Source organism: Choloepus didactylus, chromosome 13, assembly GCF_015220235.1.
Source record: "Choloepus didactylus isolate mChoDid1 chromosome 13, mChoDid1.pri, whole genome shotgun sequence".
In the NCBI taxonomy this organism is placed as follows: domain Eukaryota; kingdom Metazoa; phylum Chordata; class Mammalia; order Pilosa; family Megalonychidae; genus Choloepus; species Choloepus didactylus.
Window position 1 is genome coordinate 14,721,731 of NC_051319.1, and position 253,391 is coordinate 14,975,121.

At 37.5% G+C, this 253,391-nt stretch overlaps 3 protein-coding genes and 2 pseudogenes across 5 annotated transcripts in view; 2 read left to right on the forward strand and 3 right to left on the reverse strand.

The window, feature by feature from the left end:
* The window catches only part of AP3B1 (adaptor related protein complex 3 subunit beta 1), a 405,767-nt gene extending 379,357 nt beyond the window's left edge, over positions 1-26,410 (reverse strand). The window contains exon 1 of one of the 3 annotated variants that reach the window (XM_037800786.1): positions 26,151-26,407. In XM_037800786.1, coding sequence (XP_037656714.1) covers positions 26,151-26,278 — 128 coding nt within the window. In that variant the 5' untranslated portion in view covers positions 26,279-26,407. Of the gene's footprint in view, positions 1-26,150 lie in introns of all 3 variants that reach the window. The other 2 variants (XM_037800788.1, XM_037800789.1) reach the window with 2 other exon arrangements.
* A 39,550-nt stretch (positions 26,411-65,960) lies between these two features.
* LOC119508440 lies at positions 65,961-66,625 on the reverse strand (annotated as a pseudogene).
* Positions 66,626-90,574: 23,949 nt separating this feature from the next.
* Positions 90,575-108,783, reverse strand: LOC119508441 (annotated as a pseudogene).
* A 2,314-nt stretch (positions 108,784-111,097) lies between these two features.
* On the forward strand, positions 111,098-242,724 carry SCAMP1 (secretory carrier membrane protein 1). Its single transcript, XM_037801219.1, has 9 exons — positions 111,098-111,293; positions 163,270-163,347; positions 199,751-199,849; positions 201,044-201,152; positions 202,690-202,818; positions 207,287-207,446; positions 225,677-225,778; positions 228,767-228,884; positions 238,847-242,724. Exons 1-9 carry the CDS (start codon positions 111,237-111,239, stop codon positions 239,009-239,011), a joined length of 1,017 nt encoding a protein of 338 aa, XP_037657147.1. The 5' UTR covers positions 111,098-111,236; the 3' UTR covers positions 239,012-242,724.
* On the forward strand, positions 132,662-135,811 carry LOC119507913 (cleavage stimulation factor subunit 2 tau variant-like). The gene has a single exon (XM_037801218.1). It carries the CDS (start codon positions 132,724-132,726, stop codon positions 134,530-134,532), a length of 1,809 nt encoding a protein of 602 aa, XP_037657146.1. The 5' UTR covers positions 132,662-132,723; the 3' UTR covers positions 134,533-135,811.
* Positions 242,725-253,391: the final 10,667 nt, after the last annotated feature.

A 253,391-nucleotide genomic window follows, 5' to 3' on the forward strand; every position in this document is an offset into this window, starting at 1 on the left:
CATTGCACTTATAAAATATAATTAACTTATTTAGGCACCAGCGGTATTGTTTTCTAGAAATTTTAATACCACCTTATTTTCATATCACAAAGTCTCTATGAAGTATGTGATACTAAACATTTAACAATAAGGAAACTGAGGCTCAAAGTATAAGGACTATATATAAGTGAAAATAAGAATAATTCTAATATTGCAAAAAGTAATAAGTATACATGCAAATAAGTCCAATGTATAAGTAAGTATAAAACGTATAAGTAAATCTAAGATCATGCAACTTGTATATATACCACCATACAACTTGGGGGGGAGTCTTGTTTTGAAATCTGAAATTCTTCCTGTTTACCACACTGCTGTCAATTTCTGCTACAATGTGAGTATATTAAGAATACATCTCAAGAACTGTAAGGTAAAATAAGAATAAAACCAATGACCAATAATGTTACCACACTTCCTCCCTAATTCAAAATATACCACAAGAAAAATTATTTTTTCTTTTAAACTCAAATTTTTTATGAAAAGAAAACTGATCACTGGAACAATAATAAATACCAATTCTAATTATTCTCAATGGTAGTCTAAAACATCTGTGATACACTTCTGTATAAATCAAAATAAATTTTATTTTTACTGACATTACTTAAACTGTAATGATAAATCAGTGGTTTTGGACTCAATGTAAAATATGTAATTTTTGACAAGAATTACATAAAGGTGGGGGAATGATGGAGTATAGGAACATAGTCTATGTGTCATATTGAAGTTAAGTTGGTATCAAAGAAAAACAAGACTGTTATAGATTTAAGATGTTAAATTTAAGCCCCACGGTAAACACAAAGAAATTATCAGAGAATATGACCATAGAGATGAAAAGTAGAGTAGGGGTTCTGAGAAGTGGGGGAAGGGACAATGGGGAGTTAAGAAATGAGAGTAGGGTTTCTGTTTGGGGTGAAGGGAAACTTCTAGAAATGATGGTGGGAAGGTGATAGCATTGCAACATTCTAAATGTGATTAATCCCACTAATTCAATGATAGCACTGCAACATTCTAAATGTGATTAATCCCACTAATGGAATGCTAGGGGGTGGAATGGGAAGATTTAGGCTATATATATATTTCCACAATTGAAAAAAAAAAAAAAAAAAAAGACAGTCTAAATAGATGACAATTAAATGTCAAGGATGATCCTGGATGGGATCTAAGGATGGAGGACAGGATGTTACAAAGGGACACAGACGGGACATAAGGAAAAAAAAAAAAAAAGGAAATATAGAATGTAAGCTTTATATCAATGTTGAATTTCTTGAACTTCTTAGTTGCGCTTAACAAGATTGCATAAAAGAATGTTCTTGTCCATGGGAAAGGTATATGTGAATTATATTGTTTGTTCAAAGATATGTGCAGCTTGCTCTCATATGTTCAGAGGACAGAGCAATAGATGATGGATGATAGATAGGGAGGGAGGGAGAGACGGACAGAAAGAAAGAAAAGGTGGTGTGAGAGGATGTTAAAGGTGGTGGCTTGGGGTATTGGGGGAGGGGGCTCAGGGTATGATGGAGTTCTTTGTATGGGGTTTGTACTATTTTTGTAACTGTTCCTGTAAGATTGAATTTATTTCAAAATAAAATTTATTAAATTAAAAAGAATTGTATGGTATGTAAATATATCTTAATAAAAGAACAGATGGAGAATGAGAAAATTCACAAACCTATGACAATTAAACAATCAGTGGGTGTGCTAATTTAAAACTGTTATGTACCCCAGAAAATGCCAGGTTCGTTTAATCCATTCCTGTGGTGCAGATCTACTGTGGGTATAACCTTATGGTTAGGTTATTTCAAAGAAGAAAATGCAAGGGAAATCAGTAAATATCTTGAGATAAATAAAATGAGAACACAACATATCAAAATTTAAGGGATGCAGTGAAGACAATGCTGAGAGAGAAATGTAAAGCCCTAAATTCGTACATTAAAAAGAAGAACGAATGAAAATCAAAGATTTTACTGCATACCTGGAGAGACTAGAAAATGAACAGCAAACTAATCCCAAAGCAAGCAGAATGAAGGAAATAACAGTGATTAGAGCAAAAATAAATAAAATTTAGAATAAAAAAAATAGAATGAACAAAACCAAAAGCTGCTTCTCTGAAAAGATCAGTAAAATTGATAAGCAGTTGGGTAGACTGACAGAGAAAAATAGAGAGATGATGCAAAGAAATAAAATCAGAAATGGCAGGAGGGACATTACTACTGACCCCACAGAAATAAAAAGAGATCTTATGAACAATGGTATGCCAACAATTGAGACAACCTAGATGAAATGGAGAAATCCTAGAAACACATGAATGACCTACACTGACTCTAGAAGAAATAGAAGACCTCAACAGACCAATTACAGGTACATAGATTGAATCAGTCATACAAACCTCCAAACAAGGCATGTACTTGGGTTATTTTTAAAGAAGGGGAGGGCAATATCAGGATTGTGGGCAAAGGCAATATAGTGAAAGCTCTTACTTATTAAGGTTTTGTTCTGTTTTGTTTTGTGCAATAGAAATTTTCTCAATTTTGCCTCTGGGAATATCTGAAGGGAGCACATTCTACACTTTAGAATAAATAGATTAAATCTGTTAGTAAGCCACTTGGCAACTTTCAGAGCCTCTATTAAGAGATAGCTCAGTTATAAAAAGCATTTCCATTAAGGAGAGAAGAACAACCAAAATAATTACATTTTCATCCACTACCCTTCGGGAGCTCTGTTCCTCCTCGAAATTTAGCCTTTAAGTTGCATGAGAAATTTTCTTTTCATCAACTCTCACCTTCACCCTATGGGAGTCATCTTTTTGCTTTATCCTTTCCCACGTGTCCCTTAATATCTGCCCATGACTGTGCTCCTATGGTTGAAGTAGCATTCTTTTCTTTTAGTTGCCTTTGATTTCTACAGTTATGTGAGTGGGGGAAAAGTCTCCTGGCCTTAAATTTTTAAATAATGGAATTCTTCAAAAATAAATTCTATATGGGAATAGAAAGGAATTAAATGTTTCATAAATCAGAGGAAAAGAAATTAAGAGTCTCCAAGAAATAAACTGAAATGAAAATAAGTATACTGATTCTTGGCCAGTAAGTAAAAAGGAATCTTGTTTCCCTTGGAACTATTTTTCACTTTGCATTAGGGCCTATGTCACAGCAATTCCCTTTAATTTTGAAGATTTCTAGATTGCCTTGATTTTCTTTTACTCTTTATTATTTTTGTGTCACTATGAGTGAGCCCTCACCATATGAATGTTGCTTATAATAATGTCAAAATATACCTTTGCTAGACACCTACTCAGGTAACTTCTCCCCCCTTACTTTGGTTTCCAAATACTATTTTTGGTTTTCTTGTGAAGGAGTGATCTAGTCTAAAGCTACCTGACTGGCTAACAGTGATCACATTTGTGTGCTCAAAATGAAGGTGAAGCAAGGACAAGGTATTGATTAGTCCAATTTGAAATTTCTTTTTAGTAAAAGTTATTCTTCATACTGTTGTAATAATATCTACGACTTAAGTGTTTTTTATGTACTAGAACCTTTCAGACTGATACTATTTTTTCTTTAGTTGAGAAACTCAGAAAAACTATGTTCATAATTTTTTCAATATAAAAGTATTTCTTAAAAAAAAAAACAAAAAAAAAAACGCCCAACAAAGAAAAGCCCAGAATCAGATGGCTTCACAGGGGAATTCTACCAATCATTCCATGGAGAATTAATACCAATCTTGCTCAAATTATTCCATAAAAATTGAAGGTAAGGGAACACTAACTCATTCTACGAAACCAATGTTACCCTAATACTAAAATCTGATAAAGATACTACAAAAAAAGAAAGTTAAGGACCAATTTCTCTTACGGACATAGATGCAAAAACTCTCAACAAAATATGTCCAAATCGAATTCAATAGCATATTTTAAAAAATTATACACCATGATCAAGTGGGTTTTATCCCAGGTATGCAAGGGTGGCTCAACACAAGCAAATCAATTGATGTAATACACCACATTACCAAATTGAAGGGGAAAAACCACATGATCATTGCCATTGACACAGAAAAATCATTAGACAAAATCCAGCATCCTTTCTTGATTAAAAAAAAAAAAAAAACTTAGAAAAATAGGAACAAAAGGAAACTTCATCAGCACGATAAAGGGCATGTATGAAAAACAGCTAACATCATACTTAATGGTGAAAGACAGAAAGCTCTCCAAGATGTGGAACAAGATAAGGATGGCTATTGTCACCACTGTTACTCAGCACTGTACTGGAAGTTCCAGCCAGAGCAGTAAGACAAGAAAAAGAAATAAAAGGCATCCAAATTGCAAAAGAAGAAGTAAAACTTTCACTATTTGCATATGACATGATCCTAGAAAGACAAGAAAAATCTACCAAAGCTAATAACACAGGCTATCAGGCAATAGAAAGAGCATAAAGATCATGCATTTGATGAAGGACTACAGAATGTACAGCAGCATTGATTGTATAGATCCAGAAATGGATACCATAATACTGTGTGATGGTAGCACAATACTGTAAGTACACTGAACAAAGATGTCTGTGAGTGAACCTCAGCGGGGTGGGCTAGGGGCATGTATGACACCGGAGGTAAAGATAGATGATAGGGACTGGGACTGTATGACTTGGCAAAAGCTGGAGTGGTCGATGATTGTGATTAAATGCACAAATGTGGGAATGTTTTACATGTGGGAGAACAAATGAAGGTCAACCATGCAAAGTGTTGAAAAAGGGATAGTATTGGGGAAAAAAATACAATCAAACTGGAGTCTGTGGTCAACAGTAACATTGCAATATGCCTCCATCATGCAAAATTATATGATGATACCATGAACAACGGACTGTACACTGTGGATAATTGTACGGTATGTGAATATATCTCTATAAAATTGTAGGGAAAAAATATAAATAGGGATGAAAGTGTTGGAGAAAACATGGAGAGAGGGATATACCTATTTACTGTTGTAGCCTTTCTGGAGGACAGTGTGATGGTTCCACAAGAAGCTAAGTATGTGGGTGCCACAAGGTCCTGCAACTTCATTAGGGGGTATATGCTTGGAAGATCTGAGAGTAAGGACATGGGTGGACATTTGTACACTGGTGTTTACGGAGGCAGTATTCATGATTTGGAATGGGTGGAGGTAGCCTAAGGGTACATCAACTGAGGAACAGAATGGTGAACTGTAGTGTATTCATACAACAGAATACTGAGCAACTGCGGAAAGGCCTGAAGCTGTGAGACACACAAAGAGGTGAATGGATCCTGTAGACAGCATTTTGAGTGAATTAGGCCAGAAACAAAAGCAAACACTATAATGCCTCACCAATATGGACTAACTACAATGTGTAAACTCAGAATTGAATCTTAGAGCACAGCTTATCAGGGGAATCCTCACTGTAACAGTCCATAGACTGTAAGTTCTTATAGCAGTCACATCTATTCCTGAATAGTAATGGCTGTCTCCGAATTCTGAGACGCTGATCCTTTGTGTATGACCTGATCGGTCTCTGGAACTTTGGGTATCTGTGTGACACCTGAGGCACAGAGCTAGAGCTCGGCAGATATGAATGTCAGTATTAGCAAATATAGCAACTGTTTATAAAGCTGAAAAAGAGTCTAGACTTCAATTAGAAATATGAACAAAGTATATCTGGTTAGGACTAGGGCAAATCAGGCCAAAGAGTAAAGGATGATACTGACTGTGTTTTAAAACTTCAACTTCCATGTGAGACCAAGGGAAGAGATGGTTATCTGGAGCAGGATCTATATTTTCTGTGGTACACTAAACAATTTAACTTGTACCGTCAGCTTGTTCAAACATCATGATTACATGGAACTTAGAACAGGAAGTGAGATCTGGTAGGTTTGTGCAAACCTCAAAATTAAAAAGTTTGTGCCTCAAGACTTTGCCATGAAAATGCAAAGACAACTTACTCAATGGGAGAAAATATTTGGAAACCACATATCTGATAAGGATTTAATATCCAGAATATATAAAGAAATCCTACAACTCAACAAAAAGACAACCCAATTCAACAATGGGCAAAACACTTGAACAGACATTTCTCCAAAGAGGATACACAAATAGCTAAAAAGCACATGAAAAGATGTTCAGTCATTAGCTATTAGGGAAATGCAAATCAAAACCAAAATGATAAATAATTTCACACCCACTAAAATGGCCATTATTTAAAAAAAACAGAAAACTATAAGTGTTGGAGAGAATGTGGAGAAAGAGGAACTTATTCACTGTTGGTGGGAATGTAAAATGGTGCAGCCACTGTGGAAGACAGTTTGGCAGTTCCTTAGGAAGCTAAGTATAGAATTACCATATGACCCAGCAATCCCACTACTAGGTATATATCCAGAAGAATTGAAAGCAGGCACTAGAAAGGATATTGGCACTCCTATGTTCACAGCAGCATTGTTCACCATTGCCATAAGATGGAAACAATCCAAGTGTCCCATAAACCAATGAATGGATAAACAAAATGTGATATATACATACAATGGAGCACTGTTCAGCCTTAAGAGAGAATGAAGTCCTGATGCGTGCGGCAACATGGATGAACCTTGAGGGCATTATGCTGAGTGAAATAAGTCAGACACAAAAGGACAAATATTATGTGATCTCACTGATATGAACTAATTATAATAAGCAAATGCATAGAGTTAGAATCCAGAATATAGGTTACCAGGGGATAGATTGGGTTTAGAGAATGGGGAGTGGACGCTTAATTTGTACAGAATTTCTACTTAGGTTGACTGTAAAGGTTTAGAAATGGACGGCGGTGATAGTAGCACATAACTGTGAGTGTAATTAACAGCACTAAATTATATAGGTGAATGTGGTTAAAAGGGGAATTCTTAGGTCGTGCATGTTACTAGAATAAAAATGAAAAGAGAAAACATAGGACTGTATAGTATAACCCAGTGAATTCCACTGCAGAATATAACAAATGTATGGCACTAACACATTGTTAATAACAGGGTGTCATATGGGGAAAATGCACCCAATGTAAACTAAAGACAACATTTAATAGTACTATTTTAGTAATCTCTCATCAATTCATAACAAAGGTAACTACAATTAAAAAAAAACCGTACAAACACAAAAATGTGCTATCATCAATTGTAACTAACGTTCTACACCAATGCAAGGTATTTGTGGTGGGATGGTATATGGGAATCCTGTATTTTATGCTTGATTGTTCTGTAAACCCACAACTTCTCTAATAAAACATTTTAACACAATTTTTTAACACAATTTCAACACAAATTGTTTTTCATGTTTTTTTTCTTTTGTCTTTTTTCCATAGTTTCCAACCTTCCTACTTAAGAATGCATTTTTTTAGTAAAATTTACTTCAAAAAAAATTAAAAATGGAACTCCTCATTTCCTAAGAACAAATAAGAGACAACTATACACTGGTATGCATGGAAAGCCCTTGGGCCAGTGCTATCATCTAACAACACTGATATTCATTTTTTGTAGGTTATTCCCTTTATTTATGTAGTTAATAATTAACCAGGTCGCATTCTGTAAATCTTAAATATACTTTAATATAATTTAAATGGCAAAGACACTACTTAAATCCTTTAGTTGGAATAGCTATATAACCTCATTTGAATACTACAATTGTTTACTTTCCTAGTAGTTTAGGGTTTCTCCCAAGACAGTATCTTAATTACGATATGCCCTAAAAGGAGTACCATTTTGAGAAATGAATAGGCTCTAAATATTAGTATGTGAAAAGAGCAAATTTTAAAAAGCCAATTAAAAAAAGCCATATTATACTTCAAAAGCACATAACTTTGTTTTAAAAAATAGCAGTATATACACGCAAAGGAAAAAAGATTGGAAGATATACATATATCATGTTAATTGATTCTGGGTATTGAAATTAGGGATTTTTTTTCCTTTTGCTAATCCTCATTTGCTAAATTTTCTAATTAAAAAAAGGGATATTGATCCAGTGATTCTCTCTCCTCTCTGTTACAGCACCAATTTTTCCTCCTCTATTCAGTTGATTCTCGGTTCTATCAGAAGACTAATATAGTTACTACCATCTTTAAAAAAGAAAAATCCCTTGACCTAACATTCCCTTCCAGATAACACCAACTCCATTTCTCTGCTCCTGTATATTACCTACAACCCCTCCTCCCCTTCCTCTCTTGAACCTACTCCAGTCCATTTCACCTAAACATCCAATCAAGGTCACCAAAGTCCTCCACTTTGACAAATCCAAAATCAACCAACTTACTTAACCTACTGCATTATTTGACACCATTATTCTAGGAGTGCCCCAGGATTTAGTACTTGGACCTCTTCTTGTCCATACTCACTCTTTCGATGTCTCATTCAATCCCATGGTATTCAATACCATCCATACACTGATGATTCCCAATTCTGTATCTCTAGTCTGGTTCTTCCCCTAAACTCCAGACTCATATCCAACTGCCTTTTCAGTATCTCCACACAGATGCCTAATAGGCATATTTAACACGTCCAAGCTCTTGACCTTCCCCATTCCCTTTCAAAAAACAAGCAAACCAACACAGCTCCTCTTCTCACAATCTTCTTCATCTGTCTTCTTCACTTTAGTCGATGGTAACTGCAAACTTCTGTTTAGGCAAAAAACCTTCTGTCCATTTTGCTGTCTTTTTCTCTCATATACCACATCTAAACCAGCAAATCTCATTGGCTCTACCTTCAAAATATCACTAAAATTCAACCACTCTTTCCACCACCACCACGTCATCATACTCTCCTGTCTGGATTACTGCAACAGTCTCCTTGCTGGCCTCCTGCCTCAGAGCTGCAGTCTATTCCTAGTTCAGTAGGCAAAGTGAGCCTTTTAAAAGGTCAATCGGCTTAGCTCATTCTTCTGCTCAAAACCGTCCACTGGCGTCCCTTCTCAGAGTAAAATCCAAAGTCCTTATAATTATTTACAAAAAGGCCCTACATACTCTAGCCCCACCTTCTACTCAGCCCCTTACCTCTTTAACCTCATAGTCTACTAATTCCCCCTCCTTCTTCTTCAATCTACTTCAGTTACCTGGTCTCCTTGTTAATCCCAGCACAAGTCAGAAATTCTCCAGACTCAGGGCCTGAGCACATGCTATTACCTCTGGCTGAATACTCTGCCCCCAGATATCTGCATCGCACTTCCTCACCTCCTATAGATATGTGCTCCATTAACAACTTCTTAAGGATCCTTTCCTGACCCTGCTATTTCAAACTCAGTATCCTCTTTCTTTCCTGCCTTATATTGTCCATAGCACTCCTTGTCATCAAATGACCATATATTGATTTGCTTATTGCCTATCTTCCCCCCCACCATAAGCTTCATGAGACCAAGGATTTTGTCTACTGCTTCATTCCCAACATAAAGAACAGTGCTTAATATGTCTTTAACCTCAGGGGTTTTTCAATCAACTGGTGGGAGTTTCTGAGAGCCTCAGTGGAATGAAGTCCTGACACCTCTTCATTTGTCTCTCTCCCTTCCCCTCCTCCCCAATGCCTCTCAAGCCAAACTGAAGAAGAAAGTTAACCTCAATTTCTAAGCCTTTTTTTTAATTTCCTAATTTCCTCAGAAATAAAAACACCAACCAACATATATCCATTCAAAAAAAAAGAGAGAGACAGACAGACAGACACAGAGAGTGAGAGAACACAATTTGGAGGGATCCAGCCATATAAGTATCTTGGATCCTGACAGTTGTTCTGTTCTTTCTTTAGATATCTTTTTAATAACTTCCTTTTTCTTTGTACTGTCCCTGATGAAAACAACTCAATTTCACAACTGTATTATCAGGCAATGATGAGGGATTCCCCTATAAAAGCATGATCATGTAGGCTTTTCTCTCTCTCTACCTAAATTGTCTGATGCCTTGAGCCACTTTGCTATGTTCAACTATAGGAAGAATGTATGAATAAACATTACAGAGTTTTGCAAGACTGGCACTTTGAAAAGAAAGGACAATAGGATAGGTGAATACAGGGGTATTGTTCAGGTTCAGAGGTAGGGTAAAGGAAAAAAAAAAACCAACAGTGCCTAGAATACAGAAGGCACACATTTGTTGATTCAGTAATTTTATAATTCTTCAAAGCTATTGGAAAAAAAGAACAGAAACGAACAGGTCCCAAGAACCCCACAGACCATACCCTTCACGAAGACAGGAAATGTATCTGGCACACAACAGGCACTTAATATTTATTGACTGATGCCTAAATGCACATTCTGCGCAAACCACTTCAAAGGTTTCCCGTCCCACTCAGAGTAAAATCCAAAGTCCTTACAATGATTTCCAAAGCCCTACACACTCTGGTCGCACATTCTACTCAGTCCCTTGCCTTTGACCTCACAGTCTACTAACCTCCCTGTCATCCTTCATAGCCACATTCTTAACCCAGACTTTAAGAAATCTTAGAAAACTCATTCCTAGAGTAAAGCTGGGTGATGCATCACTCTGCTGTGATTTTGGAACCCGTCCTATTCATTAATCTCTCCATTGTCGAGATGCAATGCCAACTCATTCAACTGAAGGATGAAAGACATTGGCCCTCTAATTAAGTCAATGCCTATCAGCAATACAAATCATCAGCCCATCAATAAGCAACCATTGACTATAAATTGTTCACTCTATGAACTCTTTCCAACTTATACGGCATATAAGTGTTCACTAAATACACAAGTCAGAGTTATTCATAATAATATAAAATACAGGAAAATCATTTCCTTCTAGATTATTCAACTTTGGACTCTTCACTTTAAATTTTGAATATGCACTGCAGGCAATTTGTTTTTATCAGCACTTCATTTATATACACAAGTGCAATACTGTCAAATTATTTCACTATAATACATTTGTCATTCTGTGAGTGCTTACAATTTTTCATGCAGTAAAAAAAAAACATTTCATCCATCTATTTTTGTCGTTTCACTCACTCAGCTCTACTAATGTTGCTATAAACTTTAAATATTTTCAACAATAACATAATACTCACACATCTTGTGAAATTTAAGTATTCCAGATTTTCTCATTGAATTTTACCAGATCAGTGATTTTAAAGTAACATATCCTATATCAAGGGACGAATATTTTTCTTGGCTGAATACTTAGTAACAGAAAATGTGAAATTCAGAAATAATTCTCCTCCAAGAGGAAATGCAAGCTAAGGAAAATAAAATGGAACCATTTTATAATCTGTTGGGGAACGCAAGACTCAGCTGACAGGCATAATTTCGTCAAATTTTTATTCAATGTGGTAAAACGTTATTTGATTTGAAGTATATTTCAAGAAATAAGTTACACTATAAATGGAACCCTACTGCATCACTGAAGTGACAATCCTTAACTTAGGTAGTTGGTCCTTTGTAAAACTAACAATCTTATTTATGTGAAGACAAAAACAGCTAGATCATCTAGCTGATAATGCACTGCAGATACCAGTGTACTTTTTTTCTTGATAGCCATCTTGGAACAAATTTTGGCATTACTTGCTGAAAAAGATCACTAAAGCACTGAAATTGCCTAATATTAAATGTGCCCTTTGTTAAAAAAAGGGGGGGGGTGGAAACCAACTTAAATAAATAGCATGGCAAACACATTGTTATCCTTAGAACTAGATCTAGTGGCCATAAATTTTAACCTAAGCAGAGTAAACAAAATAGATCAGTCACCAAAACTGGAATTATCAGAACTTAAAGAATTTAAATCTTCAGAATTTAAAGAGGGTCAGAAGTACACATAATATGCTACAAAAATCATAAGTGGAATCTACATTCCATATCTGCAACATTGAACTCCTGAGCACAACAGAAAGGAATTCACAATGAAGAACCTATGCCTCTTCATATTATGCTAACAACTTAGAGCTCCAACATTTTCTGTAGCTCAAACTAAAATGTGTGACATTTCAAAATTGCAGTATTTCTCTTTTCTTTAGTAAATCATTATTTATATATTAAATAAAAGCATATAATAAATACCTTTTAGTAGGTATACCACAATGAAAAGTTGAAAACTATTAGACAATTTAACAATTCCAAGACAGTTAACCTTAACCACAGCAATGAAGAAAAGAGTTGTTCTAGACCTATACACAATTAACTTCAGGATGATGCAATAATACAAGGTTTATAGGGATACTTTATTTTCTGACTACACTGGCTAAACAGATAATAAACGTCAGGAGAATCTGAATCAATGAATTGAGTAAAGCACCTGAAAACATTTATTAAGCAAAATTATGAGCCAAGTACTTTCTCAAGCACCTCCACATAAGTTATACCATTTAATATTGAAAGAGTCTGTGAAAGAGAGTCTTCTCTACAAAATAGTCAACAAATATTTACTGAGTGACTACATAACCTGAGAATACAGAATGAATGAATGAGATAAATGTGTCAGCAAGAAATTACTAGGATAGATAAAAAGAAAGTGGAGAGCAAGCTTTAAACAACCGGAACCACAGAAAGGTATTAAATGCAAAAGAACAAAAATGTTATGCAGACCCTAATTAAAATTTAATAAGATTAAATTACTAATTTTGAAAAATAGAAACAATCACAAAAAAACAAGTTTAGAATCTTGTATTATGACACAGTGACATTTTGAGGTATGTTACAAACGTTACTGTTAATAAAGTACTAACATCTGGGACTTATTCATCTTTATGTCTAATAAAATAAATTCAGAAATATCCCTATATATTATCTCTGTGATCAGATGGCAGCTCAGCCAGGACTGGATGGTCTAGGATGGCCTCACTCACAGGTCTGGCAGTTGGCTCCTTGTCAGCTGGGGAAATGGGGACAACTTGGCCATGTGTCCAGGAGGCAGCCCAGGCTCATTCACATGGCAGTGGTGGTCACAGCATTCCCTAGGGCAGCAAGAGAGCAAGCCGCAATGCACAGGTGCTTTCCAAGTCCACTGGCCACAGCAAGTCACACGGCCAACCCAGATTCAAGGGTGAAGGTGAACCCACCTCTTGATGGAAGGAGCCGCAAAGGTGTACTGCAATGAATTTGTGTGAAATTGAAATATACCACAGTCACTGAATCTCTCTAGACCAGTTTTTTATACATATAGCCTCATTTAGCGCAAACACCAGGATTGTGTGAAAGTGTTGCTTTGATCTAAGAAGAGTTGGGATTTGACAGATTGTAAGTTAGACGAAAGGTGATGTCTGCGCCCCCACCAAAGCTGGGCATTTGATAGTAACATGGGAAGCCTTCCAAAAAAAAAACAGTAATAATAATTTCCATTTTCTACCAGAATGAATGTCAGAGAAGACATTCCCCTTAGTGGAGAAGCCAGTGCCAGTAGAACAGATAAGCTACTTTTCTCTTGAGCACTCGACTTTCTTGTTATGTTTTTTTTTGAGATTTCTGAAATGACCTTGGAGGACAGATAATAATATATCTATTATTATCTAAAAGATCAAGGGAAATGTGGAGCAACAGTACCAAACTGGTCTAAGGAAAGAAGTTGGCTAGATGACTCCCCAGTCGGGTGCTGGGCACCTGCCAGGTGAGGGAGTGGCCCAGATACAGAAGTGGTGGCATCTGGGAGCCAGAGAGGATCAAAACTGCACCATGGCACTCACTTTACGATGAGGAAGCAGCATTGAGAGGTAAGTAACTTGCCAAAGGTCACATGGTTGGTTAGTGGCAAAGCAGGGATTAAAACTCAAGTTTTCTACTCTAGGAAGGTTGGAAAAAGAAAAACTTTCTGGCAAGTAGCATCCATGGCCTACACGGGGAGCCGGCAATTCCAGTTGCCTGGCTTTCTGTCAGAGATAGCTGCTCCTCAGGTTAGAGATAAGGAAAAGCTTTCAAAGCAGTTCTGTTTTTCATTGGCTCCAAATCAAGGGTCATGGGCTGCAATCAAGCCTTTTATCCTTTTAGCACGAGCCACAGGCTTCAGGATCTGCCTGCTGTGCTGTCTGTCCACCGACAATCTGTCTCCTCTTTTCTCTAGACATGGCAATGGCGGTTTTCAAGCTCAACGCAAAGTTCTGTTTGTTTAGCATGTAGGCATAGAATTTAGTATTATAATAAAATAAAGAAAAGTTAAATGGAAAAAAAATCCCTATATAAAGGTTAATCTCTGTATTAGTTAGGGTTCTCCTTGGAAACAGAATCAATGAGAGATGTCTCTTATTATCAAATCGTAAAAGTGACTCACGCAACTGCGGGAGCGCACGAGTCCAAATTCTGCAGAGCCGTCAATGCAAAACACCAGAGACGGATAGGACTTTATAAAACGGGGGTTTATTTCACTACACAGTTACAGTCTTAAGGCCACAAAACGTCCAAGGTAACACCTCAGCAATCGGGTACCTTCACCGGAGGATGGCCAATGGCATCCGGAAAACCTCTGCCAGCTAGGAAGGCAGCTGGCGTCTGCTCCAAAGCTCTGGCCTCAAAAAGGCTTTCTCCCAGGACGTTCCTTTCCAGCAAGCTTGCTTCTCTTCAAAACATCACTCCCAGCTGCACTCACTCAGTTCCCTCTCTCTGAGTCAGCTCATTTATATAGCTCCACCGATCAAGGCCCACCCTGAATGGGCGGGGCCACGCCTCCATGAGAACATCTCATCAGAATCATCTCCCACAGCTGGGTGGGGCACATTCCAAGCAAATCTAACCAGCACCAAAACGTATGCCCCCACAAGACTACAAAGATAATGGCATTTGGGGGACACAATACATTCAAACCGGCACAATCTCAGTTGCATTTCTATATGCCTTATTGAAAGACAAAAAGTGGTGGAATTACAGAGTTGCTGTAATTGCACAAAAAACACAGCTTTTTTAAGCTACATGTAATCTTCCCACTGGAATCTCTGATAGTAAAGGTCAAAGGGGCATATATGATGTAATTTTCATGGATGATACTGTAAACTTGACAATAAATAAAAATTTAAGTTAAAAAAATAATCTGTGCAATGCATATCCACTGATGTAGTATTATCGTATTATCGACTAGACGAAAGCAAGCAGCACTTTGTTTAAGTCTAAATCAGCTCTGTGAATCTAAACAAATCAAAGTCCACTACAATTTCAACAGGAACTAAAAATACTACATTTCAATGTGTTTCAGGAGGTACTGTATTGCTAAGCCACTGGTTGCTAAGGTCACCTTTTAATTGCTAAACCCAATGCCTCTTTTCACCCTTCATTCTATTTGCCCTCACTCGCAAATACTGACATAGCTGAGCATTTCCACCTTCCAACCTTCCTGTTACCTTCCTTTTTTGCTTATTTTGCCCTTCCTATGGTTTCCTACCCTTCTGAGTACTGTGTCTTTTCTTAGGAATTCTTCCATCATTTACTCCCTAAATATTGGTGTTTTGTCTAATTTTGGTCTAACCTGATTCTCTTCTAATGTGAAAACTTCTCCTAGGGTGACTTCATCCCCTTCCATGCTAAAACTACTATATTCACAATTCCGTATTTTGTTGTCCAAATCTATACCTCATCTGAACATGCATTTTCCTGTGCAACCCTCCTGATTTCTAAACACTATTCCTTCTGCCTGGCAAAAACCTTTCTCAGGCTTCAAGATCTAAAATGTCAACACCTCACTGAAGTGTTCACCAACTTTTCTAAATAATAATGGCTAATTTTCTTATTAAGAAAGCATTATAAGGTAGGGCAAGATGGCAAAGTGAGGTAAGGAATTTAGTTAGTCCCCTAGAGCAACTAGTAAATAGCAAGGAATAACTAGAAAATAGTCTGGAACAACTGATGGGGGGACATCTGTGACCAGACAACATTGTACACCAGTCAGGAATGCGTGGAATGGCTGATATCACATATAAAACTGTAAGTAAAGCACTGCAAACTGCGGAGCTGGAGCCCCTCCCCCACTGGCATAGCAGGCTGAGTCGTAAAACTTCGCTGTGGGAAAAAAAAGCAGCCCCTGCTGGGAGCAAGGGAATACAGCTCAACCAAGCTCCAGCTGCAGTTTTAATTAACAAATTTGGGCTACTGAATACAGGCTACCATCACAGATAAACCCAGAGCAAGTAGGAAAGGAACCCGGAGGATTATCCTGGCAGAGAGGAGGCAGGGCTGATGGAAAAAAAAAATACATAAATAAATAAAAACAGAAGCTTTTGGAGTATGCTGAGATCAGAATACTGGAAAAGGGCTTTGCCCCAAGAAAAAGGGCACACAGAACCAGGTACCAATTCCGATTCTTGCCTGGTGAACTGGAGGGCTGGGGAATGGCCCTGAAAAGGGGACTTCCTGCTTTTTTCTCTATTTTTTTCGCCCATTCTAAGTAGCTCATTGGAGAAAGCCTCAGGCAGTTGCAATTGTCAACCTTGACCCAGGCAAGGGTGGAGTTAAGATAGAGAGTCAAAGGAAAAACTTAAGTGTAGGAGACATTTCCCTAAAGGGCTTATCTGCCCTAAGAAAAGAGGGATGAGCCCAGCTCAAGTGGCTGCCTCCCTCAGAGAATTCAGACCCCAGGGCCTGGTGGGGGGAGGGCGGTGGTAACCAGAAACAACTTAAGCTTGGCTTCTGACACCCCTGACCCCTAGCCAAGACAGGGTATCCTGAGAATTAAAGGGACCACACCTCTTTACACCAGTGGGAACCTGAGGGATGACAAGTGCCACCTGCAGGGCAGGATAAGAAAAGCACAGAGTCTAGAGGCCTCACAGGAAAGTCTGGCAATCTGCTGGGTCTCACCCATTGAGAAAGCTGATACTGAAAACAGCCTCTTCCTGAGACCTGGGCACAACTTGTCTTGGAAAATCTGGGTAATGAAGGAAACCAGATGCCTAGACAACAAAAAATTACAAATCACACTAGGAAAAATGAAGATATGGCCCAGTCAAAGGAACAAACTTACACTTCAAATGAGATACAGGAACTGAAACAACTAATGATTAATCAAAAAAACTCCTAAATCAATTCAAAAATCAAATCAATGAGTTGAGGGAAAATACAGCAAAAGAGATGAAGGATATAAAGAAGTCACTGGACAAACATAAGGAATAACTTGAAAGCTTGAAAAAACAAATGGCAGAACTTATGGGAATGAAAGGCACAACAGAAGAGATGAAAAACACAATGGAGACATACAACAGCAGATTGAAAGAGGCAGAAGAAAAGATTCATGAACTGGAGGACAGAACATCTGAAATCCTACACACAAAAGAACACATAGGGAAACGAACAGAAAAATCTGAGCAGGTTCTCAGGGAACTGAATGACAATATGAAGCACATGAACATACATGCCATGGGTGTACCAGAAGAAGAGAAGGGAAAAGGGGTAGAAAGAATAATGGAGGAAATAATTACTGAAAATTTCCCATTTGTTCTGAAAGACATAAAATTACAAACCCAAGAAGTGCAGCATACCCCAAACAGAACAGATCCGAGTAGACTGACCCCAAGACACTTAACCATCAGATTATCAAATATCAAAGACAAAAAGAGATTTCTGAAAGCAGCAAGAGAAAAGTGATCCATCACATACAAAAGGAAGCTTGATAAGACTATGTGTGGATTTCTCAGTAGAAACCACGGAGGTGAGAAGGCAATGGTATGATATATTTAAGATACTGAAAGAGAAAAACTGCCAACCAAGAACTGAATGACAACATGAAGCACATAAATATATGTGCCATGGCTGTCCCAGAAGGAGAAGAGAATGAAAAGGGGGCAAAAAGAATAAGAGAAGAAATAATCACTGAAATTTTCCCAACTCTTATGAAAGACATAAAATTACAGATTCAAGCCTCTCTGTTGTTCAGATGTGGCCCTCTCTCTCTAGCTAAGACAACTTGGCAGGTGAAATCACTGCCCTCCCCTCTACGTGGGATCAGACACCCAGGGGAGTGAATCTCCCTGGCAACCTGGAATATGACTCCCAGGGAGGAATCTAGACTTGGCATTGTGGGATGGAGAACATCTTCTTGACCAAAAGGGGGATGTGAAAGGAAATGAAATAAGCTTCAGTGGCAGAGAGATTCCAAAAGGAGCTGGGGGTCACTCTGATGGGCACTCTTATGCACAATATAGACAACCCCTTTTAGGTTCTAAAGAATTGGAATAGCTAGCAGTAAATACCTGAAACTACCCAACTACAACCCAGAACCCATGAATCTTGAAGACAATCGTATAAAAATGTAGCTTATGAGGAGTGACAATGTAATTAGGAAAGCCATATGGACTACACTCCCCTTTGTCCAGTGTATGGATGGATGAGTAGAAAAAGAAAAATGGAGGCCAAAAAAAAAAAAAAAAAAAAAAAAGGCACCCAATGTTCTTTTTTATTTTAATTGTTCTTTTTCACTTTAATTTTTATTCTTATTACTTTTGTGTGTGTGGTAATGAAAATGTTCAAAAATTAATTTTGGTGATGAATGCACAACTATATAATGGTACTGTAAACAACTGAATGTACATTTTCTATGACTGCATGGTATGTGAATGTATCTCAATAAAAATGAATTTTAAAAAAAATTACATATTCAAGAAGCCCGGCATACCCCAAACAGAATAGATCCCCATAGACCTGCTCGAAGACACTGATCGAATGTCCAATGTCAAAAACAAAGAGAAAATTCTGAAATCAGAAAGAGAAAAATGATCCATCACATACAAGGGAAGCTTGATAAGACTATATACTCATTTCTCTGCAAAAACCATAGAGGCAAGTAGGCACTGTCATGATACATTTAAGACACTAAAAGAGAAAAACTGCCAACCAAGAATTCTATATCCAGCAACACTGTCCTTCAAAAATGAGGGAGAGTTTATTTTCAGACAAACAAACTCTGAGAGAGTTTATGAACAAGATACCTGCTCTACAAGAAATACTAAAGGGAGCTGTGCCAGTTTGAATGTATTACGTCCCCCCAAACGCCATTATCTTTGAGTAATCTTGTGTGGGCAGACCTATCAGTGTTAATTAGATTGTAATTCTTTGAGTGTTTCTATGGAGATGCGCCCCACCCAACTGTGGGTGATGACTCTGATCGGATAATTTCCATGGAACTGTTGGTCCGCCCACTGGGTGAGTCTGAATTAAATTACTGGCGCACTATATAACATGAGACAGAAAGAGCGAGCTTGCTACAGCCAAGAGGGACACTTGGAAGAAAGCACAGAAGCTGCAGATGGGAGACAGTTTGAAGATGGCCGTTGAAAGCAGACCCGTGCTCCGGAGAAGCTAAGAGAGGACAAATACCCCAAGTGCAGATAAAGAGTGACATTTTTGAGCAACTGCAGCCTAGAGAGGAACGTCCTGGGAGAAAGCCATTCTGAAATCAGAACTTTGGGGCAACGCCAGCCATGTGCCTTCCCAGCCAACAGAGGTTTTACGGACACCATTGGCCATCCTCCAGTGAAGGTATCCAATTGCTGATATGTTACCTTGGACACTTTATGGCCTTAAGACTGTAACTGTGTAACCAAATAAACCCCGTTTTATAAAAGCTAATCCATCTCTGGTGTTCTGCATTCCGGCAGCATTAGCAAACTAGAACAGGAGCACTACAGGCAGATAGGAAATGACAGGAGAGAGAGATTTGGAGAGGAGTGTAGAAATGAAGACTATCAGTAAGGATAAAAAGAAAGAGAGGGAAAATAGTAAAAATAAAGGAAGATATGACATACAAAATCCAAAAGACAAAATGGTAGACAGTAAACATTACATTGCGTGAAATTAGCCAGAAACAAAAGGACAGATACTGTATGGTCTCACTAATATGGACTAACAAAGATGAGTGAAATTTGACAGTTGAGAACACAGGTTATCTGGAGACAGAAAGAGGTTAGAGATCGGGCGTTTGATGCTGAAGGAGTACAGAAGGTTCAACAGGATTGACTGTATAGATTAGAAATGGATAGCACAATACTGTGTGATGGCAGCACAATATTGTAAGTACTCTGAACAAAGATGACTGTGAGTACAGTTGAAAGAGGAAGGCTAGGGGCATGTATGACATCATAAGGAAAGACAGAAGATAAAGACTGGGATTGTATAACTTAGTGAAACCTAGAGTGGTCAATGATAATTAAATGTACAAATATAAGAATGTTTTTAAATAAGGGAGAACAAATGAATGTCAACATTGCAAGGTGTTGAAAATTGGATGGTATAGGAGTAAAAATACAACCAATGCAACCAATGTCTATAGTTAACGATAACATTGAAAGATGCTTCCATTAATTGTAACAAAGGCAATATACCAAAGCTAAAAGTCTATAAGAAGGGGATACAAGGGAGTGATACTGGATTCTTGGAGTGGTGATGTCATCTGACCTTTTCATTGTATTTTATTTTTATTTTTCTTCTATCTTTTGTCTTTTTATTCTTCTTTTTTCTTTGTCTCCTTTTCCTCTTTTGTTGGGGAAGAAATGGAAATGTCCTCATACAGATTGTGGTGGTGAATGTATAATTATGTGATTAGACTAGGAATCATTGATCGTTCACTTACGGTGGATTCTATGATGAGTGAATAAAACTATTAAAAAAGTAAACAGAGGGATACAAGAGCTGGAGAAAATGTGGAGAGAGAGATATACCTATTCCCTGTTGGTAGGGAAGTAGAATGGTGCACTAGAGGCAGTGTGGTGGTTCCACAGAAAGCTAACATGGAGTTGCCATATGGTCCTGCAACCCTATTACTGGGTATATATTTGGAAGAACTGAGAGCACGGGCATGAGTGGACATTGCACACTGGTGTTTATGGCAGCCATATTCACGATTCACAATGGATGGAGGTGGCCTAAGGGTACATCGACTGATAAATGGAATGGTGAACTGTGGTGTATACATACAATGGAATACCGAGCAGTGGCAAGAAGAAATGAAGTTGTGAGGTACGCACCTAGGTGAATGGACCTTGAGGAGTCTGTTGAGCGAAATAAGCCAGAATAGAAAAGACAAACATTGTAATGCCTCACATATGGACTAACTATAATGTGCAAACTCTGAGAATTAAACCTGACAGCATAGGATATCTGGGGAAGGCTTATGGTAAAGGCTCCTAGATTGTAAGCTCTTACAGCAGTCCCATCTATTCATGAGTTGTAATGGTTGTCTCTAAATTCTGAGATTATAAGCTGTTTGTGTATAACCTGGTTGGTCCCTGTAACTTTGGGTATCTGTGTGACACCTGAGAATCAGAGGCAGCATTCAGCAGTTATGAATGTCAGCATTACCCCATACAGCAAATGTTAAAAAAGCTGAAAAAGAGATCAGACTTCAATTAGAGATATGAACAAAATGAACTTGATTAGAACTAAGGTAAACCAGACTAAAGGGATAAGGATGATGTTTGACTGTGTTTTAAAACTTCAACTTCTGTGTGAGACCAAAGGAAGAGCTGTTTATTTGGTACAAAATCTATACTTTCTGTAGCATGCTATATAATTTAACTGTATGGTCAGTTTATTCAAACACCTTAATTGCATGGAACCTTGAATAGGGGTTTGAGATCTGGTTGGTTTGTACAGGGTAGCATGAAACCCCAAAACATCCCAGAGTAATCTGGGCAGAAAATAAAAAGTATTTGCAAAGCCCCCTTGAGGGCCCGGGGAAAATGTGGAAACATTAAACCCACCTGGGGATTTCCTGATATTTTCACAAACACTGGGGAATACCTTTGTAGTAGGCCAAGCCCTCGATCTTGGGGCTTGCCCTTATAAAGCTTGTTACTGAAAAGGAGACGCTAAGCCTACTTATAATTGTGCCTAAAAATCACCCCGATAACCTCTTTTGTTTCTCAGATGTGGCCTGTACCTCTCTAAGCCCACTCGGCAGGTAAACTCACTGCCCTCCCCACTACGTGGGACATGATTCCCAGGAGTATAAATCTCCCTAGCAACGTGGACATGACTCCCAGGGATGAGCCTGGACCTGACATCGTGGGATTGAGAAAGCCTTCCTGACCAAAAGGGGGAAGAGAAATGAAACAAAATAAAGTTTCAGTGGCTGAAAGATCTCAAATGGAGTTGAGAGGTCATTCTGGAGGTTATTGTTATGCATTATATAGACAGACTTTTTTAGTTTTTAGTGTACTAGAATAGCTAGAAGGAAATATCTGGAACTGTTGAACTGTAATCCAGTATTCTTGATTCTTGAGACGATCATATAAGTATATATCTTATGTAGTATGACTGTGTGATTGTGAAAACCTTGTGACTTACGTTCACTTTATCCAGTGTATGGATAAATGAGTAGAAAAAAGGGGGACAAGACGTAAATGAATAATGGGGGGGAGGGAGTAGGAGATGTTTCAGGTGTTCTTTTTTACTTTTATTTTTATTCTTATTCTTATTTTTTGGAGTAATGAAAATGTTCAAAAAATTGATTGTGGTGATGAATGCACAACTACATGATGATACTATGAAGAACTGATTGTACTCTTTGGATGACTGTATAGTATGAGAATACATCTCAATAAAGTTGCATTAAAAAAAGAGAAAGCACTGTAAGAGTACATCATCTCATAAGAACCTCACAAAATAGGGTACTAACATATGCTTTCTAGACAGGAGGAAACTAAAGTGTGAAGAGATCAAGTGACTTGGAACAAGGAAACACTACTACAAGTAGAAAACATTAAGTTAAATTCAGGTCTTGAACTCTGTAGGTTCAATGCCTTTTCTAACACACCATGATGTTCTCAAAAGGAAAAGAGATTTAGAAATTTAGTAGTTTTATTATTGTTAAGAAAAATTATTCTTGTCTATTTCTTTTTAGAAATTAATTCCTAATTAAATGTTTTGTCCAGATATAAAATTAATTTTTTTAAATTATACACACACATACCCAAATTGATTAAGATTTTTTAAAAAGTTCTTTTTTTAAATAAAGGAACTTAGAAAAAAGCTAAAAAGCAATAAATATTTAGACCATTCTATAAAGAAAGGAATACCAAAAAAAAAAAAAAATGACTTACATTTTAAATGAAGAAATGAAAAATCTTGAAGCCATAATCCAATACATGTAACTAACTAACAAATAAATGATACATTATCTTTTTCAGAAAATAATCTAAAAATTCCCTAATTCTGATTTTGTTTAAAAGGGGGAGAGTTAACAGATAAGACTGATATGTTGAACATAGAGTAAGCAAAGAGGTTAAACTCAGAAAACAATAAGCATAATAATAATATGACTAGGAAGTGACTACGTATATCTGAGATGGTTAGTGAAGGATCACAGATCAGGAACAGAAGACAGAGCTCTACAATAGGCTAAAAAGCAGAAGAGTGCAAGGAGTGGCAGAATTAGAACATCATTTTGCAGCCATAGTCATAAAGATTGATTCAGGAGATAAACCCATGGTTACTAAATATCGGGAGTGGTAAATATGATGAGGAGGAAGATATCTGCATGGTCTCTCTAAGGGTCTTCCCAGAGATAGATTATTTGAAAAAGGAAAAATAGTGGCGATACAGTAGAGAATCTGGACAACCCCATGACTAGAAAAATTAACATCAAGAAGATGGGTATCCTATACCTCCAGATGTAATAGCATGAGAAGGACACATTACTTACAGTAGTGTTCTGGCCAGGGATACATAACCTGGATCTAATCATGAGGAATCACCAGCAAACCCAATTGATTAATCCACTATAACTGGCTTGTATTTTTCAAAAGAGTTAAGGCTATGAAAAGCAAAGAAAGGCAAAGAAACTACTCCAGATTAAAGAGATATGACAACCACAGGCATTAAAATGGTAAATAATAATAACAATAATAACAATATTATTAGGAAAATTGGATTATGGACTACAGATTGTGCCAATGTTAAAATTTCTGAATACAACTGTACTGTGGTTGTGTAAGAGGATAACTCTGTCCTTAAAAAATACACACTAGGGTATTAAGGGGTAAAGGAGCATAATGATATATATAACCTTTTCAAATGGTTCAAAAAACATATTATGAATGTGTGTGTGTGTGTGTGTAGCAAAAATGATAAAGTAAATGTGGCAAAATATTTAAAAAGTGGAGAATCTCTGTATAAAAGGTATACAGAAATTGTACTATTTTTGCAACTTTTCCGTATACTTGAAACTATTGCAAAGTAATACATGAAAAATCACAGCATGGGAATAGGGTAATCTTTAAGTTTTTTAAACATATTTGCCATCTGATTATCATCATAGCAAACCTCAGGAGTGGAAAAAAAAAAAAAAAAGGACCAAAGTAATATCACCATTTTATAAACGAGAGAACCTAGGCTCAGGAGAGATTAAGTGACCACTTCCCAAAATAGGGGCCTCCTTGTTCCTGTGCAACCCTTTAGATTGCAGTTCATTGGCCAAAATGTTTCTAATTCCTGGAAGCTTCAAGGTCATACACTGTCTACAGCTACTATTCAAAGTTTTAAACTTATGAGTTGTACGCATTCTCTAATAATTAAAGCAACATAAATTTCATGAAGTAATTAAGTAGCACATCCAGATGCTTGAGAACGGGCTGAGATTAGAATGCCTGGGTTCGAATTCTAGAAGTATGCTTTGATTTCCTCACCTGTAAAGGGAGATCAGAGAAGTATCTGTGTCATAGGAATGTTAGGAGGACTGAATAACATAACTGCAAAGTGGTGTGCACAAATACCTAGCATCTAGCAAGCACTCAATAATGTTATATACTTTCATTTTAAATCCAACCTGCTAGGCCACCTCAGTAACACTGGTCACAGAATCAAAGACAAATATTTTACAAATAGGCTCAAATCGACAAAACAGAAAATCAGAAGCTCTAAAATGAAAAACATCTTAGATGGACACAAAATACACAACTAAATTAAGTATAAGCAATTATATGCAAAATAAGCTGATGCAAATTTGCAGGTTAATTCGACAGGTGAAGCTGTAGAACTGCAACAAGCTCCTTGTTAGAACAATCAACAATCTAAATGCACAAAATGGAACATGGAACATGAAAAGAAATCAGCTATTTTACTTTTAAACATTCCTACCCTGGGATCAAGGGAAAACAAAGTAAGACTATTCCACATGCGGCCTATAAGATATTCGTGAGTTTAATACAGTCAATTTTAGTCCCAATTTCAACTACTAAACACTTTCTATACTACCCAATCTTGGTAGTAAAGTTTACATTTTAATTAACCCCTTTTGACACCTGCAAAGCTACTAGCACAACTACTTTATCTTAATTCACCAGGAATCTCGTTGACAGGCTATTACGTGACCATATTGTTTAGTACTGAAAAAATAAAAAAATAAGAAACATGTAAAAAAAGATTACAATAAAATATGAACAAAGTTACCAGGATTCTCTAAGTCTATTCCTTTTAAATCCCCCCTACAATAAAAATAATTGGGGATGTTTTATTTCCATTTCTCAGTGGTACTTAAAATATTTTTACCAACTCTTTACAAAGCCAAGTGTACATTGTTTAATGTTCTTAAAACTCAGGTTGTTAATTTGTAAAAATTTAGGATTTGTTTACAGTAACGTTCTCTTTAAATACTTTCTACTCATATTTTCATTAACTTTTTTGAAGTTGGGATTTTTGTCTATAAAGGATACTGACCAAGAACATTAATGCTTATATATAAACCAGTTTTTCCACCCATAAAGCCCCTAAAATCACCTCCTTCCCCCTACACTCCAGGGTCACGGAATAGGTTCCCATAAACAAAACTCACACCCTCGCTTCCCTTCTCTCCTCACAACTCCCAAAAAACTCCGTTTATCCTAATAAGAGAATTTCTCAACGTTTGGTCCCGCGAACATCAAAGTGACTAGAAGTGTTCGTTCAAAATTCAGATACCTATGCCCCAGCCCAGATCAACTCAATCAGTGTCTTTGGGGGTGGGACTTAAGCTCTCCAAAGGGGTTCTTTATTCCGGTAAAGTTTAAAAACTACTAGAGACCTTCACACACTCACCTTAAACTCACCAACTCACACCACCGCCAACAGACCCAATCCCACCCTCTCACCTACTCGCGGGAAACGTTACTGTCCAGCTCCAGCTAGATCTCAGGGCGACCCCACCCTTCTCCCGGGAGCCCGTGCCCGGTGCTCGCTCCTCCGGGGTCCCCTGCCCCTCATCCGTCCCGGCACCCCAAACCATTCTCACTTCTTCAAGTCGCTGCTAAAGAGGCCAAAGGCGCCCGAGGGGGAAATGGCTGAGGTCGCCTCCTGACCAAGCTCCGTCGCCTCCCCTCCTCCAGACTGCTCATTGTAAGCGAAGCTGTTGCTGGACATTGCCTCGGTGCTGGTGGGTATCTAGTTGGTCCTGCCCGGGGTTCTCTCTGAAAGTCTCCGGTCCCGAGGACGCGGAACAACACTAGTGCTTGTGCAGAGCGGCACGCGCAGTCGCTTCCGGACTCGTCAAGACTTATAAGCCGACCCAGCGGTCCACCCCACTGCGCATGCCCAGTATTCAGGCCGGAGCCCACCACCCGCCACACCAGGGCCTGCCGGGATTTCCCCACACCGGCTTTTAGCAGTAGCTGAGAGTTTGGAGTCGCGGCCGCTGGGAAGCGAGGCTGCGGACTTGCAGATGACTTTATTTGGGACCCTGGAAGATTTTTTTTCGGAGAGAGATACCCATTGTATCCATTTTTATACCATAAGGAGATTCCCCGAGGCCGGACACCTATTCGCTTGACTGCTGCTGTAAACCAATAACTTTCAGATTTCTCCCGAAACGCCATTTAACCCGCCAGATCAGCTTTCCAAACTCCTCACGAATACTTTTCTTTTTTTATGACTCCGCTCCTCTCCCAGCGTGTCTTTACTTTCACATCCTCCCCCAAGCAAGCTTTCTCCAAGACCTCTCCACTTCTAACAACCCCCCACAATTAATCTCTCGTTACTCCTCCACTGATGTCAGCGTCCCTGGGAAACACAGAGCAGAGGGATCCCCGACAGTGACTTCAAGTATCTTCAGAGAAGTCAATCATTCCAGTGTAACTAAGCTTTGGAACGAAAATCTAGGCGCCAGTAGTTCCCACTCGGAACTCAAGGAGTGTGTCCTATCAGTATCTGACTACCAAAATTAAATAAAATAGAGCCATCTCGCGCGCAAGGAGAAGCCTATCATTTGGGAACCTCCTTTTTTCTTTCCTTCCCCATTCTATCACTTACTAACATCTACTAGGGACCCCAGGCGGCATGGTTCCCTGGCCCCGGGAATAGCGTTGATCTCGGGGTGCTGGCAACTGAGAAAGCCCCTTTCCGGTCGTAACTTCCCCCAGCCCGCCGTCTCCCTTTTCCCTAACTGCCTCCCTCTTTGCAGGCTTTAAAACTCAGAACCCCGGAAGCCCAGTACTGAAACTGTCACGGGACTACCAACAGAGCGGGGGTGAAAGGTGAACTGCGGGACCTAGCCGCCTCTGGGAGGAAGGGGCGTGGCGGGTGAGTATTCAGGGCTCGGACTGTGGTCCTCAACTCCTCGAAAGGCTATACTTTTACCGTGGAAACCCCCTTGACAGTGGCTTTGGGTGGGAGAAGAGGAAACGTCGTCCAAACTTCACAGTCTGGTCGAATTCTTAATTCAGCTGTTAGAATACCCTCCAGAGATGCAATAATGGATTAACTAAAATGTGTTGCTTATCAATATTGATTGATGGAATTTCACCTATAGCTGATTATTCATGATCATCATGATGATAATCATAGATTACTATGTAGTATATAGTGTTTAAAATATACCAGGCACTATTCTAAGTGTTTTACATATGTTAATTCATACACTGCTGTGAAGGTATCAATTGCTAAAATTACATTGGAGAACAATTTAGTATATCTAGTGAAGGTGCATATACTCTACAACTAAGAAATTCTAAACCCAGTTACATATACCAGAGGCTCTTTTATATATGTATCAGTGTCCTCATTTCAAAGATAAAGGAAACCAAATCCAAGGTTCTTTTACTATTTTATGAATTAATATATGTAAGTCACTTGAGTCTGTCATTTTTAATTCACTGCTTGATTTTATCTGCTAATATTTTGTTTGGTAATATTTTATTTTTCATGCAGATTCATGTAGGATTGCACGACAATTTTTTTTGCAGTATCCTTGAATATTAAAAGACAATTTGGGGGTCACTGCACTTGAATAGTGCAGGGATTAAGGTTCTATATTCTTCAAAAAACTTAATTGATTAACTTTCTTTTGTCTACTTTGGAATATAAGAAGCAAAGTATATAGTCCTTGAAAAATAGATAAAGCTTGCTTCCATCACTAAAAAAAAAAAATGTTGGACCAGAAGAGACTTGGGGTCTCTTACTGCCTTGGTATTCTTATACTCTATGTTCTTAAAGAAACATTAAAAATAGTAACCACATAGGGTAAGGACTAGTGTTCGTATCTCTTCAGAATTTAAAAATCTTTCTAACTTTTCTATTGTCATAAAATTTTTTGAAAGAGGTAAAATATCATGCTTCCAACCAGAAGAAACATCAGCTCTAATAGAACTCAAAGGATTACTCCTTGACCCCTGTTACCAAGCCAAAGTCAGTTTATTGTTGGATAAGCTTTATTTTTTCAAAAAAGTTCTTTTTTCCTAGCACTTAAATCTTTTACTGAATTTTCTGATTTCAGTTTCTGATCATTTCAACCCTCATAGTAGCTGTTAACTTTGGTTTTTTTAAGTTTTAAACTTTTTTCTAAGCATAAAAAATATGATATTTGTGTATATTTTTTCAAATATCAGTAAAAGCACTCTGCATCTTGCTTTTTTCTCTTATTTGTGGAGATCTTTCCATGTTGATATATAGATGGCTGCCTCATTATTTTAAACATCTATATACTATTCCATTTTATAGCTGCATCTTTATTTAATCAATGTCCTATTAATAGATACATAGGTGGTTTCCAATTTTAGAAAACAACTTTGCCCATGCACATCTCAGTATAATGGTGACAGTATTTACATAAGTTAAGATCCTGGAAGTCCGAAAGCTAGATCAAAGTATATGCACACTTAAAATTTTGGTAGGTTTTGCCAAATTTCTCACCCAAAAGAGGGTGAGCAACAATCCTCTGTTTCACCATACCCTTTCCAGCATGAATATTGTAAATCTTTTCATTTGCTATTCTGATTGGGAAAAAAAGATCCTCATTATTGTTTAAACTTGCATCTCATTTATTATAATTAGGAAACGTATAATTTATTGTCCAAACAGGAAGCTTTTGAGATTGAAAGAAGACATGAGTTATAATAGAATTTTTTCTTCTATTAATTATGCAGTCTTGGTGTTTGCTTAATTTTAAGTGAGTTGTTCATCTTATTGATCTGTAGGCACTTCATAAATAATGAAACTTTTCTCATTTTTTCTCATTATTAAGAGAACCTTAAGTGAACCTTTTCTCATTATTTTCTATGAAAGTCTAAATTATTAAAATTGATTCAAAAAGATTATAAATTATCCAAATTTTTATAAAATTATAAAAGTTGATCCAAAAAGATTCAAAAAGTTATGGGAAACCTGAATCGACTAAATAACTCAAGAAAAAATTGGAAAAGTTGAGCAACTGGAAAAATCTAACAATGAAAAGGCACTAAGACCAACGCAGTTCTATTGAGCCTATAAAGGATTTGCTATTTCTGTTAGTTTAAGCTGTTTCTGAATAGTAAAAAGGAAAAAGACAAACCGCTTCCAAATTCATTTGATAAGACTAACATAACTGATATCCAACCCTAAATTTTTTAAGTACAAAAAAAGCAGAAATATAGATTAAATAAAATTCTAAACAAATATTAAATGATAAATATAAAATAACTCACATTTTTCTTCTATAATAGAAGAATTTTCCAACATTAAGAAACTTGTCATACTTTTATAATAGATATTGAAATGCATTTAATGACCCTTCATCAGCATTTCTGATTAAAAAAATACATAGTAACTTAGAAGGAAATATTCTTACCATTATGTATATAAAAATAAGCCAATGTATGCATTTTGTTAAAATGCCACCACAAAATATATAAAATAATATGTACATTATTTTAATAGTGAAACACAAGGCATTCCAACTAAAGTCAGAAAAAGACAAATGTGGTATTAACAACCATTACCATTGTACCATTTAACATTATTCTATAGATTCTAGCTAATGCAATAAGAAAAAGAAGTAAGAAAAATAGTGAAAAAAAAGAGAAAAGATTATAATATTTATAAATGATATGATTAACTATCTGGAAAACCTAAGAGAAAACTTTTAGACCTGGAAGTTGGTTTCGTAGAGTGGCCAGATTCAAAATCTTATTGGGCCTACATACCAATAAGACTTACTTAGAAAACATAATTTTAAAAATACCCTGTTCCACAATAGCAACAAATAAGTCCTAAAACATAAGGCTTAATAAATGTAGAAGACCTAATTGAAGAAAAACTGTAACATTTTACCAAAGAATGGGGAGTTGGGGAGGAAGAGATGACCTTGAAAGGGGTAGGATAGGAATACTCAAAAGAATCTATGTAATTAATGCAGTTTCAATCCAAATTCAAATGCTAATGTTTTTACTTGAAAAATTTATTCTAAAGTTCATCTGGAAGAATAAATGCAGCTGAAAGCAAGAGATTAAAAGAGAGAACTACTTGGTGGAGAATGCAGGGGTATTGGCCTGCCCCACCTTGATGGTTGCTAATGTGCTGGGACTGGTGGTGTGATGGGTTGAGCCCTCTACCACAGGACTTGCCCTTGGGAAGACTGTTGCTGCAGAGGAGAGGCTAGGCCTCCCTATAATTGTGCCTAAGAGCCTCCTCCTGAATACCTCTTTGTTGCTCAGATGTGGCCCTCTCTCTCTAGCTAAGCCAACTTGAAAGGTGAAATCACTGCCCTCCCCCCTACGTGGGATCAGACACCCAGGAGAGTGAATCTCCCTGGCAACGTGGAATATGACTTCCAGGGAGGAATGTAGACCCGGCATCGTGGGATAGAGAACATCTTGACCAAAAGGGGATGTGAGAGGAAATGAAATAAGCTACAGTGGCAGAGAGATTCCAAAAGGAGCCGAGAGTTCACTCTGGTGGATACTCTTATGCACAATATAGACAACCCTTTTTAGGTTCTAATGAATTTGGGTAGCTGGTGGTGGATACCTGAAACTATCAAACTACAACCCAGAACCCGTGAATCTTGAAGACAACTGTATAAAAATGTAGCTTATGAGGGGTGACAGTGGGATTGGGAAAGCCATAAGGACCACACTCCACTTTGTCTAGTTTATGGATAGATGAGTAGAAAAATGGGGGAAGGAAACAAACAAACGAACAAAGGCACCCAGTGTTCTTTTTTACTTTAATTGCTCTTTTTCACTTTAATTATTATTCTTGTTATTTTTGTGTGTGTGGTAATGAAGGTGTCAGGGATTGATTTTGGTGATGAATGCACAACTATGTAATGGTACTGTGAACAATCGAATGTATGATTTGTTTTGTATGACTGCATGGTATGTGAATATATCTCAATAAAATGAATATTAAAAAAAAGAGAAAGAGAGCTACTGCACAGGTGGACGCCAGGAGGGTAGCAGGCCTGAGAAGCTGTGGCTCTTTCTCTCACCCTCTCTATACTTCTTGCTGTGTGTAAACAGCTCTGGTGCTGTGCTTCTGTGAGGACTCAGGACCCTTCTTACCAAACCCACCAAGGCCCTGTCCTCAGTTCTAACAACCCAAGACCCTGACCAAACGGTACACTGGCTGCGGGAACACTGGCATTTCTGCCAGGACTGCAGGGTGCTTGTGGGATACCAGCTCCTGCCGCTTCCCTTTGAGGAAACTAGAATCACAGACAGGCCTACCCCAGCTGAAGAGTTATCTGAGACAGAAGCTCCAGGCTTTGCACCTCTGCCCAGGGCCTGAAGATGAGTGAGGGGATACACATCAGTTCAGGACTGCCCTCCTCTGGGGGGTTGACAATTTGCACTTTGACTCCCTCTGTTTGTTTTTGGTTTCTCATTAAAGTCCCTTTCCTTCTCCCACCCCAAAAAAGGGTGAGAGAGAGAGAGAGAGACAATGAGAATGAGAATGATGAAGGACTTACCCTGCTACTTATTTAAATATACCATTAAGTTATTGTAATTAAAAGTTTGTTATTTGTCCAAGACTAAATAAATTGATTTGGTAGAACAGAATAGAATCAAACTCAGCTCTATGTAGATATTGACATTATGATAAAGTTAACATTTCAGATCAATTAGGAAAGAATAAATTATTCAATAAATGATATTGGGAAAATTAGCTATGTGGCAAAAAAATATTAGATCTCTATTAATTTCCTATGGCTGCCTTAACAAATTACCACAAAGTTGGTGGCTTCAAACAACACAAGCTTATTACAGTTCTGGAGGCCAGGACACCAAAATTAGTTTCACTGGACCAAAATCAAGGCATGATCAAGGCCATGTTCTCTCCAGAGGCTCTAGGGGAGAATCCATTCCTTGCCTTTTCCAGCTTCTAGAGGGGCATCCTAGCATTCCTTGTTTCATGGCCCCTTCCTCCTTCTTCGAGGTCAGCAGTGTAGAATCTTTAAATCTCTCCATCTGCTCCATTTTTACATTGACTTCTTTTCTGTGTCAAATCTCCCTCCGTCTCCCTCTTATAAAGACACTTGTGATTATATTTAGGGTCCACCTGAATAATCCAGGATGATCTCCCCATCTCAATATCCTTAATTTAATCATATCTACAAAGTCACTTTTTTTAAAATTGTTTTATTGAGATATATTCATATATCATGCGATCATCCATGGTGTACAATCAACTGTTCACAGTACCATCATATATTTGTGCATACAACACCCCAATATATTTTTGAGCATTTTCCTTATACCAGAAAAAGTAAAAATAACAACAAAAAATAAAAGTAAAAAACAACCCCCAAATCATCCCCTCCCCACCCTATTTTTCATTTAGTTTTTGTCCCCATTTTTCTATACATCCATCCATACACTGGATAAATGGAGTGTGAAACATAAGGCTTTCACAATCACACTGTCACCCCTTGTAAGCTACATTTTTATACAATCATCTTCAAGAGTCAAGGCTACTGGGTTGCAGTTTGATAGTTTCAGGTGTTTACTTATAGCTATTCCAATACCTTAAAACCTAAAAAGGGTTATCTATATAGTGCATAAGAGTGCCCACCAGAGTGACCCCTTGACTCCATTTGGAATCTCTCAGCCACTGAAACTTTATTTTGTTTCATTTCCTATCCCACTTTTGGTCAAGAAGTTCTCAATTCCATGAGGCTGGGTCCAGATTCATCCTCTGGAGTCATATCCTGCATTGCCAGGGAGATTTACACCCCTGGGAGTCAGGTCCCACATAGGGGGGAGGGCTGTGATTTCACCTGCCGAATTGGGTTAGCTAGAGAGAGAGGGCCACATCTGAGCAACAAAGCTTCACAGGGCAAGCGCTAAGATAGAGGGCTCGGTATACCAAGTCGTCAGTCCTCAATGTTTGTGAGAACTTCAGCAACAATCCAGGTGAGGAAGTCCAACACTTCCGCATTTTCCCCTGGCTCCTCAGGGGACCCTGCATATATATTTTTATTCTCTGCCCAAATTACTTTGAAATATGTTGTTATTTCACACTAACCTGTACAAACCTACCAGGTCTCACTTCCTTTTCGAAGTTCCATGTAATTATGGTATTTGAACAAACTGTACAAGTTAAATTGTTTAGGAAATATAGATCTTGCACCAAATAAATATCTCTTCCCTTGGTCTCACGTGGAAGTTGAAGTTTTGAAACACAGTCAGTATAGTCCTTTACCCTTTAGCGCAATTTGCCCTAGTCCTAACTAGATCTGCTTCATTCGTACCTCTAATTGAAGTCTGGACTCTTTTTCAGCTTTTTTAACAATTGCTGTATGCACTAATACTGACATTCATATCTTCCTAGCTCTAGCTCTGAGTTTCAGGTGTCACACACATACCCAAAGTTCCAGGGATCGATCAGGTTATATACAAAGGGATCAGCATCTCAGAATCTGGAAATAGCCATTACAGTTCAGGAATAGATGTTTTATTACATAAGTAGTCTTAAATTTTGCACTGCAAAGACACAAGAAATTTAAAGACAGCTGTAACTGGAGAAAATGTATGTAATTCAATTGCTTCATCCACCAAATAGACTATTTTGATTAGTAAATATTTGTAAAACAATAAATTCTGTATAAATGCCCCGTTTGAGCAGGGCTTACAGTTACAAAATGATTCTTCTTATGATTTTTAATACAATAAATTTTACAGAGTTAGTGAAGAAGAGATCCAAGGTTCAAATTTCACAAGTATTTTCTAAGCGTTCAGTTGAATTTATTATAAGGAATAAAGCTACTCCCATTTTTTAAAAGCATTTAAATCAGAAATATGAAGAAAACAATAATCATGATTTTTAGTAACTAAGAGTTCCCATTTATAGAGCTCTTATAAAGTTTCAAGCTCCAAGTTAAGCGATTTACAGGCACTTACCGTAAAACAAAACGCCTTGTCTTGGTCCTACTTGAGCTGTCCCCCATTTATCTCTCTTGACTTCATCTTGAACCTCTTTCCCTAATTTAATACACTCCATACTGTCTGGCCTTTCCATTCCTTGTTCCACCAAGCTTATTCCAACCTGAAGCTCACTGCCAAGAACATTCTTCCCATGGGTCTTCAAAAGGCTGACCCCTCACTGTTCAGGCTTTAGCTCCAATATACCCTCTTCAGAGAGGTCATTCCTGAACCCACAAGCTAACATGGCACCTCCTTCTGACCCCTACCCCCCAGTGATTACAGAATTTATTGGGACAATTGATTTGTTTTGCTGGGCATGTTTCACTCTCCAATACATACCCCTCTGGAAGCTTTGCCTTGAATTAAAGAGGATAGTTTTCCCAGATAGAGTAGAAAGTTTCTCCTGCCAAATGTACATGAGTTGCCATACTCTCCTATTTAAAGAAACCCTGTGATTAATTATTCTGGAACATGAAGAACCCTTCTGTAATTGAATCTATGCAATCCTCTAATTTACCAAGTATTGGGGGATTTTCATATTTCAGGTTTTCCTAAAATGGGACACATTTTAGGAAATGTAGTGACTTCATTATTATGTTTTACAATGAAATGCATGTGATGTTCTCAACCCTACATTGGATAATGCTAATATTTAATAGAAATTATAATTTAGGAATGTAAAAAGACCGTATCATTAATATCCCAAAGGGAACATTTTATGCCATTTATAAGTCTCTTATTTTATTTAAAATCTTCGATGGTGTTAATCTCAAAGGAAAAGGCTGAAGTTTTACAAAATGATCTTGTTATTATACTTTTCCTCATATTCCTAAAACATTGAATATATTTGTTCAGTCTTGGGTTTTAGAAGTTTAACCAGCTAAGTAATGTGATTAGCAAAGTGACATCCTGCTGAAGTACAGGGTTACTAGAAATCCCTTCTTTTATGTCTTCTCTCTGAGGCTCACTTATAAGTTAGTTATATAGTCTTTCTTTCCTACAGACAACTAGATAGTTCCAGTTTGAATACTCCATCACTGGCTAGATGCATGAAGATAGGCAAGTTCTTAACCATTCTGAGATTCAGACTTTCTAAAAATATTTAGTTCTCATCCTCATTTAAAAACAAAATTCTTTAAAAAAAAAAAAGGTAAAGAAAATAATACATTCAGAGTGTTGCTCCAGATAAAAATAAACTTCCTACTTCTATGTTAACTAAATACCTAGACTTGCCCCAAAATGTTGAGATATCTTCTAAAACTATTCTCTAAATGTTAAAGCTCTGAAATCATGTTTGCATGCAAAGAGGAATCAGAAATATTTTATTAAATCAACCAACAAATACATATGGGACTTGAACTGTACATGGCACATACCAGAGACCATGCAGGGCACAAACTCAAGGAAAACCAAGCCCTTGACCTCAAAGAGATTATAATAATAGAGGGTTATAATAGAGAAGAAAGCCCTGTAAATGAATGTGAACAATAGTACAACACTAGGTGTAATGACAAAAATATTTAATGGCAATACATTCAAAAAAGTTTTAATTTTTATCTTTTTCATGAATCATATTATGTGATTCAAAAATCATTCACTCATACTCCATTTTTATAGTTTGGTTATTTTACTGTATATCAGGCACTTTCCTAAGTGCTTTACATTGTTGTCTCATTGATCTCATTTCAATCCTATGAAATTGTTACCAGTAGCATCCTCATTTCACAGGTGGCAAAAACTGAGGAATTCGAACTTGAGTAACTTGTCCACAAGATTACACAGCTAATAAGTATGGAGAGCTGGCCTTTGAATCTAGGGAGTCAGGTGCTAGCATCCACACTTTACATTATTCTGCTATACCACCTCCCGAGATACTTAATAATGTATCTTGGAGATGATTCCATATGAATATATTAAAATTTTATTTTTGTTCTTTTTTACAGCTGCATGTGTATTCCATTTTATTTCTGTATTATAATTCATTGAACTAAAACCCTAATGATGAACCTTTGATTTGTTCCTAATCATTTGCTATTATCAACTATGCTTCTATAAATAACTTAATGGAAATATATTTTGTAGTATGTTGCTCCCTATGATTCTCTGAAAGAGAAGTCCATTACTATTACAGGACCCTAAAGTGTGCTACTTTATTATTGCATCAGATCTGAGAGATACAAGTAGACTTACTAAGTACAATGAGAGAGGTGAAAAACTATGAATGAAATAATAGAAGGCACTAACATTTGAACATTTGAACTGGCCTTTAATATACAGAGAAGATAATTTTATGCAGGTAAATGAGTTTCATATGGACTTCATAGTAATGAAACAATGAGATGCATTTTTCACAGACATAAGGAAAAGAGAAAATAGGATAATTCTGTATCTTAATTGAATGTACATTCTGAAGACTTAAAATTGAACAATATTGTTTTTGAGGTTAGTAGTTAAAAGAAATCATAAGGCAGGTCCTACAAGAGTCAGAAATATATCTTTGTGGTATCATAAAAAAATGTCCTAAACCACTGAGGTAGCATGCTTGTGTATTCAAATGTGCCCATGCAGCTAGAACAGATACTGCCATAACAGTTGGTAGCATCATAAATGGAATGATAATAATGGAAGTAAAAAAGCAAAAGGGGATAAAGCAAAAACCAGTGGCCCTCAAATAGGTGGTAAATCATTGATTTTTAAATCCCATAGTTCAGAATTCAAGCCAAGGGCCCATGTTTGAGGAAACTAGTGGAAAATTTACTAGAAGTAATTCAAAAGGCAAAAAAAGAAGACTGCATTCATAATGGAGAAATATTAAAAATCACCTTAAAGTTCAATGTTAGCAGCACAATTAAGGAAATCATGGCACCACAACTTGAGGATATATGAGTTATTAAATATTATAAACATGAAAACTATTTTATTAATCAAGACTCTGTTGCAAATGAAAGATTTCAGTCAAACCAACTTTAGCAAAAAAAAAAAAAATAAATGATAAAAGACTGAAGGGATCGAAATTTATTGACTGTCCTATCTATAAAGGAAAAAGATTGCACTACACTTAGAAATGAATGGATCCAGGGACTTAAATGATGCCACCAGATTTTTCTCTCCATCTCTCAGCTCTGCTTTCTATCTGTGTTGGCTTCATTCCGTTGGACTGCAAGCAAGCCAAGGATGTAGCTGCAGGGTGTTTCAGCTTTACAACCTCACAGTTTAGCAAAGCTAGAGCAAGCTTTAGAGGAAGCAGTGCTTTTCTTCTGTCTAATTCCCAGAAAAGTCTCTGATTGCCCAACTTGGATCACGTATCTACTGTGATGGTTAGGTTCATGCTTCAACTTGGCCAGGTGATGGTACCCAGCTGTCTGGTCAGGCAAGCAGTGGCCTAACCATCTACCAGTTAGACTAATCATTGTGCCTATAGAGATAGCTTAATATGACTGGTCAAGCCTAGGTCTCTTCCCTACACCTCTGACAGAGGGAAGGACCCTAGAATCAAATGACTGGGGAAAGGGAGACACAGTTCCACAATGTTTAGGGGTGCTGTTACTGGAAGGGGGAAGAGTTGTTAGGTAGACAAAAACAACAGATATCCATGTCATGTAGCAGCAGTGAAAATACTTATTACAAAATGTTAAGTAAAAATAGTAGAATAAAAATATCTATGCTATGATTGTAACTACATTACATATTGAATTCATAGTAACCAGGAATGAAATGAGAACAGGTGATGTATTGGAAGTGATTCTCAATCTAAGAAGATTTTGTACCCCTGGGGATACTTTGCAATGTCTGAAGATGTTTTTGGTTATCACAACTGGCGGGTTGCTACTGGAATCTAATGCATAGAAGCCAGTGATTTTGCTAAACATCTTACAATGCACAAGGCAGCCCCTGACAACAAAGAATTATCTAGCCCAAAATGTCGATAATGCCACCATTGAGAAACTATAGTGAAAGTGTAACAGAAGTGATTTGTTTTCCTTAAAAAAAGTTCTGTTACTGTATGCTCAATAGAAAGGGGGAAAAGGAATAGTAGGAAGAAATGGAAAAGAAAGGAAAGAAAGAGAGAGAAGGTGATGAGAAAGGAAAGAGACAAAAGAACTGGAACACAAGGATATTGGAAGTCAAACTTTATTTCTAGTCCTATCTCTACAATTAACTGGCACTATGACCTTGGTAAATCACAGACTCTTTGAGACTCAGTTTCCTCACTGGAAATATAAGGAATTGAGTTAGTTAACCTGCCTCTGAGGTTCTTCCAGCTCCAAAATTTTATGACACTATCTTTATCATCAAGAAGACTCAGGAAAAAGGTAGTCAAATTTTAACGATCTTGTCTTCTAGCTTTAAATTCTGGCATACTTTGCTATAATGGACATATTATAGGAGTTCTCTTTTTTATCAACATTTTGAGTATAACATGAATCATTTTACCAGTTTAAGAATCTTAGGCCCAATAATCTGGCTTTTGCTTAGGCATTGGCTTCAGAAAAAAAGTAACACCATCCATTCATCAATGCTTTTTTTGTCAAAATTTTAATTTTTATATTAAAAATTCCTTTAAAAATTATGGTAATTAAAAGGCAAGAGAACTGCTTTAGAATAAAAGAGACATAAGAAACATAAAAACAAAATGCAATGTGTGAATCTTGCATGGATCCTGGATTTTATGAAAACTATAAGAGGGGATTTCCAGAAAGATGACAGAGTAGGTGAGGCAGAACGGGCTTCTCCTCCTCCCCGAAACTAACTAGAAAGGGGACAGAGGATACCAGGGACCGGGGTTTCGGGGTGTGATCAGTCATAGAGGGTCCCACACAGTACATGGAGGGGACATCAACAAAAAATGGAGGAGAACAGGCAGATGGACTGACATGGTGAGTTTGTTCCACCTCCGACCTCCGCCTTACTCCCAGGTCACCAGCAGCAAAACCACCACTGGCCAAGGGAGTGAGCAGCAGCTCCCTGGTCCCATGCACCTACCTTGATAGTTTGCAAGAGGGTGATCCTCCACAGTCAGAGAGCAGGGAGCTCCCATTAGGGAACCTGGCAGGCAGTGTTTGGCGGCTCCCCCTCCCCACCCACAGAAGTCCAGGAAAGTGCAACAGTGAAAAGCGGGGAAGGGACAGTGCCATACCAGTGACCAGGAGCCCCTCCCACACCCCAGAGACTCACAGGCACAAGGCAGGCAGAGAACCAGCAAGCAGGGTCCACTTTCCAGGTGCAGGGTGCCCTTGATCAGACTCCCTGCCTACCTGCTCAGGGCCCACATCACAGCCCAAGGACAGGTATTCTCCAGTGCACATGGAGATCTGGTGCGCTGACTGGTTCCCCATCCAGTTTGGACTCTCTGTCCACTGCACAGGAGAAGATGGAGGAAGACCTACTTGAGAGTGCCACCTGCTGGTAGGTTAGGGAAACTGCACTCCAGCAAGCTGTACCTCACGAGCACCATCTGCTGGTAGAATTGGAAAACTGCACTACAGCAAACCAAATTATATATTAATGCTCAAATAATTCTGCACTTCCCAAAGTAATCCCATCAAGACAAGAAAATGCGTCAACGTCAACAGAAAATTATAAAGCACTTGAAGGATCTATCCATATCTTCTTGAAGGATCTGAAAGATCTAGAAGATCCTTTAAGAAGATATGGATAAGCCAAACAAATTAAAAAGCCACAAGAGACACAAAATTTGGAGCAGTTAATTAAAGAAGTACAAAAAAATCTCCAAAACAACTTCAACGAGATGATTCAAGACATAAAGGAAATCAAGAAGACTCTACAAAAGCATAAAGAAGAATTTGAAAGAGTAAATTAAAAAGTAGCAAACCTTATTGAAATAAAAGACACTGTGGTTCAAATTAAAAATATACTAGAGGCACGCAATAGCAGATTTGAAGAGGTAGAAGAAAGGATAAGTGAACATGAGGACAGAGTAATTGAATGCAAGCACGCAAAAGAATAAATGGGGGAAAAATTGAAAAATTTGAAACGGAGCTCAGAGAAATAATGGACAACATGAAGCATACAAATGTAAGAATCATTGGTATCCCAGAAGAAGAAGGAAAAGGTAAAGGGCTAGGAAGAGTGTTTCATAACATAGTTGAGGAAAACCTTCTAAATGACATAAATATGCAAATCAAAGATGCCCAACAAACACCAGATAGAATAAATCCAAATAAACCTACTCTGAGACATATGCTGGTTAGATTGTCAAGTGCTGAAGAGAAGGAGAAATTTCTGAAAGCAGCAAGAGAGAAGTGATTCACCACATACAAATGAAACAACATAAGACTAAGTACTGACTACTCACGGGCACCATGGAGGCAAGAAGACAGTGGTATGACATATTTAAGATACTGAAAAAGAAAAATTGCCAGCCAAGAATTATTTATCCAGCAAAGTTCTCCTTCAAAATTGAGGGATAGTTTAAAATTTTCACAAATAAATGCTGAGAGAATTTGTTAACAAGAGATCTGCCCTGCAAGAAATACTAAAGGGAGCTCTACCAGCTGAGAAAAAAAAAGAAAGGAGAGGGAAGTCTCAAGAAGAGCACAGAACTGAAGAGTTATTAATAAGGGTAACTTAAAGGAAAAAAAGAGAGGGGGATAAAAAAATAGCTCTAACAACTAAAAACCAAAGGATAAGATGGCTGGTTCAAGAACTCCCTTCAAAATAATAACTTTGAATGTGAATGGGTATACTCTCCAATTAAAATATACAGACTGGTAGAATGAATTTAAAAATATGACCCATTGTTGTGCTGTTTACAGGAGACTCATCTTAGACCCTGCAACACCAAGAGACTGAAAGTAAAAGAATGGAAAAAAATATTCTATGCAAACTACAGTCAAAAGAAAGCTGGGGTATTCCAGTCAGGTCATTCTGTCTCACTCTCTGCCGCTCTTTGCTTCTGAAAAGATGGCAGTGCAGCCACCCAAGTCAGTGCTGTTGTTATGTTTGAGTAACATTTGTCACTCACCCATTGGAGAAGCAGTTTTCAGAAAACTTGTAACTGATCAAAATATTTCAGATAATTAGAGGATAGACAGTGCCAAAGCATACACTTATGAGATAGGAAACCCTCCTGATTATTGAGGGCAAAATTGCATGAAGAAGCATGATATTCCTATGAATCATGTGGCCCAGCAGGTTACCAAAGAAGACTTCGCCACGTTTGATTCTATACTATGTACGGATGAAAGCAATATGAGAGATTTGAGTAGAAAAAATACTGAAGTTAAAAACTGCAAAGTGAAAATTGAACCACTTGGGAGTTAGGATCCACAAAAACAGCTTATTATTGAGGATGCCTATTATGGGAATGACTCAGACTTTGAGACTGTTTACCAACAGTGTGTTAGGTGCTGGATTTTTGGAGAAGTCACAGTAAAGCTGCATCCATCCATTTCTGAAGGCCAAAAATGATTAACATCTTTGCAGTGATGTTTGCAAGATGTCTTGGGTCATAAGAATTGTTTAAATTGGAAAGTGGTGTGGATTGTACAGCTAAATGATGATAATGTGAGATATGGATGGATTATCATGGACATACAATATGCTATGTGAACTTAGAAACCCCCTGCTTTATAAGTCAAGCCCTCAATATTGAGGCTTGCTTGGGTGAAGCTTATGGTTGTAAAGGAGAGTCTAAGTCCACCTATAATTATGCCTAGAAGTCACCTCCAGAGAACCCCTTTTGTTGCTCAAATGTGGACTTTCTCTTTCTAAGCTTAACTGTGCAAATAAATTCATCACCCTCCCCACGATGTGGGACAGGACTCCCAAGATGAAGGAGCCTTCCTGGCAACATGGGCCATGGATTCCAGGAATGAGCCTGACCCTGGCATTGAGGAATTGAGAGTAACTTTTTGACCAAAAAGGGGAAAAGAAAGGCAAATAGAGTCAAGAGGCTGTCCTGGAGGTTACTCCTATGCAAGCCCCACCTAGATACGCCAAATAACCACAATATAATCCCAAATCAACAGTAGTCCTGAAAACCTTAAAGAATACCCACATCCCTTTCTGGGACTCTGTAAAAGTTTCACTCACTAGGTTTATTCTTCAGAGACTTAAATCCTTTAGAGTGGTCCTATGCCAGTTATGTCCCAAAATCCAGAGGCAATAGCCTCTTCAAGAACATCAACTAGGTGTGTCCCCTTTGGTCATAAAGTTGACACCCCTTTTCAACATGAACAGGTTAGGGTGGTCACTGCCTAGACATCCCTGAAGATCAGGAAAGTGATTGAACTAGAGGAAGGGGTAGCAACAAACAAGATGGAATTTAACAGAGGATTATGAATACTGAATCTTTATATAATTTTTTTTCTTAGTTTCTAGAATAGCTGGAAGGAAAGAATTGAAATGGTAGAACTGTAACACATAGGGTCCTTTGCAGTTTGTTCTATAGCTACTTGTTAAATTGTAATTTGAAAGCTATACCTTTGTGTATATATATTATATTTCACAATAAGGAAATAACTGAAATTATGGTACTGTAACTCATAACAACTTTGGAAATTTCTCATATATATACTTGTTAAATCATACTTTGAAAGATGTTACTTTGTGTATATATATTATATTTCATAATAAGTTAATAATTGAAACTGTGGAACTATAACCTATATTTTTTTAAATTTGCTCTCTAACTGTTAAGTTGCACTTGGAAAGTTATCATTTCTATGTATATATGTTATATTTGACAATAAAAAATATGATTAAAAAACTATAAGAGATATCTTTGGGACAATTAGGGAAATGTGAATATGGGCTTTTTATTAAATGATATTATTGTATTAATGTCACTTTTTAGGTGTCATAATGGTGTTGTGGTTAGGTAAGATAAATGCTTTGTTTTGAGGACATGCCTGCTGAATCATTTAGGGCTTACGTTCATGATATCTGCAGCTTACTTTCAAGTGGTTCAGAAAAAAACTGTCTCCTTAAAAACATGTATATATGTATAACAAAACAGGGAAAAAAGTACGATAAAATATTAATAACTGGTGAATCAGGGTGAAGAGTTTATATATATTCATTGTTTTCTTCTTTCAACTTTTCTATAGGTTTGAAATTTTATTTTCAAGAGAAAAAGAGTAAAAGAGCACATACTCAAGGTGTAAAGGCTCTTAAAGTTATCACCACCCCCTCAGTGTACCTAATTGAGAATAGACTGCAGTGTGAATGTTCAAAGCAGCAAATAATTCTTTTCAACCACATAAACTAATAATTGTGTACTGCACATTATTTTGTAAAAGCCATCCACTAATATCACTGATAAAGGAAATGAATTATTAGTTTTCAATTAAATGTGATTATAAAGAAATTTGATAATCATACAAAGCCTGATTACCAAGGAAACAAAATAAACCACTTAGAGCATATTTTCCAGAAAGGCACTTGCCCAGTTATCCCTTATACTTATTTCCCTATCACCAGTTTGAAAGGGGAAGAATTCTCTCTCCTTAACTCTCCCAAATTCAAGCACTGAAAATCAATGCAAACATGCCATGATATTAATTACTTTCTTTATATGATGAGTACTATTGTATACTGCTTTAGAAAAATTGACTCTTTTTGTACATTGCATCTACATAAAATGACATTTGGAAATGGAAAAGAAGTTTCATATATAAGACTGAATTGGAAGAACATCAGAACCATAGAATCCATTACAGTTTTAGCATTGTGTCTTGGCCCAGTTTAGTTACGAAGGGAGAAAGGTGAGACTCTATGATCTACTTACTGATGTAAATATGACACCCTATTCAATGATATAGGACTTCCATAAAGTCAAAGACAGAGAGAACCTGTTTTTTAACAAAGCAGCTGGCATCAATAATGTGCTACAAGAGAGTCACACTGCCAATTAGTTTCAAAGATGCTACTTAACTGTTTTCCCAAGTCAACCAAATAAAGTGCCCAAAGAATTAGTGTTTCATCCTCTAGGGAGCAATGAATTTTATTCTGTCTGCAGAAAGGAAAGTAATGATATCTGTATATCACTGAGGGGAGGTAGGAGGTATGATTTATTATAACACAACTGACTTAAATATTACTCTCATGTATGTCCCCATTGAATGATTCACATAAATCACCGGATTAAATAAACTATTTTGGACTAACTTTAACCAATCTAAACATCTCCATGTAGATGATAAATTCTCAGGGGCAAGGACTATATCTTATACCTTTTGATGTCTCACTACCAAGCACAGTGTCCTACAGATTTAATAAATACTATTGGTGATCATGTTTGCAATGTTGATGATGTTCATGATAATATCTTGTGACAAAAATAAAGAAAACTGCCAAATTTATCAACACAATGGAATTTTGGTTCTTTACAGTCATTTGATATTGCAGGAATAAGATTCTGTTTGAAGAGTATAGCAAAGGTTATAAAATTTCATTAACTCAAGAGAGTGAAGAATACTTGAAAAGATTTTATTTTCCCTTCATAATTACAGTTGATATGATAAAATTGTCCTTAAGCAGTCATTCCTGTGATATTAGCATATACAGTTAGTTTTGAAGTCCCAAAGGATATATTCTCCTGTTGTTTCATGTATCTTGACTGTTAAGGTTAATAGAAAGGGCCCGCATTCATTAGAATAAAATTGTACTAAAAATATAATCTGAGATCATTAGTGAAATAAGCTCTTACTTATCTTTTATGAGTGGTAATTCCAGTTGTAGGCAGCAGAGGTAGTTGTTTTCACAGAAAACATGAGCTACTAATTGCTCATATTTGAGTTTCTCTCCTAATTATGATTTCAAATGTTATACTCTTATAAATTGTTGGTCTTATGTACTATAATTCCTTCTCTCTCTCCTTCTACCCTTTAGTGAGTGTTTTACTGTACATGCTAACACTATCAATTATTCTTGTTTACTCAGTTTTTAACTCACTAATTTGATTCCTGTTACAACGATAAGCGTAAATATCCCATGGTAGATGCTGTTAAAATTATACCACTATTATAAAATGACAGTTTCTTTTGCATCTATGAAATTTTAAATTCAGTTTAACAAATATTTACTGAATAATCACAAGGTACTAATTACTGTGGACAGTGGTGTGGAAAAAATGAAGATGAACAAGTGTTTCCACCAGAGTAAGAGGTTTAAACCAAAAGTTTGTGGATAATGAATACATCACCTCTGAAAATGATTTAATTCCAAGTCCTCAATTTAGCTATCTTAGGGACATGATGTCCTGAGATGAGACTCTGAGGGGTCAAAATTCAAAAGGACAAGTGCAAAATCCATGTTCACCTCTTTGGTCCCTTCTCTCTCCTCGACTAATGTTGCTTCTAGAGCAACTAGCTTTATTTACTACCCAATCAGTGGGACACTGGGTAAGGTACTCAACTACTCTCCCCTTCGATATATATCTGCAACAGTAAAATGAAGATAATCATATGAACTTTAGATGATTATAGTGATAACCAAATGAGATATGGAATGTGAAAATATCTCTGCAGTGCCTGGTGCCTGTAAGTGCTCAATGAATCTTAATTCTTTGTCTCTTTCTGAATGTCTCCCAGAAGCACATCTACTCAGTTGAAATATCTAGACGTTCTGAACCAGAGGGAATATAGCAAAGATAAAGGATAATACCAGGCTGTGATGCCAGTGGTAATTCTAGCTTCTTATCATTAGGACACTGACTAACCCCACTCTGAGATTCACAACATCCTGAGGCTCATCCCCACTCTAGATAACCTATTTTCATAAAGTTGAGCTGCCAAAAAGAAGTTGAAGATATAACACACCAAGCACACAAATATTAATAAAGGAATGCTTGGGGTATACTTTGAGGGCAAAGATGGGACTAATAATAATTGCAAATTAACATACTTCATTTTTCTGATATGCTGAAAATTAGATAAGATTCCTAAGCAAGAATGAGTAGTTTCAATCACTAAAATTAGAGTAAAAATCATTTTAAGACTTTGCTGAAGCATTAAGAGATGATGTAATGTTCAACTAGATTGTGTTTATTATATCCTTGATGAACTGTAACATTTTTACTACACAGGAGTAGATATGAGTGCATGTTGTCTTCATATGTTTGAAACCCTAGGCAAAACAGTAAGAAAATCCATTGTTTTCATCCTCCTTAAGCGGAGGGAACAAATAAATAATTCTACCAAACACCAGTGTTTTTGACACGAATCTTACACTCAGTTAAAAATAAATATAGAAAAATCTCTGCAAAATATAACATGCAAGCAATATTGGGGCTATATTGGATAAAAACATTTGCATTACTTTGTAGAATTCTACAAAAATCGAAATAGTAAATGTTAACTATAACATTTTGGAATATGTTTGCCAAAAATATACTTTACTGGGATGTTTTGTTCCATGAATTTTTGCCTAGGAAGATAATATTTTACAAGATAATTAGCAAGATAATATTTTTGATCTGATTTTACTTTTGCTGGTGAAGTTAAAAGAATACAATTAAACCTAACAATTACTAGAGTTCAACAATACTAAAATAGCTAAACAGCTGAAGTGGTTTTGATTAATTATTCATCAAAATGTACTTTTGTCTATAATTCAGCATTTAGTAAAAGGTATAATTTCCTAACTAAAAATCATTTCCAATTAGAAAGCCTTATTCCAAATAATTTTCTATTGCATATGTAGTAGCAAAAAAAAAAAAAAAAAAATCAAAATGGCTAGAGGCAAAAACTGAATAAATGTCTAAGCCCAGCAAGTCATAACATTTAAATATAATGTAACGAGTGGAGTGAATCAGTAATGCAGAATCATTGTCGACTATTTTTGTTCTTCTCCCTGGCACTACAGTGGAGCACAGAGATTAGAATATTGCGCACTTCAAACAAAAGCCAAGGTAATTTAAATTTTTATTGCTACATTTAGTCCTTGGCTTTAAACAAACCAAAAAAGGAATACCCTCCAAAAAAGTAATCTACTAAATCATGGCACCAATCAAATCACAGTCAAATTGCAATGTTTGCCTATCTTGGGTTCCTATTGTGTTGCTAAGACTTTAGACATATCTTATTGACAAGCAATATTTTGTCCATAAGGAGTTGAGAATGCTCTCTTGGCAAGGCTGAGGAGGGGGTGTAGAGACTAAGGCTATCTTCTTATTTTGAATTAAGATGCTTTTGCTATGCTTCTGCCTTTAATTGCCCTTGGGATAATTAACATGGGTTCCAAGCTCCCATCCACAGGCTAATCTGTTTGGTGAGGCTCCAATAAACATCCTAGGAAGCTTAGATAAATGCCCATCAAAAATTCTATGATTTCTTAGAGGAGCTGACAGTGAACCAAAATGTTGGTCATCAGGGTAAAAATAAAAAAACAATGAACATTACTGAAGAGAAGAAACCATGCTTATTTATGCTTGTAGGGTTATTGAAAAGATTAAATGGATTGATGCATGCAAATAACTTAAAATAATGCTTGGCACACTAAATATTTAGCTGTTGCTGTTGTTTATAGTCATGGTTGCTAGCACAGTAACTATCATATAGCAGAAAATCAATACATTTTAAATTAATTTTAAAATAAACATAACATTATTTTCTATGATCTGTTAGATGCTCATGACATCAATTGTAAGATTTCAATGGGAAAAAAAAAGGTTACGTTTAAAAATTCTGAAAACCACTGTTGCAGAGAATGGAGATTCAATAAAGACCTTTAAAAGGGGGATAAAATTATCAGATTTGCATTTTAAAAAGATATTTCACATTGTAATTTGGAGGGGTTAGACTTGAAGCAGAGAAACCAGATAGGTGATTCCAATATCCAGTTAAAAGAAAAAAGGCCCTGAATTAAGGTGGTGGTATTGGGGATTTAAAAAGAGGTCAGATTTGAGAGCTATATATAGGATATAGAAGTTACAGGATTTAATGACCAATTCTATGGTGAGAGTGAAGTCATAGAGGATAATTCACATGTTTCTGAATTGGGATACAGAATAGTGGGCAATCCTTAACCAGGATAGGATATCTACACAGAAAAACAAGGTTGGTGACAGAAATAGTTGTTTTACTCATATTTTGGAACACCAGTGAAATAACCCATAGGCAATAAGATACAATTATCTGAATATCAGGACTGAGGTCTGAGATGGATATAGAATTTGGGAATGTTTGACAAAAAGGTTGAAGCCATAGACATTAATGAGATCAACCAGAAATAAGGAAGTTGTAAAGTAAGGAGAGAAACGGTTTGGGGAAAACTGACATTAAAAGAGTAGACAGAGAAAGGGACCAGGAAGGGAACTGAGAAAAAACTGTCAGGGAGGAGGAAAGCAAGACCAAGAGAGTTATGAGGTGAGGGTTCCAAGAGGAAAGGAGAGGAGGTGGAAAGAAGGCAGAATAGGAAGCTCCAGATTAAGACCTTCCATCAGAATAACTATTAAACAGGCAGGAACTGTATGAAACAACTATTTCCAAACTCTGGAGTCCAGAAAATCACTATCCAGCATCTGGCAAACAGCGGGAGGAAGAGGCTGGTTAGTTACAATAAAGACCAGTGAAGTTTTCTCTCCTCACAGCAGTTACTGGTGCCCATCCCACACTCTTGCAGCAAGCCACCATGGGGTCCACCCTGTGGCTAGCTCACTGGTGACAGAAAAGGACATAAAAATCCTCTTCTCCAAGACCAGGGTGGGCATGGCAGATCACTGATCATGGTTTTTGAATTGCAACTTCACATTGCTGGGGGCCTGGCTCTGAGGGTGGCCATTATTCCAACCCACCCCTGACACAGGCTGCTGAGGAGACTCAAAGACACTACCCTGCCTCAGGGCTGTGGGGGACAGTTGAAGGACTGCATTTGCTGGGCAGGTCAAGAGAGTGCAGCTTTGGGAAGCCCTGGGAGAATCGTGCTCCAAAGCCCTTCATGATCCCCTCTCCAGGCCATTTGGAGCCAGTCTGTGCCCCCTTGTGGGTCCCTGGCCTCATTCTGGCTGGTAAAGACTGACTTGGAAAACAACTCTCTGCCATGAAAAGCAGCTTAGAGACTGAAAGGAGTATAAGAAACTATAGAGGCAGACAGCCTGGGGCAAAGGTTCCTCTGCTTTAAACCTGGAAGGGGAGATCTTTCTCCTGGGAAATAGAGGGGCATTCAAACACCTGTAAACAGGGGAACTCCAAAACAAATCACAAGCTAAAGCCCAGGACAAGACAGAGGCCCAGTAAGGGCAAGGAGGACCTATATTCTGCATTCATCTAAGCAGACCTTCCTGATATGTGTGACATTCAAGAATATCTCTGTCTTATGACCGGCTGGTTACAAAATCAAGAAACAGACATCTCAGGGATTAAATCCTGGAGTTAACATTTTAAAATATTGAAATGCACAGTGTACAACAAAGACAAGACAAAGAAACAGGAAATGATTACTTTCCAAAAGAAGAGGACAAAAATCTGGAAAATGCTAATAAGGAAGACCAGGATGTACACATACTGAACAAAGCCTTTAAAAAATGGTCTTAAAAACACTCAAGAAGATGAAGGAAAATACAGAGAAAGAACTAACCAATAACAAGAAACCATTGAATGAACAATATGAGAATTTTAGTAAAGTGACAGAAATTTTAAAAAGGAAACAAACATCCTTTGGAATTCAAGGCCACAATAACTGATATGAAAAACTCCCAGGAAGGTTTCAACAGCAGATTGCAGTTGGCAGAAAACAGAATCAGTGAACTCGAAGACAAGACAATTGAAATAAATCAGGCTGAATAGCAGAAAGAAAAAAGAATTGTATAAAGCAAAAATAGCCTGACACCTCTGGGACACCATCAAGCATACCAATATACACATTATGGGAGTTCCAGAGAAGAAAGAAAGAGGCAGAAGAAATAGTCAAAGAAATAATGATGGAGAACTTCCCAAACTTAGCAAAAGATGTGAATATGCATATCCAAGAAGCCAATAGAACACCAAACAGGATAAACATGAAGAAAAATACACCCCATCATATATTGATCACACTGTCAAATGCAAAGGACGAGGAGAGATTTCTGAAAGCTGCAAGAGAAAAGTAAAGTGTTATGTACGAAGGAGTACCAATTAGCTGAGTGCCGATTTCTCATCATGAACCATGGAAGCAAGAAGGCAGTGGCAGTGGGTTGAAATACTTCAAGTGCTGAAGGGAAACAACTGCCAACCAAGAATTTCCTCTCCAGCAAGACTTTCTTTCAAAAATGAGAGAGATTAAGACATTTCCAGATAAGCAAAAGCTGGGGGAATTCATTACCACCAGAACGGTCCTACAAACAATGCAAAGGGAATTCTCTGGACAGAAAGGAAAGGACACCAGACACACACCACATGGTGGTTCAAAGAGGCATAAAGAAATGAGACCTGTACTAAAACTAACCCTTTGGATAATTATAAATGCCAGTGATATTGTATATTTTTTGGTATATAACTCCACTTATTACTTCTTATGGGTGTTAAAATGCAAATACACAAAAAGTAACAATAAACCTATGGTTTTAGACATACAGTTTACAAAGATATAAGTGGTAACAAGTACAAAAAAAAGAGAGAAGATGGAAGGGTATAAGAAAAGTTTATGTATATGCTATTGAAGTCAAGTTTGTATCAAACCAAATATAACTGTTATATATTTGGATGTTATGCCAATTTGAATGTATTGTGTCTCCCAAAATGCCATTATCTTTGATGCAGTCTTGTGTGGGCAGATGTATTGGTGTTGATTAGATTGTAATTCTTTGAGTGTTTCCATGGAAATGTGACCCACCCAACTGTAGGTGATAACTCTGATTGGATAATTTCCATGGAGGCGTGGCCCCACCCATTCAGCATGGGCTTTGATTAGTTCACTGGGACCCTATAAAAGCCTCAGACAGAAGGAGCAAGCTTGCTACAGCCAAAAGGGACACTTTGAAGAATGCACAGAAGCTGAGAGAATAGCTGCAGTTGAGAAACAGTTTGAAGATGGCTGTTGAAAGCAGACTCTTGCTCCAGAGAAGCTAAGAGAGGACAAACACCCCAAGAGCAACTGAGACTGACATTTTTGAGGAACTGCAGCCTAGAGAGGAACATCCTGGGAGAAAGCCATTTTGAAACCAGAACTTTGGAGCAGACGCCAGCCACATGCCTTCTCAACTATACAGAGGTTTTCTGGACACCATTGGCCATCCTCCAGGGAAGGTACCCAATTGTTGATGACTTACCTTGGACACTTTATGGCCTTAAGACTGTAACTTTGTAACCAAATAAACCCCCTTTATAAAAGCCAATCCATTTCTGGTGTTTTGCATCCTGGCAGCATTAGCAAACTAGAACAGATGTTAAATTTTAACCCCATGGTAACGACAAGGAAACACATGAAAAATGTATCCAGATAGAAATAAGAAGGTACTTAATATGATAAAGCCCAAAAACTCAAGTAAATATAAAAGTAAAAATTAAAGGAAGAATTGAGGGACAAAAGAGGTATAAGACTTATAAAGACTAAATGACAAAATGGCAGAAGAATAGTCCTGCCTTATCAGTAGTGACTTTAAATGTAACTTGATTAACCTCTCCAGTCAAAAGGCAGAGATTTGCAGAATGGATAAAAAAGCGTGGCCCAACTACATGCTGTCTGCAAGAGACTTGCCTCAAATTCAAAAACACAAGTAGGTTGAAAGTGAAAGCATGGAAAGAAAATATATCATGCATGTAGCCAAAAGAGAGCTGTAGTAGCTATACTAATATCAGATAAAATAAACTCTAAGTAAAAAAACATTACAAGGGACAAACGGTCATTATTTACTGATAAAGGGGTCAATTCAACAAGAAGCTGTAACAACTATAAATATATATATGGACCTAACAGCAGAGTTTACTTACTATAATTAGTTCATATCAGTGAGATCATGCTACATTTATCTTTTCATGTCTGGTTTATTTTACTCAACATAATGGCCTCAGGGTTCATCCATGTTGTTACATGCTTCAGGACTTCATTCCTTCTTAGTGCCGAATAATATTCCACCATATGTATGTACCACATTTTGCTTATCCATTCACTGGTCGATGGACAATTGGATTGCTTTCTTCTTTTGGCAATTGTGAATAATGCTCAGTGAACATTGGTGTGCAGATGTCTGTTCATGTCCCTGCTTTCAGTTCTTTAGAGTATATACCTTGTAGCAAGATTGACAGATCATATGGCAATATTTTACTTAGCTTCCTGAGGAACTGCCAAACTTTGTTTCACAGAGGCTGCACAATTTTACATTCCCACCAGCAGTAAATGAGTGTTCCTGCTTCTCCCTACCATCCCAACACTTGTTGCTTTCTGTTTTTATAACAGTGGCCATTCTAGTGGGTGTGAAATTATATCTCACTTTGGTTTTGATTTGCATTTCCCTAATAGCTACTGATGTTAAGCATCTTTTCATATGCTTTTTGGCCATTTGTACTTCCTCTTTGGAAAAAATATCTATTCAAGTCTTTTATCCATTTTTAAATTTGTTGTTTATCTATTGATTGTTGAGTTGTAGGATTTCTGTATATATCCTGGACATTTAACCCTTATCGTATATGTGGGTTCCAAATATTTTCTTTGGTTGTGTAGGCTGCTTTTTCTTTTCTTTTCTTTTCTTTCTTTTTTTTTTTTTTTTTGACAAAGTTCTTTGAAGCACAAAAAGTTTTAATTTTGAGGAAGTCTCATTTATCTATTTTTTTCTTTCATTGCTTGCACTTTGGGTGTAAAGTCAGAAACCATTGCCTACCACAAGATCTCGAAGATGCTTCCCTATATTTTCTTCTAGGAGTTTTATGGTCCTGGTCTTAAATTTGGGTCCTTGACCCATTTTTAAGTTAATTTTTGTATAAACTGTGAGGTATGGGTTCTCTCTCATTCTTTTGGATATGGATATCCAGTTCTCCTGGCACCATTTGTTGAAGAGACTGTTCTGTCCCAGTTGGGAGGACTTGGCAGTCTTGTCAAAAATCAATTGACCGTAGATGTGAAGGTCTAATCCTGAACTCTCAATTTGATTCTATGAATCAGTATATCTATCCTTATGCAAATACCATGCTGTTTTGACCACTGTAGCTTTGTAATGTGCTTTAAAAACAGAAAGTCTGAGTCCTCCAAACTCATTCTGCTTTTTCAAGAAGTTTTTGGCTATTTGGGGCCCTTTATCCTTCCAAATAAATTTGATAATTGGCTTTTCCAATTATGCAAAGTACACTGTTGGAATTTTGATTGGGATTGCATTGACTCTGTAAATCAATTTGGGTAAAATTGACATTGTAACAATATTTAGTCTTCCAATTTTTTCCCTTCTTTTTTTCTGTGATAACCATGATGCGTATGTTTGTTTTATTCAATTTCCTGAGACTCTGCTCATTTTTTTCCATTCTTTTATCTATCTGTTTTTCTGTCTGTATGATTATGGATATCCTGTCTTCTAGTTCTCTGATCCTTTATTCTGTCTCCTCAAATCTGCTGCTGTTTGTATCTAGTGTATTTTTTAATGATTATTCTTTCTTTAATGATTAATCTGGGAACCTGAAAGGTTCTTCATTCAGTTTTTTTTTAATTCAATTTTATTAGATATATTCATATACCATACAGTCATCCACAGTGTATAATCAATTGTTCACAGTACTGTTATACAGTTGTGCATTCATCACCATAATCAATTTTTGAATATTTTCATTACCACATGCAAAAATGAATAAGAATAAAAGTAAAAGTAAAAAAGAAAACCCAAAATATCCCACCACCCACATACCTCCCTATTATTGAGTTACTTTTTGTCCTCATTTTTCTATTCATCTGCCCATACACTGTATAAAGGAAGTGGGAGCCACAAAGTTTTTACAATCACATGGTCACACAGTGTAACCTATATAGTTATACAATAGTTTTCAAGAATAAAGGTCACTGGATTGCAGTCCGACAGTTTCAGGTATTTCCTTCTAGATATTCCAATACACTAAAAACTGAAAAGGGATATCTGTATAATGCATAAGAATAACCTCCAGAATGACCTCTCCACTTCATTTGAAATCTCTCGGCCACTGAAACTTTGTTTCATTTCTCTTCCCCCTTTTGGTCAAGAAGGCTTTCTCAATCCCTTGATGTCAGGGTCAAGCTCATCCCCCAGAGTCATGTCCCATGTTGCCAGGGTGATTTACTCCCTGGGAGTCATGTCCCACATGAGGAGAGGGCAATGACTTTACCTGCAGAGTTAACTTAGAGAAAGAGGCCATATCTGAGCAACAAGAGGTTCTCTGGGGGTGATTCTTAGGCACAATTTTAAGTAGGCTTAGCCTCTCCTTTGCAGTAACAAACTTCATAAGGGCAACCTCCAAGATTGAGGGCTCAGCCTTCTAAATTGGTACCCCCCAATGCTTGTGATGATATTCTCACAGGTAGGGAAATTTAATATTTCCACATTTCCCCCAGTACCTCAAGGGGACTTTGCAAAAACATCTTTGTTCTTTGCCCAAATTACTCTGGGATGTATTGGGGCTTCACACTAACCTGTACGAACCAACCAGATTTCACTCCATATTCAACATTCCATGTAATTATGATGTTTGAATAAAATGACCATACAAGTTAAATTATATAGTGTGTTACAAAAAATATAGATTTCACATCTAATATACATCTCTTCCTTTGGTCTCACACAGAACTTGAAGTTTTAAAAACACCATCACTATCGTCCTTTACACTTTAGTTTGATTTACCTTAGACCTAACCAAATCCATTTTGTTCTTAGCTATAATTGAAATCTGATCTCTTTTTTCAGACTTCCTTAACAGTTGCTGTATGGGGAAATGCTGACATTCAAAGCAGCCAGACTCTGGCTCTGAATCTCAGGTGTCACACAGATACTCAAAGTTCTAGGGACTGACCAGGTTATACACAAAGAGCTCAGCATCTCAGAATTTAGAAATAACCATTACAACTCAGGAATAGATGTTACTGCTGTAACAGTTTACAATCTAGGAACCTTGACAATAAGCCTTCCCCTGATAACATATGCTGTCAGACTCAGTTCTCAGAGTTTGCACATTATAATTAGTCCATATTAGGGAGCCATTATAATGTTTTTCTTTCCATTTCTGGTTTATTTCACTCAAATACTGTCCTTAATGTCCATTCACTTCGCTACTTCACTCCTTCTTGTGGCAGATCAATGTTCCACTGTATGTATACACCACATTTCACCATTACATTCATCAGTTGATGTACCCTTAGGCCACTTCCATCCACTGCAAATCGTGAATACTGACACCATAAACTCCACTGTGCAAATGTCCATTCATGTCACTATTTTCAGTTCTTCCAAGTATATAACCAATAACCAAGCTGAAGGTTATGGCAACCCCATGCCTAGCTTCCTGTGGAACCAGTACACTGCCCTCCAGATGGGCTGCACCATTCTACTTCCCCACCAACAGTGATTAGGTACACCCCTTCTCCATATTTTCTCCAGCACTTGTATCCCTCTGTTTATTTTTTTAGACAGTTTTATTCACAGATCATACAATCCAACCTAAGTAAACAATCAATGTTTCCCTGTATAACCACATAATTATGCATTCACAACCACTGTCTATATAAGGACATGTATAAGTTAGGGTTCTCTAGGGAAACAGAATCAATGAGAGGTGTCTATGACTATAAAATTTATAAAAGTGACTCACGCAACTGTGGGTATGCATGAGTCCAAATTCTGTAGGGCAGGCAGCAAACTGGCAACTCCAAGGAAGATGTCCGATGAACTCCTCAGGAAACGAACCAGCAACTTCGACAAACTCCTCAGGAAATGAACCGGCAACTTTGATGAACTCCTCAGGAAATGCTTCGCTGGGCAGCCGAAGAAGTGAAGGTCCTCTATCTGTCTCGCTTATAAGTCTTCAACTGATTAATTGCATTAAATCCAGCCAATTGCATTCTCTCATTGTGGAAAGCAGGCCCTTTGGTGAGTCATCAGTCACAGCTGCAGTCAATTGACTGATGATTTAATACTTGGTACCAGGAGTGGTTCTTGAGAAACAGAATCTTAAAATGGGCTTTTACAATTTGTTTTCTACTCTGATTAGATTCAGAGGCACTAATGACTCTATTTCCAATAATCAGGAGGGCACTGACAGTCCATGGCATGAGTTGGCAAAGGAGATAACGCAAAACAGCACTGTTTGATTGTCCTAATCATACTGTAGTACGAAGCAAGGCTCTGGGTGATAGTGTTTTCGACACCTTCACAGAGTTTTGCAGAATTAAGGGGTATAATGATGTTGACTGGCTGCTCTTAGATACTTTGGATAAAGTTGTAAGAGAAAGGGATGAGCGAAAGGCTTCAAATTCAAAACTTAAACACTGTATGACAGATGTAAAGGTTTCTGTTTGTTCCCTGAAAGAAAATCTTATTTCCTGTGCCCGCAGACTTGAGGTTTCTGAAAACCAGACGCAGACTCTCATTGTGCGAGGAGCAGATTTACAACATAAACTAAAATCTCAACCTCTCAGGGTGTCTGCTGTTAAAATAAAGGCATTGATTGGAAAAGAATGGGATCTGGAAACTTGGGATGGGGACATATGGATTGATAATAATGACAGTGAAGACATTGGAACCCTGGATTCTGCTGGGTCATGGTTGGATTTACCTGTAGAGGGCTGTCCCGGGGAAACAGCTTCTCTGCCTCCAGTCTTCCCTAAGGAGCCTGCCACGCAACTCCCACCTAAGGAGATTAACCCTTCAGTGCCTGCTAATCTTGTAATCACCTCCCCTGAGGAAGCAGCCCTCACTCTTTTGTCTGGAGAGATTAATCCTGTTTTAAGAGAGGAAAATGCAACAGAATGCCCTGAGGTGAATGGCTTGAGAGATAATTCTAACTCTTTTCATGACCCACCCCCACCACCAGTTTTTGCTTCAAGACCTATAACTAGGCTCAAGTCCCAACAAGCCCCAAAGGGTGAGGTACAAAGTGTGACCCATGAGGAAGTACGCTATACTCCAAAAGAACTGTATGAGTTTTCCAACTTATACAGACAGAAACCAAGTGGATAAAATGACTCGTTTGGTGGATACCAATCAGCCTCTTTCCCTAGCAACTCCTGTCATTGCCCAATGGGCTCATGAACAAAGTGGTCATGGTGGTAGGGATGGAGGTTATGCATAGGCTCAGCAACATGGACTTTCACTCACCAAGGCTGACCTGGCCACAGCCACTGCTGAGTGTCCAATCTGCCAGCAGTAGAGACCCACACTCAGTCCCTGATATGGCGCCATTCCCCTAGGTGATCAGCCTGCTACCTGGTGGCAGGTTGATTACATTGGACCACTTCCATCACGGAACGGGCAGCGATTTGTTCTTACTGGAATAGACACATACTCCGGATATGGGTTTGTCTTTTGTGCATGACATGCTTCTGCCAAAACTACCATCCATGGACTTACAGAATGCCTTATCCACCATCATGGTATTCCACACAGCATTGCTTCAGACCAAGGAACCCACTTCACAGCAAATGAAGTGAGGGAATGGGCACATGCTCATGGAATTCTGTGGTCTTACCATGTTCCCCATCATCCAGAGGCAGCTGGGTTGATAGAACTGTGGTATGGCCTGTTGAAGACTCAATTATGGCACCAACTAGGTGGCAATACCTTGCAGGGTTGGGGCAGTGTTCTCCAGGAGGCTGTGTATGCTCTGAATCAGCATCCACTCTATGGTGCTGTTTCTCCCATAGCCAGGATTCATGGGTCCAGGAATCAAGGGGTGGAAACAGGAGTGGCACCACTCACTATCACTCCTAGTGATCCACTAGGTAAATTTTTGCTTCCTGTCCCTGCAAGCTTCAGCTCTGCTGGTCTACAGGTCTTGGTTCCAAAAGGAGGAGTGCTTCCACCAGGAAACACAACAATAATCTCATTGAACTGGAAGTTAAGACTGCCACTTGGCCACTTTGGGCTTCTTATGCCTCTGAATCAACAGGCAAGGAAGGGAATTACTGTACTAGCTGGGGTGATTGATCCTGACTATCAAGGGGAAATAGCACTGCAACTACACAATGGAAGTTAAGAAGAGTTTTCCTGGAATACAGGAGATCCCCTAGGGCATCTCTTAGTACTACCATGCCCTGTGATTAAAGTCAATGGAAAACTGCAACAACCCAATCCATGCAGGACTACCAATGGCCAAGAAACTTTAGGAATGAAGGTTTGGGTCACCCCACCAGGCAAAGAACCACAGCCAGCTGAAGTGCTTGCTGAGATTAAAGGGAACATGGAATGGGTAGTGAAGGAAGGTAGTGATAAATATGGACTATGGACATGTGACCAGTTACAGAAATGAGGACTATGATGGCATGAATATTTCCTCCTTGTTTTGTTATGATTATGTTTGTATTTGTCTGTAAAGCAAATATCTTTGCTTTCTTCTCTGTCTTAACCCTTCATCATATGGCATAACCTGCACTGTTCATTTTGCTGTATTTAAGCTAAAGGAATCAATTTTAAGAGCTAATGTCACCCAAGGACTTACACCTTAGTCTGGAGAGATTTAGTGCGTTTCCAGTTGTATGCTGCACAGCGGAGTATTGTTATGCAAAATATATGTCTGTTATTGTTATCTACTTAGAGATAAAGTATGGTTTTAGGTGATGTGTACAACTGCCAAGTTGACAAGGGGTGGACTGTGATGGTTAGGTTCATGGGTCAACTTGGCCAGGTGATAGTACCCAGCTGTCTGGTCAAGCAAACACTGGCCTAACAATTGCTGCAAAGACATTTGTGGCTGGTTAATAAACCAAGGCTGGTTTATAATTAAAAAGTCAGACAACAATACCAATGCCAAGAATCACATACCCCTCCTCTATATCTTCCTCTTATAGATATTTAACTTTGGTATATTACCTTTGTTACAATTAATGGTAGTGTATTATAATGTTACTGTTAACTATAGACTCTAGCTTGCATTTTATTGCATTTTTCCCCAATATCTTTCATTTGTTCTTCCTCATATAAAAACATTCTTGTATTTGTACATTTAATCACAATCATTGACCATTCCAGAGTTCACTAAGTTATACAGTCCCATTCTTTATCTTCAAATTTTCCTTCTGATGTCCTACATATCCCTAACCTTCCTCTTTCAACTGTACTCACAGTCAACTTTGTTCAGTGTACTTAAATTATTGTGCTACCATCACCCAACCTTGTGCTCTGAACTTCTCTCTCCTGTCTTTTTCTGTCTGTGGTACTTCCTTTAGTATTTCCTGTAGAGCAAGCATCTTGTTCACAAACTCTTTCAGTGTCAGTTTGTCTGAGAATATTTTAAACTCTCCCTCATCTTTTTTATTGTGATTGTTCACATACCATACAATTATCCAAAGATCCAAAGTGCACAATCAGTTGCCCCCAGTACCATCATACAGCTGTGCATCCATCACTACAATTATTTTTTTCAAATTTTAGAACATTTTCATTACTCCAGAAAAGAAATAAAGACAAAACAAGGAAACTCAAATCCTCCTATATCCCTAACCACACCCCCTCCATTGTTGACTCATAGTATTTGTATAGTACATTTGTTACTGCTGATGAAAGAATGTTAAAGCACTAACTGTAGTATATAGTTCGCAATAGGTATATTTTTTCCTTATATGCCCCTCTATTATTAACTTCTAGTTAAAGTGTCATGTATTTGTTCTGGTTCATGAAAGAGATTTCTAATATTTGTACAGTTAATCATGGACATTGCCCACCACAAGGGTCACTGTTTTATACATTCTCATCTTTTAACCTCCAACTTTCCTTCTGGTGACATACATGACCCTGAGCTTCCCCTTTCCACCACATTCACGCACCATTCAGCACTGTTATTATTCTCACAGCGTGCTGCCATCACCTCTGTTCACTTCCAAACATTTAAGTCCAACCTAGTTGAACATTCTGCTCATAATAAGCAACTGCTCCCCATTCTTTAGCCTCTTTCTATATCCTCATAACTTATATTTCATGTCTATGAGTTTACATATTATAGTTAGTTCACATCAGTGAGACCCTGCAATATTTGTCCTTATGTGTCTGACTTATTTCACTCAATATAGTGCCCTCAAGGTTTCTTCATCAACCCGTTTTTTTTATCTTCATTTTATTGAGATATATTCACATACCACGCAGTCATACACAACAAATCGTACTTTCGATTGTTTACAGTACCATTACATAGTTGTACATTCATCACCCAAATCAATCCCTGACACCTTCATTAGCACACACACAAAAATAACAAGAATAATAATTAGAGTGAAAAAGAGCAATTGAAGTAAAAAAGAACACTGGGTACCTTTGTCTGTTTGTTTCCTTCCCCTATTTTTCTACTCATCCATCCATAAACTAGACAAAGTGAAGTGTGGTCCTTATGGCTTTCCCAATCCCATTGTCACCCCTCATAAGCTACATTTTTATACAATTGTCTTCGAGATTCATGGGATCAACCCGTTTTTTAAGACAGTTTTGTTCACACTATACATTCCATCCTAAGTAAACAATCTATGGTTCCCTGTATAGTCACATATTTATGTATTCACCACCCTCACCATTATCTACATAAGGACATCTCCATTTCTTCCACAAAGCAGGAGGAAGAGTCGAAGAAGGTAGAGAGACAAAAGAAAAAGAAAAAAGAGGAGAAAACAACCACACACACAAAAAATAAGAGCTAGAAAGCAACAAAAGGAAAGATAACATTAAACTAAAGTAGAACAAAGAGTCAGACAACATTACTAATGCCAAGAGTCCCATACCCCTCCCTTATGCCCCCCTCATATATGCATATAGCCTTGATATATTACCTTTATTACATTAAAGGAAGCATGATATACTGTTTCTGTTAATTATAGTCTCTAGTTTACATTGATTGTATTTTTCCCCAATACCTCCCCATTTTTAACACCCTGCAAGGTTGACATTCATTTGTTCTCCCTCATGTAAAAACGTATTTATGCTTTTTATCACAATTGTTGAACACTCTAGGTTTCACTGAATTATACAGTCCCAGTCTTTATCTTTCCTCTTTCCTTCTGGTGTCCCACATGCTCCTAAACTTCCTCTGTCAACCATATTCACAGTTATCTTTGTTCAGTGTGCTTATATTGCTGTGCTACCATCACCCAAAATTGTGTTCCAAACCTCTCACTCCTGTCTTTTCCTATCTGTCTGTAGTGATGTCTTTAGTATTTCCTGTAGAGCAGGTATCTTATGCACGAACTCTGTCACTGTCTGTCAGAGAATATTTTGAATTCTCCCTCATATTTGAAGGACAGTTTTGCCAGATATAGGATTCTTGGTTAGTGGTTTTCCTCTTTCAGTATCTTAAATATATCACACCACTTCCTTCTTATCTCCATGGTTTCTGCTGAGAAATCTGCACATAGTTTTATCAAGCTTCCTTTGTATGTGATGGATCACTTTTCTCTTGCTGTTTTCAAGATTCTCTCTTTGTCTTTGATGTTTGATAGTCTGATTATTAAATGTCTTGGCTTAGGCCTATTCAGATCTATTCTGTTTGGGGTATACTGTACTTCTTTGATCTGTAATTTTATGTCTTTCATAAGAGATGGGAAATTTTCATTGATTATTTCCTCTATTATTGCTTCTGCCCCTTTTCCCTTCTCATCTCCTTCTGGGACACCCATGACACATACATTCCTGCATTTCATGTAGTCATCCAATTCCCTGAGATGTTGCTCATATTTTTCCATTCTTTTCCCTATCTGTTCTTTTGTGCCTAGGCTTTCAGATGTCTTATTCTCCAGTTCCTGAGTGTTTTCTTCTGCCTCTTGAGATCTGCTGTTGTATGTTTCCATTGTGTCTTTCATCTCTTGTGCTGTGCCTTTCACTTCCATAGATTCTTCCAGCTGTTTTCTCGAACTTTCGATGTCTATCTTATATATGCCCAGTGTTATCTTTATAGCCTTCGTCTCTTTTGCCATATCTTCCCTAAACTTTTTGAATTGATTTTTCATTAGTTGTTTCAATTTATGTATCTCAGTTGAAGTGTACATTTGTTCCTTTGACTGGGCTATAACTTTGTTTTTCTTAGTATAGGTTGTAGTTTTTTGTTTTCTAGGCATCTGACCTCCTTGGTTACCCCAGTCAGGTTTTCCCACACCAGAACAGGCTCAGTTCCCAGAAGGGAGAAATATTCAGTATTCAGTTTCTCTGAGGGTGTGTCTTAGAGGAATGACACACCTTGTGAGGCCTCAAACTGCTGTGCTTTTCTTCCCAGCAGGTGGCACCTGTCAGCCTGTAACTCCATACTGGTATAAGGAGGTGTGGCCTGTGGCTGTTTTACCCCAGGCTCTGGGGTCTGGTTCTGAATGGAAGGTGGGTAGTAGATCTGGGAACCACCTCTTTCCTCTTAGGGAAGATACGGCCCCCTATGGAGTTTTCATTTGTGTATAAATAGGTTCCTTGTCTGTCTGACTCTGCTGTCTCCACCCTTGTCTGGGTCAGAGTGCTGTAAGCTGAAAATGCCTGAGGCTTTCTCTATTGCACAGTACTGCAAGCTGAAAATGGCTGAGGCTTTCTCCACTGAGCTATTCAGGTTGAGACAGAGAAAAATGGACAGAAAGCCCCCTTTCAGGGTCAGTCTACAGCCTCCAGTTTCACCTGTTGGCCAGAGATAGCACCTGGTCCTCTGGGCTCCCCCTCCTGGGAAAGAGAATTTCCCTGGTTCTTAAAGGTCAGTCATCACTAAAAGCCTCTGTCTGCTTGCTGGAGATTTGCAGCTTATATTGAGCAGTCCATTTGCCAATTAAAACTCCAGTTGGAGCTGGACTGAGGTATATTCACTTATTCAGAGAGTGCTACTCTCTATCACAGCGAGGCTTTGCTGTTCAGGCTTCTGTGGGGGAGGGGTTCCTGGCTCGGGTCTGCATTTCTACTCACACATTCCACACTGCAATCTCAGGCATTCCTCCCAATCCAGGTTTGTGTACAGTGTGTGGACAGTCATGTTTGTCCCCCAGCAGTTATTCCAGATCATTTACTAGTTGTTCCTGGTTGTTTATTAGTAACTCCAGGGGGACTAACTTCCACTTCTCTCTATGCCACCATCTTCTTTCATCTCCTCTTCCTCATTTTTAAAGTACAGTTTTGCTGGATACTGAATTCTTGGTTGGCAGTTTTTCTGTTTCAGTATCTTAAATATATCATACCTTTGCCTTCTTGCCTCCATGGTTTCTACTGAGAAATCTGCTCACAGTCTTATCGAGCTTCCCTTGTATGTGTTGGATCACTTTTCTCTTACTGCTTTCAGAATACTCTCTTTGCTTTGACAGTTGATAATATGATTATTAAGTATCTTCGCATAGGTCTATTTGGATCTCTTCTGTTTGGGGATTTCAAATGTCTTGTCCTCCAGTTCACGAATCTTCTCTTCTGCTTCTCCAAATGTGCTGTTGTATGTCTTCATTTTGTTTTTTCATCTCTTCTATTGTGCCTTTCATTCCCATAAGTTCTGCCAATTGTTGTTCAAACTTTCAAGTTCTTCCTTATGTTTGCCGATATCTTCTTTATATCCTTCATCTCTTTTGCCATATCTTCCCTCAATTCATTGATTTGATTTTTTAATTGATTTAGGAGATTTGTTTGATAAGTAATTAGTTGTTTCAATTCCTGTGTCTCATTTGAAGTGTAAGTTTATTCCTTTGTCTGGGCCATATCTTCATTTTTCCTAGTGATTTGTAATTTTTTGTTGTCTAGGCATCTGGTTTCCTTGATGACCCCAATTAGATTTTCCCAGACCACACAGGCCCAGGTCTCAGGAGGTGGCTGTATTCAGTATCAGGTTTCCCTGAGGGTGAGATCCAGCCAGACTGTCAGACTTTCCTGTGAGGCCTCTAGACTCCGTGCTTTTCCTATCCTTCCCAATCATCCACAATAGGGTGGTATATGGGAAGCCTGTATTTTATACATGATGTTATATAAACCCACAACTTCTCTAATTTAAAAAAAGGGAAAAACAAAGAGGAAAGGGGATATTATAGAAGTCAAATCATAAAACAAAGATGAAAAGTATCCATTGGGCACAGAGTAGGAGCTTAATAATGTTTGATAAATTGAATATATATGCTACTAAATACAAAGCAGACCATGTCTGATTTTTCCTGCAATCTACTCATTTTTTCCCAAACTTTTAGCACCTTGAAAATGGGAAATACATTGATTCAGTCACTTAACTCCAGAATACATTGGTCCTTCCTAAACCTCGTTCTTTGTCTTATGGCATTCTCTCTGGTTAGAATACGATTTAATTATTTCTTTGCTTACATTAATTCTACTGATCCCTCACACCTAGATCAAATCCCAACTCCTCCATTCAATCTTCCAGGATTTTCCCAAACAGAAGTGATCATTATCCCCTTGAAACTCCTAAAGGACCACTTATTATCTATTCCACTTATTTGGCCAATTAATCATTTTTTTACATGTAAAAATTTCAGATTTATATTTATTAAAAACAAAATAATGTGCTTTCTGTTGAAGAAACTGCATATATGCCAAGATGAATATTTGCCATTGTGGAAACAGAAATAGTGAACAGCTTCAAATTCTCAATATTTTATTGATCTAAATAATTTACTTTTTTTGAGTCATTTTTTTGTTGTTGTTAGAAATGTTTCCTTAATTTTAAACTCAAGTCAATGTGCTTTTCTGCTTTTTTTTAAAGACAAAACACTTAGTAAACAGCAGTTTTTAAGATTGCACCAGCTAAAGAATAACATTTACATTTGTCTTGATGCACCAATTTTAAAAACATATAAATTCAATGTGTGGTAGGAAAATAAATTTTTTAAAGGTGTAAGAAAGTATGCCCTGTAAAAAAAATAAACACACCTTGTATTGAATGCATGAATATCAAAAACTAAATAATCTTTTAAAAGTAACTTCTGTAAAATGTCAAAGTACTAGGTATTGCTTGCTTTCCTAATGTAATGTATAAATAAGAAATATGTCAATCTCAATTAAACAGTAATAGCATTTCTTAGCAAAACAAAACAAAACAAAACTGTAGTATATACATGGAAGGGTAGACATTGCCCTGTATGTGAGTTTTCAAGTTTGAGTCCATTACAATTTTTTCTAAAACTGTAAGAACTACACATACAAAAGTAAAAAGATGAGGCAAACATCTTACCATTTTCAGAAAGTACTTGAAACTTAATATTCAGATATTCCCAATGCCTAGGCTCTAGAAGACTGTTTAAAAAGGTCCTCCATAAATATAGTGGTGATGATGACATGTATCTAAACCACATAATGAATAGCAGATTTTTCAGTACTGTAAGTAGAGCAATGATGTTTTTCTCTGTTACCACAAACGATTGTGACTAAGTTTTGCCATTGATATTGCTCCAGTGTGGGTTTACATGAGGCACCAGGCTACAGCAAGAGCAGTTACAATGGCATTCAAAAATCACCAATATTTAGCCCACGTGGAAAAAATGTCGTTAGTCTCTTGAACCTGGCAGGTGAAAGAGGAGCAGGAGGAAGCATTCCTGGTTCAAAAGAGTCAAAATAAGTCACTGTCCAAGAAAAGCCGCAACAGGAGAATCCAGGAGTTAAGGCTATTATAAGCAGAGTCCGGAATCCTAATAGCCCAGTATCTACACCATCTTCATTCTTCAAATTCCCACCATGCAGCTCTTTTACGATCTGGTAGACGATGGCAATGGCGATGAGGAAGGCGAGGAGGACAGCGAACAACAGTGAACACAGCATAGAGAGGATCTGGGTCAGCCACCCCTGGCCGCTGGGGAGATGCCATCGCGCTTATCAGGCAAGACCAGGAACCGGTCCCTGCTCTGCGGGAGCAGAGAGCTCTTCCTTGCTTGCGACGACGCCCCAGGGGACATAATTCCGCCCGCAGGCTGCGGTCCACTTGGTCGCCTCTCTGCTCCTGATGGACCTCACTCTCCCCTAACTCTCCCGCTGAGAGAATGAGGAATACGTTAGCCTTCGGAACCGGACTCGGGTCCTGATGTTACCACGCCAGGGAGCCGAAAGGCTCCCTCTCTTCGTGAACCACATGGCAGGAAAGACCTAATTAATAATTTTTGTTTATAACTTTATATATTCTTTTTAACTCTTGCTCCTTGGATTGAAATTTTATCTTGTATTATAATTTAAATCTGGATTGTTTATATCTTGCCCCCAATTAGACAATAAATTCTTGGAAAACAAGGATAACATACCATAATCTTTCTCTGTCTCAAATATTTACTGAGTGCCAACAATCTGTAAAGCTCTGGTGCAGGCACCGGGGATACTATTGTGAACAAGTTGGACAAGGTTCTGCTCTCATGGAGCTTACATTCTGGTGGACATATCTGAGTTATGTCCCACATCTCTCTCTCTTACCTACCATTAGAGATTTTCCTTAATCTCAGCCTTCCAGTATGAGAGACTGAATTAAATCAAAGAAAGTCTAATTGAATTATGAGGAATCAGTATGACATGGAGGAAAACATAAAGGCTTTTAAGTCAGATAGGCTTTAGTTCAAATCTTAGATCTGCTGTTTACTAGTTGGATGACTTTGAACACAATTCTTAACTTCTCTGAGCTTCATTTTTTTCATAATTATAATTAAAATAATATCTACCAGCCAGGATTGTTGTGAAAATCAAATGAAATAATTCTGTAGGTATTAAATATATGTGAGCTATTTTTAAAATGTCTATTGAATATTAGAATTGATATCTTCACTCTGAAAAAGGAAGGCTAGTGAGAGTCTCACCCTACCAGATATTAAAACATATTTTATAGTTATAATAATTAGATATTAAAACATATTTTATAGTTACAATAATTAAAATGGTGTATTCTGGAATATGGGAGAAAAAAGCACAGAAAAGATCAATGGAACAAAAGGGCTAGAGCTAGGTGGAGATATGAGTACAGTGAATTCATCTCCTTATATTTCTCCCCTTTGTTCCTGCAAAGACCCTCATTCTATACTTCAGACACTTAATTGAGTTCCTCTTTCTTGTAGGCTTTTGTGAATGTTGTTTCCTCTGCTTGGAATACCCCTCCCTCTACATGTTGCCTGGCTCCTGGCAATAGCCTTCTTGTCCATCAAACTCAATTTAGATAGCACCAATTCCAAGAAGACTTCTTGGGTTGGATTAAGAAACTCTCCTTTGAGCTCCAGTACTACCTGGCACAGGTTCTTGATACCTGTTCATCCTGGAGTCCTCATGTGATTTATAAGACTGCAGAAGAAAAAATGAATAAATCCTTCTATGGAAGGGGATTAAATTTTCCTGAGGGAAAGCCAGATGGAATTAGATTGAGAGACTTGAAGAGGGATGTGTGGTTGGTGGCATGGCCAAATCCAAAGGAGAAAGAGCAAGTCCATAGGGATAACTCCACATAAAAATCTAAGAAGTCTAGAGGAGATTGTATCAGCCGAGATCTCAACAGGAAACAGACTGCACTCTCAAATTAGGATAAGATAATTCAAAGAGATTGTATTTACAGAGAAGAGGTTAGGTTACAGAGGAACTACAGATACGGTACAGGAACCCCAGTTCCAGCAGCAATAAAGCCTGTATCATCTCTTGTCCAGAAGAAATAAGAGGAAGGAGAGATGACTGGAACCTAGAAAAAGAGAGATACAGATAAACTTGAGATGAACAGTGACCTTCAGTCAAGGATAACAGCCAGCCGAAGGCAAATTCCTAGAGAGTTTATTTATTCCAAGGGAATAAATACTATGAATGACCCCACTGTCCTCTCCTCCTTCTACTCCTGCTTGAACCCCTCATTGGCAAACCCATCAGGAAACTAGAGGGCACATTAATCCAATGCTATAGTCCATACATACAGATTATCTTCCTCAGGAGCAGAGCAGGATGACGTGTGGAAAATGGATCTGGCAGGGCAAATGGAAGATATCCCATACAAAGGCCAATTAAAAAGACCATACTCATGCCATTAAGACTGTTTTAGTTTCCTCACTGCCAAAGCAAATACCATGCAATAGGTTGGCTTAAACAATGGGAATTTTTGGGTCTTGGTTTTGAGGGTAGAAGTACAAAATCAAGCCATCATCAAGGCAATGCTATCTCCCAGAAAGCCTTCTGGGACTGGCTGCCAGAGATTCTTAGTCCTTGGCTTTTCTGTCACATGGCAATGCACATGTCAATTTCTTCTGGCCTTTCCTTTTTCTTCCATGTTCCATTGACATCCAGCCTCTGGTTGCACCCTCTCTCTCTCTCTCTCTTTCTCTCTCTCGCTCTCATGTGACCTTCCCTTTAAGACCTTTCATGATAGGATTAAGACCCATCCTGAGTCAATTGGGCTATACCTTAACTGAAGTAACCTCATCAAAAGATTTACAATGAATTCACACCCAAAGAAATGGATTATGTTTAAGAACATGTTTTTCTGGAGTACAGACAACTCCAAACCACCACCAAGATCTAACTTTCTGATTGTCCCATAGATTAGCAGATTCTCAGAGACAACTCTTTCAGAGAGTTACAATTAAAACCTAGTTTACACATAAGTAAATGACCCAAACAAGGACAAATAATAGAATTGCTATACAGTTTTAAGACCCCGGTTGAGATTAGATGCTTTATTTTAAGTGATGGAGAGACAGTTGGGTAGCAGGTTAAATTTTTCAGTAAGCAGACTCTGAGATGGAGTTTAGTGGGCAGAATGTTTATTCAGGAAGGGTAAGGAAGCATGATTGGGCAGAAGGAGAAGTCAAGCTACCAGAAGGCCCAATGACAAATTCACATGACACCACCAGGAGTTCTGGGGCTAAAATGGCCTGTAAGAATTGTCCTGCATTGGGCTAAAATGGCATTTATATCCCTGCCTTGGTCAGTCATTGATATGGACCATCTTGGGAAGGGGATGTCCTTGGGCATGGTGACTCTCTTTAGCTAAGGCAATCCCTCAAAGGGCTGATCACTCAAGGCTGTCTGCTGACAATGCTCCCGGCAGGTAAGCAACAATTCCTTCCTTGAAGGGGATCTGGGCAGCATGTCTCTGGGTCTACCTCAAATCCCTAAGCCTGGGACTCAGTTTGTGAATGGAAAGAAGTCCTAAAAATATGTGATTGAGAACTCTAACAGAAGTCTACTTATGTAGACAATCCAGAGTACCCTTAAAAGAAAGCAACCTGGAAAGTGAGGGGCTCAAAAGCAGAGCTTAGGAACAGTTAAAGGGGCTAGATAAGTCTAGTCTGGAGGAGCTAAGCATTGGGTGATATAATAATTGCATATCTTTAATGATTTTAAAAGGCTTCCAGGTAGAAAAAGGATTAAGCTTTTTCTGTATGGTCACAGAAGGGAGAATTTAAAACCAATGAGTGGGAGTTTGAGAGGGGAAGAGATCAAAATGATATAATGCTTTCTATTCATCAGAGCTGTCTGAAGGAAGATGGTTTATCTCGAAAAAAGAGACTTCTGTGACACTCCAAGTATGTAGTCATAGGCAGGGAATAGCGGGCTTTGGATGGGGTGGGAAGTAATAATATAGAAATTATTTCAAGCATCAGAAGGACAGACTATAGAATGTTTGAGTCTACCTAGTTTGGGGAATCTAGGGTTAATTCTTACCTTAATAAAAATAACTATGATAATCATACAGTCCCAGAAGATAAAATTAAATCTGGTTTATGATAAGTTAAATCCAATAAAAGTACAAAATTTTTTCATTGCTTTAACATTAACTTTTATTCTGTCCTCTCTCATTTTCAGAAATGAATTCATATGAAGCAAATCTATAACTGAGAGCAGTAGGGGTGAAAATATCACAGAAAAGGCAAGCAGTTTGACTAGTAAACTCATTGAGTTGAGACAAGTGTGAAAACTCATTACAACCTGAATTTCTCACACATCTCAGTTTCTTCTCTCTTTTAAACTTTCTAATAGAAAAAGTTGATTCACATTATTGGCATGTCCACTATTTGCCCTCACTTCCATCAAAAAATAAATAAATTAGAAATACCTCCTTTTCCACATTTATTTTAATCTAGAATGTTGTGATCCCTCAGGATTTATTTTATGCTTTCTCAAAAGACCAAATCTTGGAAATCTCTCTCTTAAACCCGTTGGGAATATGTTTATTTCTACTTTATATGAGCGGATGAATTGAGAAGGAATGCAGTTTGATTTAACACTTGTTAAATTCTGTGGACTATGTATTAGAGGTGTATTAGTAAGTAAATACTACAATAAAGTTCTCTTTGATTTCATATTTGAAGATAATATTGGTGACCATTCTATTACTTGTAATCGCATCAGATTTTACTGGTTGTTTAGTTTCTTTCTTCAACACAATATTCTCATTAACTCCTTAAGGACAGAGAAAATACTTTTTTTGACCACTAAATCTCTAATAAATCACAGGTAAAATAATAGTGATTCATTGAGCACCTCTTGTACCAGGTGCCATACATACATTATTTTATCATATTAACAAACAAATCCCCTTTTTATTTACAGATGAGGAATAGAGAGCTTAGAGAGTTTAGTTACTGCTTTTCTAAGATCACATAACTGGTAAGTTGCTAGTCCTGGATTCAAAGTCTGGCTTCTGTTACCATATTCAGCACCGTTTTATTCATTATGCTACACTCCCTAACAAGCATAATGTGGCAGGGACTATTTGGCATACCAAATATCTGCTCTCTCCTCCTTCCTTATTATAACAGAACCCTGAATTTTGGCTGAACACATTGCTTGGCTGAAGCCGTTGTTCAGCCTGCCCTTGCTGCATAAAAGGTAGATGCGGTATCTGTAGCTCTAGCAACTGTCTTTGGCCCATCAGGTGACTTTGAGGACAGATGCCGAGGCTGGAGACAGAAGAGCACATCCTGACATTCCCTAGGACGTTGTGGAGATTCCATACCCATACTGGTCTGCCCACTCATGGACTTCCACATGACAGAGAAATAAGCTCCCATTTCCTTTAAGACAACTGAATTTACTACTAACTACTAGACATAGTTTATCATGCCCAATATTTTGTATGGAATTAAATTTGTCCCTTTTCTAATCTCCTTTCTTTAACACCTAACTCAATTTCCAACTTCTTTATAAAGACTCCCTGATTACTATTTTTGTTATGATGAATTTCAAATAAGTTACCAGATATTCATAAGTATCTCTTTTTAAAAAACTTTTTATTATGGAAATTTTCAAACATAGAATGCCTGTTCAAACATCACCAGACATCACCAAACTCCCTTGCAATTGTCTAGCACTAAATCAGCCATTAAGACAGAGGTGAGGTGAGAAGAATCAGTAAATATTTTTTAGATGGCACTTAAGGCACAGGCACTAAACCGGATGTTGGGGGAGAATGATGCACCTGATAGACCCAGTCCCTATAGTAGTTCCCTTATAATTCTACTCAGTGTCAGGCTAAACTCAGGTGTTTTAAAAATCATAACACATCTATGGAATTCCTTTATGAAAAAAAATTCAGAAGATAATGTAACTAACATGAAGTAGACTAGATACTAACTATTACTTAAAAAAATCTTTTTGTGTACTTTATTAGGCCACTTTTATGTACAGAATAACCCAGAGGCTTCTTTAAAATGCAGGCTCCTGGGCTCAAGACCTGGAGAATCTGACTCAGTTGGTGTGGGGGGTCTTTGTTTTAGCAAGCACCCCAAGACATTCTGATGTTGTTCTACATTCCAAAACTTTGTTAAAATTGGCTGTTAATTCTTTTGTGCCACATATTTTTCTTATGGACTTAGCCTTTGGTTAAATAACTTTGAATTTGATTATGCATAAGCTAGAATAAATAAAATATCATTTGATTGCTCCCCTGAAATAGTGCCCTTCTAATGGGGGTTACTATGGAGTACCCGCAGGCTACCATACCTCAGAACTGTCCCCCAAAAATGGTGGCCCCACATTGCTGCATGTTCTAAAAAAAGTTCTTAAATTTTTATTTTGATTAGATAATATATTCACCTGCCTTAAAAATTAAAAAAATATTAAAAGATATATATTAGAAGTTATGCACCCACTCTGCTGCTTTGACCCACTTCTCTTAGTTTCTTTTATATTCCTTCAAGGTTTCTTTTTGTTTGTTTTGGTTAAAAAGCTAAGATAAAAATAACTCTTCTGAACCTTGTTTTTTTGTTAATATGTCTTGAAAACTTGTCCTTATCAATGCATGAAGAACATTTTCTCTTTTTTACAGCTGCATAGTATTGCCTTTATGGATATAGCATAGTTTATTTAACCAGTCCTCTATTGATGTACGCACAGGTTGTTTCCAATCTTTTGCTATTACAAATTATACTGCAAAAAATAACCTTCCACTTTTAGGCATCTACCTAAGTGAACTTAAATCAGGTATTCAAACAAAAACTTGTACACAAATGTTTATAGCAGTATTATTCATAATAGTTAAAAAGTGGAAACAACCCATAAGTCCATCAACTGATGAATGAAATGTAGTGTATCCCTATAATGGAATATTATTCAGCCATAAAAAATTGAATTACTGCAACATGAATGAACCTTGAAAACATATATACTAAATGAATCCAAATACAAGAAGCCAAATATTGTATATTAAATTTATATTAAATATTCAGAAGAGGCAAATATGTAGAGACAGAAAGTAGGACAGTGGTTACCAGAAGCTGGGGGAAGGGAGGAATGAGGAGAGACTGCTAATAGGTACAGAATTTCTATTGTGGGTAATAAAAATGTTCTAGAATTACATAAAGGCGATCGTTGCACAACTTTGTGAACATACAGTGTGAAATCACTGAATTCAACACTTTAAAATGGTGAATTTTATGGTATGTGAATATCTCAAAAGAAAAGAAATAACCTGTGTACATCATTTCATATGTGTATAGGTGTGTGTGTGTGTGTGTGTGTGTGTGTGTATACATATATATTAAAATCCCAGAAGTGGGATTGCTAGGTCAAAGGGCATATGCACTTTTTTGAAAATTCAGTCTTATTGAGATATATTTATATACCATACAGTCAACCAGAGTGTACAATCAGTTGTTCACAGTACCATCGTATGGTTGTGCTTCATCACCACAATCAATTTTTGAACACTTTCATTACTCCAAAAAAATAAAAATAAGAATAAAAATAAAAGTAAAAAAGAACATCTGAAACATCCCATCCCCCATCCCACCCTATTTTTCAATTAATTTTTGTCCCCATTTTTCTACCAGTGTCCATACACTGGATAAAGTGTGTGTGAGCTACAAGGTTTTCACAATCACGCAGCCATACCATGTAATGATATGTTACACAATCATCTTCAAGAATAAAGGCTACTGGGTTGCAGTTCAGTAGTTTCAGGTATTTCCTTCTAGCTGTTCCAATACACTACAGCTACAAAAAGATATCTATATAGCACATAGAAATACCCTCCAGAATGACCTCTCAACTCTATTTGAGATCTCTCAGCCACTGAAACTTTATTTTGTTTCATTTCTCTTCCCCCTTTTGGTCAAGAAGATTTTCTCAATCCCACGATGCTGGGTCCAGGCTTATCTCTGGGAGTCATGTCCCACATTGCCAGGGAGATTTATGCCCCTGGGAGTCATGTCCCATGTAGTGGGGAGGGCAGTGAGTTTACCTGCCAAGTGGGCTTAGAGAGAGAGGCCATATCTGAGCAACCAAATAGGTTCTCTGGGGGTGACTCTTAGGCACAATTATAAGTAGGTTTAGCCTCTCCTTTCCAGTTACAAGCTTCATAAGGACAAGCCCCAATATCAAGGGCTTGGCCTTCTAAATTGGTAGTCCTCAATGCTTGTGAGAATATCAGTAATTCCCCAGGTGGGGAAGTTTAATATTTCCTTATTTTCCTCCAGTTCCTCAGGGGGCCCTGCAAATACATTTTTATTTCCTGCCCAAATTACTTTGGGCATATGCCCCTATTTTTTTTATCTAGTTTTATTGAGATATATTCACATATCATACAATCATCCATGGTGTACAATCAACTGTTCATAGAACCATCATATTAGTTGTGCATTCATCACTCCAAACTATTTTTTGAACATTTTCCTTATATCAGAAAAAGTAAAAATAAGAATAAAAAGTAAAAGTAAAAAAGAACACCCAAATCACACACACACACACACCCATCCTATTTCTCATTTAGCTTTTGTCCCCATTTTTCTACTCATACATCCACACACTGGATAAAGGGATTGTGATCCACAAGGCTTTCATAATTACCCTGTCACCCCTTGTAAGCTACATTGCTATACAATCATCTTCAAGAGTCAAGGCTGCTGGGTTGCAGTTTGATAGTTTCAGGTATTTACTTCTAGCTATTTCAGTATCTTAAAACCTAAAAACGGTTATCTATATAGTGCATAAGAGTGCCCACCAGAGTGAACTCTTGACTCCATTTGGAATCTCTCAGCCACTGAAACTTTATTTTTTTTATTTCGTTTTGCCCTTTTGGTCAAGAAGATGTTCTCAGTCCCACGATGCCAGGTTCAGACTCATTCCCAGGAATCATGTCCTGCATTGCCAGGGAGATTTACACCCCTGGGAGACAGGTCCCACATATGGGGGAGGGCAGTGAGTTCACCTGCCGAGTTGGCTTAGCTAGAGAGAGAGGGCCACATCTGAGCAACAAAGAGGTACTCAGGGGGAGAGTCCTAGGCACAATTATAAGCAGTTTTACTCTTTTGCAGTAACAAGTTCCATACGGGCAAGCGCCAAGATAGAGGGCTCAGCATACCAAACCGCCAGTCCTCAACGTTTGTGAGAACATCAGCAACAATCCAAGTGAGAAAATCCAACACACTTCCGCATTTTCCCCTGGCTCTTCAGGGGGGCCCTGCATGGCATATGCCCTTTTAATTTGTAATTTTTGTAGGTTTTGCCAAATTTTTCTCCAGATTGTATGCCAATTCATACTCCCATCAACATGTGTGAGAGAGCTGGTTTCCCCACAGCCTTGCTGACAGAATATAGTGTCAAACTATTGGAGTTTTGCCACTCTGATAGATTAAAAAAATGTATATTGGTGTAGCTTTAAGTTGCTGCTCTCTTCTAATGCTTGAGGTTAAGCTTTTGTTTTTTCATATTTCCTACAAAACAAATTTAATTCATTGGAAGAGCTTACTTGTACTGCCAAGTTTTGTTACGTAGGAATTTATAATTCTTATGGTAGAAAAGTGGTTTTGTCTGTGTACAATCCTCTCAATAGACCCCTATTTCAGTTCTATCCTACAGTTCAGTATATAATTATTCAAATTAGTGATGATTCTGGTTGGTAACAAATTGAACTTCTGCAGAAAATGAGCCAAGTGCCATAAAAGGAAAATAAAAGCTGAATATTTAGCGTTTGAATCTGTGCCTTTGAAACCAAACAAAAGGCTGCAGCCTTTCCAAATTACTGATTACACAATAATCTCTGAATCCTGACATCTGAATTTTTTTCCATGGTTAAATTAATGACTTGTAACTCTTTTCCTCTAGCAAGAAAAATAGAGCATATAAACACTACTCATTCCTTAAATAGATTTATTTGCATAGATCCTTCCATCACTGAAGATTAATCCTCCATCTGTGTGATAACTTGGATCACAAAAGTACCTATTTTCTGGGTGGAAAAGCAGGTTCTGGTAAGAACCCCATGTTGAGATCGATGGCAGGGCTATCTGCCAATAACACATAGCTTTTCTGATTTTGAATAGTAAGACTTTAGACTCTATAATTTCAAAACAAACATTTTAAATGTAATCTCCTAACTAACCCCAACTCAATTCATTTCTAAGAAGATACACAGTTTGATAATTCTGTTGTGCTTCACACCCAATGTTCCTCTTAGTAACATTTCCCCAATCCAGATCTGAGAGCCATCTTAAGGCTCTGAGCCTTAGAGAGGTTGTTCAAGATCATAGAAACAACTAAAGCCAGATTTGAAATAAGAATGAGAGCTAACATTTTGGGAGCACTTAGCATGGGCCACACTCTGTTCTACGGGCTTTAAATTTGTTAACTCATTTAGCCTTTGCAGCCTTCAATGAGCTATGGATTATAATTATTCCCTTTTTTCACAGGTGAAGAAACCAAAGCACAGAGAGGGTAAGTACCTTACCCAGAGTCATCAGCTGATAAGAAGCAGAGTTCCAACTCCAGCCTGGAAAGTCTGATCTTCTAATCACTACCCAACATTAAACCTCTAGGGCAATCTGATCCAACATCTGCATTTTAGAAGCAAACTCCCTGAGTCCCAGAGAGGTAAAATGCCTCTCACTTGAACTCGGGCTCGCTGTTCTGGGTATAATACTACATAAGGCAGTGTGAGTCAAAATATCCTTGCATCATCTTACGTAGATTACGAATTAGGCCAGTGTGGCTGAGTTCAGAGAAATGACAATATATTCTTGCTTTAGGGAGCCATACATTTGCGGTTGCCAAATTTTATAAACAGAAATATGGGCTGCACTGTTAAATTTGAATTTCAAATAAACAATGAATAATTTTTTAGTATAAGTATGTCCCAGGCAAAATTTGGAACAGACTTATACTAAATATAATTATACATTGGTTATTTGAAATTCAAATTTAATGGGGCATCCTGTATTTTATCTGGCCACCCTACATACTTCAAACAATAAAATAGTAACTGTCCTTCTTGGTAGAGGGGAGGGTGATATTACTCTCCAGGCACTATTACTTCTTACTCTATCCAGTTTTATGTCATTTGAATTATTACAATTACTATAAGCCTCAAAACCTTTCCTGAAACCCTCAGCAGACCTCAGCATATGCCCATGGCTGAACCAGTCTTTGAAAAGGATTACTATGTTTGGCGGTATTTATCTCAGATGAGTGAAAACAATTTGGGCTACATTAATAATACTGTTATTAAAGCTAACAATTATTATATGCCAGGCACTGTTTCAAGTGTTGTTTTTTGTTTTGTTATTAAATGTTAAGAATATTTTTATTAATTCATTTATAATAACAAACCCATTCTATGTTAACATAATAAAATTTTTATGAAAAAAACTATATTTTCCAAACAAACAAACAAATAGTGAGAAGAGTGGGACTTTTACATTTTTGCAAATCTCTTTAATGTCTGGCTTCATGGAAGAAAGATGGGCTCTCATATCTGCTTTTGCATTCAGTCTGTTATGATATCACACATCATGCAGTTTCTGTAAAACTCCTCTGTATATTCATGAAACATTGAGGGTGAAAAAGGTAAACTTAGTATTGCAAAATAGTTTCGATGTTGAGTACCTGCTAATAGGATTTCATGGACACCAGATCCCACTTTGAGAAGCTCTGCTCTGTCTTATCTCTTCATTATACAAATGAGGACACTGGATCTCAGAGAGATTGAGAATCCAAAATAACATGGTCTGTTAATGGTGGAATACAGATCCTAGATGTTTTGTTCTACTTCTCTTGGTTTCGGATCTCAATCAGAAACCTGGGAATATATCCTACTGGCCTGTTGTGTTCTCTCCACTCTCAAAGATTGTCACAATATATTACCAAAACTTCTATTAAATAAAAGAGAAGAGAAAAATCAACAAACGTGATAAAGTCTGCAACATGCACAGTATATGTTAGCATTTGAATTATGACCTCTACTTGAATTGAAATGCTAAGACAAATTCTTTTACTCCCTACTCCTTGCAGGCTAGTAATGGCAAACTGCAGAGTAGACATCTTATATAAATATGGAAAGCAGATTTACCACAACATCACCATTTATCACATATTCTGTGGCTGACACACAATTCAATGACATATCCCAGAAAAATTTTCACACATACTGGCTGAAAGGAAGGTGAGTATTTTAAGAGACTGTAAATAAAGTGGCAGTCCAATGGAACTTTTCAGGTACAATGGGAGGGTTCTGAAATACAGATGCTTTTCATTCCCTAAGCACACCTTATTTTGCCTTTTTTCTTTTTTTAATTAAATAATTCTTTTGGCCACCAAGACATGATTTCCTTTGTATCCTACCAGACGATCCAAATCTTCTTTAACAGGATCATAACCTTGTTCCTTTAAACAATGGAGTCCCCAGAAAAGCAGGTCCAGTGGAGGACTCTGGTGCCAGGGAACCCATTCCCAATCTATAGAATGCTAATTTCAGAGTGATCTGCCATCTCTTAAAAGGTCACAGAATTGTCATTATTTTCGAGCTCTACATTCTTTGGTTCTGAATTATGTCAAGTCCACCTCTCCTTTCATTAATGACACAATGGAAATTGTCTTTCTCAACGAAAGAATTCACAACCGAGGCAAAACGAACATTTTTCAGGTGCTGAGTTGCTTCTTCCCAGGTTTCCCTTTGAGCACGTTCTTCCCAGCTCTCCCCGAACTCCAAAGTAACCCCCAGTGGCGGAAACAGCCGGCTCTGAACGACCTTTCTCTTCCCCAGGAGGACACGAGAAGGATGTCTGCAGCTGGTCACCAGGATTCCCAGGCTACGCTGGGATGCAGCCCCCGCGACTCTCATATGAGGCGGTCGCTGCTGGGGAGACCCGCCCGCTAGGTCGGAAGTCTTAAGTGTTTTACATACGTTAATTCATTTAATTCTCAGGATTACCCTGGGAGGTAGGTACTGTTATTATATCCATTTTACAGATGAGGAAACTAAAAAATAGAGAATAAGTAACTTGCTCAAAGGAATTTATAATCTATTATAAATTGCTCTAAAATGGTAGCCACTAGCCACATGTGGCTATTTAAATTAAAAAGAATTAAAATCAAATCAAATAAAAAATTCAGTTCCCCAGTCACACTTGCCACATTTCACGTGCTCAACAGCCATAGGTGGCTGGTGGTTGCCATACTGGACAGCACATGAGAACTTTCCGTCATGCAGACAGGGCCAGCTCATTGCAACCTGTGCAGTTACATGGAGCCCCAAGTTTAGAAGAGCCCACACTTAGTTTAAAGCTGTGCTATCAATGTCTTGAAATTCTTAATGATTTTTTAACAAGGGAGCCGTCATTTCCATTTTGCACAAGGACTGGCAAATTACATAGCAGGTCCTGATGACAGAAAATTTTATTGGGCGGCACTGCTGTGTATCCTTTAAAGAAGTAAAGCAGACCAACTATAATTGGAATAGACCTTATTAAAAAGGAGAATTTGAACTGCACAGTGTTGCCAAGAGCTAGTTCCACCTGCCAGGAGTGAAAACACTTTTTCCAGTCTCTCCTCCCCTCAAAGGATCAATCAGATAAAAATCTTTACACAGGATTTGTATTCATATGCAATATAGTTGGGTCCTGAGCCCCTCAGGACTGTCCCTGAACTGATCCCCATTGCTTCCAACTCATTCCACCTTCTCTCCCATGCCTACCCTGGAACTGTTTCTAAAAGAAGATTCCACAAATGTTAATCCTATAAAAAATTAAAAATAACAACATTCAAAGTCAGTGAACAAGTTTTGGAACAGATATTATTCTCATGTGAACATGAATATATTTGAATCCAGTCTCCCCAGTGTCTGAATACTACAGGATAAAGTGCAGAGCTGACAGGCAAGCCCCTGCTTAGATTCATAGCTGCCCCATAAAGTACAGCAAACAAAAACATGCTTACTGGACTCATCTTGACTACAACATAGTTTCTTGAAATTTCGTCTTCCTTCATAATGAAGTTTTCACCAATTAGGAAAGAGATAGAAATCTGTCTTTTCCCCTGTCTAAACATATAAATCCTAGGCCTGTTCCCTGCCCCCCACCCTTAATAGCATACTAAATAAACTCACTCCATTATGGTGACAACAGCTTTTAGAGAAGCATAGAGTAACAGAGACAGTGCAGCATATGGCAAAGATTTTCCTGTGGTGGTTTCCTTGAGGTTTAGGGGTTAGGTAACCATCATTTGTCAAAGAGTACATGAGGTATTCCCAGATATAAATTATTGGTGAATTTATCTCAGGGGGGATTGAAATCAATACTAAAAACCACACAAACTATGTTCCTAGGAGGAAAACTTTAGGAAAATAATTACCGAATTAAAATGAGAACCAAGTGGTAATTAGCTCCACTGGTTAAACTAATTGAGCAAAAACTCCTTTTAGAATATAAAATTTCAGATATCTAATACTAAAGCATTTGTACTACAATTTCAGAATAGCTTTGAGAACACATAAGTGCAATTTAGAGAATAGTTATCCAAATAATATGGAATGGTGGAAGTAGCTATAAATGATGTAAAAAGCACATTAAAGGCTGTGCGTAGTTCACAAGTCCACACTTAATGTTAAGTATGCCAGTGCATGCTTGTGTTTAATGTCATATTTGAGTTTTCATTAGAGTGTTGCTCCTTTTGAATTCCTTTGACTGAATATTGTAGAGCTGAAGTTAGCCCAGAATATATTTGCCCCTCAAATTGTTGAAATCTGTCCTGTTTACCATGACCCCAACATAAGGAAAAAAAGAAGTGCTTTATATTGGAATAGTTTTGTACTTTCAAATTCAAACTTTCCTGGATGGACACCCTGCATTCATCCATCTAGCCATCCATTCATTTGCTCATTTGTTTATTCATTAAGTATCTTGATGCCTATCTATTCTTTTCCAAACATTGACCTAGGAGCTAAGGTTACAAAGACAAATAGGATAAGGTCCTTGACTTCAAGTAATTTACAGTCTTGTTGGAGGAGACAAGTTTGTAAAAAAATAAGTGCCATTGTTATGGTTTTTGTGTTAGTACTTACAGACTTTCATGGTGGGGGTGGGGAGCACAAGGGAAGGAGTGGTCAGTGGGGGTATGGATGAGCATGAGAAGGAAAGTTTTCATAGAGAAGAAAATGCTGGAAAATAATTAATTTAAAATCATGATAAATACTGTCACATTGCCTTCTAAAAAAACATGTAGAAGAGTGCTGTTTTCCTGTATCTTTAACAATTGACAATCTTTTATCATTTTGATTACCAGATAAAGGAACAATTATTATTTTAATTTCCACTTCCCTGACTTTAGGTTAGGTTAAGCATCTTTCATTTATGTCTTTGAAAGTAGTCTTAAAAGGTGAATCCATGCACGGCAGAGAGAAAAGCATGAGCAAAGGCATAGATCATAGATCCATCAATTGCGTAGTGACAAGGTATTTTAGGGAGACTGCATTTACTTAGTACCAGGGATGAAAAGGCAATTTCAAGAAAAATAAGGCTTAGGGAAGTAGATGGTGTCAGATGGTGTCAGGCCTACTGTGCCAGTCGTTTGGACTTTATCCTCTAGATAATGGGAGCTATTGAAGGGTTTTTTAACAGGGCCGTAGAAAGGCCAGATTCGCTTTTGGAAATATTAATCATGCAGCCAGGAGAGGAATGGAATGAAGCGAGAGCACAAAGACTGGTGAAGAGAACAAGTTGAGAGGATGACGGTGGGTCGCCGAGGGAGGGCAGCCCTACTGGGTTTGGGTGTGGGTGGATAGGAGAGGTGTCAGGGAGACAGAAGCCAGAGCGCCTGCTGTGGACTGTCTGTGAGGAGGGGAAGAGGGAGTCCAATTTGAGAGCCAATTTGCCATCAAGGGTATTGGGGTGAATGATTTTCCAGGAACCTCTGCAATAGCAGACAATGTTCCAGAGTGTTTACATTTAAATCAGTTAAGTGTCATTTCAAAGAGATTTCTACAGAGATCCATGTTTAAAAGAAAATCAGAAAAAAATGTGCACATTTACTGAAAAGAGATGGAAAGTAATTGTGGAAAAGAGCCAGTAATAAATCAATCTGGAAGGAAAAATAGTGGAAAAATAAGACAAGGAAATATTTGAAAAAAAAGTGGGTGAAGGAAAGAAGAAGTAAAAGGAGGGCAAGTGAGGACATGAAAGAAAGACTGAGAGGATTTGTTTGTTTTTACATTTCCTACAGAGTTATATTTGAAAATAATATATTGAAAATACAGAATGCTGATTTATGGAACACTGTAGATTCTGAGCCACGTTTGACAAAAATCTCAGTTACTAGTATTAACAACACCTGTGTTTTTTAATTCTCTTGAGAACCTGAATTTCACTTTGCAGCCCTTTTTTAAGCTCTTGATTCTATTTACCCTAGATTGAAATCATTATTCCTATTTTAGAGAAGAGAGTCCAGAGGTAGAAAAACATTTACACAGACATGTTACCAGTTAGTTATTTCATTCTCAACACTGGGCTAAATTTCACGGGAGTTCTGATATCCCCGAACATTCTAGTTTTCTTTCCTTTAGACTAAGTATTTCCTTCTCAGAGTTTCTTTCTTAGACACAGCAACTATTGTTGCTATTTATTTAAATCTGTATGTGCTAATCTTTAGATGAATAGAGGTTCTTCTTGGAATCAGTGGTACTTTTTTTAATGCATGTCTGTAAAAACCATCTTTGGTTGAAAAGTTCTGTGGAAAAAACATCGTCTTCATAAAACTGCCATGGAATAAATAAATAAAATAAATATATAAACAAAGAAGGAAAGTATAATGTCAATGTTGGGTATTTCTATCTTTTTCATTTTATGATTTTTATTTTTAGAAATTTAGAAAATATACAGAAGCACAAAGAAAAAATAATAATCATCCATATTCACATCTATCCTGATGCTATAATCCTATTAACATGTTTTCTGAACATTTTTAAAGAAAAATTAGTCTATTTGCATTCTCATTATAGGAATTAAAATAACAGAGAATTGCACAAAGATGAAGGTTTAAATGTCACCCAAATCCACCATCCAGAAATGATCATTATTAGCATTGAAATAATATTCTATACATTTATCTAAGCAAATGTACAGATAGAAGGAATATTTTCATAAACATGGGATCCTGCTATTTTTAACAAACATATTAAATTTAAACTTGCTTCAATTCAACAGAAGAAAGAAATTGAAAAGAAACTGAAGGAATTTTGAACTTCAAATCAATATTTCTCTACCATCAGGGGACTTATTTCCTGAAGAATTCTAAATACTTTAAAAGAGTAAAAGGCTAGATTCATAGTGCTTTTTAAAAAACTGTGTGTTCAGTTGCATACATCATCAGTGGCTCCCTGCTTTGAAAGACGAAGATATGAGCACCCTTACACTGCTCCCCATCTCCCCATTCCCCCAAGTTCAAACTGTTTACCTTCTACTTCATAATGATAATTCTCATAATTTCTAGCAGGCACCACTAATTATTGAGAAATCCTCTGTCTACACCTCTACCATTCTCAGTATTTTTCACATGAAAGCAGCTGCTCCTAAAATCTGCCCCCATTGTCAAATTCCCACCAAAAACTGCCACCACTGTCCTGTCTCAGCAGTTCTCCCCCTTCCCCCACCCATCCCCCTGTCTCTCGGAAAGGGAAGTGGAAAATGCCTAGAGGACAGACAGCCCCAGAATTTTACTCAGCTTGGGAAGATACAAAGAAGCTGTGAACACTCACACGTTAATAATTTTGACCCTGTATGACTTTTGAGAACATTAGAATTTTCTGTAATGACAGATATGAACTAGAGAACACAGATGATGCAACTGGCTTCTGGGAACTTACTGAGGAAGTGGGAGCAGAGGTCCAGGGAGAATGGAGTCAGGAGGCGGGAGGGATGGGGACTACATTCTGTGTCCAGTGTTAAGGACATCACAGAAAGACCATACCCCCATCTCAGAGCAATGCAGCCAACCTCTACTCATTCCTCTGCTTCCTACAAATTTAAACAGAAAGCTCAGTATTTAGAGCTAAACATCTGGCTCAACAGCAGGGAATATGTAGTTAATGGCAGTTGAGAGGAATTGCTGTGTTTGCAGCTGTTTCTTCTTGATAAAATAGTTGTTGTTTCAAATGGGAAATTGCATAGAATTGGCATTGAATAAAAAAATGGTGTCTTAACACTGCTTGATTTAGAGGTATATAAATAGGTTTTTGGAAAGGAAGTTATAACATTAAAAAGCGAGATCATTATAACTGTTGGATAAGCACTTTCTGAAAGAGCAAAAGGGAACAATGCCAGCAAAATGTGACATATGACTGAAAAGGTTGGGTCACACATCAAATTGGTGTGTCACATGTATTTGCTGACACTATTGCATGAAAAATACATACATTTAAGACATGGTTATTTGGCAATCTGCTTTGCCCAGACTAAAATCTCAGTGGTTAGTGGTAGGTACATGAAAACTGGTAGCAACAGCTTTGTGTGTGATTTAAAAATATTTCAAAGACCTTACACCAAGCACCATGTTACAATTTGCCTGTAATAAATATTAGTTGAAAGTAGGAATTAATAACTAAATGATTCATCTATTCTTTTTTTTTTTTTTTTTTAATTCCTGTATCTATAAAGAGCAGTTGAGAGTGTAGGCCACTCAGGTCCTAGGGTGAAAGGGAGCCTTGGGGACTTGAAAGGAACAGCAATTGAGGGTAAGAAGAAGAAAGAGAGACTGGGAAAGGGATTTCAGAACATGTTCCGTGCCCTATGACACATGGCCACGGTAAGGACCCTAAATGGGTTATACATTAAAAAGTCTTAGATTCTGTGTTGTAGGTGAAGAAAAAGTGGAATTGGATATATATGGTATAGCAAGAATTTCAGGATCTGGAGAGCCCAGACATTGAGCTTGGGCGCCCAAGCTTGTGGAGTACTGGAATCACAGGGTAGTGCAAGCTATTTTCAGGTTCTGGTGTGGCTCTGCTGAAGGCTTTATCAGGGTCTCACCAGAACCAAAAAATTCCTCACCTTGTGCCTCTACCTTGGCACATCCCAAGGAGGCTCAGAAGGAAGATCACCAGAAAGCCTTGCTCTTGATCACTCAGATGTATCCTTTGTTGACGCTGTTCTCATTTCATTTTGCTTTTTGGTAAAACTTATGATAGAATACAACAGAGTCTGTGAATTTCATTTCTGTCATTCCCAAACTGCATCTTCTCAGACTTGACCTTGGGATACATACAACCCATTTAACTTTTTTAGACTGTGACCAGTGTAGATTCAAAATACTATATACCTTGGGTTCATTTTTTAATAATCCTACTTTGCCCAATTCTTTCCATATTGTTTTGGGCTTCTTGTAATTGCCTTTTCTTCCTCAGTGCCTATTAGTGGAATCTCAGTGGAATCTCTTTAAAAACTGGAGGCACTTCTAACTGCTCCAACTCCCTGCAGCTGAATAGAAAAGCAGATAGTATTTTGCATCATAAAACTGTCCTTTCAAAAGTTATTTCAAAATAGTCTTCCTTTTCTTAAAGGTCGAGATAGTAAATATTTTAGTTTTGTGGGCATGCAGTCTTTGTTGTAACTACTCTGCTGTAGCTCCAAAGCAGCCATAGACAGCACATAAATGAATGGGTGTGGCTGTGTTCCAATAAAACTTTATTTATTGAAACATGAAACTGGGTGGGCAGGAGTTTGTTGACCCCTATTAGATATCTGGACTCCAGAGACTGTTGTTGTGGCCTGTGAAAGCAATACTTAATCCTTAGAAGGGTGTAAACTGACTGCTTTCCTTGATAATGTGTTGCCCAGGTAATTTAAATTGTCATCTCTGTTTTCTGTAAGACATAAATACTTGTGGAATTTTCTTTCTTGAACAGAAGAGGATTATTGGCCTTCTCTCCTATGCATGAAGGTAAAATAAAATGACTGTGTCTTGAGTTAGCTCTCCAGAAGCAAACACTGAGGCAGGGTTGGAGAAAAGGATGTTTTATTCAGGATCAGTACTTGTGAAAAGTTGGGGACAAAAGCAGGGTTCAGCAGAGGAAGAAGTGGAACCACTATGTAGGCCCCCAAAGGCTCATCCAATCTTGCAGGGAACTCCAGAGAGAATAGTACCCTAAGTGGCCAGGATTTTACCCACTTGCCTCACTTGGTCATTGGGTGCAGGCTGCTCCTTAAAGAGTGAGACTTCACGCAAGGCAACTCGGGAAAAAGCTCACATCTGGAGGCTACCTGCTGGCCACATTCACCACTACTGGGCACCAAGTCTTTTGTTGAAGGGCAATCTGGACAGGGATCTTCATGTCTACCCTGGACTGCTAGACAGAAAGTTTGAGAATGTATCTTGTATAAGTTAATACTAGTGACAGAGTAGAACACAGCCGAAGGGCCAGTGAGCATGTTCATCTCATCCTTATTTCACTTTTTTTTAAGTGTAGAAATATCCCTTTTCATGGAGGAAAGGAAAGACTATGGGACTGAGACATCATGGTGGAGAAACCCCTGGGTATTCGTTTTTCTCCTCTATTTCCTCACCTACTTTCCTTATCTAGTTATCACTCCCCATCTGTTCTTCCTTCTTCCCTCTTACCTTCAGGTTTGTCTACTTTAAATTCTGAAGGCTGGTGAATAGCTTCATATATACTCAGGGATTTATAATTGAGGTAAATTTCACAAATTACATTCATATATGCAAGGAAAAATTAGCGCATTTTCTATAACTGATTTTCTTATTCTCACAAGGTCCTACTGGGTGGTGGAGAGATTTGGCAATCAGTGATTCCTCAGTTTCTTCTGTGTTAAGTAGATGTTCTTTAAGTAAATGTGCAATTGTCTCCTCCTTAAGATGGTACCAGGATATGAGGAGGCCTACCAGGAACTCATGGTGGAAAGGAGAAGAGGGTCTTGGAAGCACACAGTTGTTCTCCAAAGCCTTGCTGTTCTCTGTTGAGGAATGACTAGTCTGGGTGGGTGGCCACAGGGATGTAACTGCACCCTCTGGCCTTTCAGAATGAGCTGTGTGTACCCGTCACCTGAGCCCATTTGTTTCTGGCCTTAAAATTCCCATTCACTATGACCTCTTCCCTTTGATCCCACTCACCACTCTCAGCACCTCTACAGACTTCCAGAATTCTTTCGACTCCCCAGTGCCACATCTGGGAAATGGGCCAATATTGCAATGTTCTTGGCTTCCTCAGAATTTTCTGAATATTTCTAAAATGCCTACATCTCTTAGTTTTTTGAGCTTGGCCATCAGCAAGGAAAAAGCAAGTACCCAGGTCCTTGCCTCTTTACCTTCTTTCTTTCCTCTCCCAACAACAGGGGAAGGACAGGCTTTTTTCTTCTTCTTCTTCTTCTTTTTCTTTTTACGTTCTCTTCTTATTTGAATTATGTTGACTCCTGGAATCCTAATGTCTCCCTACTCATGTATACATATATTATTGTTAAAAATACATCTTGGAATTTCCAATGGAGCTCCAATTTCAGATATTCTATCCTGCTTTTATGCTACAATTGGATCATGTGCCCTAATTTTTGATATAGGGAGAATGCATAGGTTATTAAGTTATGATGAAGATGCAAGAATATGGAAAACTAAGAAATGTAAAGGATAGGTCATTAATTGCTTTGGAGAGACTCAATTAACCATCTAAAAGTACTTCCATTATTTTAAAAATACTTTTGCTTAATTAACAGAGTTAAAACTAAATAATGCCATGAGATGGTTGCCTCCAAAAGAAATAAGGAAGGCAACCTGGATATTTTGATTTATTTTATAATTTTTATTTCAGTCTGCTTGTGTGTCACATTGTTTCTTGAATAATTTAAAGTGCCTATTTGTGGGGAGATCTACATGAATTTCTACTACATCACTTATAATTTTCTTACCAAATATAAAATTAAATAATTTTCAAATGTTAAAAAATAGATTTCCCATATAATACATATAGTGGATCAGAACTGGAAATAGTATAATAATTAGATTACACACAAAATTTCTGATATATGGTATCAGAGAACCTTAAACTAATCCTAAGTAATTAATAGGAATTCTAAACTGCCACGGTGAATACACAAACACAAAATTTTGTTCCTTAGGAAAGAAAAAGTTCTTTAACTAACAGTTTGTCACAGAATACCTTTTAGAAGGAAGGTTGACCTCCAATCCAATTTAAGCTCAACTGTTTAATTGCCCCTTCAAAAGACTAAATAAATTTGATGAAAAAATGTTATATCACCACTAGAATCAACAGAAGGGTTTGTCCCCATAACAAACTTTAAAAAAAAATCTTTTGTTGGTTAAATGCACATAAAAACAATGAGGGAAGTATTGGGTGTTGGTCAACCTGCCTTTCATCACAAGTGGAGCTTGTATGGTAAGCAGTGAAATGAACTTCTCTTCACAACCACCCTTTGCTTGGCTCAGCAGGTGTAGATGAGCCAGCCTAGATAAGCTTCAGTGAACAAAAATATTAAAAATTTAAAAATCAGCAGGTGTATGAAATAGCTCAGCAGTGCAAAAGAAAGGAGATTTCTGGAATAAACAAGAGAAAACTTATTTTAAAAAATGATGATAGCAACAAAAATACAAAGTACCTAAGAATAAACTTAACCCTAAATAGGCAAGGACTTTAGAAGAAAACGATTGGTTTTTACAGAAGTATGTAAAAGAAGACCTCACAGTTTGATGTGCTGAGCCCTCTATCATGGGACTCACCCTTATGAAGCTTGTTACCGCAAAGGAGATGCTAAACCTACTTATAATTGTGCCTAAGAGTCTTCCCCTGAATGCCTCTTTGTTGCTCAGATGTGGCCCTCTCTCTCTCTCTAACTAAGCCATCTTGGCAGGTGAACTCACTGTCCTCCCCCCTACATGGGACCTGACTCTCAGGGGTGTAAATCTCCCTGGCAATGCAGAATATGACTCCCGGATTTGAATCTGGACCCAGCATCGTGGGATTGAGACTATCTTCTTGACCAAAAGGGGGATGCAAAATGAAACGAAATAAAGTTTCAGTGGCTGAGAGATTTCAAATGGAGTCGAGAGGTCACTCTGGTGAACATTCTTATGCACTATATAGATAACACCTCTTAGCTTTTAATGTATTGGAATAGCTAGAAGTAAATACCTGAAACTATCAAACTCCAAACCAGTAGTCTGGACTCCTGAAGATGATTGTATAACAATGTAGCTTACAAGGGGTGAAAGTGTTGATTGTGAAAACCTTGTGGATTGCACTCCCTTTATCTAGTGTATGAATGGATGAGTGGGAAAATGGGGATGAAAACTGAAAGAAAATAGGGTGGGATGAGGGGATGGTTTGGGTGTTCTTTTTTACTTTATTCTTATTCTGATTCTTTCTGATGTAAGGAAAATGTTCAAAAATAGATTGGGGTGATGAATGCATGACTATATGATGGTACTGTGAACAGTTTATTGTACATCATGGATGATTGTATGGTATGTGAATATATTTCAATAAAACTGAATCTAATTAAAAAAAAAAAAGAAGACCCAAATAAAGAGATATGCCATGTCCTTGAGTGGAAAGATTCAATACTAAAAAGAAAAGGTTCTTATTGGTTATTTAGAAATATGTTGTTTAATTTCCACATATTTGTGAATTTCCCAAATTTTCTTTGGGTGCTGATTTTTAATTCCATTCCATTGTGGTGAGAGAAGATACTTTGATGATATCAGTCCTTTTAAATGTACTAAAGCTTGTTGCATGGCCTAACATATGATCTATCCTGGAGAATGTTCCCTGTGTACTTGAGAAGAATATATATTCTATTATTGTTGGGTAGAGTGTTCTACAGATGTCTATTAGGTACAGCTGGTATAGGGTTAAAGTATTCTAATTCCTTGTTGATCTTCTGTCTAGTTTTTCATCCATTATTGAAAACGGGGTATTGAAGTGTCCTACCATTATATTTGAATTACCTATTTCTCCCTTCAATTTTGTTCAATTTTTGCTTCATGTATTTTGAGACTTTGCTGTTAGGTGCATATATGTTTATAATTGTTAAATCTTCCTGATGGATTTATACTTTAATCATAAAATGTCCTATTTTATCTTAAAATCTATTTTGTCTGATGTTAGTATAACTATTCCAGCTGTCTTTTGATTATGGTTTGTGTGGTATATCTTTTTTTAAACCAAAATATATTTACTTAATATATTCATCACAAGGTGTCAACAGAGACTTCATTTTAAAAACAGAAACAAAACCGAAATGACACCACAGTTAAAGACAGAGCACTATACAGAAGGAAAGGACAAACTATCTAAGTAAGGAAATAAAAAAAGATAACACAAAGAGAGAGGCTAGACAGCCTGGGTCAGTGCTCATGGCTGGAGACTTGCTTTGAGTAGATTTCTTGCAGATAATTCTTAAAGGCTGTATGGTTTTTCCAGAGCTTAGCAGCATGTGTGTTCAAAGAGTTAAAATGTTGAGTTCTCCCAGCAGGCTCTAGATAGAGAAGAAGATCGTTTTGACATCATACAGGGTGGACCACTTGTCCTTCAGGATGTCCAAGCAGATGTTACCCTGGGGGTCCATGTTGGGTGGTATCAGATTATAAGGAACTTTACCTAGGGTGGGTTGTGTGGGTAGCCACTGGGGAACTCCAGGGACACCTTACACCTCAGATCTTCATATACCATGAAACCTATTCCATGGATGGTCTCCATCCATTTGAAAAGGTTGTCTGATTCAGGGAAAGTGGAAATTCCTTTGTCACCTGCTATAGCCTCTTGTCCAAGGAGTCCTAGGTGGCACCTCCAATGAGCTTCACCCCATCACAGGTGGCAGCAATGTGGGCAGCAGCTAGGTCACAGTTCTGCCTGCACTGGCAGGGAAAAGAGCTGGGAGAACATGACTGCAACTGCAGGATTGCAGGTGCATGGTATATCTTTTTGCACCCTTTCACTTTCATCCCATTTCTGTCTTTGTATTTAAGGTGAGAATCTTAAAGACAGCATATAGTTGGATCATGTTTTCTTTAATCAATCTGCTAGTCCCCATCTTTTGGTTGGAGGGTTTAACTCAATTTAATTACTGATAAAGTAGAATTTATACCTGCCCCAGTGTTAGTGGTTTTCTATACGTCTTACGTTTTTTTGTGTGTGTGTGTGCCTCAATTTCCCAACCACTGTCTTATTTTGTGTTAAATAGATATCTTCCAGCATATCATTTTAATTCCCTTGTGGTTTGTTTTTTTCCCTTTATTTTATTTTATTGACATACAAGTCACATACCAAAAAAATTCATCCTTGTAAAGTGTACAATTCAGTGACTTTTAGTATATTCACAAGGTTGTGCAACCACCACCACTATCAATTTCAAAATATTTTCATCCTGAAAAGAAACCTCACATCCATTGACAGTTACTCCCTATTCTCCCTTTACCCCCAGCCTGTGCTAACTACTAATATGCTTTCTATCTCTATGAATTTGCCTATTTTGAAGTTTCATATAAATGGAATTAAACAATATGTAGTATTTTGTGTCTGGCTTCTTTCATTTAGCAAAATGAATTTAAGAATCAATGGTTTGTTGATTAACCTTTGACATGACAGTGTGAGGAGCTCCAGTGACCTGCTCGCCAGTGAAACTGGTGAAAATTATTTAGAAAAACAATCATTTAAAGCCTCTGAAAATGCTTCTAAGGGCAAATAGGATATGAAGAATCACCTATTCAGCAAAATCTATGAAACTTCTATAAGAAAGGTGAGATTCTGTGGTATTGGAACCAAGACAGCTTCTTCCCTTCCCCCTTTATCCAAGTGAGATGGAGACTTCACTACAGACTGCTGCAGCCAAGATCACAAGGCTCCCTCCTTTAGGCCTCCTGCCAGCCTCCTCACTGGCCAAACTGAATCAGAAATCAGGGGCCACAGGAGGCCATTAAAGCATGAATGCATATGGACCCACCTCCTAGGACAGAGAACAGTGTGGAGAAGGGTGGGGAGTGGATCTGGTGGGGCAGACAGAAGACATCCAGCAAACCTGGTTAGTGCTCTGACTTGAAAAGATGAACTTAACCTATCAGGGAGAGAGGGGAATAAGGTCAGTGCATTTATTTCTCAAGTTTTCTTCCTCAGAAGTCACCTTTGGCTGGCTGGACCTCTCAAGAAAGGGTCACTGGTCCTCTGAAAGTGGCCAACTTTACATCTCTCTCTCTTCTTCTGGATTTCAATAACATCTCCTTTCCTTAGTACCTTCAGGTGTAAGGGTGATGACAGCTATACTGTTACTAGCCTTGAGTTAATGCATTATCCTGTGTTGTTGCCATTTGTCCATATCCTTGCTCAAGAGTCCTTTGGTATATAACCTTTCCTTGAATTATCCTACTTTGGATATTCTATGTTTTCGATTAGAATCCTGACTGACATTTACTACCTAATAGAATATCTACATTGATTCCATGACAAGGGAGAAAATGCTAGCATGGCAGAAAGGGTCAAGGACTCTGAAACTACATCCTCCCTCTCCAAGATAGTAAGACAAAAGCAATACCACATCCTTAAAGGAAGTACAGAGGTTAGTGCCATCATATTTCCTTGAAAGATTAAGGGTTGGTAATTCCTACCATGTCTTCATGTAAACTGCCTATTTATCTCATGCAAAAGCTGGACAGGTGATAAGGTGATTATCACAATAGTAGATTTTTCGTAAAGTGGTGATGCCAATTGCAGCTGTATATACATGAGGCAAATCAACAGAGCAAGCATTTACCTAACAAATGCTTTCTTTTGCATTCCAACCAGTAAACAAATAAGAGGGAGTTTATGTAGCAGAGACAAGAGTTGAACAACCTAAAGAACAGGCTCCACCTCTTGTTTTATCAGCAGTGGCTGAGATATAGGTATAGGTAAGTGGTGTTCAATTTTTGTCAAGGAGTGTGGCATTTCCTTTAAAGGAGATCTAGGTGGCACAGATACCATAAACTTGTCTTTTTCAAGCAAAGATGGCTAGAAATTCAGGGACAAATAGACCAAATTGCATTTCAGCATGACTCTGTTTTCAAACAAATAAAGTAGAAAAAATAAGGATGTAGAGAATACAAAGAACATGAATAATAAACTGTATTTTACAAAAATATAAATATGTATACAACATATAAGAAGGGAATACTTACTTTTATCACACTGCCATGAAATATTTACCAAAAAAATGAATCATATTTTAAGCCAAAAAGAAAATGTTGCAAAGAGTATATTGTATTGGTTATATTTTTGGATCACAAAATGTAGTAAATTCTAACCACCTTGAAATTGAAAAACACTACCCTAAACAACTTTGGAGACAACAAAGAAAATAAAAATGGAAATTATCTACTATTGGAACATTAATGATAATGAGAATACCACATAAAACCATGGGAGTGGTTCCTATACTTGGAAGTCAATTTGTAGTGTAAATGCTTTCATCATTAAAACAATTTTTAGAAACAATCAACTAAGCATCTATCTCAAGAATTGAGGAAAATAATTGCAAAATAAACTATAGGAATTAGAAGAAATTAATAAAAGTTTTAAACATTAATGAATTAGAGAAGAGAAAAGTAATCTATAAACCCCACAATGTGATTTTTAAAAATTATATTTTAGGTTTTTGGCCCTTGATATGGTTCTTTATAAAGACTAATCTACTAACAGACATAATTTGGTCAAAGTATCTCTTTCATTGACAAACTAGGGCCCATCTAGTTTATCATAAGAATGGAAAAAATATTCAGTAGTTTCCACTTGACAGCATTCCTGCTTCATTCACACATTTGGTATTTGAATAATCCATACAATATAAATGTGCTTGTATTTCCAACCATCACTAGGGTCAAATGGTGCTTATGAGCATTTCTAAGGCAGAATAAACAAAATAGGATATTGTCAGGAAAAAAGCACGTACTATTTAAAATTGAAACAAAAAACATGTTCATCACTATAACTGGGGTTCCTGGATTTTGGACTCTCTGTAGGACTGACTGACCTTTGGCCTACTAAACCACCAACAGATTTAACCAGCCAAGACTCAGCAAGGCTATAATCACACACCAGTTTAATTGGTACCTTGGGGAAATTGTTGAAACTGGAAAACCATTTGGGAAGGTGATGAGCAGTTTCTGCATTCTGCTCTTTGTTCTGGGCATGGCTACTTTGGTAACTTTTTAAATTATGTCATTGTAGAAAAGTACGTGGCTGGTACTTTCTTGTGGACACTGAACGAAACACAGATGTTTGTGTTTGACCTATTGTTTTGTTTAGCGATCTAAATTGCATTATACCTTTCTAGAATGATATAAAGTTAGGGAAAAATCCTTCTACTAATTAAAAGAGAATTGTTTTCTGAGAGACGAGAGCCTTTTGATTCAGGCATGTGCTCACAGGAAGTCATGGGACTAGGACCATGCCAGAGAGGACACGTATATCTAATTTCCTCTCCACTGAATGCTGGAAGAGGACTGTGAAATGAAACTACACCAGATTGTTGCAGTCTGCTATGAACTGCATAGTTAATGTCTCACCTATGATGCCACTTGTAAATGAAAGATCAGGAGTTTGCGAAGTGTACTGTCAACTACTGGGATTATTTTGTGTAAGTTATGGGGCTGAGGATGAACCTATTTCTACTGAGTAAGGTGATAGACCCTGTGCTGGTTTGGAGCTATTATGTACCCCAGAAAAGGCTACATTCTTTTAATCCTTTCTTGTTTGGTGTGGACCTATTGTGGGTGGGACATTTTGATTAAGTTCTTTCAAATGAGATGTGAATCACCCCATTCAAGGTGGGACTTAAGCCCTTATGGGAGCCCTTTATGAGAGGATAAAAGGCAGAGCTATTTGGAGAGAGGTTAGAGAGAGAAACACCTCAGAGAAGCAAGAAAGGACCCATAGAAACTGAGAATCAGAACATGAAAGTAATGAAACCTGGGAGAGAAGGATCAACAGACACTGGCCATGTGGCTTCCCATGTGATAGAGGAACCCCAGATGCAAGCAGCCTTTCTTCAGAGAAGGTATCCTCTTGCTGATGCCTTAATTTGGACATTTTTCAAAGCCTTAGAATTGTAACTTGTAAGCTAAATAAATCTCCATTGTAAAAGCCAATCCATTTCTGGTATATTGCATTTCAGCAGCTTTAGCAAACCAAAAGAGACCCATTGTTGGTTTCCGGGAGGAAGACATAAAGAGAGCCTTGGTTGAGGGGAAGGGAGGACTTCATTCTCTCTCTGGTTGGGTGCAGTGGGACCTGACTCTGGGTAAGGAGGACATGATGGAGATACATGCCTGTGAAAGATAAGATGGCACCAGCCACTTGTGACATACTTGGGGCTAAAGACGAAAATAGCCTACAAGGGACCCTCAGTGCAAGATGATGGCTAATCACTCTAGGACCAATATCTAAGTTTCCATTTTATGTTTTTTCTTTTATAGGTTCTCATTCCTCTTTAATATTTTCAAGCCTTCAGTAAAATTTTAAGTGCTACAGTCCAGTGTTATCTACGCTGCGGGAAATTAAGGATTGGGACTGTGCTGATTTGAAGCTGTTATCTACCCCAGAAAAGGCCATGTTCTTTTAATCCATTCCTGTGGGTTCAGACCTGTTGTGGGTGGGACCCTTTGATTAGGTTATTTCAACTGAGATGTGACCCACCCAATTCAAGGTGGGTCTTAATCCTTTACTGGAGTCCTTTATGAGGATAAAAGGAAGGGAAGGCCAGAGAGCTCAGAGAGAGAACACCCAGAGGAGCTTAGAGGAGAGCCCCCAGAGATGCTGAGAGAGCCACTGAAGCCAGGAGCTGAAAGCAACAAAACCCAGAAGAGAAGGAACAGCAAATGCCAGCCATGTGCCTTGCTATCTGACAGAGGAACCCTAGATAACAGCAGCCTTTCTTCAGAGAAGGTATCGTACTGTTAATGCCTTAATTGAGACATTTTCTTGGTCTTAGAACTGTAAATTTGTACACTAATAAATCCCCATTGTAAATGCCAACTTGTTTCTGGTATATTGCATTCTGGCAGCTTTAGAAAACCAGAACAGGGCCTGTTTTCATTCACACCTGAAACAGGTTACTGTAGGAGTGTGAGTTTTCCACCGTTCTGTGCTCTCTCCTGAGGTCAGCTTGTAGTTGTCAAAAAGTTAGAGGACATCATGTTCCTAATAGGCAATAGATGAAGTGTAGGTAGGCACTATTGCCCATGTGAGATAAACTGCTCCTCCCCCACCTCCATTATTCCAAGAGGAGAGAACTGGAAGGGAGTAGGGGTTATTCTGCTATTGTATTATGAGACTGACTATCCAGCCAGTAGATATTTTAGTTATAGAACATCGGTCCATAGACAGAGCTGTTTGTGCCAGCTAGGAAACTTGGCAATTGAATTGTAGTAGCTCATGGTATATAACTACCCTAGGAAATTTAATTGAAGAAATGAATTACCCATGGCTAATGATTAATAATAAAAAAACGAGATTATTACCTTCTCAAAAATGTCCTATATTGAGAAAATATGATGATAACAGAAAATTGAATTTGATTCATCAAAAGAATTAGCAGATTTAATAGGGCTGCAGCCAGTTTCCCATGTGATTTTTCCTTTGATCTCTTTTGCAAGATAGGAAGGATATGTTGGAATCAAGATGTTTAGACATATATTTATATGCTAAAAACAGATATTGTTTGAAGTCTCTTTGCTTATGGGCCAAATATACAAATTCCTCATGTTTCTCAGGAAAATTTAAGAGCAATCGAGATTGCTAATAACCCACTGTTTTCTGTGATTTTTTTGGTATGTCAGGATTCCTCAAATGCTACTTAGTGAGTCCTAAACACATACTGAGGGGATTATTTGCTTAGTACAATACCACTGTGGGGCAATTAGGTTGATTTACAAAGTACCATAGTTCTTCAAAGGCACAAACATTTCTCAAATCTAACTGGTGATGGGCAGCAAAGAGGGAAGCCCACTTGTTAACTTTTTTTTATTCAGCATCAGCTTTGTCACAAAAATGTTTCAGTTCAATTACTCTGTATATATAAATTATCTGTATTTATTGTAGAATATTGCCACTTGTTTGGACATAACTGTAAATTTTATGTGCATCGTTATCAATTACACATACATTAATGCAGGACAGATTTTTTTTCATGAGCTAGAACAGGGGTTGGCAAACTATAGTCTAAGGGTCAAATGTGGCCACGCCTATTGTTTACATATTGTCCATGGAAGAGGTGAATAGTTGTGTCAGAGACCACATGACTTGCAAAGTTGAAAATATCTACTCTCTGATCCTTTACAGAAGAAAAAAGTTTGCTGACCCCTGAGCTAGAACATTACTTTTACTCCAACACCAGGAAGTCACTGTGACTTCATCAACTTGCAGGCTGCAGCATGGGCCATGGAACAATAGGCTGGTACCAAGTGACTGGCAGAGACAACATCCTCGAATTCTTCTACCTTCATAAGAAACCAGGTGTCAGCTGTCCCTGCCCTTCTGGGTACAAACATTTTGTTTAATCACAGACTGCTTGGAAAACCATCCTAGGGAAGGTGTTGGCTACTTTGTGTATGGAAAGAGTCAAAAGAGAGACCCAGGTGGTCTCTAAGTTTTAACTGCAAGGTAAATGAGACAATGGCAGAAGCCAGAAGAACCAAGTGAAGATCTATCAAGTACAAGTTGAATTTATTTTAGTGCACTAAGGATAATAATACTTTGGGAAAATAGATGGGGGACTGGTATGACAAGTAGAAGCGAGGGTTGTGCTTGGTAAACCTATGTCTAAACAGTTAAAAAAAAAATCAAACCAGACTTAGATTTTGCACAGCAACAAGCAATACTAGAAGTCCTCTAAGGAAGAAGTGTTATACCTAGTCAAAATGTTGTTCAAATGTTTTAAAACATTAAAGGAAAACTCAGGGAACATAGTTCCCAAGAACCCTTTTTAAAAGAAATTACAAAAGGATGAACTTATGCAAAGAGTGAATGTCGGAAAAGCGACAAAAAGACTGAGGGTGAGTATTCAATCCAATTAAATATAGGACTGAGACTAGAACAGCTTTAGTAATTATGGTTATAGTATAGAATGCAAATGTTATAAACTATGCTGATATAGAACAGCATCTACAGTTGGGAGGGAGAATTTGTAAGAAGGGATAAGTAATAAAAGAATACTATTATTTATTCTGATTGATGGTCAAAGATTCAGAGATACAAGTGTGTTTATAGGTGTAAAGGCAAATATTTTAGAACTTGGAATAAAAATGTAATCAATCAACATTAAGTGGGAGAAGGAAGGAAGGTGAGAAGAAATGGAAACATAGTGGGGAATCAATAGAAATTATCTGAAGAAAATGAAAATTAAACATATTATATAAAGTTATAAAGGTAACCATCAGAAGAACTGAAGGATTTCCAACAAGGCCCTTTCAAAGAAAACAAAGCAAAGAAAACACAGGATCATACGTATATGCATCTCTAGAAGGATAGACAAGAAACTGTTAACAGTGCTTCTCTTATGGAATGAGAATTGGGAGTCTGGGTTTTCAAAGATTGAAGAGGAATTATCTTGATACTGTGGGCATTTTTGTATCTTTTGAATATTGTATCATGTGGATACATTACTAATCAGAATAAAATAATTACAAATTTAAAATATAATTAATGCCAGTATCAATGTTAAGTCCCAAGACACTCGTGGGAAAGTGATATTGGTAAGAAAAAGAATGATATGTAAGAGTTTTCTCACTAAGGTTGGATTTAAACTTCTGAACATTTTTTGTATTTTTGTTTTGTTTTGCTTCTTTGCATTGAGTGGAGTAATTAAAATTTAGGAAAGAGCCAGTAGTAAGGGGCTTATCATACCATCAGTTAAATAAATTCTGAGAAGTAAATTAGAAAAAAGAAAACAAATAGCCCATCTATTTTCTTTTCCGATTTTATGTTTTTACATTTTAGGTATACATTTATACATATTCATCATTATATTTGTTCTTTCATTTTACTACAGATTCTTTTTAAAAATCATTTTAATGTTTTTATAATAATCTATGCATGAATTGAAGATTGCTGATTAACCATTTGACTTTAGTTTTCTACACTTTTCTCAAATAATATTTTTCTAAATTTATGTGTGTGTGTGTGTGTTTTGGTTGGGGGATTGCACCAGAATGTCATTCCAAAATCTTTTTCTCAAATTGTACAATTTGCTAGATTAAGAAGAATCTTTCTTTTAACAGATATCAGTTGCTGGTATGGTAAAACACATGCCTTAATATGTGAATGAAATATAATACTCAAGTCAAATTGTTCTTATTTATAATTTTATTTCTTGTGGCAAATACCAAGAAATATTTAATACTATGACCTATTTGTATGCCTAATGAAACTGAGTTTCCAGAAACTTTGCACTTGAGGAAGGAACAAAAATCAGTGTTAACCAGTAATGGTCAATGAAACTTGTCCTAGTCATTGTGGTTTGGTCTGAGATGTGCAGTTAGAGATTATAGGATGTCCTTTATGATTCTGATACCCAGGAAGCACAAACTGTGGTTTCAATCTCAGCTCTGCCTCCTAGCTGGACGCCTGGAGCCCTTTACTTTCTCCTTCTCTTGATGTTACTACTTTTCTGTGTAGGTTCCTAGAAGCCTATGATCACCTTCTTCTTCTGCCTAGAAGTGTCTAACATTACCATCCCACTACTCCAAGCCTAATCCCTTCTTTCAACTCTCCCAATACTGGCAAAGTCATTGGTTCCAAAGGAAGGAATTTCTTTCCCCACAGGAGGCAGAGTTTCTATTCTCGGTTCCTTATTGTACTTCTAGTGATATAGCTCATAATTTAGCTTCCTCTCTATTATAGCCTTTTTTAAGGAGCTTGGCATGAGTTTTTGAAGGCTGGACCGGAAGGCAATCTGAGTGATTCATATCATACTGCATCCAGAATTGTCTTTTCTCTCAGACCCCAGCCCTTGTCCACGGAACAAGCCTGGGCCCTCGTATTCCCTCACCAGGGGCTGAACTCTTTCTCCATCAGGCACATTGCCTGTGAGGTAATAAAGGAAGAGTTCCTCTTCCCCAGTGACTTCAGGGAGTTAGGCCTAGAGGTTGGCTGTCAACATCTGTCATTGTCCCTCCCATGATGCTCCTTGGTTCTCTTAAAAATGTGCCCTGCTGGGCTTGTCTACCAGCTACCCTGACATGGTTAGACGTGCCTGAGTTCTCAACTTGAACTAATGTTCTGAGACCTTCACTCCACTTAATTTGAAATTATTGGACCTGATTATTTTTTTCTTAACATTAATCTTTAAAATCTCATATCAGTACATCTCCATTGAGTTTATTTTCCAAATTCAAATTCCTTTGTGTATCAAAATCAATTTAATCAAGAAACCAGTCTAATACCCTTGTGAAAATGTGGTTAATTTCTTCTGAATCTTGCCTAACAAAGTTAACATTTTCTCTGCATATTTTACTAACCATGATTTTGTGCTCTTTATGGTGAAAGGTGGATAATGAAGTAAGCAAAGGGAGGGCAAATTATTTCATAAGTTTATTTTTTATACAGGAATTTTAGTGTTCCTTTAAAAAAAGCTTTAGAAACTTTTACTGCAGTTTTATGTACTATGATAAAATATAGCATTTTATGGCCAAAAAATCAGAACATATGGTAAAAATTACCATTAACAAAGCAAGTCATAAAAGAAATTAATAGAGTTGGTAGGTGAGTGAAAATCTGACGTGAAAGAAATTTCCTTGGCTTTAACTATATCCATCCACCTGTCCATCCATCCATCCATCCACCCAAGCAATCATTCAGTTTTTACCCTGTGCCAGATGTTGTGCTGGGTAGCTAGGATGTGAAAATGACTAGGATATTGTGTGTATCCTAGAGATATACATAATTTAGAGGAGGACAGAGATATGTAAAGAGATGTGGGAGACACCGTTGGTGCCCCACACCACATTCTAGGGAGAAATCTCAACCATCAGGGAACAGGAGTTGGTAGATAAACACCCCTGGAACCCCATCCTTTAAAGGATAATTCTAAGAGACATTTTACATGTTTCCTCAGAGCATCCCCACTGGATGGAGTCTCAATTATCCACAGTTGTAACCTGCTTAATAATGCATCCTTTATTTATGTTCCCTTTTTACATGTCTCATTTTCTCCTCTCTCTCATTCTGGCTTCTGGGAACAATACCTAAATAAACTACTTACACCCACATTCCTTGTCACTTGCACCCTAGGTCCTATTTTTGGCAGAATACAAGGTAAGACAGTGGTAATTACAATACAAGGTAATGATTTCTATAGATAAAGATATGACCAGAATTCTGTGATTCTACAGAGGAATAATTAATTCCTTTGGATGGGGGTTGTCAGGAAAGACTATAGGTCAATTGCATGATCAAAAAAAAAAAAAAAAAATAGAGAGAAATTTGACGTTGATAGCTGAAAGATAGATAAGGCTCTCCAATTTCTTTAAGTATAACTCAATATGAGATTTATAGTTCTGGCTTGATATAAGGGAAGTTGATTTACATATCTCCTGTTGTTTAGTGAGTTCTGTTTGCCTAAGCCTTTATGGGTATTCTGGAAGAGTCAGCAATGAAACAAACTGGAGCTAATGCCCAGTCCTAGAACTAAGAAGTTTTAGCACAAAGAATGGGAACAGGTGTATGCTCTGACCTCTGAAACCTTCCCTTTTCCAGGGAGGATGCTTCAAGGTGAGAGAATGTCAAGATTCCCAGGCTTGGTCCAGGGACAATGATTATGATCAAGGATGAAAGGACAATTTCCTAGAAACAGTTGTGCTGGCTTTCTACTATCTTCTAACAAGCTTCCAAAGGAACTTGTGCCAGGTTCCATAAGAAAGAGGCTGTGAAAACTTAAAGAAAGGCCATCTCCCAGCAAAACTCAGGGCTTTGGCTAAGACCTCTGGGGTGTAAGCGGCTTATGCAGGTCCACTCTGATGTTCATGGGAGGAACAATGTCTGACCTCTGCTCCAGAGTCTAAAATCATGCCAGGATTACCTTATCTCAGGGAGTGGAGCAGGCAGGACCATCAAAGTTCCTGAGGCCACAAATGGTATTTGACCCAAGGACTGGTCAGATGAAGGGAGTTGCTTGCAGTGGGGGTGGGTGAGAACTCCAATTCTCACATCAGAGACTATGAATACAGTTATCCACACCCCTGTACTGTGTCTCCCCAGTCATCTGGGGGGGGACAGTGGGGAAGCGTGAGTGAAAGTGGCATGCTTAAATAGCCAATAAGATATGTCACTTCTCAAAAAAAAAACAAAACAAAAAAACAAAAAAAACACCATGGAGTTCTCTACTTGGGCAATATAAGAAAGCCTAATATAGAATGCAAGGATGAACAATATAAAACCCAGATATGAAGCCTCAGTTTCTCACAATAATTCTTAAAATAACCCTCAGATTTACTTTACCTCTCTGAGCTTCCAATTTCTCATTTGTAAAATGGAGAGAAAAATATCTACCTCCCACAGGTATGTTGTTATATGAAAAAATATCTGTTAAGCCTCCAACATTTCAGTGCCTAGCATATATTAGTAACTCAAGAAATTTTAGTTGCCTCTACTCTCTCATTCTGTAAGGTAGGGAATAAAATAGCCATTCTCAATAAGCCTGATTTCTTTCTTAAAATTCTCAGCATTAAAGTAGGGAAGGAGAATCTGAAAGTAACTTTTCTTTCCTTAATAGCCTAATAATCAGATTTGGGGGTATTCCTTTGGGAGATCAGAAAATGGGTTAGATTGCTGTGAGCGTTTCCTCTCTTACATGAGTCCCCTGAAGATTTATGGCTAATTTGCAATTTAAGAATTATAAACTGTCCTTGGAAAACTTATATGAAATTGCATAGCCATTAGGTAATATCAAGTATGATTATATAATTCAGAGTTCATGCAAAAAACAGTTTTTCGAAAATCTACCTAGATAAAAATAATCAGTAGCCCTCTTTCTAACTCTTCACACATAGATTTTATTTAGTAATCAAACCAGATATGGGACTGTAATATTTCTTTTAAATTTATAGTATTTTAAATATCATCACTGGTAAATGCCTCCTTCTTAAAATTTAGGAATATATGGAAATGTATATATGTGCATATAATACTGACATTCTTTCTTGCAAAATAAGGGTAATTTCACCACAATGGTGATATTCACACTGTTTTAGGAAAATAAAATGAGCCCTACTGTTAGTGCTTACATCTCATTGACCAAAACCATTTAAAATATGTTCTGGTTTGCTAATGCTGCCATTAAGGAAAATACCAGACATGGATTGGCTTTTATAAAGGGGGCTTATTTGGTTACAAAGTTATAGTCTTAAGGCCATAAAGTGTCCAAGGTAAGGGGGTACCTTCACTGAAGGATGGCCATTGGCATCTGGAAAACCTCTATTATCTCGGAAGGCACATGGCTGGCATCTGCTTGCTCCCAGGTTGCATTTCAAAATGGTGTTCTCCAAAATGTCAGTGTCAGCTTCCAACAGCCATCTTCAAAATTTGTCTCTCAGATGCAGCTACTCTCTCAGCTCCTATGCATTCTTTAAATGTCCCTCTTGGCTGTAGCAAGCTCACCCTTTCTGTCTGAGCGTATATGATGCTCCACTGAACTAATCAAGGCCCACGCTGAATGGGCAGGGCCACACCTCCATAAGAAATTATCCAATCAGAGTTATCACCTACAGTTGGGTGGGACACATCTCCATAGAAACACTCAAAGAATCACAATCTAATCAGCACTCATATGTCTGCCCACACAAGATTGCATCAAAGATAATGGTATTTTGGAGGGCATAATACATTCAAACTGGCACAAAATGCCTCCATGATATTTCTGTGTCATCAATTAGAATTCAGAACTTCAGTTCAGAAGATATCATCATAATAGCTGCACAATTCTATTGGTACTTGTGCCAGTTTGAATATATTGTGTCCCCCAAACGCCATTATCTTTGGTGTAGTCTTGTGGGGCAGACATTTTGGTGCTCACTAGATTTGCTTGGATGTGCCCCACCCAGCTGTGGGTGGTGACTCTGATGAGATGTTCCTGTGGAGGCATGGCCCCACCCATTCAGGGTGGGCCTTGATCGGTGGAGCCATATAAATGAGCTGACTCAAAGGGAGGGAACTCAGTGCAGCTGTGAGTGATGTTTTGAAGAGGAGCAAGCTTGCTAGAGAGGAACGTCCTGGGAGAAAGCCGTTTTGAAGCAAGAACTTTGGAGCAGACGCCAGCCACTTGCCTTCCCAGCCAGCAGAGGTTTTCCGGATGCCATTGGCCATCCTCCAGTGAAGGTACCTGATTACTGATGTGTTACCTTGGATACTTTATGGCCTTAAGACTGTAACTGTGTAGCCAAATAAACCCCCTTTTATAAAAGCTGATCCATCTCTGGTGTTTTGCATTCTGCAGCATTAGCAAACTAGAACAGCACTGATACCTGAAATGGTTGTTCTTAATCTTATATTTGTGCTTAGCTTGCCCAAAGATGAATGTTAAGTGTTAATTTCTTTTATAAGGCAAGAGAACTTAACAGTAAACACAACTATTCATTGAGCACACAGTAGGATAGAATGCTAGTCTAGACCCTGCGAGGAATACACAGATGAACTTTCCCTGCCTTTAAGTGCTGGGCATGTACTAATCACTTTATACTCATAGGAGATTGTCTATTATGAGTTCCATAAGAAAAACCCAGACTTGTTTTGGATACTATAGGGAAGGGAGAGACAAATTTGGATTAGGGATACCCAGAAAGGATTTATACAGGACATGTCATTTGAAATTGGCTATGAAGGACTGATTAGACTTTGACAAGCAGAAATTGAGTGGGTGAAGGGCATTTTTGGTACAAGGGACTGTAAGTTCATATATAGTCACAGGTAAACTGAGTCTGAAAATCTACATTTGTTTTTATGTTCATTGCATTCATGTACTACAGAATACTTTTACACAATGAATTATAAAAGAATGTCACCATAATGTAATTATCTGGAGAATATTAAAGGCATTCAGCATCTTGAGCAGCATATAATTGCATGGGAAAGGGTGGTTATTTAGAGACAGTTGGCTGGGATGGGGTTGGTTTGGGTGGTGAGCTTGGGAGGCAATGATCTGGATAATGGGTGGTGGAATGAAACAGTGACTTGCTTGTGGTCAAGTTATTGAATTGAAGAGAAATGAATGAACTAAGGCACCTGGTGAGAAAGATTCAGTGCCTTTTCCCATGCTATTTTCTTTCCTGATGTCTCTCCCACAGTGGATGTGGGATGATGAAAGCACTTATACCATGTGCTCTCTCATGTCTGTGCTTTCGCTCAAGCCTACAGATGTGTTCCTCTGTCCTCTCTCTGCTTCATGCTAATTCCAATGCTACTAGGCCTCCAAGGCCCATATCAAATCCCCCCTTTTCTGTGAAGCCTTCAGAATCCCCCTCCAATCCACAGCAACCCCTCTTCCCTCTGAACACCTCTGTGGCCTATTGTCTTTGCCTATCATGAACTGCTTTTTTGTATTTTTATATTTAGCCAGTTTTTCTTGTGGTAAAAATTTGTCCCTTAATCTCAATAGTACCATTTATTGAGCATTCTCTGATTTAATTCACACAATTCTATGAGGTAGGACAATTGTCTGTATTTGATATTATTCATTCAACAAATAGTTTTTGAGCCTGCACTATTATGCACTAGGTACTGCCTTAGCCACTGAGGATACCTCAGTGATCAAAATTCACAAAAATTCCTGTCCTCATGGAGCTTACATTCTAGTGGGAGCAGAGAGTATGTGAAATGGTGGAAAAGAGTAAAATAAAGTGGGTAGAGGAGGAAGTGCTAGAGAGTAGAGAACTCATATTTAAAAAGGGTGGTCAGAGAAGGCCTTTCTGAAAGTTAACATTTGAGCACAAAGCCTTGAAGGAGGTGAGATGGTAAGCCATGCAGTTATGAGGGAAATGCATTCCAGGCAGAGGGAACAGTAAGTACAAAAGCTCTGAGGTGGGAGCATGCCTAGGACAGATGTCAAGCAGTGAGACCAGGATGGCTGAAACAGAATAACAAAGGGGAGAACAACAGAAAATGAAGTTAGAGAGGTAAGAGAGGGCTGGAGCCTATAGGGCCTTGCAAGCCCATAGTGAGGATATTGGCTTTTACTCTGATAGGGCTGGAAAGCTGTGAGAGGGTTTTGACTGGATGATTGACACGATCTGACTTACATTTTAAAAGATTCAGTTTGTCACTGTGTTGAGAGTAAATTGTAGGGGAAAAGGTGGAAGCAGGCAATCTAGTTAAGAGGCTATTGCAGTGATACAGGTGAGAGACATTGATAGTTTGGACCACCGCAGTAATGGAGGAGGTAAGTAGTAGAATTTGAGGATTGGGGAGGTTGAGCAACTTGCCTGGAGTCAGACAGTACAAAAAGCAGCAGGAATTGAGCCCAGGTTGAACTTCCCCCAAAACTGGAGCTTCACTGTGGTTGTCTCATCTCAACAACTTGGTTAGAAGGTGGAAGACTGAATGCAGGCTCAACATTTGTATGAGTATGAGAGTGAGTGCCTCCTGAAATCTTGTGCCCTAGGCACCTCTCTGGCCTTACCCTAGTCCTGGCCCTGGGACTGAGCCTTTTATATTTCAGGTTGTCTCTGGCATCAAGGACAGAGATGTTACCTCAGAGATATTCCATGGTAGTTTGCAGATTGATAGGGAATCAGCAGAGGAAACTCACCTTTGGAGCTCGAGGGTTTCTGTTTGCCCAATTGTACGTTCTGTGATAATGTGGGAGAACCGAGGCAGTCCTCTGGAACCAAAGGGACTGCCACCAGATTGAGTCACCGAGGAAGGCCACACTACTTACTTGTCAGAGTGCTGTTGGTGTAGCTCTTTAAACTCCAGAATACCCTCAGCTGAGTCCTGTTCATTCAACAAATACTTACAATTGTTTTGCTAGCCACTGTGATAAGTCCTGGTGAACTGATATGACCAATTTGTGGCAGACCCAGGCCTAGAAACTAATTTCGATTCTTTGTTCTTTGTTCTGTCCTTTTTTGAAGGCAAACCCTGGAAAATGAACTCCTTCAACAAATGAGGACTGCTCATATGCTGCATATAAATGAATAATATATAAATGGATTCATAGCATATATACTGGTTTAACTTGTTTTAAATTTTTAACTTGTTTTAAATTTTTTATACTACATCCCTCCTCTCTTCTCTACATTAACAATCAAATATATTTCTTTCAATATTCTTATCCACACTCACATAATCATATACAAACATATAAAACATATTCATGCAGCCATATTTACATGTACTCACGTAAAATGTCCTCATATGCTTCAACAAATGAGGACTGCCCATATGCTGCATATAAACGGATTCATATATCTCTCTACCATGCATATAACATTTCCTCCTCCTATATGAAATTATTACTAACCAAATCTATCAAGTTAATGTCAAAAACACAAGTTAAGAGATCTGAGTTCTGTGCCCAGTTCTTTCATTCTCTTCTGTGGGACGGAAGCAGATCACTTAACATGTCGAAACTCATTATCTTTGTCCATGATAGGACAGGCTAAAGGTCCTTTTGTCTCCCACATCCTGTGATTCCAAATGTTATAAAAGCTAATGAATCAATCCACTCACCCCAGGGCCATACAGCTGAATATCCTAATAATCAGTTCTGAAAGTTTGGTTAGCATATCATCTCTGTTGGAATCATCTGGGGCCTTTCAACATGCTGATTTTGCAAATGTTAAAAAGAATGAATTAGATGTTTCAACTCAGCTCAGCCCAAGACTGAAGAGCATGCCAGGCATGGAGTTAGACATGATTTTAACTAGGACTTATGGACAGGAGATGTTCCATGGCAGTGGCCAGCTGGGAAAAATGGAAGTTAGCACTCTGCAAAGAGTGGGGTTGGGGGATGGGAGTGGATGCCAGTGGGTGGTTTATAAGGGTTAGGACAAAGACATTCCATAGGGTGTGAGAACAGAGTTTCAGCAGGGTCTTGTGACACAGGGGTGTGGAGATTTGTTATCAACAGTGATCAGGGGAGGGGAGTTATTTTTTTATTTTTAATTTTTTTTTCAGTTTAATCATTTTTTTATTGTTGAATATAACATATATACATAGAAGTGATAACTTTCCAAAGTGCAATTTAACAAGTAGTTAGCAAATTTCAAAAAATATTGTAGGTTACAGTTCCACAGTTTCAGTTATTTCCTTATTGTGAAATATAACATATATCCAAAAAGGTATAGCTTTCAAATTACAATTCAACAAGGGAGGGGAGTTACAATATAATTTGTACATTCCCCACCCCCCCACCCCCCTCACCCCTGGGAGGTCTGATGACCTTTAATGTCTGTCCCAGTCAATTAGACAGCTACGTGAATAACTTACTTTCACTATGGAGGGGAGGGGACCTGGGCCCTGGGTCCCCAATGCGTATTTGTTGATTTGGAGGGATTTCCACAAGTCCGTGCTTCCCCACCCTTTCAATCTCTATAGTCATGGTACACAAAGAAAATAATATCTGTGGCATACTGGGATAAGAAACCTTAGGCAGTCTCTTTACCAAAGCACATCTCACTGAGAAACTCTGCCATAAATATTATTAAGGAAGAAAAGAAGTTGCAGAAAAATATGTAATATATTCCCATCTTTTCAAGACAATGCCAAAACTCTTTACGTGAGTACCTGTAAATATGGCTGCATGAATATGTTTTATATGTTTGTGTATGATTATGTGAGTGTGGATAAGAATATTGAAAGAAATATATTAGATTGTTAATGTAGAGAAGAGAGGAGGGATATAGTATAAAAAATTTAAAACAAGTTAAACCAGTATATATGCTATGAATCCATTTATGCATTTATGAAAAATAAAGATGTAAAAAATAAAAGTTAAAAATGCAGAGCCAGGGATCCTATCTCAGATCCCTTAGTGGAATCTAAGGGATAGGAGGTGTGGAGTGGTTAGTGTCTGCATCATTAACAAGTTTTCCAGGTGATTCTGTAACAATGAAGTCTGTAAACCTTTGTAATAGGTGCTAATAACATTAGCTGGAAACAAAGTGAAGTTGGAAATGTCCACCCTGCATTGCAGGTTCAGCTGAATTGTTATTGTCTTGGAACCTATTAAATGCATAATAAATAGCTGTTGATCCTTTGAGTCATTCGGAGGACAGGTGGAGGAAGTGAGAGCCAAAGTAGTGAGAGGAAGCAGATAAGCTGGGCAAGGTCAAGCTCTGGAAAGATGAGGCCAAAGTACATGAGACAAGAACAATGGGGGGGGGGCGCCTTGGTGGTATTCAGATTCAGACAAACAGTATTTGTTAGGCACTAAATACATGTAGGGCACTTTATCTTATCTCACTTAATTTTTAAATAGCCCATTACAGACTCAGAGAGGTGAAGCAGTAGCACAAGTCACACTATAATCAGAATTGGGAAGTGAACCTTCCACGTGTATTGAGCACTAGCTATAAGTCAGCCACCAGGCTGTTGAAGATATGATGGTGGCAAGATAGATTGTGCTCTTTCATATTTGGGATCTTTCAGCTCTGCCATTATCATCCCTGCCTGTTGTCACTGGTTGACACTACTCGTTGGCTGCCTGGAAGCAACTGCTTTGTCACTTTTCCCAACATGGATCTTGCCATAGAGAGATTACAGTAAACCCGCTGTTCGTCCATCATTTGCAGCTAGTGTTCTCATAGTGGGAAGTATCATTTCCCGGGTGACGATGCACAATGCAAGCTTCAAAAAGGCTAAGGAAGACTATGTCTAGACTCTTCCAATTCTTAGGCACCTATCAAGTAAAAGTAATTGTCTCTTTGTAGTTTGTCCGTCTAAGTGCTTTTCTGTTAGAGCAGAAGAAGATGAAAATGGTTTAGGATATACCCTCTAAACTCAGGGGTGGTGTAACGAATGGCGCAAATTCATTCCTTACATATACATAGTTTTCGGTAATCTCATCCCTGGTGTTGGGGAGAAAGGGGAAAATCAAAGGTTTATATTTTGCTATCAAAGGCCTGTACATAAACAAAAACAGGCATTTTCTTTTTGTCATTCACTAACATTCTTGACGGCCTTGATTTCTGGACTTGTGCCACGCCACCCCCTCCCGTATCATTTCCGGAGAAGTAGCCATTTTGCAGATTCAGGAGGATGGGAGCAGGGGCTGGACCCTGGTACTGAATCTCCTCTCTTCGCCAAACCTGCGCGGAGCAAGTCCGGATCGGCAGTGCCAGGGCTGTTCTCCGTGATTTAGCAGCAACCTAGAGTTGGAGGGACCGGAAGACGGGAGGTGGGATTCTCAGGTGGGGTCAGGGGTGTGCAAAACTCATTGGCGAGGGTAGCACCCCAAGGGACTTGATCTTTGGAGGATGGTGCGGAGGTTCCAACCATTTCCCGCGCCTTTGCAGCCCGTGCCGGAAGCATGGTTAAACAGCGACTCCCTCCCCAGGTGTGCATTCTTCGCTCCGGGCTGCCTTTCCATCTGTGGGGTCAGTTTGCGTCCTTTTTTACCCAGAAAGTACCATCTCCTCACCAAGTCACATTAGGTCGTAGGGGGTCGATTTTAAATCGATGTCTATACAATCCAGTCTAGATAAACCCATCGCCTCCACAATACGCCGAATCTGAGCTAGGTTTCTGGGCCTCAGGACAAATCACCTCCGCTCTAATCTCCCGGCTCCCTCCCCCCATGATTCCCTAACGCGATCATCGCCAAACCTCGGAACTCTGATTCCAGGCCTGGAAGAACGGGACGGCTAACGCGAGCGGCGCTGCCCGCCGGGAGCCCGCCGCACCGGGCATGCTCAGTGGCGCGACCGGCTGGGTGGCCCCGCGAGCTGCACCCGGATCTGCTCCGCGGCGACGTGAGCGCGCAGGGGGGCGGCGTCCTCTCCTAGTCTCTCTCTCTACTTCTGGGTCGGGTGGGTGACACCGAGCAGGAGACAGATGTCGGATTTCGACAGTAACCCGTTTGCGGACCCGGATCTCAACAACCCCTTTAAGGTGAGCGTCGTCCCCAGTTTCTCGCTGCCACGACGCGTCGTTGTTTGTGAAAACAGACAAGTTCCTTTGCGCCCACTGTGCCCGCCCCTGGGCCCCCCTTAGCAGCCCAGAGAGGGGTTCCGGGTCGCCGCACCCCGTTTGGGGGTCGCGTCCAGGTGCTCGCGTCACTAGTTTGGGGGTGGAGTGGACCCCTCTGCCCTCACTCCCCATCTCCCAGTCCGGCCTCCCCTCCTCCGCGTGCCCAGCTGGGGAGGGTCGTGCGTCTGCCCTTAGTGGGCCCGCGCTGCACGAGGGATCCTGTCAGGCCTCGCGCGTCCCTCGGGATGGGGAGAGTGAGAACCTAAGAGTAGTGCAGTCGTCACCTGCCGGACAAGTGTAGCTGGCCGAGCCAGGGCGGGGGCCGGGAGGCGGCGGAGGTGGGGGCCCGCCTTCGGGTGGGGTTGTCATGGGGACTCGAGGCAGCGAAGGTGAACAGCTGCGCGGGGGTGATGGCAGAAGTGTGGAGGAGGAAAGAGGTGAGGGCACAGAGTACGCTGCAAAAAAATAGGGGGTGGGGTGGGGGCTGTGTTTTTATTTATTTTTGAAACTTGTGTTGCACCCAGATACCACCAGCGGCGCTGCCATTCCCCCCTCATTAGGCTGAGGTTGAGGTTACTGATTTCAAAGCAGTAGTTAAAAATAAATAAACGTATCTTGAAAACAATAGTGCACGTGGACGTCTTTCTACCTGCTCCCGTCAAGGTAAATGGTGGGATATTTTCAAAGCACCTACCTAGTGCGTCACCGATTCCCTGGACTGTAATGAGGATACCATTTCCTCTGTGAGCTTCTTTCCTTCTTGGAGTCGACCTTATCAACTCCACCTTCCGAAAGGCTTGCCACAGAAACGGGCAAGAAAGGCGGCTAAAACGTTCATCTTCGTTTAAATTAGTGCAATACCTAAATAAACTTTTTAAAAGTAGTGCGGATTTTTTAACGAGAGTGGCTGCACGTGTAATTGTTTCCAGCTGTTGGTTGAAGTCAGTTGTTTCTTAATCTTCCTTGGATAGTGCAATAGTAACATTAATTTGTGGTTACACAAGTGCCACTTCTGGCTTGTTGAGTTTACATCTCCTCTTTTTACTCCTGGTTTTCTCTCTTTATTAAGAATCCTGAAAGAGTTAAAATAGCCCTGTTCTGATTATTAGTCTGATAATTTCATGCCTATTATTCTAATGAAATGATCCTGGTTGTTAATGACAGCTTGATCACTCTGTAGAAAGGTGGAATAGATTCTGTTACTGTTCCATTGCCTCTAATGGCACTTAAGAAAATTCTACAAAACTGGTCTGGAACTTTCAGATTTTACAGATGGTATGGTTGCACTTTAAAGAGAATTTCTTCCCCCCGAATTTTTTCTTCTTTTAGTATTGTACACACTTCCATATTGTGGAAAACACTAATTTTAAAACATAGGTGTTCTAAAGAGACATTTCATAAATTGCCAAATGGAGTTATTGTAAAATATTTTAAAGGTAAAAAATTAAGAACTTGGTAGGTTCTCCTATTTCAGGAAATTCAATGTTGCTGTTGATTCAGCATCTGACAGTTTGACTGTTTTCCATTTGGTCACCCCATTTCATGGCTCATTTTGTGTAGCTGATTCTCGATTCTCTTGTTGGGGCAAGACGTTGTCTTCTTTGCTCAGACTGCTAATTTGTGACATCTGATGTTGCCATGACACTTTCCTCTTTTGACACTCATAGGGTTGCTGTAGTAATTCTGAACCCCAAAGTAGTTCTTAATACTCATTCTACATGGCATAAAAATTATAAATCTTTTCTGCTCTTTGTGAGGGGATGCACTAAGAGGACAATGATTATTCAAGTTTGTAAAATGCTTCAATGGCTGGATAATTTAGGTCTGAAGAAGACTTGGTTGTTACATGTATTTTTGTTTATGGTCTTCTGTTTTTGGTATTGTCTCAGCACTGTCAGTGTATTTGACTTTCTTTCCCCTTGTGTTCAGCTGCCTTCCCTCTTCCCAATGTAAAGCTTTACATCTACGGTATATTCTTTTTTCTCCTCTTTCGACTTTGGCTTTCTTCTATGTTGATGTGATATTTGAACTCACAGTCCGATCTTCTCTATGTAAATCCAAAAAGTTCCTAGACTCATGTTTGTGTTACCTTATGATCATCTTTCTTTTTGAATCTCTTTTTTTCAGTATTTGAAATATTTCGATATTTAAAAATGAGTATTTTCAAAATATATGATATTTCACATTTGGTAACATCCTGATTTCTTCTTCATTAAGTCCTATTTGGTGTTCACTTTTTTTTTGTTGTTCTTTAACATTTGTTTTCCTTCACTTTTATGTTAACGCTTTTCAAACATCTTCACTTAAGCCATCTCATTAAAATACTTTTTGCATGTAGTTTCTTTAGATAATATTATAGCAATGGTTTACTTGATTTTTTCAGCTGCTGTAATATTATTTGGGTGCGTTTCAGTTTCATTCATTTTTTGAGTACCTGCTTTATTCAAAGTGCTGGTAAATCCAGTGAGAATGGTTTTGTGGAATTTGAATGGTTTTAATTGTGCACTAAGAAACTTGAACTAACTTGAGATGTGTAGTAGTCCAAAAGAAAAATGGATTATTACTTAAAAGGAAGTTTCTGAGAATGGACTTTAATTACTATAATGTGTATTTTAAAGCTAGAGAGGAAAATATTTTCAGTCAATATGTATTTATTGAAAGATTGCTGTGTGCCCCTTGTTTTCTATTCAGTTGCTCATTTGTTTATTTATCCATTCAAAGATATTGAAGAAATATCTCTATCCTTAAGGATATTCATGTAACTTGGTAACAAACATGCTTGGAAAGTAAAATAAAAGAATAGTTCAATAACCAGCGAAGCCAATAATAAAAGCTCTTACAAGACAGTGTAAAAGAGTATGATTAAGTGCCAGAATGAATGCAGTTTGTTCATAGGAGGAAGAAATTAATAGGTGGTCAGAAAATCTTCGTGACTTTGAATACGCTTGTATGTATTAGTATGCTAATTGTTTGAATTAGAAAATTAATTATGGAAATAACATTTAAATTAACGTTATTTTTAAAATAGTAAGAGAGTCAGAATTTCAGAGCTGGGAACGGTAAATCTTAAGATGTATTCAGTCATTTCTCATTTTGTGGATGAAAAAAAAAGCTCAGAAAGGTTAACTTATTCATTGTTTTACATCCAAGTGTAGGTAGTACAGAATTGGCATTAGAATGTAGGTCTCTTGATTCCTAGTCCACTGTTGATGGCATTATGTATCCTCCTTGGTTGCATTTATGATACTGAAATTCTTATGTATTTGGAGCTTAAACTTGAGGCTGTTGTGGCAAGGCAGCAGAGGGTAGTGTTTGAAAGTTATGGCTCAAGAGTTAAAAAAGACCTGGATGAGACCTTGGAAAATTACTTAGCCTCTCTAAGGCTCAGTCTCTTATTCTGTAAAATATGATAATAAGCACCTTCTCCATAGGATTGTTAATAGGAATTAGTTGCAAATATATTTAGCATGTAGTAAGTGCTCAGGGTGTGGTGGCTTTAGTTATGTGTAATATTAGTATTAATAGTAATTCAAGAAATTGCATTTAATCATAGTTAACCAAAGTATTCTTAGCTTTTAATTTGGTGGCATCCACATTCCTTTTGAATCTTCTGGAATGCTAAGGAATAGCTGTTTGGATTTATGTGGACCTAATAGTAATTGTTTGGCAGGTCATGGTTGAGGAATCAAAGCCAAAAAGAAATGAATGGTTTGCCCTAGGTTACCCTGCTAGTTAGTGGCAAAACTGAGACGAGACCCAGTTGTCTGAATACTAGGGCTTTGTCAATATACTATATGTTCTCCCTAAAAAAAATAACTCTATTAAAAATGAGCACAATGTTCGCTTTGTCTTGGCCTCAAAAATTAATTGTACTCTATTTAAATAATCTTATAAAAATAGCCTTCAATTCAATTCAGCATTCTTGTTACGTTATTTTTCTCTGTTTTGGTCTTTTCACTGCCATGTTGACAATGTAATTGGAGTTGAAAATTACAAATTTTGTCTTTAAAAAGTCCACAATTCAAGAATGTTATCCATTTGGTTTTCATTTACAATAAGCTGATGTCACTCTTTTCATATCCATTTAAAATTTGATTCTAGAGATTGTGTAGCACTAGGAAAGGGTTTTGAGGATTACTTCTGTGACAGTCACATCTTGAAAACTTCATCCTTAAACATTAACCTGGAACAGTGATTGTGATTTATAGTCTGTTGTATTTTATGGTCATGTCAATTGTATGAACTCCCCCTCACTTTTCCTTACGTTGATATTTTTAAAAAGCATGTGTTGACCTGTTGATTATATTTCATCAAATTAAGATACCATCCATTAGTCTAGAGGTCACTCTGGTGGACATTCTTATGCACTGTATAGATAACACGTCTTAGGTTTTAATATATTGGAATAGCTAGAAGTAAATACCTGAAAGTACCAAACTCCAACCCAGCAGTCTGGACTCCTGAAGACAATTATATAATAATGTAGATTACAAGGGGTGACAGTGTGATTGTGAAGATCTTGTGGATCACACCCCCTTTATCTAGTGTATGGATGAGTCGAAAAATGGGAATAAAAACTAAAGGACAAATGGGGTGGGATGGGGGGGATGATTTGGGTGTTCTTTTTTCACTTATATTTTTTATTCTTGTTCTGGTTTTTTCTGATGTAAGGAAAATGTTCAGAGATAGATTGTGGTGATGAACGCATAACTATGTTATCATACTGTGGACAGTGGATTGTATACCATGGATGATTGTATGGTGTGTGAATGTATTTCAATAAAACTGAATTTAATAAAAAAAAAAGATATCATCCATTGTAAGATGCACCATTATTTTATTTACCATTGTCTCAGTTATTTATAGCTCTATAATAAACAATCCCAAAATGTAGTGGCTTAAAACAACATGTATTTGTCATGATTCTGTAATTTGATCTAGACTTAGCGAGGCTTCTTCTTATTATTATTCTTATTATTTTATTATTATTTTTAATGTTCTTGCCTGGAGTCATTCATGTAGCTTCATTCATCTGGCAGCTTGACTGGGGCTAGATGGTTTAAGATCCTCATTCAAGTGTATGGCAGTTATCTGTGACTGACAGTGGGGGCAGCAGTTGGTTCTTTTTCAAGTGGCCTTTTTACTGGGAACAGCCTAGACTTTGTATGTAGTAGCCGCAGTGTTCCGAGAGAACAAGAGCAGAAATACTAGGCTTCTTGAGTCACATGTTACTTCTGTTTGGTCAGACAAGCCATGGGGCCAGCGCAGATTAAAAAAGAAGTGGGAAAGATTAAACTTCACTTCACTTCATGTGGGGGTTGTGGAAAATTTGTGACCATTATCAATCCCCACAGTCTGCCCTTTTGACATTATTCTTTACATTCCTCCCCATGCAAAATACATTTACCCTCTCCCAAGATCTCCAAAAATCTTATCCATTGAGGCCTCAAGATTGGAGTCCATGATCTCACATTATATTCTTATACAGATGAGACTCCTTTGGTGCAGCCCTGCTTGATACAGATTCATGAATTGAAAAGATACAACCAGCATAAAATGGTGAGACAGATACCGACACTCATGTTCAAATAGGAGAGAAGTGGGAGACACCTGGCAGTCTCTGGTCCAGAGCAATTCTGAAATCCAGCCAGGCACATGTTGTCAGGGTTCCCTAATTTGGGGACAGTGAGTGTTCCTTGATTCTGTAGGGCCTAGTTCTAATACCTGGAAGTGATTCCCTGATCTGTTATTTTTTTTTGGGGGGGGGGGGAGGCTCCACCTGCTGAGATGTCCTTCATTTCCCCATCAGAAATGAGTCCTGAGTGCAGCTGAATTCCATTTCAGTCTACTTTTTACCCATTGATGGGAGTTCAGAAGCCCCTTCATTTTGAAATATCTTTGTTCCTTTTACTTCAGGATGTTAACAACTCTCTTAATTTCTTTTTAATCTGATTAAGGTTCACGGCATTCTACATCCACAGTTCTTTTAAGACAGTCCTTTCCACTTAGGATGGAATGACATGGTGCTATGGTTCAGCACCCTTAAGTATTTAGAAAACCTTTTGTCTAGGTTGAACATTTTCTGTGGTCAGTGGAAGATCTCAGGCACTTTCAACAGGAGGCTGTTAATGTGAGCAGGCTACCTCTCACATCTGTTACCTGACAAAACTAGTATTTGAATCCAGTTCTATTTTGGTCTCGTAACTTTAACAACAGTCATACTTGGGATGATGGTGATTGTGAAAAATTTTGAGAGCAAACTGTTCTTGTGCTTGTATTACCAAAAATGTTCAGAGCACATGTTCTAGTTTGCTAATGCTGCTGGAATGCAAAACACCAGAGATGGATTGGCTTTTATAAAAGGGGGTTTATTTGCTTACACAGTTACAGTCTTAAGGCCATCAAGTGTCCAAGGTAACACATGAGCAATTGGGTACCTTCACTGGAGGATGGCCAGTGGTGTCTGGAAAACCTAGCTGGGGAGGCACATGGCTGGCGTCTGCTCCAAAGTTCTGGTTTCAAAATGGCTTTCTCCCAGGACGTTCCTCTCTAGGCTGCAGTTCCTCAAAAATGTCACTCTTAGTTGCACTTGGGGTATTTGTCCTCTCTTAGCTTCTCTGGAGCAAGAGTCTGCTTTCAATGGCCGTCTTCAAACTGTCTCTCATCTGCAGCTCCTGTGCTTTCTTCAAAGTGTCCCTCTTGGCTGTAGCAGCTTGTTTCTTCTGTCTGATCTTATATACTGTGCCAGTAATTTAATTCAGACCCACCCAATGGGCGGGCCAACACCTCCATTCAAATTATCCAATCTGAGTCATCAGCCACAGCTGCGTGGGGCGCATCTCTACAGAAACACTCAAAAGAATTTCAATCTAATCAACATTGATAGGTCCGCCCATGCAAGATTACATCAAAGGTAATGGCGTTTGGGGGACACAGTATATACAAACCAGCGTAGCACAGTTATATTTAGTAGGGCTGAATGCAGATCTAGGTAATTTATTGACTGTTTTCTTAATATGAACCACTAGTGTGATATAGTTGCTTAAAAATATATATTGAATGAATGAAATTAGTGGCCAGTTCTTAAAAGTTAATAATTCTACAATACTCTGTTCTGGTCATATCATGTGGGACTACTGTTCTTGATTCCAAGGGCATTTTTGAAGAGTAGTCTGAACAAGATAGGATGTGCTCAAAGAAGGGAGTTAGAATAGTCGTGAGCCTAGAAGTAAGTCCTAGGAAGAATAATTTAAATTACTCAATGGATTTAGTCTACAGAATGCAAAAAGGAAACACAAGACTTGCCACCCGATACTTAATAGAGTTTGTAGTCTTAGTTGGTTGAATAAATAAACATGTTCTTTGTTGCTTCAGAAGAAAAAAAAGAATCTAAGGTTAATTGGCAGAGAATACATGAAGGTAGATTTTGTCCTGACAAAGTTTTTTTTATCTAGGTCAGTCTGACCATGCTATTGGTAGGGAGTATCCCTAGCACTTGAAGGAATTCAAGCAGAAGTTGGATGATCTATCAGGGTGCTAAGGTAGAGATTTGTGTGTCTCTTTTTTTCACTTTGGGGCTCTATAATTGTTACATTTTTGTGCTATGTGAACCTCTTTGTGGATGCAAAAATTATCTCATGCTTTAATTTATTGGATATTGGAATTGAATCTGATCATCTCAAAGAGGAAGCTTTATGTTCTAGGGTCTGCCATGCTGAGCCTCAGCTTCTACAGAGAGAGCAGCTCTAAGTGGTTGCTTACACATAGGTGTTAATGTTTTCTATTGTGTGACTTTTGCTACCCTAGTCTAAGCTCACTGGAACTGACCAAAGATACCTGGCCTAAGGGAAGTCAGTCTCAGAGCTGAACAGCAGCATATAAGATGACTTGGTCCAAAAATTCTGTTCCAACAGGAGCAATGATGTCTAACTGAGCTATCTTTCTCAGGCACATAACCAGAAAGCACAGAGAAAAATTTGTCAGGTAATTGGTAGTAGAAGTACATGGGAATACACATATAAGGAAGGAGCTGAGCTATCTCAATGGTGAAACATTGGAAAAGAAATCATCTGACCAGGGCAATGGGGGCCATTTGCTAGAATTCCTGCCCTCTTTAGAGACGCTATTGAGCTATCAGAGATAATGCCATGCCTTAAAGAATTCCAGTCTCTTTGAAGTCTGACATCCTTCTTTCTGCATTTATTTTTAAAAATACATGCCCCTCCTCCCCCACAAATACCCCTTTTGCAACATTTGAGGTTACCAGAGTGAGTCTGTGTCTTTCATCCAAAATTACCAAATATTAAATGGAAAATAACATTTTCTTACCAAAACCATGGAAGAATTAAACCGTATCCAGAGCTACAGTTTGTTGCTAACATGGAGTAACGCAAATCCCAAATCCGAACATTATAAAATGTTTTTGATTCACAAGGGGGAATTTTGCAACTTCCTATAGATGTGGGAAATAAAAGATGACCTGGAAGTTAATTGGATTTGACCTTATAACAAGTCCCCTTACCACTTGTATTCTGTATCATTTGTCTCTCCTTGGGCAGCCTTTACTGTCCTAGAGCTTCTGACTCTCATGTATTGACCAGTGTTGGAGCCCCTGCTCCCCTGCTCCCTGCAAGACCTTGTAGACTCACCCCCCAGGGAACAATCTAGTAATTGCTTTCTTCCTTGGATTTGGCTTTGGGTGCTTTTGAGAATTATTAATGTCAACTAGGTAGGTTTGTAATGGACAAGAATGCAGTTTCCTGTTAAAAATGGAATGCAGTTGTATAAAGAAAAATTGAATGCAATTTTTTCTGATTCTTGGCTGGCAATTTTTTTTTCTTTTAGCACTTTGAATATGTCATCCCACTGCCTATTTTTCTCTGTGGTTTCTGATGAGAAATTGGCAGGTAATCTTATCAAGTTTCCCTTGTATGTGACATGTTGCTTCTCCCTTGTGGCTTTCAGAATTCTCTCTTTATCTTTGATTATAGTATGTTGATTATAGTATGTCATGGTGTGGATATATTTGTGTTTATCCTGTTTGGAGTTCATTGAGCATCTTGGATGTGTAGGTTTGTGTCTTCCATTAAATTTGGGAAAATTTTAACCATTATTTCTTTGAATATTCTCTTTGTCCCTTTTTCTCTTTTTTCTCCTTCTGGGGCTCCCACAGTGTATATATTGGTACACCTGATCATGTCCTACAGGTTCCTCAGGCACTAGTCACTTTTCTTCATTCTTTTTTCTTTTGGCTTCTCAGACTGAATGATTTCAGTTGTCTTATCTTCAGGTGCATTGATTTCTTTCTGCATCTTGCCTTGGGCATGTAGTGTGTGGCCCTAGGAATTCCCTCATTTACACATATTTGAATGTTCTCATTGCCCTAGGAAATGCTGTGTCTTCATGGTCCCAGGTACTGCATTCCTGGGCACTGCTCTGTACGTCCCATAGCAGCCTCTTCTTTGACCCAGACAGCTTTGATTTGACTCTTCTCCTACGTAATTCCATAGAGGAGAGCTCTGTGAGCTGTTGCTATGTGTAGGACAAGTTCTGGGAGGGCAAGCCTATGATGAGTGTCCTGGTTCAGTTCTTCAGGCTGCCACAAGACAGATTGGCACAGACATATATGTTCCTGGTATATGCATGAGAATTACTCTGCTCGTTCTGGAACCAGGACCAGGGACTCCCATTGGGAGTGCAGGCTGGCTACCCACCCAACAGGTGAGGGGATGAAGAGCAGCCAGCCAGGGCACCACGAGATCCTACTGTGTACTGTTTTAAGTTGCTTTTTTTCTTGATTTGGCATTTGCTCTCTTACTGTAATACTTTAACTGTTTTCTGGAGCTTTGGGAAAGATGTTTCTGCTAGTTACACTTGTTGTTCAAAGCTTCTGTGGGGGAATGGAGCCTTGGAGCATCAGTAATCTCCACCATTTCCATTGGGGCAGGGCAGCATGCCTAATTTTTGATACCTAAGGAAATCAGATGATTAAATAATCACTAAATTTTAGTGACTTGCTTACAAATAAGTGGCATATTGTAAAATGCAAATTAATGTTCCCAAGCCCAAAAGAAGTCTAATAAATGCTTTTTCCAATGGGTTTTTAAATTTTTTAATGGAAGTGTTTATATTTGAATCTCGGGATCTTAGCCACCGTTTAGAGCACAGTTTATAAGAAAATGTTCTATGACTGTACATATTGCAGGTAAACATTTCTCTGTTCTTAGCCTGGTATTCGGGATATTAGAGGAAGGAATAAATAAAGCTTGTAGGGGGTTGTCTTCCACTAGCAGAGGGGAGTAGGTAAGAGGGTGGATTCTGGAACCAGGCTGCTTGGATTTGCTGTTTGCTTTACTATCTCTTTGATAGGTGATCTTAGACAAATTGCTTTGTTTCTCTGCCTTCAGTATTTATTTGTTGGTTCTTTTATATTTCTTATTGTTCCAGCTTTTTCTCTTTTGAATCAAGACAAGGATGAGAAGCTCTTAAAATAACAGATAAAGAAAATAAATAATAGTGCAAGATTATATTTGGTTGCAACATGTGATTATTCCTCTACTTTATTTCATCCTTAAATTGCCTGTATTTTCTAAGGCAGATTCTAATTTTTATTAACTTTTAAATTTTTTGGTGTTAACAGAAATAGTGACAAAAACATAGCTTACAAATTACTGGTTGCCTTACAAAGCTTAGGGTTTTTATAAACTATTATATATCAGAACTTGAACTGAGAGTAATAGTCTGGATAGCTCATTTTATTTTTATGACAAATTACCCATGAGGTAGGTTTCATTTAAATGTTAGAGAGCTGTGAACTTGTTTTTTTTAACGTTGGTGAATTCTGAAAAGGACATCTAGTGTTCACTTACATATTTGGGTCTCAATAGTTTTTAAATTTGTAATTACTTTTTCAAGTCTTGGGAAGATAGCAGGAGATGAATCCCCAGTCTCACAACTGGAACTCTCATTTTTTTCCCCAAAGGTATGCTGTTGTAGAGAATGCTTGTATTTGGTGGTACTATGCTTTTAAGTACTGGCTTGAGGAATTTAACCACCATTTAGAATTTGGTTCATAAGACAATATTCTATGAATTATACATTTACTTTTGTGTGGGAAAAACTACATTTAAAATGCCTACAATATGATCAAATACTAAGACCTTTTAAAATCTGTTCACAGATCTTTGCTTGCCTCATTTAGTAGTAATAGTTCTGATATTTCAATATTTAATTATTAAAGAACGATGACAGAGAATCAGTTAATCTTGTTGGAGAACTTTGTGCAAAAAAATAAAAACAAACTTCTTTGTGCAAAAATCTCTTGACTGTTTACTTAAAAGAAGGGAAATTTATGTGGGAGGGACCTGTTGTTTTTTCCTACTTCTAAGATACTAGTTCAGTGACTCAATCTTTAGTGGTCAGAGGTGATTTGACTGATGGGTCAGTTGAACACAGATGTGACCAAATATTTTCCTGTTGTGCCTGATCAATCTGTTTCTACTTTTGATGCCTGTAGACTTATATTGGGACGTATAGCTCTATTAGCAACTGTTTTTCCAATTTCAGAAATTTTGGGGATTTAGTACAATAGGATGCTAAATAAAGTTTCTGACTTTGAGGATTCAAACTCTGGTGTCAATGTAATCCTTGATCATTTCTATTTATTTTAATGAGGAGCTTTAGTGATTTGGTATTTTAGATTTTGAAGACTTGTTGAGTGATAGCTGATTGGCAATATTTCTCCCAAAAAATGTTACATTTGTTTTCTTTATGAGCAGCTGTATTGAGATACAAGGCACATGTCATATACTTCACTCATTTAAAGGGTACAATTCAGTGGTTTTAGTATATTCATAGAATTGTGCAACTATTACTACAGTCAATTTTAGAACATTTTCATCGTCTCAAAAATAAACCCCATACCATTTAGCATTCAGGCCTCATTTTCCCCCAACTGCTCCAGCAATAGGTGGTCTCTAATTTACATTCTGGACATTTCTTATCAATAGTATCATATAATATGTAAAGTTTTATGGTTGACTTCTTTCAACTTAAAATATATTCATGGTCCATCCATGTTGTAGCATGTTTTAGTACTTTCATTTATTTTGATTGCTGAAAATACCCCATTATATGGATATATCACATTTTAGTTATTAATTTATCAGTTGATGTACATTTGGGTTGTTTCTACTATTTGGCTATTTAAATAATGCTGCTATGACTGTTTGAGTATAAATTTTTGCGTGGACATATGCCTTCATTTCTTTTCGATATAGGAATAGAATTGTTTGGTCATATATCTCTTTTCTAAAGCAGCTGCACCATTTTAGATTCCCACTAGCAGGGGATGAGGGTTCCATTTTTTCCACAATTTTGCCAACACTTTTCTGTTGTTTTCATTCTAGCCATTCTAGAGAGTGTGAAGTGCTCAATGCTTGTGGGATTAACTTGCATTTCCCTGATGATATTGAACATCTTTTGTGTGCTTATTGGCCATTTGTATATATTTTTTGAGAAATGTCTATTCAAATATTTTTCCCATTTTTAAACTGTGTTGTCTTTTAATTATTGAGTTGTAAGCGTTCTTTATATTTCTAGATATAATTCACTTACCATATAAATGATTTGTAAAAATTGTCTCCCTTTCTGTGGGTTGTCTTTTTACTTTCTTGATGATCTTGTTTGCAGCACAAAAGTTTTTAATTTTGATGAAATCAAGTTGAGCTATTTTTTTTCTTTTATTGCTCATGCTTTTTGTGCTGTATCTAAGAAACCATTGTCTAATCTGATATCATCAGACTTATGCCTATGTTTTCTTCTAAGAGTTTTTACATTTAGCTGTTACATTTGGAGCTTTGATTCATGTTGAGTTAAGTTTTGTATATGGTGTGAGGTACTGGTTGTCTACTTAAGGTTACTTCATTTTTGTAATCTTTCTTAAGGGTTTACTACAGATATAAGAAATTGTGACCCTATCTAAATGTTTAGTGCCTTCTTTGCCCCATAGATTGCTTTGAGAAGTAATTTGTTTTTTGGCACTGCTTTATCTTTATCTAAAGATAAAGCAGTCTTCATGTATCTCAAAACTAGTGCTACATAATAGGAGATGAAATTTGAAATTGCAGGACTCCTTTATGTCAGTGACATCTCGTAACCATTTGCCATTGGACCATCTTTTCTGCCAGTTGACTGTCTAATTTCTGCTGTTTTGGTCAGATGATTAATGTGACTTTGAGTGGCTCCAGTGGCATGATTTGAAACATAAGCATAGTCTTTTCTCATCTTTATCAACCATAATACTTGGGGAGTTTGTCAATTTAATATGGTCTTTACAGTTATTTAAGATTTTGTGTAATTGTTGTGATGGCAGTGGGGGTTAAAGGAGACCACACTCAGTTGTCTCCAAGAGATTGTTACCCTTGAAGATGGAACAAGGGTAGGTTATTTATTTGGGACTCCTAAAGTGAGTCAGACACTGAATTAGTCACTAGGGATACAAAATGAAGAAGAGAAAAATAAGATTCTAATGTTGAAGAAGTCACACTTTTTTTGGGAGACAGAATATGTGGTAAATGCTTTGATGCTGTGCCAGTTTGGATGTATTATGTCCCCCAAAATGCCATTATCTTTGATGCAGTCTTGTGTGGGCAGATGTATTAGTGTTGATTAGATTGTAATTCTTTGATTGAGTGTTTCCATGAAGATGTGAAAACCCACCCAACTGTAGGTGATAACTCTGATTAGATAATTTCCATGGAGGCGTGGCCCTTGATTAGTTCATTGGAGCCCTATAAAAGCTCAGACAGAAGGAGCGAGCTTGATATAGCCAAGAGGGATGCTTTGAAGACTGCACAGGAGCTGAGAGAGGAACATCCTGAGAGAAAGCCATTTTGAAACCAGAACTCTAGAACAGACGCCAGCCACATGCCTTCCCAGCTAACAGAGGTTTTCCAGATGCCATTGGCCATCCTCCAGTGAAGGTACCTGATTGTTGATGACTTACCTTGGACATTTTATGGCCTTAAGACTAACTTTGTAACCAAATAAACCCCCTTTACAAAAGCCAATCCATTTCTGGTGTTTTTCGAAAAGGCAGCATTAGCAAACTGGAACAGATGCTAAAGAAAAAGTATCATGTTTTTCGGATTGCAGGGGAAATTTTTCTGAGAAGGTGATGCCTGCGTTTAGTCTTGAAGTATGAAGAATTAGTCAGTATTGTGGCCTGAGTTCCTCTAAATGCAGAATCTGAGGCAGAAGGCTTACATGTTATAGTTCACACCGCTCACTTTGTAGATGGGGAAATTCAGACCTGAGGTTGATTTTTCTAAGTTTACTCAGGAAACAAACCTGGATTAGAACTGTTCCAGGGAATGGCTTCAGTAATGTTAATGCGAATGGTTTCTTTTTTTTGTTTTTTTGGTGTATAATCCTTTTATTTATTTATTTATTTATTTTTATTTTTTTATCTTCATTTTATTGAGATATATTCACATACCATGCAGTCATACAAAACAAATCATACATTTGATTGTTCACAGTACCATTACATAGTTGTACATTCATCACCTAAATCAATCCTTGACACCTTCATTAGCACACACACAAAAAAACAAGAATAATAATTAAAGTGAAAAAGAGCAATTGAAGTGAAAAAGAACACTGACTACCTTTGTCTGTTTGTTTGTTTGTTTCCTTCCCCTATTTTTCTACTCATCCATCCGTAAACTAGACAAAGTGGAGTGTGGTCTTTATGGCTTTCCCAATCCCATTGTCACCCCTCATAAGCTCCATTTTTATACAATTGTCTTTGAGATTCATGGGTTCTGGGTTGTAGTTTGATAGTTTCAGGTATCCACCACCAGCTACCCCAATTCTTTAGAACCTAAAAAGGGTTGTCTAAATTGTGCGTAAGAGTGCCCACCAGAGTGACCTCTCGGCGCCTTTTGGAATCTCTCTGCCGCTGAAGCTTACTTCATTTCCTTTCACATCCCCCTTTTGGTCAAGAAGATGTTCTCCGTCCCACGATGCCAGGTCTACATTCCTCCCCGGGAGTCATATTCCATGTTGCCAGGGAGATTCACTCCCCTGGGTGTCTGATCCCACGTAGGGGGGAGGGCAGTGATTTCACCTTTCAAGTTGGCTTAGCTAGAGAGAGAGGGCCACATCTGAGCAACAAAGAGGTAATCAGGAGGAGGCTCCTAGGCACAATTATAGGGAGGAGGCCTAGCCTCTCCTTTACAGCAACCATCTTCCTAAGGGTAAAACCTATGGTAGACAGCTCAACCCATCAAACCACCAGTCCCCTGTGTCTGTGGTCATGTTAGCAACCATCGAGGTGCGGTAGGCCAATACCCCTGCAGCGAATGGTTTCTTATAGCAAACTGCTAATAGTGCTCAATTTCCTTTTGGTCATAAGTTAAGAAACTAGAATTGCTAGCTTTCTATATTATTCAAGTTCCTTACATAGATCATTAATTATCTGGAGAAAATTTTCATCAAATTTTATTCACATTACATGTTTTGTTTCCAAAGAATTCTTCCTCTAGAATATAGAGCATACTTGATGATGGATTTTTTTTGTGTGTGTGGCACATAATGCTAGTGTTAATATAGTCAAATAATGCAAATTAAGATGGTTTGTTTACTTGAAAGGTACACTGTATTTCAAATGACTGCTTCTGAGGTAAATCTACTTGGGTATTATTGCTTCATTATGTTTCTAATTTGTTTTCCTAATGTGGAATTAAACAGTTAAGAACTCATTTGGGTCCGTAAAAATTAGTTTATGATTCTCTTTTAGGTTTGCGTAAGATTGTCATGGCTCTTGCCATTTATAGGAATGTTTCAGAGTCAAGATTTATCAAATAATTCCTATTATTAAGTATTTCGTAGAATGATTTATAAAAGTTGTGATAAATGCATGTTGTTTTAAAGTCTTGCTGAGATTTGTAATGGCTTCTCTTAGTTCCTTTCTTTTTTTTTCCTTGATGATTGGGGTATTTACAAACTGCAGTGCTATTCCTGATAAGTGAAATTTTTGGTGTTTATTAAACTCAGATTTTATAAGCTCTGAAAAGTATAGAATAGGAAAATAATTTAGCTCTTTGAAGGCAGAGCCTTTCATGGCCCCTGGCTTGGGGCTTTCTTGTTGAATCAAGTTGCCTAGCATAGTATATGCCATTGGTTGGATTAGCAGAGCTGCTGAGAATATTTGTATTAAGTTTTGTGGAGCAGTATGTTTAATTTAGCCCTTTTCTTTTGAGGAAATATTGTTTTGAACATAATTTTGTTTTATTTTTCTCTAACAACTTGGTCTTTGGAATCAGGTCTAGATTTGCATCCTGACCATGTCACTTATAAGCTGTATGACTTTGGATACATTATTTAAACATCTATGAGCCAGTCTTCTGAGCTGTGAAAGAAAGGATATAGATTCTAAGTCACGGGGCTCTTCTGAGGATTACACAAGATAATTAAAGGGTCTAGCATTGTGCAAAACTGGATCAGTTCTCTCTTTGAGTCTGTCCTTGCTTTATCCTTCAATTTCCCATAGACTTCTGTTTTAGTTTTCTGGCTGCCAAAGCAAATACCACACAATGCTTGGCTTAAATAATGAAACTTTATTTGTGCATGGTTTTGAGGCCAGAAATCCAAATCAAGTCCTCATCAAGTAGTACTTTTCTTCCGGAATATTGGTATTCTGGGTCTGGCTGCCAGTGATCCTTGGTCCTTGGCTCCTCTGTCACATGGCAATGCACATGGCGGCATCTCTGGTTCCATTGACTTTCAGCTTCTTGCTGCTCTCTCGTCCTCTGAATTTCATTCTGCTTCTAAAGGACTCCAGCAATAGGATTAAGACCCATCCTGATTGAGTTGGGCTACACCTTAACTGATGTAACCTCACCAAAAGGTCCTGCTTAGAATGGGTTCATACCCACAGGAATGGGTTAAGTTTAAGAACATGTTTTTCTGGGGAACATAGCTCCAAACCACCACAGCTTACTTGATATAATTGTAAGTAAAATGCAGTTTATTCTAAATGCTTGTCTTAATACATTCAAAATATTGTCTTATAGTATTATGAAAAACTGTGTGGAAGGTGACAATGAAACTCTGCTACTATATTATATAAAAATATTGGATTGGGAAACTTCTGGTCTGGTCTTACAATCTTTTGTAATTTTGAAAAACTTAGAGAAAATTTAGCTTTAAGTCTGAGTTTGTTGTTTTCCTTTTTGCTAACATGATTGAATTTGCCCACATGGATGAAAGTGAAATTATGGTATAAGCCAGTCTTAAATAAGTTGTAATGCCTAGATCAGCGCCATCCAATAAAAATAGAATGTGACCCACATATATAAAGTAAAGTTTTCTAGTAGCCATGTTAGGGGAAAAAAAAGAAAAAGAAAAAGGCAGGTGAGATTAATTTAGTAATATATTTTATTTAACTCCATTTATTAAAAATTATTTCAGCTTGTCATCATAGAAAATTATTATTGAGATATTTTAGTTTTTGGTAAATTTTTGAAATTGAAAATCTGGTGTGTGTGTGTGATAATTTCAGCACTTCTCAGTTCGAACTAGTTACATTTCAAGTGCTTCATGTGACTGTGGCCACACCATATTACACAACACAGGTCTAGATGAATAAAATGTTTCATCACCACAAGTAGGTTGCTTTAACAGTACAAGTTGTGGGTGATAAAATAATGTCTGTAGTTATCGCCAGTCTAAAGTTTGTCTTCATTCTTTAGCAGTCACTTAAATGTAGATAGTGAAATTTACCCATCTTTGTAATTTCTATCCCATAAGTTATTTCGCTAATGTATACTTTGTCCATTCCCAAATTTTTTTAAATTTTCAAAGGTCTCAAAACACATTGAGAGCATAAACCAAACTTAGTGTACATTTGTCCACTTTAATTAAATCTGTAGCTGTGAAATGATCAAATTTGAATATTTTTTTCATTTTTTTCTTAATTAGAGAACATGTGGGTTTACATAACAATCATGCATAAAACACAGGATTCCTGTACACCACCCCACCACCAAAACCTTGCATTGTTGTGGAACGTTTGTTACAGTTGATGATGGTACATTTTTATAATTATGCAGTTAACTAAAGTTGATGGTTTAATTTAGGATTCACTGTGTAGTGAGTTCAATGGATTAAAAAAAAAATTATACTGTTATCATATATACAATCTAACATTTCCCCTTTTAATTATATTCATGTATTTATATATTTCAGTACTGTTAATTGTGTTCACAATGTGGTACCATCACTACCATCCATTACCAAAACATTTCCATATTTCCAAGCAGGAATCCTGTCCATTTTTTAAGCCTTAGTTTCACATTCCCTATCCCCACCCCATCCCCTGGTAACCTGTATTCTAGATTCTGACTCTATGGGTTTGCATATTCTAATTGTTTCAAGTCAGTGAGATCATACAATGTTTGTCCTCTTGTGTCTGGCTTATTTCACTCAACATAATGTCATCAGGGTTCATCCATATGGTCTCATGTGTAGGAACTTCATTCCTTTTTATGGCTCAATAATATCCCATTTGTATGTATATAACATGTTTCATTTATCCATTCATCGGTTGATGGATACTTGGGTTGCTTCCATCTTTTGGCAATTGTGAATAATGCTGCTATGAATATCAGTGTGCAAATGTCTGTTTGAGTCCCTACTCTCATTTCTTTAGGGTATATATCTAGAAGTGGGATTGCTGGGTCATAAGGTAATTATATACTTAGTTTTCTGAGGAACTGCCAAACTGTCACAGAGGGTGCACAATTTTACATTTTATGGCAGTGAATAGTGTCCCTATTTCTCTGCATCCTCTCCAAAACTTATCTTCCATTTTTAAAAATATAGCCATTCTAGTGAGTGTGAAATGGTATTTGATCATGGTTTTGATTTGCATTTCCCTGATGGCTAATGACGTTGAGCATCTTTTCATGTGCTTTCTGGCCATCTGAATATCTTTGGAAACATATCTATTCAAGTCTTTTGCCCATTTTTTTATTGGGTTGTTTGTCTTTTTGTTGTTAAGTTGAAGGTTTTCTTTATATGTTTTGGATATTAAACCTTTATGGGATAATGTGGTTTCAAAATATTTTCCCCCATTGTTGTAGGTTATTTTACTTTCATGATAAAGTCCCTTAGATGCAAAGGTTTTTAATATTGAGGAGGTCCCATTTATCTACTTTTTCTTTTGTTGCTTGTGCTTAAGGTATAAAATCTAAGAAACTATTCCTAACACAAGGTCCTGAAGTTGCTTCCCTATGTTTTCTTCTGGGAGTTTGGTAGTTCTAGCTCTTGTATTTAGGTGTTTGAGCCATTTTGAGTTGATTTTTGTATATAGTATGAGGTAAGGTTCTCCTTTTTTTTTTTTTTTGCAAGTGGAGATCCAGATTCCCCAGCACTATCTGATGATGAAGAGACTATTCTTTCCCAATTAAGTGGTCTTTGCCCCCTTATTACAAATCATTTGGCCATAATGTGAGCGTTGATTTGTGAATTTTCAGTTTGAATCCATTGGTCTATATGTCTGTCCTTGCGTCACTACCATGCTGTTTTCTTTTTTAAACAAAGAGCTTTGTTTTAATTCGTTTTATGAAACTTAGGGTTACAATGGAAATGCAGTGAACTGAAATTATCATTTACTTTTTTGTTGTTTTTGTTTTCTTTTGCTGTGCAATTTGATTGAGCTATAGTCACATACCATACAGTCATCCAAAGTGTACAATCAGTTGTTGTTCAAAGTATCATCACATAGTTGTGCTTTCATCACCACAATCTATTTTTGAACATTTTCACTACTCCAAAAAAATAATAAAAATAAAAATAAGAATAAAAATAAAAATAAAAAAGAACACCCAAAACAACCCATTCCCTCTTCTTCCTCTATTATTCATTTACTTTTTTGTCCTCATTTTTCTACTCATCTATCCATACACTGAACAAATGAAGTATGAGTCACAAGGTTCTCTGCAGTTATACACTTGTCTTCAAGATTCAAGGGTGTCGGGTTGCAGTTCAGCAGTCTCAGGTATTTCCTTCTAGCCAATCCAACACACCAAAAACTAAAAAGGGATATCTATATAATGCATAAGAATAACTTCCAGAATGACCTCTTGACTCATTTGAAATCTCTCAACCCCTGAAACTACTTCCCCCTTTTGGTCTAGAAGGCTTTTGCAATCCCATGATGCTAGTTCCAGACTCATCTCTGGGAGCCATGTCGCACGTTGCCATGGAGATCCACACTCCAGGGAGTCATGTCCCATGTAGCGGGAAGGGTAATGAGTCCATGTGCCAAGTTGACTTAGAGATAGAGGCCACATCTGAGCAACAAAAGAGGTTCTCTGGGGGTGGCTCTTAGGCACAATTATAAGTAGGCTTAGCCTCTGCTTTGTAGTAACAGCTTCATAAGGGAAGCCCCAAGATTGAGGGTTCAGCCTACTAAATTGGTAGTCCCCAGTGTTTGCAAGAATAATAAGGAATTCTCCAGTTGGTAAATTTAATATTTCCACATTTTTTCCCCATTCCCTCAAAGGGGCTTCTCAAATACTTTTTTATCCTTGCCCACATTACTCTGGAATGTAGTGGGGCCTCACATCAACCTGTACAAACAAACCAGATCTTACTCCCTGTCCAAGGTTCCATGTAATTATGATGCTTGAATAACCTAACAATACAAGTTAAATTATATAGTGTGCTACAGAAAATAAAGATTTTCTGCCAAATAAACATCTCTACCTTTAGTACAATGCTGTTTTGATTTCTGCAGCTTTATAATAACTTTTAAGATGGGGAAGTGTGCATTCTTCAACTTCATCCTTCTGTTTCAAGATGACTTTGGCTATTCAGGGTCCCTTACCCTTTTACATAAATTTGCTGATTGGCTTTTCCATTTCTGCAAAGAAGGATGTTGGTATTTTGATTGGGAATGCATTGAATATTTAGTCTTCTGATTCATGAACATGGACTGTCCTTCCATTAATTTAGGTCTTCTTTGATTTCCGTTAGCAATGTTTTGTGGTTTTCTGTGTACAGGTCCTTTACATCCATGATTTATTCATAGATATTTGATTCTTTTAGTTGCTATTGTAAGTGGAATTTTTTTTCTTGATTTGCTTCTCAGATTGTGCATTACAAGTGTATAGAAACATTGATTTTGGGGGGCTGATTTTGTATCCCACACTTTGCTTAATTCGCTTATTTGCTTTAGAAACTTTGTTGTGGATTTTTCAAGATTTTCTGTACATAAGATCATATCTGATTCGAGGACGCTTCTTGGAAGAATCCGCTATCCGCTGTTTGCACAGACGGAATCATGTCGAGTTTGACTGTGAGAGACCTGGCGATGGATCGATCACTGCGTTCCGTGTTCGTGGGGAGCATTCCATATGAGGCAACGGAGGAGCAGTTAAAGGACATTTTCTGGGAGGTTGGTTCTGTTGTCAGTTTCCGGCTGGTGTACGATAGAGAGACGGGAAAACCCAAGGGTTATGGCTTCTGCGAGTACCAAGACCAGGAGACCGCGCTTAGTGCCATGCGGAACCTCAATGGGCGGGAGTTCAGCGGGCGAGCGCTTCGGGTGGATAATGCTGCTAGTGAAAAGAACAAGGAGGAGTTAAAGAGCCTAGGGCCTGCAGCGCCCATCATTGACTCACCCTATGGGGACCCCATCGATCCGGAAGATGCCCCTGAATCAATTACTAGAGCAGTCGCCAGTCTTCCTCCGGAGCAGATGTTTGAGCTAATGAAGCAGATGAAACTCTGCGTCCAAAACAGTCACCAGGAAGCTCGAAACATGTTGCTTCAAAACCCGCAGCTGGCTTATGCACTGTTGCAGGCACAAGTAGTGATGAGAATCATGGATCCAGAGATTGCTTTGAAAATTCTGCATCGTAAGATACATGTCACGCCGCTGATCCCGGGCAAATCTCAATCTGTCTCTGGCCCAGGCCCCTGCCCAGGACCAAATGTTCTCCTGAACCAGCAGAACCCTCCAGCCCCTCAGCCTCAGCATTTGGCTAGAAGACCTGTAAAAGACATTCCTCCTCTGATGCAGACTCCTATCCAGGGTGGAATTCCAGCCCCGGGGGCCATCCCAACTGCTGTTCCTGGACCTGGAACTGGTTCCTTAACTCCTGGAGGAGCAATGCAACCCCAGGTTGGAATGCCAGGGGTTGGCCCAGTGCCTTTAGAGCGGGGACACGTACCGATGTCAGATCCCAGAGCTCCTATACCTCGTGGGCCCATGACTACTGCTGGCCTGCCTCCTAGAGGACTGTTAGGAGATGCTCCAAATGACCCACGTGGAGGGACTTTGCTGACAGTTACTGGAAAAGTAGAGCCCAGAGGTTACTTGGGCCCACCCCATCAGGGTCCTCCCATGCACCATGTCTCTGGGCATGACACCCGTGGACCTTCCTCACATGAGATGAGGGGAGGGCCATTAGCAGATCCCAGAATGCTAATTGGAGAGCCCAGGGGACCCATGATAGATCAAAGGGGTCTACCCCTGGATGGTAGAGGTAGTAGAGATTCTCGAGGGATGGAGACTCGAGCCATGGAAACCGAGGTCTTAGAGACACGAGTAATGGAGAGAAGAGGAATGGAGACCTGCCCAATGGAAGTTAGAGGCATGGATGCAAGAGGAATGGAGATAAGGGGCCCTGGCCCCAGTTCAAGAGGCCCTATGACCAGTGGAATCCAGGGTCCTGGTCCCATTAATATGGGGGCAGGTGGCCCTCAGGGTCCCAGACAGGTTCCAAGCATTTCAGGAGTGGGAAATCCTGGAGCTGGCATGCAGGGAGCAGGCATGCAGGGGGCAGGCATACAAGGGGCAGGTATTCAAGCAGGGGGCATGCAGGGGGCAGGCATACAAGGAGGAGGCATGCAGGGGGCAGGCATACAAGGAGGAGGCATGCAGGGGGCAGGCAAGCAAGGTGGAGGGCAGCCTAGCAGTTTTAGTCCAGGGCAGAGCCAAGTAACTCCCCAGGATCAAGAAAAAGCAGCTTTGATCATGCAGGTTCTTCAACTGACTGCAGATCAGATTGCCATGCTGCCTCCTGAGCAAAGGCAGAGTATCCTGATTTTAAAGGAACAAATCCAGAAATCCACCGGAGCTTCTTGAAGGATTTTAGAAAATACATGGGAGTAATCTCAAAGTTAATTCTGTTGCATGGAGAATGGGTGCAAAAAGCTGATTTCTGCATCCTCACACTTGAATGATTAGAGTTTAACTCCTCCTAGAGCCTAATTTCATTTATTCTTGTTGTCTTTTTCTTTCTGTTTTCCTTTTCATTTTTAATTGGTGTTAGGGGGAGGAGGGAGTGGGCCTGTTCACTTTAAGTCACCAGAAATATACAAAAGTAACTCTGAACATGATTATAGTTTAACAAATAAGATTACAAAGAATACGCAGCAATATGAAAGGTCTCTGCAGTATGTTAACTACATTTTTAAATATTGAGTAGAACTATGTGAAAACTGCACATAGAGACTAAGGTAACCTGTGTTAAAATGGTAATGTGCTAAGACAGTTTAAGATTTTAAGTTGTAAAATAAAGACTTTTACCTCAGAATTATAAAGATAAGTGTTTTGGTAAGCCATTTAAAATACAAAATCCTATTTTGGGGTTAATGGGATGCCATATTAGGTTAAGCATTGTTTTAGTGTTTTTGAATTATTTTGAAATGTTAGAGCTAACAGGATAAGTTTAAACTTGTGGTATTGGAATTGCTTTTTTCTAAAGCTATGCTACCTGAAAAATCAAGGAATGCACCTGGTTTTATGTTGCTTCATTTATCCCACCCTTCAGAGACACTATTCTGGTCTAGCTTTGATTAGATTCAGTCTCTCAGTACCTTCCCTTTTCTTAACAGTCTTTAAGATCTAAGTCAAATCTGGATAATTTTCACATGGAAATTTGTATCAGAGCAAGTATTAGTTAACAGAAGCCTAAACTTCCACGTAGCCAGATGATCTTACTCTGGAGAAGAAAAATATCTGGTTACGTAGTTAAAAATATTTAATACAAGGAAAGAGCTAAGACTTAGAAATTGAGTTATTTTTCCCTTTAAGGTTTTTACATCCTAAATGGTAATTAACTCTTTTTACAAAGTTCTTTGCTGCGCTGTTGTTGCTTGCTATTTTACTATTGTTTTTTGTACATACTGTTAACTTTCCCATGTTTTCTATGTGTTTCTCCCATGCTGGAGTGGTAACTCGCCTTCATATATATGATTGTTCTGGTTAATACTAATTCATAGTTGGTTTCATTATCTTGAAATTACAGTTTTATCACAAAGTTTTAGCTGAAGAGTTCTAATGATGAAAACTATTGTGTTATGTTCTTTATTGTAGTAAAATTGGCATTATTTAATGCAAACTAAATAAAAAGAAAGCATAATGAAGGCTAAAAAAAAAAAAAAAAAGATCATATCTGCAAAGAGAGAAAGTTTTCTTCCTTTCCAGTTTGGATGCCTTTTATTTCTTTTTCTTGCCTACTTGCTTTGGCAAGAACTTCCAATACAATGTTGAATAACAGAGATGACAACAGGCATCCTTGTCTTGTTCCTGATCTTAGAGGGAAACCTTTCAGTCTTTCCCCATTAAGTATGATGTTAGCTGTGGGCTTTTCATATATGCCCTTTATCATTCTGAGGAAGTTTCATTCTATTCCTAGTGTTCTAAGTGTTTTTTATCAAGAAAGGGTGCTGTATTTTGTCAGATATCTTTTTTGTGTTGAGACATAATCATGTGGCTTTTTTCTCTTCATTCTCTTAATGTGGTATATTATATTAATTGATTTTCTTATGTTGCACCAACCTTGCATCTCAGGGATAAATCCCACTTTATCATGGTGTGTAATTCTTTTATTATGCTGTTGGATTCGGTTTTTGCTAGTATTTTGTTGAGGATTTTTTGCATCTATATTCGTAAGATGTATTGGGCTATAGTTTTCTTTTCTTGTAGTCTCTTTTTTGGGTGGGGGGAGGACTTAATATGGTAAATATTTATTTCTTTCCAAATATATAAATTTCATGCATTCCTAATCAAAATAACTAAGGGTTTTTCAAAAGGTATTTGACAAAATAATTCTAATATCTATCTAGAATAGTAAATGTGTGCAAATAACTGGGAAGCTGTTTTAAAGAAAAACGAGAGGAAACTTGCCTGACCTTACTGTTTTAATTTATTTTTATCATTTTTTTTATTGTGGAATATAACATACATACACAAAAGTGATAACTTTCCATATACAGTTCAACAGTTAGCAACTTTCAAAGTATACTTCAGGTTACAATTCCACAATTTCAGTAATTTCCTTATTATGAAATATAACATATACACAAAAAGGTAATATCTTTCAAACTATGATTTGACAAGCAGATATATAGGAAAATTTCAAAGTTATTATGAGTTATAGTACCATAGTTTCACTCATTTCCTTATTGTGAAATCTAACAATATATACAAAAAGGTGTAGCTTTCAAATTACAATTTAACAAGTAGCTATAGAACAAATTACAAAGGATGCTATGGGTTACAGTCTACCATTTCAGTTCTTTCCTTCTAACTATTCTAATACCCTAGCAACAAAGAAAAAGAAAATTATATAAAAATTCAGTATTCATAATCCTTTGTTAAATTCCATCTTGTCTGTTGCTACCCCTTCTTCTAGTTTAAATCACTTTCCTCATCTTCAGGGATGTCTAGGCAGTGACCACCTTAACCTGTGCATGTTGAAAAGGAGTGTCAACTTTATGAGCAAAGGGTCATATCTAGTTGATGTTCTTGAAGAGGCTGTTGCCTCTGGGTTTTGGGACTTAGCTGGCATAGGAGCACTCTAAGGGATTTAAGTCTCTGATGAATAAACTTAGTGAGTGTTCTAGTCTGCTAATGCTGCTGGAATGCAAAACATCAGAAATGGATTGGCTTTCATAAAAGGTGTATTTGGTTACACAGTTACAGTCTTAAGGCCATAAAGTGTCCAACAATCGGGTACGTTCACTGGAGGATGGCCAATGGTGTCTGGAAGACCTCTGTTAGCTGGGAAGGCAAGTGGCTGGCGTCTGCTCCAAAGTTCTGGTTTCAAAATGGCTTTCTCCCAGGACGTTCCTCTCTAGGCTGCAGTTCCTCAAAAATGTCACTCTTAGCTGCACTTGGGATATTTGTCCTCTCTCAGCTTCTCCAGAGCAAGAGTCTGCTTTCAATGGCTGTCTTCAAACTGTCTCTCATCTGCAGCTCCTGTGCTTTCTTCAAAGTGTCCCTCTTAGCTGTAGCTCCTCTTCAAAACATCACTCACAGCTGCACCAAGTTCCCTCTGTCTGTCAGCTCATTTATATGGCTCCAGTGACTCAACTTAGACCCACCCTGAATGGGTGGAGCAACACCTCCATGAAAATTATCCAATCAGAGTCATCACCCTCAGCTGGGTGGGGCACATCGCCAAAGAAACACTCAAAGAAATCTAATCAACACTGATAACGTCTGCCCACACAAGATTACATCAAAGTTAATGGCGTTTGGGGAACACAATACATTCAAACCGGCACATTCCACCCCCTGGACCCCAAAATGACATTATCTTTCCATATACAAAATACTTTCATCCCATAACAATATCACAAAAACTTGAATCATTTTGGTAACAATAGTTAAGTACAAGGGCTCATCAAAATCAATTGTAGGCATGGTCAGTCCTAAGGCATAATTTTCCTTTAGCTGTGGATCTGTGAACTTAGAACAAGTTATGTGCTTCCAATACACAAAGGAGGGACATTCATAGGATAAACATTCCCATTGCCATAAGGAAAAACAGTAAGGAAAACAGGGTTAACAGGACCAAAACATTTCCTAAAACCTGCAGGACAAACTCAATTAGATTTCAAAGTCTGAGAGTCATTTACAGAATGATGTTGCATCCTTGGGGCTTGAGAGAGCGGGAGTCTAACCCTTCCTAAGGGCTTTTTTGGCAGCCCTTTCCTCTCCAAACACTGTGGTGAGTGCTCCAACATATCCACACATTGGGGAGACCACCTTCTTGGCCCCACCCTCCTCAAACATCGGGGCAGCACCTGGATTCCCTTCCATCTCCAGGGCACACGCTTAACCCCTTCAGAACAGTGTGGTGGCAGCCAGGCTCTCCCCAATTCCCTGGGAATGTGCTCCACCCTCTTTGGGGCTTGGGGTTGCAGAACATTTCCTGAGCATCGAGGCGGAAGGCCTGCCCTCGACCTCCATGGCAAACACCCCTTCCATGCATGTGGGCTGCTCCGCTCTCTCAGCCCGAGACCTCTTGACTCCAGACCTCAACCTCCATGGCTCTGTCTTTGAAGAAATTTTTCCTTCAGTTTGTTCCTTGTCTTTCTCCTCCAGTCCAGACTGGCAATGGCTCTGTCTATAAAGATCTCACAAAAATTCTGTTGGTTATCGGGACTACTGTTGACTTGGGCTTATCATATTGTGGTCATTTGGTACATCTAGGTGAAGCTTGCATAGGATTAACTTTCAATTTGATTCTATTCATCAGTAAGTCTATATTTATGCCAATACCATGCTGTTTTGACCACTGTAGCTTTTTAGTAGGCTTCAAAGTCTGGAAGAATAAGTCCTCCCTATTCATTCATCTTTTTTAGGATGTTTTTGGCAATTTGAGGTCCCTTTCCCTTCTAAATAATTTGATAACTAGCTTTTCCAAGTCTGCAAAGTAAGTTGTTCAAATTTGGATTGGGATTGCATTGAATCTGTAGATCAGTTTGGGTAGAATTGATGTCTTAACAATATTTAGTCTTCCTATCCATGGACATGGAATATTTGCCACCTATTTAGGTCCTTTTTTATTTCTTTTAGTAAAATTTTGTAATTTTCTGTGTAGAGGTCTTTTGTATCCTTTGTTTAGTTTATTTCTAGGTACTTGATTTTTTTTTGTTGCTGTTATGAATGGAATTTTTTTTTTAATTGCCTCTTCAGTTAGGTCATTCCTCGTGTACGGAAACATTACTGACTTACGTGCTTTAATCTTATCTCCCGCCACTCTGCTGAAGTTGTTTATTAGCTAAGGGAGCTTTGTGGTTGAAATCTCAGCATTTTTCAAATGTAAGATCATGTCTTCTGCAAATAATGACAGTTTTACTTCTTCGTTTCCAATTTGGATACCTTTTATATCTTTATCTTGGTGAATTGCTCTGGCTAGAATTTCTAGCACAATATTGAATAATAGAGGTGACGGTGGGCATCCTGGTCTCATTCCTGATGTTAGGGGTTAGGTTTCACTGTTGAGTAATATGCTGGCTGTGGGTTTTTTATATATGCTCTTTATCATATTGAGGAAGTTTCCTTCAATTTCTACCGTTTGAAGTGTTTATCAGAAAGGGATGTTGAATTTTGTCACATGCTTTTTCAATGTCTATCAAGATGATCATTTGATTTTTCCCTTTTGATTTGTTGATATGTTGAATTACTTTAAATGGTTTTCTTATGTTGAACCACCCTTGCATGCCAGGAATGAACCCCACTTGGTTGTGGTGTATAATTCTTTTAATGTGCCTTTGGATTCGAATTGCAAGTATTTTGTTTAGGATTTTTTCATCTGTATTTATTATGGAGATTGGCCTATAAGTTTCCTTTTTTTGTAGTGTATTTATCGGGTTTTGGTATCAGGGTGATATTAGCTTCATAAAACAAGTTAGGTAGTGTTCCTTTTTCTTCAGTTTTTTGAAAGGTTTTGCGCAGGATTGGTGTCAATTCTTTTTGAAAAGTTTGGTAACATTCCCCTGTGAAGCCATCTGGCCTTGGTCTTTTATTTGTAGGTAGATTTTTGATGACTTATTGGATCTCTTTGCTTATGATTGGTTTGTTGAGGTCCTCCATTTTCTCTTGGGTCAGTCTAGTTTATTCATGTGTTTCCAGGAAACCATCCATTTCTTCTAAATTGTCTAGCTTGTTGGTATACAACTGTTCATAGTATCCTCTTATGATTTTTTTTTTTATATCTTTAGGATCTGTAGTAATTATCCCTTTCTCATTTCTGATTCTGTTTGAGTCTTCTCTCTCTTTGACTGTGTCACTCCAGCTAAGGGTCTGTCAATCTTGTTGATCTTCTCAAAGAACCAACTTTTGGTTTTATTTATTCTCTCTCTTGTTTTTTTGTTTTTCCAGCCTCTTCAGTTGTTCAGTTAGGTCTTTAGTTATTAGCTCTTTTTTGCTTTTTGATATATGCCTTTAGAGCTATAAATTTCCCTCTCAGTACTGCCTTCACTGCATCTCACAGGTTTTTAAAAAAAATTTTATCATATTTTTTTATTATTGAATATAATATATATACATAACAGTGATAACTTTCCAGGTGCAATTTTTTTTTTCAGTTTTTAAATGAAATTTTATTGAGATGTATTCACATATCTTAGAATCATCCAGGTGCAATTTAACAAGTAATTAGAGAGCAAATTTCAAAGAACATTATAGGTTACAATTCCACAGTTTCAGTTATTTCCTTATTATGAAATACATATATAAAAAGGTTCTATCTTTCAAAGTATGATTTAACTAGTAGATATATAGGAAATTTCCAAAGTTAGTATGAGTTATAGTACTGTAGTTTCTGTCATTACCTTATTGTGAAATGTAACATATATACAAAAAGGTATAGCTTTCAAATTACAATTTAACAATTAGCTATAGAACAAATTTCAAAGGATGTTATGGGTTACAGTGTGACCATTTCAGTTTTTTCCTTCTAACTATTCTAATACCATAGCAACTAAGGAAAAGAAAATTATATGAAGAGTCAGTATTCATAATCCTTTGTTAAATTCCATCTTGCCTGTTGCTACCCCTTCCTCTAGTTTAATCACTTTCCCCATCTTCAGGGATGTCTAGGCAGTGACCACCCTAACCTGTTCATGTTGAAAAGGGATGACAACTTTATAAGCAAAGGGGGCATACCTAGTTAATGTTCTTGATGAGGCTGTTGCCTCTGGGTTTTGGAACTTAGCTGGCATAGGGGCACTCTGAAGGATTTAAGTCTATGATGAATAAACTTAGTGAGTGAAATTATAGAGTATGGTATTCCTATTAATCATAGTCCCCAGTATGCAGTGTGTAGAATTTTCCCATGTACCCTTCTGTTGTCAACTCTCTGTGCTAGTGTCATACCTTAGAAGTATATCATGCAAGCACCTATCTATATTTGATCCCACAGGTTTTGATATGTTGTGTTCGCATTTTCATTTGTCTCTAGATATTTACCAATTTCTCTTGCAGTTTCTTCTTTGACCCACTGGTTGGTTAGGAGTGTGTTGTTTAACCTCCATATATTTGTGAAAGATCTGGTTTTTTGGTGGTTGTTGATTTCTAGTTGCATTCCATTGTGGTCATAGAATGTGCTTTGAATAATTTCAATCTTTTTAACTTTATTAAGACTTGTGCCCCAGTATATGATCTGTCCTGGAAAACGTTCCATGGGCACTAGAGAAGAATGTACACCCTGGTACTTTGGGGTGTAATAATCTATATATGTGTATTAAGTCTAATTTAGTTATCATATTTAGGTTCTCAATTTCCTTGTTGGCCTCTGTCTAGTTCTATCTGTAGAAGAGAGTGGTGTATTGAAGTCTCCCACTATTATTGTAGATGTGCCTGTTGCTCCCTTCAGTTTAGCCAATATTTGTCTCATGTATTTTGAGGCTCCTTGATTGGGTGCATAAGCATTAATAATTGTTACTTCTTCGTGAATTATCCCTTTTGTTAATATATAGTGTCCTTTTTTATCTTTTATGACGTCTTTGCATTTAAAGTCTGTTTTGTCTGATACTAGTATAGCTACCCCAGCTTTCTTTTGATTGCAGTCTGTGTGGAATATTGTTTTCCATCCTTTCATTTTCAGTGTCTTTGTGTCACAGGGTCTAGGATGAGTCTCTTGTAAACAGCATATCTCTGGGTCATATTTTTAAAACCATTTTACCTGTCTGTATCTTTTAATTGGAAAGTTTAACCCATTCACATTCAAAGTTATTACTGTGAAGGGGGTTCTTGAAATAGCCATCTTATCCTTTGGTTTTAGTTGGTACATCTATTTTTTCCCCTCTCTCTTTTTTTCCTTTAAATTACTGCTACTAATAACTCTTCAGTTCTGTACTCTTCTCGAGACCTCTCTCTTTCTCTTCTTTTTTTCTGAGCTGGTAGAGCTCCCTTTAGTATTTCTTGCAGGACAGGTCTGTTGTTAACAAATTCTCTCGACACTTGTCTGTGAAAATTTTAAACTCTTCCTCAGTTTGAAGGAGAGCTTTGCTGGGTAAAGAATTCTTTTGGCTGGCAATTTTTCTCTTAGAATTTTAAATATATCATACCACTGCTTTCTTGCCTCCATGGTGCCTGCTGAGTAGTCAGTACTTAGTCTTATGTTGTTTCCCTTGTATGTGGTAAATTGCTTCTGTCTTGCTGCTTTCAGAAGTCTCTCCTTTTCAGCATTTGACAGTCTAATCAGTATATGTCTCAGAGTAGGTTTATTTGGATTTATTCTTTTTGGAGCTCGTTGGGCATCTTTAATTTGCATATTTATGTCTTTTAGAAGGGTTGGGGTTTTCCCCAACAATTTCTCTGAATATTCCTAGCCCCTTTCTCTTCCCCTTCTAGATCACCAATGATTCTTATATTTGTGTGCTTCATGTTGTCCAACATTTCCCTGAGATCCATTTCAATTTTTCGATTTTTTCACCATTCATTCATTCAATTCAAATTCGTTCAATTTCCATCACTCTATTTTTGAGTTGCTAATTTGTTCCTCTCCCTCTTCAAGTCTGGTGTTATGTGTCTCAAGGGTATTTTTAATTTGATCAGCAGTATCTTTTATTTCCATAAGATCTGCTGTTTTTTTTATTTACTCTTGCAAATTCTTCTTTATGCTTTTCTAGGGTCTTCTTCATGTCCTTTATATCCTGAGCCATAATATTGATATTTGTGTTTTCTTCTTTGATTAATTGGTCCAATATTTGTGTGTCTTCTGGCTTTTTAATTTGTTCAGTTGGCTTGTCCATATTTTCTATATCCTTCAAGTGCTTTGTAATTTTCTGCTGGTTTCAGGGCATTTGCTCATCTTGGTAGGGTTATTTTGGGAAGTGCATAATTAATTGAACCTTTATATATAATTTGTTTTGCTGGAGTGTAGTTTCCCAATCCTACCAGAAGGTGGCACTCTTGAGGCTCTGCTTGCTGGAGTGTAGTTTCCCTAACCTACCAGCTTGTGGCAGTCGAGGTACAGCTTACTGGAGTTGTTTTCCTAACCTACCAGCAGGTGATGCTCTCAAGTAGGTATTCCCAGAACTTCTCCTGTGTGGTAGGCAGACTCCAAACTGGGTGGGGAACCAGTCAGTGCACTGAATCTCCGTGTGCTCTAGGGAATCCTGGTCCTGGGGCTGCAATGTGGGCCCCGAGCAGGTAGGCAAGGAGTCTGATCCAGGGCACCCCATAGGTAGGATGTGGGCCCTGCCTGCCTGTTCTCTGCCTTGTGCCTGTGAGTCTGTGGGGTGTGGGAGGGCCTCCCGATGCTGGTATGGTGCCTCTCTCTTCCTGCTTCTCGCTGTTGTGCACAGCAACCCTCCCGCCGTATTTCTGTCGTGGGAGAACAACTGCAGTGTTCCCTTATGGGAGTTCCCCACTGTCTGGCTGTGGAGGATCACCCCCCAGAAACTGTCAAGGTAGGTGGATGGGAGTGGAGAGGTGCTGCTCACTCCCTTGCCCCGCGGCAGTTTTGCTGCTGCCTCTGGCCTGGGTGGGGGGGTGTTCCAGGTGGGGAGCACACTCATTGTGTCCCTCCAGCCATCATCTCTGCTCTGTTTTTGTTGGGTGCCCCCACCCCAGTGTACTGTGGGGTGCCTCTATGGCTGGTCACACCCCAGAATCGTGGTACGTGGTATCCTCCAGCCCCTTTCTAGTTACCCTGATGGAGAAGAAGCCTTTCCACCTCACCTACTCCACCATCTTCCCAGAAGTCCCACATTGTAGCATCTTTATCTGGCTTTGTATGAGGGTGTTATTGACGTCATAGGATGAGTTAGGAAATGTTCTCTCTACAGTTTTTTGGAAGAGTTTGAGTAATACTGGAGTTAATTCTTATGGAATATTTGGTAGAATTCTCCTGTGAAGCCATTTGTTCTTGGGCTTTTCTTTGTTGGGAGGTTTTTGATTGCTTATTCAATCTTTTTACAAGTAATTGGTTTGTTGAGATCTATTTTTTCTTGAATCAATGTAGGTATTTTGTGTGCTTCTCAGAATGTGTTCATTTCATCCAGGGCATTAATTTATTGCCATACAGTTGTTCATAATATCCTCTTACAGTTCTTTTTATTTTAGCAGGGTCAGTAGTAATGTCCCCCTTTTCATTTCTGATTTTAGTTATTTGTATCCTCTTTTTTCTTTGTCAGTTTAGCTAAAGGTTTTTCAATTTTACTGTTCTTGTCAAAGAACCAACTTTTGGGTCTGTTGATTCTGTTTGTGTGTGTGTGTGTGTGTGTGTCATTATCTCTGCTTTAATCTTTATTTCCTTCTTTTTGCTTTGGTTTGTGTTGTTGTTCTTTTTCTAGTTCTTCTAGCTTTGAGGCTAGGTCTCTGATACGAAGTCATTCTTCTTTTTTAATGTGAACATTTAGAGCTATAAATTTCCCTCTCAGCACTGCCTTTGCTGCACCCCATAGGTTTTGGTATGTTGTATTTCATTTTGAAGTGCCTCAAGATATTTCCTAATTTCACTTCTGATATCCTCTGAATATGTTGTGGAATTTCCACATATTTGTTAATTTTTCCATTTCTCCCCGTTATTGATTTCTAGCTTTATTCCATTGTGGTCCAGAGAATATACATTGTGTGCTGGTTTGTATGTATTATGTCCCCCAAGACACCATTATCTTTGGTGCATTCTTGTGTGGGCAGGAAACATATTGGTGTTGATTGGGTTGGAGACTTTTGGTTGGATATTTCCGTGGAGATGTGATCACTCAACTCTGGGTGAGATCTTTCATTGGATAATTTCCATGGAGTTGTGGCCCCGCCTATTCAGCATGGGCCTTGATTAGTTTGTTGGAGCACTATGTAAGCTCAAACAGAAGGAGTGAGCTTGCTGCAGCCAAGAGGGACACTTTGGGGAGCACACAGGAGCTGAGAGAGTAGCTGCAGCTTGCAGAGAGATTTTGGAGAGAGCTCAGAGCTTAGTGAAGCTAAGAGAGGAGAAACACCCTGAGAGCAACTGAGAGTGGCATTTTGGAGACAAGCTAAGCCTAGAGAGGAATGTCCTGGGAGGGAGCCATTTTGAGGCTGGAACTCTGGAGCAGACACCAGCCACGTGTCTTCCCAGCAAACAGGTTTTCTGGATGCCATTAGCCATCCTTCAGTGAATGTACCCCTTCCCTTGGACACTTTGTGGCTTTAAGACTGTAGCTTTGTAACCAAATAAAACCTTTATAAAAGCCAGTCTATCTCTGGTGTTTTGCATTCTGGCAGCATTAGCAAACTGGAATACATTGTATGATTGCAATACTTTTGAATTTATTGGGACTTGTTTTGTGATTCAGTGTATGGTGTATCTTGGAGAATGATTCATGTGCACTTGAGAAGAATATGTAGTCTATTTTTGTTGGGTGAAGTGTTTTGTACATGTCTTTTAGGTCTAGTTGGTTTAGAGTGTCATTCAGTTGTGTCCTTCCTTTTTGAACTTCTGACTATATGTTCTATCCCTTATTGAGAGTGGTGTTATAAGTCTCCTGCTATTAATATAGACCCTTCAATTTCTCCTTTCAATTTTTTCAGTATTTGCTTCATATATTTTGGACCTCTGCTGTTAGGTACATATATTTATAATTATTACTTATTCCTGTTGACTTGTCCCTTTTATCTGTATATAGTGACCATCTTTGTTGCTTATAACTGTTACTGACTGAAAGTCTATTTTATCCTATATTGGTATAGCCACCCCAGGTTTCTTTTGTTTTCTCCTTGCATGTCATATTTTTTTCCATCCTTTCACCCTCAGCCTTCTTGTATCTTTGAGTTTAAAGGTGAGTCTCTTGCAGATAGCATATCGTTGGGTCATATTTTCTAAACCATTCTGCCAACCTCTGCCTTTTGAGTGGAGAGTTCAATCCATTTACATTTAAAGTCACTACTGATAATGCAGGACTTTCTTCTGTCATTTTGTTATTTGGTCTTTGTAAGCCTTATTGTGTCCCTCAATTCTGTTAAAGCCTACCTTTATATTTATTTGCTTTTTTGTGTTGTATCATATTGAGTGCCTTCTCATTTCTATCTGGATATATTTTTCATGTTTTCCCTGTGTTTACCATGGGGTTAAAATTTAGCATTCTAAATATATAACAATCATATTTGTTTTGATATCAACTTAACTTCAATAGCTTGCAGATATATGTTTCTTATACCTCTTTGTCTTTCTACCTTTTTTATTTCTGGTATGTGTTAGTACTTCTTTGTACTTTGTATGACACAAAATACAGATTTATCATTTCTTTTTACATATTTGCATTTTAGCCTTTGTCAGAGGTAAGAAGTGGAGTTACATATCAAACAATACACTAAAATAATACTGTTATTTATACTTACCCAAATGGTTATCTTTATTACAGGTCTTTATTTCTTATGCCACTGTGAACCACAATCTAGTATCCTTCCCTTTCAGTCTGAAAAACTTCCTTTAGCATTTCTTGTAGCGTAGGTCTAATGGTGAAGAACTCCCTCAGCTTTTGCTTAGCTGAGAATGTCTTAATGTAACCCTCATTTTTGAAAGAGTCTCACTGGATATAACATTCTTGGCTGGTGGTTGTTTTCTTGCAGCACTTCAAGCATTTCAACCCACTGCCTTCTTGCCTCCGTGGTTTCTGATGAGAAATTGGAACTCAATCTAATTGGGAATCCCTTATATGTAATATATTGCTTTTCTCCTGTCACTTTCAGAACTTACTCCTTGTCCTTTGTATTCGATAGCATGATCAATATATAACAGTGTGTTTTTCTTAATGTTCATCCTGTTTGGTTTCTCTGGGCTTCTTGGATGTACATATTCAATATTCTCATCTTTGTTAAGTTCATGAAGTTCTCAGTCATTATTTGTTTGAATATTGCTTCTGCTCTTTTCCCCTCTTTCTTTTCCTATGTCTCCTGCAATATGTGTGTCGGTGTACTTCATGGTATCCCAAAGGTTTCTTAGGATATTTTTACTTTTACTATTTCTTTGTTCTTTCTTCTCTTCAGCCTTATTTCAAGTGTCTTGTCTTTGAATTCACTGATTCTTTCTTCTGCCAGTTCCAGTCTGCTCTTTTTTTAAAAAAAAAACTTTATCAAAAAATTAAAAAAACAATTCAAACAAAAGAAAACGAATAAGAAAAACATATAACCTAAAGTAACTGTATTGCTTCCAACATGTTCCTACCATAGCCCAAGAAAATTAACAAACCATAGTAATTCCTGAGCATTTCCATAAGATCAAGGTTACCCTCCATAACTTATCTGTTCTTACTAGATTATCATTCCCCCTTCACTAGTTGCTGTCTGTCTCTAGATCCTCTACATTCTGAAAAATATTTTATATGTTTCACAGAGTTCACCTTAGTGTTAACGTACAATGTGTCTCTTTTTTGTGTCTGGCTTATTTCACACAGCATTATGTCTTCAAGGTTCATACATGTTGTCATATGTTTCAAGACCTCGTTCCTTCTTACTGCCGCATAGTATTCCATTGTGTGTGTATACCACATTTTGTTTATCCACTCATCTGTTGAAGGACATTTGGATTGTTTCCATCTCTTGGCAATTGTGAATAATGCCACTATGAACATCAGTGTGCAAATATCTGTTCATGTCACGGCTTTCAGATCTTCTGAGTATATACCAAGAAGTGAAATTGCTGGATCGAAGTGTAACTCAGTATTTAGTTTTCTAAGGAACCAATAGACTGTCCTTCAGAGTGGCTATACCATTATACAGTCCCACCAGCAATGGATAAGAGTTCCAATTTCTCCACATCCTCTCCAGCATTTGTAGTTTCCTGTTTGTTTGATGGCAGCCATTCTTATTGGTGTGAGATGATATCTCCTTGTGGTCTTGATTTGTATCTCCCTTATAGCTGTGAAGATGAACATTTTCCCTTGTGTTTTTTAGCCATTTGTATTTATTCTTCAGAGAAATGTCTTTTCATATCTTTTGCCCATTTTATAATTGGGCTGTTTGTACTATTGCCATTGAGTTGTAGGATTTCTTTATAGATGCAAGATACCAGTTTTTTATCAGATACATGATTTCCAAATATTTTTTCCCATTGAGTTGGCTGCCTCTTCACCTTTTTTGACAAATTCCTTTGAGGTACAGAAGCTTTTAATTTTGAGGAGTTCCCATTTATCTATTTATTTTTTCATTGCCTGGGCTTTGGGTGTAAGGTATAAGAAGCAGCCTCCTAATATAGGGTCTTGAAGATGTTTTCCTACATTATCTTCTAGGAGTTTTATGGTCCTGTCACTTATATTCAGGTCTGTGATCCACTTTGAGTTAATTTTATATAGGGTGTGAGGTAGGGGTCCTCTTTCATTCTTTTGGATATGGATATACAGTTCTCCTAGCCCCATTTGTTTTGTTTTGTTTTTCTTTTCTTTTTTTTTCTCTCCTAGCCCCGTTTGTTGCAGAGACTGTTATGTCCTAGTTCAGTGGATTTAGGGGCCTTATCAAAGATCAGTTGACCATAGATCTGGAGGTTTATTTCCAAATTCTCAATTTGATTCCCTTGATCAATATGTCTATCTTTGTGCCATACTGTGCTGTTTTGACTACTGTGGCTTTTTTTTTTTTTTTTCCCTGTTCCATTCTTTTTTTTTTTTTTTAATTCATTTTTATTGAGATATATTCACATACCATGCAGTCAAACAAAGCATACATTTAGTTGTTCACAGTACCATTATATAGTTGTGTGTTCATCACCAAAATTAATTTTTGAACATTTTCATTACCACACACAAAAATAAGAAAAATTAAAGTGAAAAAGAACAATTAAAGTAAAAAAAGAACACTGGGTGCCTTTTTTTTTTTTTTTTTGCCCCCATTTTTCTACTCATCAATCCATACACTGGACAAAGGGGAGTGTGGTCTATATGGCTTTCCTAATCACACTGTCACCCCTCCTAAGCTACATTTTTATACAATCGTCTTCAAGATTCATGGTTTCTGGGTTGTAGTTTGATAGTTTCAGGTATTTACTGCTAGCTGTTCCAAGTCATTAGAACCTAAAAAAGGTTGTCTATATTGTGCATAAGAGTGCCCACAACAGTGACCTCTAGGCTCCTTTGGAATCTCTTTGCCACTGAAGCTTATTTCATTTCCTTTCACATCCCCCTTTTGGTCAAGAAGATGTTCTCCATCCCACAATGCCAGGTCTAGATTCCTCCCCGGGAGTCATATTGCATGTTGTCAGGGAGATTTACTCCCCTGGGTGTCAGATCCTCATGAAGTGGGGAGGAAGCCACAGAGGAGAGTGGCTTTCCCAATCACATTGTCTCCTCTCATAAGCTACATTTGTATACGATTGTCTTCAAGATTTAATGGTTCTGGGTTGTAATTTGATAGTTTCAGGTATTTACTGCTAGCTCTTCCAAGTCATTAGAACCCAAAAAGGGTTATCTATATTGTACATAAGAGGGCCCACCAGAGTGACCTCGTGGCTGCTTTTGGAATCTCTCATCCACTGAAACTTACTTCATTTCATTTCACATCTCCCTTTTGGTCAAGAAGATGTTCTCTACCCACGATGCCGGGTCTAGATTCCTCCCCGCGAGTCATATTCCATGTTGACAGGGGGATTTACACCCCGGGATTGTCAGATCCCACATAGAGGGGAGGGCAGTGACTTCACCTGCCAAGTTGGCTTATTTAGAGAGAGACGGACGCATCTGAGCACAAAGAGGCTTTCAGGAGGACACACTTAGGCACAATTATAGGCAGGCCTAGCCTCTCCTTTGCAGTAACAGTCTTACCAAGGGCAAGTCCTGTGATTGAGGGCTCAGCCCTTCAAACCACCAGTCCCCAATTTCTGTGAGCTCATCAGGCACAAAAAGAGAAATATTATATGCTACCACTAATGTTAACATTGCTGGGGAAGAATGTAGTGGGTTGGGCTTCCCCACATTGATGGTTCCTGATGTGCATTAATCTTGTATCCTGCTACTTTGCTAATTTTAGTAGCTCAAGTAGCTGTGTCGTCAATTTCTCAGGGTTTTCCAAATATAAGATCATATCATCTGCAAATAATGACAGGTTTACTTCTTCCTTTCCAATTTGGATGCCTTTTATTTCTTTTTCTTGCCAGATTGCTCTGGCTAGCACTTCTAGCACATTGTTGAATAACAGTGGTGACAGTGGGCATCCTTGTCTCGTTCCTAATCTTAGAGGGAAGGCTTTCGGTCTAGCTGTTGCTGGCTGTGGGTTTTTCATATATGCCCTTGTTCATATTGAGGAAGTTAAGGTCCTTCAGTTCCTACCTTTTGAATTGTTTTTGTCAAAAAAGGATGCTAGATTTTGTCGAATGCTTTTTCAGCATCTATTGAGATGATCATTTGATTTTTCTCTTTTGATTTGTTAATGTGTTGCATTACATTAATTGATTTTCTTATGTTGAACTATCCCTGCATGCCTGGAATGAACCCCTCTTGGTCATGGTGTATGATTTTTTTAATGTGTCTTTGGATTTGATTTGCCAGTATTTTTTTGAGAATTTTTGCATCTATTTCTTAAGGGAGATTGGCCTGTAGTTTTCCTTTCTTGTAGCATCTTTACTTGATTTTGGTATTAGAGTGATGTTAGCTGTATAAAATGAGTTAAGTAGTTTTCCATTTTCTTTAATTTTTTGAAAGAGTTTAAGTAAGATTCATGTTAGTTCTTTTTGGAAAGTTTGGTAGCATTCCCCTGTGAAGCCATCTGGCCCTGGGCTTTTATTTGTGAGAAGCTTTTTGATGACTCCTTGGATCTCTTTGTTTGTGATTGGTTTGTTGAAGTCTTCTATTCCTTCTCTGGTCATCTAGATTGTTCATGTGTTTTCAGGAAATTGTCCATTTCCTCTAAATTATCTAGTTTGTTGGTGTACATTTGTTCATAGTATCCTTATGATTTTTTGATTTTCTTTGGGATCTGCAGTAATGTCCCCTCTCTCATTTATTATTTTGTTTATTTGGGTCTCCTCTCTTTTTGATTTTGTCAGTCTAGCTAAAGGTCTTGTCAGTCTTCTCAAAGAACCAACTTTTGGTGTTATTTTTTCCTTTTTTTTTGTTCTCTGTGTCATTTATTTCTGCTTTAATCCTTGTTATTTCTTTTCTTCTGCTTGGTTTAGGAGTAGTTTGCTGTTCATTTTCTAGCTTTTTCAGTTTTTCCATTGATTCTTTGATGTTAGCTCTTTCTTCCTTTTTAAGTATGCATTAGAGCTATAAATTTCCCCCTCAATACCGCCTTTCTGCATCCCATAAGTTTTGATATGTAGTGTTCTCATTTTCATTCATCTCTAGATATTTAGCAATTTCTCTTGCAATTTCTTCTTTAACCCACTGATTGTTTAGGAGTGTGTTTTTTTACCTCCAGATATTCATGATTGTTCTAGATATTTGATGATTATTGACTTCTAGTTGTATTCCAATGTGATCAGAGAATGTACTTTGAATAATTCCAATCTTTTTAAAGTTATTGAGGCTTGTTGTATGCCCCAGCATATGATCTATCCTGGAGAAAGTTCCATGAGCATTAGAGAAGAATGTGTATCCTGGTGATTTGTGATGTAATGCTCTATATATGTCTATTAAGTCAAATTCATTTATCGCATTCTTTAGGGTTTCATATTTCTTATCGGTCCACTGTCTGGTTGATCTAGCTATAGGAGACAGTGATATATTGAAGCCTCCCACAATTATTGTGAAAACAGCTATTGCTTCCTTCAGTTTTGCCAGTGTTTGTTTCATGTACTTTGGGACATCGACATTTATGATTTTATTTCTTCCTGATAAATTGTCCCTTTTATTAGTGTATAGTGTCCTTCTTTGTCTCTTATGACATCCTTGCATTTAAAGTCTATTTTATCTGAGATTAATATTACAACCCCTGCTGTCTTTTGACTGAAGCTTGCATGGAATATATTTTTCCATCTTTTCACTTTCAATTTCTTTTTGTCTCTGGGTCTGAGATGAGTGTCTTGTAAGCAGTATATTGATGGTTCATATTTTTAAATCCATTCTGCCAATCTGTATCTTTTAATTGGGAGTTTAATCCATTCACATTTGATGTTATTACTGTGAAGGCAGTTCTTTAATTAGCCATCATACCCTGTGGTTTTTATGTGTCTGGTGTATGTTTTCCCTCTCTTTATTTCCTTTAACGTACCCTTTCTAAAACTCTTTAGTTCTGAGTCCTTCTCTAGCCTCTCTCTCCTTTCTTTTTTTCTCAGCCAGTAGGGCTCCTTTCATACTTATTTAGGGTAGGTCTCTTGTTAGGAACTTCTGTCAACATTTGTTTATCAAAATTTTAAGCTCTCCATCAGATTTGATGGAGAGCTTTACTGAATAAAGGATTCTTGGTTGGCCATTTTTCTCTTTGAGAATTTTGAATATGTCATACCACTGCCTTCTTGCTTCCATGGTGGCTGCTGAATAGTCACTACTTAGTCTTACATTGTTTCCCTTGTTTGTGGTGAATCACTTTTCTCTTGCTGCTTTTAGAACTTTCTCCTCTTCAGCATTTGACAGTCTGATCAGAATATGACTCAGAGTGGGTTTATTTGAAATATGTATTCTCTTTGAAGTTTGTTGGCCATCTGTGATTTGCATATTTATGCCATTTAAAATGATTTGGAAGTTTTCCCTAACAGTGTCTTTGAATACTCTTCCTAGTCCTTTACCCTTCTCTTCCCCTTCTGGAACTCCAATGATTCTTATATTTGTGCACTTCATGTTGTCCATCATTTCCTTGAGATCCATTTCAAATTTTTTGATTTTTTTCAGCTTTTGTTCTTTTGTACTTTCATTTTCCAACAGATTTTCTGTGAGTTTGCTTATTCGTTCCTCTACTTCTTCAAAGCTGGTGTTATATCTCAAGTATCTTTTAAATTTAATAAACAGGTGCTTTTATTTCCATAGTATCTGCTATTTTCTTTTTTTGTTTACTCTTACAAATTCTTCTTTATGCTCTTCTAGGGTCTTCTTGATGTCTATTCTAGTTTGCTAATGCTGCCGGAATGCAAAACACCGGCGATGGATTGGCTTTTATAAAGGGGGTTTATTTTGTTATATAGTTATAGTCTTAAGGCCATAAAATGTCCAAGGTAACACATCAGCAATTAGGTACCTTCACTGGAGGGTGGCCAATGGTGTCCGGAAAACCTCTGTTAGCTGAGAAGGCATGTTGCTGGTGTCTGCTCCAAAGTTCTGGGTTCAAAATGGCTTTCTCCCAGGACTTTGCTCTCTAGGCTGCAGTTCCTCAAAAATGTCACTCTCAGTTGCTCTTGGGGTGTTTATCCTCTCTTAGCTTCTCTGGAGCAAAAGTCTGCTTTCAACAGCCATCTTCAAACTGTCTCTCATCTGCAGCTACTCTCTCAGCTTCTGTGCCTTCTTCAAAGTGTCCCTCTTGGCTGTAGCTCCTCTTCAGAATGTCACTCAGAGTTGCACTGAGCTCCTTCTGTTTGTCAGCTCGTTTATATGGCTCCAGTGATTTAATTTAGACACACCCTGAATGGGTGAGATAACACCTCCATGGAAATTATCCAATCAGAGTCAACACCCATAGTTGGGTGGGGCACATTTCCATGGAAGCAATCTAATCCAGATGTTCCAACTTAATCCTCACTTATATGTCTGCCCCACAGGATTGCATCAAAGAATGTGGCTTTCTCTGGGGGACATAATACATTCAAACTGGCACAGTGTCCTTTTTATCCTGAGCCATGATGTTGGTATTTGTGATTACTTCTTTGATCAATTGCTCCAAATTCTTTATCTCCTCTGGTTTTTCAATTTGGACATTTGGGTTATCCATACCTTTTGGTTTCTTCATATGCTTTATAATTTTCTGTTGTTTTTGGCTTCTTGGCATTTGCTTATTGTGATAGTTCTTTTAGGATATGCAGGCTTATTTAAATAATTGTCTATAATTTGACAGAGGTATAGCTTGCTGGAGTGCACTTTCCATGACCTACCAGCAGATGGCTCTCCTGAGCCACTTCTTACCCTTAAGCCGGTTCTCCCAAACTTTGTCTTTTCACCGAGTGGGGCCCAAACCATGTGGAGGTCCAATCAGTGCAGCAATTTACAGTGTGCAGTGGGGACTGACAGCCCTGTGGGTGGGGGACGTGCCCTTTACAGTTTGGCAGGGAAGAGGGCTTTAAGACCCAGCCATTCCTGGGACTGTGGATAGAACACCCTGGGGCTGCAGCATGCATCTAACCCTTCAGCTTAGATTCCCCACAGTCCCTCTTTGCCATGGGGCCACAGGTCCCTGGATTGGTGTGGGGCTCCTGGTACTTACATGAGGCACCCCTGTCTCTAGGCTGTACACACTATGGTCTTCCACACCGTCACAAGCCAGCTGAATCCTGAATTCCCTCAGTGAAGCATTTGGCTGCAGTGCTGCAAAGGGCTTTCTCCCAGCTGGCTGTAAAGATGGCTGCGTGGGGCATGAAAACTGCCCACTTCCGCGATCATCCACCTGCTGCAGTGGTCCTTCCCTCACATGGAGCTCTTAGGTGTGCGAAGGGTTATCACCCACACCAGATACTGAGGCGGGTGCCCAGGGCATGGAAGGTACTCCCCCCTGCGCTCAAAAGCGGGACTGGCTGCCGGTTCTCTGTTGGCTTTCTGGGTCTTGCACTAACCTGCCTCCATACACGGTCTCTCAGTTTCTCCCCACTGCTCTCTATTGTGGCTCCAGCTGCCAGTTCCCTGGCCGCTTTCTGGGTCTTACACTAACCTGCCTCCAAACACAGTCTCTCAGTTTCTCCCCACTGGGCTTGACTGTGACTCTGGCTGCTGTTTCCCCAGCGACTTTCCGGACCAAACACAGTTTCTTGGTTTATCCATGTACACAGTCACTGTGGATGTAGACATCCCTGCCCAGCGGTGGAACCCTGGACCTGCTATTCTTGCACACTTTTTGTCTTTTGTCTAGGGTTTTTCATGGGGGAGAATTTTGCTCTGTCTCTCCTAATCTGCCATCTTAGACAACCCCCCCCCCCCCCCCAATCTGCTCTTGAAACCCTCATGGGTATATTTCATTTTAGTTATTGTGATTTTCAAATCTGATAGTTCTGTTTGGTCCCTTTTTAAAATTTCTGTCTCTTTACTAAGACTCTCTTATTGTTGATTCCTTGGTTTCCTGGTCATCTTTATCCTGATATCTTTTTGTGTATTTCCCTTCATCTCCTTGAGCATTTTTAGGATCATTTTTTAAAGGCTTTATTCTGTATTTCCACATTGTTGTCTTCTTTTTTGGTGTTTTCTGGATTTTTATTTTCTTCCTTTTGATGTGTGATCATTTCCTGTTTCTTTGTCTTGTTGCATCTTGTACATTTTATTATTTTAAAATGTTAACTCGGGGTTTATTTCCCTGAAGTGTCTGTTTCTTGGCTTGTAGCTAGCTGAGGCTAAGACAGAGATTTTGTTGAGCTTCAGCTCGCCTAACTGGATGGTCTGCCCAAGGCAAACATTGTTTTCCTTGTCTTTCTGGGCCTCTGTCTTTTCCTGGGCTTTTGTTTGATAGTTGGTTTGGAATTTTCCTATTTATAGGAGTTTGACTGTCCCCTTTGTTTCCCAGGAGAGAGACCTCTCTCTCCTGGTGTTTGAAGTCAGTTGGCCTTTGCTCCAGACTGTATTCTGGTTTTTTACACTACTTTTGTTGTCGCAAGCTGCTTATGCCTGAATGGAAATGCTGGGAGGAGGAGCATACCAGAGCAGACTTTTCCAAGACAGTTTTTCCCAGCCAAAATATGGTCAAGGACCCACAAGTAGGGTGCACGCTATCTTCAAAGTGCCCTTGGGAGGGGATCAGGAAGGGTGCCAAGAGCTTCTCTGATGGCTCCCCAAAGTTGAGCTTTCCTAGTCTGCCCAGCAAATGCAGCCCTGCATCTAACTCTTCCCTGCAGCTCTGAGGAAGAGCAGTGTCTATAAGTCTCCACTGCTGCTGCCGGTGTCCAAGGCAGGGCAGGTTGAAACAATGACTGCCACTGCCTTTGTTTGGGAGAGTTGAAACAATGGTTGCTCTGAGAGCTGGGCCCCCAGCGCACCAGAATTGCTAATCAGTGATTGGCTGTGCCCACTCCGTTTCTTGGGGAAGAAGATTTTTATGTCCCTTTATGTCACCAGAGAGGTAGCCAGGGACTGGACCCCATGGTGGCCTGCTATGAGAGTGGGGGTAGGCGCCAGTAGCCATAGTGTGAGAGAGCAATGTACTGTTTCTTATCATAATTTATCAGTCTCTTCCTCCTGCTGTTCCCTGGATCCTGCACAGTGTTCTTCTGGCCTCTAGAGTTTTCAATATAGTTGTTCCAGACGTTCCTGCCTGTTTAATAGTTGTTTTGATGGAAAGACTGAGTCCTGGAGCTCCCTACACTGCCATCTTTCAACAATCACCAAGTTTGAATTTTGAAAAGCTTATTCTGGCTAATTGTGGAGAATCAATTGGAGTTTGGAGGGAGACTATTAAGGAGGCTGTTCTAGTTTGCTAATGCTGCTGGAATGCAAAACAGCAGAAATGGATTGGCTTTTATAAAAGGGGGTTTATTTGGTTACACAGTTACAGTCTTAAGACCATCAAGTGTCCAAGGTAACACATCAGCAACCAGGTACCTTTACTGGATCATGGCCAGTGGTGTCTGGAAAACCTCTTAGCTGGGAAGGCACATGGCTGGCATCTGCTCCAAAGTTCTGGTTTCAGAATGGCTTTCTCCCAGGACATTCCTCTCTAGGCTGCAGTTCCTCAAAAATGTCACTCTCAGTTGCTCTTGGGGCATTTGTCCACTCTTAGCTTCTCCAGAGCAGAAGTCGACTTTCAACGACCGTCTTCAAACTCTCTCTCATCTGTAGCTACTCTCTCAGCTTCTTTGCATTCTTCAAAGTGTCCTTCTTCGCTATAGCAAGCTTGCTCCTTCTCGTCTGAGCTTATATAGTGCTCCAGTAATTTAATTCAGACCCATCCTGAATGGGTGGGGCAACACCTCCATGGAAATTATCTAACCAAAGGTCTTGTCCACAGTTGATTGAATTACATCTCCATGGAAACACCCAAAGGATTCCAAAATCTAATCAACACTAATATGTTTGCCCACACACGATTGCATCAAAGATAATGGCATTTTGGGGACATACTACATCGAACTGGTGCATTCCAGCCCCTGGATCCCAAAATGATATTATTTTTCCATATACAGAATACATTTCATCCCACAACAATACCACAGAAACTTAAATCATTTCAGTAACAATAGTTAAGTACAAGATCCCATCAAAATCAATTATAGGCATGGTTGGTCCTAAGGCATAATTCTCCTTTAGCTGTGGGTCTGTGAACTTAGGACAAGTTTATGTGCTTCCAGTATACAAAGGAGGGACAGTCATAGGATAAACATTCCCATTGCCATAAGGAGAAACAGTAGGCAAAGCAGGGTTTAAGGGACCAATAAAACCTGCAGGGTAAACTCCATTAGGTTTCTAAGTCTGCGAGTCATTTACAGAATGATGTTGTGTCCTTGGGGCTTGAGAGAGCAGGAGTTCAACCTTTTCTAAAGGCTTTTGTAGCAGTCCTTTTCTCTCCAAATGCTGGGGTAAGTGCTCCAACATATCCACATGTTGGGGAGACCACCTTCTCGGCCCCACCTTCCTCAAATATCGGGGCAGCACCTGGATCCCTTCCATCTCCGGGGCACATGCTCAACCCCTTCAGAACAGTGGGGTGGTGGCCAGGCTCTCCCCAGTACCCTGGGAATGTGCTCCAACCTTTTTGAGGCCCAAGGTGGCAACACCCCTCCTGAACATCGAGGTGGAAGGCCCACGCTCGACCTCTGGGGCAAACTCACCCTTTCCATGTATGTGGGCCACTTCGCTCTCCCAGCCTGAGACCTCTTGACTCTAGACCTCGACCTCCATGGCTCTGTCTTTGAAGAAATTTTTCCTTCAATTTGTTCTTTTTCTGTCTCCTCCAATCCCGACTGGCAGTGCCTTAGTCTGTAAAGAGCTCTCAGAAATTCTGTTGGCTTCACATGAAGCCCACAGGGGTCAAAGCCGTCAGACAATAGGACTTTCCACAAATCCCTTCTGCTTGATCCTTCAATCTTGGCTTGTACTGAAATGGTGGCTGGGTTCAATGTTTGGTTAAAACCTCACGTTGGGCTGTAGCGTCTGGGGTTTCACCCCCTGGAAGCCCAGAGTTTTTCAGGCCATCAATTTCTGGTTTCTTTGAAACCAAGAGTTCATTTCTCAGCTTATCTTTGTCTTCTCGCATTTTACTATAAGCTGCAAGTAAAAGCCACACTACTACTTCTATATTTTGCTTGGAGATCTCATCAGCTCAAGTTTCCAGGTTGTCGCTTTCAAATTCTGCCTTCCATCCAACACCAGGACTCAATTTTGCCAAATTCTCTGCCACTATAAATAAGGATCACCTTCCTTCCAGTTTGCAACAACACATTCATCATTTCTTCTCAAGGCCTCATCAGAAGTATGTTTAGAGTCCTCAGGTGATGGAGGTTTATTGTAAGGAATTCTGGGGAGGGAAGGAAGCCCAACTGTGTCTCTGAAGTTGTAATGAAACAGTTGTCTCAGGGGAGGTACCAAGGTGTTTCTGTTAAGCAGTGGAAGACATTTTCAAATGAAATCAATATTTATAAAACAGATCAAAGTTGAGCTGCACTGATTCAAGGGAAGATACAGGGAGACTGATCTCTACCACCTTCTTTTCCCTTATTTATCCTTCTCACCCTTCATTTTCCTTTTTCTTTCACCTTGAGGCCCTTTTGAGAATCTGTAGGACATTGTGAAAACTACTGTACCACAAAATATTCCTCCACAATTAGAATAGTAGTAACTTTGTTGGCTTTGGTTTTGCTTTGGTGACTTATCTACAACTCTAGTAATTGCCATTTCTTTTACTGTATCTGCTACTCCTGCTCCCTTGTCTGGTTACCGTCTTATGACAGCTTCCGTTTATCTCTGTTTCTACTATGATTGGTGTCAACTTCTGCACTACTAATGACCAATCTTTATGTCTCATATTCAGTTTTCTCAAGATGGAGGATCTTATTGGATTGATTAGTCATTATCCATCTTGGAACACTGCTATTAGGGTCTGCCAAGCTTCCTCATATCCAGCTTTCAAGATGGCTCACTTGGTAGCAGAGATCAATTCCTCATCCTTTACCTGTGGTAATGGGGTCACATTACACAAAGGTTAGGCAAAGAACTACTTCTGATTTCTTTCCTTAGAAGGTGGCTGTGGGTGTTTTTTGGCCTATTTGTTATACAAAATATACTATATTTTGTATAATAAATATTTCAGTTAATATTAAATAATATTTCATAATATTTCAGTTAATTATAGATGGAGAGCTTTTTTTTTATCCTTAGCTATCACTTATTGAGCATTTTCCATTTGCAGGAACTGTATTAGGTAGTTTACATGTAGTAATTCACCAACTGTTTAGTACATTTTACTGATTAAGAAACTGAGGCGCAGTGAAATATGAAGTGCTTGGTTCAAAGCTTATTTATTGCTTCTTAATAGTGGAGCTGGGATTTGAACACAGGTAGTCACCTTTCCAAACAGTCAAGACATACAGCTTAGATAGCATAGCATTTTAGAACTGGAACTGACCAGGATGATTAGTAAATTTCTTCTATTTTACAGATGAGAAAATTGAGTCTTAGAGTTTTGGTGACTTAGCTAAGGTCATAGAGCTAGTCATTGCTAGGACCTAGAGTTTCTGATTCCTAGACTAGTACTTTCTCCTCTACAGAACAAGTACCTAAGACATTCAAGGATTTGAGTGTTAATCTTGAAACCTAAATGTATTGAGTGTTAGCAAGTATCATAGTAAGTGGATATATAATATGTGATTGTATACAGTCATCCACATAGGCTAGGCTTTTATGTTATTAGACTACTGTTTAGCTCAGAGTTGGTATATGTACAGAGAAAAATAAGCAGGAGACAGGCTGAATAACTATGTGAATTGTTTATTAAATTAACCTCCTTACTTGTAGAATAATGATACAGCTAAGGGTGATGTACTCTTTGCCAGATTGGAATCTTCTGGTGAGGTTATTATGTGGCAATGATTGAGAAATGTCTGATTGAAAAAAATGTCTGATTTAAGGCATGGGGGAGGAAATCAGTTGGAATTCATTTAAAGGTACACTACCTTTGGTAAAGAAACTTGGATTAAGTTATTAAAAAATCAGTTATGCTATATGTAAAATATTTACTTATTCTATTCTTCATAAAAACATTTTTTCATAATGCATCTTTTTAATGAACATAAAACTATAAAGTTACGTATTATTATTAAGGTTTAGCAGAAATAACTGTGGCTGAACTATATGAAGTAAAGATATAACTGTTTAATGTTTATTCATAGATCCACATAGAATATTTAAATTGAACTCTAAAGGATATCTTTACTTGTTACAGGAAAGTTAATAAAATACAGAAACCAAGTGTATTCTTGAGTCAGTAAAATAAGACTATCTTTGAAGCTTACCCTTGTTAGAAATGCAAATTCTGGGGCACCATCTCAGACCTACTAAATCAGAAACTCTGAGGTTTGGACTCAGCAATATGGGGTTTAATGAGTGCTCCAGGTGATTCCAATGTATGCATAGTTTGAGAACCATTATCAGAGAAGAAACAAAATTATGAGTTTAAGCAATTGCACTTTGATTTGAATTTAAGATTAAGAGGAAATGTAAACACATTTTCCAGCCAAAAGTTTTGGAATCATCAGTAAACAATCAGCTCAACCAGTGCCCTTGTCAAAGTTGTGATTGTGGTGAACTCTTATTTTTAGTGTATTTGTTGGAAAGGGTATCTGTAGGTACTGGAAAGTCCTGGCCTCATATTTTGTCTCAGACATACTAATTGACCTTGAGTAAGTTTCTTGACCTTTTTAAGGCCACAGCTTCTTTCTTAGAAAAATGGAACAATACCATTTACCAGGAAGGATCATAACAAGGATTGGAAATAATTTAAGTAAATGGTGGATACCTAACAGGTACTAAACAATTATTCATTATTACTTAATTACTTAAATATTACTTGCATGTATGTGAATGTATAATTATGTTTCATCTTTGTCTACTGCAAGTTTGGAGACTATGACTTCCTCAGCACTATTTACATTTATTGAAAACTAATTTGAAACTCTGTGATAATTCAGAGATATCATCTCTTTACCATCCTCAAATCTAGTATCCTGTATATACTCTACTGCTTTGTATCTAATACTATATTCAGAGAAATTCAAGATTTACTAGAAGTGAATTCAGTTCGTTTGAAACAATGATTTTTGTTGAACTGCTAGTTTCACAAAAACTGGATTAAAACTGATTAAATTTTTCTAGAATCTGGAAGTACATTTTAGTTACTATAATAAAAAAGTAGAAAACTGAAAGAATGTTTTCTCTCTGGGCTCTTTGGAACTAAGCTATGCCCTAGGTAAGGGTTTTTGTTTGTTTTTTAAGAATTTAAAGTGAGTTTCAGAATACTTGAGATAATTGGATATGTGAATTTGTAAAATGAGAGTTGGGACTTACTGTAATACTGCTCATTACTGCTGCTACTATCTTAAAGATATTACTGTTTGTATTTTTTTCCCCTAGGAATGGTAATAATACTCATTCAAGAAGCAGTTATTGATTATCACCAAATTTTGAAAGAATGACATTGATGACATGCATATTGGCTAAGCAGGATGCGTTTTCTTGACCCTACATTTTGTCCCCCCCTTTCCTTTTTGAATTAATTTTGTTCTATAATTATATAAAACTTTTTCATGATTCCAAAGTCAAATCTATAAAACAAGGTAGTTTAAGAGAAGTCAAGTTTCTAAGCCTATTCTCTCTCTTGACTGTTCCCTTCTTCCACCATAGGTAATCATTTTTATTAGTTTTTGGTCTATTCTTTCATTAAAAAAAAAATAAGTAAACACATACACATTTTCATCTTCCTACTTGCAAAAAAGATAAGCTCCTATTTCCCTTATTCTCACCTTACTTTTTTTAAAAAAATCACTCCATTACAGTGTATATATAGATCTTCCTTATGCCATTTTAAAACTGCGTAGTATTCAGCTGCACAATACTTTATCATATAAATGCACCATAGATTATTCAAACATCTACTAATAGACAGTTAGTTTGTTTTGCTCATTCAACTAGTATTTTGACAGTATATCTTTGGAATAGATTCCTAGATGTGAGAATGTGAGTCTGAGGAAAATGCAGATGTAATTTTGCTAGATATTGCCATATTCAGTTCCACACAGTTAAGTGGTGGTCTACTTTCAGTCTTCATAATAGCTAGCAGCTTATTTGCATATAGCTCAGTTTTTGTTTGTTTTCCTTTCAGGGTATAAGAGTACTGGGTTTAAATTTCAGCTTTGTTGGAATAGGACTAAATAACTCCTGATACTCTTCCTCCTTTATTTTCCTCTGTTACCTTTGCTGAGTGAACAAAATTTTAGCTATAAACCAAATGCTGTGTAAATGTAAAAATTGTTTCTCAAAGGGTAAGTAAATAAATAAGTAAATGAAATTGTTTCTCAAAAGATAAGTAATAAAAGTTTTTCCTCAAATTTTATTCCAGGACCCGTCAGTTACACAGGTGACAAGAAATGTTCCACCAGGACTTGATGAATACAATCCATTCTCGGATTCTAGAACAGTAAGACTCTTCTTAATTGAAATTCTTTTAAATGTGTAAGTTTAAATTAAATAGGAATTATATTACAGGTATGGCTTCTTTTTCAGTTGATTGATTAAAATTATGTAAAACAAGTTGTGAGTGTTCTATTAATTATTTAGCATAAGATTTTTTTTTTAAACAGGAAAGAGTATCAGTAGTAATTGAAAATGACCATTATGGTCCTAATGAAATAACGAGACTTTTCTTTTATGTTTTATAAATTACATTTTTATTAATTGCTGTAATGTGCAACTCTTACTGTAGTACTTTACATAGGAGAGGGAAGTGTTTCTTGATGATGTGAGGTGTTGTTTTCTTACAATGGGAGAATGTTTTAGTTTCCTAGGCTGCTCAAGCAAATACTATGTTGGCTAAAACAGTGGGAATTTAATGGCCCATGATTTTGAGGCTAAAGTAAACTGAGCATCTTCATCAGGGTGAAGATTTCTTCCTGAAGACTGGCATTCTGGGGCTGGCTGCCTGGCAGTCCTTGGTCCTTGGCTTCTCTGTCACATCCAATGCATATGGTAGCCTCTCCTGACCTCTCTGTTTTCCAGGTTCCATTGAATTTCACCTTGTGGTCTCCTGTAGCTTACTCTGTCTCTGTCTGAATTTCATTCAGCTGATAAAGGACCCCAGTAACAGGATTAAGTAACCTTATCAAAAAGTCCTACTTACATTGGGTTCACACCCACAGGATTGGATTAAGTTTAAGAATGTGTTTTTCTGGGGTACATAGAGCTCTACACCACGACAGAGACCTATGTATGGGACTGTACTGTGAATATTGGTATGATTTTTATTTGAATTAAGTTATTCTGAACAGTACCAGCCTTCTTTTCTCGTTGACTACAACCTCTGGAATTTTACCTGGTCTAGGAATGCATATTTTTCCCCTTAAAATTTAGTCTTCATTTATTTATAAAATGTAGGATTATGAAAAAACTTCTTGTAGATCAGTGGTTCTCTACCCTGGGTGCATATTAGAAGCACTTGGGGACCTTTATTAAACTATTCATTAGGGCCTTAATCTCTTGGGGTAAGGGTTGCAGATAATTTTGGCAAATTTTAGTTAGGGTAAATATTTTTGTCTCCTGTATTTGATCCTTTAGCTTAGACAAGCACACTCAGGAGGTCCCTAGCTTTAAACATTGTTGGCACTTGAAATGTTAATGTTAATCATTTTGATGATCACCTATTCGTGATATATGTTTTTCATAGTCCAGAATATAATTCTGAAAGATTATGTAGTTTTTGACTTGGATATTTCTTCAAGATATTATATCAACTTTTTGGTTTTAGGAACAGCTTTGAACAAAGTAAAAGAATAAAATAAGAATGAATTTTTAAAGTTCGTTTTGTTATTTCACAGTCCCCATTTAGTGACTTTTGGTTAGCAATTGAAACCCAAGCTTGGATCACTAAAAGTATTCATTGAGCTTGTAAATTGTAGGTTGAATCGTGTGAAATAGCCAGTAGGCTGGACAGCTTTGACCTACAAATATGGCAGTTTCATATGGCTCAAACTAAAAGTAAATGAGCACTACAGACGTATTAGAGTGCAATCTGGTAGTAGAAAGGGACGGGAAAAAAAGAGCTGTCATATTTTATTCCACTTTAAGTGTTCTTCTAACATGATTTCTGCGAAGTGGAGTTAGGAACAACATTTTTAAAAATTTACTGAAAAAGAATGAAAAGAGATTTTTATATCTTTTTTGGAGGACTTTATTAGCAAGAAATATGTTTAACCCTTTTACAGTAGCAACTTTAGATTACTCTTATCAGTAGTAGTGGTATTCTTGATCAAGTTGTCTACTTTGTCATGTGCTTTCCTTATATTATCTTATTGGATTCTCACAACAACTTTCAAAATGGGTATTTCTAATTTCCATTTTACTGATAAAGAATCTGAGTCATAGGCCATCCAGCTACGAAGTGGCAGAACTGGTTTACTAACTCATCTTTTTGTTGTAAAACTTATGTCTTTTCCATTTTGCTACTGCTGGTCTTTAGACATAAATGCATATGAAATTGAAGATATAGTCCTGTTTTTTTAAAAAATTCTCACCAGTTTGAAATTGGAATTTAAAAAATTATACAGACACAAAGAAAATATATCCAGGACCAATAAAACATAAAAGTGTAAATCATGGTTCTAAATGTTGAGGCTTTACAGTCAAGAGAAGTTATTCTGAAAGAGAGTAGTCTCAAGTAGGGAACTAGGCAAGAATGAGAAGCCAATTTACATGATGGGAATGAAACAATTCTCTTAGATTTGATGAGCATTTAGCACATTTTCCAGTAAAGTTTTTTTTTTTTTTAAGAATCCCATACCCCTCCCTTATATCTCCCTCTCTTAGACATTTAGCTTTGGTATATTGCCTTTGTTACATTTAATGGAGGCATATTACAATGTTACTGTTAACCATGGACTCCAGTTTGCATTGATTATATATTTTTTCCACAATATCATCCCTTTTTCAAAACCTTACAAGGTTGACATTCATTTGTTCTCCCATATGTGAAAACATTTTTTTATTTGTACATATAGTCGCCATCATTTACCACTCTAGGTTTCACGAAGTTGTACAGTCCCAGACTTATGATCTGTCTTTCCTTCTGGTGTCATACATGCCCCTAGCCCTCCTATTTCAGCTTTACTCACAGACATCTTTGTTCAGTGTACTTACAATATTGTGCTACCTTCATACAGAATTATGTATCCATTTATGGGTCTATCTAATCAATCCCATTGAACATTCTATACTCCATCAGCATCAAATGCTGAATCTCTACCCTCTTCCTATCCCCTGATAACCTGTATTCTCAGCTTTAACTCTTAAAAGTTTGCTCATTAATGTTAGTTCATGTTAATGAGACCATACAGTATTTGTCCTTTTCTTTCTGGTTGACTTTGCTCAATGTAACATTCCCAAGGTTCATCCACGTTGTGACATGTTCTGTGACTTTGTTTTGTCTTACAGCTGTGTAATATTCCAATGTGTGTATATACCACAGTTTGTTTATACAGTCATCCATTGACGGACATTTGGGCTGTTTCCACCTCTCTTGGCAATCGTGAATAATGCCACTATAAACATCGGTTTACAAATGTCTCTTCATGTCTTAGCTTTCAGTTCCTCTTATTATATACCTAGTAATGGAATTCCTGGATCATATGGCAGTTCTATACTTAGCTTCCTGAGGAACCACCACATTGCCTTCCAGATTGGCTACACCAGCATAATGTTGAATAACAATGGTGACAGTGGGCATCCCTGACTTGTTCCTGATCTTAGAGGGAAAGCTTTCAGTCTTTCCCCATTGAGTATGATGTTAGCTCTGGGTTTTCATATATTGCCTTTATCAGATTGAGAAAGGTCCCTTCTATCCTATCCTTTGAAGTGTTTTCAGTCAAGAAAGGGTGTTGAATTTTGTCACATGCCTTTTCTGCATCAATCGAGATGGTCATGTGATTCTTCTTTGATTTATTGATGTAGTGTATTACATTAATTGATTTTCTTGTGTTGAACCAGCCTTACATACCTGGAATAAATCCCACCTGGTCGTGGTGTATAATTCTTTTAATGTGCTGCTGGATTTGATTTGCAAGTATTTTGTTGAGGATTTTTGCGTCTATATTCATTAAAGAGATTGGTCTATAATTTTCTTTTTTTGTGGTATCTTTCTGACTTTGGTATTAGGGTGATGTTGGCTTCATAGAATAAGTTAGGCAGCTTTCCCTCCTCTTCAATTTTGTTTTAGGCATTTGAGCAGGATTGGTACTAATTCTTTCTTGAATGCTTGGTAGAATTCAAATGTGAAGCCATCTGGTCCTGGGCTTTTCTTTTTGGGGAGATTTTTGATGACTGACTCAATCTCTTTACTTGTGATTGGTTTGTTGAGGTCATCTCTTCCTTTTCGAGTCAATGTTGGTTGTTTCTGCTTATGTTTTCCTGACGAATGGACCCGTTTATTAATATATGGTGTTCTTCTTTGTCTCTTTCAACTGTTTTACATTTGAAGTCTAATTTATTTGATATTAATATAGCTACTCCTGCTTTTTTCTGGTTATTTGCATGAAATATTTTTTTCCATCCTCTCACTTTCAGCCTATTTTTGTCTTTCTGTCTAAAGTGAGTTTCTTGTAGACAGCATATAGACAGGTCCTGTTTTTAAATCCATTCTGCCAGTCGGTGTCTTTTTATTGGGGAGTTTAATCCATTAACTTGTAGTGTTATTACTGTAAGGGCAGTACTTTCTTCTACCATTTTGTCTTTTGGATTTTATATGTCATACCTTATTTTTTTCTCTCTCTCCTTTTACCCTTCCTTGTAGTCTTCATTTCTACACTGTTTTCCAAATGTCTCTCTCCTGTCTTTTCCTGTCAGCCTGTAGCATTCCGTGTAGTATTTCTAGTAGTGCAAGTCTCTTATTCACAAACTCTCAGTGTCTGTTTGTCTGAAAATTAACTCTTCCTCATTTTTGAAGGACAGTTTTGCTGAATATAGAATTCTTGGTTGACAGTTTTTCTGTTCAGTATCTTAAATATATCATACCACTGCCTTCTTGCCTCCATGGTTTCTGTGGAGAAATTTGTCCTTATTGAGCTTCCCTTGTGTGTGATGGATCGCTTTTCTCTTGCTGCTTTCAGAATTCTCTCTTGTCTTTGACATTTGACAGTCTGATTAGTAGGTGTCTTGGAGTAGGTCTATTGGCATCTATTCTGTTTGGGGTATGCTGTAGTTCTTGAATCTGTAATTTTCTGTCTTTCATAAGAGTTGGAAATTTTTCAGTGATTATTTCTTCTATTATTCTCTCTGCCCCTTTTCTCCTTCTGGGACACCCATAACATATATATTTGTGCACTTCATGTTGTCGTTTAGTTCCCTAAGGCCCTGCTCATATTTTTCTATTCTTTTCTCTGTTTTTTCTTTTTGTGTGTATGATTTAAAATGTTCTGTTTCCCACTTCACTGATCCTTTCTTCTGCCTCTTAAAATCTACTGTTTTATGTCTCCATTGTGTTTTTCATCTCTTCTGTTGTGCCTTTCATTTGGATAAGTTCTGCCGTTTGTTTTTTTCAAACTTTTGAGTTCTTCCTTATTTTCGCCCAATGTCTTCTTTATATCCTTCATCTCTTTTGCCATCTTCCCTCAGCTCATTGATTTGATTTTTGAATTGATTTACCCTGTTTGTTTGAACATCTTTAATTAGTAGTTTCAATTCCTGTATCTCAGTTGAAGTGTTAGTTTGTTCTTTGGCTGGTCCTTAATTTTGTGTTTCCTAGTATGGTTCATTATTTTTTAGCTGTGTAAGCATCTGATTTTCTTGATTACTTTATTCTCGAGCTTGTTTTCACTCTTTTACCTAGGGTTTTCTTGTTCTTTGGCTTTGTTCTCTGTCTGTTCTTTGGCGTTCAACTTATTCTAGACTTCTAACATAACATCTGTTTAGTTGATCAGAATTTTTCACCTTTTGTTTTTCTGTTTTTTTGCCCTGTCTCTGTATAACCTTTTTGTGAGAGGGTCTCCCCGGATATGATCAACCCCAGTCAGATTTTCCCAGTCCAGACAGGCCCAGGTCTCAGGAGGAGAGTATGAAGTTTCCCTGAGAATGAGACTCATAGATTGTCAGACCCTCCTGTGAAGCCTCTAGACTCTGCTTTTCCTATCTGTCCAGCATGTGGCACTTGTCAGCCCACAGCTCCCCACCCATGTAAAGAGGTGCCACAGTTCCTTTAATTCTCCACAGACCCTCTCCCTGCCTGGGGCATGGTTGACTCAAGCTGGTTTCTGTTTTCCAGCTCCTGGGGTCTGAGTTCTTTGAAGAGGGCCACCACTTGAGCTGTGCCTTGTCTTCCCTTTTCTTTAGGAAGTTATGCCCTTTAGGGAATTGTCTCCCCCATTAGACTCATTGCTTTGTCTTCCAGTAAACTATTTTTTAAATTTCTATTGTTCCATTATTACTTTTTTTTAAATTTTTTAACTTTATTTATTGAAAAATTAAAACAAACAACAAAAAAATGCCCACAACATTTTGACAGTCAGCTTTTTACATGATGAAAAACAGAGTTGAAATGGTGCAAGAATTTAAAAAGTCCTTTGTTTCCCATTTATGATTTCAGAAATTTGTCCTTTTTTTAACTATGACTATTTTCCAAAACTATTTTGAATTAGAACTCAGTCCAAATACTGTTTTAGTTCATTGATGGCATTCATATTTGTCTTAGAAAAAAATTTGTGAATATGTAGCTTCTGGATCGTTGCATAAGAGTGTGGTGAGCTATTTGAAGTCAAGTAAGAAGATCCTCTAGTGAATGTGTGATTGTGAGTGTAAGCTCCCTAAGATGTAGAAAGCTCCTGTCCTTTGTTTTGTCTTCTCTTTTTTAAAATGAGGTTTCCTTTCACATTAAATTTTTTGTTTGAATGGAAACTTTTAAGATATTTAAGGAAAGCAACAGAGGAAATAGTTGAATAATGCACATATTAATTCCCTCTATATTATAAATTCAGAGAAAGGAGTTGTTATAAAACATCTTATACCATAAGCTAAGTCACTCTGTTGATAGTGTCATGGAAAGTTATTGAGCACTTGAAATGTGGCTAGTCCAAACTGAGACGTGCTATGAATGTAAAATACACAATGGAATTTGAAGACTTAATATGAGAAGAAAATGCAAAATAGCTCTAGTAATTTTTTTATGGATTTTATATGTATTACATGTTGAACTTACAATATTTAGGATATATTGGGTTAAATAAAATACAATTATTTTCACCCTTTTTTTTCTTTTTAAAAATTTTGTTATTAGAATATTTTAAATTACATATGTGGCTCACATTTGTGGCTTGCACTGTATTTTTTTATGGATAACTCTGTGTCAATAAATCTCCTGAATATGTTTAAGAATCTGTATGTACCCCCAGCATCCAGATTTTGGTTTCTAATACCATTCTACAATAAAATAAACTCCAGGGCTCCTTGGAGAAAGACTGATTTCTAGGGCTGGGGCATTTTGAGCCTGGAGTAACATGTAATGCCAGAAAGTAAGGAAGTGCTCTAAAACAAAATAATGGAGGCATGTTAAAGTGACACAGGAGTCAATCTTTGTTGTTGTGGTTGTTGCTGATAGCATGTACCCTTGCTGTGATGTGATGAGACTGACACTTCACCTCTGTTCTACTTCCCTCAAACCTATAACCCCAGAATAACCATGAGACAAACAGTGGACAAAACCAAATCGAGGTATTCTACAAATACCTGACTGGTACTTCTCAAAGCCAGAAGGTCGTCAAAACAAATACAAACAAACAAGGAAATCCTGAGAAACTGTCATAGACCAGAGGAAGCTAAAGAGATGTAATGACTAAATGTAATTGTTCTGGTTTGCTAATACTGCCGTTATGCAAAATACCACAAATGGATTCGCTTTTATAAAGGGGATTTATTAGGGTACAAATTTAAAGTTCTAAACGTGTCCAAACTAAGGCATCAACAAGAGGATACCTTCACTGAAGGAAGGCCAATGGTGTCTGGAACACCTCTTTCAGCTGGGAAGGCACGTGGCTGTCATCTGCTGGTCCTTTGCTCCCAGATTGCATTTCAAAATGGCTTTCTCCAAAATGTCTCTGGCCTTCTGTCTCTCTTAGGTTCTCTCAGCTCTCTGCTTGGTTCACCTGGCGCATTTCTCTCTAAGCATTTGGGAGTCTTCTCTTAGCTTCTCTGGGGCAAACTCTGGGCTTTATCTCTTAGCTTAGCGTCTCCAAACGTCCTTCTGTCTGCATCTCCAAGGATCTCCAAGCATCTCCAGGCATCAGCGTCAGCACCTGTGTTGGCTTCTGAGCTCTCTTAAGTACTCCAGTGAACCAATCAAGACTCACCCTGAGTGGGCGGGGGCCACACCTTCATGGAAATAACCCAGTCAAAGGTTCTACCTTAATGAACAAAGTAATAAGTCTGCCTCCACAAGATTACATTAAAGAACATGGCTTTTTTGGGAGTTAGATTGTATCCAAACTGGCACAGTAATGTAGTATCCTGGATGGGATCTTGGAGCAGAAAAAGACATTGGGGAAAAACTAATGAAATCTGAATAAAGTATGAAGTTAACTAGTAATGTACCATGTTGGTTTATTAGTTGTGACAAATGCACCACAGTAGGATACATGGGAATTCTCTACTATTTTGGCAACTTTTCTATAAATCTAAAACTATTCTAAAATTAAAAAGTTACAGTATTTAAAACAATTCTGTATGTAGCTGGATTTATTGGAGTTCGTAGCTTCCATCAGATTTTCAGAGTGGTCAGTGATCTCCAATTTGGGTTTTTAGTATAAAAAATAATAGGATCAATGTCAGGAATTAGGAAAAGAAATGAAAATTTACCCAAAGTCCCATTACCTAAAGATAGCATCTTAGAAAACAAGTATTTGCTGCCAGTCTTTTTCTTGAATACTTTGTTTACATTGTTGCTTCTATTTTGCATTGTTCTAGCTCCTCCAACAAAAGAATAGTTGTTACAATGTTATAAAATCTTTGTTACTGTTTTAATGACTATGCAATATTTTTTTTCAAGTTAGTTTTACCATCAATCATTTATTGTGCTGATTATGGCTGTTTTTTTAAGATGTTTATATTATTTCCATAAAGTGGAGTCTTGGATTTGGGGTTTTGAAGTCAGAAAGATCTCGGCCACTCATCTAGTTGTGTTCTTGGACAAATTATTTAAACTCTCAAAGCCTCAACTTTATCATCTGAAAAATGACAATAACAATAGTACCTAGTCGTACATTCAAAAATATTTGTATGTGTATTTTTCTAGGTATTGGTGATGTAGCCGCAAACTAAATAGACATGATTTCTGTTCTCATGGAGCCCACATTCTAGTTTATTAAAGGTTTTTTCTACTTACATTTTTGTTTTCTTAAAATGTTTTTTCAAATTATGAAATATTTCAAACATACAGAAAAAAAATTTAAGAAGACATTTATAGATCTACCACAAAGATTTACAGTTCTTACTTTTTGTCATATTTGCTTGCAAATTTTTAAAATTTAAGGATACAGATAAAACCTCATCCCTACCATATTTTCTTCCCTTCCTCCTCCTTGAGAGAGAACCATATTCTGAAGTTGGTGTTTATCATTCTTATTTATGTTCTTATACTTAAACAGTGTACATTAAGTGGTTAAGAGGAAACAGATTCATTGATTTTCAGCAAGATAAGGATAAATAACTGTTTTATGCGTATAGTAGATACTATGTAGTAATTAAATACACTAGATTTATACATATAAACATGCATAAATCTCAAAGTCAATGTTGGGTATGTAAAAGCAGCCCTAAAATGTTTTAAAAACTAACAAATAATGACATATATCACAGGGTTTGTGATTAAATGAGATATGTTTAAAACATCCAAGTAAGGCATGTAGTGAGTACTTAATAAATATTAACTAACTAGTGGTTATAATAGTAGTAGAATTATGAATAGATTCTGCTAATGCCCTCCATCCAAAGACCACCCGAAACACATTTGTGGTTGAACAAGTTGAATATAGTATTCATTGCCATGGGAGAACAAGGAACTGTAGTGTCTCAATAAGAGGGAATTAGAAAGGACCTTTTACTAGATTTGGTCTTTGGTTGGGTGGATACTGTTAGAAAATTGGAGCAATTCTTTAATTGGCTCTCTCAGTAAATCTTATCTATTGGGAGTGCAGAGTATACTGAGGGGAACACTGTAAATTGGCAAAGAAGCAATAGAGCCTCATTGTCAGAGAGGAGAATGATGTTTTGTTTTGTTTTTTAATTCATTTTTATTGAGATATATTCACATACCATACAATCATCCATGGTGTGCAATCAACTGTTCACAATACCTTCATATAGTTGTACATTCATCACCCCAATCTATTTTTGAACATTTTTCTTGCACCAGAAAGAATCAGAATAAGAATAAAAAATAAAAGTAAAAAAGAACACCCAAATCATCTCCCCCCATCCCACCTATTCTTCATTTAGTTTTTTCCCAATTTTTCTACTCATCCATCCATACACTGGATAAAGGGAGTGCAATCCACAAGGTTTTCATAATCACACTGTCACCCCTTGTGATCTACATTGTTATACAATCATCTTCAGGTGTCAAGGCTACTGGGTTGGAGTTTGATAGTTTCAGGTATTCTCTGCTAGCTATTCCAAAACATTAAAACCTAAAAAATGTTAATTATATAGTGTGTAAGAATGTCCCCCAGAGTGACATCTTGACTCCATTTTGTGAAATCTCGCCACTGACGCTTTATTTCTTTTCATTTTGCATCCCCCTTTTGGTCAAGAAGATGTTTTCAATCCCACAATGTCAGGTCCAGATTCATCCCCGGGAGTCATATCCTGCATTGCCAGGGAGATTTACGCCCCTGGGAGTCAGGTCCCACGTAGGGGGCAGGGCAGTGAGATCACCTGCCAAAGTGGCTTAGTTAGAGAGAAAGGGCCACATCTGAGCAACAAAAAGGCACTCGGGGAGACTCTTAGGCACAATTATAAGCAGGTTTAGCCTCTCCTTTGCAGTAACAAGCTTCATAGGGGCAAGCCCCAAGAGACAGGGCTCAGCATATCAAGCCATCAGTCCCCAGTGTTTGTGAGAACAGAGAATGATGTTTTTTTTGGGTTGCACAGTGATCCTGTTCTTGTGCATATACAGAATTATGATGTTGTCTTGTTTTGTCTCACTTTATCATGGTCTTAGAATAACCTTGTCTGAGGTTGGTGTTCTTTGAGATTATGTCTATAACGTGATGGTATATATGGAGTGCCAGGCCAGCTTCCAATAACCCTGAGGACTAGTTTTGTCAGACTATCTTTTTACATGTTTAAGATTATTGCTTAGGATAAATTCTTAGAGATGGATTGATAGGTTAAAATTGCTCTATTAGTTTCTAGAAAAATATGAGTGAATGCTTAATTTAATCTCACCTTCATCTGAAAATTAAATTTTAAAGTATTCAAAGACTTATAAAGAGTAATCTTTTATTTGTAATAACTGTATTAATGGAGTGCTGATAGAGTGAAGTAAGATACTAGATATTACAATTTAAAAATGGAGGGTAGACGAGTTTTGGAATATTTTTTCTGCTTGAACTCAAAATGCATTTTCCCACTGAAATTATGTTGAGCATGGTGGGTAGGTTCCTGGCCTACGCTCTAAAATCTTAGCCTAAGTTACTGAAAGCTATGTATTTATTGGGAATATTTTCCTTTTCAATCAGGTAGCGGTTTAAAATGTCTGTTGTAGCTTGATTTTTTACTAGTTTCGGTTGTTAGTGATGGCATTCGTGACTTTGTACAAGGTTTCTTCTGTGAGTATTGAAGGACAGGGGTAGAGATGCCCGTGAGTGTGGGAGAAGTGAGGTGCTGCTAATATAAATAGTGGAATGTTATTCAGCCATAAAAAGAAATGAAGTGCTGATACATGTCACATCATGGATGAATCTTGAAGACATCATGTTGAGCAAAATAAGTTAGACACAAAAGGACAAATATTGTATGAATTTTCTCTTATATGAAATACTTAGAGAAGCAAATTCATGGAGACAGAAAGCAGAATAATGGTTACCAGGGGGAGGGGGCAAGGGGAATGGGAAGTTATTGCTTAATAGGTATGAGTTTCTGTTTGGGATAATGAAAATAAATTCTGGAAATGGATAGTGGTAAAAGTTACACAGCAGTGTCAATGTACTTAATGTCACAGAATCGTTCACTTAAAAATGGCTAAAATGATTTTTATGTCATATATATTTTACCACAATTAAAAAAAAGTAAGTAAAGACTGAAAATATATTATTGCCGTATGAAGAGACAAAGAATATGTAGCTAAAAAATGTAGGATAAAGTGTTATAGTTGGGTTAAATGATTAGTCCATAAAAAATATTATTCTGTTATTTTTCTGACTTGGTAATATTTGTGGTATTTGTAAGCTTTTGTAAATATGAAATTTATTTAGGTTTCTTCTATGGTTCTATATATACATTCAGTTTCAATTTTAAAAAAGGAAAAAAGAAATTCTTGCGGGCACATTTTTCAGGGGCCTAGTTTACTGCCTTGTTTCTTTTCTTCAGAGATAAACTGCCTGGTTCCCTTTCTGTTCTAGTTGCTACCAAATATGATTTATCTCACATATAGCAGCAGTATCTGTACCTTCTGACAGAAAGAAGAACCAAGGGAAGAAAACTCCAAGTACTGACAGTGTGAGAGGACATGCTCAGGTGGTCGTTTCTGATAAGGGACATAGATAATTGGTTTATGTAAGGAAGAGCTGTCTGTAACTAAGGTAATTGAGAATATGAAATAGACTGAGAGTCAGAAGACCTAAACTCTCATCTAGGCCCTTCCGCTAATTAGTTGGCAAATCATCTAACCTCTTTTGCCATCATTTTCCTTATGTGTAACAGTGGGAGAAGGGAAGAAGATGTTGCATTAAATAATTTCTAATGCTTATCAGTTTCTCTTTTGAAAATGAAGGATAAAACTTTCAACTGCAGGTGCTGACTGGGTAGTGGTTATACATAAAGTTTACCTATGTATTAATACTGCATGCACATCCTCTATACTTCTTTAATACCTGTTTTTAGTTTATCTGCATTTCTTTTTTTCTTTTTTCTTTTCCCCTCTGATTCTCACTGTCTTGTCTGTCTTGGAGCTCATTATCTATCCTTTCCAGAACAAATCCCTCTTTGTTTTTAGTCTCATTTAATGAGGCCTTTTATCCTCCTAGTGTCCTTGGCTAGAAATACCTGAGTCCTCTTTGGCTCAAACAAGTTCTTTTCCTACATCTAATCAGTTGCCACATCCTGTCACTAATACCTCCAAGATATTTCACCTGTCTGTCCTTTTCATTCCTACTAAACTGTCCTAATTCAGTCTCTTGTAAAATAATACAGTGGCCTTTCTAGTTACCTGCCTCCAATCTGTCTTCTCTTAAACCCTTTTTTTTTTTTTGCGCTGTAGCTGGAATTATTTTCTTAAAGCAGAGATCAGATTAGGTCATATACTCTCCTTAGGAATCCCTACTGTGATTATGCATTGCCTACTTAGTCATGTTCTATGGGGGCCCTCCCTAGTTTGACCCCAGACTATCTTTTTAGCTTTATCCGCCGATGCATCATTTGCTCCAGCAGAATCCATGTACTCAGTAATCTCCTGTTCCTTTTAAATCACCTCTTCTAGGCCTCCTACCTGTCATTTAATAGGAGGTGAAGTGGGTAAGAGACATGTGTGTGACAACAATATAATGCCTTGCTACCCTAAATTATCTTCCCCTCCCTCTACAGGTAAATACAAACCCCTCACACTGGGTATTTTCATCCTCATGTACAAATGACCACATACTTAGTGGCCTGGGAAAAACCAAACATTTATTATCTCAGTTTCTGTAGATTAGGAGTCCAGGCGTGTGGAGAAAGCTGCTACACAGTGTGTTGTGGGAATCCAGGCTCAGGGCACAACAACTTTCACCAAATGACTGCTTTATTACTTATACAGCACAAAGGATTCAAAAGAGCAGGGGAAGAAATCCCACTATGGCTGGTCTCCTGGGGTGGCCAAAACTACGTGGGTTGGGGTTGGTAGATGGCAGCTCCACATTCCCCACTTTGCTGTTCAAATGTGGTATTTATCCACCCTAGGAGGAGGGGGTCCTGCCTCTGAGAATTCCTGCCCTGATTAGCATGTGGGGATGCTTGTTCCCAGTTTCTGGGTTTAAAATCTTGCCAGGCCATTTCATTAGACTTAACATTTCCCTCAGGTTGTGGAATGGAGACAGATTGAAACATCCTCACAGAATAGAAGAGGAGGTGGGGGTAGGTGAGGGCTAGGAGATGGCCTCTGAGCATGTGTCTGGCTTCTCTAGCAGTCCACCCCTCAGCCTCTCGACCAGGCTTAGCCTACTTCTCCACATAAGCCTATCTCCTACCTCAGACACAAAGGCCAGAGATGGGTCAGGCCTATTGACCCATGGCTGTCAGCAATTTTGGCAGTAAAGGTTTGGGAACACCGGCGGCTGCTACACATTGGGAGGGCTTCACCTATGCATGCCATTATTCCAAGCAGGGTGATCAGGCTTGTCTGAAGTAATGGTGGCATCCATTCTCCCCTGCCCCCCAGGAGACAGCTGAAAAGGTCCCACAGAGAATTTGTACACCTTGCAGCCAGTGGGCTTGCTGTTGAATTTTAGTTACCTCCTGTTCCACCTTCCCTGAAGTATTACCAAACATACAGCAGATATTAGCAGTAGCACATATGCTTCATTGTTGGGGTAGGCTAAGGAAGTATAAGGCAATGTGGTTATGAGACACTGCTTTGACTAGGGAGTCTAATTATTTTTTCTGATCCTGAAAGGCTCGGGCTGTGAGCTCAGCAGTGTCAGCCAAGGTGGCTGACTGATTGTGTATCATGTGTTCATTGGTGAATGAATTGGAAAGATGATTGAGCCATTTGCCAGTTTCATTACATTGGGAGTTGTTGCATTTCGACAGGTTGTCCAGAGATGTGAAGAGTGCACAGCCAACAACTGTGCCGTTGTCTTTGTCACAGGTGTAAATGAAGAATTGCCTGTATTAGCTCATACGTGAGACAGGGAAGATCAGTTCCTTGAGTGTCAATATGGACTTGGCAAAGAAGAGAGAAAGAGTGAGGGATCAGATGGTAGATCGAGCTGTCCCTCAGGTTCCCTGCTGTCACAGTGATGAAGGTTAGCTGGACACAGGTGTCTTCCTTCCAGGTTGCCACCAGGTCATATCTGTAGGAAACAGGAGAAGGGGGCAGTAACTAGTCCTGACAGGGTGGTTGTGCAACCAGTTCCCTTGGGGGATGCTTTTCTTGGCCTATTTTCAGTAATTTTTCTTCTAAGACTACCCAGTCTGTCTACCCCTTGCTCTGAGCTATAACTTCACCTCTTTCCCATTGATCAAGTGCCTTACCCATATCTTCTGGCCCATTTCTACCCCTTGCTGATAGATGGGAGTTGTCAGGACTCCTCGAAGGGTGTCCCATGACCAATCCCAAGGGTAAGTGTTGCCCACTAACCTCCAGTATACGTGTCAGGCCCCACAGATCCAGCACACTGGATTGTTACCCCATGTGTGTTAAGCACTTCTAGACCTGCTTCCATCATTCCATCCCTCCACCTGATGGCCTTAGCTTCCCACCATCCTGGGAATCAGGTGGAGGATGTAAAGGGGTAAAATACGGATGATTCCCTGACACTGGCTGGAAAGAGAGTCCCAAGTGGTGTGTCTTTGTTCCGTCTTCCAGGGCCAGTCCTCTTCCTGATGGGGTGTAAGGGCAGATATACAGCAAAGCCTGGGTTCCTTCTCTACCCTTGGACCCTCTCCAGGCTAGGAAGTGGGATAAGGCCATGTTTCCCTTCTGGGGAACTGCTGAGTTCAGCTTCCAGAGGGCCTGAGTAAGACGGAAAGTCCATCTGATGACTGCATTTCATTTGTCAATTTGGCTAGTTTAAGGCATCCAATTGTTTGGTCAAGTAAGCAGTGGCCTGATTGTTACCATGAGGGTATTCTGTGGATTAAATCATCAGTAAGTTGATTGCATCAGTGACTGATTGTATCTACAGTCAACTGAGGAGATTGCCTTTAACAATGAAAGAAGTTTCATCCAGTCCGTTGAAGGCTTTAAAAGGAGAAGTGATGATTTCAGCAGTCAGAGAGAGAATTTCCATCTCTGTTTCAACCAGCCAGTTTCTCCTGGGGAATTCATTGAAAACCTCCATGGGAGTTCTCAGCTTGTGGCCTGTCCTATGGTTTTTGGACTTGCCTATCCCCGTGGTTGCATGAGACAATTCTTGTGAAAGTCTTGTATTTACAGAGATCTCCTGTCAGTTCTGTTTCCCTAGAGAACCCTGACCAATACATCATCCAGTAAGAGAGTTGTCAGGTTGTAGACATGGAAGCTCCTTTTTTAGGTGGCCATTAAAGTTATCCTCTATGCTGGCTACCTGTGGCGGGTGATTTGGAAGGCCCTTCGAATTCCATGAATCTGGGCCCATTGTTGAGTGCATTGTGCAGTAAAGTGGTGTCCTTGGTCAGAGGATATGTCTTTTGGGTACCCAGAAGGATGATAAAGCTGCCTTTTCCAAGGTATTCCCTGTTTGTACTGCTTCTGCATGACAAACTGGAAAGGCAGGGCCATAGCCTGAATAGGTGTCTTCTGCAACCAAGCCATAGGACGTACCTTGGAGTGGTGGAAGAGAGCCTAATGTATTTTACTTGCGTTATTGGCTGGTGTAGCCCTCTGAGAATAGCTGTTAAATGTCCTTTTTAGACTCTGGCTTGTAGTTGACAGCTATCACATTGATAAATAGCAGATTGGGCCTCTTTTATCAAAAGAGGTACTCTGTGTTTCTGGGCCCATATTTTCATGGTATTGGAATTTCCATGTCACATTCAGTGGTGAATCCACCCAGCAGTGGAAGCATCCATGGAAAATTCAGCTATTTCCTGGATGTCACTGAGGGTAACTTCATTGTCCTCTGTGCAGGGCTCAACTTCTGGCTATCTCCCAGGAGTGCAAAAATCAGCTCAGTGCATCCTTTATCAGTTAGGTCATTCTGGCAATGTTCATTGTGATATGGACATTTGACATATGCGTCAATGCAGGGAACATAATGGTGCCTTTCCACACTGCCAGTTGTTTCCAAAGGTCCCTTCTTCACTCTGGGAAACCTTTGGTTCTCCAGTCTCATTCCCTCCATGAACCTGAACAGGCTGCTAAGCTGTTGGCCATGACTCCGTAAACAGCTATACACAGGTGCTTGTGTCTGAGTGTTCAAGAGCTAAGAGGACCACTTGTATTTCAGCCCATTGAGCACTTTTTCCACTGCCAAGGGTGACGTATATTCTGCCTGAGAGGAGGGAAACAGCACCTGCTGCCCAGTGGATGCCAGATAGCTTCAGCTTGGCTAATCCATCATTGAAGCAGCACTGAGCATTTGCTGGGGCATCCTTGAGTAAGGATTCCCAGGATGCCAATGCAGGCAGAGAAGGGCCCTCATCTGGTGTTGCAATAGGATCGTTGTTGAGGGGGTCTCATGCAAGCTTGTCACTTCCTGGGGGCCTGGGCAAGCATAATCCTGAATATACCACTTTAATTTGATTCTGTTTTGGGGTACTGCCTAGGTGAGTGTTCTTTATCCAGTATCCAGGACATAATGGGGATTCCTGATCTCAGTAGGACCTGAGAGCTCTTGAAAATCTCCACTTCCACCAGGGCCCAACAATATGCCAGAAGCTGCCTCAGGAAGGGGAACCTCCTGGTCCAAAAACCCAGGGGTCTGCAAATTCCTGTTGTTCCCTCCCTCTGTGACAGATACCAGTTGGTGTGGTTCCAGGTGGCAGAACCTGTAACTCAAACAGAAGTCCAGTCTTTAAAGGTCCTATAGAGGCAGGGCAGCCGAAATGGCCACTTTTACTTTCTGCAGGGCCAGCTGTTCCCCTGTTCCCCAGTGGAAACTACCTACTTTTCACATCACCCAACATAGGGGGATAATGAGATGAGGCCAGTATGCAATAGCACAGTACATGGGACCATGAGTGCCAAAGGGGGTACTTCTGCCTTCAAGTTCCAGTAGTGTGTAAGTTAGCTACCAGGCTCCACTTACCTTTTTCACTGGCTACCCTGAGCTATTACAGGATGAGAAAGTGGAGCAGAAGACACCTGCAGGTAGACTGTCCTTTATGAGTTCAGTAACGTCCTTTTCTTCACCAGGGAGGTGACATTGCCATTGTTGAACAGTGTAGCGAGGAGATGGGGGCAGTGCAAGATATCAACTCCTACAGTGCATTGCCTGGCAGGAAACATAGCTACAGAGGTGGCCAGAGGGCCATAATGACTGACCCACAGGGTGGCAGGAATGCCCCAAACCTCCCAATGCTATTAGCCGACCCCTCAGCTCTGCATCTCCTGGAATAATAGTGACCTGGGTGCCTGTATCCAAAAGTGCCATAAATGTTTGTTTACTGCCTCCAAAAAAATTTTTTTTGGTTATTCTTTTTTAAAACTTTATTATGGAAAAATTTCAAACACATACCAAATTGATATAAACATATAATGAACCCCAGTGTACCCATCGCCTAGCTCCAGTAGTTGTCAATCCATAACCAATCTTGTTTCATCTATATCCGTACCCCCACCTTTCCCCTGCTTCCTGTATTATTTTGAATCAAATCACAAATATCACCATTTCCTCTGTAAGTGTGTAACTATGCAGCTCTGAAACGGGTTGATGAACTTTTTTTTTAAAATTTTTTTCAGTTTTTATTGAGATTGTTCACATACCATACAACTATCCAAAGATCCAAAGTGTACAGTCAGTTGCCCATGGTACCATCATACAGCTGTGCATCCATCTCCACAATTAATTTTTTTTTCAATTTAGAACATTTTCATTACTCCAGAAAAGAAAGACAAAAAAAGGAAACTCCAATCCTCCCATACCCCTAACCACCACCCCCCCTCCATTATTATTATTTTTTTTAATGGTCAAAAAAACTTGTATTTAGAATTTGCCAGCTGGACTCAGTTTAGATGATCCCAATTTTGTTGGCAACATCCAAAGCAACATAGTCAGGAGCCAGTAGAACATATGCCGCCTTCTCTCCATCAGGCCTGATGAGGGTGTTGACCTTTGCCACATCAGTGTTGTAGAGCTTCTTCACAGCCTGTTTGATCTGGTGCTTGTTGGCCTTGACATCCGCAGTGAACACAAGTGTGCTGTTGTCTTCAGTCTTCTTCATGGCTGACTCAGTGGTTGGGGAACTTGATGATGCCATAGTGGTCAGGTTTCTCTTAGGGGCGCTCTTCCGAGGATATTTGGGCTGTCTTCTGAGACTCAGCGTCTTGGGCTGCAGGAATGTGGGTGATGTGCTGATTTTTTTTGTGTTTGTGGACGCCTTTCAGTACTGCCTTCTTGGCTTTCAAAGCCTTTGCTTTGGCTTCGGTTTTGGGAGGGGCAGGGGCTTCCTTCTTTGCTTTTGGTGCCATCTTCGTGAAAAGGGGCCCCCACTCCATTATTAATTCATAATTTTGGTATAGTACATTGGTTACTGTTGAAGAACGAATGTTAAAATGCTACTAACTGTAGTATACAGTTTGCAATACGTATATATTTTTTTCTTATATGCCCCTCTATTATTAACTTCTAGTTATAGTGTCATACATTATTTGTGAGAGAGATTTCTAATATTTGTACAGTTAATCACAGGCATTGTCCACCACAAGATTCACTGTCCTATACATTCCCATCTTTTAGCCTCCAGCTTTCCTTCTAATGACATATGTGACTCTGAACTTACCCTTTCCACCACCTTCACACACCATTCAGCACTGTTAGTTATTCTCACAACATGCTGCCATCACCTCTGTCCATTTCCAAATGTTTAAGTTCATCGTAGTTGAACATTCTGCTCATCATAAGCAACCACTCCCCATTCTTTAGCCTCGTTCTATATCCTGGTTACTTGTATTTCATGTCTGTGAGTTTACATATTATAATTAGTTCAATTCAGTGAGACCCTGCAATATTAGTCCTTATGTGTCTGTCTTATTTCACTCAATATAGTGCCCTCAGGGTTTCTTCATCAACCCAATTTTTTTAAGACGGTTTTGTTCACACATCATACATTCCATCCTAAGTAAACAATTATTGGTCCCTGTATAGTCACATATTTATGTATTCAGCACCATCACCACTATTTATATAAGGACATCTCCATTTTTTCCACAAAGGAGGAGGAAGAGTCAAAGAAAGTAGAGAGACAAAAGAAAAAGAAAAGAGAGAGAGAGGAAAAAAAAAACATGACAGCTAGAAAGCAAAGAAAGAAAAGGTAGTATTAAACTAAAGTAGAATAGAGAATGAGACAACATCACCAATGCCAAGAGTCCCATACCTTCCCCTGTGTCCCTACCCCCACCCTCCCCATAGGCATTCAGCTTTGGTATATTGTCTTTGTTATATTAAAGGAAACATAATATAATATTTCTGTTAATTCTAGCCTCTAGTTTGCATTGATTGTATTTTCCCCCCAATCCCACCCTATTTTTAATACCTTGCAATGTTGACATTCATTTGTTCTACCTCATGTAAAAATATATTTGTAACTTCTATTACAATCGTTGAGCACCCTAGGTTTCACTGAGTTATACAGTCCCAGTCTTTATGTTTTGTTCTGGTTTCCCACATGGTCCTGACCTTCCTCTTTCAACCATACTCACAGTCATCTTTGTTCATTGTATTTACATTGCTGTGCTACTGTCTCCCAAAATTGTTATCCAAAACTCTAACTCCTGTCTTTTCCTTTCTGTCTGCAGTGCTTCCTTTATTGTTTCCTGCAGAGCAGGTATCTTGTTCACAAACTCTGTCATTGTCTGTTTATCAGAGAATATTTTAAGCTCTCCCTCATATTTGAAGGACAGTTTTGCTGGATATAGGATTCTTGGTTGGTGGTTTTTCTCTTTCAGTATCTTAAATATATCACCCCACTTCTTTCTTGCCTCCATGGTTTCTATTGAGAAATCCGCACATAGTCTTATCAAGCTTCCTTTGTATGTGATGGATTGCTTTTCTCTTGCCACTTTCAGGATTCTCTTTTTATCTTTGATATTTGATAATCTGTTTATTAAGTATCTTGGCTTAGGCCTATTCAGATCTATTCTGTTTGGGGTACGCTGCGCTTTTTGGATCCGTAATTTTATGTCTCTCATAAGAGATGGGAGATTTTCATTGATCATTTCCTCTGTTATTGCTTCTGCCCCTTTTCCCTTCTCTTCTCCTTCTGGGACACCAATGACACGTACATTTGTGCATTTCATTTTGTCCTTAAGTTCCCGGAGACGTTCCTCATATTTTTCCATTCTTTTCTCTATCTGTTCTTTTGTGTGTAGGCTTTCAGGTGCATTGTCCTCCAGTTCCTGAGTGTTTTCTTCTGCCTCTTGAGATCTGCTGTTGGATGTCTCCATTGTGTCTTTTATCTCTTGTGTTGTGCCTTTCATTTCCATAGATTCTGCCAGTTTTTTTTTTTCAAACTTTCGATTTCTTCCCTATGTACACCCAGTGTTTTCACTATATGCTTTGTCTCTTTTGCCATATCTTCCCTAAACTTTTTGAACTGATTTAGTATTAGTTGTTTAAATTCCGGTATCTCAGTTGAAGTGTAAGTTTGTTCCTTTGACTGTGCCATAACTTCGTTTTTCTTAGTGTAGGTTGTAGTTTTCTGTTGTCTAGGCATCTGATTTCCTTGGTTACCCCAATCAGGTTTTCCCAGACCAGAATGGGCTCAGGTCTCAGCAGGAGGCAATAGTATCATGTCTCCCTGAGGGTTTGTCTTAAAAGATTGGTACACCCTGTGAGGCTTCAAGTCAGAGTACTTTTCTGCCCAGCAGGTGGCTCCTGTCAGCCTGTAGCTCTAGACTGGCGTAAGGAGGTGTGACCTGTAGCTGTTTACCCCCAGGCTCTGGGGTCTGGTTCTGAATGGAAAGTGGATAGTAGAGCTTGGCACCACCTTCTTCCTCTTAGGGAAAATACACCCCGTAGGGTGAGGCCATTTACATTTGAATAGACTTTCTGCCTGTGCTATCTCCACCCTTGTCTGTTCAGAGGGCTGGGAACTGAAAATGGCTGAGCCTTTCTCCACTGAGCTGACAAAGGGACAGAAAGCCCCCATAGGGGCCAGTCTGCAGCCACCCTCCGGCTCTGCAAGGTCAGTCGTCACCAAAAGCCTTTGTCTGCTTGTTGGGGTTTTGTATCTTGTATTGAGCATTCCACATTTGTTAATTAAAACCCCAGTTGGAGCTCTGCTGAGATATATTCACTTGCTTGGAGAGTGCTGCTCTCTAGCACCACGAGGCTTTGCAGTTTGGGCCATGGTGGGAGGGGGCTCCTGGCTTAGATCCACAGTTTTTACTTACAGATTGTATGCTGCAATCTCGAGCATTCCTCCCAATTCAGGTTGGTGTACGATGAGTGGATAGTCAAGTTTGTCCTCCCACGGTTATTCCAGATTATTTACTAGTTGTTCCTGGTTATTTATTAGTTGTTCCAGGGGGACAAACTAGCTTCCACTCCTCTCTATGCCACCATCTTCTTTCGTCTTCCTGCCCCCGAATTTTATACACACTGGGACATTTGGCTTTTGGTTCTTGGTAGGGTGCGGGTAGTCTTTGGACCTCCTAGGCTAATCTGGTTAGAGAGGCTCCTCCTGGTGGTGAGGTTTCTCCATCACGCTAGAAGGGAAAGGCAGATTCTACCTCCTCCTCTACTGTCTGGATCTGGAGATTACAGGAAGCTGGTCAAGCAGGGGCAGATTGTTCCTGTTGAGCCCATGGTCCTCCTAGCTTATATTTTTCCCAAAGTTCTGCAGTGGAGATCCCATCTGTGGTGTCCTTTGGGACCCCATGCTCTAGTAACCACAAGGACATAGCTTGGTGAGTGGGGGCCCCAAGGGGAAGAGGCAGCTGCTGACCAGACCCATGGGTCCTAGAGCACAGCTGGTTAGTAAGCGTATGTCCACCACATGCCAGTCCAGCTCTCATACCAATCATCACAGAGGCCACTCCCCTATCGTGAGAGCCCCTCCCCCAAGCAGGAAGGGTACACATAATAAACAAGCTTAATGGCGTCTCCCTGGGATGAAGAGCAGCATCAGCTTGTTGCCCCACTCACGGGTGCCTTTGATAAAATCCTCAATGTCCTATTGCAACAGGGGAATCTGATATTCCTGCAGTAGGATGAAATATCTACTGCCAACACCCTGCTGTTGCAGTGTGACCATGACTTTCTTCTTTTATTCCAAGGCTTAGTTGGAATTTGGTTGAGGTCACCCAGAGTAGAATATGCTTGTCTGACTCCCTTTAGAACCTAAACAGAAGTTGTGGCTGTGTGCACCTGGCTGTGGCTTGGCCATGAGAGCTGCAGCTCACTCCTTGCCCAACCCCCTTCCTTCCTTCTCTCTTAACTCTAATTGATGAGAGTCAGTTGGGGAGCAGAGTTGGATGTGAAGCTGTTGAGACTTTTCCACTCAGCCTGCCTGATAAGTAGTCACGCCCTCATGGTAAAGTTGGGATAGCCATGAGAGATCGTCTCCTGGCTTCTCTTCATATCCCACATCTCCATTTCCATAAAAGCTCACACTCTCTTGTTTTCACTTCCAGTTCCCCATCTTTAGAATGACTAGCCTCATGCGAACCTCAGAATCAGTCTGGGTAGCCTGCGTGTGGGTATGCCTGATTTCAGAATGAGAGCAGATATAAGAAGCCATGAGCCAGGGAAGTGTATGCTGGGTGGTGGAAGCCCCAAGCTCATTGATCTCAGCATGGAACCAGTTAGCCAACTCCTGATATTCATTGGGGGATTTTCAAAGTTCCATTCATTTCCACCCCTCCCTGGTGAGCCGAGACAACATGCCCTAGGCCTCTCTGCCATGAGTCAGCACTTCTACACAGGCAGGTAGGGTGGGGGCTTCCCCTCAGTTTAGCCCACAAATCCATGAGTCCTGTGTTGCCCAAGACTCCCCCATACAAAAGGAATGCAAGAGTAATAAAAAGAAATGCCAAGAAAATCAACCCTCTCTATACTTCCCCATGTACCCTGCTCGCTGCACCAAAATCTGTGGAGCGAGTTGCTACATGGTGCATTGTGGGAGCAGAGGGTATAACAGAAATTTTCAGCATATGACCACTTTGTTACTTACACAGCACAAAGGGCCCAGAAGAGCAAGGGAAGAAATCCATTGTGGCTGGTCTCCTGGGATGGCCAAAACTGCTCTGGTTGGGGTTGGCAGATGGCAGCTCTGCACATGCCATGTCAGGTTGGAGAAGACAGCCAAATCTATGCTGTTTGAATGTGATACTTCCACCCTGGGGGTATGGGTCCTGCCACTGAGAATTTCTGCCCCGATTAGCATGAGGGACGGCTTATTCCCAGTTTCCGGGTATAATTCTGGTCAGGGCCTTTCATTAGACTTAACATTTCCCCCAGGTTGTGGAATGGAAACAGACTGAAACATCATTGCACAAGAGGAGGCATGGGGATCAGGCGAGGGCTAGGAGATGGCCACTGAGTGTGTGTCTTAGGCTCCCCAGCACACAGTTTAGCTGGGTCTTTGTGTTTCAGAAAGCTGTGATCAAGGTGTTGTCTGGGCCATGTTTGCATCTAGAGGCTTGGTTGGGGAATAATCTGCTTTCAGGCTCATTCAGGTTGTTGGAAGAATTAATATCTTTTTGGTTGTTATTACCAAGGTCCCCAGCTTTTTCTGGCTATCAGTGAGAGGCCACCCTCAGGTAATAGATGATGCCCACGTTTTGTACATGCCGTAGACTTTCTTGCTGCAAGGGTTTATTCCAACATGTCCACTTACTTCATCAGGTCTACAAAGAAAGTCTCTTAATCTCGTGTGCCAGTTTGAGTATATTGTGTCCCCCGAACCCCATTTATCTTTGATGTAATCTTGTGTGGGCAGACGTTATCAGTGCTGATTAGATTGGAATTCTTTGAGTGTTTGCATGGAAATGCTCCCACCCAACTGTAGGTGATAACTGATGAGATAATTTCCATGGAGGCATGGCCCCACCCATTCAGGGTGGGCCTTGTTCAGTAGAGCCATATAAATGGGCTGACAAACAGAAAGAACTTAGTGCAGCTGCAGCTGTGAGTGACATTTTGAAGAGGAGCTACAGCCAAGAGGGACACTTGGGAGAAATCACAGGAGCTGCAGATGAGAGACAGTTTGAAGACAGCCATTGAAAGCAGACTCTTGCTCCAGAGAAGCTAAGACAGGACAAATACCCCAAGTGCAACTAAGAGTGACATGTTTGAGGAACTGCAGCCTAGAGAGGAACGTCCTGGGAGAAAGTCATTTTGAAACCAGAACTTTGGAGCAGACACCAGCCACATGACTTCCCAGCTAACAGAGGTTTTCTGGACACCATTGGCCATCCTCCAGTGAAGGTACCTGATTGCTGATGTGTTACCTTGGACACTTCATGGCCTTAAGACTTTAATTGTGTAACCAAATAAACCCCCTTTTATAAAAGCCAGTCCATCTCTGGTGTTTTGCATTCTGGCAGCATTAGCAAACTAGAACATCTAGTCTGCTTAGATGGAGTCTTTTATATAATGTAACCTAATCAAGGGAATGATATCCCATCACCTTTATGGTATCCTTTTGGTAAGAAGCGTATCACAGATCCTCTCTGCACTCAAAGGGAAGGGGAGGGCATTGTACAAAGGCAGAACCCTGGGGGGAGGAGTGTCATTGGGTTTCACTTTTGGGTTTGCTTGCCACACAGAGAATAAAATGATATGCTGAGACTGAAATTGTGTTTCTCCAGATCTCTTCACCCCATTTAAAAAGGTCAAAGTGGAGCCACGAGAATACCTTCCTTTCAGTACTCATCTGCCCTTGATCCCTGCTAAGTCATTCTCTACAGAAGCCCCAGACTTCCAGGGTACTTCTCATCACCTGGATTTTTTTTTTTTTTAATCTTTTCCTTTACTTTTTTTTTTTTATTTTGAAATAAATTCAAAGTTATAGGAACAGTTGCAAAAACAATACTAACCCCATACACAGAATTCCATCATACCCTGACCCCCCTCCCCCGATAGCTCAATCCGCCAACTTTAACATGCTGTCACATCGCTATTTCTTTCCCTCCATCCCTATCATCCATCATCTGTTGCTTTGTCTTCTGAACATATGAGACCTAGCTGCACACATCCTTGAACATAACACTATAATTCACGTATACACTTCCCATGAACAAGAACATTCTTTTATGCAATCCCATTAAGTGCAGCTAAGAAGTACAAGAGATTCAATAATGATACAGAGCTTACATTCTATATTTCCTTTTCCTTATGTCTCAACTATGTCCCTTTGAGCCACCTGTCCTCCATCCTCCAATTCCATCCAAGTTCATCCTTGGCATTCAATTGTCATCTATTTAGACTGTCTTTTTTTTTTTTTTTTTCAGTTGTGGAAACGTATGTACAGCCTAAATCTTCCCATTCCACCTCCTCCCTAGCCTTCCATTAGTGGGATTAATCACCTTTAGAATGTTGTAATGCTCTTTCCCACCATCCGTTACTGGAAATTTCCCTTCACCTCAAACAGAAACTTCACCCTCATTTCTTAACTCCCCATTGCCCCTTCCCTCATTTCTCTTAACCCATACTCTACTTTTAATCTCTATGGTTATATTCTCTGATAATTTCTTTGTGTTTACTGTGGGGCTTAAAATTAACCTCTTAAATCCATAACAATCTTGTTTTTATTTCATACCACCCTCACTTCAATAGGACATATAAACTATGTTCCTATACTCCTCCATTCCCCCACCTTTATATAGTTGTCTAAAATTATGTATTTTGCGTTGAGTTCAAAACCACTGATTTGTCATTAGAGTTTGTGTATTTTATATCATGTAGGAAGTAAATAGTGGAGTTACAGTTCAAAAATTATTGACTTCTATTTGTATTCCATTGTGTTTGGAGAATGTGCTTTGAGTATATTCTATTTTTTTCTTTTTTTAATTTCTTGAGGCATGTTTTATGTCCCAGCTTATGGTCCCTTCTGCAGAAAGATTCGTGTTCACTAGAGAAAAATGAGTGTCCTGGTGATTTGGGTTGTAAGGTAGTATATATGTCTCTTAAAATTCTCTATATCTCTTTCTCCTTTCTTTGTTTCTCTGTTGGTAGGGCTCCCTTTAGAATCTGAAGTAGGGCAGGTCTTTTATTGGCAAAGTCTCTCAGCATTTGTTTGTCTGTGAAAAATTTAAGCTCTCCCTCAAATTTGAAGGAGAGTTTTGCTGGATAAAGTATTCTTGGTTGGAAATTTTTCTCTCTCAGAATTTTAAATATGTCATGCCACTGCCTTTTTGCCTCCATGGTGGCCGCTGAGTAGTCACAACTTAGTCTTATGTTGTTTCCTTTGTATGTGGTGAATTGCTTTTCTCTTGCTGTTTTCAGAACTTGCTGCTTCTCTTCAGTATTTGAGAGTCTGATCAGAATATGTCTCGGAGTGGGTTTATTTGGATTTATTCTATTTGGACTCAAGGCCTGAGCTCCGCCCTTCCCCTTTCTGTGTTCACCAGAACTCCAAAAATCCTCTGCTTTTATTTTGGAGTTTTTCGTGTTTTTTTTTTTTTTTCTTTGCCTATCTCCTCTCTGCTGGGCTGGCTGCTCTCAGATTCTCTGGTGTCTGGTCTCCGTCTATCTATGGTTGGAGTTTGGATCAGCAGAATGAGTTTCCGATAAGGGCTGCCACTGCAGTTCTCCCTTCTCCTTGTCGGAGCTGACAGCCCCTCCTCCCACGGGACTGAGCCTGGCAGGGAGGGGCGCGGGTCCCCTGGCCGCAAAAACTTACAGATTTCACTGATCTCAGCAGTTCCACGTTTTCATGAGTGTTGTATGAAGTATGCCCAAAGTCAGATTGCTCTGTGGTGTCCAGTCCATACAGTTCCTGGCTTTCTACCTACTTTCCTGGAGGAGTAACTAAAACATACAGCTCATCAGTCCGCCATCTTGCCCCGCCTCCACCCCATAAGTTTTTGTATGCTGTATTTCCATTTTCATTTGCCTCAAGATGTTTCATAATTTACCTTGTGATTTCTTTGACTCATAGATTGTTTAAGAGTACATTGTTTAATTTCTACATATTTGTGGATTTTACATTTGTCCCTCTGTTATTGATTTCTAGCTTAATTCCATTGAGGTTGTAGAAGGTATATTGCATGATTTAAATATTTTTGAATTTATTGATTGTTTTCTGACTTACCTTATGGTCTGTTCTGGAGAATGATCCATATGTGCACTATAGAAGAATGTGTCTTCTGTTCCTGTTGGGTGATGTGTTCTATGTATGTCTGTTAGGTCTAGCTGGTGTAGAATATCAAGTGTTCAAGTCTTCTGTTTCCTTATTGATCTTCTGCCTAAATGTTCTATCTATTAATGAAAGTGATATTTTGAAATCTTATCCTATTAATGCAGAACCATCTATTTCTCCCTTCAAATTTGTCAATATTTGCTTCAGATATTTTGGGGCTCTGCTGTTAGGTGCATATATGTTTATAATTCTTACATCTTGTTGAATTGACCTCTTTATTAATATATAGTAATTCTCTTTGTCCCTTGTAACAGTTTTTTGTTTGTTTGTTTGTTTTTTAATTTTATTTTGAAATAAATTCAAAGTTATAGGAACAGTTGCAAAAACAATACTAACCCCTTACAAAGAATTCCATCATACCCTGACCCCCCTCCCCTGATAGCTCAATCCACCAACCTTAACATGCTGTCACATCACTATTTCTTTCCCTCCCTCCCTATCTATCATCCGTCATCTATTGCTCTGTCTTCTGAACATATGAGAGCTAGCTGCACACATCCTTGAGCATACACTATAATTCACGTATACACTTCCCATGAACAAGAACATTCTTTTATGCAATCCCATTAAGCGCAGCTAAGAAGTACAAGAGGTTCAACAATGATACAAAGCTTACATTCTATATTTCCTTTACCTTATGTCTCAACTGTGTCCCTTTGAGCCACCTGTCCTCTGTCCTCCAATTCCATCCAAGTTCATCCTTGGCATTCAATCATCATCTATTTAGATTGTCTTTTTTTTTTTTCTTTCTTTCAGTTGTGGAAACATATATACAGCCTAAATCTTCCCATTCCACCCCCTCCCTAGCCTTCCATTAGTGGGGTTAATCACCTTTAGAATGTTGTAATGCTCTTTCCCACCATCCATTACTAGAAATTTCCCTTCACCTCAAACAGCAACTCCACCCTCATTTCTTAACTCCCCATTGCCCCTTCCCCCATTTCTCTTAACCCAAGCTCTACATTTCATCTCTATGGTTATATTCTCTGATAATTTCTTTGTATTTGCTGTGGGGGTTAAAATTAACCTATTAAATCCATATCAATCTTGTTTTTCTTTGATACCACCATCACTTCAATAGGACACATAAACTATGTTCCTATACTCCTCCATTCCCTTACCTTTATATAGTTGTCTAAAATTACATATTTTACATTGAGTTCAAAACCACTGATTTGTCATTAGGGTTTGTGTAATTTTTATCATGGAGGAAGTAAATAGTGGAGTTACAGTTCAAAAATTATTGACTTCTATTTGTATTCCATTGTGTTGGAGAATGTGCTTTGAGTATATTCTATTTTTTTTTTTTTTTAATTTCTTGAGGCTTGTTTTATGTCCCAGCTTATGGTCCCTTCTGGAGAAAGATCTGTGATCACTAGAGAAAAGTGAGTGTCCTGGTGCTTAGGGATGTAAGGTACTATATATTTCTGTTAAAATTCTCTATATCTCTTTCTTCTTTCTGTTGTTTCTCTGTTGGTAGGGTTTCCTTTAGAAGCTGAAGTAGGGCAGGTCTTTTATTGGCAGAATCTCTCAGCATTTGTTTGTCTGTGAAAAATTTAAGCTCTCCCTCAAATTTGAAGGAGAGTTTTGCTGGATAAAGTATTCTTGGTTGGAAATTTTTCTCTCTCAGAATTTTAAATATGTCATGCCACTGCCTTCTTGCCTCCATGGTGGCCTCTGAGTAGTCACAACTTAGTCTTATGTTGTTTCCTTTGTATGTGGTGAATTGCTTTTCTCTTGCTGCTTTCAGAACTTGCTGCTTCTCTTCAGTATTTGAGAGTCTGATCAGAATATGTCTCGGAGTAGGTTTATTTGGATTTATTCTATTTGGAGTTTGCTGGGCATTTATGCTTTGTGTATTTATTGTGTAGAAGGTTGGGGAAGTTGTCCCTAACGATTTCTTCGAATACTCTTTCTAGACCTTTACCCTTCTCTTCCCCTTCTGGGACACCAATGAGTCTTAAGTTTGGACGTTTTATTTCATCTATCATTTCCCTGAGATCCATTTCAATTTTTTCGATTTTTTCCTCCATTCTTTATTTTGTTCTTTCATTTTCTGTTCTGTGGACTTCTAGGACATTGAGATGTTGTTCAGCTTCCTCTAGTCTTGTATTGTGAATATCCGGGGTCTTTTTAATTTGGCCAACAGTTTCTTTTATTTCCATAAGATCTTCTATTTTTTTATTTACTCTTGCAATGTCTTGTTTATGCTCTTCTAGGGTCTTCTTTATGTTGCTTATATCCTGGGCCATGGTCTTCCTGATGTCCTTTAAATCCTTTGCCATGTTTTCGTTCCTCGATTGTAGTTTTTTGATTAATTTTGCCAGGTACTGTGTCTCTTCTGATATCTTGATTTGTGTGTTTGGAGTTGGAGTCTCCATATCGTCTGATTTTATCATATGCATTAAGATTTTCTGTTGTTTTTGGCCTCTTGGCATTTGCTTTGCTTGATAGGGTTCTTTCAAGTTGTAAAAGAAAACGTATCTAATTTTTCAGAAACACAGTTTGGTGACGTACACTTTCTCTAACTAACCAGGAGATGGTGTCTGTGAGTCACCTATACCTCTCAAGTCAGTTCTCCACCTTGTTCCCGTGATGTGTGGGGAAATGATTCTTGTGGGGTCCAGCCGGAGAATTCAGCCTGGGTGTGTTGCTGGAGCTGTCCGCCCTGAATGCAGGGCGCTTGTACAGGTGGTCAGGGAGGAAGGACAGCCTCAATATTCAAATCCCCCAGGTTCCCGGAGATTCAAGGCCACCGCTAGAGTCCAAGCCTTCATTTCATTTCAGCCCCAGACCCTCTCTCTCGCTGTCCCACAAACCACCAGACTTGGTGTAGTGTCCCTGGGATCTCCGCATGGGTCCCCCCACCCAGCTGCGATCCTCCAGGACCTCTGCTGAGGGAATGCCGTGCTACGTCACCAGTGCGCGCCATCCCTCAAGGGAAGCCCTGGGCCGCCGGGCCAAGCCGGCTTGCTTTCAGCCTTATGCAAAAATGGCCGAACGGGACGTCTCCACAGCCCTGTCCTCACACAATTCCTCCTTCCCAGCTCTGGGACAACTGGCGGGGCTCTGGGCTGTGGGCACGGCCCCGGGCAGGAGTTTATCCAGCCCTCCCGGGAGCGAGCTGCTAGCCGTGGGTTTTCATTCGGCTTCTGGCTCTTCCTTCCATTCCCCCAGCCCCAGGGATATTTGCAGCGGGCTATCTTCCAGGCCAGACACCAAGAGGCTGGCCCAGCCCCCTCTTGCTGTGTTTTACTGCGTGGTTCTCACGATCACACCTGCAGCCGCTCCTGGGTTTCCCCCCTTTTTTTTCTTATTAGAAGAGCCCGTTCGTCTCCAGACGCCAGACCCTGGCTTCACCAGATCGCTGCGCGGCTGCGGGACTTCCAGCCAGCTTACTCACTCGTTTCAGAATGCAGACTCCAAGTTTCACCAAGTATACAGCCCCTGGGAACTAGCAGATCTCGCCCAGCTGGCACATTGCTGTAACCGGTATTCTGGGTCACTCTCTGGTCCTTATCTAGTGTTTTCCACGGAGGTGTTACTTAGCCCTGTCTCACCTAGCCGCCATCTTGGTTTCTCTCCCTTGTAACAGTTTTTGACTTAAAAGTCTATTTCATCTCATTTTAATATAGTTACCCCCGCTTGCTTTTGGTTAGTACTTGCGTAGTACAAATTTTTTTGCATCCATTCACTTTCAGCCCATTTATGTCTTTGAATTTAAGGTGAGTCTCTTATAAACAGCATATACTGTAGTTGGGTCATGCTTTTAAATCCAGTTTCCAATCTCTGCCTTTTGAATGGGGAGTTTAATCTGTTTACATTTAAGGTAATTACTGATAATGCCGGACTCTCTTTTGCCATTTCACTATTTTGTGTTTGTAAGTCTTATTTCTTTTTTGACCCTCAATTCTTTCATTAATTCCTACTTCCATATTTATTTGGCTTTCTGTATTGTACCATTTTGAGACCCTTCTCATTTCTTTCTGAATGTATTTTTCATGTATATTCTTTATGGTTACCATGGATTAAAATTTTACGTCCTAAATCTATTACAATCATATTTTGTTTGATATCAACTTATCGTCAATAAGATACCTATACACTGTTCCTACATCCCACTGTTCCCCCACTTTTTTAGGTTATTTGTTACAAATTATGTCTTTGTACAGTGTATGCCCCAAACTATCAATTTATCATACTTTTGCATGCATTTGCATTTTAGCACCTGTAGGAAGTAAGAAGTGGAGTTATATAACAAACAATATAGTAGTACTGGCATTTATAGTTACCCATGTGGTTACCTTTACGAGAGGTCTTTATTTCTTTATGCTTCTTTGATCTGTCTAGTGTCCTTTCCATCTGAAGAACTTCCTTTAGCATTGGTTGTAGGGCTCGTCTAGTGGTGATAAATTCCTTCAGCTTTTGTTTATCTGAGAATGTGTTCATCTCTCCCTCATTTTTGAAAGAATGTCTTGCCAGATAGAAAGTTTTTGTTTGACAGTTGTTTTCTTTTAGCACTTTACAATTTTGTACCACTGCCTTCTTGCCTTCAAGGTTTCTTGGGAATTGAGCACTTAATTTTATTGCAACTCCCTTGTATATAACTCCTTGCTTTTATCTTGCAGCTTTTAGAACTCTTTCCTTGTCCTCGGCTTTGGACAATTTGATTACTATGTGTCTGGCTGTGGTTCTCTTTGAATTTATCCTGTTTGGGGCTTGTGGGGCTTTTTGAATGTGGATATTTGTGTCTTTTGTTAAATCTGGGAAGTATTCTGCCATTATTTCTTTGAATATTCCTTCTGCCCCTTTCTGTATGTCTTCTGGGGCTTCTATAATGTTTATATTTGTACAGTTGATTGTGTGCCACAGGTCTCTTAGGCTCTGTTCATTTTTTTTAATCCCAAGTTATTTATTTATTTATATTCTATTATTGCTGTATTCGTACCTGTTAAAAGGATGTAACATTTATGACACATTATCTTGGTCTGTACATTCTTCAGTTAACATTCAAAGTTTTCTGGTTTAATAGACATCATATTTATGTTTAGTGTTGTGTGAAAAAATAGAAGGTGACCAACATTATAGAATTTTCAGCTACAGCTTTTACTTCATAAGTGTTTGCAAGAATGTTGAGAAAAACTTTGATTTCCTTCCCTACAACTCATTACAAAATTCTGCCTTCTGCACTCCCGGAACACTTCATAATCCTAGTTTTAATTTATTTTTCATTAATAGTTTAGTAGGCAAAACTATGAATTTATGGTTGAATTGTATTGTAAAGCATTCTTGTTAGATGTTTTTCCCAGTCTGATATTCCTGATGTGACCTCCAGCTAAACACTTTGTGATTTGATTTTAGGGTTGACATTTCCTCAGTATGGGAAATTAAACACTGATGAATAAATTCAAAGCCACCAAAGACTTTTCTTCATTCTGTATATATACAGAGAATATTTTATAAAATGTGAAACTTCACATATATTCCACACATTGCTCTGTAAGTAAAGGATTTCATACATTTCTCCATTGAGTAATTATTGCATCAATAATTATCTCCTGGAGTTCTCCTCGAGTTTCTTCCTACTGATAATATCTTTCCTATCCAGTTTTCTGGTTTTGGAGTTATTCCTACTCTGACCTATTCTTGTATATGCCAAGGCTGGAGCTCAGCTGAAATCTATTATACGTAATTGCATAGTGTTCCCCCCAGGATAGTGCAATCATATTATCTAAGGATAGATTGTAAATAAAGGCATTTAGACATGGATTATATTGACAGAGATTTATACTCCTGTGTGGGTTTTTTTTTAACTTTTTAAAGTTGGTAGCTGTGTCTGAAAACTCTTCCATATGTACAACATAGTTAATGAGTTCTGTGATGTCCCTAATGGTAGAATTATGTCTAAAGGTTTTCCCACATAGATGGCAGACATGTTTTCTCCCCAGTGTTAATTATCTCATGTTGTCTGAGGGCCACTCTATCAGTGAAGTCTTCCCTTCACAAAAAAGTCGACATATGGTTTCTTCCCAGTGTGAGTTCCCCCAAATTGCCTAAAGGTACCACATTGACTGAAGGATTCCCTCATAAATGGCAGACATTTGGTTTCTCCCCAGTATGAGTTCTCCCATGTTGCCTAAGTCGACTATTTTTACTGAAGGATTCTGTTCATTATTTTTTATTCTTTAATTTTTCTTCTCCTCAGCTTGAATCATTTCAGTTGTTTTGTCTTCAAGTTCACTGATTCTTTCTTCTGCCACCTCCAATCTGCTGTTGAAACTCTCTAGGAAATTTTTTGTTTCAGTTGTGTTCAACTCTACTAGTTTCTCTGGAAAGGCTTCCATATTTTTCATTCATTGTTTCCCTCATATCCCTTAGTTCTTTCTTCCTGTTTTCCTTCATCTCCTTTAGCATTTTTAGGATCATTATTTTAAGTCTTTGACAGGTAAATCCAAATCTAGCCCTCTTTGTTGCTGGATTCTGGATTTGTATCTGTTCGTGTGGCTGGGCCACCGTTTTCTCTTATTTGTCTTGCTTTGTTGCACACTTTACATTTTAATATTTCAAAGTGCTAATTCTGGAATTTAGTCCCTAGGTTGTCTCTTAAATTTGTATCCAGCTAGTGATATGATAGAAATTTTCTTGAATGCCAGGAGCTAATCAAAACAAACACTCCAAAGCAAAAAGCACCTTTCATTCTCTTTCCAAATCGGCTTTGCTTTCATTGGTGGTTGCCTTCAGAGCTTAGCCTTCCTGTCAAGCACATCGGTCTGAGACATTTGGGAAGTGCATGGTCCTCTCTGTCTTATGTGAGCCTGTGTGGAGCCAGCAAACCTGCTTCTTCACCTGGGCCTGTGCTCACTAGAGGCCCCAGGAATTCCACAGGAGTTTACAGTTCACAGGAGTTTGAGTGAATGCCCCCTCTATTCCTTTTAAACAGAACTCCTCCCCCTCCTGAGTGCTCTTTCAAGTGACTTAACTGCTGATAGTGCTTTGCCCCAGGCTGTTTCAACTTAATTGTTTCTCACACTGTTCCAGCTGTCTGCAAGGGGGCTTTTCTGCCTTCAGGACAAACAGTGAGAGGGCAAACTGGAGACATGTTCCCTTGTTCAGTCTCTTGGACTTCCACCTGATAGACTGGCAGTGGTGTACATGCATCCCAGTATGCACAAAGGGGCCACTCTGCTCACTCTGGAACAGTGCCAGGGACCCACAAGGGGAGCACAAGCTGGCTCCACTCTGCATTGTAGAGGGGATGAGGAAAGGGCTAGCAAAGGTGCCAAGAGCTTCTTCTATAGCTTTTGAAGCTGGATTTTCTTGATTCAGCAATTGCCCAGTTAATGCATCCCTTTAACTGTTTTCCATAGTTTTGAGGAAGGTTACTGTCTTTAGGAGTCCTTTGCCACTTTTATCTGAGGGGGCTTGGAACAGTTGCTGCCCTCAGAGCCAGGCCCCAGTGATCTGAAGGAGCTGATCAGAGGTTGAAGTCTGGGATCAGACCACACATCCCTGGAGTTTGGAGAACTAGCTCTTTATGTTCCAACCTGGCATCAGCAAGCTGAGCTAGGAGCTGGGGCTCCAGTTCCCACGGCTGCTGGCCATGAGGCTGGGGGAAGGGGGATGACAGAAAACGCTAGAGGGTTAAACACACTGGTCTTTATTGCAAATTACCAGCCTCTTCCTCTTGCTACTCCCTGGATGTTGCACAGTCTTCCCCTAGACTCCAGGAGTTTCAAAGTGGTTGTGTTAATGAACAGAAGAGTCATATGCATACTATTTTGTAGCTTTCTTTATTTAAATTAGTTTTTTAATAAAGACATTCTTCTATAGTTCTAACTCATTTCTTTTGATGACTGTATTGTATTTATATACAGTAATTTAACTAGTTCTCCACTGATGGCCTTTTAGATATCCATCTAGTTTTCAGTCTTGCAGTTCCTTTCAAATACTGCTCATCCTCATTGGTGAAATGGACATTGCGCAGTTTATTTTCCATCTGCTCAATGCCTGACCTTACCTCCTCTCATTCTTTTCAAGGGGCATCAGTGGAGTTCTGCCCAGAGTTCTCCTATCTACTTCCCAAGGCATGGACCCTTAGTTAACCTTGGTAATTCTTCAGTCTGGTGCTATATTTTATTACAAAGCAATACTTAAAGATTTTTTTCTTTTAAAAGAGATATACTTTAGGAGAGTGTGGTGTGGAGTGGAGTGTTAAAGGTGGCAGCCAGATGCACAGTTGAGAAATGAATGCATTTGAGAAAATGGAGATTGAGAGCTTAGGCAGCTCTTTGCCGCATGCCTGACTATAAGAGGGCAGAGGAGGAAGACAGGCACTTTTTCAGATTTTGCTTTCTATTGCATTTATTCCCCTTGAAAAAAATTAAAATAGGATGTTTGTGTTATTTAATTTGTCCTTTTCTTGACCTTCCTAGCCTCCACCAGGCAATGTGAAAATGCCTAATGTACCCAATACACAGCCAGCAATAATGAAACCAACAGAGGAACCTCCAGCTTACACACAGATTGCAAAGGTTAGTTCATGTTAACTGTGTAAATTTATTTAGGAAATTACAATGTCAATAACACTTGCTTTCAGAGAAAATAATTCTTTAAACTATTGCATTCTTATTGTTTAATTTTTTAACTCACTGTCGAGTCTTGAGTTAACTAGCTTGTCAACTTTTTAATACTTAAACCTCTTTATCAGTTCATAACATTTCCTTTATTCTATTATTAGCACTTATTGGATACATATATCATCTTGATGTACAGTTTGTACGGTGAAGTTTTTAGTGCCTTTGCTTTCAGTGTTTAATGCACAATACCATTACAGTAACAAGGATAAAATAATAGATATTATTTGGAGAAAGCTGTAATGGTTAAGCAAAGGACAGTGAGTAGTAGGAAGTAGAAGTTGGTAAAAGTATGAGAAAAAACAGAGATCAATAGAATGTCTGGTATCACATAATGGCAAAAGAAGAGATAAGCAGCATTTCTTAACTATGTCCTTCTTTGGCCTCATTATCTTATAATATATAAGCTGTCATATAATATTCTTGTTTTGGGAACCTTATGTACCGTTTAACCCAACAGAAATGATCCACTTCAGTTGTCCTTTTCTCTAATTGTCCATTTTCCTCAACTGTTCCTTGCCTCTGTTCTTCACTGTCAGGCACAGAGATCACTTTAATTTCATTTTCCTAATTACCTTATGACTCTATTACTGAGAGAGTGTTTTCCTCTCCTACTCTACTCAGCATTCCCATTGAGGGTTTTCATACTCAAAAGATTAAAGTGGGCCAAACTGCCCTGCCTCCACGAGTGCCAAGGAGAGCAGTGGGTGTGAGGGGAAGACTGGGGAACCCTCAACCCACTCTCCTCTCACCCCAGACCCTCTCCCGGCCAGCACTGGGGACAAGCCAGGCAGCCTTGACCTCTCCTGGGAAACTGCTCTCCTTCTTCCCTGAACCCTTTTGCTCTGGTCTTGCCAAGTCTCTGTCACCACAGGAAGGTGTTCCACAGCCTATTGAAAAAAAAAAAAAAAAAAAAAAAAGTGGGCCAAATTCCCCATAATATTCTGAAACTATAATCTTCAGTGAATTCCTCTATATGGAAAAGCATTTGAATTAGTTGTCTAGCATAGTAGAGGGAGGAGAAGTAGAAGATATTGTATAAATATTTTGATATTTTATACTTCTGACAACCTATTGACATTTTTTGTTTAGGAGCATGCCTTGGCCCAAGCTGAACTTCTTAAGAGGCAGGAAGAATTAGAAAGAAAAGCAGCAGAATTAGACCGTCGAGAACGGGAAATGCAAAACCTCAGTCAACATGGTAGTATGCAGAGAAGTTTGAAATAAAAATAACTCTTAAACACTTTAAATTATATTTTAACAGCACTAGGTCATTTGGTTTATGGATAAAATCCTGCCGTTTTTCTTGTTCTAGAAAGGAGATCAGATGCAACTGATTGCCTGCTTGATACTTTGTAGCTCTCTGATCTTTGGCTGACTTGCAAAGTCTTTTGATCGATGAGAAGGGTATTAGCCTCAGTACACCAACAGTAAACGTGGCTATGATCATTCTGGTCTATTCTAAGGCCAAGAGGGTTTGATTCTCACTTGGGCCCTTTTTGGGTTTATTGTAGTTCTCTGAGTTCATGGGAGCATATACTCCATTTGATTCTTAACATTGGTTTATTAAGACCAATTTTAAATTATCTCTCCCTTGTCCCCACAAGTATATCTCATCGAACCATGTTAGAAAAATATGTTTATGGTGACCCTAGAAAGCCAAAGAAAAAAAGGTGCTTAATTGATTATTTGCTTTGAAATCTATTTCAAACTGACTTCCAAAGATCACTTCAAGGGAGGAGTATCTTAGGGAAATTTGGCAGTGTCTGAGAAAGAAGGGATAAGAGGGCTAGACAAGTCATTGTTAGGATGTCTAGGATAGTGGTGGAATGAAAAGGCTGCGACAACAGTAATATACAGAATTGTTTCTTCTTTATGTTAGAATGTGGAAGTCTAAGGTCTTGTGGAGATGCATTTATCCTGGGCCATTTTCTTGCTTGCAGCTTCAGCAACAGCATCTATAGGAGAAACTCAAAGTTGAATTGGGTTCAATGTTTCTGACATAGCTGTAACTAAAATCTGTCCTGTTTCCTTAGCATTGACTAATACATGATATCTATGGTAGATCTTTTAGTAAAGGTAGTGATGAAGAGTCAATATAATTCTTCAGCTTTTTTTCCATGACTGTTTCATGTTTTCTGACATGAAAGTTTTATGGTTTTCTTACATGTGTCTTTTGAAATTTCCAAATATGATACTTTGGTATTGTTTACATCTTATGTTTCCTGATGGAGCTGACAGTAGAAAGCATGAAATACTTAGAAGCTTGTCTTCCCTCTCTACATGGGTTAAGAAAAGAGCAGAATTATAATTTAAGAGTCAAGATACTGAGGAGGAAATTTAGGGGTTTAAAGACTGGGTGGCCTTTACATGAGAGTCAGACTCATGGGACTTTGAAATAAATCTATTTCTCAGGGAGAGTTGCAGGGTACGTCCTTGTGCTTTTTTTTGCCCTTTTTTTTTGGGGGGTGGTTCCCTTGTACATAGATGATTCATGCTAAATATATGTTATGACACTGGAAAATTATTTTACCATCTAATGTTCTCTAAAGTGATATTCTGGGAAAATTTTGAAAAATATAAAGCTTGACTTTCAGAGTTGTAGTGTTATAGAGCTATAATGTCATATTTCATAATACCTATTAAAAGAGGAGATAGGGTTCTTCTTTATTATAAAACAAAAAATAAGAATAACACATATTTGCCTAATGTAAATAACTTTTTTTTTAAATTTACAGGCAGAAAAAATAATTGGCCACCTCTTCCTGACAATTTTCCTGTGGGACCTTGTTTCTATCAGGATTTTTCTGTAGACATTCCTGTGGAATTCCAAAAAACAGTAAAGATTATGTACTACTTGTGGATGTGTGAGTATAGAAAAATTTGTTTATTTGTTTGATCTTCATATTTTGTTGTCAAAATCCAGCATTTTAAAAAAACTCATAAAACTCTTATATTAAAGATATAGTATAGTAAATCAATCTTCTTTTCCTTTAGATGGACGTTAATAATCAAAGTGAAACATCATATTTAGGTACTTCAAAATTGTACTATATGTAAAAAGAAAATAAAAAGTTCTTTATTTGACAATATAAGTCCTAGCTGAGGAAAACCTACATAATGAAAACTGACATTCTTTTGAGGAAGAAACAACTTCTCTCTCACATGGGTAGAATTTTGTAATAAACCTTTTTTCTTGCAAAATGTTATGTAGGTATTATATGCTTTGAAAAAATTACACGTTCTACTTTTATGCAACAGGAAAACTGTTAAAAAATTTTGTTAAATGTAGACATTATGAATATTTTTAAAAGGGGTATAACTAATATAAACTGTAAATCTTTTTTTTTAGAATTTGAGCAACAGTTTACTTCTCACTTTAAAATGGTGTTAAATACTTTAATTATTGGAAGTGCCATTAATATAGGGCATTTTATTGAATAGAACGTGTACTAACAACTCATGGAATGGTAAAATAAAATATCAATCTGTTAACAGTTTTGCTGTATGTACACAAATTTAAACTTAGAGTAGTCTTAGTTTTATTTGTTATTATTTTTATGTCGGTAGGAAGGTAGCTGTTGTGGTTTCTTGCCTGCACAATAGCTGAATTACTGGATAATTTATAGGGTACATTCTTGAGGAGGAAATTTGTGTGTATTTACTTTATGATTAAGGCGGCTTTTTCTCTCTAGTTATATGAGATAATTTTTTCAAAATCTTTTAGGAGCATTCCTTACATATGTGAAGTTGCTTTGCAATGTTAGAAGCAATTCCTTATAGATAGTACATTTTAAAATCTTATTTTTAGTTTCTTTTTGAGATTTTATTGTCAATCTAATATCTTTTGATGAATCTCCACTATCAGTAGTGTTGTATATTTTCAATATAGTTGGCTATGGTTGTTTCCACCCGTGTTCAGCTGCCAGATCTGAACTGTATTCAAAGAAGGCTTAGGATTCCAGTTCAGGTTCTCATTTGAAGAAGTATTACCGGAACACAGTAAGATTTAGTACTAGCTCAATAATATCCCTAAGTTTCATAAAATATAGGCTGTGTTAAATTTATTTTCAAGAAAGTTTTGATTTAAGTTTTTGATTTTGGGTTGACTAATGCTGTCACATTGTAATAGTAATTATAATGAGATCTAGTATTTATTGAGAATTCACTTTCTACCAGGCACAGTATAATCACTTTGTATATATTTTCTTATTAAATCCTAACCACATTTTGAAGCAAGTACTATATTATCTGGTTTTATAGATGGGGAAACTAGAGCTTAGAGACTAACTTGTCCAAGTTTACACAAGTGAAATTGGAGCTGGATAATTTTACTGTAGAGCTCAAGGGCTGGATTTCCATGTTATACCACCTAGAAGTACCAAAGTGAAGAAGTAATTTACATTTTAAACCTAAATGTGATGAAGCTGTGCACTCAAAGGTACTTTAACCTGAAGCAAATAATTTATCCAAATTTAAAGACCTGAGCAATTAGAAATCTCATTGTGAAATGAATCTCAAAAACCTGTTTGTACTAGATTTAAAAAATAGAAAAGAAAAAGAAGGTAGTTACATTAAAGATCATTAGTGAAGGAGTTGACATACTGTTATAAAACTTTATGATGGGTGTTTGTATTGTAATATGGAAACATACTGTTACCAAGAAAATTGTAGTGGTAGTTGAAAACTTAGGTTCATTATTATAAGATTTCAGTGCTTAATAAAGCAAATTGAAATTTTATGTGAAGTTCAACTTGCAGATCATGTAAACAAAATGGCTTAAAGATCTTTAGTGCTGTGTCTATACTTGGAATCCACCAGCAGAGATTCATTGCATAAATGGAGAGATTTTTCAGTAATTAGGCCTAGACACTTTACTCTTCAATGTGGTGCTGATAATTGACTTATTGATTATGGTTGGTGGTTACTATGAAAATACTTCGAAAACTTTTTGATAGACTACACAAAATTAAATTGATGTTTTTATACTTGGGAGAATTTTTGTGAACTTTAAAACATACACATTCTCTTTCTCTCTCCTTAAATGGATTGGGAGATGAGCTTTTAAAAATTATTTGTCTGAAGTTTAAAATTTGAGTTAGAGTGTTCTTAACATATAAAATTTTGTTAGGTACCTGGATGCTGTTTAATGCTACAGAATAATAGTTTACTCTCTCACAATCTTTTGAATTTTGCTTTTGAGCCCTTAACAGAACTACCTTTATTTTGATCCAAAGAATTTTGTGTAAATTTATTAGTAAGCCAGCTTTCATAAGGGTTAAACATCCTAATGAAAATAGAGTCATTAGTATCTGTCTTGTGTGATAGAATGAAATGGAATTTTAAAGCTGGAAGAGCTCCTCCATTTTTTTTTTTTTTTTTTTTTTTTACCTGATAACAAGTATGTTTTAATTCATAGTTAATTCTCTCATATCTTTTTTTTTTTAATCATCATTTTATTGAGATATATTCACATACTACGCAGTCATACAAAACAAATTGTACTTTCGATTGTTTACAGTACCATTACATAGTTGTACATTCATCACCTAAATCAATCCCTGACACCTTCATTAGCACACACACAAAAATAATAAGAATAATAATTAGAGTGAAAAAGAGCAATTGAAGTAAAAAAGAACACTAGGTACCTTTGTCTGTTTGTTTGCTTCCCCTACTTTTCTACACATCCATCCATAAACTAGACAAAGTGGAGTTTGGTCCTTATGGCATTCCCAATCCCACTGTCACCCCTCATAAGCTACATTTTTATACAACTGTCTTCGAGATTCATGGGTTCTGGGTTGTAGTTTAATAGTTTCAGGTATCCACCACCAGCTACCCCAATTCTTTAGAACCTAAAAAAGGTTGTCTAAAGTGTGCGTAAGAGTGCCCACCAGAGTGATCTCTCGGCTCGTTTTGGAATCTCTCTGCCACTGAAGCTTATTTCATTTCCTTTCACATCCCCCTTTTGGTCAAGAAGATGTTCTCCATCCCACGATGCCGGGTCTACATTCCTCCCCGGGAGTCATATTCCACGTTGCCAGGGAGATTCACTTCCCTGGGTGTCTGATCCCACGTAGGGGGGAGCTCCTCCATTTTTATAAATGAAAAAATTGAAACTCACAGAGGTTAAGAGATTGGATCAATATTTGTTACTCAGGTGTTTCCACTCTTCTGGTGTTCTTTATGCTACTCTAGAGTTTGTGTACTTACATTATGGTTAGATGAGAACTACTTTAGAGGCATCCTAGAATTTGTATTTTTATCCTTTTTCATTACTAGTTTTCTATTTGATTCATAATTTAAAATATAGATTAAAAAATTTTAATGTATGTTTGAGATTTTAAAAATTATTTAGATTCAGTAGGTTTTACATTTATTTTAATTCACTAATAGTTTGTTGGTATATATTTATAGTATAGATAATTTATATTCATACTTTTTAGCTTTTGAATGAATTTATTTTATGTAATAAATTTAGCCTATGAATACATCTTTTTTAAACAACCTTTAAAAAAGTTTTTAAAAAGGGGTAAATATGGTTTTTCAGGTTCATGGTGTAGTTAGATGTTAATCAGATTTTTAACAGCATATAAAGAGTTTGCCAAGATCTATTTATGTTAATCAAAAGTAAGGTCTGCCACAGCAGCAAGGATGCCTCATGGTATGCTTTTTAAAAAAAGTAAGTTTAATCCTCTAACAAAAAGAAAAAATTTTCAGAGACTCTAAAAAATGGGCTACTCTTTGGGCTATGAATTAATAATCATCATAGATTGACTTTAGAATCATTGGAAAGTGCTGCTGCTTTAAGTCTAGTGGTCCTTATTAATTTTATTGCTGAAAAAAATGTTGGAATGATATTTCACAGGACACTTCTCCCATTTTCTTTTCTCTTTTGTCCCCTCTGGGAAGATTTTGCAACCCCACTCTGTAAATACATAATTCTTAGTATAGGACCTTTTTTCTTTCCAAGTCCTGGTTCTTTCCCTGAAAGGCACTACTTTTCTTCTTGGACCTTAGATCAAGAAACACTTCACATGTTTCCTTAACAGGAAACAAGCACTTTGGAAGTGCTTCTCTGGTTTAGCCATGTAATTGCCTATTAGGAGAGAACCACCAGAATTTTTGCCAAACAGTGCATGTATTAGGATTCCTTTTCCTGTATATACTCTATTTTCAAATCAGTGGGTAAGAAAGAACCTCTCTTATGAATGAAAATGTGAGGACAGACATTTGCTATTAGGAAGTATTTTTTCATTTATAATTTTTGTTGAATGAGTTCATAAATTGAATGTAAACATTTCTTTTCTATTTTGTTTTTTGATTCCACAGTCCATGCTGTTACGCTGTTTCTAAATATCTTCGGATGCTTGGCTTGGTTTTGTGTTGATCCTACAAGAGGGGTTGATTTTGGATTGAGTATCCTGTGGTTCTTGCTTTTTACTCCTTGTTCATTTGTCTGTTGGTACAGACCACTTTACGGAGCTTTCAGGTAAAATGTGTGTACTTTAAAATATACTTTTTAAAACCTATGAAGTAAATAATTCGTAGTTTACTTTAAAGGGAAAATTGATAAATATTCATTAAAATTTTTTTTATTGTTAAATAACATACTTCAGAATAGTCCATCCATAATATGCCTGTGTATTTATTGGATTTGTAAGTCATAAAATTCATTCTTTTCTTCCACTTGAAAAAAAATCAAATATAAAAATTAATAATAATCTTAGATCTTGATCGTTGTAGAATATTCTATTCCATATGATACCCTTGACTTTAAAAAAAATTTTGCTTGTCACTCTCCCCACTCCATGTTCACCACCCCCCAAAAATCACAAATGGTGATTGAATCCTTAATTTTTAAATGAACCTAGTGAATATTTAAATGAACATGTGATACTTAAAATGAGCCAGTTTCACCAAGCAACCTGGTAGTTATTTTGTGTGAATTCATTTTTGGTTTTTCAAAAGGCAGCAACATATTACAACTATTTAGGCTGCTAGATTACCTATAATGCTTTTCATGGTATAGTTTAAGCAATGGTTAAGATGGACATTTCCTACATGTTTGTTCTGTGGGGTATTAATGGATGTTGGGGGAAAAAAGGCTCATTAACTTAATAAGCTTGGAAAATCTGGATAATAAAGTTATTCAAGTTTCTTCATTTCAGGATTTATTACTCTTTGATAGGCCAGTGTGCTTTGTGACTTGACCATGACTATTTTTTTGTTTTATTTTGTGGAGCACAATGTCAGACTATTGCTTTAAGAAGTAAACATTGGGAAATGCAGATTTAGGTGATAGTCCTACGTGGTTTCATATATTCAATAGTTTATCAGCTATTTTTATTTGACTAAACTCATTTATGAATCATGAACCTTTCTCTTTCAACTCTCATGAATGAGGAACAGGATGACTAGGATGCAGTTATGTTGTGCAAATGGAACATTAGGAAACAGAGGGCTCCACTCAATTGATTGTTTTTTTTTTTTCCATTTCAAAGTGACGTCTCTTTAATTAACTGCAATATGTATCACCCCTCCCAAGAAAAATGGAGTTTGAAACTTGAGATTTGTAAGCAGATGGAAGGAAATAAAGGAGAAGTGGAAAGATTAGGGAATTTCAAGAAAAAAATTGTTAGACAACAGAATAGTAATTTGGTTTAGAAATAGAATGAAGGGAAGAAAATAGATGGGAGGAGGGAAGAGAAGGAAAGAACTTTTGGATATATTGGAATAAGGGAGGTTGTCAAGGAATAGGGAGTGGTGCCCCTTAGGTGTTGGTTGAAGGAAAGTGAAGACCTGTTTATTCCTTGCATGGATCTAGGGAAGCACAGTTACTCCTTTTCTTTTATTTGTTATCTAAGCCTGGATTGCGAAATTTATTTTTATTTTTTATTTTTTTGGCATCTGGCCTCTACCTACTAATTCCATCATGTTACCAATATGTTATCATGTTATCTTTACTGATACTAGTGTATAGGAGTGGGGATGTTTTTATAAGACTACTTCAAAGTGACCAGAGACTAGAGACTTTGATTTTAAACCTTGTGATTTATATCGCCAAAATAAGTGAATAAAATCTAGCTTTCTGTTTTTTAGTACTTGAAATCACTTTGTTCCTTTTTATCTTTTCTTTGCTAGTTGAAATAAAAATGATTTGTATGGAGCATTTTTACTTCTGGCATTGTCAGTCCCTAGGCTGTGTTCTTAGTGGCATGTCAACCCTTGAGAGTATATTACAAAAATGTTGATTATCTAGATTTCGCTATTCAGAGCAGAACTGAGACAAATCATATTTTACGGGGAAGCTGGAATCAAAGTATTTTAAATCATTAATTTACTTTGTGTAACTTTGGCATTTCCTTCACCACCCAGGGTGCCAAGTGTTTCTGTGTCTGTTAGTTTCTTCCTCTGAAGTATAAAGTATATTAAGCATTTACTGATGATGGATTTCTCCCTTAAATAATTTGAAAATCCCAAACCAGATACATTAGATATGGTGAGGTTTTAAATAGACTTTACTTACTTGTTGTATTTGAGAAAGGTTTTGACCAGGATTATTGCCTTTGAGAAAGGACAGACTCAGAGAATATGCAGTGTTTCATATTATTGTCCAAGATGGATGATTAAGAAATGATTTAGAAATGAGACACAAGCATCTGAACATATTATGTAAGTCAGCAGAAAATGGGTAACTAAAACCTTTTAGATCTGGTTCACATATTTCTTAAAAGAAGTTCTTGAAAGCATTTAGTTTTTATTTATCAGAGACTCTGGAGTTAAGGTAAAGTGCTTTTTAAAGTTATTAATAATTTACTCTTCTCGGACTAATGATGTATTTGCCTCTTCCATAAAATTGTTTAAATACCTACTGTGAATTTCCTTTCTCCAAGTTTTCCTAGAAGTGAAGAAAAGAACAGGAAGCAATAATGGTGTAAATTTAGACCAGTGATTGCAAACATACAAATTGGAAGGGACATTAGATTGGAGAAAGTGATCAGATATTTTTTTAATTGCCCCATGATTTTTTTTTCTTGTTGTTGGGTGGGAATTCCAAGTTTCTAGAGTTGCTGTTAGCTTTGTGGTGGAGTGATAAAAATAACTAGAAGTCATACCAAGAAGTCTTTATTTCTAGTATGAGCAATACGTTGTTTGTTGTCCATTGGTTAGTTGGAGTTGAATTTTTAATTGCCATATTAGTTTATTGCCTCTTTTGCCTCCCTGCTAACTTACAGTCTGAAAGTAAATAAATTCAGTATCTCAAGAAAATCCTTTAAAGTTTAATTATTGACCTTGTGATCAGGAATTTGTTGTAATTTGTGTAGCAATGTGATGGGTGAGTAAATCTTTTTATATATTGACTCCAACCTGAAAAGAAAAAGATAATATTTTTAACTGAATTATAACATGCCTTTAGATTGAGTTAAAATATTTGATACTAATTTTAATGCTCACTGAACATTTTAAGTCTAATTTAAATGTTGCTAATCATATATAATAAATCATATTAGTTATTACTAATATTTCTATTTGATGTATTTGGGAATAATCATTTTTTAATTAATTAATTACTATGCTAGAGAAGTTTGTTTTCCAGTATCTTCTGAGTTTCCATTTTAGTATTTCATTTGCAAGTTTATTGTTGAGTTCTCTTGATTCTCTTAGGGAGATATTAATATTTAGATACATAATTTATGACTGCATAGCAATTGGAAAATATTAACTAACTTAAGATTAAACTGATCAGTCATTGAGCACTGACAGTATCCAGGCTGGAGATCCAAAAAGATAAAGTGCTTGCCCTTTGGAAGTACCTAATAGAAATGATTTAAAATGAGACATTTCTGAAACTATGGATTGTATAATTCATGTATAAAAAATTGGATGATATTCAAATATGCAAAAAATATGTTTGAATTCCAAAGTAATTTAATATTGGTATCATACCTTGTGATATAAAGTCAGATATTTTCAGGTTAGCCTTCTTGGATTGCCCTTTTGAGAATTTAAGCTTTTTAAAATAAATATTCTTCATTGGAACTAGGGAAAACACAACCCACTTTTATGGGCATTATTAGAATATCAGAATGTTCATGAAAACAGTACTGTTTGAAGTACTGTTTTATATGCATATGGCTTTGCTTAGTTTTCAACCTAGGTGTTCCTTTTACAGATCTACTTAAAGGACTTTGTCCTTCAGAAAGTAACTCCACTGTATAAATCTAAAGGAGAATAATATTAAAAAGTTTAAATATCTGTGCTTTAAAAGTTAAGTTTTTTAGTATCAGAATGTATTGACCATTAAACATGGAGTTGTCTTTTTTGTTCATTTACTGATTTTAGGAAGATGGTAACTTTGTTCTTAATTTTATGCTTCCATAAATCACTGAACATTATACGAATACTTAAAAAATATTAGATAAATATTAATGAGGCAGCATTGTAGTTAAGAGAGCATAACTACTAGAAACATTGAGAAAGTATTAGAATCCTGACTTTTTTACTTAAAAGTTGTTTGGCCTTTAGAAAATTTGGTGAAACTTCTCAGAGCCTTGGTTTAATTATAAACTGGCAATAATATTTGCAGAGTTGATAAGAGGTTTAGACATAATCCTTTCTATCTCTGTGAACAAAGTTTGGCATTATAGATGGTCAAAAAATGGTAGCTAGAGTTCATTTTTAACTTTTTTTGATCTGTAGATGAGCAGTGATTTAGTGTATATTATCTTTACTGCAATGCCTTGTGGGCTGAGAGCAGCTGAGGTTTTCTCCACAGAGAGAGAGCGAGAGACAGAATATGTCCCCCGATTCTCCCAAGGTCAGTTGTCACCAAAACCTCTGTCTGCTTGTTGAGGATTCGCTGTCTGTATTGAGCAGTTAATATTAAAACCTCACTTGGAGCTGGGCTGAGAAAGTGCACAGCGCGGCTTCCATGAGGGAGGGGCTCTCGGCTCTAGGTTCTCGGCTCTAAGCACGGGTCCACAATTTTACTTACAGATTTTATGCTGTGATCTCGGGCATTCCTCCCAATTCATGTCGGTGGATGTTGAGTGTACAGTCACGTTTGTCTCCCTGCTGTTATTCCAGGTTATTTACTGGTTTTTTGTTCATTTATGAATTGTTCTGGGGGAAACTAAGTCTTCCACTTCTTTCTATGCTGCCATCTTCCCAGAATCCTCCAGTATATATTATCTTTTCTTTCTTTTATTCTGTTGTTCTTTTGTGCTTCAGTCTGAGCTAAGAAATAATAATTTAATCTATGGTGTATATAGGTACTGTATTTCCAGATGAAAATGAACTTTTAAAAAATCTAGTCTGACTGCATGGTATGTGAATATATCTCAAAATGAATTTGAAAAAAATTGGTTGGAACATAATAAGCACTTTTAATAGGTGTCATAATCTCATTATAGTAAAAAAAATCTAGTCTGAAAATCTTGTCTTTTGAATCTTTTGTCTATTTATGTATAATATAATTACTAATGTACATGGATTTATTTCTTCTATCCTATCATTTGTTTTATTTATCTGTTTTTATATTCCTTTTACTCTTTTCTTGCTGTCTTTTAGATCAATAAAGTATTTTATTTCCCTTTTATTATTAGTTATATATTCTTCTATTATTTTCTCATTTGTTTTAGTACTGGCCTACTGACAATGAATGACCTCAGTTTTTGACTGGAAACATCTTCATTTTTGAATTATAGATGAAATATATTTAAAAAAACCTGGTATAAATTCTGCATTGCCAGTTACTTTCTTATAGCACTTTAAGGATGGCATTCCATTGTTTCTCAGCCTTCATAATTTCTGTTGAAGGTCAGCTGTCAGCCTTAATAATGCTTCTTTGAAGGATATATCTTTTACCTTAGGCTGTTTTAAATATTTTCTGTCTATGGTTTTTAGTAGTTTTCTTTGTATTCATCCTGCTTGGAGTTGTAGTTTCTTGAATCTATTGGTTGACGTTTTTTGTACAATTTTTAGAAGTGTTTCCCATTATCTCTACAAATAATTGCTTTTGTTCCATTTCTGTCTTCTCTTCTGGGCTTCAATTAACAAAATTTATAATTTTCCACTCTAACCTACATGCCTTTTATGTATTTTCTAGTCCTCCCCCGCTCCCAGGTTACGGTTTGGATATTTTCTATTGACTTATCTTCAATTTCATTAATCTTGTCTTCTGTTTTGTCTAATCTGCTTTTAAACTCATGTATTAAATTTTTAATTTCAGTTGTTTCTTTGTTTTACAATATGCACTGGAATCTTTTTTAAAGAATACAGTTTCCTGGTGAAATTCTCCTACTAACTTAATGGTTTTGTGAGCACACTTCAGTATGCACTCTCTGGGTCTGTATAGCTATTTCTTGGCATGCTTAACAGGTCTTAACTGGATATGGACATTGTGAATAAAAATTTATACAGATGTGTAAATGATTAGATGATGTTCAGTTGCTTCAGGAAGAGATCACTCTTTCCCCTGCTTATCAGATAGAGTGAAGGTCAGGGACTGGGATGAGTGGAGGCTGAGTTGTAGTTCTGTTTAGTCCCTGTCTCTGGTTCTTCCCTACTCTTTTCAGCTGAGGGCCTAGTGTGTTCACTAGAGTGCATCCACCAGCAGATCCTGGACTCAGATTATCATCTTGTGATTCCTGGAGGCAGGGGGTGGGGAGGGAAGGCAACATCCTTTCAGTGAGGCTGTGAAGTAAAAAATATTTTCATAATAATATTACGATATTTTCCTTTTTCATTCTTATTTTCTTATAGGGATATAGGGGAGTTTTCTTCCAGAGGCTACATGACTTGAGATCTTGCAACAGATTGAATGCAGAAGCAAATATGTAAAAGCAGCTATCTTCCATAAATTCAGACTTTAAAGAATTTTGCCATAATATAAAATAATGTTCCTCTTTTCACTATTTTTTTATTTTGGAAAATAGTCATTATTCATAAAAATTTAATTTTTGTTAACCTGCGAAGATTTATTATTTCTAGAAATGAATAATAAATACTTCAAGTATTTCTCAGTTTTACTTTTTAATTTGGCAAATCAATAGCTATAACCTGCATAAACAAAAGTTTTTGGGGTCCTCAGTAATTTTGAAGAGGGTATAGAGGTTTTGAGACCAAAAGCTTAAGAACTGCTACTACTCATCCCCTTCTGGAAGACTGCAGGAAATTGTCATTTCCAAGACTCTGCCTATCTTTTTAGCTCTGGAATTTGGTACATACCCTGAGGAAAATGTTGGCTGCATGTTAGGACCAGTTTGATGCTTCTTGCTTCTCATCAGTATTTTAACGTTACATCTCCAGTTGTGTGTGTCTAGCTTTATGAGACTGCGGAAGTTCTGATGGTTTTTCTGTCCCCCAGCAGCAGCCCTTTGTTTAAGACAAGCCTGGGTTTTCAGCTTCTTGTCCTGCACTCAGGGAAAAGTGGCTGTAGAATGTCAGCTTACCTCTCTATAGTTCCCCATCTCCCTAGAACCATGGTCCCTCTCTTCCTGGTTGCTTTAAAAGCTCTTCAATGGATTTAAATGATGTTTTTGTTGTCGTTGTTTTGTTTTAAATTTTATCCTGCTTTTCTAATTTTTCTTGGTGGGAATATGGTTTGCCACAAGCATGTCTGTCATATTCAGTGGATTAAAAATGTGATTAATCTGTCCTTATCCTAAACCAAATAAATATTGCTTGTGTTGCTTTTTATGATATTCAAGCAATAGAAATTTTTTCAAGACATTTTCAAACTAATATTTCCCCCTTTTTTTGATTATGAAATATTTGATACATACCAAAGAACATCTGAAACATAATTTGAAAGGCATGATAATGAAATATCTGTGAACTGTGAACCCCCTGCTCAGTTTAAGAAATGCAGCATTATTAATGCTGTTGATGCTCCAGCTTAATCCTGTTTCCCTGCTCCATGGGTAGCAATTAGGCTGAAGTTAGATATTTTTTACTCATTCTTGTATTATAATTTTAGTTTTATCATATATGTATGTGTCCCCAAACCATTATTTTTTTGTTTAGCTTGTAAGGAATACTTCTTCATGTAATTTAAATTCTTATTAAAGTTATACATGTCTGCATGGAAGTTATATATACAGTTTAAAAAATAAAATAACTGAACAAGAGTAAGAGTTTTTAGTAAAAAAATGAACCCTGCATCCCCCCTCCTGTGCTTTTTACCAGTAGTTCTTACACCTGAGTTGTATTTGTAGCATTTACCTCTATATTTTAAAATAATCATATGCTGTTATTTTTTTTTTTCATTTTTTCTTTTACAGATCTGTTGAGATATATGTTACATACATAAAATTTGCCCATTCTAAAGGTACAATTCAGTGATTTTTTTAGTAAATTTATAGAGTTGTGCAGCCATCACCACAATCACTTTTAGAATTTTCCCATCACCCCCAAAACTTCCCTGGAGCCCCTTTGCAGTCACTGCCCACTTCCAGCTTCCAGTTCCAGAGAATCATTGATCTTTTCTCTGTTCTAAAATTTGCCTTTTGTGGACATTTCATAGAAATGAAATCAAAGAGTATGTAGTCTTTTGCTGGATTCTTTTACATAGAATAATGTTTTTAGGTTTATCCATGTTGTAACATATATTAGTAATTCAATTATTTTTAATTGCTGCCTAACATTCCATTGTATGACTGTACCATGTTTTGTTTATCCATTCATCAGTTGATGCACGTTTTGCTTGTTTGAAGTTTTTGGCTATTATGAATAATGGTACAAGCATTTGTGTAGAAGTCTTTGTGTGGACGTGTTTAACTTCTTTTTTTGACATGTTTAAGTTTTTAAGAAACTGCCAAACTGTTTTTCTAAAATAGCTGTACCCTTTTACATTCCCACCAGCAATGTTATTAAGTTCCAGTTTCTCTACCTTTTCACTAACACTTCTTATTTTCTGTCATTTTGATTATAGCCATTTTAGTGGGTGTGTGGTGGTATCTCATGACTTTAATTTGCATTTCCTTGGTGACTTTTGAGTCCGAGCACCTTTTCATTTGTTTATTAGCCATATATATGTCTTATTTGATGAAATGTCTATTTGAGTTTATTACCCGTTTTTTAATTGAGTTATTTGACTTATTAAGCTTTAAAAATTCATATTCTGTTAATATATTCTGTTGTAAGAGTTATATATTCTGGATACAAGACCTTTATACGATTTACAGATATTTTCTCCGAATCTTTGGCTCCTTAGTGGTACCTTAGGAAGCAAAAAAGCTTTCAATTTTAATATAGTCTTATTTATCAATTATTTTCCTTTATGTCTTTCCCAGTTGGTGTCATGTCTAAGAAGTCTGCATAAGCCAAAGTCATAAAAATTTTCTTTTAGAAGTTTTGTAATTTTAGCTCTTATATATATTTATGTCTGTGACCCAGTTTTTGTTAATTTTTGTGTATTATGTGGGATAAGGGGTCTAAATGTATCTGTTTATATGTGGATTCCAAAGATCCCAGCATCATTTGTTGAAAAGACTGTCCTTACTCTCTCTATTAAATTGCAATTGTATCTTTGTCAAAAAAAATTACTTTTCCATGTATGTGTGAGTCTATTTCTTGACTTCCCATCGGATTGTCTTGGTACCTTTGTTTAAAAATCCATCCACTGTAAATGTAAGGATTTATTGTTAGACTCAATTCTGTTCTGTCAAATCGTATGCCTGTTCTTTCACCACAGCCCATTCTTGGTTAATGCTTCTTTATTGTAACTCAGTCCTCTAACTTTGTTGTTCTTTTTGAAAATTGTTTGGCTATTCAGTGTCCTTCATTTGACTTAAAATTTAAAATCTGCTTGTCTTATTTCTACCTAAAAAGAGCCTGCTGGGATTTTGATAGGGATTGGGCTAAATTTGTATGTCCATTTGGGAGGAATTGATATCTTAACAATATTGTTTTGCAATCCATGAATTTGGATTTAGATATTTCATTCGTTATTTAGATATTTTAAAATTTCTCTTACCATGTTTCTGTAGTTTTCAATGCACAAATATTAATTTTTTGTTAAATTTATTCCTGAGTATTTTCATCTTTATGTGTTGTTTTGATGTAATTACTCTCAATTTCATATTTGGATTGTTTGTTGCTAGTAGTTAGAAATACAGTTGACTTCTGTATATCCATTTTGTAATCTTTCCACCTTGCTAAACTCCTTTAGTAGTTCTAGTAGTTTGTGTGGGTACGTGTGGGTACATACATCTTCCTTAGAATTTTCTATATATGGGATTAATAGAAGTGGAAAGAACAGACATCCATGCCTTGTTCTTACTTTTAAGGAGAAAGTGCTCACCATTAAGTATAATGTTTGCTGTAGATCTTTTTCTTAGATAATCTTCTGTCAGTTTGAGAAACCTATTTCCAGTTTGTTGAGAGTATTTATTATGAATGGGTGTTGGATTTTTCCAGATCCTTTTTCTGTGCTTATTGAGATGATCATCTGGTTTTTGTCCTTTATTCTATTAATATGGTGTGCTACAACAATTGATTTTCAGGTTTTAAACTAACCTTGTATTTCTGGGACAAATCCTACTTGGTCATTCGAGTCCCCTCTGGTAGCTGCAGTGAGTTGCTAGTTTTCATGGCTTGCCCTTTCTTGGTTGAATTATCATACAAAGAGAGTTGGGGATGAGAGCAGATCCAGGCAAGAATGTCACAGACTCATGCTGTTCTTACCTGAAGTTCAGTAGTTTTCATGAATAAACTTCTCAGTTTAATGCATGTCTTTGGTCAGAGCATTGAAGTGGTTGTTTTTGACAGTTTTGTCCCGGTTTATTGTTGATTTTTGGACAGAGGATTTGTTGACCACCTCGTTTTGTTATGTTGGAGGTGAATGTCTAGTTCTTGATTTTTAAGTTTTAGAAGTCTTTTATTCATTTCCTGCTGTGGAAGGTGACATTTCACTTTTTCTATAGCTTGTGTTACTTTTTCCCAGCTTCCCAATACATTCACTTTTTCTACCCAGTCCTCCCACTACCTACAACATCATAATTTTAGGTTAGCTCAATATTTGGAGTTTTCTTGTTTAGTGCTTTGTAAATAGTATTTACAGCTGAGCTGTTTAGTAGTATACAGACATACCTTATTTTATTGTGCTTCACAGATACTGTGTTTTTCACAAATTGAAGTTTAGTGGCAAACCTGTTTTGAGAAAGTCTATCGGTATCATTTTTCCAACAGCAGGTACTTAAATTCGTGTCTCTGCGTCACATTTTAGAACTTCTCACACTATTTCAAACTTTTTCATTATTATTACATCTGTAATGATTATCTGTGATCAGTGAACTTTGATGTTACTTTTGTAATTGTTTGGGACGTCACAAACTGCCCCCAAATAAGACTGCAAACTTAAATGTGTGTGTACTGAGTGCTCTACATCCAGCCATTCTCCCATCTCTCTCTCTCTCTCTCCTTGTGTCCCTATTCCCTGAGGTGCAACAGTATTGATGTTAGGCCACTGAATAACCCTACAATGGCCTCTAAGTTTTGTTTTGTTTTGTTTTGTTTTGTTTTTTCCTTCATTTTATTGAGATATAGTCACATACCATGCAGTCATACAAAACAAATCGTACATTCGATTGTTCACAGTACCATTACATAGTTGTATATTCATCACCTAAATCAATCCCTGACACCTTCATTAGCACACACACAAAAATAACAAGAATAATAATTAAAGTGAAAAAGAGCAATTGAAGTGAAAAAGAACACTGGGTACCTTTGTCTGTTTGTTTGTTTCCTTCCCCTATTTTTCTACTCATCCATCCATAAACTAGACAAAGTGGAGTGTGGTCCTTATGGCTTTCCCAATCCCATTGTTACCCCTCATAAGCTCCATTTTTATACAATTGTCTTCGAGATTCATGACTTCTGGGTTGTAGTTTGATAGTTTCAGGTATCCACCACCAGCTACCCCAATTCTTTAGAACCTGAAAAGGGTTGTCTAAAGTGTGTGTAAGAGTGCCCACCAGAGTGACCTCTCGGCTCCTTTTGGAATCTCTCTGCCACTGAAGCTTATTTCATTTCCTTTCACATCCCCCTTTTGGTCAAGAAGATGTTCTCCGTCCCACGATGCCAGGTCTACGTTCCTCCCCGGGAGTCATATTCCACGTTGCCAGGGAGATTCACTCCCCTGGGTGTCTGATCCCACATAGGGGCCTCTAAGTTTTGAAGTGAAAGAATCGCAAGTCTCTTTTTTTTTTTTTTTTTTTTCTTTCAGTTGTGGAAACATATACAGCCTAAATCTTCCCATTCCACCCCCTCCCTAGCCTTCCATTAGTGGGATTAATCACCTTTAGAACAAGTCTCTTAAATCAAACCTAGAAATGATTATGCTTAGTGAGGAAGGCATGTCAAAAGCCAAAATAAGCCAAAAGCTAGACCTCTTGTGCCAAATAGCCAACTTGTAAATGCAGAGGAAAAGTTCTTGAAGGAAATTGAAAGTGCTACTCCAGTGAACACACAAATGATAATAAACAGCTTTATTGCTGATATAGAGAACATTTTAGTGGTCTGGAGATAAGATCAAACCAACCCTAACATTTCCTTAAGCCAGAACCTAATCCAGAGCAAGGCCCTCACATTCTTCAATTCTATGAAAGCTGAGATAGTGAGGAAGTTACAGAAGATAAGTTTGAAGCTAGCAAAGGTTGGTTCATGAGGTTTAAGGAAAGAGGCCATCTCCATTAAATAAAAGTGCAAGGCAAAGCAGCAAGTGCTGAGATACAGAAGCTGCAGCAAGTTATCCAGAAGATCTAGCTAAGATAACTGGTGAAGGTGATTACATTAAAGAACAGATTTTTAATGTAGAGGGAAAAGCCCTCTATTGGAAGAAGATGCCATCTAGGACTTTCAAAGCTAGAGAGGAGAAGCCAATGCCTGGCTTCAAAGGACAGATAAACTCTCTTTTTTTAGGGGTTTATGCAGTTGGTGACATAAAGTTGAAGCCAATAGTCATTTACCATTCTGAATATCTTAAAGCCCCAAGAATTATTCTAAATCTATTCTGCCTGTGCTCTGTACAGGGAAAAACACAGCCTGGATGGTAGCACATCTGTTTTCAGCATGGTTTACTGAATATTTTAAGCCCACTGATGAGACCTACTGCTCAGAAAAAAAGAGTCATTTCAAAATATTACTGCTCAATGACAATGTACCTGGTCACCCAAAAGCTCTGATGTACAACGAGATGCATGTTGTTTTCATGCCTGCTCACATAGCATCCATTCTGCAGCACAGATATATTCCAAAAGCTGAAACTAGCTAATAACAATCTCTAGATAAGAAATCTATTAGAAGGTTCACAATATGTTTAAAAAATTAAGCAGTTCTATCAAGAAAAAGCAGCCATTTTAATCAAAATAGCTATTGTGAAGCCTTTGGACATTATTCTTTGCATGAAGCCCTTATTCAGAGTGTATTATCATGTTTATGGAGATAATATAATTTTGACCATCTTGATATTCTGGTTTCTTGGTACACTGATAAAAAGTAATAAACATTAGCAAGCAAAAAGAAAATAAGTTAATATACTTCAATCTCTGCCAAAGGGGAACAGGAAAATAGAAGTATGCTTTAGAAGTGTCTGTGTCTTAGAATGATAAAAAAAAAATTGATTATTAAAAATGATGTTTCATTTACCTAGTAAGCCTGGAGAGATGCGGAATATATGATGTTTTGATTTGATATTAATAAAAATAACATTTTATTTTGTGGATTTTTTGTGTGTTTTTTTGTTGGTAATTTTTTATGCTATATATTAATACCAATTTGGTACAATATATTACTGATAGAACTATTAAAAAATGTGGAATCATTTCATTTAAATATAATATAGAAAACATTATTAATGAGCCCTTAAAACCTGCTTGCTCTTTTGCAGCTTTGAGAAACAGCTATTTTAGAGCTGGGGGAGAGAAAATATAAGATGAGCCTAGATCATCAAATGCTTAAACAAACAAACAAATTCCCAAAGGCCAAAACTGGAACAATTTGAGCGACAAAATATATAATAATCATGTTTAATTTTAGCCTAAAAAAATAAAATAAATATCCATGAGTTCATACTGATATAAATAAATGATTAATAAATAAATGGGGGAGAAAGGACAAATTTTCCTTACAGAAGAATTCCAAATAATAACTATTTATTTATTCTCTCTCACTCCTCCTGGGAGTGGAGCTTAATTGTCCTCAACTTGGGTGTGGGCTGAACTTAGTGACTCCCTTTTAAGGAGTAGACTGTGGAAAGGAAAAGTAGTAACTTTACAGTGGAGGAACCTGGCAGATATCACTTAAGCAAGTGATCAAGGTTAACAGCATTGGTGATAAGTGATGGTGATAGCTCTAACTCTTTAAAAGATGCAATGAGAAATGCTTTTCCCCTCCGTGGTATTCCTTTCAAAAATCCATAACCACAGTATAGTAATTAGAAAAGATCATATAAACCCAAAATGAGGGATATTTCTACAAAATTCCTGAGCAAGGTCATGGAAAAAACAAGGAAAGACTGAGAAACTGTCACAGATTGGAGGAAGCTAAGAAGATGTGACTAAAATGCAATGTGGTGTCCTGGATTGGATCCTGGATCAGAAAAAGGACATTAATGGAAAAACTAGTAAAACATGAACAATGCCTGTAATTTAATTAATAGTATTGTACCAGTGTTAATTTCTTGGTTTAGATAAATGTGCCATGGTATGTAAGATGTTGATATTTGATGTTGCTAGGTAAAGGGTACACATGAATTCTCTGTATTATCTTTGCAACTTTTCTGTAAATCTAACATTATTGGAACTTGAAAAGTTAAAAAGAAAACCCTACCCTTTTAATTATTCCTTAAAATTCAGAATAATTCTGTTACCTTATAGAGCTAATCTCTGGTTATTGAATTTTAAAGTTTGGCTTAGTAGTTATTATTTGTGTTACTAGCTGGAAACATTTAAAATGTAGAAGTAATGGAGGCTTTACCTTTTCGTTTGGTTAAATTTTTTTTATACTATGAGAGAAAAATGCATTAAGTATAAAATATATAGAAGTATAGAATTTCTCTAATTATTAATTCAGTGTTTATCGACTGCCTGCTGGGTGCCATTCATTGTGCTAGATACTGGCAATATGAAGACGGCTAAAATAGGGGAGGCTCCTTGCCCTCTAAAAACCCCTAGTCTAGAAGAGATCACCACTTGTAAACATGTAATTAAAATGTAGTGTGACAGGTATGTACAAAGGGATCAATGAAGAAAAAGTGATCGGGGGGTGGGGGTGGGAAATAGCAAGGTTAGGAAAGATACATGTACATGGGTACATGCTTGCCAGGCAGAAAAGAAGGCTGTGTCAGGCATTATGGGCAGGTTATAAAGACATTGAGTTTTAAAATGGTAAGGCATATTCCTCCAGTTTCAAGGAGCTGGAATAGAGGTTGTAGGTGCATGTTATGAAGAGATGTATGTGCTGTGACATATAATTTGGACTTTATCCTATGGTCAGTGGTTCTCAAACATTACAAGATACAAGAATCACCAGTCTCGATCAGCAGTCTAGGTCAGAGAAATGACAGATGTAGAAGTGAATGATATTGTGGAAGCTAAGTGTTTAAAGAAGGATCTTCAGTGTCAAACGCTATAAAAAAAAAAAAAAAAAGGTGAAGAGAGACTGAGGAGTTTTGGGTTTAGAAATTCAGGTATTACTCATGACTTTGAAGTGGTTCTGGAGGAGTAAATTAGAAGCCAGGTTTGGGTGGATTGAGAAGAGAATGAGAGGGGAGAAGTAGAGAAAATCAGTGGTAGACCACTTCTTCAAGACTTTTATTATTGATGGGAAGGAGGGGAATAGAAAAAGTGGAAGTTGCAGGAGGAGATGGGGTAATGGGAGGGCTATTTGAAGATTTGAAGTAAGAAGGTTGGTGGTATATATAAACTTGGAAAGGCAGTTAGGGAGTAGAAAGTAAAGGAGGTTTATTCCTATGGCTTCTGTTATCCCTCCTGATTAAGAGAACAAAGTCTTCTGTTGAGATGAAGTAAATTGAAATATTAAGGACTTTATAAAGTGTGTTTTGGGAATGGAATAGTCACTGTGCTAAAAGAAATGGAGTAAATAATTAAAAATCCTGCCGAACTGAAATCAAGTCCAAAAATATACTAAAAGGATGCTGTGTTATGATCAAGTGGGGCTTATTCCAGGAATTCAGGGTTGGTTTAGCATTTGAAAATTAGTCAATGTAATTCACCATATTACAAACTAAAAAAGAAAAAATATACCATCTTAATTGATGCAGAAAAATAATTTGACAGAATTCAACACTTTTTCATGATAAAAACACTCAAAAAATTAAGCATAGAAGGGAACTTCCTCAACTAGATAAAAGGGCATCTATGAGAAACAGCTAACTTTATACTTAATGCTGAAAGACTGGAAGCTTTTCCCCAAAGATTAGGAACAAGGTAAGAGCTTTCATACTCAGCACTTCTATTCAACATTGTACTGGAAGTTCTGAGCAGTATAATCAGGGACGAAAACAAAAGGCATCCAGATTAGAAAGTAAGAAATAAACCTATCTTTATTCTGACACCACATGATTGTCTTTGTGGAGAAACCAATGGAATCTACAAAAAAGCTATTTTAATAAGTGGTAGGTTACAGGATACAAGATCAATATGCAAAAGTCAATTGGATTTCTATAGCCTAGCAACAAATAATCAGAAATTAAAATAAAAAATACTATTTAGAGAAATGTTGAAATATATTGAAATAGGGTGAAATAGGGATAAATCTGATGAAAGCTGTACACTATAAACTGCAAAACACTGCTGAGAGTAAAGAATACCTAAAAATAAATGAAGAGCTAAGCCTTAATCACAGATGAGAAGACTTAATATTTTTACATTATGAAATCTTTAAAAATGGATCTATAGATCAGTCCCAAGCAAAATCCCAGCAGGCTGATCTGTAGAAATGGACTATGTGATTCTAAATGGAAATTCATGAAAATGTAAAGGTCAGTATGGCCAAAACAATTTTGAAAAAGAGGAACAAAGTGACTAGCACTACCTAAATTCAAGACTTTTTAGAAATCCCCAGTAATCAAAATAGTATAGTATTGACATAAGGTAGACAGAATGATCGCAAAGAGTAGAAAGTCCAGAAATAAACCTACCCATTTATGGACTAATTATTTTTTTGAATACGTTGCAAAGGCAGTGCAGTGGAGAAAGGACAGTCTTTTTAAATGGTTCTGGAACAGTTGCATATTCATATGCAAGTTAAAAAGGAACTTTGGTCCATATCTCACACTACATAAAAAAAATCAATGCAAAAGGATCATAGACTTAAATGTAAAACTGAAAACTATAACACTTATAGAAGAAACAAGAGAAAATCTTTGTGTCCTTGGCTTTCACAAAGATTTCTTAAATATAGCAATAAAATCAAGAGTTAATAAAAAGGCAAAACTTCTCCTCAATAGACAACTCAAGATAATTAAAAGAAAAGCCACAGGTTGGAAGAAAATCTTTGCAAAGCGTGTATCTGATAAAGGACTTGTATCGTGTATCCAGAATATATAAATAATTCTCAAAATTCAACAATAGGGGAAAAAACAATCTAATTAAATAATTGGAAAAAGATTTTAGCAGATACTTCACCACAGAAGATAGATGAATGAGAAAAAGCAAAGCGCATGAAAAAATATTCAACAATATTAGTTATTAGGGAAATGTAAATTAATAGAGAAATGTAAATTAAAAGCATAGTGAAATACTACTGTACACCTATTAGAATGGCTAAAATGAAGAAGATTGACCATACCAAGTGTTAGTGAGTTGTAGAGGAACTCATATACTACTGGTGAGAATATAAAATGGATCAACACCTTTGGAAAACAGTTTCTTAAAAAGTTAAATATTCATCTACCATATGTTATTCCACTTCTAGATATTTATCCAACAGAAAAGGAAATGATGTTCATTCAGACTTATATATGGATGTTTATAGCAGTTTTATTTGTAATAGTAAAACCTAGAAAAAATCTAAATGTCCATCAACAGGTGAATGTGTAAATAACTAATATGTCTGTTCAAGGGAAATACTAATCAGCAATAAAGAGAAATGAACTTCTGATATGTGCTACAACATGGATGAATCTCAAAATAATTATGCTGAGTGAAGGAATGCAGGCCAAGAAAAAAAAAAAACCAAAACTATATGCTGTATAACTCCATTTATATAAAACTCTAAAATATGCAGCAATTTGTAGTGACAGAAGGAACTGGATGGGTGGGTTCAGGAAGGTAGATTACCCAGGGGTACAAGGAAACATTTGGGGGTGATGGATATGTTCATTATCTTGATTGGGGAAGATTTACAGGTGTATACATATGTCAAAACTTAACAAATTGTGTATTTTTAATATTTGTCATTTTTTGTATGTTAATTATACTTAATACAGTTGCTTAGTAAAGAAAATTGCCAAGATGGATTGTGGTATAGTTGGAAATTAAAAGGACAAATTGAAGTTGGAACAATGATACCATCTAATATTTGGATAAAGTTTTCACATACATTATTATTGTTAATATTTTAATTCCAAGCCTCAGGTAGTTGCCACTGTTTTTTTAAGGTTTGTCAGTCTGCATGTGAATGTAAAAGTATTAAGAAAAATGATGTTTTCCTCCTCTTTCTCTCTCCTTTCCCCCTTTTCTCTAAAAAAAGGAGTGACAGTTCATTTAGATTCTTTGTATTCTTCTTCGTGTATATTTGTCAGTTTGCTGTACACGTACTCCAGGCTGCAGGATTTCATAATTGGGGCAATTGGTAAGTCATTTGCTTTAATTACTCTAGTTTTAAGCTCTTAATTTACTATCTTTATATAGTTTTTGGCTTCCTAAAAATAGTTAACATGGAAAAGCGAACAAGAACAAAATGGCGAAAAAGGCAATTAAAAAATTTCATAAGACATAATCTATGGATATCAATCTATTTAAAGACTATGTTACCATTTTAAAACAGATTGTATATATTATTTTCTTAAGTTTAAATAATAGGTGTATGTAATGGACACTGAGAGGAAGAGTACAAAGGAAACTGAGGAGTGATCAGAGAAAGGAGGACCAAGGATTGTGGAAGGGAGACAAAAGACCTTCCAGGAATTGAAGGAAAGAGAGTTATCTGTTATGTGTAAATGACTATTTTAGTTACATGCAAACATATATATTTCCATTTATATACACTTTCACATGCACACGTCTTTCAAAGTTGGAAACATTGCGTACATGTATATACATATATCTTTAAACAGCAGAATCATTCTCAGTGTGGCAGGATGCTCACTCACTGAGAAACGCTCAGAAACTGAGGCCAACTGGACCCAAACTAGGAAGTAATAGCAGATTCGTATTTTTCTTCACATAGTCACTGTGGAGCATCCACTCATTCAGTGAAATGGTGGGCGTAATTGGACAGGACTTTAAAATTATCCCTCCCTTCTTTCTTTTTTAACTGAGTTGCATACAGCTTCATTCTTATAACCTAAAAGCATGTAAAGCATGTATATGGAACATTGCTGTACTGTGTTCATAAACTAAAATCAGTATGTAACTAGAATATGATGAGGACTTAAATTTAGGATGCTGAATCGGAGTAGTGCCTGGCTGTCAGACAACTATTGTTCAGCTTTGCAGAACTTCTTATGGGGGGATATATATATTATATATATATATATTGTACAGAGCATTTATGTGGATAGTTTAGACTGGTTTCTTGGAAAAAGTAGTTTTCATTATTTTAATTTGTGTTTAGTTTTTGACATTTGAGGAAAAAGAAATGCTTTAAATGTTTAATTAAAAAAATATACTGCTTACCTTAGATTTTACCTGTTCTTAGGAAATTATTTTTCTTTCTAGCACAGACTTAGAAAAAATTGTTAACATTTAGCATAACAACATGTATAGTGACTAAATAGCACAGAAAAAGAGCTGCTGGTGAGGGTGCATACAGGAAGACCATTTTTAAAAAAAATTCAGTTTTATTGATATATATTCACATGTCATACAGTCATCCGTGGTGTGCAATCAACTGTTCACAGTACCGTCATTCAGTTGTACGTTCACCACCCCAATCTATTTTTTGAACATTTTCCTTATACCAGAAAAAGTAAAAATAAGAATAAAAAATAAAAGTAAAGAAGAACACCCAAATCACCCTCCCACCCTATTTTTCATTTAGTTTTTGTCCCCATTTTTCTACTCATCCATCCATACACTGGGTAAAGGGAGTGTGATCCACAAGGCTTTCACAATCATTTTCTCACCCCTTGTAGGCTACATTGTTATACAATCTCAGGACAACCTGTTTTAACATAGATCTCATGTAATTTGGCAGTTTTTTTAAATTAATTTTTTTTATTTTGAAATGATTATACTCACATGCAGTTGTAAGAAATAATACAGAACAATCCCATGTACCCTTTACCCAGTTTCCTCCAGTGGTAACATCTTGCACAACTGCAATATAATACCAAAATCAAGATCTTGACATTGATACAGTCAAGATGCAGAACATTTCCATTACCCCAAGGATCCCTCATGTTGCCCTTTTTTACCTACACTTCTCTCCTTTCCCCACTCCCTCTTTAACCCCGGCAACTTCTAAATTTCTTCTTTGTTTCTGTTAGTTATTCTTTCAAGAATGTTTTATAAATGAAATCATACAGTATTTAACCTTTGGGGATTTGGGTTTGTTTTTTCTTTTCCCCACTCAGCATTATTTTCTGGAGATTCATGCAGATTGTTGCTTGTATCAATAGTTCATTCATTTTTATTGCTGAGTAGTATTCCATGGACTCTATGTACTATAGTTTGTTTAACCATTCAGCTGTTTAAGGAGATCTTGATTGTTTCCAATTTGGGTCTGTTACAAATTAAGCTGCTTTGAACATTTGTGAACAGGTTTTTGTGTGAGTGTAAGTTTTCATTTCTTTGGGATAAATGTCAGTTTCTCTGGGATAAATTGTTGAGTCATGTGGAAATTGCATGTTTAGGTTTTTTTTTTTAAGAAACTGACAAACTTTTTCAGAATGGCTGTACCATTTTACATTCCTGCCAGCAATGCATGACATATCTGGTTTCTTCATATTCTTGTCTGCATTTGGCATTGTCACTATTTTTTAGCCATTCTGTTGGTGTGTACTGCTATCTCATTGTGGTTTTAATTGGCATTTGTCAAATGACTAAGAGTTACATAGCTTCATGTGCTTTTTTCCATTTTTTATCCTCATGGTAAAATGTCTTTAAGTTTTTTGCTTATTTTGTAATTGAATTAACAATTGTTTTTTACTGCTGAGTTTTTAAGAATTCTTTTTATATTCTATGTGCTAATCCTTTGTCAGATATGAGGTTTGCAAATATCTTTTTCCATAATTCAGCAATTTTATATGAACATTTAGAGGAAATAATGAACTCATAGGATTAAAAAATGCAGTATAGTCAGATGGCAAACACATCAGGCTCTGGAGTTATACAGTTTGGGTTTGAATTCAGACCATGCCATTTATTAACTGTATGACCTTGGACAAGTTACTGAATCTCTCTGTGACTCAGTGTCCTCATTTGTAAAATAGAGGTTAAAAACGGCATTTATTTTATGGGGTTGTTGTGAGAATTAAGTGAATTAATACATGTAAAGAACTGAAACAGTACCTGGCTCATAATAAGTGCTGAATATCAGTTAGCTGTTAACGTTATTTTGTAAAATAATGCATTAACTTATTTGCCTAATTACACTTGTCTTTTTATTACTTCATAGTGGTTGGATTTCATCCCTTACTGGTCTCAACAAAAGTATTCCTGTTGGAATCATGATGATAATCATAGCAGCACTTTTCACAGCATCAGCAGTCATCTCATTAGTTATGTTTAAAAAGGTAAGTGAAATTTTATGTTTGAAAATTTTTATAGTGAACCTGATGTTCAAGTTCTTATTTTCCCATTTTGCCTTTAATTCAGTGTAATGTCAAGCAATTCTGTTGTTCTTATGCAAGTTTGCCCTCTGAGGATTACCCTTTATAACTAAAAGTTATGTATCGATACATTTCAGAAAATGCATCACATTTTTAACTTCCTGAAAAAGAGAATATTTTAAAAATCCTATTATAAGCTGAAGCCTTCTTTTATGGATTGAACAGTCAACCTCAGTTTGTTTTGTTTTTTTTTTTTTCAGTTTGGATTTTTTGATACATTCTGATTTCTTTGAATATGAAGCATATCAACCTAATTTATAAGTAAAGCTACTGTGTGGTGTGTGCATTTTATCCATAATTAAAATGTAAAGAAACAATTATCAAAGAGTGTAAAGTGAGTAGTGAAAGGCTCAGACTGGATTATGAGATGAATTTTGTTTTTAGTAACTGCCCAGTTATCTTGGCTATACATCCTACAGAATTCCCATGGCTGTTTTCATAGACTTAAAGAAAATCATTACCTAGCGGGGGAGATAAGTCACTCACTCTTTTTGCTTGTTTATTTAAAAGCTTTGTTGTGTCTTGGATATATAGTGTTGATAATCTACTTGTGTACAAATATAATATAGAAACCCTGGGAATAACACCTGTGTATTAAAATGATACTTTTTGGTGGCTCTTAGTTTTAAAAAAACTCCTCACAACATTTTTTTTCCTTTATGTTTTTACTGTCAGTAAAGTGGAGAATGTATACAAGGAATGCATGCAAATAATTGTACCTTATGTTTTAGAACACTTTGCACTCTCAAAATACTTATTCTCATTTCATTCTTTTCAAGATCCTAGGAAAGCTAGACTGTGTTCTTTCTGTCCATATTTTTGCTACTCATTTTTTCTCTTAAAAACACGAACCTCTGTTCTGAAGCACACAAACATACTATTGAAACTTAGCCTTCTGAAGCCATTAAATCAAATAGCTTTTTTTTTTTTTTTCACTTTTCTTCCTCTTTGACCTTGGCAGCCTCTGCACTACAGGTGGTTGCTCTTCCCTGAAATATTGTCTTCTCTTGGCCTTTGTAACTGTGTTCTTATTCAAATGCCTTTGAGGCTATTTCTTTGTCCAACTTATAAATAAGTCTTCGTAAACATGATCACCTCTCTGCCCTTTATGCTATAGTCTTTTTCTTTGGGGAATTCATCCTCCCTCATTGTTTCAGTTTCTGTACCCAGATGACCTAGTCTTGGAGTTGGAAGAGGTGCTGCTTTGCATAAATCTTTAGTTGCATCTTCAATTGACTGTTAGTATCTCCAGTTGATTGACATCATCATCATCATCTCACAGTCAGCACTTTCTTCTCAATACTAACTCTTCTTCCAAATGTTCTGATTCATATTCAAGAAACATTTATTAAGACCACCTATTGTATGATTCCATTTAAATGAAATGTCCAGAATAGTCAAATCTAGAGAGACAGAAAGTAGATTTGTGGTTGCCTAGCCTTGGAGGATGGGGTAAGGAGTGACTGCTAATGGTTACAAGATTTCTCTTGGGTAATGAAAATGTTCTAAAATTAGATTGTATAGATAGTGTATTCATAACTTTGAGAATATACAAAAAACCATTGAATTGTACACATTAATAGGATAAATTGGTATGGCATGTGAATTACATCTCAATGAAACCATTAAAAAACATTTAATGAGTACCTACTATAAATGAGATGGTACTAAGCACTTTTTAATGAGATTTCCTTAGACATTTATGTCAGCACTGTGACTGTTTATGTCAGTACTTCTACTACTTTTTTAGTCACTTTCTTAGATACTTTATTTCTTTATATCTTTTCCAGTTTTTTCTTTCTTTCTATTCCCAATCTCAGCTAATCTAGGAATTTTTTTTTTACTGTTCACTCAGCTGTACCGCCATTCTTTCAGTCCATTTTATATGTAGTTACTTTATGGATCCAAAAACAAAAATAATGAGCACTGTGAAGATTTTTTAGGTGGACTTGGAGTTGGGGAATGTGATTGTAGTGGTGGTGGAAAGTAGGACTAGTGGTAGACATTTCAAACTACTTGATCCAGACTTTCTACTCTAATCAAACTGTACTACTCAGTTTATTTAAATATATTGTGTACATTCCACTATCGCAGTTTTTGTTTATGCTATGCTTCTTAACCTCTGAGTTACCCGATATTTTCTGACAGTTGAAGACCTACTACTGCATTTTCAAGGCCCAACTCATATATTGCTGTCTCTTCCACAGAATGTCTCTCACTACCCTATGTTTTAGGAATATATCATCCTTTATTTTCTTGGAGCACTTACTGTCTGTAATACTTAATGTGGGACCTGAGCACAAACCACTTTCTATACCTTGTAGTGCACGTTATGGGTAGCCAGTTTGTTAAGCCACTCCAGGGTGAATGTGTCTTTTGGCATTGGTGCCAAGTAAGAAGAGCAAGAACTATGGAACCATACAACTCACGCTGAAATTCTGGTGCCTTCACTTAGAACTCTGTGACCTGAAGCAGGCTTCTGTATCCCTTCAGATTAGTATCTTCATCCATACTCTGAGCTCCATGAGAGCAGGGACCTGGTATGTATGTTTTCCTGTTGTATTCCCTATATCTAGAACAGTGACTGGCAGTGACTGGCATGTGATAGGCACTCAAATATTTGTTGAATGAATGAATGGTGGGAATAATAACTACTCTCACTGTGTTGTTGTAAGAATTAAATGAAATAATTAATGTAAATTACCGAGCACAGGGCCTTCTCAAACTCAGTTTTCCTTTCTGACTGTCTTGACCTGTTTATCATTTTATCTTCAGGGTCTGGTTTAATGTCTAATTTTATTTAGTAGGTGCCTGTATCAATCAAGGTTCCATCAAAGAAACAGAACCAGTAGGAGATACATATATACATATATATGTATGGATGTATATGTATGGATATTGCTATATATGTATGGATGGATGGATATGTATGTGTATGTTTGCATGTATACAGAGATTTATTTGAAGGAATTGGTTTATGCGATTGTGGGGGCTAGTTAGGCAAGTCCCAAATCTATAGGGCAGGCTGTCAAGAAGGGCAGGCTGGAAACTTGGGCAGGAACTGAAGCTACAGTCAGCAGGCAGTATTTCTTCTTCCTTAGGGAAACTTCAGTTCTGTTCTTGAGGCTTGTCACTGATTACATCAGGCTCACCCAGATTATGGAGGATCATCTTTTATTAAAGTGGACTGATTGTAGATGTAGATGTTGATCACATCTATGAAGTACCTTCACAGCAACACCTAGATTAGCAAAATTGACACATAAAACTAACCCTATGTCACAAAACTTTTGGAGAATAATATCAAAATGTATCATTGGGGTGTATTGTAAAATTAGAAGTATAATAAATTTAGAGTAAAGAAGAGGATTTTGTGGTGTATTGTAGGTTTATTCATTAAATAACTATTTTCAAGCATGTGTTATGTGCCAGGCACTGTACTATGAATGAGCTCGAGCTTATATTCGGTGTGGTAAATAAACAAATGAACAGGCACCACAATCCTGTGGTTTAAAGGGGTCTTATAGGGGAGATTATACGGAGCACACAGGAAGGATGCCTAAGGTAGTTTTGGAGGTCTTTTTAAGTAATGATGTCTTAGGTAATGCCTCAGCTGAGAGATAATGATTAATGTTGAGTAGGAGTTATCTAAGGAAAGGGATGGGGGGGAGAATAAGTATGTACCAGGTAGTGGGAACACCATGTTCATATCTAGTTACAGGAAATAGCATGGCAGATTCAAGGAATTAAAAGTTGTTCAGAATGAATGGAAAATAAACTTGGTTCATGAGTCAGGGCCGGGAATAATGTGGGGAGTAGGTGGTGGAGAGTAGGGGAAGATGAGGCTCAACAGGTAAGCTACATCCTACTGGATCTCATAAACTAGGAAACCTTGTTAAGAAGTTTGGGTCTTTTCCAGAGAGAGGTGGTGAGCCATAAAGAATTTAAAGGAGAAGAGTAACTGAATTGATTAGAATTGGGCTTTAGAAGGATTATTCCAAAACAGATTTGTGATTTGTTGGGCAGGAGTGTGGCACTAGGAAAAACCAAGGCTGGGAGACATACAAAGCTGGTTAGTGATGATGGTGGCCTAAACTTAGGAACTGACGGTGTAAAGTAGATGTATTCAAGAGAATGAGCAGGTAGTTATTGCTTCGACTTGGGGATTGGAAGTGGCGGATAAGAGAACAGTCAAGGGTTACATCCAGATTTCTAGCTGGTGGGCCATTCAGAAAGAGAGTACAGGAAGAAGAGCGGACTGAAGGGTCAAGATGATTTCAACTTTGAGTAGAGAGTTTAAAATGCTGGTGGGGCTTTGAAGTGTAAATACTTGGTAGACTTTTGTATATAAATTTGGGAGCAAAGGAAAGAGATTTAGGCAGAATTCTAGATTTGGTAATTACCAACCTCTTGAAATAGGTGACTCCCAGAAAGTGTGTATGTAGTGAGAAGAGGGTCTAGCAGAACACTACCAATATTTAAGAACCTTCTGAGAGGGAAGTGTGGAGAGAATTTTAAGCAGTGGTGGTGAGGGGTGAAGATTAACTGGCACAGATGATTAATAGAGTCATCTTGCTAGAAAACCAGGTTACGTGTTAGGAAAGGATGTGGCAAAGCAGCTGATGTGTAATTGATTACTGTGTGGAACACTGAATCCTTTGGCCTGCAGTTTTGTTTGTTTTTGTTTGTTTGTTTTTCCCTCTTGCATTTTCCAGGTACACAGTTTTTCAGTATCCATCTGATAAATGGAAAAGTTTTAGAGTTATGCTCATTGTGTGCCAGGCATTAAAAAAAAAAAGACTGCTTCCTAAGTAAGATAAAAAGTATTGATATGAGAATTATGCAGCATACTTTGCTGTTTTGGTTGACTTTTTTCTTTACCTTGTAGTTAAATTACCAGTTACCTCTTTTTATATGGGTTAACTATATGTTGGTGCTTTATAAATCTCTAAACTTCTCTGGCTCTCAGATTCTTTATCTGTGAAATGAGTTTAAATGAGATGGTTTTCTGTATGATTTTATGAAGTACAATAAATAGGGATAAGCTAAAATAAAATAAAATTGGAGCCAGCTTTCGTATTTGTAATGGCAGACATACAGACATTTTCCTTAATGTGATAGAAATTAAGATCCAATTAAAAACACCTGTTTGTTTGTTTTTTTTTAATTTTCTTTTCCACACGTAATGCAAAACTGGCTCTTAAAAAAAAATCCTTTGAGGTGGTGTGTAGCCATAGTTTATAACCACTAGGGGTCAAGTTCTTCATGAACAGTTAATGCCCTCTAAAAGTTATCTGTGTACACTATTTTGGCTCTAGGATTGTTCGATTTTATTAGTCTCTTCTGTCATTCCAGCCGCAGGTCAAATTTATGGTATAAATTTATTTTAATTGATGTGAATAAAAATTTGAGAATTTTGTTGGCTAGCTGAAGTATTGCATAATTGGAGTATATTATTGGTGTATAGATGCCCAGCATGAGCACTGTGGTATCTTTGTTTCCCCCATAATGTCTTCTTATAGTCCAAATATCAAATAATTGAAATGCAAAAGTGTCTGTCTCTTGTACCTCTTCATAGATAAGGGAGTGGTTCAGTCCTTATCTTTTGCAAGTAGATTTAAGTTTTCTCTCAGGTTATTTCCAAATTTTTTTCTTTTTTATGTCTTCTTTCTGTAGTAAACTGTTAGAAAGAATTAAACAATGGTTTGGGTTCAGGGGAGATATTATAAATGGATCAAATAACAATAAATGAATGAGTCACAGAAGACTGTATGTCAGGGGGATCCAAAATTTCCCCCTTCTTTTAGTTGGGATAAGAGCTAAAATAGCAATATGGAAGAGATAAATAGACAATACATAGTTCATATTCCTTTTGATACCTAGTTTTGAATGATTATCTGTTCCATGAAATTAAAAAAATTTCAGACATTTATGTCCACATTAATAAAACAGTTAATAGTAATTTTCTTGTACTTCGAAAGAATTTTAGAAAAAAATTTCACTTCTTTAAAAAACAAGTCTTCCTAAGTGGTTAAAAATTTTTTTATTCACCACAGTACCTATTTTACAAATACTCTTCTTGTTTCTGTAAGGGTGTAGAATTTGAGTATATAATCTAGAACAATGACAAACCTCATTTATTAAATTGATTTAAATTGATGTTTTATAGTACACTTTGTAAAGTGCATAGTATGCTTTGTGAAGCTATCCTATTATATAAAGTGATAGTCTTCTTAGATTAAGGTGACTTTCACTTTCTTTGAAAGTATTGTTTATTGCTTACCCCTATTACCTAGGACAGAAAGCTAATAATTTTACTGTACTCTTTTTCTATAGTCACAAATAGGCACGCCGCTTTTCTTTCTCTGTCTCTCATTCTCTCAGAACCATCCAGCACTATAGTCTTTTCTGATTAGGAATCAATTCCAGATGATTCACATTGCCTATTAAAAAGCTGGTCAAGATACTTGCCATCTTCATCCAGGGGGCATCCAGTAGGTACAGAAATAACTTTGAATTTGTTTAACTGCTGGTGCTCCCCAGAAGGTTGTTTATATCCTGCCCCCAGTTGGTATCCTTTGTATGTTCACTTTTAAAACATTTAAACCCTGAGGGGTCTGCGCTCTAAGCCTTTTACTTTGTAACACTGGTGTAGTATTGCTTGGTAAATTTTTTTTTTAATGAGGACAATTCTGGTCCATTTGTTTATTAATCCCTGGTAGATATGGAACAATTAAATAATTCAGTGGTTTCTATTGCAAGTTACTGTGCTGTGTCTTTTAGGGGATATAACAGTAAGTGAAAATTAGCTTCTGCCCTCAAGGAACTAAAGCATGTGAGGTATCATAAAGCATGTAAACAAACACTGCAAAAAAATGCAGAATATACATGCCCTAAAAGATGTATGGGGTATTGTAGTAGCTCACAAGAGGGAGAACTTCAGCTATGAAAGAGGGCCAGGCAGTTTTTGAAATAAACTTTGAAAGGTGGGTGGGATTTTAATGTGGTGAAACTATGTGAGTGCTAGGGCTGTAATTCAAGGGATTATTGAAGATGTATCTGATCCAGAGCTACAGGTTGGAGCCTTCTTAGAGGTTTCTAGGAAATGTTTTATTTTAATTGAAAAAATTAGGCTTAGAGATGTATAAGTTTTTTAAAAAAACAAAACAAATGAGAAGAATATATATGTATATATATTTTAAATCCTCATTTGTGTTTATTTTCCCAGCTTTATGAAAGTAAAAATAATTTTGGTATGATGGGGACCTTATATTAATATAAAATCATGGTTCCTTGAAATGGTGTTTCATAAGCTTTAATGGAACATATGTTTGGAGTCTTTTGTTTCAATTAAGTGCCATGGTTCTTTACTCTCCATAGTGGAGAATTTTTGTGTGTGTCATATGCCACCACTGTGTGCATTAAGATCTGTTTTTGAAGCTACATTAAGGAAGCAGGATACTCTTCTGGAATTGCATCTACATTTTGGTTATGACAGTTATGCAGATTTTTAAAAATGAATTGTAATTTACATTAGTGTACCACATTTATATACATTCTCATTTGATTCTTAGGAAGACTCTGAGAGGCAGGTAGGGCAACAAGTATTTATGTTTTATGGGAAGTAACCTGAGGTTTTGAGTGATAGAGCCAGCCAGCTAGAAAGCGGAATCAATATATTCCAAATCTAGTGCTCTTTCTGTGACGTTCCAAGAACTAAATAATGCAATCCTCATAAATGGAAAAGATAGCAAGTATTTAAGTTTTTTTTTTTTAATTACATGATTTTATCTTAACTTCCTAATTTCACAAAGAATTTGAGTTCTCAGTAGATACTAATCTGAAACTTGGGAGGGAAATGATAAGCTTTCTGAGATGATAGGATAGAGCACTGTGCACTGTGTATATATGCGGTCTTTTCCCTCTAGATGGCTCTCTGGGTCTGTGTAGCTATAGACTGATTGTTGAGAAATGTGTGATACAGGAATATCATCTTTAGTTTACCTCCACTCTGGGGCTGTGAAACACATTTTAATATAGTAATATAGCCTTTGTAAGTAAAGATTATTAGATTTCTATAATACACTTCATTTTTCTGTGCTGTAATTGGATGTATTCACTGTGAGATAATTATCTTGAACATTGGAGTAGTAATTTATTTGTCTTTAATTTTCCATGGAAAATTTGCTTTTTATAAGTGAATAAAAATAATTACTTCTATACTTATGATAGTGCTATGATAATAGAAGAAGAGAATTGTATGGCTTACCAGCACATGTACTTGTCAGTGCTGTCTTTTTTCTCCATGTTCACTTTACTCTTTGATCCACAGTGTTACGGTATTTGCTTTCACTACTGTATCAAAAGCACTCAGAGCTTTCTGGGTATTTTTTACCTTTTACTCTGATAGGTCTTCATCTCTTGGCAGGTTTTTTCTTTCGTTATCTCTTTTTTTCCCATTCCTCTCCTAATCATTTCTTCTTGTTATGAATGCCTCTTATTGGTGTCTCAATAGGCTTCTGTATACTTGGCTCTCTTCTCTTTTTACACGTTCATTTATGCCAGCATGGCAGCTACCATTTATATGCCATTGGTTTCCAAGTCCATGTCTCTAGACCATTCCTCTCCTGGGCTCCAAACCAAATCTTTACCTGCCTGCGTGGCAGGCCTGCAGTAGGTTTTCAATAAACATTTGTTGAGTGAATGAATATTCAGAACTAAACTTATCATCTTCCTTCCTCGTGAAACCAGCATATCCTCTCTGTTCTTTATCTTCTTGAAACTAAAGTGCCCAGTATCCAAGCCTTACCTGACAGTGTTCTTTGACTTATTCTACTTTTTCTCATCCCCCATTCACTTCAAATTACCAGCTCCTTTGCAAGTTTTGGAAAAGGACTGAGTTGGGTGCACTGCTTCCTCCCCCAAACCTGTTTTGACTGCATTCTGCTCAGGCTTCTAATTTAGACCCAATTTCAGTGCAGTGTCATTACAGATTCACGTGTCTGTCTCTCCTCCTTTCCTCCAAGTTTGTGGGCATATGACAAATAAATGCTTTTTTCTAATTTGCTTTGTTAATATTTCCTTTTTCAAATTTGTACTAAATTGAGTGGCTAATGATATGGTATTGCTGGGCTTCATAGTTTAACTGTGTAGCTTAAACTATATGCTGAAATAAAGAATATTTTTGAACTCTACATATGAAAATAGTATGATAATGGATTGTTATTGTCTTCTGGAGAACTCACAAGACTTGAATGATGAACCAGTCTGGAGAGAGAATTCCCAGGAGGCTTCCTTCAAAAATTCTTTAGGATTCGACCATACACAAAAGGCCAAACAGTATATAGAGTGGATAGCAGCAACATGTTGAAGGATATAAATGCATACATTAAATGATAAAATATAATTTGATTATAATAGATTCAGTAGTAAATCTGTAGCCAACATAATAATAGATAGGGTATTGTTTTCTTTTAATTCTCTGGGGCAATAGATTAATGTATTAAAGTCAGATTGTCTAGTTTTTTATGTTTAAATCATTCTATTGTAATGCTATAATATCTTAATAATTAATTGAGTGCAGGGAAAAATATAGCTTTTGCAATTGGTTAAGAAGTTCTTTATATTATTTGCAGTTTGGCATAGATACACTGGTCTCTTCTGCATTGGGGAAAAAAGGAAAGACTTGTATTAATAGAAAATGCAATAGTGTGTGCCAGTGTGGTGGCTGATGCTCTTGAACTTAGGCTTGATGATTAGAATCTAGTCATTTTTGCTATGAATGTTGAGATTAACGTAAGAGTGCTGAAAATGAATATGTAGATTGCAACTTGTTTATCTTCTCCCACTTTTTTGTGCCCATATAGGTACATGGACTTTATCGCACAACAGGTGCTAGTTTTGAGAAGGCCCAACAAGAGTTTGCAACAGGTGTGATGTCCAACAAAACCGTTCAGACCGCAGCTGCAAATGCAGCTTCAACTGCAGCAACCAGTGCAGCCCAGAATGCTTTCAAGGGTAACCAAATTTAGAGAATCTTCAAACAGTACACTATTACCTTTTGACTGTACTTTTCCTCCAGTTACTGTATTCTATAAATATTTTTATGTTCAAAACACACAGTATACACAGCATGTATATTTCCTGTTCACTTGTGCATGGGCGAAAATCAGAAAAACTTCCTTACCTTATTATTTTACCTAATAGTTTATTTAGTATTTCAGTGCCCCTTATAGAAAAAAATATTACATGCTAAATAAATATTCTCCATATTTTTTGGGGAATGAATGTTCAGCGAATTCTTTCAGTGGTGACACACTGAAATTAATATGGTACTTATGATTAAAATGCATTTAGTGTTAGCTGCAGTAGTTCTTTCAAGAATTTTTAGACATAAGGATTACACAATGAAGCAATAAAGTGATGCTTCATTCCTATTTCCCTATTTATATTGAAGGAAATAGGGCAGCAGAGACTTAATGGAATTTTAAAGTCGCTTGCTTTTTAGCAATTTCAGTCAACCGTGAAGAGCCCATGTGCATTTCATAAAAGATAATGTAAATTTTATCTTCTTTTTATTTTCTTTTTAGAGTAGTTAGTTATTTTGATATCAACCTCTGATCTTGCATGGACACCAAGTTTCTTAAATGAGTTTAGTATTTTGGGTTCTGCACTGTTTATGGTTGTAGGATTGGGGGGTTGTTTCTGGAATCATAGAAATTATTTTCTGTAGTTCCTTTAAAATAACAATTTACTGGGGTATAATATGAGAATTTAATATAATATACAGTGCATTATCCAAAAGCAAAGGTAGTTAATTGATGGAGTAGAATTTAGTGATAATTCCTTTTTTTTTTTTAATTTTCAGTATTTATCTCATAGAAGGATATTACTTTATGGAAACTTTGGTATTTCTTGTGGCTTATCTTTGAAGTTGAACTGAGATTGTGATTGGTAGCTCTTTATTTTTTGGTGGAATTTTTAACAGAGATATTAGTCTAGCCTAACTCCTTGTCCAAAAAGAGCTTACAGTATTTAAGGGATTTTTCTTTTAGCTTTTCATCTCTAATGGCATTAAAAAACAATGACCCTAGCATTTCACATGTACTTGAATTACTATTGCATCTCAGTCTTTCAGTTTTTGAGACAGACTGAATACATTTAAAATTTTCAGCAATAAAAAAATAAAACATTTATCTTGCACCAAGCAAGAAAATACAAATACAGTTAAAAGCATTAATTATGAACATTAAGACATTAAAATTGTTACTATGCAGCACAGAAGTTATTCTTATAGTGTTCTTGGGTTCAAACTTTGAATCATTTTTAATGCTGGTAAAATGACTCAAAAACATTGTAAAGTCATGCAATTATGTTTTGGAAGTCTTTAACTAATTTAAGATTGCAGAAGGATAGGTAGTGATTTATTCAATTTGATTTTAAATGAGGGTAGTCTATTAGATTATATTATTTGAGACTACAAATCCTTTTTAAAAAACAGATGTGCATAAATAGTTAAATCATTTTCATTTTCTTCCCCAATTATAGAGTTAAAATGAGTTTCATGCTGGGGGAGTGAAGGTGAGGAGAGGTGTTTCTTGCTATTTATAAAGAAGTTCTGTATGATACTAGGAAAGACAGATCCATCCAGATGGTGTTTACATTTGACTTATTTGGATCTTTATTGAAGTAATATACTTGAGAGATATTTCTTTTATTCTGAAGAAAATAGAATTCAGAGTATGAATTTAAAGCTGTTTTCATGAATATTTCTGATCAGTGATAATCTCCACCCAAATTCTTAATGAACTAAATGAATTCCAAATTTTTCAGAGCATATAATTTTACTGTTGAGAATCTGCTTAATTATGTGGTTTATTGAGTGTAGATTTTACTAACATTTGAACTATAACCATAGTATCACAAGAGCACATATATCCACCATTAATTTACATCTCAGGTCCATTTTTGTTTTTCTTTAAACTACAAATAAAAGATATGTCATAGAGACTTTTGAGAAAACACTGAGATGCCCTGAGCATTTTCCTTCAGAATAGCAATGTTTCTCTCTCTTGTTCAAAAATCCCCAAAGGTAATATTGTTAGATAATTAAAGAATAGTTACAACCAACAATATCTTTTTGTATGGATGGGGGGAAATGATGTTTTAAAATCAGTTACTTGGCTTAATTTAATACAAGTTTGTGAGAGAAAATTATTTTTTGAAAACATAGATTGCATTAAAATAATGGCAATACCTAGTTTGATCAGGTATGAAATGGGCTTTAAATTGTTCCTCCTCACTGTTCTCTTAACAGTAATCAGTAAATAGTCACATTTTCAGTCATCAAAAGATTAGCATTTGTTAGTGTTTTTATACTTACTAGTAAAATTAGCTGGTTTCCCAGACATGAAATGGTCTTCACGTAATAGGCCACCATGTCATTTTTCAGTTTGAAATATTAAATTGTGGCTGTTTTATTTCAAAGTAGAGTTTGAACACTGGAAAATCATTGCTCAGTGATTTGTCATTTGGGACTTGGATTATTTATCTAGGGATGTTTGTATATTTTGTCAGAGTAGTATTGCGCTGCCTTCATGGTAACTGTCACGGTTCTATATAAATGCCCTCCATCTGTCCCTCTATGTTGCATGTTTTCAATGGTTTGGAAGTTTTGTATATTTATTGTATTAACACAGTGTCACAAAATAAAATGCTGTTTACTGGATGTTTGTATAATTTTAAACACTATATTAACACTTCAGAGGCAGAAATTATGCAGAGGGTTTAATGTACATAGAAATTCTGTATTTGATTTGTTAAAATAATCTGTTTATAATTCTATCATGTACTAAAACAAATGAATAATCTAAAAGATTAGTGAAAAACTCTTAGCAACAGAAAATGACAATTTTATCTATTGCATTAGACCTTTATAGGCAGTAGAATATGAGCTTCACTGAGCACCACTTTAAGGTCAAAACACACTGACTTCTTATCTGGAAGTTAGATTCAAAGTGGAAAATCTGTTTTGTGGCTCAGATTTTTCCTTATAGGTTACAATGGATGCCTCTATATTAGTATTGTATTGATTCTGTTGGATTTATGTTCTCTTTCCCACCCTCATTACCTATTCCTGTTTTATGTATTGGTGAAAATACCTATGTGTGTATTGTTGAATTTTTCACTTGGTTATCCAGAGAGTATGTAAAAATATAATCTATAATAATGTTCATGGTGAAATACATGTTAAATTAAAACAGGAAAAGCATTTTAGATTTTCTAGGTGTTATCTTAAAAAACTGAGTTTGTATTGTCACATTTAATTTACTAGGAAAATATCTTATTCTGTATATGAGATATAATTATTGATTTGCATTTTTGAGTGAATTTATGTTAATTAGTGTTATTTAGTGAATTTACGTTTATTATTTCTGTAAATCATTTGCAATAGTATAATGCTTTTATAGTCATTCCTATATCTTTTTCTGGAAGCAATGACATTAACATCTAATTTTACATCTTAATTGGTAAAATCTGTATTTAGCATGACTTACTTACGTACGGAATATGTTATTTTGGACTTTTTTTCTGCTAAACGTGGGTAAGAATTACTGTTATCATACACCATTTCACAGTTCTCATTTCTTTCTTTTTCATTAAGGTAAATGTTTAGAGGAATTTGTTAATTCCCTGTGATTAAGGACCTTTAGAGGTAAAATAAATGTGGTTAATTTTAAAATAATTGAGGATGGTTAAAAAATTTTTTTAAATCTTACTTTGATGGATTTCAAGTATCTTAATATACATTTATTTACAGTAAAATAATATGTTTTAAGTCATTAGAGTTGTTTAAAATACTTGTCTAATTGACTAAAAAGTTGTATCTCAATGGTCAAGTATTAAGGAAAGTTAAGTATTTCCACTACAATTTTAGGGTACATTTAACAAAACAGGATACTTTCTGTATTGATGGATATTTTGAACCTAATTTTTAAGGTATTTTAAATCTTATTTTTAAGGCTTTATCCCAGTATATAGAGAACTAGAAAGAAGTCCATAGAAATTTTCTAAGCCAGGCATTGCCACTGAGATAGACAAGCATTGCCACTAGGATACCTGGCTATCTAAACTATCTCTATTTAAAATTCTAGGAAGTAGGGAAAGACTCTTACCTAGTCTTCCTCACCCTCACTGTGGGTTTCCTATTGATAATTTAACTTTAGTTTGGATAAAACAAAGTCTTCAACCTGTAGAATTCTCATTAGCACTGTTATGTTTTTAAATGACAAGGGCACATGGAAGCCACCATGGAGCAATGCAGTGAGTCATATATTCATTTTGTGTTGTGAAATTTTATGTTTATTGAACATGAATATTCAAGTCTGATATTTCAGCTCATATCTTTCTGTGCTTGGCATGACTGCTGCTGTAGCTAATACCCTCTTGCATTAAAACCCATTTTATCTTTTGTATAAAGATACAGAAAATAGTTAATTCTTCTACCTAGTAATTTTTCATATACATGTATAAGATGACTCTGAATATTATTTTCTCTATATTAAGACAGCCTTAATTTGTAGAATCATTTGATGCAAGTTTTATTTTCAAACTTTTTATTTATTTTCAGCCTTAACATGTAATCCTAGAATTCCTCCAGAACTTAGTATTTTGTGGTTTAGTGATTCTCAAGATATTGTGGTTGTGAACTGTTGTGAATTTGCAGTAGTCTTCACAAGTGTATTGGGGCTGAGGAAAACACCCCAAATCACTGTCTTTTATCTGTCATCATAGTGGTTCCTACAATATTCTAATCTCCTTTGTAAAAGCCAAGCCCACTGTGAATGGTGCCTTGGGCATACATATCCCACATCCCTCAAACTAACTTTTTGTCCTGAGTATGAAAGTAGTATAAATCTGTTTTAGAAAATTGGAAAATATAGAAAATGATAAATGAGAAAAAAAAATAATCCTCAATTCTACTACCTAGGGATATCATTACTAATATTTTATTATATTTTGGCCATTTTTTCCTATGCATATATATTTTATAGAGTTAAGGGATTTTAAGAGTTAGTCAGTATTGACCTTTTACCCTTTTTTCCCCCTCCCTTAGCATTATATCATAATAGCCTGATAGTTTCATTTTTAAAATGAACCTTTTCCTTTATAAAATTAATATCCATTTCAGCACCAACTATAGAAAATATTTACAAGCAAAAAAGAAGATAAAAATTTACTCATAATTTTATACCCATGAATAAAAACTATAGAAACTTGGTTTATATCCTTCTATTAATTTTTTTAGGAGGACAGCTTTTTCTCCTAAAATTCAAAATGAGATTACCCTGTACATTCTTGTAGTAGATCCTTTAGAGATGTTTACCTAGCTCTCACAAGCCCCATTTCTTTGGCCACTGAAAGCCACAATGGTACTGTATGTCATTCATCTACACTGGACTTATGTTTGGCTGATCACATTTTTATTCTGAATATATATTTGTCCAGACTGTACTTCTTCAGCATTTGGGAATTATAGGGATGTAGGCTTGTTATGCCATGAAGTAGGAGTCACAAAGGAAGCGGATCTGCAATGAGAATGAAGAATAAAGCAGACAGCAAAGAGAAATAGAGTGAAGGACATAGAAAAGATCTTAGCTTTCCATTTCCTTTCTGAGGCCCAACTGCTTACCCTTGTCTCATCCCATTATCCTCAGAATGTTCCTACCCTTCTTTCTCCCAGAACTATTTTGAGTTGGTTTCCTGTTACTTTCAACTGGAGAATCTTAACTAATGCAATAATGTGTAACCTTTTTTCATGTATGATATAAATATATTGAATTTTTTTCATGTTTCTGAACATTTTTCTCTATAACATTTTAGTAGCTGTACAGCTATCCATTATATGTATGGGTCATAAATTATTTTTCCAAGTCCTGTTATTTTACCTAGCTCTCACAAGCCCCCATTTCTTTGGCCACTTTAGGTTTTGATTTTCAGTGTTTTTTAAATTATAAATTTATCATAGAATATTATTGTTCCTAAATTTGGGGACTCAGGCTTTTGTTCTTAAGACAATTGCAGGGTCAAAATGTTTGCATATTTTTTAAGGCTTTTGATGGGCATTGCCAAATTGCTTTCCAGAAAGTTTGTATCAGTTTATGCCTTCATCACCAGTATACAAGAGGGCCTCTCTCTCTACAGCATAACCAATAATGGATGCTTCTTTTTGAAAAAGTCTTTGCTACCTATACGTTTTGACAAATATCAGGAAGTCTATTTCCTGAGCTTAATGTCGTTTCCTATAGCTCATGGGTTCACCCAGCATTACCTGTTTATTTTGGGATTTTTTTGCTAAATCATAGTGACTGTGGATCCTGCATCCACAGAGACATCTTTCACTTTGTGAAAGCTCTAACCTAAGATGATTAGCAGAATGCTGAATTAAACAGGATGGAAAAGAAATAGTGGCCCTCAAGTAACCAATCCATTGAGCCTTGCTAGATAAAATTAGATTGATTTTGGCAATGGTTATATAACCCTTCACAAAATGTAATTTTTTTAAAAAGCAACTCTAAATTAGTCTGGGCAGACAGGATTCTCGTGTCTTAATTTTCTTCTAATAATAACTTCTACGTATTAAGGGCTTACTTTATATCAGGCACTATACTAAATGCTTTACACACATCATTTAATCTCACAGCAAATCTATGATGTAATTTCTATCATTGACCCCATTTTTATAGAGGATTAGGAATTACCCTAGATCACTCAGGATGGATGGGGGAGGGGCAGTCTAAACCCGGTCCCCTGACTCCTGTGAATGTGGGGTAGCTTCTGCCACATGATGTCACCTTGCTCCAATTCCCTGTGTTCCGTGCCATCCTTCCACATTTCCAGTAATTCTTGCATTCTCTAGGGACAGTAGACACTCGGAAAAAAATCAATAACCAAGAAAAAAGTTGCAACATGTATTTTTAGGTGAGTACTTGCTGCCTGCTCCTACATACTGTTAATTTACTGAAAGGTCTTTGGCTTTTGTGAGTATGTTTGGATAAACTTTGGCTGAGGACAAATTATTTACATCCTCGGTTAAATATATACTGAGATATTTGATTCCTTTTGTTGCTTTTATAAATAGAATTTTTTTCTTGTTTTTCTGTTCTAATTGTACATCTTGTGTATAGAAACACCACCGATTTTTGAGAGTTGATCTTGTACCTTCCACTTTACTGAATTTGTTCATTAGCTCTTGTAGCTCTCTTGTGCATTTTTCAGGATTTTCTATATATAGGATCATGACATCTGCAAATAGGTAAAGTTTCACTTCTTCCATTCCAGTTTGGATGCCTTTTATTGCTTGCTTAATTGCTTTGGCTAGAACTTCCAGTACAGTGTTGACTCCGAGTGGTGTCAGTGGGCATTGTTGTCTTGTTCCTGATCTTAGAAGAAAAGTTTTCAGTTTTTCATCATTGAATAGGTTGAAATCTCCCATTATTATGGTAGAGTCATTTTTATTACTCCTTTCAGTTTTCCTATTGTTTCCCTCATGTACTTTGGGGCTCCATGATTGGGTGCATAGATATTTATAATTGTTATTTCTTCTTGGTGAATGGCTTCCTTTATTAATACCTAGCATTCTTTTTTATCTTATAACATTTTTGTATTTGGAGTCTATTTCACCTGATATTAATATAGCAACCACAGCTTTTTTTGAGTTACTGCTTGTATACAATATCTTTTTCTGTCCTTTCACTTTCAACCTATTTGTATCTTTGGGTCTAAGATGAGTCTCCTGTAAACAGCATATAGATGGATCATATTTTTTAATCCATTCTACCAATCTTTGTCTTTTGACTGAGAAGTTTAATCCATTAACATTCAAAGTTATTACTGTAAAGGCAGTTCTTAATTCAACCAGCTTATCATTTGGTTTTTATTTGTCAGATTTATTTTTTTCTCTGTCTTTTTATCCTTTAAGTTACCCTTACTAAATACTCTTTAATTCTGTACCCTCTCCAGACCTCTTTCTACTGCCTTTTCTTTTCAGCCAGCAGCACTCTCTTTAGTAGTTTTTGTAGGGCCGGTCTCTTATTAATGAACTCTCTCTACTTCTGTTTAACTGTGAATGTTTTAAAGTCTCCTTCATTTTTTCTTTTTTTTTTTTTAATCTTCATTTTATTAAGATATATTCACATACCACGCAGTCATACAAAACAAATCGTACATTCGATTGTTCACAGTACCATTACATAGTTGTATATTCATCACCTAAATCAATCCCTGACACCTTCATTAGCACACACACAAAAATAACAAGAATAATAATTAAAGTGAAAAAGAGCAATTAAAGTAAAAAAAGAACACTGGGTACCTTTGTCTGTTTGTTTGTTTCCTTCCCCTATTTTTCTACTCATCCATCCATAAACTAGACAAAGGGGACTGTGGTCCTTATGGCTTTCCCAATCCCATTGTCACCTCTCATAAGCTACATTGTTATACAATTGTCTTCAAGATTCATGGGTTCTGGGTTGTAGTTTGATAGTTTCAGGTATCTACCGCAGCTATCCCAGTTCATCAGAACCTAAAATGGGTTGTCTAAATTGTGCGTAAGAGTGCCCACCACAGTGACCTCTCGGCACCTTTTGGAATCTCTCTGCCACTGAAGCTTATTTCATTTCCTTTCACATCCCCCTTTTGGTCAAGAAGATGTTCTCCATCCCACGATGCCGGGTCTGCATTCCTCCCCGGGAGTCATATTCCTCATTGCCAGGGAGATTCACTCCCCTGGGTGTCTGATCCCATGTAAGGGGGAGGGCAGTGATTTCACCTTTCAAGTTGGCTTAGCTAGAGAGACAGGGCCACATCTGAGCAACAAAGAGGCATTCGGGAGGAGGCTCTTAGGCACAATTATAGGGAGGCCTAGCCTCTCCTTTGCAGCAACAGTCTTCCCAAGGGTAAATCCTGTGGTAGAGGGCTCAACCCATCAAACCACCAGTCCCCTATGTCTGTGGTCATGTTAGCAACCATCGAGGTGGGGTAGGCCAATACCCCTGCATTCTCCACAGGCTCCTCAAGGGGGCTCTACATATTTTTTTCCTTGTTTTTTTTTTAAAACCATTTTTTTTTTAAATCAATTGTATGAAAAATAAAAAAATAAAAAAAAAGTTAAAAAAAAACATACAATAAAAATATTTCAGAGACCATAACAAGGAAGTAAGAAAAAGACAACTAATCTAAGATAACTACTTTACTTCCAACATGTTCCTACTCTACCCCAAGAAAATTACCTAATATAGCAACATTTCTGTGAACTTGTTCCTACTATACCCATCAGAAATTAACAGACCATAGTCATTCCCAGAATGTTAAATTTACCCATGATAGCTTATCTGCTCTTCTTGGATTATTGTTCCCCCTTCCTTAATTGCTCTCTATTGCTAGTTCCCCTACATTCTACATTATAAACCATTTGTTTTACATTTTTCAAAGTTCACGTTAGTGGTAGCATATAATATTTCTCTTTTTGTGCCTGGCTTATTTCGCTCAGTATTATGTCTTCAAAGTTCATTCATGTTATCATATGTTTCACGAGGTCGTTCTTTCTTACTGCCGCGTAGTATTCCATCGTGTGTATATACCACATTTTATTTATCCACTCATCTGTTGAAGGACATTTGGGTTGTTTCCATCTCTTGGCAATTGTGAATAATGCTGCTATGAACATTGGCGTGCAGATATCTGTTCGTGTCACTGCTTTCCGATCTTCCGGGTATATACCGAGAAGTGCAATCGCTGGATCGAATGGTAACTCTATATCTAGTTTTCTAAGGAACTGCCAGACTGACTTCCAGAGTGGCTGAACCATTATACAGTCCCACCAACAATGAACAAGAGTTCCAATTTCTCCACATCCCCTCCAGCATTTGTAGTTTCCTGTTTGTTTAATGGCAGCCATTCTAATCGGTGTTAGATGGTATCTCATTGTGGTCTTAATTTGCATCTCTCTAATAGCTAGTGAAGCTGAACATTTTTTCATGTGTTTCTTGGCCGTTTGTATTTCCTCTTCAGAGAACTGTCTTCATATCTTTTGCCCATTTTATAATTGGGCTGTCTGTACTATTGTCATTAAGTTGTAGGATTTCTTTATATATGCAAGATATCAGTCTTTTGTCAGATACATGGTTTCCAAAAATTTTTTCCGATTGAGTTGGCTGCCTCTTTACCTTTTTGAGAAATTCCTTTGAGGTGCAGAAACTTCTAAGCTTGAGGAGTTCCCATTTATCTATTTTGTCTTTTGTTGCTTGTGCTTTGGGTGTAAAGTCTAGGAAGTGGCTACCTAATACAAGGTCTTGAAGATGTTTTCCTACATTATCTTCTAGGAGTTTTATGGTACTTTCTTTTATATTGAGATCTTTGGTCCATTTTGAGTTAATTTTTGTGTAGGGGGTGAGGTAGGGGTCCTCTTTCATTCTTTTGGATATGGATATCCAACTCTCCCAGCCCCATTTGTTGAAAAGACCATTATGACTCAGTTCAGTGACTTTGGGGGCCTTATCAAAGATCACTTGGCCATAAATCTGAGGGTCTATCTCTGAATTCTCAATTCGATTCCATTGATCTATATGTCTGTGTTTGTGCCAGTACCATGCTGTTTTGGCATTATAATAAGCTTTATAATAAGCTTCAAAGTCAGGGAGTGTAAGTCCTCCCACTTCGTTTTCTTTTTTAGAGTGTCTTTAGCAATTCGAGGCATCTTCCCTTTCCAAATAAATTTGATAACTAGCTTTTCCAAGTCTGCAAAGTAGGTTGTTGGAATTTTGATTGGGATTGCATTGAATCTGTAGATGAGTTTGGGTAGAATTGACATCTTAATGACATTTAGTCTTCCTATCCATGAACATGGAATATTTTTCTATCTTTTAAGGTCCCCTTCTATTTCTTTTAGTAGAGTAATGTAGTTTTCTTTGTATAGGTCTTTTACATCTTTGGTTAAGTTTATTCCTAGGTACTTGATTTTTTTAGTTGCTATTGAAAATGGTATCTTTTTCTTGAGTGTCTCTTCAGTTTGTTCATTTCTAGCATATAGAAACATTACTGACTTATGTGCATTAACCTTGTATCCCGCTACTTTGCTAAATTTGTTTATTAGCTCTAGTGGCTGTATCGTCGATTTCTCAGGGTTTTCTAGATATAAGAACATATCATCTGCAAACAATGACAGTTTTACTTCTTCTTTTCCAATTTGGATGCCTTTTATTTCTTTGTCTTGCCGGATTGCCCTGGCTAGCACTTCCAGCACAATGTTGAATAACAGTGGTGACAGCGGGCATCCTTGTCTTGTTCCTGATCTTAGAGGGAAGGCTTTCAGTCTCTCACCATTGAGTACTATGCTGGCTGTGGGTTTTTCATATATGCTCTTTATCATGTTGAGGAAGTTTCCTTCAATTCCTACCTTTTGAAGTGTTTTTATCAAAAAGGGATGTTGGATTTTGTCAAATGCTTTTTCAGCATCTATTGAGATGATCAATTGATTTTTCCCTTTTGACTTGTTAATGTGTTGTAATACATTGATTGATTTTCTTATGTTGAACCATCCTTGCATGCCTGGAATAAACCCCACTTGGTCATGGTGTATGATTTTTTTAATGTGTCTTTGGATTCGATTTGCAAGTATTTTGTTGAGGATTTTTGCATCTATATTCCTTAGGGAGATTGGCCGGTAGTTTTCCTTTTTTGTAGCATCTTTGCCTGGTTTTGGTATTAGATTGATGTTAGCTTCATAAAATGAGTTAGGTAGTGTTCCATTTTCTTCAATGTTTTGAAAGAGTTTGAGTAAGATTGGTGTCAGTTGTTTCTGGAAAGTTTGGTAGAATTCCCCTGTGAAGCCATCTGGCCCTGGGCATTTATTTGTGGGAAGATTTTTGATGACTGATTGGATCTCTTTGCTTGTGATGGGTTGGTTGAGGTCTTCTATTTCTTCTCTGGTCAGTCTAGGTTGTTCATATGTTTCCAGGAAATTGTCCATTTCCTCTACATTATCCAGTTTGTTGCCATACAGTTGTTCATAATATCCTCTTATAATTTTTTTAATTTCTTCAGGATCTGCAGTTATGTCACCTTTTTCATTCATTATTTTGTTTATATGGGTCTTCTCTCTTTTTGATTTTGTCAGTCTAGCTAGGGGCTTGTCAATCTTGTTGATCTTCTCAAAGAACCAACTTTTGGTGATATTTATCCTCTCTATTGTTTTTTTTGTTCTCTATGTCATTTATTTCTGCTTTAATCCTTGTTATTTCTTTTCTTCTACTTAGTTTAGGATTGGTTTGCTGTTCATTTTCTAGCTTCTTCAGTTGATCCATTAGTTCTTTGATTTTGGCTCTTTCTTCCTTTTTAATATATGCATTTAGTGCTATAAATTTCCCTCTCAGTACTGCTTTTGCTGCATCCCATAGGTTTTGGTATGTTGTGTTCTCATTTTCATTCGTCTCTATATATTTAGCAATTTCTCTTGCTATTTCTTCTTTAGCCCACTGATTGTTTAGGAGTGTGTTGTTTAACCTCCAGGTATTTGTGAATTTTCTAAGTCTCTGATAGTTATTGACTTCTAATTGTATTCCATTGTGGTCAGAGAATGTGCTTTGAATAATTTCAATCTTTTTAAATTTATTGAGGCTTGTTTTATGTCCCAGCATATGATCTATTCTGGAGAAAGTTCCATGAGCACTAGAGAAGTATGTGTATCCTGGTGATTTGGGATGTAATCTTCTATATATGTCTGTTAAATCTAATTCATTTATCAGATTGTTTAAGTTTTCAATTTCCTTACTGGTCTTCTGTCTGGTTGATCTATCTATGGGAGAGAGTGATGTGTTGAAGTCTCCCACAATTATTGTGGAAACATCAATTGCTTCCTTTAGTTTGCCAGTGTTTCTCTCATGTATTTGGTGGCACCTTGATTGAGTGCATAAACATTTATGATTGTTATTTCTTCTTGTTGAATTGCCCCTTTTATTAGTATGTAGTGGCCTTCTTTGTCCCTCAAAACATCCCTACATTTAAAGTCTATTTTATCTGAGATTAATATTGCTACACCTGCTTTCTTTTGGCCGTAGCTTGCATGAATTATTTTTTTTCCATCCTTTCCCTTTCAATTTCTTTGTGTCCCTGTGTCTAAGATGAGTCTCTTGTATGCAACATATTGATGGTTCATTTTTTTTTAATCCATTCTGCGAATCTATATCTTGTAATTGGGGAGTTTAATCCATTTATATTCAACATTATAACCATGAAGGCATTTCTTGAATCAGCCATCTTATCCTTTAGTTTATGTTTGTCATATATTTTTTTCCCTCTCTCTATTATACCCATACCGAATCTCTTTAGTACTGAACCTTTCTCCAAGTCTCTCTGTCCTTTCTTTGTTTCTCTGTCTGTAGGGCTCCCTTTAGTGTCTCCAGTAGGGCAGGTCTCTTGTTAGCAAATTCTCTCAGCATTTGTTTGTCTGTGAAAAAATTTAAACTCTCCCTCAAATTTGAAGGAGAGCTTTGCTGGATAAAGTGTTCTTGGTTGGAAATTTTTCTCACTCAGAATTTTAAATATATCGTGCCACTGCCTTCTTGCCTCCATGGTGGCTGCTGAGTAGTCACTACTTAGTCTTATGTTGTTTCCTTTGTATGTGGTGAATTGCTTTTTTCTTGCTGCTGTCACAACTTGCTCCTTCTCTTCTGTGTTTGACAGTGTGATCAGAATATGTCTCGGAGTGGGTTTATTTGGATTTATTCTATTTGGAGTTCACTGGGCATTTATGATTTGTGTATTTATGGTGTTTAGAAGATCTGGGAAGTTTTCCCCCACAATTTCTTTGAATACTCTTCCTAGACCTTTACCCTTTTCTTCCCCTTCTGGAACACCAATGAGTCTTATATGTGGACGTTTTTTATTATCTATCATATCCCTGAGGTCCATTTCTTTGATTTTTTTGATTTTTTTCCCCATTCTTTCTTTTGTGCTTTCATTTTCCATTCTGTCATCCTCCAGGTCACTGATTCGTTGTTCAACTTCCTCTAATCTTGTACTATGAGTATCCAGAATCTTTTTAATTTGGTCAACAGTTTCTTTAATTTCCATAAGATCATCTGTTTTTTTATTTAGTCTTGCAATGTATTCTTTATGCTCTTCTAGGGTCTTCTTGATATCCTTTGTATCCCGTACTATGGTCTCATTGTTCATCTTTAGTTCTTTGATTAGTTGCTCTAGGGACTGTGTCTCTTCTCATCTTTTGATTCGGGTGCTTGGGCTTGGGTTATCCATATCGTCTGGTTTTTTCATATGCTTTAAAATTTTCTGTTGTTTTTGGCCTCTTGGCATTTGCTTAACTTGATAGGGTTTTTTTAGGATTTGTAGACCAAT

What these genes read in the sequence shown, in the direction of transcription:
- SCAMP1 (XM_037801219.1), top strand. Translation starts at nt 111,237, where the DNA reads ATGTCGGATTTCGACAGTAACCCGTTTGCGGACCCGGATCTCAACAAC. An exon ending in ATCTCAACAACCCCTTTAAG is followed by an intron (nt 111,294 to 163,269) that starts GTGAGCGTCGTC and finishes ATTTTATTCCAG; the next exon opens with GACCCGTCAGTTACACAGGT. An exon ending in CATTCTCGGATTCTAGAACA is followed by an intron (nt 163,348 to 199,750) that starts GTAAGACTCTTC and finishes TGACCTTCCTAG; the next exon opens with CCTCCACCAGGCAATGTGAA.
- LOC119507913 (XM_037801218.1), top strand. Translation starts at nt 132,724, where the DNA reads ATGTCGAGTTTGACTGTGAGAGACCTGGCGATGGATCGATCACTGCGT.